This window comes from Melospiza georgiana, chromosome Z (genome assembly GCF_028018845.1).
Source record: "Melospiza georgiana isolate bMelGeo1 chromosome Z, bMelGeo1.pri, whole genome shotgun sequence".
Taxonomy (NCBI): Eukaryota; Metazoa; Chordata; class Aves; order Passeriformes; family Passerellidae; genus Melospiza; species Melospiza georgiana.
In genome coordinates this window covers 51,085,768-51,374,125 of record NC_080465.1, presented here as the reverse complement: position 1 = coordinate 51,374,125, position 288,358 = coordinate 51,085,768, and the positions used below count along the sequence as shown (strand labels likewise).

The following is a 288,358-nucleotide window of genomic DNA, read 5'->3' as shown; positions in this document are numbered from 1 at the left end:
ACAAAATAAAAAGATTTCCAAATTAAGATAGCTTATTCAGTACAAGGAGGCAGCATGCCCACTGAAAAACTGAAGGCTGAGAAAACCAAACATTTTTTGATGAGGTGTGGAAATAAGTCACCTCTAACTGAAAGCACTCTACTGTATTCTAATTTTACAGAAAAATCTGTTATTTCTTAAAATTTCTCATAAAACTGAATTTTAAAAAATCACATTAAAACATTTGAGATATTTAAGTGTAATTTGCTTACATAATCACTTTTGGTATTACATAAAAGAATCCCTTTCTTTAAAGGAGGCCTGAAATTCAAACAGGAATTTTCCTATCAAACTAAGAAACTTCAGATTCATTGAAGGGATCTTGACTTAATTTACCACTTTTAAGTTTTGATGGAGATAGTAATGTGTCGAAGGAAGGGGACCAGCTGGTTCATCACAGGTCCAGTTTATTGAAGAAAACATCAAACACTTATACAGCAAATAAAAAGCTTATGAATATTCTGTAAGCCAAGCAATCTATTGGTTAAACTATACCATCAACTCTTCCTCATTCCTTAGGGGTTACATCTCTCTTTTCTCATGTCTCTTTCACTATTTGTTATCCTACTACAGCTAGGCCCAAGGACACGCTATCTAGCAGGTGCAGAACTTGGAATTAGCCACGGCTTTGTACTTTTCCAGTCTCTAGTCAGCTAAATTTCCCAACAGTAATGTGTTTGCAAACAAAGTATTTCAGCCTGAAAACTTTAATCCAGTTCTTCTGCAGTTTTTGTTTATATTTCCCCTTCTACCTGCTCTTAATAATGTTTTGAGATTTACATAACTTTTCACAGCAGCACTGGATGATAAGTGATTTTATTTTTTTTCCCAGTGATAAGAAATGAATTAGCAAAACTTCTGTGCTGCTTTGAAATAATATTCCATTATATTTTGCTTTGCTACTAATTACAACTGATTGTAATTTCAACTGTATTGAAAAACAGACGTAAAACACTTATTTTTCAATTCCCAGTTTTCTGTAATTACTTATATTTGAAGCAAAGAAATGTAAATTAATTAATCTATATTTTGTTCTTCACAGACTACAAAGCGTAGATAATACATGCTTTGTGTGTATATAGATGTGCAAATGAGAAGACTTCTGTAGACATTTGGAAAGATTACCTGTCCTTCCAATGAAATTTGCATTTACTCAGTAGTCTTGCCTGTGTGGTATGCAGCTTAGCCTTTCTTATGGCTTTATGGTTTAGATATTCAAGAAATAGTATGAAAACATTTACACAAATGCACATATGCAATCTTTTGTTCTGCCTTTTTTTTTTAATCCTACAGCTCTGGGAATAGTTTCACAAAGGACATGTGAAGAGGTGATGTTCTTCCAAGTGAAGTCATAGAATCACTCAGATTGGAAAAGAACTTTAAGATCATTCAAATCTGTAACTAATACTTTGAATTTGAGCACAGATTTTAGGCTTTCCCTTGAATCTAATTTTCTTCACTAGAAAACTGCATTGGTATCTAACATATTTCTAATGTGTGTCTGAGTGGAAACTGTATCACGAAACCATGGATCTGAATAAATTTAATTATTGATTTTAATTTGTTGTATTCCAACACCCTATTTATGTATTCCTTTTCAGATGAACACCTATCTTGTTCATCTTGGGAAGAACATAAGCCTTACAAGATACTGTGGCAAGCAATAATAGCACTTTCTTACATTTATTCATGTGCAGATAATCTGTTCCTCAGCCCCTAAGCTTTTCCATGTTAGACCTGACATTTATGGTGAAAGGTTCCCCTTTCTTATTGTCAGCTTTCTCTAGAACTGCTTTTCCGCTTAGGAATGCTTATACTCTGGTGACATCACTTCTGCTATCTGCCATGCAATCTTTCACAGACGTTTTTTAAATGCAGAAAACATGGAAAGATTCTTTTTCTAACTTGGATGAGCATATTATACAAACAACCACACTAGGAATTTCAATAGTGTTTTAAATTATCTCATTGTTTCAGCAGACTTACTGTGACTCTTACAAAACTGTCACTTTAAAAACAAAGTTTTCCATGTCTATTTACACTGTTGCAGAATAATATTGACAAAACTGAAGCTCAATGTACTCCAATGCTATCTATCTCTCTGGTGATGTGAACAGATAGCCACCTTCTTTGTCTTGTGCATTGCAAGGTGATGGTTTATTCACAGGGAAGTGCTTTTTCCCAACAGTCTGATGGAGACTGAAGTTCCAGAGCTGGTAGATTAGACTGGAGAGAGGCTGCAAACTCCAATGCTGCATGTCTTCTAAGAGGACATGGCACAAAATCTGTGATACTTATTTAACATTTAGTTCAAAATTTCATTACTCTTTCTGTTCTGGGATAATAACATTTGTTTAGTCTATCAGCCAGGCTAACCAATTTTCTTTATATTATCTCTCTGAAAATAGTTCCAGATTATTCCAGAAGGTACCAGAGAAGCTTTGTCTTTAAGCACTGGGTAAAAATACATGTACAGATTGCTAAGACTGTTTTTCAGGCTCTTAAGGAAATGTCTGGCATGGGTTGTTAAAAGTACTATGTGAAAAACACCTTGGTATTTAAATGTGTATGTGTGAACTTGTTAAATACAACATGGATCTGAAAAATGAGGGATTCTCTACATTAATGGAGCTAGAAGATGAAATTATCCTACATCAGGGTAGAAATAAAGGAAGACCAACTATGGCCCATAGAGAATGAGATAGAGAATAAGATTTTGTTAAAAAGTTCAGTGAAATGACCTTCAAAAAGTATGAAATTAAAACCAAAGACACTCCTTCCACCAAAAAAAAAAAAAATAAAAAAAAGGAGAGAGAGGGAAAAAAGGGTCAAATCCATTTCCAACAAAACAGTGGTGCTATGTAGAATTGGTGCACAGCATCTTCTATCACCCAAAAATATAATTTAGGTGAGAAAAAGACTGAAGGAAACAACCTATCCTACTAATCTACAGTGCATTCAAGGAAGAACATTCTTTTTTACTTCTTTGGAATATTCTATTTGCAACAACTGCTTGGATAAAATCTGAGTTTGAGTGTAAAAACTTTTATTTTAAGGTTTAAATAATCTTCATTACTCTCAAGATGCTTTGAAAAAGGATAGAGGCACATCTGTCTCTAAGTTCTAGCTTGGACTTCTGACACTACTGTCATGCTGAAGAAATTGAGTGAAAAACAATACATGACCCCCCCAAGACAAGAGCAGGGGAGAAAACATTCTGTTCTTGCTTTCCTGGTATCTCTGTATGTTTTCTGTCACTATGAGAAATAGTATAAGAATCGCCTCAGACTTTCTAATCCCACTTCCTGAGACAGGTTATTGTCTGTTTCATAATAAACTGGTTCTGACCTGAAATGTGGCTTACATTTATACTGAATGTCTTTTTTCCTTCAAACTTGCAAGATTTCAGGACAACAGTACAGACACTGAGAATCTGGTTCTATATGCCACCCTGTTTGAGAAAATGGATTGTTTCAGCTCCCACAGTTAGAGAGACATAAGGTAGAGGAGGTGGAGTCCTCCTAAAAATGAAAGTACCCAAAGAGAGCACAGATGAGACCATGAAGCTCTCTCTTTCCCCCACCCCAAAAAAAAAAAAAAAAAAAAAAAAAAAAAAAAAAAAAAAAGAAATCAAAAGTACTGTCTTTAGTATGTGTTGATGACTTGAATACATTTGAAACTTGCTTTACAGCTGGCAGAGAAAGACGTGATGCACTGAAGTTCACATTCTGTTTTGTGCAAATATGCATTTACTCTAAAGGTGATCCTTTAGAAGAGACTGCTCCCAGACTGCTGAGCTGCCAAATTAGAAACAGGTCTCATTGAATAGTATGCAATATTAAATAGTACAAGGTTCTATATTAATATAACTGAATTGAAGGTGACATAAACAACAGTGATAGCAACATCCATGTGCAAGTAGAGAGCAAAAAATAAACTATGTCCTAACAGAAGACTTATGTTCAGCTCATAAAGGTATATATCAGCTATCACACACAAGAAATAGATAAAAGCTTCAGAAATTGCATGGTTATTTGATGACAAAAGGAGGATAATGCCAAGAAATCCAGGATAGAGTCTGGAAAAAAAAAATAAGATGGCTTCTATTTGGAAATGTGGTACTGATGTCAGTTTGAAGCCCTTGGCGGGTTGCCAAGGAGAATGACCCCGGACAGAAGACACTAGGAAAGGAATTCAAATTTCCTGGAAACATGAGAGACATACAAGTTGATCTATATGCTGTTGCTACATAGCAAATTGGAATATTTTTATATGCTTTCTTTCTCAAAACCCTCCTGGGGTTAAGTTCATAAAAAATTAACAATATAAAAGGAAATAGATCAGCTCCTTGGTCTGTGTGTGTATATGTAATGTGAAATATTGTATTTCTGGCAGTTCTTATTAATGAAGCAACACCATGTAATGGTGCCACAAAGAACTGTCCTGCTCACTGAAGGAAGCAACTCGTCTATACGGTTGTCTGACATGCAGCATCAGGACACAATAATTTTGCACCTTTCAAATTGCATTGCAGAAACAACATCTTTTCTTTGAGTGCTTTCTAAGTTGTCCATTGAATATTATCTGATTGCCTTACAATAAACTAATAGATTTTTCTTCCTAATCTGCCAAAACAATTGGAAAGTGCCATTAATTTCCAGACGAAACCAAAGGTTAAAATGAGTTAATTGCCTGTGCCTATATCACGAAGTATCTATGGAAATGAGCAGACAATTCTCTGAACTGCTGAATCTCAGTCCAGCGCCTTAGTCATTTTCTTTTCCAGAAGAAATTTAAATCTTAGAAAATCTGAGAAATTCTTGTAGATTCTGCAGTCGAGGGAGTTTTCAATGTTACAGAAAAGTCACTTTTCTTTTTCATGGAAAATGAAAAAAAAAAAAAGGACAGATTGGCCCTTTATAAAAAATTCAGAAAATTCTCACTAAAGCAACTTTAAATCCTAATGTGACTGGATTTGGAGATGCCAGAAAAATCCATAGTTTATCTAAAAATTACCAGGTGCTTGAGCTGAGATAGCAACATCTGAGAAAACTGGCCTAAATATATTTGCACATTGTGTCCAATCTCCCGCAGTCAACAGTGCTATGAGCTAGATCTGCCTCTGTGTTCTTCTAATGACCTCCCCAAAGAAAATGAACAGGCATAGAAGAGCAGACAGTCTTTATTAGATCATAAATTAAATTCATTAGCTTTTGTTATAGAGATGGCATAAAGAAAATTCAAAGGGGGTAAATGAGAAAAGAAATCAAAAGAGGTTATAAATAACTTCGCACTGCCCATTCTGTCCTTGCAGGGCAAATACTTGATTTCTGTCAAGGTTTTAAAAACTCAGTGGCTTTCTTTTTTTCCAAGTTCTGCTCTTTTCTCTCTGGTTGTGGACAACTTCCTCCCACGAGGTCTGGCTATGTGCAGTCTACTCCATAGCCCATAGGGTCTGCACCAGTGCAGGCTGATAGGACTTTACAGATGTTCTTGTTTTACTTCTTCTCTTTCAGATGGTTCTATTACCATCTGAAAAAGAACCATTTCCCTCCCTCCTTTAGGAGGCTTCTAAACTGACCAACTCTGTGATAAATGGCCAACATTAGTTCTGTGTAAGAGAAATGAAAACCTCTCTTCTTCATACTGGTGGCAATGCTGGACAGAGATTTGAATGAACCTTTTCAGAGAAATTTCTTACAGAGATGATAACATCCTGGTCCCTTCTGGGGCAAAACACACTCATGAGGGCTGCTAATCAAACCTAACTATTCCATGCATTAGGCCTGTGAAAAAAAAATGTGCTTTGCTTAAACAGCATCCAAGACAATTGAAAAAGACTGAAGCTGTCCTTCTTTGACAGGGTAAAGGGCTCAATCAAAAGGGACTCATGGAATGGATTTTAGGAGCCAGTGATGAGACTTGGGGTTTGAGGAATGGGGCCTGCTGTTGTAGAGAAGTGTCACAGAAAGGCTCAGAGTGGTGTGCATGGAGGATGGCAGGGGCTGTTTGAGTTCAAGGAATCAGCAGGATGACCCAGCAGGGTGAGGGCAATCAGCTGGACAGTCTTGTGGTCTCTGGATAAGCAGGATTTCGGGACCATCAGCCCAGCTGCTGTTCAAAGGGCTTGGATTATGTGGCCCTGGTACAGAGGAAGGGGAGGATGAAAGCAGAAATGCCTGCTCTCCTTGACCCCTTACTTTGAAGAACATGAAAAAACACCCTGTGAAGAGCTGCAGTGTATTTATAAGGCTCTCAGAAAGGAGGCCTGGATGTGCAGTGGGGGCAGTGCCAACATACAACATGTGGAGATGTGCTCTACCCCCAGGGCTGACCACAGATTCCCCTGTGCTTAGGGGTTTTGTGCCAGGAAATCCCAGGCACAGATGCCTGCTGAGCAGAGGAGCTTGAGGGGGCCTGCACTTCTGGCACCATTCATTGCTTGGTTGTTCCTCCCAGGCCTCCTCCCCCAAGCTGGGATGCTGTTCCTCATGACATACCTGGACAGGACCTAGTGCTGCTGAGGGGACCTGCTCTGGGACCTCTCCCTGACCTCATTTCTCTGGTGGCAGGTGGAAGAGCAAGCTCTGTCCTCTTCTTTCCTGGTGTCTGCCAGATATGATTGAAGGACAGCCTGCAGAGAGGGCATGCAGCTCTCACCATGGGCCATCACTGGACACAGCCAAGGCAGGAGTGATCGAAGCACAAGGCCAAGCAGGCTGTGTTGGCCCTCTCTCCCAGACAGATGGGGCATGGGGCATCTTCTGATGCCTCTGGCTGCCCTGCCTGCTCCAGCTGGCTCCTGCTGGCCACCATGGCAGAGCACACTCCTCCAGAGCTTCCTCAGCAACAGACACCATAGCTCGCAAAGACAGACATGCCATATACTAGGCTTACATGATACTGAAGGGGAAAGTAGGAAGAACCAAAGCAAGAGGTGGGACGGGAGTTCCAGGTCTCCCAAAGGCTCCTTCCTTGAGAGTTGACAAGCAGCCACAGCAGCAGCAGCCCTGGGGGGCAGACAGCACCAAGGGCTGCTCCCCTCATCTGCTCCCCCAGACATGCTGAAAACCAATCCCAGTTCACCAGCCTCATTCCACAGCTTCCAGACATACACCACGACTTTACCCAGCAGGAGCCTTCCTGAAAGAGGAGGTGCTCTGCGAAGACAGAGAAATTTGCTGTCTGCCTTCAAGAGGGCTTGTACCCGTGGGACAGCAGCTGAGTGGGACCCACAGCAGGAAGGAGTGGCCTTAGCACCCAGAGCTGCTGATCTCCCAACGCGACTCAAGCCCAAGACCAGGGTGTTGCTCAGGTGTGCCCACAGGTGCCCTGAGGACAATGTGCCAGGACTGTGATGGGGGCTGCTAAAGAGCTGAGAGGCCACAGGTGTGACATTCCACAGGGGCTGCCTCCCAGCTGCCCTTTGCTGGTCACAATGGCTCCAAGGGAAATAAGTCCTTGCTTCCCATGACTTCTGCTATTGTCACATGGCACTCATCACCTTGTCTCGTGTGAGAGACTTAAAACCTGAAAGGGTTATTGTAGTCTCAGACACTTGTCAGGGGAGAACAGGAATGTTACTATGCCAGTGAGGGGAAAGTGCAGTTTAAAATATTGCAGAAGCAGGGTAGCACTTTTCTGGGAAAAATTCCTTATCCTGGGTAACTATCTCAAAAAACAAGTTTGAAACAGCATTGCACTTGTGTATCTGACCAGGAGAAGGGAATTGAAACCAAGAGACTCCCCAGCCTCCTTTTGAAATGTTCCAGAATAACAAAATGTGTGTGGGTAAGGACTGTTCTACAAATAGCACAACTGGGAGGGGCTGTGTGTGCACCCACCATCCAGGCACCTATCATCCAGATGAACCACGCCAGAGATGACGCTGGAACCCTGGGTGGTGACCTGGGTCTTATCTCTGTTTTCCTATCTTTCCTTCTTCCTCTCCTTAGAGTTTAAACTGAATCATGGGCTGTTCAGCCTGATTCACATAAAGTTCAAACTCTGAACTGCTGCTGCTACAGGCTCTTCCAAAATCATTGTTGCCACATGTTGTTCAGAAAAGTTTAAACCTCTGCTGCCGCAGGCTGTTCAAAAATGTACATCATTGCTGCCAGAGGCTGTTCAACCTATCGTAAGGTTTAAAAGTTGAAATCATTGTGGCCATAAATAAAACTTTCTAAGTATTGTTTGGCATGGTTCTGCCATAACTTCACCCAAAAGGTATCCTGAAGGTCAGCTATCTCAGAGAATGCAGCCCTGGACTCTGCTCTCCAGACGGAACGTTTTGGATTGGCATCAGGGACAGGACACCATTTTTTTTGCTAAAAACAGTCGAGAGCACCAGGTTCCTTAGCACAACCCCTTCTCTGAGAAGACCCATATCCCAGGGAGCAAGAGTACTTGTAGGTTTTGTTAGGGCCTCCCCAGAAGTTCCCTACAGTGACAGCCTTTGCACTCCCCTGCTGCAGAGAGATTAGAGGCTCACCGTGCCCAGCCTTCTCCCCTTGTCACGACTCTGGCCCGTAGCTACACTACCATGATTCACAGGCAGTGGCTGAATTTCCATCTACTGAGTGAAGGCCAAGATGGGGAAAAGGAAAACCTTCAGTCTCTGTGGTATTGGAGACTGCCTTAGTCACCACCCAGCAGAAAAAGCTCATGAGCAGGCAGAACAGGCAGAACGTGGAATGGTTGAGTCATCACCAGACATGGCTAAAGCTTTACGGGAATTACTTGGAACTGAGACAGCCTTTCCCATTGGTTTGCTAGTGAACTGATATGTAGGGATTGCTGGCCACCTTTGTGAAATCATTGGACAGGTAAAAAAAAATAAAGGAATAGCTGGAGAGGGCTCATTTCCTCCTTGAGGAGGAGAGAAGAGGGTGTCTAACTTAGCATATCCATCCAATGACTCACAAAATATTAAAGAATTGCACTCCACGGTGGAAGAGGGCGCCATGTGAGGCCTGACCGAGACAGCGACTGTCACGATCAGCTCGGGAGATGTTCAGGAGGCCATCACATGCACCATCCCTTATTTCCCTAGAGATCTAGGGAAAATATTAGGAATATATAGGAAAAATATTCCCAGGCCTTCTCACAAACCTGAAACCGAATACGTGTGGATGATGTCTCTCACGGTAGGAGATAACATCCTAGCGAGGCAGGGCTGGGCAGGATGATTAGACCTCGTGGAGAAGGTCAATCCAAACACCCGCGGCGGGCCATACCCTGCGAAGCGCGCAGAGAGCAGGTGCCTGAGCTGACGGTGACCGAGCGCGCGTCCCGCCACAAGGCTCTTTCGGAGCGGGCCCGCAGGGTCCATCCCGCGGGCAGGCCCTGACCGCCGCCTCCGCGCCGCTCGCAGGGCCGCTTCAAGCCGGCGGCGGCGCTGCTCCGCCAGGGGCCCGGGGAGCCCCGCGCTCGGCCCGCCCGGACCGCGGCTGGGCCGGCGTCGGCAGCCCCGAGCGGGGCCGGCGCTCCGGGGCAGCCCCGCCTGAGGCCGGCGCTCCTGGATACCCCGAGCGGGGCCGGCGCTCCCGGGCAGCCCCGAGTGGTGCTGCTGCTCCCGGGCAGCCCCGGCTGGGGTGTCCGGCAGCCCCTCGGCAGCCCCAGTCCGCGCAGGGGTTGCGGCCGCGGGAGAGAGCGGGGACGGGAGCGCACGGCGGGCAGAGCGAATTGAAAATGCCGAGCTTCCCGTCCAAAGGTCTACACAGCCTCTTCGGAAGCATCTGCTCGATGATAATTAATTCGTGGAAGAAGCAATTTCTGATTTGAAAGCACCCACAATACCTTTTGCTGATTCACTTCCACAAATCAGAATAAATTGCCGTGAAAACCTATTGCTTGATGAGTGTTAGTTTCTTTAGTGGTGAAAAACAAGTCACGTAGTGTATGTACATTATTCCCCAGAGAAATGGAAGCTTTTTGATTCAAATCCATACAAATCAATTCTATCAAGCATACACATATTCCTGCATCTCCCAAAGGATATGTGTAAAATGAAACAAAGATAGATAATAAATTCACATTTAATATCTGGATGCAGTCACTATAACATCAAGTATTTTGATGGAGGCTTCAAACACATCTGATTCAGTCCATAAACACGAGCTAGGGATCCCAGACCTGGGACACTTGTGTTCCCAGAATTCATTCCTCTCATCAGGAGATATTTCAGCTCTGTGCTGCACTTCCAACTCATCTCTGTCTCCTGATTTCTGCCATGGCTGTGACCTTCGCCTTCCCCCATCCTGGTATTCCCCATAATACAGGTTTTAGACACACAGCTCCACAAAGTTCTCTCTTCCTTACTATTTTTCTTGCAGGTGAATGTGGAAGGAAGTCAGAAGGAAGTTAAGTCGGAGTTCCATAATGCTGAACACCATTAATGAATGCCATCCATCAGCCATCATCTCTATAAATCAGAAACAGTTCTCTGTCCCTCATTGCCCTGATTTTTCAGTGTCTGAAACACTCTCTGAAGTCTGAGAATCAATCAGATGACACATTCAGCAGTCATTGCACTGTTCATATATGTAAGGATATCATTACTCCAGCCCACAAAAGGGACTCTGTGACAGGCTCAGGTATGAGCTGATCTTTGCTGTCTAGCAGTACTTTGAGGAGTCACAGCCCTAACTAAAGCTGCAAGCAAAATATAAAAGATGGAGCAACTATGGGGAAGGGGAGAGAGAGAGAGCATGTCTGGTTCTGAGAGACATCTCTGAATAAGGTCAGAGGAGGTCTGTGTTTCCTCAAATACGGAATCAAGGAATCACAAAACGGTTGAGATCAAATGGGCTGGACAGTTTACATCTCATTATGATGGTTTGTAAGGAAAACATGTTTGGATAGTTTGTGGATTGATTTTTTTTGAAACTGCCAAGAGTATTTATGCTTAGGGCAACTCAGTAGCTCTACAGCTGTGTGCAAGTCCTAGCGATGACATGACGACTACAGCTGCTTCCTCTGAATTTGCCACTAAATACACTTTCAAAATTGGTTTTCAGGCTTCCCCTTGAACACAAGATTACAGGTGCTGCACCTGTGTTCCTTCACAGCTCCAGCCCATGGCACAAAGCTGTTATGCCTCCATGGCAGTCTTCATTCCAGCATATAGTCCAGTTTCTGGGATCTGAAGCTTTGCTACACAGAGTGGACAAGATAAGTTTGGAAGTCATCAAGTCTAGTCTCCCTGCTCAAGCAGGATCCCCTAGAACATGTAATTCAGGATTCTCACTTGTTTGATGGATTTATGATATCATGATATCATCTTGTTCTCACTTGCCCTCCCTGAGGCCTTGATTCTTAGTTCCTGCAGGCAATCCTGCAGAGATAGGGTCAGAAAAAAATATTTCCTTCTGTTTGGAGAAACCTCCTGTGTTTCAGTTTGTGTCCTATACATCTTAGCACACGGCAAGGGAAAGAGTCTGGATCTGTTGTCTTTCCACCCTCCCTTCAGTTCTGTGGAATTCTCCTAAAACTTATATGTTAAGCAGTCTGAGCTCTCTCAGCCTTTTCTATTACGAGAGATTTTCCATTCCTTTTATCATCTTAGTGGCCCTCCTTCAGACTCCATCTCCAAAATGTACATTTCTGTCTTGCACTGAATTTCCCAAAGGTGCCCTCACCAATACCAAAGAAAGGGGAAACATCATCTCCTTCAGTCTGCTGGCAACAATCCTCCCAGTCCATTCCAGGACTCTGCTAGCCTTGTTTGAAGCAAGAGCACATTGCTGGCTTATGCTCAACTTTGTGTCCACCAGGATCTCAACATCCTTTTCTTCAGAGCCAGGATGAGTCAGCCACAAAAACTCTGTGCAGGGCTATTGTAGGCTGACAGGGGTCACTGCCTCCAGATCTGGGAGAGACTTTGCAGGATGTGAAGTAAGAGTGTTTGGAGTTGCACAAAAGTGACGGGGGGATGTTGTGAAAATGAGTGACACTCATCCACAAAAATTATTTGGGAAAGAACTAAAGGTGAGAGGAATGGGATGGGGCAGTCTGGATAGGAGAGAAAACAGTGTTGGAAGAGAGGAGTAATGGTAGATTCATAGGAAGTTTCAGACTGGAAATGACACCAGGAGGTTGCATCCTGTGCAACTATCTGCTCAAAGCAGCATCACTAAGGAGGCCACACCATGTGGCTCAGGGATTTTTCAAGTCTGGCACTGAAAATCTCCAGGGAGGCAGATTGCACAGCCTCTGGGCAGCCTGCACCACTCTGGGCTGTCCTCAGGGGAAAAAACCAGTTTTCCTTTATGTCCATTCTGAAGCTGTGCTTTTTTCAATGTTTGCCAGCTGTCTCTTGTGCTGAGAGTTTGGCCTTGCCTTCGCAGCATGCAAGGTTATAGGTAGGAGATGGCTAATCTGAATTTCCCCCAAAGCCCTTCATCTCCGGGCACCCTTCAGCTCCAGTCCTTTGGCTCTCCTTGCAGAGCAGGTGCTCTAGTTCCTTCAGCATCCTGGTGGACCTCTGCTGGGCTCCCTTAATCCTGGCACTGTCTGTCCTGAACTGGAGACCCCAGCTCAGAGGACACGGTATCTACATCTGCCTTAAGTTGTGTGGAATTGAGGGGGATCATCATGTTCCTCCTGGAAGCTGTGCTCCTGTTCCTCCAGTGCTGGATACTGCTAGCCCTTCCTGCTGGCAGTTTCACAGTGGCTCCTCTGCCACTCACTGTCTCCAGGGTTCTGGCACCATTTGCAGAACTGTTATCCAGACTGACAGTGGTCAGTGCTTTACACAGAATAAGCTTATATTGTTGAACTGTTTGAGGAGTTACTTCAAGACCTGGCAATCTTCTCAACAATGTCTTTTAATAAAGCTTTGACCAGATCTTAACATTTCTTTAATGTGTATCTGTGCTATGATATATGCTCACCTTAAAATGATCAGATAACTGAGGGATCATTCACAGCCATTTAATCCAGCCCTGGCTTACAGCAAGATGTACTTCCTCATGTTAGTATCTATCTTACTAAGAGCCTTGTTCAGATGTGTTTCAGCTATCTCCAATGATGGACTGTCTTTAGTCTTTCCTCTTTTTTTAAATTTTTTTTTCTAGGTTTCATCCATCATTGTCTGTTCAGGGCTGCATCAGAAGCAGCATGGCCCAAAGGTTGAGGGAGGTAATTCTGCCCCTCTCCTCTGCTCTCATGAGACATCACCTGGATTAATGTAGCCAGCTCTTGGCCCTCCAACATAGGAAGGATGTGGAGCTTTAGAGTGGGTCCAGAGGAGGCCAGAAATCCCCAGAGGGATGGCACACCTCTCCTTTGAGGAAAGGCTGAGAAAGTTGGGATTTTCAGCCTGGAAAGGAGAAGGCTCCAGGGAAACTTCACTGTGGCCTTTCAGTACTTAAAGGCAGCTGATAAGAAAGATGAGGACACATATTTCATCAGGGCCTGTTTAAATAGGACAAAGAATAGTGGTTTTAGTTAAAGGGTCACCTCCTTTCCCCTGATAGCCATGCTTCTTTTGATGTAGTCCAGAAGCACCTTGCAAGCTCACAGTGAGTTTTTCATCAACCATCACTCCCAAATCTTTCTCTGCAGGGTGGCTCTCAATCACCTCTCCTTCCAACCTTTAGATATGTCTGGGATTGCTGCAAACTCTTTATCCTGTTTGAAAAATGACTGTTGGAAACTTATTCATTTCTTTTATGAGGTTTTTTTCCCTTATTTTTCTTGCTTTGAGAAAATAAGAAGCGTAAGTTAGAAAGACAGCCAGTGAAGACGTACTGCCCCCAGGTGTCCATATGAGGATTCATTTGGTCAGGAGGCAGCAGCAATATCCTTTACCAAAATATCTTTCTTTTTCTGCCCAAGAAATAAGATTCTGTGCTTTTATCATAGATGTCTGAAGACTTTCACTTTATTTTAGGATGTAAGGTATCACCACAAGGACTAGAAAGAGATAAAATCAGGTTTTGGGCACTGAGCAAATACATAAGCTGATTTTTCTCAGGAAAATTTTACTTTCTGTTTTAATTTGGAACAGGCAATTTTTTAATAAATAATTTGCTTACAAGTAATGATTTTGGTCACAACAAACTAGAATCTTACCTACTAGCTTACTTTCAGTAACTAACACAACAAAACTGAGGGTTATTCTCAGAGGAGAGACAGGGTTAAACATAAAAGTAGCAATGAAGGTTTCCATCTCTTGAAGAACCATAGGACAAAAAAAAAAAAAAAAAAAAAAAAGAAAAAAAAAAAAAAAGAAAAAGAACAGACTAACTGACTAACTAACTGACTAAACCCCACTAAACCCCACAGAACTACAGAAAATAAGATATTCTCTAAAGGCTAGAAGGGTGATGTTCCTTAATCTGCATATCCATTGACTTAATTCTCTGTACATGACACATTTCCTCTGAGGCACATTGGTCAATGAGTAAGGAAATACTACTGTGTGACTGGAGCAGGTTGACTCCTGGTGGGATCCTGTGCTCCTTGGAAAGCTCATATAAGTTTGATTTTAATGGCAGCTGCCCGTTAGTACCTCAGGACTCTTTCATCTTCCTGATGTGTGTCCTGTTACAATTCAGTACGCTGAAGTGCCTTTGCTTGGTCTCGTGCAAACTTTCAAAAACTGCTTGAATATTTATGGCTTCTGTTCAACTTTGTGCCCACCAGGATCCCCAGGCAGTCTCCTCAAAAGTAATTTTCCAGCCATTAGGTCCCTATCATATAGGAGTGTAGGGAAAGAAAACAAAGAGCTTTTAATTAGAAAGGAAAAGACTATTCAGTCAAGGCAGGAAAGATGTAATAATATTTCTAAAATGTAACAAGTAGCAGAAGCACAGTAGTTTTGCAGAAGAAATTGTCATACAAGCACTTGTCTTAGGGAAAAAAGCTGATGTTGCCATTAGGGAATCAATCATGTATATTATTGGTTAGCAGACAGCTGAACATACCAAGCCATTTCTCCTTGGTATCTTTCCATCAGGAAGCGTGGAAAATGCCCAGTATGCAGTGCATGATTGATATTTTTGCCCTCTGTACAGAGGTAATAAATTTTTACATTTGGCATGTGTCTTCTACATTGCTATGAGAAAATCAGCATAGATTTTCTGACTGAATTTGAGATTTGCTGGTGATTTTTATGTCTGTGTTTGTGTGTGCACTCGCATGTGACTTTTTCATAACCTGTACATGCAAAAGTTAAAAATTATTCTCTGTGGTTTGGCAATTGCTTGGATATGTTAAGGAATCTTGATGTCAGAATTACATAATCTATTGATGCTTTTGTGAAATGGTTTAGAGGGCAAACTTGTTCCCAGCAAGATAGCCAAGTAGATTATCAAAATCTTTTTTCAGTGATACAGAAAAATGTAGATAGATTTAAAAATATATGTTTAATTATATTTTTACATATTAAATTTATATTGTTTTTGTTGTAAAAAAAATAGGTTATTCAGTTATGAAAAGGGAGTTAGGGACGAAACAGATAAATATACTTATAAAGCAATTCATACACCTATGAAATACATGATCTTAACTTGATCATTTTATTGTTTAACACAATTATGTTTGCAACAAATACTTCTCTTACACAGTTTGCCTTCAGTACCAATTGCTTGTTGCAATATGTAACACTTTTGGCATAGTTTTGTAAGATTTTTTCTTTTCCTTCAAAATTACTTAAAAATACCTGTATCCTTAGAAAATATGATTGTGAGATAAAGATGAGTATTATCTAGAAACTATGTGAATTTGTGACAAAAGCTCTGTTAATATTTAAGGTGAATATTTCAGAATATTCATGAGACTATGTAAAACCTTTTTTTTTTCCTTTTTTTTTTTTGTAATAAGGTCATACCTCCTTATTTCTCTTGAGTGAATCTAACCTGGATTATTCAGAGTTGGTCTGGCTTTTCTATAGCTTTTTTGTCACCTGACATCTTTCCTCCACTTTCTTACATATTTTAGTCCCTGTGTGTTCATCTTCACACTTAATATTATAGTTATAATTTTACTGCATTTCTAAAGTTCACACAGTTTTTCTGTATTTCAGAAATATTTTTAGTTATGCTGTCTTTCCACAGAAAGCCTTCAGCCTTTACAGTCTATTTCAGTATTGCTTCTTTTAGCAGAAGCTTCAGCCGTTTATGTTTGACCATTAATCTGTTCAGTGTAAATCATGGTAATTCTATTTCAGTCTATTAAGGGGATAAATTGAAAATTAATTATATTGTTATTATATTTTTTCCTATCAGATAGACTTTTTCAATATAAATTGCATTGTATGTTATTTATTTTACTTCAAATAAATAAACAATGGCAGTGGTCACACCTAGATTATTTACCTGTTGCTGACCCCTGCAAAACTATGGGAGAAAAATTCTTAATTTGATATGAAAAATAATAGATATTTTGATATTTTATTTGTCATTTAGACAAATTTTTTCTGAAGTGGCATTCTCTTTGCATTTTTTTCATGGTAAGACTATACATGTCTTTGCAAGGACAAGTAATCATCAATAGTCTTTCCCTCAGATTTCTTACCTCATAATCTTATACTTCCAAATAAAAGAGAACATAACAGGAGAGTCTTATTAAAATACTTAGTTCTGAAGAATTATTAGATGTGTTTGTAGTACATTCTATCTGTTCCTCAAAAACAAGACAAAAAATATGACTCAGTTTCTATAAATCATCATTCTTTAAACAGGTCTTTCATTTGAAGAAGTTTGCTTCTGCTTTTGAGTTTGAGTCACACAGTAATTTTAAAAGAAAGACAGAAAAAATGTACCTGTCTAGACAATTTGCTGCCCTAGTTGCAGAACTGTAAGGAAAGATAAAATTAAGATTTACCCTTTCTTTGTTTTGTTTTGCAAATAACATCAAAATACTGTCTGCCCCTCAAAGTGTGTAAGTCTAACCTTCCTGCTGAAAGGAATTAAAATTGAAAGAAAGAAATTGAAAAGAAGACTTAAGGGTTATGCTTACAATCCTTATTATATAACTTCTCCACTGCCTTTCAATCTGTAAGAACTATCTGGTCACCCAATGATTCGGTAGCGATATATAAAAAGAAAGCTCTGGCATAAATCTTTCTAGGGAGGAAAGATCTCCCTCCTACTGAGATAAACTTTATAAGACAGAATGTACACTGTAGATAGAACTTAATTTTCAACTTATTTGCTTTATTATTTTTTCAACTTTATTGATTTTTTGCCTAGCATTCTCAAAAATGGGCAAGAAGATTATGATGCATTAGGCCCTGACCTTTATGACCCTTGATAAGTTAATCAGTGCTTTTGCTCCATGCCTGTCTTGGTTTACCATACTTTAGTAATGGAAGGCAAGAGAAAACCAGTCAAAATTAATTGCTGTTTACTAAACTCATATGAATTGTTCAAAATTATTTGAGGGCCCGAAGAGCCCATAACTCTGAAACACAGGTTATCAAAAGGTTTTTCTTTCTCGAAAGAAATGACTGTTTGAGAGAATTTGCCTGACTGACAGGCAAACAACCACAGAACATACAAGTTTATCTTTCTGTCTCAGAAACTTCCATCTTTTGACAAAGTAATAAATCCTGGCAATACAGAGCAGAGTGAAGGAGAAGGGAATGAAGACTGTGTAGCAATTCTCCAGGGTGTAGTCCCAGTGTTCATAACTAAAGGTCCATCTGTTTCAGATATACCATCTTCATTTATTTTTCTTGGACGAATATTTGTTCACTTCTTACAGATCCTGCATAAGCTTTTAACATCTGCAGTATTCTGAATCAAGAAATCTGAAAGCTCAACTGCAATTGCCTAAGGTGACCCTGGAAGAAACTACAAACAGTTGTTCTGTATTTCCCTTCTTTGTGCCACTCATAATTCAACTTTCACGTATAGATTGCCAGCAAATCCTATACCAGCCACTTGTGGGCTGAAGTGTAAATACCTCTCCTGAAGGATACTTTCTTAGTTGTAGAAATTCAGAATGGGTGTACCAGGAAACAGCTAAGTAGCCTGAAATTCTCCAGCCTATGGAGAGCATGTGGTGAACTTGTGAAATCAGGAGAGAGGGTGAATTGTGTGAAAATACAGTACATGTTTTCCAATGTACATGCTAGAAAGCACTGGATGAAGCTATTGTGCAAAGGCTGAGAACAAACCAAAGGTGGAGGTATTTCTCATGATGTTCAATTAAACTATGGGACTTTGCTGCCATGAGCTGCTATGGAGAGAGAAAATTTGCATGGATTCAATAAGTTTATGATCAAATGATGGGAAGAAAATCGTCTGCAAGTTATTAGTACAGAGGCATTGCATTCAGTCAGTAAGCCCAAGACCTGAATGGTTTTGAAGATTACAAGGGCATTTGAAAAACCTACAGTATGCTCATTCTGTTCTAATTTTTCTACTTAAGCATCCGCTGCAGCCAGGTATTAGAGCATGCATAATGCGTTGGATGGGCCACGATCTATGCAGCCCTTGGGATCTGCACTCTTTTGGGCTTGCTTTGTCACTTCAGTTTCTCTGTCTTTACTTTCTCTAAGATATTGCAAAAATGAAGAAAACATAAAAACTGAGATTAGCATCATAGTCCTTTATCAGGGAGGTCTTGGATGATGATTGCCTTCTAAAGGCTGCAGAATTTTTTGGACTGTTGACCCCTAAAGTGGGCATATTCCTCCAGCTGATGCAGGAGCTGCCAGCACAGTTAATTTGAGTTCTCTTAACTGAAAAATCCCTTTAGCAACATGTGCTCCTCTCTCTGCCAGGTCACTTGCTTGTGAAGCATGGATGCTGACAGTAATGTCTTTGAAAAAAACCTGCCCTTTGGAATTACTGCAGCAAACGTTGCCTTTTCTTAAAATGAGAATTTTCCACAGTAGAATGTCTCATCTGGCAAATACAGTTTGCCATTAGTATTATTTCTACCATGATTTTGAAGCAAATGGTAACATTTTAACCTATCTAGCAAGAACTAGAATATGTACAAATCTAGATACAAATGCTGTTTCTCAATATACAGAAAAATCCCTTTTCTTTCTACCCACCTAATAGTATTATTTCTTAGGTTTTGCTAGATATTTTTGTAGGTATTTGTCCCTTTTTTCACCTTTAGCTTTCTAGAGAATTATTTGCCTGGCATTTACAATTCCAGCTGAAATTTTCAGGTAGAAATTTACATTCGTAAAATGCTGTGAAGCCATGAAGCACATTTTTACCTTATTATGTCTTCTGCAGTTTGTATGGTGATTCCTTCAGTCCAATTATTAAACATAACTCAAGAGAATAACATGTGTAAGCATTGTAAGCATTGTATCATTGTCCATTTAAAATCAGATCTCTGATCCTGTAACTACAGTCACCCTAAGTGTAGTAAGGCCAGAGAGGAGAGAATGATAATGTGTAATCATATAGGTGCATGTGATCTGAAGCCTGAAAGCTTTAAACAAACATCATGTTTTTAGAAATGAAGGTGCATTTGAAAGCCTTGGAGTTTTTGGACTTTTTTTTTTGTTGTCTTTTATTTTTTTAATTCTGCTGACCTCACTGAGAAGAGGATGTCGTGGGTGACTGTCACAATTGAGGACTGATTTTGCCAGCTGCTGTTAAGAGGGGTGCCAGCACTTCCACATGGGTTTCACCCTCATTGCTCAGATTTTTCATCAACTGATTCTGTAATGCAGCAGTCTTCAAAATGTTTTGATCACACACTCCATCATTAAAATTATTTTCAGCACACTTCCTCTATATTTTTAATGTTATACATATTTACTGTTGAGCTATTATGCACACTATAAAGCATGCACAAAACCAGAGAATAAAAAAGATGAGATTAAGTTAAATTTTGATATTGACAACATAAAGAATCTGAAAACCAGGACTTTCCTGTGCATGTACCTCACTTTGGAGACCAGTGAATCATTTCAGGCACTTTAGAAAAGAAAGGCTGCAAAAAAAAAAAAAAAAAAAAAAAAAGATTGCTGTATGAACTCTATGACTAATCTTCCTGAGAGCTCACAGAACACCTGGGAGATCAGGAGGTGACACAGGGAGGTGTGACTATCCCAGTTGTAGCAGCTGGATCATCAGAGCCAGAGCTTCATCTCCTGCCTTACTGCAGTAGCCCAGAGTGTCAGGCTCCCTTCCATGTTTTTCTCATTTGCAAACTGGTTGAGTTAACCCTTCTCAGGACAAAATTACCTGTATGGCACCCTGTGTTGTGATTATTGCAGCCTTAGTCCTTGAACCCTTACTTCAAGGAAGCTTGAATGCAGATTTTTTCAGCCACTTCAAAAAAAAATTTACCCTGAGAATAATAAAAGATAACTTTATGTACTGAGCTCCCTAGGAAAAAAAAAAGTGTGCATTACAGACTAGTTTTAAAAGCATATAATAAATATTTTCTATCAAGGTAAAGGTTAAGAACATCATTACTCATTGTAGAACTAGAGTGTAGGCAGACTCATTTGACTTGTTTCTATCATCTTTATTTTCATCTTCCTGCACAGAGAAGCAGACAGCTCTCTATATATCATCGTGTAAGCCAGAGCTCATCTTTCCCTTCTCCCTGTACTTGCACGAGCTTTCTGCCCTGCCCCAGCAGTCAGGGACAGAGACATCACAAACAAATGACCAGGACATGGCATCTCCTCACAGGAGCACACCATGTCTCAGCATCCCTCCACGGCAGCATGTCCTGGTGTCACAGCTCCTGCTGCCTTCACAGACAGACGTGCAGGCAGCTTGGACCTGCAGGAGGGTTTAGCACTCACAGCACTGGATACTGCAATGGCTCCTTTTTTGTTACATGCCTCAAAGAAACTTACAGAAAAATTCATTGTGATGTGCTGGGAACCACCAATACTTCCATAGGGCACATTAAGATTTCTGCTAGGAATTACTGAAGAGTGATGCCTGTAAACTTGCTGCTATCATATTCAAAATGCGTAACTGCAAGAGCTGTCAATGAGATGAGCTCAGACATCCATTTAAACTAAGTTAATCTGTTTAATTTGGGCAGAAGCAAATAAGGGAAAAGAAGCCTCTGCCTTTGGGAACTGATACTATCCACAGTCTAATTCTTCTTCCTGACCTGTAATAGGACATACCTGTTCTTACTGCCCTATCTACACTGAAATAATATGATGTTTCTCATGGAGACAAAGCTTCATTTTTCATGGACTAGGAAATATAATGGTGAAATGGAAGTACAAACAGCAAAAATACAGACAGATAACTTGATCTGGACATTTAGAAGTATTCTAACTGAACTCTTTTTGATGAAATGTATCTCTCTCGGCTGCTCATACTTCTTTGATTCGGCAGTCATAAAATAATGTCCTTGTCCTGATATTTCAACTTCCTGTCACAGCTCATCCTTTTCAGACTCATTTGGATTGAGGAAGTTATCAATCCTGTGGTGTAATCAATGTACCCTCCTCCTTGCAGCTGTCAGTGCTACCTGAAGGGAGTCTCATGCATATTAATGCTGAAATTTTATTAAAGCTTTTGTACAGAGAATATGATACCTGGTGGGACGCTAAGGAAGAGAATACGAGACATCAGGACTTATAACTGAGAGTGGTGCAAATGACAGAATGCTGGTGAAAGTCCTTTATTCACTGCTCAATTTCTGTTTCTTGATGGAGAGACAACTGAACCAAAAAAAACCCAAAAAACCAAAACCCAAAAAACCCCAAAACCTCAAGTCTGTGAATAACTTCAGTTTCTCTTCAATAAATGATTAATAATTTGATATTTCCCTCTTTAATTTCTAATGAATCATATAAAATATTAATTGCCCCTCTTGTATATTAGGCTGGACATCTGTGAGTCAGTTACAAACATCCTGCTGCAATATTTGATACTGCTGTAAGATCAGGGTCATTTTGAAAAGCGGTCTCTGGGGATGAGGAGGAGTTTTTCTGAACTGCTGGTAAATTGGAGAAGACAGCAGAAATTAGAGTGATTTCATTGGTTAGGTCAGCAGAGAGAGGTGGCTTGCAGGCTGCACTCTAATGTCTATGCTGCCTTCAGGTCTGTCAGCTAAAATTAATGATTCACTGCAAACTAGAAAGGACTGCTTTCTGTGAGCTGCTGGGGGATAAAACAGCTTTGCAAGGTCACATTCTGTGCACACTGTTCCTCATTAACCTACGCCTGGCCTAATCACCAGTGAAAAACAAAATCCTTGTGTAGACATATGATAAAAGGCAGTAATATCTGATTATATTTGGGAGACCAACAGGAGGTTGGAGAGCTTATTCTGTGAACAATGTATTTAGCAAGATAAGACCTGGCAGAGCAAACCTGGGTTTTAGTGGAACTAATGGAAACAAAATATTAATATATTTCATATCTAAGAACAGAGTATGGCCCTACAATATTCACTTTATAATATGCATTTCTTTATTTAAAAATGCATTTCAGCTTGCTTTCTCAATTTTCCACTATTCATCAATATTAGCTACAAATAAATATTTTCTGTATCTAAAGTGATAGACATCTAAATTATCTAAATCTCTGAAACTACCATTTTTTTTTATTCTACTGAGATTACTACAAGAGAGTTTGTAATAGGAGGGAGGAAAGGAAAAGACTCTGGTGGAGACTATCAATTCTTAGCTAGAAAACAGTATATTTTGCCCTTTATCCAGGATACTCTTCCCAAACCAAATCAAAATCTGGATTAAAAAAAATAGACACATGTTGCTTTCATTTCTTCCAGAAATTTAGAGATGGTGTTAAAGATCTTCAGATAGGAAGGGAATTGTGTATCCCTCAAGGGACTGAGAAGAAAACACATAAAGCAAACTTTAGAAAAAAGTCCATAAATACTTTAGAACTAGAGATCTTGAAGCCTTAAAAAAAAGCCCAAATAAAGCTAAAATAATCAAGAATTATTTCAAATACACATGCTTAGTAGAAAATATATTCTGTTCACACGCTATAGATTGACATAATGGTATTTCAAATACCACATTCTTAGCCAACAAACTAGAAAATGTATACAGTTCACATGACATACATTGGTATAATGATGTTGCCCAGTTGTCAGCAAATTAAGCCGGGCACTGAACACACAGCCCATTTTCCAGTGAACTCAGGAACTCAGACTGCTGCCATTTTTTTTTTTTTTTTTGGCAGCCCCTTGGAGCTGCTATCTTTCCCAGAAAGGAAGAACTTCCTGAGTGCTCATCAGGAACTTCTGGCTTTCTCAGTTTACAGCCTCCCTAGTCAGACGCTCTGGGCTCTAAATACATTTTTAGTATGCTGATGGGATTTTTTTATTTGACCTATTGTACCTTATAAAATAGATGACCTCATTGTCCCCAGAAAAATAACGAGAATCTGGTATTTAGTATGATGTGTAAGAGCAATGCCTTCCTTTTATTTTTTACACACTTTTTAAGATTTCCATAAAACATTATTTAAGATAAATAGTGAATTACAAGAGGTTCCTGATATGTTTTTAATATAAGTATGAATTAGAGAAATAATCTTCCATTCTTTCTATCACAGTGGAAAGGATCAAGCATACTAAATGAGCTTTATTGTTATCTCTAAAATGAAATATAGGGAGCCATTTTGTTGTGATGTATCGCAAGTGAAAACATACCACGCAGTGATTTTCTGCATATATTATACTTGTTACATATTTCTGCTTTTATAGAATTACTGTGCTTGCCTAATGCTTCATTAACTCCATTCTGGAAGGTCATGTCTTTTGTACTGGCACAGCACGTTGTGAACTAACATGGTTGACAACAGTGAGTTATGATGTTGGAATAACACAGCAGTGTTATTCACAGTGATTCTAATAGGCTCTGACAGGGAGAGTGTGTGAAGGCTGTGCAGAAGGTGATTATCTAAAAACTGCTACTCCACAGAACATTTGCAAGGATGTTTGCATAGATCTGCTACTCACAGAGTGTTTCTTTTGAATAAAATCTGTGATGCTGAAAAACAGTTGTGGAAACAAGTAGAGCCTTGCCAGGAAAAAAGAGATTTATACTTTTTAGTGCTGATATAAATCAATTTCAAGCATTGCATCCTTGTCCTTCCTTGTTGGAAAAAGCCAGTGAAGAGGTGGCCCAGATTCATCCTGGTGCTGTCTTCCAGCATTTTACTGTGATGCTGAGCTAGGGGGAGTCCTTTAGCTCAGAAAGCTTTTCAGATAGAAGGCAGCTTTATGGCTACATTAACTCTGAGTTGCTACTGGACCCATCTTCTCTCTGTCCTCATGAAATCCAGATGGACTATGATAAATAGAGCTGGGAGGCTGATTGAAGTGCCCAGCATTAGGAAAGAAAACATCAGGTCTGAGAATCCACTGCTGTTCTTCCCTCCCCTCCCACTCACTTCTCAGTAACATTGCTGCCTTTGGTCTCATGCTCCCCCATCATCTGTTAGTTGTCAGAAGCAGTACTGGCTCTGGTAGTTTCAAACAAAACAAAATAGTTCAGAAACTTAATTCTTTGAACAGAAGGCAGTCCTGTCTCCTGTGATGAACATGTTGCCAAATGCTGGCAGAAAGAAAACTAATTAAATGGGTGCAGAAATTCAGGGATGTTACCTAATTTGGGGATAGAAAACAGTAACACTCCTTGAAAGCACCAGGACTGAGAATGCTGGGCACACTTGCCGTATGAGTGCCATTTTGTCTTTGCTGCCAGGAGGCCCAGCTGAGAGCCTCGGCTTGGTGGCTGCAGCCACAGTGCTCAGGCCATCCCTGTGCTCAGCACATCCCTGTGTCCAGGCCATCCCTGTGCTCAGGCCATCCCTGTGCTCAGCACATCCCTGTGTCCAGGCCATCCCTGTGCTCAGGCCATCCCTGTGTCCAGGCCATCCCTGTGTCCAGGCCATCCCTGTGCTCAGCACATCCCTGTGCTCAGGCCATCCCTGTGCTCAGCACATCCCTGTGTCCAGGCCATCCCTGTGCTCAGCACATCCCTGTGCTCAGGCCATCCCTGTGTCCAGGCCATCCCTGTGCTCAGCACATCCCTGTGTCCAGGCCATCCCTGTGCTCAGCACATCCCTGTGCTCAGGCCATCCCTGTGTCCAGGCCATCCCTGTGTCCAGGCCATCCCTGTGCTCAGGCCATCCCTGTGCTCAGGCCATCCCTGTGTCCAGGCCATCCCTGTGCTCAGGCCATCCCTGTGCTCAGGCCATCCCTGTGTCCAGGCCATCCCTGTGCTCAGCACATCCCTGTGCTCAGGCCATCCCTGTGTCCAGGCCATCCCTGTGTCCAGGCCATCCCTGTGCTCAGGCCATCCCTGTGTCCAGGCCATCCCTGTGTCCAGGCCATCCCTGTGCTCAGGCCATCCCTGTGCTCAGGCCATCCCTGTGTCCAGGCCATCCCTGTGCTCAGGCCATCCCTGTGCTCAGGCCATCCCTGTGTCCAGGCCATCCCTGTGTCCAGGCCATCCCTGTGCTCAGGCCATCCCTGTGCTCAGGCCATCCCTGTGTCCAGGCCATCCCTGTGCTCAGGCCATCCCTGTGCTCAGGCCATCCCTGTGTCCAGGCCATCCCTGTGCTCACACATCCCTGTGCGGCCGCGGCTCTCCATTCGCGGGGCTCTGGGCACTGCGGCGCTCTGCGCACCGACAGCAGTTCGTCCCAAACCTTCAAACGACGGTGACAAAGTGACACCTTCCGGCCAAAGGGAAGATTTGCAAACGCCCCAAACACTTCCGTAGCTCGGGTAGGGCAGGCGTGGAGAGAGACCAATTATTGTCTCTCCCGCAGCCTCTGTTTTCTTTTAAAATATTGGTAGCTAATTGCTTTCTGCCGATACCATTCAACCGCTTGATGCTGGTAATCGAAATACCCTACGGCTGGTATTTGACCAGTGATGTTTTCGAATTGGGCTGAACTAAATAAATCAACGCCAATCATTTTTTAAAATTCTTATGAATATTCATTCAAAACCTAGTGAATATTCATTACTCAAGGGAACGAAGAATGTGACGATCTCTGGAGATATGTGGTAATGTGTCATCATTCCCTTGTCCTAACGCTGTGAGGCAGGCACAGAAGCGTTCCATGGGACACACACTGAACTTCTCAAGCAATGTGGGGCTCCACAGATTGTGACACAGCTGCCAAACAACAGCATGCAGTTTCTTTCACAGTCTGAAAATGGAAGGACAGGTAAGGCTGCTGAGTGTCTGAAGCATTCCAGGATTAGCTAGTTAATAAAAACCTTATATTATTCCTTCTATGTACTGAATTTGCTAGAAGTCTTCAGAAAGTCTGCCCTTGATTGAAATGCTGCCTATCATAATGGCCATTGATGAATAGGATTGGTGGTGAGAGCAGGGGGAATAGCGCAAGAAGGGGTTTTGGCTGGTGGATTCAACCGTGCCAGTTCTGTACCTTTAGACCAACTGAGAGCTTATGAACTACCATAACATAAAAATACTATTCTTTTAAGCATGACCTGGAACTTAATATCTCAGCCAAATGACTTCAACTTGACTTGTAATAAGTCAAGGGGTGAAGTGAAATAGACTAGAACCTCATTTTCTCCTAATTTGTGTGCTCGGGCTGGTCAGTAGTTAAAAATATTCCCCAAAAGAAAGCAATCAATGTTAGTAGTATATGGAGAACCAAGTAAGAGACTATGGTCATGTTCTGATTGAATATGTTGATGCTTTGCTATTGCCCATAATTTTAACCAGGAATACCTTATAGATCTTCCCCTTTGGGGATCTTCAATTATTTACCAAACCACTGTATGGAAACCTCACCTCCACTTAGGATTTTTTTTCAAATGCTGTGTTAATATTTCTGCTTGCAGAAATCTTTTCTGTTGTATTCTTTTCAGGAACAATCTCTGTCTGTAGTTGTTCAGTAAAACTACTCCACCACGTCTCATCATAGGCTGCATTTTTGCCTTCTAATCATGTTTATGTGATCCCTTCCATTCAGTGATGATAATCAGTAACTCTTTGTAACTAAGTGATACTGGACAGTTTCAATAAGAAATTGAATGACAGCATGTGCTATTTCTTCATTGTCATTAGAGCTATAGCAATGAGAAGGAAGCAGTATTTTAATTTCAGTTATCAAGTTTTGATAAACAGGACATAGACTTTCTTTCATTGTTACTTTTTGTTTAATTGACCAGTAGTTTAAATAAATAATTTCCTGACAAATTCACATCAAGTGTCATATAATGTTTCCTGACAGGCTTTCCACTGTTAAAGTAACTTTACAGCCTCACTTGGTCCCTTCATTTTGGGGTACAGATTTTACCATGTAAACTTTCTGTAGCTTTCAGTATTTTGCTGCAAGAATTTTCTTTTCAGAGTCTGGGAGTCACTGGTTACTCAGGCTCCTGGTGAGCAGGGGAAAGGAATTTTTGTGAGCTTCTAACTACTACAGAAACAGTTCTTCCATTTCTCCATAAGAACAATATCAAGATATTTTTTCTGGGTAAAATAATTTAAAAATAGGCAACATTGGTCTGTGAAATCATTGGATTGACAAATGAGTCAACAGAATTACACCACCAAATTCAAGCCTGAATCTGTTTTTTGATGTCTAGGTATTTTTTGATGTCAGCAATGACCAAACACGTTGCACCAAAGCCTTCAGGTGCCTTTAGTCTGATCCAACTCTAATCAGATAGAGCATAAATATATACCTAGTTACAAGGTATGCCTTCAGAGCACAGTGCAATGTGAGGTAATTTGCTTTTACGAATAATTTTATTAAAGGAAATTATAATCTTGAATTTCCATTTGTGAAGTACAAAAATATGAGTTTATTTTGCTTTATTTCCTCCCACATATAAAGATAATTATTTAGCTCTTTTTGTGCAAATTTAGCTCTTTTTTGATTAATAGAGAGGCAGTCATGAAATTTTGCACTATATGATGGATCAAGGATCAATCTCCCAGCTTGACCTTAAAGTAAAAGATTATATTTCATCTTCTGCTAAGATTTGTGGAAGAGAGATGAAAAGTAAATAATCTAGCATCTGACAATCTTGAATCTGACTATATTGCTGCTTCATCTTGCATGAAAAGTACTTACTTCCAGGAACACCCCAAATCTTGAAAATTACCAGTGGCAAATAAGGATTATTTGAAAAAATATGTAATCCCCAAAGAACGATATTTACCTTACCTATTGCCAACTATTGAAGGATATATGCTTTAAAGAATTATATCGTTTCCATTCAATGTTTTCAGCAAAGGTGGAGGAATTGTATTGCTTAAATAGTTGTTCTCATTATATGGCCTTTGCCTTTTTGACTCCTGCTAGAAATTTAAAGTCAATTAACTCAGTGGGAAAGAAGCTTAATAAGTTTATGAGTTATATAGAAAAAAAGATATTTTTGGACATTTTTTTTCCAGACAGTGTTGGAAAGGAGACTCAACCTGGCAAAATGTTGTTGTACTGGGTCTGGATGGGATGAGTCAATGTCCTTCACTGCAGCCCAAACAGTGATTGCTTCAAAATTGTGGCCAAGTGGCAGAACAGTGTTGATAACACAGCAGTGTTTTGGGCACAGGTGAACAAAACTTGCACAGTGTCAAGGGTTTATCTTCTGTGCTCTGAATCCGCAGAGTAAACCCAGCATGGACAGGCATTAGAATACCACCTGATCAGAACAACTCCCTAATTGACCAAAGGAATTTTCCACCCCAGAGAGCATCCTTATCTCCAAAAAAGACTCAGAGAAAATATATGAGATATGACAGAGGACATGATATTTGCCCTCTCAAGCAGCTGTTACACAAGCTGAGGCCTTGGGTCCCAGGAAGAATTTGGACATCTGCCTACCAAAGACAGGCTTGCCCTGTCAGAGTGTCATGTCCTGATGCTCGAGTGGCTTTGCCTGCCTTCCATTCCTCCGTGTCTCACTGGGAAGCAGAGCGAGTGAGCAGCTCTGTGGGTTTTTGGCTGTTGGCCAGGGTCAAACCGCCCCCACAGCCAGCTACCCAACAACAGGAAAAGCACAGGGGCATGCGCCCCTAATACAGCTCTTCCAACCTAAAAAATATTATTGAGGAAAAGATAATTAATAGCCTTTCAGTTGTCTCTTCTGAAATATTTATTAATTCTCCTCATGTAAGAAAAGCCCAAAGTACAAAGCGATATGTGTGAAAAACCAAACTTACTCTAGTAAAAATAAGCCCAATAAGAACTTTTTCATATGCTCAGTGTATGGGTTAAAACGGTTAAACCCAGAAGATTTGGTAAGGAAGAAGGAATAGCTTTGCTCAAAGTGACCTTGCAGCTGGGATTTCTAAAATTGACAGTGTGAGAAAACTCCCATTTCCTATGCCTACTGTTGCTCATCCTTTGAGAAGCAGAAATCACGGGGAGAGATAAGACACTCAGACATGTGGAAAGCCTTCTGTTACACCCCCACTGTGCGCTAGGATGAGCTCAGCCTGATGAGGGCTCTGTCCCTGGTGCGTCTCTGCTGCCTGCTCCTGCTACCAGGGTAATGAAATAAGTCTGCTCTCTGCTTTTTGTCAGCGGTTTAATGGTTGTCCTTGAGTATTTGTTTCTGTCAATTCACACACTCAGCTTTTCTGAATGTGTGGTTGTGTCTTCTGGGATTTGTATTTTCTTCTCACTGCTTCTTTCCTTCATTCCTGAGTCATAAAAGTTAGTGGTTGCAAAGATTTGAGTGAACTCTCTGAGCAGAACCACCTGAAACCCTAAGTTCTGACAAAACAATTGCATGCAAGGGCTGAACTATGTGGCAAATTGAGATCAGCTCACCGAGAGAAATACATCACTATAAAAAATGATCCTAATTCCCAAGTTTCAAAGAGTAATTGCATGACCTTATTTTGTCTGACAGTCTTAGAGGGACTTCAAGTAATGTAGAGGTTAATGTATTTAAAAATGTCAGACATGATTACCAGCTCTTTATCCACAGAAACAGAATTAAAGTCAGTAAATAGCAGTTTTTCTGCAATATGGAAAGGCTATTGCTATTTTACTTGCACTGGGGAGATGTTTTCTTTCCAATCCAGAGTATATGTTTGAGCTGTCAAGTTGCTTGGCATTTTTAAACAATACTATTCTACATGTTTTCCTTTATGATTTTTGGAAGTAGTCATGCATTTAGAAGACTCATGACCCTTAACAGCAAAGGATACAAATTCCCTTATTCTCCTTATTTGGAAGGACTCCAAATTTAATCTCCCTCTGCTATTATTCATCAGTTTCTGCATCATGCTTTTTAAATAGTAGACTTTTACAAAAGAAAATAAAGAGGTATTTGGTACTTCAAACACATAGATTCACTTTTACTCTATTGCAATAACTTATCCACCAAATGCTCTTGGCTGCAGATCTACCTCTGCTTAGGATTTGACCATTTTTTCACAGGGGTTAGCATTAGTCTTTCCTATTTTTGTACAGACTCGTTCTTCTGTACAGCGAACTCCCAGTGGCAGAAATGCAGGTAATGGTATTCCCTCCTCTTCCACAGGTCATCCTGCCTGGTACCTGTCTTCTGCTGGGGGGAACAAGCTCACAAACATTCAAAACAGCTGCCAAAAGAGGGACCAAATATACACATGCAATTTATCTCACTTGAGCTCTTCTGGGGAAGACAGCAATGAGCAAGGATGTGTTACTGAACACAGCACAAACAGTGCATGTACTTAACAAAATGTCATATTGTGCCTTGGAGATCATCAAAGGTGACAACCTAAGAAATGCCCTTAGGTATTCCTTCAACTGACAACTGGAAGGAAAAAAAACAGTGTTTAATTCAATTTCCAAGTGCAGAGATTTATCTTCACAGGAAGACAAAACCCCTGTAAATGTGTTTTGATATATTGTGCTTCATTAAAAAAACAGGACTGATACAGGGTGATACTCACCCTGCTTAATCCAGATTCTATTTAGGCTACTATTTTCTGCTGGAAGATACCCTTTAGCACCACCTCCCATTAACAGTGAAACACTAGATATAATCAGTATGTCTAAGTTACAATCTAGGATGAATGTAGGCCACATACAGTGTGTGCATTTAAAAAGGAATTACTTGGATTTTATTTTGTCTTTGGGAATTTCCATCTAGAAGGTTACAGATCTAAGTAAAGACAGTTGGGTAATCAAGAAAATGTGAAGTCCGGGTCTAAAGATCTGAGGGTATGGAGAAGTAAATAAATTTAAAAAAAAATTTCAAAAGAGGAGTTTGATTTTGTTACGGAGTTTTTGTTTCTCTATGACACCAGGCATCAGATCACAATCACTTTATGGTCATACTTATTGAAATTATTTCAAAATACACATATCAATTCATACTATTCATAACTACCATCCTCCTTATGTGATATGTATCAAACAAACAGGGTATTTCCATTTGCTTAAGTAATACAACGGAACAGTCATGTGAGCACAGAATATAAAATCAGAATGTAAAATAAGGCAAGTGTGAAAGAAGCATTAGGCTTAGTAGTCCTTTACTAGACAAACAGATTTTGCTGTCAAATTTCAGAGGAAAACTTTTAACAAACATATTGTGAAAAACAAAATTGACTATGGTAAACAAACATCTTCCTTCAAGGCACTGCTAACTTTTAGTATCTATCTGAAAATAATTCAGCAAATTAGTTGATAGAAATATACTAAGTAATAAAAAACCACAGAATCTCTTTGGTTAAATATAAAGCTGAACACAAAAAAAAAAGCAGATGAAGTTTCTGTAAGGAAGTTTTTGGGCAGAATTTTGGGTATGACCGAACAAACATTATACAACTACATAGGTGAACTCAATTACCAACAGTAAATTTTGACAAATCAAGACCTCCCATTAGAAGCTGTAAAGTTTGGAACTTGGTGGTTTATTTTTTCACAAAGAATTATGCACATTCTAGCATATTGAAGTAACAAGACTACAAAACTGTTAAACTAGTAGAGAAGTATTTTCTAAGCATGTAACTTCTGGTTCTCTTTATGAGATATCATATTTAGCTTTGTGCTTTCATCTGTCCAAGCGTTCAGCAATGGCAGATTGTTTTGAGCTGCTGTACAAAACTTCCTACACAGTCTGAGTGGTACAACGGAAAACATGTTTTCTCCTACAGTTTTGCATTCAGTCTTCCCTGTACATGTCTAATTGTAAGTCACCTCAACTTCTGCTTTCTGTCCCTCAGGACCCTACACAACACCACAGTGCCATTCCTTCCCATGTTCCTCAAATGTCCTCACATCTAGTTGCTTCCTCACTATCCACACCTTCCAGTTTCAGGGGAGCTTCCAGCTAGAACTGAATCATCATGCAGCTAATTGTGGTCAGACAATATGTGCTGGGTAGCTCAACACTTAGGGTGCCATGCATCTCAAAAACCTCCCCTGCCCCTAATGTACTAATCAGTTTCTTTTCAATTTTCATTGCTCAGCAATGTTTCATTGCTCAGTCAACTATTCAAAGGCTCTGAGGCACAATTTAAAGGCAGAATATAAACCTAAATTTCTGGCCGAAAAAGAGTCAGAGGCACACAGGTGCTGATTCCAGTAGCAACATCAATACTGATGAGCTGTCCCTCTCTTCCCCAGATTATGTGAATCAAAGGAACCACAGCTAATCAATTTTGCTGAACAACTGCAGGGTAATGCTTAGGTCTCCATACTAAAGAAATATTAATGCAGTTCTATTTGAACCCCCATCTTCACTAGGAATTTGGTCTCACAGCTATTTGTGTCTACTTTGGACTTAAGGGCAGGAAGAATTTGCAGTGTAGCAGCTTAAACTGTTAGGAAACGGGCCTTCAGGATTCTTTTGCAGATTTCAACCTTTTCCGCTATGAAACTGGTAAGGCTTTTGCTGGTCTAAAATCCAGTAAAATATCCCCTCTTGCAAGAAAAGGTTTTAATCTTGGAAGACAAAATTTGCCTAACAGTTGTAGTTAAGATTCAGTCTACCAATGTAAGCCTGTTAATGTTTTGTTATTAAAACCAATTCTGTGGATCCTTACACTTAGCTCCAACTGCTGTTTGAAAGAATTTTCACAATTTTTTGGATCTTATTTGGTACCTCCTGGCTTGAATGAAGTAAAAAAAAAAAAAAAAACAACAAAAATCACTGCCTAGAGTTTTAAGGTTTTTAAAGTTATGAAGTTTTTGTTCTATTCAATGCTAAGATCATAAAGCAACTACACTGGGAATGTTTTGAACATACACAACACATACTTCTCAAAAGATAAATTTCAAGATTTCCAGAGCTTCTGGTGGTAACTGGAGCAAGAAAGCAGAGGTTATGCCATTGAAGCTGACCATTAATTATGCCAATTACTTAATATTTACCATTTAATATTGTTTGTTCTTCCCCTCCACAGGGCAGCCCAGAAGGATTTAAACCTAGGAGAACATGCATAGAGTAAAACCTCTTATGATGAAAAACTACTCACCAACCTAAAAATAAACACCAAACCCCTTAGAAAAAGTAAGGAGAACATGCTAGAGGCAGGTCAAGGCAAAGCCATAGTTTCAGCAGCCAGTCTGACCAAGCTTATATAGTCTTAAAAGATCTAAGATGTGCTGCTTCCAAAATCCATGCTTAATCCAGGTTTTCCCTGCTAATGCCAAAAAAATTCTCTCTCTGTATAAGTCGCCTATGTTAGCGAAGACTTTACAGCCCAACTGCAAGATCAGGTAGGAATGCTACATGAAGGCAGAAAGATTACCATTTTTGATTAACTGGCAGGTTTTTTTTCCAGACAGTATCGAGCCTCATTTCCATTGCAAAATATACTAATACTGCTTTATTCAGAATGTAATTCTTAGCTCTCTAAAGTAAAACTATCTTTTTACTATTTAACTGCCTACAGGAAACACATTACTACAAACTCTGAAATGTGCCAAAAAATTTACGAATGTTTACCAGAAGTAAACATTTTAAAACTGCCCACACTTACTTGCTGCAATAAAAGTATCAATTATATCAATGAGAAATTAATATAAAAAACTGTAGATGCATTCTGGTTTTAATAGTGCATAGAAAGTCCACGGCAAAATACAATAAACACAGTATCTAAGCAAGGGGAATCTTTATCAGTGTCCACTCCTTACAGTCAATCACCCAATGGTTTTATAATTCTCATTGTGTCTTATTTGGACCTTAACTTGTAGTTCTTGAAACTGGAAAATAAATTATGAAAACAAAAAAGCCTATGTCACACTGGATTTTATCTCCTATTTCCAACAAAACAGCCAATGCTAGGATTTCTGATATTTTTCAAACCCCTAAGAACAGTAAAATAGAAAAAAAATCAAGGAAGGAAATTAAATTTGGTTTATCTATTTTTTCCTACATTCCTTTATGTTCAAAGAAAAATGACCAATACAAAGAAGTACTGTGTATTTTTTTTTCTTTCACTTTCTTATGGAGTCTGCAAGTGCTGCCTTTTTCCTTACATTTTTATGGAGAAAAGATATTTTTCTGATGACTTCCTCCTCTCAAAATTGAAGCTTCAATTACTTCAAGCAAAGACAACTGATGCAACCAACTGTCTTCTTATTAGCTAAACATTTTCAATTGCTGAATGCATAATATAACTAAACAGTATTATGGCAACACACTCTTCTAAAGTGTGTAAGTCACATAAGGTACTGTAAGTCATTAACAGCAGCGTTAAATTTTTTGTGTAAGAGTAGTAGTGGTATGTATTCATGCTGCTTCATCCTATTATCCTGAAAATTTTAGCTGCTCAAGACCCACTCTATGCCTTGCAAGGAGTGTGAGAAACAACAGCTTGCTGAAAGAAGCAGAAGTACCAACTAGACAGTGTATGATCGGAAGCTTATACAGGTATATTCCTGAAAATTCAGCACTCCATATAAACTATAATAACCAAACTGATTTTGCAGACCCACAGAGTGCAGTTAAGTTTTTCAAGCATAAGGAATTATTCCAGTTCTAGTCTGAGAAGGTACTGTTTCCTCAATACTTCTTTCATCAACTCTGAAATATCTGAGTTCTAATATCTGGTATCTAAATGTTTAGCCTATTGAGGACTACAATATAGTAGAACTAAGAATAAAGCTAAGATAAATTAGAATGAACACATTCTACTTTTTACTATTCACAGCAATTGCAACTCTCTCAATGTTTCATTTAAGTCCTGATAAAGATTCCCCTTTCACCATTTCTTTGGTAAAAACAGCTGCATCACATTTGCTTCATCAGCTAGTAAAAGGCATTTTCTTTGGTGGAATACTTTTTTGATTGTACATATCCAGTTTTATAACACTCAGATAATATAACCACTCTATATTAACCATTTTTTCAATGAATACAACACTAGCTCAAATTTGGGAGATAAAAATCAAACAGATCAATCATAAACCAACAGCAAGCCTAATCACAAAAAAAATGCCCTGCTGGTAGTAAAGTGTTACAGATAAACATCTAAATACAATACATCGTATTATCATCAGTACAAAATGAGTAGTTTCAGAGCTATTTTAAAAACATCTTGTTTCTCAAATGTAGAGGATTTTACTTCAAAATATACTGAATGTTTAAGTGGCTGCATACATCTTCTGTAACTTTATGATGATTTCTACTTCTATTGGCTTAAATCTCCTGCAATAAAAAAGAATAAACACATTTCATTATAATAAAAATTCTGTTATTTTGCTGTTTAGCATTTTCCCATATTGTATGAAAATAAACTTCATTCTAATCAATACATCAATTTTTTTTCAATGGTCCAATGGACCACTGCAAAATTGTTCAGGTTAGAAAAGACCTCCATGACATCAAGTCCAACCATTAACTCAGCACCACTGTATCTAAAAGAAATCCATAACCCTAAGTGCCACATCCACACACCTTCTGAGCCTGGTTGAGGATTCCATCACTTCCCTGGGCAACCTTGTGCTCCCGTGCCTGACCACCCTGTCCGTGAATAAAGCTTTCCTAATACGAAAGTAAACCTCCCCTGATACAACTTGTTATTTCCTCCTGTACCACCATGTACAGACTCATCCCCACCATGCTACAAGCTATTTTCAGGGAGTTACAGAGAGCAACTGGAATTTATCATTTGAAGATATTAAAACTTTTGACACGGAATAGGAAGACAAAGCAGGTGATTCTCAGAGAAGAACCATTATTTATTGACTCACTGCTATGTGTCAAAAGAACTTTGTAAGAATAGAACCTCAAATTCCAACATAAGAGAAATTCTTGTGAGCTGGTTTTGACTGGAATAATTTTTTTCACAGCACATGCCATAGGGCTAGGTTTGGATTTGTGCTGGAAACACCATTGATAGCACAGTTATGTTTCAGGTATTGCTCTTAGGTGCTTACACTGTCACAAGGCCTTGTCCTCTCCCTCGCCAGCAAAGGAGGCTGGGGAATACAAGGAGTTGGGAAGTGATACAGCCAGAGCACCTGCCCCCAGCTGACCACAGGGATTCTCCCTCCCATAGGGCATCATGCTCAGCAGGTAAAGCTGGGGGAAGAAAGAGAAATGGGAAGGGACACACATTCTGAGCCACAGCACTAGTATCCCTGATTAACCCAAGCAGCTATTACACACGTTCAAACATGATGAAGCCCTTCTTTCCTGGAGACAGATGAACACCTGCCTGCCCATAAGAAAGAGTGAATGAATTCTTTCCTTTGTTTCTGTGTTCAGCTTTTGTTTTCTTCTGTCAAGCTGTCTGTATCTCAGCCCCTAAGCTCACCCATTTTTACTCATCTGATTCTTCCCCCATTCCACCAGAGAGTAAAAGCAAGTGACTACATGAGGCTGAGTTGCCAGATTAAACCTAAGAGGAACAGAGACCATATAATCTTGGAAAACATTTCTTCTGGATAATTTTCTGAGCTTTAACTGTCTTTATGTGAACTCCACCTGACATGTTTCCTACTGTTCTTTGGTAGGGCAACAATCTTTACTCAGGTAGATGGCTTCTGGTAAGGATGAACCAGCAGCCACACGAATGAAAAGTCATTCACACCTCTCTTCTACAGATCAGAGGTTAAGGTGCCAGATGCAGAAGAGAAACAAGTGTGTGTAGGACTGGTCCTCAACTGACAGACTGCTCTGACAAGCACTTCCAGATGGTGGAAGCAGAAACAGTCTATAATCAGACTGTGAAGAGGGAAGAGAATCAGGAAATGCATTATATAGCTTTAGCACTACACATTGGAGGCCTGTGAGCTTACCAGGGCCGTGCCCTGGAAGGGCACCTCATAGGCTCCGGGAATTCCCCTTTAGTTAGGGTGAGAAGAAAGGAATGATGGGAGCAATTATGCAGACTAAGTTATTCCATATAAGGTTATGTTACAAAGCTTCCATATAAGGTTATGTTACAAATCTCTTACTTACCTTTAAAGGAACCTTCACTCTCTGCATAGAACTACTTGTCTTTCTCAGTTACGTTGTCTCCTGATTTACTACAAGGAAAAAAGGGTAAATTCCAAAACTGAACAGTAAGACAGCACAATCATTCCCAGTCTCCTTCTAGAATAACTGCAACTAGGTTTTATGCTGTGCATCACTAGAGACTTGAATTAAAAGTTCTCTTGCTAAAAAAAAGTTTGTGATTCACTAGGCTCCCATTTAAATACACTGCTGGATGTGACATTTAATTATAGCCTCATCAACCAAATACAGCTGTATTAGTCATCCCCTGACATAACAGACCAGACGTGTTCTTTAGGAGCCACTCTCTGGTACACAAATCCATCTTCTAAACAGCCATAGTTGAAATAGCTTTCATTTCTTGAGTCAGGGAAGTACATAGTTAAATAAATTTTCCTCATATATGTTTATCTAAGAATTACACAATAAAGATTAAGCAGCTGTAGAGAACTACATCCCACATTGACAAAAAAATTTTAGTGAACTATTCTGTTTTACCATCCTAGTATTTTCAGCATGTTTATGAGAAGAAGGCTATGCAATGAAAGCAATTTTTCAATTTTCAACTCAAGACATATCCCCAAACATACAGCAGTATGATATAATACTATATTCCCAAGACATACTCCCACTTTATACTGTAATTTAATTAGAGCTTTAAGTCTGTTCAGATGAGTGAAAAATAACCATAATATATTTTCAGCACTTAAAAAAGGAATGAGAAAGTGAAGACAACACAGGAAAACAAAGATCCTTGCAGCAAAAGAAAAAAAAAAAAAAAAATCGGTCAAAAGAAAAGGGGATACAAACACAGCAGGAGAAAAGGAAGCAAGATGACAAAAACTAGAGTAGACTGGACACATCTAAAATGACCTGTTGGGCAACTTTCCTCTTTTAAGAGGTAAACAGGTTAAATAAGGGGAACCTGGCTTCAGGGGACAGGCAGAGAGACAAGTATAGCATACTTAAGCAAGCAAGCCTGAAGAAATACTTAATCCTAAGGACAGGGGAGCCAGCATGGGAGCACAGACCCTGGAACTGCAGAACAGCAACAGAAGTGCCAACACCTGCTCATTTGGTTGCAGCAGCGCAGCCCAGGAAGCCCAAGGTACCACCGCAGTGTGAAATGTCCTGAGAGCTTGGAATTAGCCCCCAAAACAGCCAACCATGCCAGCTCCCAAGACGCCAGCAACTACAGGCTTAGATATGAGAGTTAGGGCTTTGACCACATGCAAAGTAGAGAAATGTATGTTAACATGGACAAATACACTTTGGGGGTAAAAAAACCTGCCACAAACTGCCAAAACAAACAAACAAAAACAAAACAAAAACCAAAAACCCCCAAAAAACCAAAACCAGGGCCACTTCTGATACACTTTCACCTGGAAATTATTTCCATGCAGTTACAGTCTTCTAGAATGAGCTTATAATGAGGACACATAGTGCTCTCACAAGAAGAAACAACAAAAATCCAAAACCAACACAAAACAAATAAACAAAAAACACCACCAAAAAAAAAAAGTAATTTCAAAATCAACTTCCAGACAGAAAATAAGTGGAATTAGGAATTCCTAAGGAAAAGAATAAATCGTTCTTTCACATCGACCACCACCCCCCTTGCCAATGGGATCAACAACAACGTATAATTTTGTACAATACAAATACACGTAAGAACAAATACTGAACTACAGTATAGGAACTTTTTTGCTTACAGTTGCTCAATTTGGTCAAATTCTTTTTCACCTCCTGCAGAACAAAAAAAGTACTATATATTAGTATCCATTTAATAAACAATAGAATTTTTTTTGTTTAGTACATTTAGTAATTGCTTAATCAGTACAAGATGTTATTTTTTAATTTTGTTAGTTTTCTTAAACATTTATTTCAAATTATTTTTTTTATCTATTCAAGAGAATCACCTCCAAAGGGTGAAGAAGCCTATTTTGATAAGGTTTTATTAGTTTGATTTTAATACAAACAATCTTTTTTATATACATAGGTTTATACATTTCAAAATACAGATAACATGCATTTATGTCTGTATTATTAGACACATGCATTTCTCCTTTTTACTAAATGTCTTTAAAGAAACTTCTCCCATCAAGGCTAGCAAGAATTGATTCCATTTCTAAGCATTCTCCTAAAAATTACAGCCTCAAAATTCTTATATTGTAAGGGAAAAAAATCCCCCAAGACTTTCAAAACGTTTATGGATAAGTATTGCTTAGTGAAAGCTCTTTTCATTGCAGTGTTTTAGATGAAAGAATTTTCAGAAATACAGATGTGAAAATGACTTCACTTCATATATGCTGCACTACAGGTCTTACTTTTCTACCTTTGGCTGTAATTTCAACAGAAAGCTAGAAATTAATTCAAAAAACCCAAATCGACCAACCAACCCCCCCCCCCCCCCCACACACACACACACCAAAACTTACCTTTTGCTTTCCTTTTCTTTGAATACACCTCATAAAGGCCAATAAGAGTTACAAGAATAGCAACTTCAGCCACAACTGCTATAAAGGGTTTGAGAGGTTCTGCGACGGACAGAACTCTAACTTCAAACCTCGCTTTACTGGGCCCTAATACAAAATCAGCTTCACACCAATATTCGCCAGTATCTGCCACAGTGAGCTTGTGTATCTCCAAACGGCTTTCACTGGCAGATCGGCTCAGAATTTCATACTTGTCTTTAGGCAAAACCTTATCAATGGAAGCCTAAAAAAAAAAAAATACATTGCAAGTATTAATAATGTAATGAGGAGGTATTTAATCAAACTATCATCAACATTCAGTTCTGTATAGATACATACAATGAGTTAGGAACAAAAGGCACTCATGAAGCACGAATACCCCACATTAAAGGGAAGGGTTTATTTTAGCTGGACACCCGAATTCCTTCTAAACTCACTGGAAGAAAATACAAAATTTCAGTGGGCAAATTGTCTGATCTGTTTTAGTTTATTTAAGATGAGATAAAAGGCACCTTTGGCTCTATTGACTCTCCAACGACAAAGGCATCCTTGGCTGCCAGATGTAATGCATGGGTTTCACCACAGCACAAAACATAACTTTCAAGAAGAGGGAGCTCGCCTTCGCCAGGAAATATACTGATACTCGTAAAAAGGTCAGTGCTAGTCCCCAGACATATTAAGGAGATAGATCTCTTCACCTTCTCTCAGTTGACAGTGCTCAGAAGAGGGCTAAAAGAAAGTGTTTTAGGAAACTGTGCTTTCTACATAGGTCATAAGGCAAAGAAATAGAATTACTTGTATGTGGAGGAAGTAAAGGGTCCTACAATATCTTACATGTGAAAGCATGTTCTGCTGTAAGATTATTTTTGGATCCAGTAGCAAGATTTGAGTAGTACAACTAGTATAAATACAGTAAAAACAAGCCTCTCAAGACTCACCTTATTTGGGAGTATAGCAGGGCCTTTTTCAAAAAGAAACATACAAACCAGATCAAAAAACCACATCTCTGTAACAATGAATACTTGTAAATATTACAGACTTTTTTTTCCATTTCCACAAAGATTTCTGCTAAAGTTAATGGAAATAGAATTTGTAGAGCTTGCAGTGAAGCATGAAGTAGCTGTACTTTTTTTTTGGTCACACTGTTTTGCTTGCCCAACAGAGGGAGATCTTACCAGCTCGGTTCCATTGGTCATAAACCACTTCCAAGCCCTGGGATGATACTCGGTTTTACAAACCATTACACCTGTATCTCCTATATAAGCGATTACGGGTTTTTCTCTTCCATCAATAGGTGGTACTAAAAACAAGGAGAAAAAAAAATCATCGAGTGAGATACAGATTTTCATTAGTATTACAAAGAATATATTTAGGTATTCATTTATAGTACTCCACTCACTTTTTCTACTTAAAGCCCTCATGAGTCTATCATTTATGACATGAGAAGTTATTTTGGGCAGCTATTTCAGATATATCATCTGTGCAGAAGACAAGTGGAATCCTGTTTCCAGCTGCTGTGTGATCTTGTGAAGTTGCCAATCAATACCAAATGTCAAGTGAAAAAAAATCATACTGTGATTTCTACTCTTGCCCATTTCCTCTTTCCCTTCCTTGGCAGCTGCAAGATACATGCTTCAGTTCTAGTACACTAGAAACAAACGTATAATTTTCCTGCAATTTCACTCTTTCTGCAGAAACTGCTGGAAGTCTATTTCAGCCACAATAAGACTACATAATGGTATCTGACAAGTTGTACATGCAGAGAATGCTTCTGTAACTGAGAAAAAAATGCAGATTGATAGAGATTTGTAGTTAAACATTTTCTGAGCTGAAGCAATGACTTTTGGGTGCATGCCAATAAAAAGGACTTTTGGTCCAATCTTGCTGAGGACAGAATACAGTCAACAAGAAACAAGGCATCAGTCTAACTTCAGAGCTACTTGTCCTAGCCATTGTCACTGCTTGTGCCCCACAAACTTCCAAAAGCATGTGCCCAGAAAGGCTACGGAATATATTAAGACTATCCTACAGATACTGTTAAGAGCTTAGCAAATGCATTATGCTGAAGTATTTCCACTTCCTTCCTCTCTTTATTATGATGTTTACCAACAGACCTTCCACAGATCCACTCATTTGAAATTTTACTTCAAGTTTCTTTTGCTGTACTTTTAAAGTACAGATCCAGAACATACTTCAGATTTTATGGATCACACTAGACTAAACAGGCCAAGTATTTGCTTTCGGCAGTTATGATGAACAATCTGATACAAGCTAAGATTTTTCTTGTCCTCACCCCTTCTTGACTGGTGAACACAAATTATTTTTTCCCCAAAGAAGTCTGCTTCTCATGTGTATTCAAACTTACGTTTCCTATCCAGAAATAGCTATGAAACCAATTTGTTAGTAAGAACACTGTTTTCAGTCTCATAATTTGCTGCATCATACATCAAGACTCTTGACTAGCGAAGTTCTCTCAATGTGTATATTTTCATCATTAAACACTCTAATTTTAAAGCGTACTGGCAGTGTATCTTCTCTGCTGCCATTGAAAGGGATGACCTCACCAATTACTGCTGCAATCTCCCTTGCAATTTAGAAGACATACAAGCAGGTCAGGATAAAAAAACCCTGTATACCCAGCACAACAACCTTATGTGGCAGTCAAAAAGATTTGGCCACACTGGTGAATGACAAAGGTCAGCTGTAAGCATGCCAGCAACATATGTGACCACATTAGCCATGATTAAGGATGTGAATATACATTTCAAATTCTGGGATCTGGCTCTGTAACAGCTAATCCCTGAATGCATGCAAGGCTTGTGACAGGTATTTTTGCAAGTAGATTACACACCAAATTCCATGACAAAATACTTCTGCTGCACACACAAAGCCAACTTTTGAAGAAACAAACATACAGGTAGGTGTCAGCAACAGCATGTACACAAGTCAGATTTCCACCCAGTGTTAAAAACCAGAGCTATTTCACGGTGCCCATAACTCAACTGCTGCTTTAAGGATCAACAAAGGGAAAATAAATTAATCTATTCTACCCTATAGATGCTAGCAGTACTTCACAATATTTTGTAACACCCATTAATGTCCTCTCTGTTTATTAAATTTAACTTTCTGTAAATATCTCATCGTTTTCTGCAAACTTGAGTAAAAACGCAACTCCTCAAAATCTGAGGGGTTATGCCAGGCCAGGAATCGGGGTGGGGGGAAGGAGAGGTAACATATGCAATAATCCCTGACTGCCTTGTGGGAAAGATATTGCTTAGTTACAGCAGTGATGACTTAAGCCACTGAGTCTAATACCAACACATTACTCATCTTTCAGTTTGAAAATTGTTCTGCCGGCATTACTGACTGGAAGATTCAAGGACTTCTCTTTCCCATTTCCTTCACTCTTGCCTTGATCTTAAAAGCATTAAGCCAGTACGTTTTATGGCATCAGAAGTGGCAGCATTCAACCATCAGGCAGCAATTCTCTCATCTTCTTATAATAAATCAACCAGTCCTATGCACTGGTCTGGAAAAGATGACTTTCCTATTGAGTCATTGCTGCCCTTACTGTAATAGTTATTTTGTACTTTAAAAAAAAATTTCTGTAAAAAATTCTCCTTCGACTTTTTTCCATCTACACCGGCTTGGTTAGCTTAAACCTTACCCACATGCTGACAAGAAAAACACATAATTATTTTTTAGAGATTAAAAGGCCTGAATAAACTACAACCTCGTCCTTATTCAGCACCGCAATCTAGTCTCTCCTGGCTGAAGGTCTGAAAGCAGGTATCAATGTCTGATATTTGAACCCACGTGAGTTTCCTCAAGTCCTATTACTGGATATCCCACTGAACAAAGGCAGCTTGCAGCTTCAGAATTAGGGAGACCCACTGCTTAATTTAGCTAAGGTTAGGTAATGATTTGAATAGTTAGGTTTTCTCAGAGCCTGTTTAGGGAAAATGTCTCTGTATCTGCCTTTACAGATGCTTGCCTTGCCCTTTGCAAAATTTGGATGGTAGGAACAGAGAAAGGATTAACTCCTGTTAGAGATATTCATCAGCTCGGCAGCTCGTATTATCATTTCCACATATCTTCCATGCATCTAAATTTCACCTACTACTTCCAGGGTAGCATTATTGGAGAAGAAAACAAAACAGAAAAAAGGGCACTCATACTGCTCAATGAAGTACACTAATTGTTAATCTAAGTACTATTCTTATAGTATTACAGAATAAAAGCACTAAAGCAATAATGTAGTGTTTCAGAAATACAAGTAAAATTTTAAAAATCCTGCCTCCATTTTACCAATCACTGCTTCACTTTTAACACCTAACCTCAGGCTCAAATTTCAAATTATTGGCTCTTTTTGAAGAAATTTATCTGAGACACTGTCTTGTGATCTCATGCCCCAGAAAGTGAAGTGCATTCACATCTGGAGAGGGAAGGAGAAACCAGTTAGTCAAGAACGGTAAAAAACAGACTTGTATGCTCTTTTGGTTATTAGAATTTTTTAAAGCCTTTTAGTTTTTGGCTCAATATTCTTCAATCCATGCTAGAGAAATTACTTCGATAGTTACTCGCACTTAGCCTGACTGCATTAGCCATTACTTATCAAATTACATTGCCATTTTTACTGTCCAGAAAGAATATTAATACAGCTTTGCAGTAATCAGCTGAACAAAAATGTTAAATAAACACAAATCAATTAAATTACCATTCAAATGAAATGTAGCACTGATTTCTTTTTCAGCCTTCAGAAAACAAGTGTAACTTCCCAGGTGACTGCTCTCTGAGATGGTCACTCTTAACAAAAAGGAAAAAAAAAAAATCACAATTTTTTTATTGCACTACAAGTGACTGCTAATTAGCATTCCAGAAAAAACAGTAAGAATCAGTAATGAAGCAGAGAAGATACCACCACTGAGACACTAGGATTCAGGTTTAGTGCAATGCAGAAATGGTGTAATGTGTTTAAGAAAATAGAAGAGCACAAGCACACTTTGGATCACAAACAACATTTTCACCCTTCATGCTGACAGAAGGACACCTTTAAGCAGCATTATCTACAAATTACTGAGTTAGGATATGCTTCTTAGTTCACATGGTGAATCCACATCTATGTAGGGCTTCAGGAAGAACAAACCATTTCAGCAATCTTTTCAACACAAAATAAATAAATACATAAATAAACAGTTTTAAGGAGCTTTCATGTAATGAAGTCCAGCATCTTCTCCACTAGCAAACTATACATTTTACTGTCACTTTGAAAAAGATTTAGGTGTCTGTGTATATGGATTATCAAAAAAGTGACAGTTATATTCTCATCATATTTTCTACAGAAAAAAATATAAACAAATAGATAACAATAGATGAAGATCGATAATAGATTATAATAGATAACTAATAGACAATAATAGATAAATAGAAATTTTATCTAAGTAATACTGCACTTAAAGCTATACAGAAATCAAATGGAGACCAGTCAGTTAAAATGTGTAACTGGCCTAATTCTAAAAAACAATAAATTGTACTGATTATAGAAAGGCTTCTACAACATATTTTTGAGTTTCTGTACAAGTCTGAATGACTTAAGAAAACCTTCAAAATATCTTTACTGGAAATCTCACTTCTACCTTTTGTTACCTATGAAGGCAAGAAAATGACCATTTATGCCTCCCAGACTTGCAAAGCAGCAATGAGGAGGAAAAGAGTGTATGGAAAATGAGGGAGTTGAAAGAGAAACCGCTACAATATTTTAATCTCAGACTGATTATTATTTCACTTACTAAACAGACTTCCTAGACTTTAAGGAACTGCTTCGTTATTCTATGCTCTTTTTTATAAACAAATTATGTGCACTAGAAGAAAAATAGGAGCTCATCTTCCAGGCTTGAGGTGCCTGCAATCTTTCTCCTTTCTGACAGGACATTATCTCTGCATTTTTGATTAACCTCTGCATTTTTCCCTTTTCTAATATACATGTTACTAGTATTGGGCACTGTATATAAGATGGTAACTCATTAGAATCTGCAAATCATAATGTAAAGAATGCTACTTACTTGATGGTCCAGCTGTTTGGAGCTTTACTGGTGTGACTGATTGTTTCACTTCCCTTTTTCCATGTCACTTGAGGATTTTTCAAATTGGAATTCTCATCTAATTTGCATGTAAGATCAACTTCAGTTGGACTGGCCACAGAGATATTTTTTTCAGATGGACCTATAAGAAGTTTAAAAACATTTAATGAAAAAATGAATTTCCTCATCTTAGGTAAAGGAACTTTAGACACTGCATCTACATATGCAGGATTACAGGGGGACACAGGTGCTCTTTATACTCTCCAGGGCAAAAAAGCCCCTGCAAAATCAGAGTTTCACAGCAATTTTCATAACTCGTAACTGAGTTAAAATACATATCCCCTTTACAAAATAACACACTCCAAATTTGTAGGTAAACTTCCTAGAGGGCTCTAATATCGAAGCACAAACACTCATTTCACTGAGAGCAAGACAGATTTAAGCTTTTACATTACTTAATCCAAACGAAAAATATTAAATATTTAATATATATATACATAAAACTATATTAATGTCAAGAAGAGTAAGACGTAGTATCTGTAACTATTTGGATCTTAGCCAGATGTAGATTTTTATGATACTGTGAGATCACAGGTATATCCTATTGCTGGGGAAGCTACTGATAAAATCTGCACCCTTAACACAGTTGGGTCAGGCCTTTCATGCCTATAGTTACCCAAGCTGACATCAGAACCTCTTCAAACCCCTTTAGGGCTACCTTTGCCTTCCTGGCAAGTCAGTAGAATCACAGTAGGAAAATATTACAGTACAAGAGAAAAATTTGTCAGTTTTTTGCTTTTTATGAGTATAGGCTCGTAAGTATAAAATAAACTATCAACAGCAAATACTTCTCTGATCCACAGAAACAGCCTCCTATAAGAGAACACTTCGGATGTTTTACCCATTAGTACTGCCTTTTTTTTTCATAACTGGCCTTTTCATTCACCGTTTCCTGGATAGAAGTGTGGTTTGTCATCTAAATACTCCAAGAAAATGTATGCATGCCTCACTTCAATTCTAGACATACCCTGTAGTATTTAGTGGTCAAAAACTACAGGTGCATTGCACAGCTCACACTCCTTCCAAGAGAAAATGAAGTTTCAAGGTACAGCTCACTGACCTAGTACTGAAAGTCATACATATTCAGCAGCAAAGTCTCACTGGAGTGATAGCACGAGATCCAGAGTAAGTGACCTTTACTGGGTCTGGCAGAGACATGTGCAACCTAAAGAACAGCATATTCAGAACTGCAAGTCCCAGCCAAAGTAATTCTAATCTGTTGAACTGGAGATAAACTTAGAAGTGCAACACCTCAGTCTTCCATTGCAGAGCAACATCTGTCACTGAAACTCATTTATTAGGGCAATTAGGCTGAATAAATATAAGCCAAGCATAACTCAGCTTGTTGAGGTTGTTTATTATCATAATTTCACAACTGGAATTGGTTCCACAGCAGCAGAAGTTTCACAGTCAGCCTAGTTAGACAAGCTGAAAACAGTATCTCTCCCTTATGAAATAATTTTAAAATGTGAATAAGCAAAATACAGAAACGGATAATGTTGAAATGAACCAATAGCAAGACTGATGACTGGGGCACCACTGTACTAAGAGTGCAGATACAAGAATGGGTAACAGACAGTACTTTAAGTTTCCTGCTAGAAGAAAATGCAGCATAAATACTGCAAAATTACATCCTTAAAATATCACACCAGTACTTTGCAAATCTTCCAGAGATACTTCAGTTAGATCAGTTTCTTCAGCTATTCAAGAAATCAATTCTAGATTATTGTTTGGCAACTGGGAACTTCATATGTACTTTAAGAACAGGTTTATTTTTGCTGTTCTTCACACTTCAACTCCTGCAATGTTGCTAAGCTACCACCTGCTGTTCAGCAAGTACTCTAGCTTACATGGTCTCTCCAAGTGGATAGATTCATTAGTGCAAAATACCTATTGTTTCAATGGATTTGGAGGAAGAGTTATGAATTAGTTTCAGTTTTAATAAAAGTAGGAATCTAATTCTCCAATGCAAAATAGTTATTACCAGAACAGAGAAATTAATAGTAACATAAATGTACTTACCTTTCACTAGGTCCACTACATGCTCACTGTGAACATTTTCACTTTATCAAGAACTTGCCATTCTAGATGCTTCTACAGCTCATGTGAAAGTTTGTGTGTACTCACATTCAATAGAAAATAATTGGAAGACAAAAAGTAACACACTCACCAGGCAGGACTATCACATACTCTGAGAGATCAACGCTCAGCTTGTTTCCTGGCTTGAACTCTTGGGTGGCAGCATCTGGAGGTAGCAAGGTTTGGGGGGAAACAAAGTTAAGTTATCCTATATAAATAATGACACAAGCACACAATATGGTATGGCAATTATTAGTTATAACAATCTTGAAAGGAGAAAACAGACCTTGTCAAGTGCTGACTACTGTGGCCATCCTTTTATAAACCTGTCTTAGCAGCCAGGACTGCAAGGTTGCTGTTATAGCAATTATGCTGTTAGATAAATGTTTCTAGCTTTATCGTAATGTTGCAGTTGTGAATGTCAGTATCTAAAACATCATCGCTGTTTTACAGCTTGACTCAAAAAGTCACTGATAGCTTACATACAGGACTACATCAACATTTAAATAGTTCTTGAAAAAGTAGTAAGCTCTAGAAAGCTTTTAAAAACCCAGCCAACCAACCAACACAACTCACTCAACAAAAAAAGCCCAGAACAACAGAATGCTGCCATTCCCAAAGCTTCTACAATCTAACAACACAGCCAGGAAGTCAGAGGTAGACAATCTAATCTAAGTGCTAATTAATGAATTCAGGGGCAAGAACACCTTGTGGTCAACTACAAAATGGTCAAAGACTGTTACTGCTTCTCAAAACTTCTCATATAGAACGCAATGCCCTTCTACAAAGAAAGAATACCAATATTAACCATCATATGGCTGACCTAATAATAGTCTTCTCCTTTTGTTAGGAAAACCTACATGCACGAGGTGTATGGTCACCAAACTCCCTTTTTGATGAGGCTGTGTATCACACACCCTTCAGAGAGTATGAGATCTTTTATAAAGATCTACAAAGCTTGATAAAGCAACTCTAAGTACAGTCTGTTCCCATCACTTGCTCTCATGCATTTCAAGAACACAGAAAGAAAGCAAATTAATAAGCTGCAGCTCTAACAGATGTAGCCCAGCTACAATAATATTCTTTTAAATAAGATGATGAAAAGAAAGAAATAGATTTCACCACCGCCCCAAAAGATACACTAAATGCTTTATGCCACACATGCTTTTACATGCTTGGAAAGTATCTTTATTGTCAAATATTTCATAATGCATTGCAGAAAAATATGAACAGTAGTTAGAGACTGATTCTGCCTAGTCACACAGCATTGTAAGAGAAAATTATTCTGGTTTTCATAGAAGGAAAGGGGCTTGATTACATCTGCTGTTCATGGGTTTCAAAGATTCCCAATCACAATTGAGAAGACAGAGCAACTGGGCTACACTTTTAGCTTTGTCACTGAGAGATGCATTGGGTGGCAAAATTGACCACTGTAAAGTAGGAAAAGCATCTCTGAAAGCCTACATCTCATCAGAATGACTCCTTCCCTTCCCTTGCATAAAATACTGAACTCCCAGGTAAAGATCTTAAATGCATGCCTCCGAGCTGCAGCTGAGAGGATCTGGCTGTGCTGAAGGAGGCCCCTGCTAGTGGTTTGCATCTAAAGGTTTAAGCAGAGGTACACCTGCCTTTTCAAGTTGTTGGCCAGTTTCAGAAAACATCCTCTCCAGCTCACAGCACAAGGAATTCTGTGCCACTGGGAATCACCCTTCTCCTGGCTCGTTCCACCCGCATTTTCGTATTTTCCCTCAAGCTTCAATCAGTTTAAGTAAAATAAACCTGTATATTAAAGTGTTTTCTATGGAAGAACAGAACTTCAGGCTATTTCATTTGGTGTTGTTAGCAGTAGGTTGTTGTCAATCTTAACTGATAGTACAAAATGGCCTTTTAAGCAGAGAAATCAAAGCTGTCTTTAGCAGTAGACAATAGTCCTGCTGGCTCTAGACAAGAACAAAACAAGCCTTGATCTCTGCCCCATGGAGAAGTAAACTAGTCCAAGTGTTTACCCAGGAAATGATATCAAGGCTGAAAAGTTCTGGCAGATCTTAGCCTGCCTGCGTGCACAAACACTTGGACAGCATGCCAGGGCTGTCACAGAATAGCTGCGTTTATGTCAGTCCAGTACACACATCATTTTCACAGAAATCCCTCACAATGATACATTCAGAAGGCACAAGTGCTAGTTCATATGGCAGATCCAGCCAGAAAAGTGTCTTGCAACAAACAGAACTTTCACAATGACTTTCTTCCTCAATTCACGAAAATATTCAGATGAGATCATACTATATGAAACATTTTCTGTATTTCATGTATGTCTATGTGTGTTTATGTATGTAGAGAGTTATTGAATATATTAGCTATTGCACTCCTAGTTCTCACATTGTGCTAAAAAGCTCAGAAGATGAACACCAGATAAATACCATTATTTCATAAAAAACCCCAACTTGTAGGTGAAATAACTTGCCAGAAATTGAATTCACATACAAATATAACTTGGCTCATGTTTGACTTGCACTAATCAAAATGAGCTTTGGGAGACAGTGCTGAAATTCTGATTCTCTGATCTTTGTGGAGAAAGAAGCAGAACCAATAATCACTGGTTTCCTGTCCTGCCTGGAACTTATTCTCAGCTCCCAGTTAAAAATACAATTAATGTATAAGGGACAACAGACAGTTTTGACACAGCCATAACTAAGAAAGATGACGCTAGCAGGCACAGTGATGCAAGGGTATTTTTTATACCTTTCACTAATACTCAGGCATAAGGAGCTCCCATATTAAAAACTTAAGGCTAGAACACAACCTCCCTGCAGTGGCACGAGCTGGGCACTGCCTGACCTCCAGGGTTACTGCCTGCTCTTAAAGCACATATTCCTAAGGGCAACAGGTCACAAAACTGCTAATTGCATAGCTTTCTCCAGTTCTGGAGATACTTATGACACTCAAGCTCTTGCAGTGGCTTGAAAAGACCTGTGCTGTATCTACTTCTGCTTCTTCCAAAAAGTCACAATCTTATTTCAAGAGACTTAAGTGTGAAAATGTTGACTCTGTATGACAGATATCAATAGGAAAAAGGACTATAGTTTTAAGTGTACTGAAATAAGACAATTACCAGATGATTCATGTCCAGTCACGGACATCTTAGTCACAGAATTCACCTGAGTCTGATTGGAATCTTGTGTTGTCATAGCTGGATCTAAAAGAAACAAAACAAAACACCAGAAAAAGTTTAAAGAAACTTTGAGTTAGAAAAAGTTACTTCAGGAAAATAATCCCAGCAGAATGTCCTCACCTCAGCCTTTTTTCCCCAAGTTCTGAGCATACACATTAAAAAATTCACAAGAATTTTTGTTAGCTCACTTTAGGCAAGAGAAGATTAAAGAATGGAGGCAATATTTATTTGATCCCTAATTTCTGTACAGTTATTTTCATGCAGTTAGCTTACCAGCTGGCAAAGCCACTCCTCAGAACGTTACAGCAACGTTTTAAGTTATACTCATATCCTTTGTGTTCACAGGCTTAAAACACCACTTAGGCCACTGACATTGGTCAATTACTTCTAATACAGATTAGCGCATTTTCCAATAGACTACAGACTTCCTTACAACTTTACAAATCCAGTGCGATGAACAAGCAATGAACACACCTCCATTGGTTCCACTAGCACCACAGTAAACAAGAGAAAAGAAACAGTAACTTCAGCATCCCATACTAAGAATTATTTCCAGTTTACCTCAGTACCACATCAAATCTGATCCTCCACCTATAATACAGTTTTTACAAGAACCATTTAAGACTCTAGTCTGCTTTGTGTTCTTGACTGGAAAAAGAACAGCAACGGAAGAGGCAAAGGACCACTTGGTTAGTACTTGTGTCACGCTTTTAAGAAAATCAAGATATCTAGATGTTTTAGAAGAATGGAAGCATGCCCTCATTCCTTTATTCCCACCTTTCAGTGTGAGAGTTAGTGTTTATTTTGTTTATCCTCACTGACAAAGGTATTCCAAGACATATTTTAGCACCATAGCACTCAGAGAGAGAGATTCAGCCACACACAGAAAAGACATGTATCTTGCATTTGCAATTAAAGTCTTTGGCAGGAGAGTGGAATTGGGATCATGAACTCTTCTGGATATCCAAGACAGCAAAGAACATGCACAGATCACAAAATCACAGAATATTCTGAATTGGAAGGCAAGGCTCCAGTCTCAAGTGAACAGTGAAAAGCTGCATCACATTTTAAGTGCATTCAAACTTGAGAACCACAGGCCTTCTGCAGAAGGTGAAGTCAGAACTGTGCCATTTCCTACAAATGAACATTACTAACAGTCCTACCCCATTTCAGCAACAACAGGCATAGACCAACCCATAGATTCTCCATTGGCACCTCCAGCACTGTCACTCCATCACAGCCATGGCTGGTTTACACCATTTGCTGTCTCAATCTGCCCATACTTGATACTTCAACCACTTTGGATCACGAGTAAAACACAGTTGTCAAAAGATATTATAAGAATTAAACATTAGTGGTTCTTAACAGCAACACACTTTTTTATCAGTCAACTGGTCCCACAGCCAGCTGCTCCTTCCCAGCCCTTCAGTTAAGAGAAGAACTTAAAAGATGTGTTCTGATGGTGTGCTGGCTTTTGAGCCAGATGCTAAAAAGACTGAGTCTTATTCTTTGCCTGACAGAGGTACTGAGCAGAGACAGCTATTATTTTTCTGATATTCATAGTACAACTGAAGAAAGGTTTCCATTAATTTTCTTATCTGCAGCATCTTGGCACGTTCTAAGTATGTCATGGATCACCTCCATATTAATTAAAATCCCCAAAGATGATAAATTTAGAAGGTGCCAGTGCCAAGCTGTACAGCAGCACTCTTATCTCTCAGCAATGAAGGCAGATAACCTGCAATGTGGTTTGCATACTAACAGGATTCTCATCTTGGCTTTCTTCCTTAATTCATGTAGCAAGTGAAAGAAGTCAAGTAGTGTTATTTTTGTCACCCCTGCTTATGTATCTTTTCACCTTACCTGTTCACACATCAAACTACACAGAACAGAGGTAACACTGCCCCACTCTCTTCCTCTCATATATACTTACTGAATAGCACTGGAGATCAGCATGGGCCAACACGGCACCTTTAGTGTCATCCAGCCAGGCAATGAGCAAGTCACGTGGAGCAACTTCTCAAACTATTGAGTCATGGCTGCACGCCTCAGCCTACAGTAGCTTTGCACTAGATTTAATCAATAGTGTGGTAGCTTGTAGAGGTCTCTTTTCCTTGATTTTCATGCAGCAAGGAATAGGAAAGAGTACGATATAATGAATTTAGTTTTCTACACTACTTCTGCTTCATATGGCAGTTGGTATTTTGGGGCAAAAAAGTATGGATGTACCATGCTTACGGCTGCTAGAGTAATTTCAGGCTTAATCTACATGCTCTCTTCCAGCCAGAAAAGCAGCTGAGTAAGAAATGACTGAAATACAATTTGGTTTAATTTACCATCTTTATTTTACTATTTAATGTAATATCAATAATATACTTTTCAAGATCACATGCATTCAGTAGCACCCAAAACCATGCAGCAGAACCCTCCTCATGCCCCAGAGACATCAGAGAATCAACATTAAGGTCTCCCAAATACCCTGATAAAAGCTGCACCCTCAGGTCAAACCTGAAAAACCCAACTTGGAAGCAAAGTCTGTAAGGAATTAGGTGTGTTCTGTGCTCATAGCTCCTTGAATTCTTCAGAAGCAGAAACTGAGAGATGAAGGTGAGTGATGGGATGGTTTGTCCTAAATCCATACGACAGCACTTGCTGCAACTACACTAAGACAACCACAAAGGTAACCCACACAATGCAGCAAGCTCTGAACAAGTGTTCTGACACTTGGTTAGAAATTACCCTTAAATCAATACAAAATAAAAGCAATAGTTTAGATTCCTCCAAAACAAGCAACAGTTACATGACTAAGATAACAACATGAAGATCATCTTCAACATATTATCTCAAAAATCTAATAGGGCTTTTGCAGCATCTGCATGACCAGCTTGCAGACCATGCAATTCACCTTTCCACAACTCAGTCTGTGTGTGCAAGTGCTCCCTCTGCTTACTTTTACTATAAGCATTTCTTTTGGATGAAGCACCGTCACATCTCCAAAACAAACACAGTTTCTGGACTTCACTGGAAAACAGTTTTAAGTTTTTCTGCCTTCAGGTGTCATGAACTTCCCTTTGCTGCAGCTGTGTAGAGAGCTCCTGTGCTCAACTAGCTTCATACACATTTAGTTAATAACCAATGAAAGAGTAAACTACCGTTTTTTCACTTAAATTATCAAAGAAGTCACAGTATGATGCCTCCCTATCTAGTTCATACAGCTGTAAAAACATTTACTGGAAGTCTGGAAAACAACACCTTCACTCTGTACAGATGAGAAGTACTAAAGCTAGTGGCTCATTTCTGAAGTCTGCTCTAAACCACGATACTCCCCACTTTAGGGAGATGGTAGATTTGCACAGTTTTTGGAAACACAAAGAAGGTTTTGCTGTTTGATCACTGGTTTATTTTGTTTCTTCCCACGAGAGGCTATAATTTCATTTCACCAATGGCTTTACATAAACTTAAAACTGCTTCAACCACCATCAGGTATGGATTTTGGCATTAACAGCTATCAAAAATAACTGTCTTATGGGAATTAGCCACATGCTAACTCACACATTTCTACAAATATCAGACCATTTGCACTCAAAAAGCTCCTCAAGTAAACTGCTAGAAATGATGTCAAGTTCTGTGTGTACATGTATTTTATAGAAGACTTAAGAACTACTAAGTAGATTTTTGTCTGTGTACATACTTAAATACTCATTTCAAACAAGACTTGAGAAGTACAAAGTATGTTTCCTTTCACATTATGTGAAACTACTATAAATTTTAGAAAAGGTAACATCACCTAGGGAGCACTAGTGGTCTTCTCGGTACTAGGAAGCGCACCAGAGGCAGACGGAAACGTAACTGCTTCTATTTCACACACTGAAAACGCAGCTAAACCACAATGGGTTCAAGTCACGTCATTGATGTTGACATACAAGTATGTATATGCTCACATACAGAGGACAGAACTCTTGGCCATGCCAAGACCTACTCCAAGAATCTCACCCTGGACAGCAAATACCTGCCATCTTGTAATTCCTGCTATAATAATTTTTTACTAATCTGAAATGCCTCAAAAAGAAGAAAAAAATGACAGACATCCACTAGTTTTAGGCATAAGATCGTATTTCCTGAGAAAGAACTGGCCTGCTGCTGAACTGCTGAAAGCCTCTAGAGGAGGAACAGGGCCCAGAAAGCTCAAGTCCGTCTTTCTTCATGATTTTAAATGCTATATTTAAAAACGCAAAAACAAATCCCAAGGAGCACCCCTCATAATCCATGAGGCACACTGACACCCTAGTGTTTTGCAGGTTTTTTACATTTAAACACTTTACTCAGCAAGGACATGACAGAAATAAGACACAACCTTCTCAATCCTGCACCTGTGAGCCAATAAACCCTTCTGCAAGTGAGGGAGAGGGTGGTGAGGCTAGGGGACGGCTGATCGCCGATACGGCTCTGCCCATCTGCGGCCGCCCACGGCCTCGGTGCTGGGGGACAGCGAGTGCGGATCCCCGCTGTCCCAGGAGAAAGAACCCCGATCTCCTGAGGGAGACAGGGGCGCCAGGAAGGGTCGGGGTCGCTAAGAAAAAGAAACGCCTCAGCCGCTCCCACAGGCAAGGCCGAGAGGCAGCTGCCGTGCTGAGGCAGCGCTACGTCCCCTGAGAACCGGGGGGATGCTGCGGAGCAAGGAGGACCTTTGCTCCCAGGCGGTGCTCCGGCGCTCCCGACACGGAGGGCGGAGGGGACCCAGCCCGGGGAGAGTTTACATTTACCTGCGGAGTTCCCGCCCGAGAGGCTGGTGCAGAGCAGCAGCAGCAGCAGGCGCACCAGGCAGCGCCCGAAGAAGGTGGCAGGCATGGTGCCCCCGCCGCGCTCCCCTGCCTCGGCCCGGAGCCGCACCCCGCGGGCTGCGCTACCTGAGGAAGCCTCAAACGGGCCGGAGCCGCTCTGCAGGAGAGCCGGCTACTACAGCAGTGACGGGAGTCAAATGCAAAGCAAAGCTGCTCCAAATTCACTGGGACGAAGAAAACAGGCAAAAAAAAAAAAAAAAAAAAAAAAAAAAAAAAAAAAACCGCCAGGAAGAGGCTGTTGCTAGAACCGCTGCTCTTCGCGTGAGGACGTGCTCCGAGGCAACCCCACCGCACTTTAAGTGGCGGAGGAAGGGCGGGGGCTCCCACTGGTGGCTAATTGGACCGAGGCCCTGGGGCCTGAGCCGCCTCGGAGACCCCCAGGGCGGGGGGAGGCTGGCGGGGTGGGTAGGGACCCAGGATAGGGACTTATTTTTTGGTCTAGAGGGGTGGTGGCTGCAGGAGCAACTGGGCCGGGGTAACGCTCGGCGGCAAACGGCTCCGTTAGGGCTTGCGCGGGGAAGATCGCCTCGGGCAGAACGTGTGTGCCCCTGGCCTTTGCCTGGTGATCTTCTGCAGAGCCCAGCTTCGAGGGTCACTGCCTCCAGGACAGCTGGGTTATACTGTATGGGAGCTGCGACTGTTTTGCATCCCTTTTTCTAAATCTCCCACCTTGTACAATAGTGACCCGGGAGCACAATTTCTGGTTTTCGATTAGGGCTAAGTGAAATTGTTTACACGTTTTTCTATATGCGTGTGTGCTTACCTAATAAGCCCACTCACATGTGTGTGTATATATTTAGAGATGTGCTTTATATGCATTTCTGTTTATTGCTTGGTAAATAACAATGCTGGTATTGTGAAATGAACTCCAGCAAGGTGGCATTCTCTGAAAGAATAACTTTGTGATGGGGTACTTCCTGCTTCTTCCTTCTTGCCAGCTTCAGCTAATGCAGAGGGTGAGTTGTGTAAGAGTTTTGTATCTATAAATAAGGTTACCGCAAAAAAGCGTTGTTGTCATCTTAGCTTGCCATGCTGACAGAGCTGTCAGAGTTTATGCAGAGTAAATGCCCTGTATGTTGATTTTCCAGCACTAGACATGTTCATGCTTCCATCCATATTTTCCAATACCTGTACAGTAACCTTCAGAATAAAATTTTCTTTCAAAAAGACTACCAGTAAACACAGCTAATGGCAAAAGACGGAACAGGACTGTTTCATTAGGCCCTTTGTTGTGTATTCAGGTGTACTCACAATGCAATGTGCTATGAGGAGAGATTGAACCCCCCATGACTGTTAATCTGCCAGTTCGCAAAAATGCACGGAGCGATGAGATTCAGAGAGAGAATCCAACTCAGATAAAGCTGTTTAGGAATGGTAGATGATCTTCAGCTTTTAATAGGAAAAAAACTGGCCAGCACTTGAAAGCTGTTTTATCTGAACCAGTTAGGACTGAAGAGACTTACCTCTTGGTAGTGGGGGAGGGTGAGGGAAAGGAGAGGAGAGAGACGGGAAGGAAAAGAGAGGGAGAGGCAGAGGAGAGGGGAGTGTCAACTGCCTAAAGATATGGAAGGACTGGCTTGTAGTTCCAGTTAGCTCTCCCTGGAATGGGTGAAAAGAGAACTTATTATTAACTTTCTTTACTGGTTGAGTATGCAGCACCTTTTGGTAAAACAGATTTTATCCACCTGGAATCAACATGGATTGGTTGGTGGAAATACATGACTAAACACTGGGGGCTGGCACAAATGGATCTGCTAGGGCAGTCCCATCTGGGACCTAGCTGTAGCTTTGTCAGCTCTTAATAAATGGAAACTGTGGAGGTTCAGATGGAGACAATTTGTTTTGAGTGACTTGGTGTTTAGTCTTGTATAGGACTGGACTGTTTTTTCAACCAAGTTAACTTTGGTGAGCAGTCAGAAGACATGATGAACATCTTTGCAGGGTTTCATCTTAGCTCTTGTCATCTTATATCCCACACTTGCTGAATTGAAAGAAAACAATTATTAAACTGCTGCTGAGGGAGCTGGTTTTTTCTTTACTCATGGTATGAGGTACAGAAGCCATAAATGAAACAGTATGAGAATGGAACAGTAAAGAGAAAAGCAAAGGCAAGAGGAAGGATGGCAGAAAGAAGGCAAAAAAGAAGCAGAATTTAGAGGAACTGGTCAAGCAACCAAACAGCCCTCTGAGGGTTTCCATGCTCCAGTGGCTGCCTTAGCATTAGAATATGATTTGATTAGATTACCAGATTAGATTATTTACTAAGAACTACAGCTGTATTTGGTTAGATCATTGAAAAAGCGAGAGGTTTCAGAAATTATAAGGTTAGTGATAACAATGGTAAAGTAGGATATTTGGGATATTAAAAAAAATCAACTATTAGCTTGCATTTGGAAACATTGTCTGGCCTGTAATTAAGAATTTCAGGAAAAGTATTTACATACCAAGTCTAATCTACTCCATTCATTCATCTGCAGTGTATTTTCCTCTTCTCTCACTTCCACAGAGAAAGTTTGCCTTATTCTCACATGGTAGTTACTTGGTAAATGTGACAATTGTTTTGGAACAAGAATTCATATGTTGCACCATACTCTGGTTTATAAAAAACCTTATATTTAATAAAATCTCTGATACAGGGAAATTGCTTGTTTATTCAGGTGATTCAGGAAGATCTTTGCTAAACATTTTCGTGGCAAAAGGAAAGTAAATTAAACTCTGAATACTGATATATGCTGATTATTGGCTAAATAAAAATGCGGATTGTAATTTGTGCTTTTACAGGTTGTTTTCAGTAACAACCAAATCCTGTGTTCTCAAAGGCCAGTCTTTGGCATTCATTTATTTATTTTAAAAACTGAAACAGCTAAATAACCAAAGGACATATGATCCAGCAGTTTTCTTGGTTGGAGGTTTGCTTTTTATAAAATCAACTCAGATTGTGCAAAGGTAACTGATGTGTATCTCAGAAGAACTGTGAAAAAAAAAGGAAACAAGCAAAATGGACTTAAAACCACTTCAGGTGGAAGTTGGCTTCAGGGACAGTGCTTAGCAGCTTTCAATGTCTAAAGCTGAATCATCAGGGCCTTATTAGACTTTAGATAGACGTTTTATTTGTTTTATGGGTATGACATTTTTAATCGTAAAACATGAGAATAAACATTAGTTAATAGGAGGCACAATTTAGAATTACTGTAGAAATAAGTCTTGCAAGCTCTCCAGGAAATAATTTTGCATGGCCAGGAGATAATGTGTTACTAAACTCTGGATTACTGTCAAAAGGATGTGCTGAAATAAATGTTATGCAACACAAGCATTGGGGAATTAGTTCTCCATTCTGTGGTAACAGTCAGATTATAATAAAAATTTTAGAAAACAATGCAAAATGTGCATGCTTCTAAGAACCAAAGTAATATACTGAGTGCAAGTACAAGACTACAAAGCAGAATTTTATTGTCTCCTTTAAACATTTATCTTTTGCTTGCTCTCTTTTAACTAAACAGAGGTCTTGTCTGGATTCAAAATTACCGTTTATGCAATCTGCATACTCTGCAGCTGCCTTCTCTGCACTGTCTGCTTCCTGCTGAGTGGCTGTAAATCCAAATATCTCCTGCTACCTCTTTGAAGACAATTTGCAAGATTAAGCATATAATCTCTATTGAGAATTCTGCCATTTGTGAAATGTTTAATGTTGTGTTCTACAGTCAGAGCTGTATATGAAACAAAAATTGGTGCTATAGTGCTTTGGGATTGTATTTTTTGAAAATCCTAAGTTGCTGCCAGTACCAATTATTGATATTTTTGATACTGATTATCGATACTGTCAATACTTAGTTGTTACTGAGGCTAACAGGGTTACTGTGCAGGGTTGCAGATTAGGCAGTAAAGGATTTGTCCACATGGCAAACCCACCATCATAAGGAACCAGCATCTAAAAATTCAAACCAGATTTTTGGCAAAGGATTCTTTCTGCCTACCAGTCCCCTGCTTTCTGATACCTGAAAAAAATTTAATTTTTAAAATGGAAAATAGAATGAAAAAACTAGTAATTTGTTGAAAACACGATTTAAATTGCATCCATTATGTACAGACAAGAAATGTCCACAATCTGTTAGTTTAATATAGAATTAAAGTTCACTGTGATACAAATGGATGCCACCTCATCACAGGGTTTGCTCTGCAAGCTGTGCTTCAAAATTTGCAGAAGATATTTTAAGTGACTCAAACAGGATCAGACTTCAAAGGAGGAAGGGAGGCAGTATCCTTCATTGCAGTAATATACATGTCAAAAGTATAAAAGCAGCCTCTAATCTGAATGCAAATTGAGAACAATTACTCTAATTGTAATTATGATGAAGGCACACAGGTGAGTCTCACCTACTGCTTTAATATCAGCATGAAGATCACCTTTGGTAAGTCTGTCTTTATCACAAACTCTCCATTTTCTAACCTTTCAGACTTATAAACAGCCTCTCTTCTATGGCAACAATAAAAAATTGTGAGAATTTTATATATAATATAAATTATAAAAAAAGGCATCCTCCATTCAGCTGCAGTATTTGCTCAATTATAACCAAGAAGCAGGAGCACTAAACTGCCTGAAGAATTGATTGAATTTGGGCTACGTGGGGCTCGTGCTATGGGGTAGTCAATGTGTGAATGCTTTCTGTTTCTTGTGGGTATGGTGACAGAATGTAGACTTTTTCTCATCCAAATTACGTGTTTTATGGTTTTCCATTGCTGAGGAGGTTTTGTAATTTGTTTGGGGTTTTTTGGGGGTTTTGTTTTTTTAAGTTGACAGAAACTCAGTTCCATCTTTTCTTTTTGTTTTCTTCTATTTTTTTCTTTTTTAATTTGGAAATATGTTTGTAATTCTGAAGATGAAACCTGAAGATAAGGCAGCATAAAATAAGTAACAAGTCAAGTGGCATAAGCCTTCCCTGATGGAGGGAAGTAATCGAGTTAAATGCCACTCCATTTATTTATGAACAAACTTCAGTAAACTTTAGAAAGTCTGACAGCATCCTTTTACTTAGAACATCTTTTCCTTTAGTTTTTATGTATTACTTTCGAAGGGGAAAAGAGGGCTTCAGTGAAAAAGGTGAAGAAAGCTATGTAGCTAGAAGTATTATTTGTAATTCCAAAGCCCTGAGACTTTAAGCAGCTTCTATTAGTCTTTTGCCATTTAATTATTTTGTCTATTAAATGAAAGGTAAGCATTTTGTTTTTTGCTCTAATGACAGGATTTCTGCTCTCAATAAGAGAGCAGAAATAAGAAAGATGAAAAAGGTTCGAAAACCATAAGACAATCTTCAGCACTTTTACTATGGAGCCATCATAACCAAAACCAAAGAACTGAAGTTAAAACTTTGCAGAAGGCAGGTAAGAAATGCCCCGGTCCTCATCAGCACAGAGGCACAGCTCTCAGTCTGTGTGCACTGGACATACCTAAGAGTAGAGAATCTGAATGAATGTGCATGTTCACTCTCCTAAATTTTAAGAATACATATACATGATGGTAGAAAAACACCATCCAAGACAGCACAAGCAAATTTACCCTGGAATTTCCACGTTACAGGAATATATCCATGCTTATTGTACCATACTCTTCCTGTTAAAGAGAAAATTCTGTTTTGAGGCTTACTAGAATGATAATTCAGCTAGTTTTTAGTTCACCCAAATTCAACATTTATGTAACAGATACAGAACTATTGAAACACTCACTGAAATGATGCATACTTAGAACTGAACAGTAGTATTCTGTACAGTTCAGAGCTGTAGCAGTACTGTACAGTACAGAACTTAGCACTTTTAATAAAAAGAAGTATGTTAGAGGTGGTCTTGGATAATTATCTTCATATGAGAAGGAAAGCACGATTTTAATACAGAACTGTCTGCAAACATTTCTAGTTCTTTGCATATGGGCTGCTTTCCAGTCTGCAAATATTTTCTTTGGATAAGTGGAAAAATACCATGCAATAGAGTTCAGATGAAGGAAAGCTATATGAGCCTCAATATTAAGGAAATTACTTGCCTGCTGCTGTAAGAGTGATTATCAGGACTCAGGTTTTGCATGCCAAGAATCTGTGGTATACTTATTTTTCCCTTGTTTGTTTTTGCAGGCTGAATATACATCACAATCCTACTGTTTTTCTGGTGCCTAAAGTGGTACGTACTCTGTACTTCTGCAGAGGATTAATTTTCATCCAGAGGTGTAAACCACTTATTAGAAGCATCCAGTGGGATCAATGACAGGAGCTCCTCCACTATGAGTTGTCTCATGTATCTTTTTAGTCCTCTAATTACATCAATTTTATTTGACACTGGTAATAATAGAGTTAAAATGGATTTTTCAGCTGAGATTATGTCACACCAGAGGAGTTCAAAGATGAACTTCTGAGTGTGACTTTTTAACAGCAGATTTGTTCTGCAAGGCATTTCCACAAAAGATTCATCAGGGTTATATTACAACTTGGGTAATATTTCTAGAGGCAAAACACATACATACATTTAGAAGTGAAAGTAGCCTAAAATATATTGGTGAATGAGAATTTCAAAGTGAAAAAGAATAATCATAAGTAGTTTTTAATTTTAGTTATGATTCAGCAATTGTTAATATATTTCCAAATACTTCTGGTTTTTGTAAACTGTGGGAGGGTTATACAAAGATAACATTCTCTTATACAAAGATAACTTACTCTATACAAAGATAACTTATTTTACCTTTCAATATAAAAATAAATTTTAAATTATTAATGTATAGAAGAATGTGCACAGCATATCAGTAGTGAAAAATCTACAGAGCTAAAATAAAATTTTACCAGCAATAACTGATACCAACTTACTCTGATAAGTTGATCTATGAATTTTATTTCCAGTTTTGTAAACCTCAGAAATGCCGGTGGAAAAAATGGCATATCTTAATTTTTCATTGTTCCAGCTTCCTCTGTAGTGTGTTTTGCCTTTTTTTGGTTGTGAGAGTTACTGGAACCAATGCTTAACTGTATTGCAGCATCTCAATTTCTAGTGTAAGAATTAATTTAATTATTGAATTTTGATTGATTAAGCTACAAATTAGAGTTAGTGCCACTAAGACAGTCTTTTATAAGAAAAAAGAAATTATTTGATGTTTAAATAACTCATATAAGAAGAACAATAACTTGTATCTGACAGTGGTAGGGCTTTAGACAACATTCTGCTAAGGTTTGCATAGTTACTTACTGGAAAATTATGTTTCAGATAAAAATGCTGAACATTCTCATTTGAGGATATTGGGTTATTCTGACTATTAAGTTTACTTGTATTCCTCACAGGGTTGAAACAAGTCTGTCAGATGGAAATGTGATCTCGCCACGTGGAGCCTATTCCCATGCTTGACAACATTTAATGTGTTTGTCCTTACATCAGCCTCGTGGGTAGTGTGAAGTCCAGTGAAACACAAAGTGGCTCACCCGAGATAACCCAGGAAAAGGGTTACATTTAACTATTCTTTTTAGTTTTTTCTGCCCCGTGCCAGGTTATTTTTGATTCCAAGGATAAAGCTGAGTAGATAGAAAAGGCTACTTGGCGTGCATTGAAAAAGTCAGAGACATTCCCTGCTGACCTCTTCTTTCTTTTAGGAGAGAGCACACCATGCCCTTTGTACAGACAGCATGTTTGGACTTGGTTTGGGAAGGATGAGAGCTGCAGTCTGCAGCACACAGCGCAGATTGCAGGTGAGCATCTGTGGCAGCAGACAGCTCTGTGAACACAGCCATTTTGATGAAAACAAATGTTTAAGCACTTTTATACATTGGTACTGTTGGAAATTAGATTCCAAGTATGAGTGACCCAAAAATTGCTGTTCAATTTTTTTTATCTGCTAGGACTTCTGCAAAGAATTTTATTGTTTGTAGATCTCTAGGGGCTTTGTGGTTACAGATCTCGATTTTTAGCTGGTGTATCAACTACAAAAACTGCTTTCCTTTTAAGGAAAAACTTCTTACAGAGGTGTCTTTTCTAGGTTTACGAAAAATACCGTCCAGCTTTACTGTAAAAGTGGTGTGCTCACTTCTACATTTTAACTGTCTTGGGATTTTCAGACCAGAAATAAAATTTCAGTTATAGTTTCATATTGATACACACTTCTTTTAAATATGCTTGAAAGTTTCGTAAAATTATTTCAAGCTTTTCATAAAGTTGTAAAGACAAAGCTTATTAATTCTAAATTACATTGAGTCTTTTTCTTCTCTCAGTTATACACTCTTGAGGATGGTGGAGCTTCACTAGTATGATGCATCAAGCCAGGGGCAGTGCAGGTGTTAATTACATTTTAAAAAGCTATAATTAAATAGTTTTTACTTCACACAGAGACCATGAACTCCATGAAATAAATTAATTGAATTTAGGAGTAGGAAAATAAGATAACAGTTCTGGATTGCAGAAGGCACTACCAGAAATCTGTGACTAGAGTGGTTGGAAAATAAATGATACTCTTTTCACACACCTTTTTTAATCACTGTTTCATTTAATTTTGATAAGGGAGGTTGGATTAGATGTCCTTTTATAATTCTCTTCCAAACCAACCCATTCTGTGATGATTCTGTATAGGCATGGACAAGCCTGCGTCATCTAGTACATATCAGCTTTATCAGTGCAGTATAATTCATCACTATTTCTACAGCTCCTCCGCAGCCGTATCCTTGAGCAGTGAAAGAGAAAACAGTTCTCAGGAAGTTCTCATGACAGTGCACTAATTTTTCCAGCTGTTGTGTACTGCAGAAGTTGTTCTGCCCGCTGAAACTCTGTGAATCATGTATTTCCCTCCTAGTAGGAAAAAAAAGTGACCCATCCATGGCCCATGAAAACCTTTGCACTGTTTAACAGACCCTCAAAGCATGTTGTGTAACACCTGAGTTAGAACCAGTACAGGTGTTAAGTTACTACTGGAGAAACAGAGAACCTTGCAAGGAAAGGACATCTCTCTATGGGATTGTAACAAGGAATATAATGTGGTCCATAAGGCACTTAGTTTTATCCTACTGGCCAAATGAGTGATGAATATGCTGGTTTTCACTGTGATTAAGTTTTTTCACAGTAGCTGGTATGGGACTGTGTTTCAGATTTGCTGAAAACAGTACTGATAGTACACAGATGTTTTAGTTATCACTGAACAGTTCTTATACAGTATCAAGCCCTTTTCTGCACCTTACCTCATCCCACAAGCCATCCTAGGGATGTCTGAATGTCTGCCTGCCAATGGAAAGCAGTGAATGAATCCTTGTTTTGCTGTGCCTGTGTGTGTGGCTTTTGCTTTCCCTATTAAACTGCTTTTATCTTGAGTCACGAGTTTTCGCACTTGTTTTCCTCTGATTCACTCCCCTGTTCTGCTGTTGGGGGAGGAATGAGCAAGCAGCTCTGGAGCTGAGTTGCCAGCTGGGGTTACACCGTGACATAACCTTTCAGGTACCTTATTTCACTTCTTTTGTTTTGTTTTGTTTTTTTTTTTTTTTTTTAACGAAAAAAGTACTTTTTTCATTTAAAAAAATACCAGAATAAAGGGAGAGGGTATTACTATCTATGTTTTCCTAAAACATATACTGTGTAACATTGTGAACACTCAAAAAATCCACACTTGGATATTTTCAGAAGAGAAACTTTTCAAAAAGAGACAGGATCTTGTAATGGCAACCTGAAGCCAGAAGCATCACACTTTCCAATTCTTTGTCTGCCAAGTATGCAGCTTATCTGATTCACAGTATGACTGTCCACATTTAGTCCTAAACAGAAATCCTCTGTAGTTCAAAAAAATTAAAATTCTGGGCTTTTAAAAAAGGAAGTAAAGTACGAAAGGGAGATCTCTCACAAAAGGGCTGAATTTCTCTGGGAACTGAGCAGCATTTCTCCAGAAGATTTCTACTGAGAACAGCAGGGCTATCAAATAGCACTTTTATGTCTCTTGTTCACTGTTTGCTACATTTTCCCTCTTAAAACAGAAGCTAGAGAAGGTTTCTAAACATTTGTTTATTTCTCTCTTGGTGTTATCTATCTGCAATAGCTTTTGCCATTTTTTATGTGTGTGCATGTGAATATTATCTGAATGAACAAGTACAGTCATCAGTTGTAGTTCTTATTGGAAAAGATGAGATAGGGAATGTGAATATCATCCCTAATGCTAAGTTTATACTGTGCGGGTTTTTTTTTAATCACTCTTCTTCCTTTACAGACCTAGAGGGAAAATGCTATCAGTAGAATACATTTAGAACGTGAACTACAGGCACAAAAAACTGCCTTGTTGGAAATGTGCACATTTTTTCACAGAGTGAGGTAGCAGTTTTACTGTCAGTAGGCACTCATTAGAGACCAGGCAGGATGTGCTTGGGGTCATACTGAACAGTGCTGTGTGATTTGCTGTCCTATTAGCAATGGTTGAGTCTTTCCCAAAGTCCATGTACTTTTGGCATGGATGAACTTGGACTTGTGTGCAGGTTTGGATCTGTATCTGGAAAACAGTGTACACATATCTAAACTAGTCACATTTATATAAACCCCAGCTAGCAATGAATATGCAAAATCAGGCTTAAATTGAAACAAAAGTCCTTTATCCAATGCAAGATTAATTTTTTGAATGATAATGACAAATCATTACTTTACTTTCACAGATACCATTAACTGCCCTGGGGCACAACTCTGCAGGATAGAAAACCTCCTTTTTTCAAGTTCTAGATAACTTCACTGCTGATAGGGATATACTGACATGTGAGCATACAGGATTCAGGGACAGAAGAGAGTAGATGGGTGTTTAATTTTGGAAGGAAGGTGGTTTCAATTCATCTGGAAGATAAATTGTTTTTTTTTTCACAGTGGTCCAGTAAACATATTTTTAAATCAGTCTTTGTTTTTCAATTCAGTAAACTCTGTCAAGCTAACAATAAGTTTGCATAGCTGCAGTGAATCAGTGGTGGGTTAAATTTGTGTATAACAGAAATCGCTGACACTTACTAAGAAAAAACTTTCAAAGACAAACAAAAATAATATATATCTTAAAATCATACTGAATTTGCCCTTCTGTGAGTTCCCACCAAATCTTGTTACAAATGTTTTATATTAGGAAATAATAAATTGGAGAATAAAATTGGAATTCTTTTGACTTTTTTTCCACTTTGTGCTGCATGTAAGGTAGGGCACAGTTACGCTTTCTGGCTAAGTAAATGCATTTCTGAACCTCAGTTCTGTCTAATGAGCTAGCTGAATACCCTACTCATAGATTAACAGAATCCTTTAGGTTGGAAAAGACCTCTGAGTTCATCAAGTCCAGTCCTTGACTGATCACTGCATTGTCAACTAAGCTGTGGCACTAAGTGACACTTCCAATCATTTGTTGAACGCTTCCAGGGATGATCACTCCACCACCTCCCTGAGCAGTCCATTCCAATGTATAACAGACCTCTCTGAGAAGAAATTTTTCCTAATGTCTCAATTCCTTTTGATGTCCAAAACTGGCACACCATCTTGCTTTCTATTTATGACACAAATCCATATTGGAAAAGAGTCAGCCCACTTGAGATAACTTGATCTCCCCCTGATACTTGTTGTAAATTGTGTCCCTCCTGAATTCCAGCTCCAAGCAACAGCACAGTGCCTGATTGCAAACATCCCTGCAGCCAGGCTGAGTTTGGACGCCACATACCAGCAGGTTAGGATCCTGGCACTCATAGCTGGTTGGATCATGCTTAGCAGGCACTGGGAACACACTTTTAAACTGTAGTTCCCTTGTTTGTGGTTGTCTTTGAAACTGAGGAGAAATTCCTGAGACTACAATGTATGGTACTATTTTAAACAGATGAGAATCTGATGGTGTTACAATAAATAATGTACTTTTGGTGTGTAGTTTTCAGCCAGGTTTGGAATCCTATTGTTATTACGTTGGACATTCACATATTTACTTACTGCATCCTTTCATTCTAGAAGCTGTCTTCCTCCAGTAATAGATTTTAAAGGCATCCTTCTTCAAAAACAGATCAGCAGCCCAGGATAGCTTTATTTTTTCTGAGCTGCGCCTTCTTTTATGTGGGACCTGACTAAAAGTAAGTATTTCAGGTTTTTTTCAGAAAGTACTGAATACTTTCATAAAGGTAACAGCATTCACTTATGCTTAGACAAGCTTATTTTGACTGCTGACCTGTAAGATGAAAGGAGAGGTCCTCATTCTCTGTTGACACCTAAAGAATTGTATAGTTTCAAATGTAAAAAAGTGTTCTTGATCGTTGTTGGCAGATACTACATGTTTGGGTTTTTTTGAATATTTGGGTTTTTTGAGTGGAAGATTTACCACTGGTTGAGGTAAATTATACATTTAGTAAAATGCCATAGTCATAACATCAGTGTTCATAGTAACTGAATTATACTGACAGTATTCAATCATAGAATGGTTTTGGTTGGAAGGGACCTTATAGATCACCTAGTCCAAACCTGCCATGGGCAGGGACACCTTGCTCTAGACCAAAGCTCCATCCAACGTGTCCTTGAACACTTCCAGAGGTAGGCAGTCCACAACTTCTCTACCCAATCTGTTCCAGTGCCTTCTCACCCTCACGGTAAAAAACTTTCTGATATCCAGTCTGAACCTATTCTGTTTCAGTTTGAAGCCATTTGCCCTTATTCTGTCACTGCACACCCGTGTCAAAAGTCCCTCACCAGTTCTCTTGGATTTCTTCACCAGGAACTGAAACACCACAATAAGGTTTCTGCAAAACTTTCCCTTCTCCAGGCTGAACAACCTCATCTCTTGGATTCCTTTGCCAGGAGCGGAAAGAGCACAGTAAGGTTTCTGCAAAACTTTCCTTTCTCCAGGCTGAACAACCTCACCTCTTGGCCTGCCTTCATAGGAGAGGGACTCCAGCACACTGATAACCTTGGTGGCTCTTCTCTGCTCACTCCAGCATGTCTGCATCCTTTGTGGGCTGTGGATCCCAGAACAGATGCAGTGCTCCAGGTGGGCGCTTACAAGGGTAGAGCAGAGGGGCAGAATCACCTCCCAGCCTACTGCTGCTGCTGGTTCTCTGGGCTGTGAATGGACATTTCCTCCTGACAGCAAGATGCAAGATGATGAACGACAGTTATATGCCTAGATCAAGAAGTGTGAATGTTTTAACATGATCTGTGTGATTTTTTGCTGTTATTTCTGATTATGGTTACATCAACTCAACATTATTCCTCTCTCATGCCTAATATTATAGTAGGTAAATGGTAACAGTGTTAGGTGAATTTAAAGCACTTAGAAATCTGAGAGAATGCTGAATACTGAATGTGGCAAGGAGTTCTTTTTGTTGCAGTCAATACAAAATGAGATGGCCTTAAAAACAATGCCTTTATTCTTCCTTGTAAAGATTAAATTGCATTATTTCAAACACTTGAGTGCTGCAGTTAATCCCAGCATCCTATGTACTTAAATGCTACTGAGGATGTTCCTATCATCTAGTAATTAGTAAAGCAAAGCTTTAGTTATCTAATTGTAGTTGATAATTCCAGACTTCTAGTGATAGTGATAAATACATTGTGGAAAATGCAGTATGGGAGCTTTTGAGAGCTTTCATTTCTTTAAAGGAGGGAGAAAATGCAAAAGTCTGGGTCAGATGTTTAAAGTTTGCTTGGGCACAGCATCTTGAAGTTCTGGATGCTTCATGTTGTATACAGCATCTAACAAAAAGGATATAATGGGAAAGGTAGAAAAACCATTTTTGGGGAAAAAAGTAGTTGTGTATCTCAGTATTTCTTGGTGTGCCTAATTATTTCTCTTTTATTTTTTTTCTCTTGCTGTGTCTGCCCAAACCACCCTGAATTAAATGTTTTCCACATATCTCTTCATGGTGAGAAAGGCTGAGACTTGATAAAATTGTTCCTTAAGATAAGAGTCATGTGTTTTCTCCTGTTTTTCTTTGACTATGTTCTCTCTCTGTTTACAATCCAATTGTTTTTCTAGATTTTGCCTCAGTTGTTTATTTTGTGGAAGCAAGGAATTTATGCACTCCCTCACATAAACATCTGCTCATCTACCATTATGCTGAATTCAGTACTACAGTCAGCACTTTGCATATGCTTTTATGCTTGTAGTCTCTCATAATTTTTATCTTCTCAGGTCTCACATTCCCTCTCTCAGGGATTGTCTTTATTCTTCCTTATTCCTCAGATTTGTCACGAGACTCTTCAGAGTTTTGTGTTTTTAATAGAGTTCTGGCTGTCCTAGGTTCAGAATACTTTTATTTTTGTACTGTCTGGTTTTGTGATTTTTTTTCATAGTTTTGGTAGCTATGCTTGTACAGACACTTTAGAATATTTTTCTTAAGGAAAAAGCTAAAACAAACCTGCCTTTGTCTTCCTAATATACTACTTAAAATACATAATCACATAATGCATGCTCAGGGTAGGAGTTATTGATACCAACATCACAACTAAATTGCACTTTCCATGTTTATAATTAGAGCAGATACAGAGATGTGTCCTAGGGATTGACCCTACCCGGAGTTGGTTGATGAGTAAGAAACTGGGAAATGATATCTTCTCAATGTCCAAAGTGGGATAAAATCCCAAAGTTGGATGGCACTGAAATAGTACTGGTTCTTGCACCACGTCAGGCTCCAACCCCACCCCTGTCTCTCCACCCCTTCTGAAGCAGTTTTCTTGTTTGTTACAGCATAATTGAAGATTAATTGTGTGGAAGAGGCAGACTGAAAAGGGGCATGAATCTGTGGCCACACGGTCACTGGAGAGTAACTGGAAATACTCTAAATCCCAATAATGTACTTTGTTCAGTAACAGTTCTTGAAACAGCACCAGGTATCAAAATTTTTATTTTATTTCATATTTCAAGTTTTATTTTTAGAATGAAACTGTTATCAGTGGCTGTCAACTCATGTGTTTCCTGTGGTGGAAACATTTTTCAGCCCTATGATGGGAAGCAAAAGAAGCCCCATCAGCAGGGGAAGATGCTAAACCCATGCACTAAGGTATTCATGGCACTCTGGGTAACTCCAGCACCTCTGAGTGCTCCAGTCATTCCATAAGCATTTAATCTAATGACACTTTAATTAATTACAGACCTTGAAACACAGACCAGAAGAAGGGCCTCGTGACATTAAATCCCTTTGATGTTCCTGCCAACCCCTGAATCTCAGGTGTTGAACAGGGACTTGGCAGTGGTGGGGAGCCCTCACCTGCGAGGTGAGAGCCATGCTCGGGACCTTCAGTGGGGGAGGAGAACCTGGAGCGGTGTCTGTGCCTCACAGGAAGGTCCTACCTGCTGATCCTTACCTCTGGCTCCTGGGACTCACTGCAGGGCTGTCCTGCGTGGAGCTGGTGTTAGCAGACTGGCTGCCCTCGGGAAGGGAGCTGGTTCTTAGCAGTGCAAAAGGCCACCCTGGCACACAGAGGCACATGCAGGAGGATTATGGTGCAGTCTGAACTGGGGACACTGAGCACCTCAGCGCCATCAGAACGAACAAACGCGTGATGCACAGAGCCCTTTTGAGTGATGCCTATCAAATGCACAGCCCGTGGCACTTTGTGCATTTGGCGGACTGCAAGGTAAGGTGCCTGCTAAATACTGTTTTCAGGCTGAGTAGATAATTCCTCTCTGAACACCTACACAAAGGACCTCTCCCTTCCCTGCATCCGGCCCAGGTTTGTATTAGCTGTTGTTTGATGGCTACGTACCTCCTAAGGGTTACATTTTCTCTAAAGGAGACACACACTAATTTATTCAGAAAAAGTAATCTTCCATTGCCTCAATACAGGCACACTCTTTTATTATTGTCCCTGTGAATCTCCTCAAAACTGAAGCGCTTTTAAGTAGCTCAGTCTTTAAATATCCTCTTTTATTCTCATTCAAGAAATTCTGGTTTTGATAACAGTCAAGGATTTTAGTTTTTCATTTCAGCTAAAAAAAAAAGGTCAAAGTAGAAATATGGTAGTTTTTATTCCTTTAATTATGGGGGTATTTCCTGACATGGAACAGTGAAATCTGGTTAACAACAAATAATCAAGGAAAAATAATTTTATCTTTGATTTTACCTTTTTAGCGATTCTTGAAGTAAAAATACACCTCTGTGTATGATTTTGCTCACCCACTACTTTTAAGCCTCAGTAGGAGCCACCCATGTTGTACAGTCATCAGCATTTTGCCTGTATTTTTATGCATGCAATTTGTCATCAGTTTATGCCTCTTTAAGGCTTGGCAGTGATTTCTTTAAAAGTCTCTTCTAACTGCAGTGTTCAAAGACTACTTTTTTCTTCCTGTGGCTCCTTGGTAAAAGACAGAAGAAAGCATAGTGGCAGAAGTATTATAAACTGAAGCAGATGGGATTTAGGTTTTGTAGAATATAATGAAGCTTGCACATAAAGTTAATTGTCCCATAAACAAGTACATTTCTTGAACTATGATGAAAATCAACCAGATATTTCCAGGAGGAAGGATTTTCACATAATTTAGCAAAGTGTCAATAAATAACATGCAAATAAATAGAATCATTCCAAGCTGGGAAGAATTGGAGTGGTCAACAAATAAGCTAATGCAAGGAGTTTGGCTGGCTGATGCTTTTGAAGACATCTAGTCCTTTCTGATGACCATGTTTAAAATACTCATGTAAGTCAGAAACTTAAGTGAGTAATGCCAAGTACTGAAACATCAAGATTAAGAGAAGCATTGAATGGACTCATCCCCAGTCACTTCTTTTGGGAGCTGTCAGTAGCTCGGATTTGACAAATATATCATGTAAATCAGATTTGAAAAATATATCATGGTAATTTGAGATTTCTCCATTGAAGGTGAAATAAGCTTTATCAGTGCAAAAATGTAAATGCCTTTTCAGATCAAAAAGTAGTTTGAGCAGGGTTTTTTAAATGATATCTAGTGGAGAGTTTTGTTCTATTTGAACAGAGAAAACTGTTTATAGTTCATTATGGAGAAGTAATAAAATATGTGCTACTGTGACAGACTAAACGGTGGTAAACTTAGTACTTACCATAATTGGCTGTAATTTTAGGGATTAAAAAGATGCTATTAGATCTGAGAACTTCTGAACAGGCATCAGAGAATATTAATATAAACTGCAGAGGCAAAATCAGTGTCTTTGGTGTAAAAAATAAGCATGCAAGACCTTTCTTGCTTGTTTTTATTTTTTTTTTTTAATGTTCTTACTAGTCTCTGGACTGTCTTACCTCTTGCAGTCTTTCCCTTTTTTTTTTTTCTGTCAACATGTTCTTGGATTATAACTCTTTGCCATGATATATATTTAAAACCTAATAATTTTTTATTCATTCTTTAAATGTGCGCTGTAAAATTGTGTGCAAAATATACCATGAACCTTATATAAAATATAGAAAGAGTTGCCAGCCATAAGTCTTGCATGTGCAAGGAGACAAAGTGTTCATATCTGATTATGCTGCCCTTCATCAATATTGGTGGAACTCATATAACCCAGTAGTCTACAGTCTGTTTATACAGACGGCTCTCTTTATTAACCACAAAACAGTAGTTTACAACAAATTCACCTACTTGGTTTTGCTTAAACTACAAGTGGTCATGTTTATGGTTTTTTTTCAAATACTCAGGAGTGGTTTTTCCCCAGTACAGAAAATAACACTGAGCAGTAATGATCTAATTCTGTGGGAAGAATTTTTTGAAAGAGGAAATCTCTTGTGCATATGGGATAGTAAAGTAGTATCTGGAAGATATGTACATGATCTGGAACCTATATGGGGGGAAGAGGGCAGTTCCCACAGGTGCTTCCCTAAATTTAGATATGCAATCATATTGTTTTTGAAAGGTAATATCCTTTTATCAAGGAAATACTATCAAACTAGAGGAGATTCAGATTCCATATGGTCCTCCATTGTCTATAGGAGGCTTTGCTTCCTTAATCTCAAAGCACAGATTTAGGCTGTAGCCATACAGAGTATTTGTAGGTTCTTTCTGCAACAATTCATCCAATATATTTTCTACCAGCCTGGACATTGTGTAACTGAATTTTCTAGGCCCTTGTTTCACTGTCTACTTCAGCTGTATGAACTTCATGCCTTTCAAAGGAAATCTGTCATTGCTTTTTGTTCCCTGCTCCCCATCCCTACTCCCACCGTTGAAGAAAATCTCTGCACGATGGAGTCCAAGTCTTCTGTGACTGGTGCAGAGCTCCCAGCCTGGCTGACAGCAGCAACAGAAGAATGCATGGAACTGAAGGAGTGGCAGCCAGAAACAAACAGGTAGTCTGGGGACACCTCCAGCCCACAGCAGTGAAGGAAGCCCTGGGTACCTCATGACTTTTGCAACTAGTCAGAAAGAGGGGATTGGGTTTCAGAACATAGGCAAGCACTTTAGCACGACAGGCAGCTTGCCTCCAGCTATAGAGAGAGTAGCTATGGGAGTCTACAGGAGCCTTATCTCTACAGTTGCTTACCCCCAGTTTTTGTCATGTGGTATTATCTATAGGAGTGAGCAGAAAACTGTTGAAGAGACTAGGGGAGTGCTTCTTGTCAGAAATTATCTAGAACTCAAGCTTCTGCTATAAAAGTATAGTTGCTTAGGGAAAAAAACAGTGAGGCAACTTATAAATTAAATCACCAGCTTCTGCTGTCTACTTGGCTTATGTACCTGCCCCATTTCCTTTCTTGTTCACCTGTTGTGTTGAACCCCAAACACATACTTCCCAAAGCCCTCAAGTCCTCCCATGTCTTAGAAGACTCCAAGAAAAACAAAATTGTACCAATCAACCTGATGCGCAGTCCTAGAACTGAAAGAAGATGCACAGCCCAAAAGCAATTTTTAGCTTTCAAAAATAATGAATGTAAAAGGCCTCAGATATCTAACTGAAAAGTTCTGAATACGTACAATTAAAGGGTTTACTCAGATGTATGTTATTTGCTATGATCTCAGAGACAGATAGGTGGGATTTAGCAAATCTTTTAGTAATGGGATGAAGTTTTGAAGCACAGACTTTTCTACCAGCTATGTCTGGATGTAAACGAGAAAGTAAACACAGGGAATAATTAGAGAAAGCTGCAAACAGCTACATAAAGAGCTTTATTCTTTGTACTCACAGTGTGAAGCTTGATGCCAGTACACTGTCTTTACTATTAAAAAATATTTCGGGATAATATAGATAAATTGACTAAATTCTATAGCTGAATACTGCAGCAGCCAAAGAATGAATACAAGTGCACAGGTCTCCACACTAATTTATTCCTGAAGAATTAGGAATGCTACATTACTTTCTTAAAATGTAATAAGGCCATAGGGCAATACATAATTTTTAAAATGTGAAGAATTTAATGGGGCATTTTCTGCTAAAGAAATTTAGTTTCTGAACTTGTGATAAAATGCTTGTAGAGCAAGTAACTATGCCTTTTTTCCCCTGCAATATTTCTTCTGAAATATATTCTTAACAAATGGTGTTTAGAACAATTTAATTGAGTAGTGTTGCCACTCCTCTGTAGATAGGAAGACAAGTGAGTGATGGTCTTAACAATGTTTGCTTCTATGGATCGTCCAGTGGGAAGCTCACATAATCAAAACTGCTGGTACCTCTTTAGATGAGACAGTGATATTTGTTATTCCAGACTGAAAGGAGGCTTGACTCAAGGATCTGTGCCCTCATAAACTGGAACATACGGATCTGTTCCCAGACTATCTGAAAAATAGAGACTGATGTTTGCATTATGAGGACCATTCCTTCCTGGGTAGTTTGTGTCCTTTCCCACTCGGCTGCCTACCCATCTCCAGAGTCCAGGTGTTCTGATCACCTGTGTGTTAAGGAGGTAACTGAGACAAGAGCACCATGTTACATGGGCCGCTGTTTTCTAAAACCTCACTTTGTGATGAGTTGCTTTGTCATCACATCAAATGTTTCAGCAGTACAGCTCAGCTGGCGTTTTTTAGGACTGAGGTGAAGTGACATATTCTGTACTTCTGTAGAAGGTTTATATTTTAGACCATAATGTTTATGTTCCTGTGCAAGGGGTAAGTAGACTGCTTGGCTCTTATCAGTGTTTGCACGATGACATTTGGACTTGGGAAGTGTTGTGGTTTGACACTGGCCCAGCGCCAAGCACCCACAAGAGCTGCTCATTCACCTTCCCCTGCTACAGCTGGGCAAAGGAGGGAGAAGGGAAAAAAAAATATTGAAGGCTTCATGAGTGAGACAAGGACTGGAAGAAATATTTCAAGGGCAAAACAGGCTCAACTTTAGTTGCAAAGTGAAATTTATTACTAACAGATCCAGGGGAGGATAATGAGAAGTAAAATAAGCCCATAAAACACCATTTCCCCCCAGCTCCTTCCTCCTTCTCACTGCCAGGGATACAGGGCAGGGGAATTTTGGTCAGTTCATCACCAAGACTTTCTTCCACTGCTGCAGGAGAGGAATCCTTCCCCTGTGAGGCCATGGAGTCCCTCCCATGGGAGCAGTTCTCTATGAACTTCCCCAGCGTGGGTTCACTCCCACGAGCAGCAGCCAAATCATACCTGCTGCACTGTGAGTCCCTCCCACGGGCAGAAACTCCTCCCAAAACTGCTGTGGGGTGGTCACTCTTCCACAGGGTGCAGGCCTGCAAGGACAGGCTGCTCCAGCCTGGAAGCTGGGCCCTTTCTCTCTGCTGGCTCTCCCACTGGATCACGGCCTCCTCAGGCATCCACCTGCTCCTGCATGGGCACCTCCCCCATGGGCTGCAGGTGGATCTCTGCATCCCCCTTGGATCCCCACGGGCTGTGCATGGATCTCTGCATCCCTTACAGATCCTCACAGGTTGTGCATGGATCTCTGCATCCCTTATGGATCCCCATGGGCTGAGGGTGGATCTCTGCATCCCTAGTGGATCCCCACAGGCTGCAGAGGCACAGCTGCTTTGCCATGGTCTCATCACGGCCTGCAGAGGAATCTTGGCACCTCCTCCTCCTCCTTCTTCTTCAAAGACCTTGGTGTTTTCCGAGTTGTTTCCCTCACATGTTCTCACCTCCTCCTTTTCGCTGACTAGAAGCTGTAACCTTGTGACTTTGTTTTGATTTTCTTGACATCAAGGTTTGGCTCTGCTGGACACAGTGAAAGCTTCCAGCAGCTTCTCACAGGAACCACCTTTGTGGTCCCCCCACTACAAAAAAACAGGCTGTGCCAAACCAATACAGGAAACTTCTCAGGGTAGCTACAACTGGTCCGTGTGGTTTGCTCCATCCAGTCCTGTCCCCTCTCTTGAATCAGCATGTTACTTTGTGTACAGCTTTGCAAAACCCTGTTTCAAGAGTTGATCTAGTTGAAAATCACTTTTTATGTATATTTGATTTTTAGTTTAATTCTCTGCTTCAGCTCACTCTTTGCACAAGGTCAAATGGTGCACATTGGCAAAGGTAGAAGATAAGTGGACAGTGGAAGCTTGAACTGAACCGGTGAAATTTCATCATCATTTCAGGGGAGGAAGTGGGGAGGGGAAGGAAGAAACTGCTTTCTATACTATGTTGTAGTGGCTGTTGTTGACATTCACATTGAAAGTTTATTCTGGATTGTGTTTTTTTTTTTTTTCCTTTTATCTCTTTATTATCTTTTTGCAATTGCTTAAAAATAATGCTTAAAAATTTTGCATTTTACAGTGATTTTGATTGATCATATTTTGCCCTACTGGTTGTTCTACTTCAAGGAACATGGCCTTGAGAATAGTAATGACTATGTCAATCAACAAGTTTCTGAAAATTAAGGACTTCCAAATTCCAAAGGTGCTCAAATTATGCCTAATTTTCCTGGGCATTCTTCTTACTTATTCCTTCTTAGTAGAAGGAATAAGAATACCACTTATTCTTGAGAGTGGGATATGAACAATTGCTCTTTTTATGAAATAACAGAAATGCCTTCTAAGGGAGACTTAAAATTTTTTATTCTGGTTAAATGCATGAATAGGTCATTCTTTTCCCAGTAGAACATAATCTTCTCCTTCATTGAATAATGTGGCTTGTGCATTCACTCCACATATGGGAAAGTAGAACTGAGTTCCTTCCTCTTCAGGAGACAGATTTACGGTCCTGAAAAGAGTGCCATAAATACACAGCTCTCAGATGAGTGCATTTGCTCTGAGCTTGTAAAGTTGTCTCTCTTTGTCTAAACCAAAACACTGAGCAAGGACCTGGGGTCCTCCTGGGGGATTTCAAAACAGTGGAGCTGAAGGTTCACTGCTTCTCTGTTCCAATCAAGGCAGAAAGAAAACCAAACCTGGATTCTGCCAAGTATTCCAGCTAGGAGCTGATGGAGTTTTCTAGAGCTAGGGTCCTTTGTTGAAGCTATTTCATCTTCTGTAAAATATTTACACACATGCCAGTAGGCATTCCATAAATGTGAGGCATTGACATGAGGTCTCCTCAGGCCTTGTAATCTTGTATAAAATGATGTTTCTTCATAGGGCAATTTTATGAACTTCAGCTTTTCCTCAAATGAGTGTTCCAAAACAAAACTTTTTGTTTCAGGCTTAAAAGATCAATATTTTGTTATATGGACCAAAACTTCTCTATATCCTTTTTCAATATCCAGAAGGGTTGACAAAAATAAGTTTAGCTTTATAAAAACCAAATATGATTTACCTTTTTTGTTGATTCAACAGCCAAGGTGTCAGATGAAATGACTTCAGAATACCAAAAACCATTGCCCTGCCATTTTCATGAATATATGTATCACTTCTTAATTTAATCACCTTTCTGTGGACATCTGTTGAGCACTATATTGCTTCAAAATAGTTCACTTTAATATTCTTAATAATTTATTTATGGTATTTTTTGTGATTATGTTACATAATACTGTGTCTTTCTAGACTATATAAACAGAAAAGAATATTTTGCTGTCTCAATGTAAATCCTAATACTGGTACCAGAATTATCATGTCTGCCTATTCATATCATCTAATACAACAATCCTGCTGAATATTTTCTAAGATAAGCAAGTATAGGGGGTAGTATTATAGTCAAGGGAAGAATTTGTAAATGTCTCCATGAAGATTTTTTCCCACTATTTACTCAGTGCTGCTCTTGTGACCATGCTTAATGAAATGCAGAAATCAGACCTGAATATTTTAGAAGTCTATCCATCTGTATTTCTCTTTTAGCATTCTCTTTTCAGTATGAAATACTGTGGTAAGAGCTACATCTGTGTAGCTTACAGAATTCAGATTATGTAGGAAGATGAAAATCTAATTTAATAAGGGAAAAAAAACCCCAAAAAAGCTGAGAGTATAGAAGTGTCTATAGTGGCATAAAATAAATTCACAAAGATAAGAAAACCAAGGTAAATCTCCTTTTGTAACATTTTATCAATATTTTGCACACCCAACCTCATACAGCATATGTAAAACACTAAAATAAAGACAACGATGAGCATATTAGTAATTAATGCAGGCAGATGCAAATGCAAAAAGAAAATTTGCTGACACATTATCAACTGATTGTTTTCACCCTTGAAATATTTCACAAATGTATGTTTTCAAGATTTGAAAGAAAAAGAAAACAAATAAGAAAAAAATTTATTTTTATATAAAAATATAAAACCCCTGAAGTTTACACCTGGAAATCATTAATAATGACCTAGTACCAATTTTGCTGCTTTTCTGTACTACTCCCACATAGCAAGAATAGTATAATTCAGTTAGACTGTTTAGACAACTAAATACTTTATGTTGTGATTGTTAAAATAAATTGGTCTTATTCTATGCAAGCTTTAGTATTAACACACTGTAAGCTTTGTAAAAGAACCTTATCAGTCACAAGACACCTCATCTGCATTTTATAATATATTTAATTAGTGCTTATGGGTTTTAGATGGGACAAAGTAAAGACAAAGTTCAACCAAAACAGATGGAGTTACAGCAGGATTTGTAAAATGGGTTACTTCACTGCTGGCAGCCTAGATCTCATTTAAGAGAAAGAATCAAAGCAGAGCTGAGAAAGAAAAGGAAAGCTGAAAAGGTCACATAGAAAATCTGAAAACACACTTAATCAGAAACTTTTTTTGCATGTTTTTCCTCAATATTTTTGTGGTTTTGAATTAATATGACACCCCTCTCTCTGAGCTAAGGTAGAGAAACCGCCTACAAGAGTGTATCTTTAATTTCGGGATATAACCATGGTCTTACTGCATGTTTTGTGTATCAGGGAAGAAATGGAGAAGGTAGATAATACATACACTGCTGTAGGCTTTGCTTCATTAGTCGTTGTGCCATAGAATCAGAATCATAGAATGGTTTGGGTTGGTAGAGACCTTAAAGTTAATCCAGTTTCAGCCTGCCTGCTATGGGACATCTTCCACCAGAGCAGGTATCTCAGAGCCCATTCCAGCCTGGCCTTAAACACTTTCAGGGATGGGGCATCGACAGCTTCTCTTGGCAAACTGGGCCACTGCCTCACCACCCTTACAGTAAAGAATTTGTTTATGAAATCTTCTAATATAAACAAACTCTCTTTTTCCTGTCACTACATGCTCTTGTAAGTTGTCTCTCTCCATCTTTCTTGTAGGCTCTCTTCAGGTACTGGAAGGACACAAGTCACCTTCTTATCTTCAGGCTGAATATTCCCAGTTCTCTCAGCTCTTCCTGACAGGAAAGGAGCTCAATCTCTTCAACCATCTTTGTGTCCCTCCTCTGGACTGTCTCCAGAGGTCCCTGTGCCTCCTGTGCTGGGAGCCCAGCTCTGTGTGCAGTGCTCCAGGTGGGTCTCAGCAGAGCAGAGCAGAGCAGAGGGGCAGAATCCCGTCCCTGCCCTGCTGCCCACGGGGCTCTGGGTGCAGCCCAGGACACGTTTGGCTCTCTGGGCTGGCAGTGCCATGGCTGGGCCATGTGCAGCCTCTCACCCACAGCACCCCCAAGCCCTTCATATCCCAACTTCTTTTCTAAAGATATTAATGAATCTTTACAATAAGCACACTGAATTATCTTGGAATCCTTTTCAAGACTATATTGTATTTATGAGGGCTTGCTTTTAATATTAATTTAAATTAGATAGATAGATAGATAGATAGATAGATAGATAGATAGATAGATAGATAGATAGATAGATACTATTACTGGAACAGATTTACAGAAAATGCCACCTTTTTTAATACGCTCTTTCTTAAAAAAGTCCAACAAAGTATGGATGTGGCACAACTATGACTTGTGTTAAAAACCTAATTAATAATTTCATTTTAATTCATAACTTATCTTGCTTGCCTCAGTGGGACTACTCATACTGAAAGCTTAGATATGCTTTGCAAAAGCATGGTCTTCATTAATAGTTAATACCCATGGACATTAATTTATTTAATCAGAAGCTAAAATACTGACTTTACGACCTTTAAAAAACCTGAATTACCTAAATATTTCTTCTCTTCCAAGTAAAAGCCATCTCATTTTCTTCCAGTTATTTCATAAATTTGTATTAATTTCAGTTTTTACCTCCCCTTCTTCTCTTTCCCCTGCAACATTGTACATTTCCCTGGGACAGGTATTTTTGTTTTAAATATTCCACACTTTCTTTTTGTATTTGCTATACTTGTGGCAATCATGAGCATGGCTTGCAAACAAATTGTTCGCATAACTACCAAAAGACATGGCCAATGTGATGAATACTTTACATGTTTGCCTGTGTTTCCTAACAGCTACAGAAATAAGCAAAACCCCACACAATACACTCTCTTCCATGATTTTAATGTTAAATACAATGGCTAAGCTATTCTTTATAAAGGACAAAAAGCTACCTTAGCTCCTGCCACATGACACAACTGTTCTGCCAGATGAGAAACAGCCATAAAAGATGGCCTGTAAACGGTTAAAAAGATAAAACCCTTAGCTGTTGAGGCACTGGATGGAGGACTGTGGGAAAGTGACCAAGGAAGACACCCTTTCGGAGTCTGAAAGTTTGGCTGTTGTATACAAGCTTGGGATGCCTTTGGTAAGAGTTAGAGGAGACAGTTGCATACGCTCATTAATTATTGTAAATGTCACTTTCTTTTATGTTTAGTTCCTTAAGATTAAAGAGAGCCTTGGTTTAAGAAGACTGACTGAACATTGCATTAACTCCCGGTTCCAGTCTTCCGAAGGGAACAAATGCAGGCACCCAAATCTAATTATCTCTGTGAAGTTAAGCAAGGTTGTGCAGCAGTGGTCGAGCAAACACTATATGACTTTGCTTGGCTACAGGAAAGAGTATAGCTGCAGCAGCACAGAAGCTCATCTTCCCCCTTCTTCAGCCTCTCATTCAGGGTTTGGTCAGAGATCAGTACCCCACAGCCTGCAGTGTAAATGTGACATGGTCTACTGATGGAATTAGTCCTCGGTTTTTAAGGGTTAATCTTGCAAGGTGCTGAATGCTTCCCACCCTATCAATTCCATCTAAATAGGAAATACTTGACAATCCCTTTCAATTTGGGGTTACAGATTCCTAGTTAAGGTGAGGCACAGGCTGGCTACAATGGAGGTTGAAGGAAAGCATCAGCACTTGATAATAGATAGTCACTTGGTGAATGATATTTACTATAGCAGAAAATGGACTTAACTGGTTATTTTTAGCAAGGTAAGTATTATTTATGGTTTCAGTACTTTCTGGCATGACTATTTGCTATTAAGAAATTGCAATCTGGGTAAGAGAACAGAGTAGATTGTTTTAAGGTTTTTAACCATGTATTTGCTCAGAAATTGAGAAATTTACCTGAGAAATTTACTATGTAGTAAATGCTTAATGCTGCACTTAATGACCCCAGAAATAGTACAAATTTCAGGAATTGTGTACTCTTGAGCCATTCACTAAACTTCTGGGACCAGTGTGTCCCTGGGAGCAGTGTGTCAACTCGGAGCAGTGTTTACAGGTCTCAGGGTCATAAATTCAGCTATCCTGTGTGCATAGCAAAGCCATCCAGGTTCCCTGTGAAGTGATTGGAAGAAGTAAAGCTCTTGGGAAGGTTATTTGGAAGAGTTGTAAAGAGGGACAGCCTGTGGCCAGGTAAGGGAGGGACCTGAAATTCTGCCTCTCCCCTGGGCTTATCTGCACCCCTGGAGACAGGTGCCTCAGATTGATGGGGAGGCTTTGTTATGCTCAGGCAGGAGGGTGGACCTTGGGCACTGATCACTGCTTGGCCTTAGGCTGTAACTGATAAGAGGCACAGTAAGCTCGACTTAATGACAGCCTATTACACACTCAGGACTCTCAAATTCTAGAGAAATATGCTACCTATCCTGCCGCAGAGTAATCGTGAATTGAGGCCCCATCACTTCCATTACAGAGCATTGCCTTTGTGCAGCCAGGAATGCCCACGACTTGTAGAAATAGCAAGGTTACTGGAAAGAGGCAAATCTGTTTAGGAACTGGCAGGTACTTAAGGGCTTCCCTCTGTGCTTGATGGTGACTGACATCACAAAGTTTTGTATATAAGGTTTCGAAATATTCCTGCTTGCCTGTCTTTTAAAACTCCAGTTTCTGTAAAAAAAAGTTCAATTTCAGCCCTTTTAATGCAAGCTGCTTATGCAGTGAGATACCAAGAGTGGGCTGCAAAAAGGGTACTGACTGTATGCACAGGAGTTCAGAGTTGAAAAGAGGGAATAATGAGATGCACCAGGAAAAGAAATGTCCTAATTGTGTAAGAGTTAGTGAGGAAAGGAAAACTAAATAGGGGAAGTGAGGCAAACAAGCAAAGACTGAAAGCTGAGCTGATACTAGTGAAGGAGGAAAAAGAAGAACAAGTTAAAACCATCATTACAAAGTATAAAACTAAGATTTACAATGAAATGTGGTGTCATTTGGGACTCTAATTGCATGCTTTACTAAACATTGCTAGGAGCATTTATCATGCCAGCAGCCATAGGTTTAGCTACTGTGGGCCTCGGTGCCATCTGGAAAGATGAGCATTCACTTGAATGGAATGTTAGAGATCATTGTCATAGCAATTCAGAGCAATCCACACTACATCTGTGTATAGCACCTGTACATGTTTATGGGGTTTTTTTTTTGAGGTGACTATTTCGGCTGTTTAATACATACACTTTTAAAAATTATAAATAAATACAGTTATTTTGGACTGAATTGAAAAAAATAAGGCTTAGTCTTCTATCACTTCAATGCTTCCCCCCCCCATACTATTAAAATTTTTAAAAAAGTAATGTGAGTTTTTACTCCATTAGCTATGAGATAGCTTAAAATAATTCCTCAAAACTTACTGTGTGGATGTCATGGGACAGAGAGAGAGAAATGGCAAGTGCTTCTCACAGCGGCTTGTGAGAATTTTTAGGGAGTTGTAAGGACGTGATAACTTGTTAAGTATAAACAATCTGCAGGTGGTGTTTTTCTACTTTGTCTCTCTGTTCTTTTCAAGGACGGTGTATGAGGAAGATGTTTTTGTTAGTTAGCTAATCAAATAGAATGTATCGTATCACTAAACAAACCGCGTGGTTCTCTTGAATAAAGCCTTCTTTGCTCTTTCTACAACACTGCCTCATGCCTGTTCCTGTGCCGTTCTGGGCGCAAGAGTGAGATTACTGAGGGCTGGACAGCTGATATATATATAAACTATTGTTTCATATTGTAATTGAAGACATTACTTTTTAAAATCAAAAATATTTGAAGTTTTTATTAAGAATTAAACCAATACTTTAGGTCATGTTTTTAATTACATTTTAACTTTTTTCTTTAAAGGAAATTACTTTTATCAATGGATCAGTGCTAGCTCACTCCAAAACTCAGTAAAGATGCTTTACTTACAGTGAAATTCAGTCTGAAATCCTGTTAAGTTCACTGTGTTAGTGTGTTTTAAGCCAAGTAATCACAGACTTGCAGTGATGACCCAAAGAGGTCAATATATTTGTAGCTTCACCAGGAAAACATCACTAAGAATTGCATATACATAGAGTGCCATTGACTACTTGGATAGACAGCAGTAATGGTATTAAGCACAGCTGACTTCATATCTCCCTTAAAACTCATACAGGCTTAAAGAAAATTACATAAACTCTGAGTATTATTACATCATCACATCTATTACATCAGAATAGTAAAATGTAGTTGGTAATAATGGGTGGCTAGTGAAAATTATACCAAAGATGTTTTTCTGCCATGTGTCACTTCTCTGTTAGCGTGAACGGGTAAGTGTTGGTCCTACATCTCTCACACCTCAGTGTTGTGTTTTCAGGCTAATCACAGAACCAGAGCATGGGTCAGGCTGGAAGGGCTCATAGCAAGTCATCTGGTCCTCCCTGCCCAAGCAGGGCCATCCTAGACCGCATGGTACAGGATTGCACCCAGATGGATTTTTAACATCTCCAGTGAGGGAGACTCCACAACGTCTCTGGGAAATCAGAAAGCATTTCTTCCTCATGTTCAGGTGGAACTTCCTGGGCATCAGTTTCTGCCCATTGCCTCTTGTCCTATTGCTTGGAACTGCCGAGCAGAGCCTGGTCCCTGCTCTGACCCCTCCCTGCAGTCACTGACATTGATGAGGTCCCCTCTCACTTGTCTCCTCTCGAGGCTGAACAGGCCCAGCTCCTTCAGCCTGTCCTCAAAAGTTATCCCTTGGGAACTTTGTAGCCTTGAGCTGGATGTGCTGCCCGGGCTCCATGTCCTTCTTGTCCTGAGGAGCCCTGAACTGGGCACAGCTCTGCAGACGTGCCTCACCAGGGCTGAGCAGAGCGGGCAGGATGGCCTCCCAGACCTGCTGGCACTGCTCTTCCTAACGCAGTCCAGGACACCACCAACCTTCTTGGCCACAGGGGCATACTGCTGGTTCATGGATGGCTTGCTTTAGAAATTACCATCATTTTACTGTGTTTTATGCCTTAGGAGTGCAATGGTTTTGGTCCTTTAAATGTTCTACCTCTGGAAGTCACTGTCATAGGACACCTGAGTTTCACTCTACTGGTGACTGGCAGATATTCCTGGACCTTGGAGAAAAATTAGAGGTTTGGTTTGGTTTGTACTACAGCTTTATTTGGAGCCTACAAAAGCAGAGAAAGATTTTTGTTGCTCTTTTGGAGTGTCAGTAGCCATTTTGTGGTTTTGGATTATTTTTCTAGCCTCTGCCCTTTTGAATGCTCTCCCGCACTAGAGATATTAGATGCCAAATACCTCTGCCCGAAGTTGTATGTATTCCCTACAATGGCAAGCTTTCAAGTTTGTTTTTTTTTTTTTTAGTTTTCCTTAAGGCTTCTAGTGTGTGTTTATATGTCACATGAACATGTTTAAAAAAATATGTAAAGAGAGCTGGGGGGAGAACAGGGTGTCCTGATGCTTACTGAAATACTTCTAACAGCTTTACTAATAGGGGAGTTCATTTTCTGGCATAAAATGGAAGATATCTGCTTAGTGTAAAAAAGGCAAAACACGTTTATGAGCAGAATTTGTCTGACCTATGCATCTCCTCTCAGTCACTCTGCACACATTACTGGAACACATTCACTCTGTTGCTTCCATTTTCCTGTGTTACATTTAGGGCCTGTCTTGTCATATAAATTTTCTAATCATGTGCTTCCATTAATTTAATTTCCTTTCACTTCATTTACACCTCTGTAAATATTTTCAGGTTTCCAAATAACATAGAAGTTATTTGTGTTTCTTTTTTACTTAGCTCAGTACAATATAACTGAGCTGAGCTGAACTTGGGACAAAACTAGAAATTACATGAACCAGTTTTTAAGACTGAAAGCAACTGGAAAGCCATATTCTGAATTCACTTGAGCCATGACAATTACTTTCAAGGCCAACTGTTCTATTGCTCATGAAATTACTTGTAAAGCTCTCCAGGAAGTTTCTTCATGGCTGTGTGTCTCTGCTCCAGCCAAAACCAGCACAGAGGGTACATCCCCTGTAGAGGGATCAAAGCATGCATACAGACACCTTTGCCATAACACTTAAGGCACCTGCATGCCAACATCTTGTCAATCTTTACAAATTTAGGGATCAATTCTATGGATTCACCTTGACTTTCCAACACCTGCTTTTCAGTATTTTAATAAATGGAATGACCTCAGGCTATGATCAAGCTTTTCCTCACTGAAGTCAGCAATTGCTGCCACAACTGTACTGAAGTCATCAGGTAAATCAATGGCCAAATCGACTTAAGAAAATAGGAATTGAAGAGCCACTAACAACAACAACAACAACAACAACAGAATAAATAACCGTACTTGCAGACTTCTTGTTCAATTTAGTTGATGCTGTCAAGCCAAACATACTAACTTTCTTGAACATTGTGTTTTTAGTTCATGGATGACTTTTCAATTCACTGTTACCAAGCCTATGAAAAGAGTCCGAGGCTTAAAAAGGCAGTCAAGAATTGTGCTAATTGACATGACACTGAGAAGAACCCTGTGGTAAGAATAAACTGTAAACAGAATTGTCAGCATAAATATCCTGCAACTGGCTAATAACCTCTCCTTTCCTGATCCCCCTGGGAGGGATAACAGGCACCTTTCACTACAAGGTTCAGGACCAAAACCCCATCAGAATAAATCAAATTCTGATTAAGTCTTTAAACTGTGATGAAGGGGAAGGCAGCAAACATGGCTGCTGATATTCTAGATGGAAGAGGTAGAAAGACACCTCAAGAAGCAGCACTTCTTAACCAATGTTGGATCACTTGACAGAATGACAGTGTCTTACCATATTATAGTGTATTTTGGACTATAGTGACAATTTCTGTATGCCTTGGAAAAGTCTTGCTGCGTAAAATCATAGAACCATAGAATGGTGTGGCTTAAAAGGGACCTTGAAGATCATCTAGCTCCAAACCTCCTGCCATGGGTTCCAGAAAAACTTCTTCATATAAATCTCCTGCTGAAAAGCATTAGCCTGGTGCCCCATCTGCTTTACCAAAGGAGAAGTAAAAAAGTATAAGCTTTTATGGTAAAAAAATTGATTCCTAACTGTATGTAAGTTTTATTCAAGGATAAACTCACATGAAAAGCAATCTTGTGCAGTTTCCACACTGAAAACTCATCTGGGAGTCTCCCTTCAAGATAAATTATTTTTATTAAGAGGCAGAAAGTCATATCATGTGATGGATTTAAAACTCCCTTCTACTCCCTCCTATAGATAAAAAAAAATATGGAGTTAATTTTTCATAAAATACTGCTTGTGTTCTGTGTTTGAAATCAATAACACAAGATTAATAGAGACTTCCTAAATGAGAAAGAATACCCCACCCACTATGAATGAATAATCCATAGGAGCTGTTTAGAGCAGGGTGAATACATAAAACCGGAATTTTGTGTATATTCTTTCAATTTTGTATCAAACTCGTTTCTACTACTTTCAGACCTGATTTTATTAATTATATGTATTGCACTGGGGTGGAAGAATACCCGGTTTTGCGGACTTGATGATTCCTTCCAAGTTATATTATGGTCATTACTTGTTCTGGACTAGAGCCCCAAGCCTGTACCTGGGATGAGCGCTCACTGCTAGGGACTGTACTCCCCGAGCCCTCTCCCGAAGCCCTTACGTCTGCGAGACAGTTTTGCTGAAGAATGAAGGGAGAGGAGCGCAATTAACACCGCGGTGGTCACAGAGATCCTCCTTTTACTGTTTCACATGGGCACGCACACCCGTGGACAGGTCGGAGGGGGAGGCCGGCAGGGCACGGCCCCGGGCCGAGGTGGGGCAGCCGGGCCGTCCTGCGGGCAACGGGCACGGCGGGGCACAGCCCTGCCCTGCTCCCGGCAACGGGCCAGCAGCGCGGCCGCCGCGGCACGGCACAAGCGCGGGGGCGGGCGGCGGGAGAGCCGCAGCCCCGGCAGCGCAGCCCGGCCGCTCCCGGGAAGGGCGGCGCGGGTCGGCATTCCCGGCGGGGGCACGGAGAGCAGCGGGCCCCGCCGGCCGCACCCGCCCTTCTCCTCCGCCCCGCCGCCGCCGCCGGCCTTGCGCAACACGGCGCTGCCCGCTTCCTCCCGGCGCGGCCGGGGAGCCGCCCTGCCGCCCGCGGGACTCCTCCTGGCATTTCCCCGTTGCTCGGGAGGCGGCGGCAGCCTGTGCCCGGGGCCCGGGCGGGCGGAGGCGAGCGCCGGCAGCAGGGCCGGGACCATCGCGCCCGCCGCCGCCTCCCGGGGCGCCCGCACGGCTCTGTGCATCCGCCTCTTCCTCCCCCCGCGCCGCCTCCGCCGGGGGAGCCGGCGGGGGCCGTACGTGCCGGGCCGGGAGCGAGGGGAGGGTCTGCGGCTCGGCGTCGCTGCAGCAAGCGCCGGCCCCGCCGCGCCGCCAGGGACCGAGTGCGGGTGCCGCCGCCGGCTCTCCGCGCTGTGCTGCTGCCGCTGCTGCTGCTGCGCGGCGATCGCCGCTGCTGGCGGGAGGGGCAGGGATGTGAGCGGCAGCGGCCGGGTCGGCTTGGCCCCCCCGCCCTCTTTTTTTTTTTTTCTTTCCTCCCTTTTTTTTTTTTTTTTTTTTTTTTTTTTTCTTTCGCCTCCAAAAAAAGACCAAACCAGCCAATCAACCCCAAAAAACCCAGAGGGCGTGGGGGGGGGTGGGGGGGGGGGGATCCCGTGTCGCCGCCGCCACCCTCCGCTGGATCCATTGTGAGGAAATTGCCATTCGCCGGCAGCGGCGGCACATCTGGGCGGGCGCATCTGGGCAAACAACATCGGCTCCCGCCGACAGCCTCCAACGTCCTCCAACCGGCCGAACGGATCTCACCGGGCCGCCGGAGAGGCTCCTGCTCGTCAGCCCCGGGCTCCTTCTTTCGGGCTGAATCTTAAAAAACCCTGGCAGCGCGGGGGGTGGGGTGGGGTGGAAATAAAGGCTGCTATTTTTTTCCCCTGGGATTTATTTCATGGGGATGTGTTCAAGACAAGAGAGGATTCAGAAGGATATTGACGTTGTGATCCAAAAGTGCAAGGCGGAAAAGGACTGCCTGTTTGCAGGTGAGTTTGTCCCCGGGCGCCAGGTTGGCGGCGCGGAGGCTCCCGTCGCCGCCGCCGCCGCGCCCGCCCCGGACCGCGCTCCCGCCGTGCCCGTGCCCTTCGCCGCCTTTCCCGGCCGCGGGGCCGCTCTCAGATCCCGTCTTCCTCCTCTCCTTCCGAGGGCATATGAGGGCAGAGGAGACCGGGCGCCGGCCGGGCAGGGGCGGGCGGGCTGGGGGGCGGCATCCCGAGGCGGGGAGCGGAGCGGCGGCCGCACGCAGCAGCCCCGGAGCGCTGGGGCGAGCCCGAGCCCGGCGCAGCCCGCTCGGGTTCGCATCGCGGCTGCTCCCGGGCGGCCGCCCCCGGTGCCCGGCCCCGGGCCGGGGGCACACCCAGCCGCACACGGGGCCCGGTCGGTGCCAGCGGCCCCCGGGCATCGGCGGGGCCGGCGCGGTGCCGGCGGCCGAGAGCCGTCCCGGGAGCCCGGCCGTCGGCTGCCTGTTGCCGTGTGTGACAATGGAATTCCCTGCCGTTGCCATAGCGCCGGGCACTTGTTGCGAGGGGCTGGGGGGAGATGCTGCATTTCCTCTGGCTCGCCCCGACTCCCTCTCTCCACCGCCCCCGTGTCGGGAGCTGAATGCTGCTCCGTAAAGCCTCGGCTACTTCAGCCGAAGTAAAGATAAGTTGTAATAAAGCAGCTCTTTGTCTTTCAGATTTCAGGTACTCAGACTCCACCTTTACCTTCACCTATATTGGAGGCTCCAAAAGGTACTTTTTTTACAGTAATGACTCCATTTCCTGGTGGCAGTAAAATGCAGTGGTTCGATAACGTGGCAGGTTTTTTTGTTTCCTTGTCTTTTGCAAAGGATGATTAAATCATCAGCCTTCGTGCAAACGTAAACTGAGGAAGAGGTGTGGAGGGAGGTGATGAGAAAGGTGATCCTAGTCGTGAAAGGCTCCTTCCTTAGAGTCCTGCTCTGTGAAGCTTTTTGTCTTTGTTTTTTTCCTCAATTTATGTAGAGACATAGAATTCCTGCCATATGTAGAACTAACAGAAACATTACAAAGGCATCAATGTATGGCGTAAAGTTAATTCATGTTAAAAAACTGGGAAAAGTTAAGATTGTAATGACAAGTAGGCCAAATTTCACATCAGCAGCTTACTTCAGTGCATGAGAGCCATATTTGGTCCCATGGCAGAGGCAAGGCTGTCTGCAGTTGACCAAATTAAATTCCCGAGACATTAAATGAAATATCAGTATAACCTAGAAGGCTAAAAAAATGTTGTGTTGAATGTTTAAATAGTATTTTTAAGTGGATCTCAGCTTGTGGTCATAAATTGGATTGTACCTGTACACATTTTCAAAATATACTTCAGCATTCATTTGTTGTACTTGTCAGTTTTCAAAAGGAAATGTATGTAGAAACTTGAACACATTTTTCTGCTTTCCCTGATTGTTAGTTATAAGGTGCTAAAATAAAAGTGAATGGTAAGTTGGTCTCTTTTAACTAGATTTTTAAAATTTGATGTAGCAAGAGGTTTTGCTTTTATTTTTTGGTTCTTTTTTTTTAGATAATTCAGTTTCTCTCTACCTTTGTCAGTTATTTTTCTTTTGCAGGGTTCGTCACTTTAAAGTGCTGCATTCTTTTGTATTCTTTGCAAGTGAACCTGTTAATGGAGGCAGCACTCCCACAGCCATCCATTGATGCATCAATGCTCCCTCTGTGCATACTTTGGGATCTGGCTGTAGGACCAGACTCCCAGATGGTCCCCAGGCTCCCAAGGCTGCTCAGAAAAATGTTTTCCCACCTCACTACCCTACCACTTCCTACTAAAGGAAAGGACAACTTCTTTCATTTTCAGTGAAGTAGAATACTTCACCCAGTATCTGAGAACCAGTATTTTTTTAGGTTTGTCATAGTATGCTTTTTCCTTCAGTATTTTAATATATACTTTGTTTTGTTGTGGTTTTAAGACAGTTTTGAAAGGATTGATACTGAAACACAGGTCTCACGTGGCATAAGCACCTTAGCATAAGTATGAATTCACAAAACCTGAAAGGTGTGGCTGCTCACTTTTGCAAGCAGGGCTTAGCTCTGGTGGGCTAAGGTGATAAGGAAGGAGAGGCATGTTAATTCTCATGAAAGGCAAGAAAAATGCGAAATCGTCAGTTCATAAGTTTTGTTTTAATATATAGAAATGAGAAGAACGTAATCCATAAAGCACTGTCATGGCAAAGCCTTGTATCAGTGGATAAATGTGATGAATGTGATAGGAACTATCTGCCATGTTTGTAACCCTATGATAATGAAACCACAAGTTATGTAAGATCTCAGCCCTTAAAACTGTACCTTTCAGATAAGAAAAAAAAAGGGGGTATGGCAGAATTGTAAAAGTATAAAAGCCTGTGTAAAATAAACCACAGTCACACATGCATATGGAGGTACTAACCCCTGCATGTTCTCTTGACATCAATAAAGATGTGTGCTTTTCTTTACAGTATCTGCTGTGGAGTAGATTCCTCAAATCAATACAGTAAAAACTATTTAACAGAGACACCATTTATCATTTAACTAAAATGACTGAATTTGAAAGTTGCTTTGGACTGTTCTCTAAACCAAAGATCATAGAAAAAAACAGGAAGTCAAACCTGTCTATTGTTTCCATTTTCTGAGCTGAATAAAGTGAAAAGCCTAAGGGCATAACTGAGGGCAAACAAACTGGTTTATCAATGTTGAAATAAAATGTTGACACTTGCTCAGTGAGAAACAGAACAGGGCCTTACATTCCTCAGCCTTGAATTTAAACAGGGGTCAGCATTTGCTTAGGAAATTGATGACTGAAAAACAGTCTCAGACCTCGATGATTCAAACAGAATTGAGAAGCAATCGTAATGCTTACAGAAATTGGTGGAAGTGGGTTGTTAGTTAGAGCACACTCAAATTCCACTTTCCCTTTCACATTTTAAGCACATTAAGAAAGCGTCCTTTTAGGGGAGGGTTTTGTGTTCTCTGTGTTCCCTCCTTGTTTGTGTTGTGATTTAGGAAGTTGTTCTGTGTTATTCCTGGTGTACAGTGGTGTGCTGAGTGGCAAGCTTATGCCAGTAAGCTCTCATACATATAAAGGGTGTAAAATGAAAGCTGTTCAGAAAATAATTTCAGCTTTGTACATCAAAGGTGTGTGAGTGGTTTCTTAGAGGAGGCTGTCGTGGAGCAGCAGCAGCTCTACTGCAATGTGTGCAGCATTTGGGCAAGTCTCCAGTAAGGGTCAACAGCAGTGACTTATACGTGGCGACAGTTTAGGAGAGTGCAAGGTCATCCTAGGACCTTCTTTTTGGCCTTTGGGTACGAGCTTTTTCTTGCTGTCACTGCTGCAGCTGTGCTCTTCCTGAGTTGTAACACCATTTTCTGGTTCTTGCTCTCAGGAGTTGTCCCAAAATGATAGAGCCTCGTTCAGATCATGGTCATCAGCCAGTGGGCCCTGTTTCAGATACTCAGCCCAATGACTTTTGTTTTTCCAGTCCACAGGAGCCACAGGCATTAGAGTAATGCCCAGAGTAGTGGATGTTCACTGAAAGGATGTTCACACCAAGAAAAGGTCTGAATGAATAAGAGCAGAGGTGATGTGTAAGAAAGATTGAAGTATTTTAGTACTTATTATTAGCCATGCCTGTAACTAAATTTTTCATGCTTTGTTTCCTTTAAATATTTTTTTTTTAGGTCAGTGTGTAATACGGCCTTGGTTTAGCCATGGTGGTTACATGGAAGAGCAGAAGTCCTTGAAAAAAGGCAATTTGTTTGAGAAGCAGGATTCTTTGGCAAATGATGGTACTAGCAAGTTAAATATCTCTCTGGGTTTTCCTCAGCATACTGTAGTTGCCTCTAGTGTCCATTATGTTTGTTTATCAGTGGTCTTAAATTTATAAACCTGGAGCTAGACTAACAGTACATCAGGGTAAGTCCATGGAAGTCAGCCTACAGTTGTTTGAGGACCTAAGATTTCAGTTATTATGAGGACCTAAGATTTATTTGTGCTTTTTTCCTTCAAACTGCTAAGTTTATCTGTGTGAGATTTTTTTCTTGGGACCAGCTTCTCAGGTTTTATCTGATTTTTCCCGTGTTGCTTGGATTGATTGAATAGCCTCTTCCTGCACTTTTGAAATATTAAGGTAGTACATAAGCAAGCTGCAGATCCATCCAAATAGATAAGTCTGATACAGAGGACATTTATTATTGCTTATGTGGACTTAACTTGTAATCCCATAGTAAATTAGTAGTAGTTCAGACAGTCCTTTTAGAGGGTATTCCTTAATGCACTGTGTTCACGCTTCCAAATTATTAGATCTGTTTGTCACTGCAGAGATGTGACCTGTTTTGGGAAGGTTGTAATTAGCAATTTATTAGTGAAAGCATGTCACCATGCATAATGTGGGCACTAAGTAGAGGGCAGATTGTTTATTAATTTAATATGTTTTTATTTCCTTGTCAGAAAGCAGTAAGTAGGTTGATTTCTTATAAAAAGAGGTGTTCAGCCAGGTGCTGTGACTGTGCAAGATTTATTCTCCTTTAACTATATCTAGAAGAAAATTTAAAAATTAGGTTTTTTTTTTTCCTGCAGGATCTAAAACAGATATTAAATTGTGAACATGTAGAGTTCTCCATTTTAAAAGAATCTCTAGTGTTCTTTTTCTGTCCCTGTATGAAACACTGTTCCTCCAGAAACCAAGCAGACTGAACAGATCTGCTGATCTGTCATCTTTCAGATAAAAATGCATGCTGCCCTGAAGTTGTTTTCAGTTTATATGTCATTTGACATGCTTTACATAGAAACAGTGCTTGGTTGTCCTGAAAAAAGATATTTTTTCTTTAGTATTTTTTCCACCCTGCTCTTTGTTTTTTTACCTGAGGCTAAACAAGGACATCATATCAGTCCTGAAATACTTCTTCATTCAAATACGTTCTTAACTCTCATTGGCAGTGAAGGACAATGACGATAAGGTTGTGCATGAGAACTGATAATGAGATCTAATACTGCAGCATATTGCAACTAGGTAACACCTGAACATGCAGATTCATTTTGCCAGCAAAGTACTCATCTCCTGTTCCTGCAGTGGACTTACATTCTGCCTTCTGTACTTCAGCACAGTGATTGTAACAGCGGCAGTTCTGAAAAAGCAAGGAAGTTTTGGTCTTTTTTTTTTTAATTATTTTTGCTTAAAATAATGACAGCTTGTTATCTTATGTGGTTTTCATTTTGAATATTTGGCTTTTTGTGTTTTATTCAGGAAGTTACTGTAGAATCAGACACTCTCATGTAAAATGATGAGTTACTTTCCATTTCACTGTAGTAGTGAAGCATTTCACAGATAGGGAGCCGTGCCACTGAAAGAGTGACTAAATTGCTTGTAACTTTATAGCTAGAGATGAAACCACTATCTGAAGTTCTAGCACATTATGTCCACAAGGTGTTTAAACCACTTGAAAATAAATAGGTGCAGATAACCTTTTTCTCCCCTTTTATGTTATGCTCTATTGATTCTTCTGTGGATTTATAAAACTGCCTACATGAGAGATTCCATTTGGTGAATAATTTTGAAATTCTGCTGTAATAATGATAGCACTGAAGTCTTTGGTACACAAAGTTGTAAAGACAAACATGTTTGGGTAAATGATACATATCTTAATATTGATGCTCATTTTATGTAAAATACAGGAAAAAAGAGAAAACCGAAAAACAGTTTTTAAACTAGAACATGAAATTGTGTCCATCAGAAAATCCCAAAATGAGGCACATTTGTTTGGTTGGTTTTCTTTATTTCCAAAATCATGTAGTTTTTCCAAAATCAGTGTCTTTTGGATTGGGCTCAGCTCCTCTGTCAGGTTTGTTACATGGCAGTGTGCTTACTGGCTGTGCCAGGATTGGAAGGGCAAGGTTGGACTGTTCCTTTTGGAAACAGTGATAGCTTACATAAGATGAAAGTATGGCTTACCAAAGTGAGAACTTGATTTTAATGGAATTCATTGCCCTGACTGATTTTAGTTTAGATGTAATGAGTTTATTGCAGAGCCTAGGAAGGGCTGGTGCAAGCACAGTTCATCTCCTGGTGCTGATGGCTGTGTATGACTTTTGTGTTCAGGTTATTAAGTAGGTAATTACCTTCTCTTGCAGTAAGAGAGGGGTGAAAACTAGATACACAGCTTTTACCTAGCCATCTGTTAATTGCTGATTCAGAATACCTGGAAATTTCTATGTCTTTCAGTTTTAAATTTCCTATCAAATATGGCTTAACATTTTTTGCTATTACTACACCATTTCCTACACTGTTTCCATGAGAAAGAAGTCTGTGGTATGAGATAGGAATCTAGTTTAGCTATAACATGGCAAGAATTGTGATTTTCATTTTTTCACTAAAGATTCTTTAGATAAGGTAATGTTGAATACAACCTTGGGCACTCAAAAATAGCAGTTTTGGGTCAGGCATTACTAAAACTTTGTGTTTAAAAACTGTCTCTAAGACAAGTGGTTTTCATTCTACAGCTTCTGTTAATATACCTTCATTCTAACTGTATACTACTTCTAGTATTGTCTGTGTGCAGTACGTATGTGAAACCTATCCATACATTTTTGTAGACAGTTTTTTGTTAAATGCTGCAAGTTCAGTAGGTGTGATTTAACAAATTACTCATCCTAGAAACAGATCTGGTAGAACACAATAGTAAGAGGGCATCATTAAGTCCAATGCTAAAAGGTTGTGAAAAGCAAAATTGCCACTGCCATTCTACTCATGGTGATACTGAGCTCGACTTATTTTGCTGGGTTTGTGTCTGACAGCTCCTTCTTACCTTGCTATTAAAAAGTCTGAAATTAACTCTGTCCCCATCACTGCATCATGTAATAAACATATACTTCAGGGAGAGCATGAGCTTGTGGAGATCCTGTTCAGGTTGGGTGAAGCAAGCTGCCCTCTTTCAGCTGCCTACTGTACTGATACTAAGAACAACTGCTTACATTGTGAACCCCTTCCTTTCTGTGGGAAAAATGTGGTTTTAGGCATTTAAATTAATGGTCTAGTTTTCAGAAGTGTCAAGCTGCCTCACCACATAGCAGTCTTGGTATTACCATGGGTTGTTCAGCACGTTTTAAAAGCATCACCATTTTTATTGCAAGTGTTTTTGCCATACAGATGCATGCACTGTTTTTTGAATGGTTTTCCAGCATGGAGTTGGGGAAAGTGCTTGAATGTCTTTACAGAAAACAATTTCAGTGACTTCTTTCTCTACTTTCATCACATATTTTAACATATTAGTACCTAAAAATAAACCTGTAGGGTGTCACTGTTAAAATGTTAATGTGGTACGACAAATAAATTTGAAAGTGGAGTTCACTCTGCCAAAATTAATTTAGATCATTTTCCTCTATATTGGGACTAATGCCATTTCTGCCTTTTCCTGTTAGTCTCTACTAATTTCCCATATATTTCATTGCTCATAAATAAAGATCTGAAGATACCTGTTGGCGTATTTTTTTCCATGGATTACTTACTGTGTAGAACTTGAATTCTCATTTGAGTCAAACCACTCCCAAGTCAAAATAGTTTCAGCACCTAGAGTGAAAGTAAATTTAAACTTGCTGGAAGAGTTCACTTAAAACTAAGAAAGGGATGAAATGTGAGTAAATCTAAAAAATGTCCAATGTATAATTCTGTTTCAGCATTAAATAAATCCTATGGAAGAGGACAATTTATGTCCTCCTTGCTACGGGAGGGTGAAGATTTTTACAAGTATTTCATGGAATATGCCTCATCTGAGGAAAAGCTCCTTTTTAATGACAAAATTGACTCATAAGAGTAAACCTATTTTCCCATGTAGCAGTAGCTAGAAAGTCTTACTGAAAGAAGAGAGCCCTAGCAAGGTACAGAAATAACATCTCCTTCCCCTGACAGTCCTCTGCACGCTCACACAAGATAGCATCCATCCCACTTCTATGGCCAGAAGAGCAAGAAAGTGCCTTGAGTAAGGAACGGGGGCAGTTGTTTCTTTCTCAAGTCAGAGTTCTCTGGGGGTTTTGCATCAGAAATTGTATTCCCCTACAGCTAGGGCATCCAAGTAAGCCATGGTCTTGCACATGCGCATGCAAGGCAGCAGCAGAAAACTGCCTTGGTCCAGTGCTTTGAGCACCTTTCTTCTGTAGCTTGCTTGAAGGCAGAGGATTTGTGTGAGCCTGCCTTGTCTTCTCCTGTCTGTCACAGAAGATGGTGGCATATCCTGGCAATTAGGATGGAACTGAATTGTTCTGAGGGAAAGGTCTGTAATGCTCAGTGGGAGCCTGTCTGGAGCCAGGAATTAAGGGCAAAGAGGAAGCTCAAAGAAACTAGCTAACCCTTCAGATGTTTCCTTCCAGCCTCAAGGCATTGATCAGAAATAAAAAGGGCAACAGCATGTCACCTGGATAATGAAATATACTGTTTGCCAAAACAGAGTGCAAAAAATGGTCACATACCATTTGTAGAAAGGAGTATGTAATTAAAGGATAAATTCCTTTTGGATTGTGTAGCATTCTGCATTTCATCTTGTGCAGGCTCCTATCTTCAAATCTTGTTGCTTTAAATAAGTGTTCCATTTTAAGCTTTTAAAGAAGATTTTCTTCACATTAAGAGCCAGGCTAGAAGACAGCATTGCTTTTCACCATTAAGATGTCATCTTTCTGCCCAAAAAGGTGTTTGTGACAGACACTGGTTGCTCTCAAGTAGAAAAAATAGTCTATGGATTAGACACAGTATTTCAGATCATTAGCTTTTCAGCAAATTATTTTTTCTCTGTGTGTGTGTGTGTGTGTGTGTGTGTGTAATCACTCCTTCTTGCTTATTCTTCTTCCTTAATGCTGAAAAAGTCATCCTGGATAGGGAATTCTCACCACAAAATATTCACACACACAGTAAAATATTAAAATAATTAGGATGCTCTTCTGTCGGTCTGGAGTTGATAAAGGTGTTGAAAACAGGAAGAATTCCATTGTAATAAAAGTACCTGTTGATAGTCAGCTTCTTGGTCTGATTTACAGCTCTGAGTCTAGAGTGGTTCTGCTGATGTGATGAGGCTCACTTGTGTCCACAGTGATACTGCTGAATATTTGGCTTTGTGCTGACTACTCATAGTGAACAGTGATTTTTTTTTTTTAGTATAAGTGGGGGAAATTCTGAAGACCAGAATTCTGTTTTCTGTCACCTTTGCAGATGTTTTCTCATTTTTGTGTACTTTTGTGGATTGGAGAGCTGCAATCTATCCATGGAAAAAACTCTGTTTCGTGCATGCTCACCAGGTTGCTGATGTTGTTGAGGGCATGGACAGATGGCCAGTTGTCAAACTCGTGCTCCTCTGTCTTTCTAGCCCTAGCATGTGAAAACCTGGTTGTCACAGAGTCATCTTTTAAGAATGTAATCTTCTGGGCCACATGAAAAGCCTCTTTACCTGTCATTCAGTCAGAATCAGTATCAATTCTTAAGCTGAGTCTGGAAATGGTTCAAGATCTTCTTGTAGGTATAACCCATTAGTTAAAAGAGAATTGATGAGTTCTTCTCAAGGACAATTCAGTGAAAAAAATGAAAAGGATCACACTGATTTTGTCTATATTGGAAGTGTGTGAAATCTGGTCATTTCAATATATATTTTTGCTACAATGGAAACATAGGAAAAGAAAATTGTACAGTATTTCAGACCAAAAAGAAAGACATTCAAGTATTAAAATCTTCTGGAAAACCTACTTGGTTTATACTATAGAGCAGAAGTTATGGGCACTATCAGTAGTCTTCTGTTACAGACAGGGACTTATATGAAGTAGTTTACTGTTTTAATGCAGTTCTGTGAATTTTTCATGAACTCTCTCATACATGGTTGTAGCTATAGTAGAGTTACAGCTGAAAACTGGACATGCTAATTCTGCTCTTTTAAGAAAGTATAATGTTAGAGAATTATTTTGCTGTGAAGACTTTTAACCAATTCTGTAGGAGAAAGCTTTTTAGACTTGGCATAAAAATTTCAGTGCTAGGATTTTGTAGGCTCATGCTGAAGTAGGACTACTATTTTATCAGTGGGTGACAAGAATAGTGAAGTTGGATATGAAGTGGCAACATGGGGAACATAACCTTTGCCTTTGGTATGCAGTCCTGCTTTCTACATGTTCTCTGTGCCAGATTTAGCTGTTGATGGAATTTTTGCAGAAAACTTCAGTGTTGATTAAAGCATTAAGTAAAATGAAGTGGGGGTTAGCACCTACCGGTTCAGTTTTTGTTAAACTATTTTGCTGTGTAATCTGAGGACATTTACAGTTTCATGTTTTAGCTGTTCCATTTTATTTGTTCATTTTGGTGTTCTATTTTTAAATTATGTGTTGTGAGTGATTCTAATACTTGCTTGGTTTTAGCTAGATACAGTGAATTAGAAGAATTGCATTCTCCCTGTGAATCATAGATGGGGAGGAGGCAAGTACAGGGAGACTCCAGGCTCTTTTTGTACCTGAATTTGCATCTCATTCATAATCATTTACTTGCTGTGGTTTGTCCCTCTTGTGATGAATAATTGCTTATTATGCTGTTTCTGTGTTTAATTATCAATGATCAGGTATTAAAAAATATTACTTCACTAAAATGTATGCCTTTATTTAAGACATGAAGAAACACATTCATTCCACAGTTCAGCAGAAAACTGACCTTTGCCAAGGGCAGCAATCATAAAGAGATATGTTGGGTAAATATATATCTTCTATATCTAGCTCTGTCTGGCTTCAAGGCAGATGTGGATGTGTGGAAGATGCTGGCCTCCCAGGGGGCTCCTAAGGATTAGGCACTGCTGTCTGTGAAGAGAACAGGAGTTGTAGTTAAATGAGTCAGGATAAAAATTACAAAAGCTATTGGTTTTATGGAGCACATAAATTGATCACCATTTGGGATCAAGAAAAGCTGGATACAGTCTTTACTTATTTACCCTATTAAAAAGTCATGATCAGCCAGCAGCACAGTGAGTCTAGTCTTTGACTGTGAAAGGTGGCCTGTCTTGTGTGGCATGGCAATTTCTAAAGCCCATTTCCAGCATATCTCAGCATGTGTAAGTTGCAGAGCTTTTGACATAAGTACTGAGCAGATCATCATATATTGCTGGCATTAATAAGTGTTTTGTCCTTCTTGTTGCTCCTTAGAAGATATTCCTGTCTTTATTTTGTTACAAGTTAACTTCTCTGTTGTACTTTTTGTGACGTAACATTATTACCATATTCTCAGCTAATTTAAATTGACAAATTGCCATGGAATTTGGTGAAGTCATGCCAATTTGCAGCATTGCGGACCTGTCTATAATTGTATTCGTCTTGTTAAGGAAGTGTAAGTAGAGCAAAGCTAAATATAAATGTTATCTTCTTTGACTTCTAATAGAAAAGTTTAGTATATTCATGATTAGTTACGTACCAAAGTGAAATTGCACATTATTTGTGGTTGCATTTAGGTGACAAGTAAGGACAAGTTGCATCGAGGCTGATGAAGTGAGATACAAAGCATGGTTTTTAGGAATGGCTTGAAGTGGGAAGGACCAAAATGATGCAGAGATGCCTGAAGTGACAGGGACTTCAGATGTTCTCCCACACAGGAAACAAGTGTTCCCAGCAGTGTGGTATTTGAGTCTCAGGTTTGCATGTGCTCCAACTTGTAGGCAAAGGCCAAGACACCACAGTAGTCTCTTTGTCTCTTTTTTGGTTTTTAGTGCTAAGCTGAACTTGGCAAAGCACTGACCAGTTTGTTTATAATGTTGGTGGTCCCATGGGATACCCCTGGCACAAGGAAGAGTTTATCCCACAGAAAATACCACCTCTGCATTCCCCCTTGGGCAGTAATGATGACTTCAGTCTGCAGAGGTTAGAGAAAGTTTGACACCAACTCTGGCTATGTTCATTTTGGCTGTGCCACTGGGGAGCATAATCTCCTTGCAATTTCTTCCCAACTTGTAATTCTCCACCTTCTTTCTTACAGCCTTTTGTTTTCCAGAAAGAAGTGATTTATTCTAACATACTGATTAATTAATTATATATATACATACATATATATAGAGAGAGAGAGAGCATACTGATTACTGATTTATTCTAAAAAAAAACTTCTGGTTGTTGCGTTCATATTGTTGAAGCAGACAGACAAAACAGACATGAAACAGTTACACAAGTGTGTAAGCCACAAAGGTTAACAGCACAGAGCAGCTCTAGACCATGCATCTCCCAGTTCTTTTCAGTTTAGATTTAGATTCTGAAATGCTTGTTTCTTTTCTCTGGAAGTTTCACCAGAACAGCGGATGCACATGTTAGTTGCTGTGTGGCTAGGAAAAAAATCCCCCAGAAATCACTGCTGAAATAGTTGCAGCTGCTGCCTGAGTTGTTTGCTGGTTCAGGTTTAAAAGTCCTTTTAAGCTGGGGTGTTTTTCTGCACCTAAGTAAGTCTAAACTTACTTCGATGTTCAGAAGTGGTATTTATTTCAGATCTTTAACTGTAGATGCTGCACAGGTGTAAGAGGGAATTTTAGCTTGAACCAGTAGAAGCTGCATGCTCTTAGCATGATAGAAATTGTATAATAGGATGGCAAAGGAAATGAACCCAATGTTGCCTACATGGTTTCCCATTTTTCATATTACAGGCTCCTTATGCTTTAACAAACAACCTCTGTAGACCTTTGTGAATATCTCTCCAGTAACTATTTTTTAATTCAGTTCCCCTAAATAAAGACAATCTGATATTTTGATCAGTAACAATGCGTGGTTCATTAGGTACATGGTGCTCTTAATTGTCACTTTGGATGTAGAAATGTTCACTCACAGTACTCACTTTAGCAATCATGACAAATGTTCTTTTCATGTATTTGGTCAGTAATAGAACTGCTTGATAGTGACTTTTTATTCACTGTAATCTCTGAGCTTTTCCTTGGTTGGATTCTGCTTTGATTTATAATAGTGTAAGTCACAGATGAATTACTTGTCCTGTTAGTGGAGTCCTGATAGTGGAGTTTGACTAGTGTGAACAGCACACCTTGCGTATGTCTGTGATTTCTTTAAGGGTCAGGCTTGAAAACCAGGTTTGCCTGTGGTGCAGATCACCAGCCCCAAAGGCAGAGGGTGGATGAGGTGTGCCCTGCACACACAGGACCTGTAGTGCCCAGGAAATCTGCTGGGGGTGTACCAGTGTGTACAGCTGGAGGGGTGAGCCACGGAAATGGTGAGAGTGTAAAACTCCTTCCTGTGCGTACGCCCTCTGCAAAGGCTGCTCTGTCACACCTGCCTTAGTGCACTGCCGTCCACCTGCAGGGACTGTCTCTTTCAGAGCTTTCAGAGCAGGACAGGGAGCTGCCCCAGGGGAGCCCTGCGGTCTGTGGGACAGAGCCGAGCAGTTTGCCAGGGGAGCCTGCACTTCCAAAAGGCCGTTCTCCTCCATTCCCAGGGCAAGTGGGACTTGAGGACTAGCGGCAGGCTGGCAGATAGCAAAACCCTGCAGGCCAGCTTGGTGGAAGTTGCGTCAAGTAAAGTAAAAATTAACTTCTGAAAAATAGTATTGAGGCTGGGGGAAACCTTTTGTTGTCAGCAAAAAGCTTGCCAGGCAAATAGAAGGAATTCTGTAAGTTCAGTATCAGTGAAATCTGGGAAGAAAGGAGTTGAAGAAGGATCACAGACTCTTTTTATTGCCTCTGCTTCCCAGAGGTCTTGGAGTCCTTCAAGTTCAGCATAAAATATTTGCTACTGAAGAGGAACTCTGCAGAAAGTATCTCTTTGGCATTGCTAATCTTATGCCATGATCCAGCATGAACCAACCTGCAGCACATGCAGCCACTCCAGACCATATCCAGTGTGTGCACACACATTGATTTTTGGCAAGTGGTGTCAGCTTTCTTGTTAGTATTCTGTCCTTTCTCAGAGGATTTATAGATCTGAATACATCTGAGCTCTTCATAATAAGTATTTTTTCCCTTTAATCTCTTTTTCTGGTTCAAATCTGTGTGTGTGTTTTTTTTAAATACTCATGCAAATGAGTTTTGCCCTTAATTTCCCTCCTAAGTTGTCACAGTGGCCCTGAGGCTGGCAGAGGTTCTGCAGCATTGCTCAGGGTGTTGCTAATGTGTGGCTGAAGGTGGAAGATCCTTGTCACAGGAAGAGGTTCACTGTTTCCTCTTTGTTGCTGCTGCTGTTGCATGAAGGACTACAGAAGTGAAATCAGGAGGAAGTAGAGCAAAGAAAGACCACAGGTTGATATTTAGCTCTGTTACACCAGTTTAAGGTGCAAGCCTGCCTGTGTGGGGAAGGCATCTTTATTAAAGAGATTGTGTTACACAGCAAAGACAGAGCAAGATGCACTTTCCTCTACAATTAATTTATGTTAAAGGACAATAAGGACAATGAAAATATCTGTTTTCTCATTATCGGTTTACCTCTTATCTTCTTTGAGTTATTTTAAATTTATTTTTAATGGCAGTAAATAATTCTGGCCAGAGTTTGAAGCCGGATGTATTATGTGCTATAGCAGTGTTATTTCCTTAAGAGATACAATGCCAGGCTTTGTATTATTTTAATGTGAAGGGCTGGGCATGACTAATACCACTCTTCGTTCAAACTTTCTACCTAAAATTCAAAAAGTAATATTTTTGCATCTGACTGATGTGTATTCAAGGCTCGGATAGATAAAACAGTTGAGCTGTATTATCTACCCCTAATATCCTTAAGCTCCTTGTTGGGTGCAGCCCGTAGCTCTGCAGTAGCACATTATGCCAGTGATGGGGACATTAACTGCTACTGACTGAGAATCCTTTACGGCTCTCAAACTTCAGTGATTTCAATGTCTAATGATTGCAATATGCTTATGATGAACTAACTACATAATTGGAAAAATACTTGGTTGGTGAGGTGAAGGCTGAGTGGGCTGGGGTGATGTTGGAACTTTCCTACCTAGATTGTTTCAGTTTGAAGTCAATTGGTCAGAACTGCTGAGGTTTTTATTATTGTACTTGATAAGTTTCAGGAGATTATCACAGAAAAATTTTCATTTTGCTTCTGATCAGTATGTTGATTGAAATAGAATATATAGAAGGTATCTTCATTTAGCCTGATCCTCTCCACCTCTGGACTATGAAAGGAAACTGATGAGATGACATAAGATTAACTAAAGAGAAAGCACAGTTTAATTTCTTTTATATGGTCATTTTTTACCTTTCATGTTCCATTTTTTCAGTTAAAGTTTATTGGAGTAATTCAGGAAAATATTTAACTTCTGCCCAAATTTAATTTAGAAATAATCTCATTTACAGTTTAAATTTCTTTGATTATTTCTGTAGCTGCAGTCATCTGCATAAAGTTGAAGCAATGATACTGGCTTTATTTACACTCCAAGAACATAACCCAGTGTATCTATGTGTGTATCTTGGCCATCTGTCTAGCTAACCACCCCCCACCCTGCCTTATGTTTAAGCGTAACATATATGTATTTACAGAGCTCAAAGTACTCTCTGATTCCTTAATATAATTTTCATTAAGATTGACTGTATCACATGGTCAATGTCATCAATAGCATTTTGAGTAAGTCAGTTTGCATTATTTCATAATCAGCTGCTTCACAGTTACATTAGTAAGGTGGCAAATGAGCCTGCAGAGATGTCTTACAAAACAACATGGTAGAAACATCCACCTTTTAAATAAAATCTAGAACTTTATTTTCCACTGACAGCGAAGATGGATGAACATGCCGTCAAGTGCCCATGTGCTAGTAAGAGGGCAGTGGGACATTTGGTCAGAGAAGCTTACACTTGTTGGTCTTTTGAATGATTTGAAAAGTAACTTACTCAGGTCTTGGAGCACCTGTCTCGTGAGGTGTACTGGAAACCTTTCTGTGGTTCCCTGTGCCCTGGATCTGACCGTATGGGCACCCAGCTCTGGGTGGCACTGTCAGGGTGCTGAGGAGAGGCTTTGCAAAGTTGTCCAGTAGGAAAAGCTGACAGACAGCCTTGTGTCAGGACTTGCACTCCCAGGGAATTTAGGTGGGTACTTGGCTCCTGTCTAGAGTCATGTAGTGTGGATGTCATGGGACAGAGAGAGAAATGGCAAGCGCTTCTCACAGCGGCTTGTGAGAATTTTTAGGGAGTTGTAAGGATTTGTGATAACTTGTTAAGTATAAACAATCTGCAGGTGGTGTTTTTCTACTTTGTCTCTCTGTTCTTTTCAAGGACGGTGTATGAGGAAGATATTTTTGTTAGTTAGCTAATCAAATAGAATGTATCGTATCACTAAACAAACCGCGTGGTTCTCTTGAATAAAGCCTTCTTTGCTCTTTCTACAACACTGCCTCATGCCTGTTCCTGTGCCGTTCTGGGCGCAAGAGTCGCAATGTAGCATTAGGTATCTGTGCAGGCCCTTTTTGTTTCAAATTATGACTAAATGTTTTGTCTTATTGGTTGCTCTCCATTCACTGGTGTATAATCTGATCTGTTCCCAGGGGTAGAGTGTCAGGGTGCTCAACTGTGAGACAACACAATCCAGCCCCACAATTAGGCTGTACCAGAATGAAAATAGAGCCTAAATATTTCTTAAAACCTCTTCATTGTCAGGCCCTTTCTCATTTTTTACCTTTTACTTTTTCTAAGCTTAGGTCTCAGGATCCTAAATCCTTTTGTAAGGATTTTTGGGTGTGAGTAATTGTGCAGGGCTGTTTGGATGCTGGCAGCTTGGATGAATGCTTTGGAGCAACAGCATAGGTGCTTGGTGGAGACAGCTGGTTAGGAATGGAGATGTCAAAGACATCTTTTTAAGGAGCATTCAGTCTTTTGTCTCCTGGGTCATCTAAAGAGTTGTGTTGGTGAGGTGAAACTCAGCTGAGTCAGTCGACATGGGTTCCTGCATTTTTCAATGGGATTTTGCTCTAAGTCCGTCTTTTAATGCAAAGCAGTTGTGAGTTTCATGCCTTACTGTGGTGTTTTGACTAAAATGACGGTGCATGTCCAGCATACTCTCTGTGTGAGATTCAGGTGCCCCTGAATTGTGACATCAGGCCTTTGACATCCTAAGATATATTTCACAGGTGACAGTATTTTCTGGGTTGAAACAGTTTTCTACCACAAACATGGTAGAAACATGCTTGATCCACAAGGATCCTCAAGTCCAGCTCATAAGTGAATGGCCCATATGGCGACTGTATTTAATCATTAAAGAAAAATAAGAGTTGATTTTTTTCCTCTCCCCACAGCAGTAAAGTCTGTGCATTGTGATCTCCAAATCTATATATTTCATTCTGCAGCTTCACCTCAGGCTGCCTTGGTACAGTGTGGTTTATAATCTGTTTCTGCTCTTGCGTGTTCTCCTCTTCTGATGGTATGTTTTAAAAAGGTTAGAGATAATGGAGGAGAAGGTCTGGATGACTTTGTCTTTCACAGCTGGGTATTGCACTGAGGACATAATGTAGCTTATGAACTCAAGCATCTGTATGAATGCATATAGTTGCATTCAGGTATTTGAAATTAATGTTTAAAGTGGTGTCTAATGGCATGGGGAAAAGTGACATACCATTGCATCAGCACGAATGTCTGTGGCTCTCGATGAGAAGTGCTGTTGTACCAGTTTTAAAGCAATATGATTATGCAGGTCTTGTCCTAATGTAGCTTTGGTGAATGTCTCATGGCTCAGTGAATGCTGTTGTCTTGTTACAAAATCTACAGATGAAAAGGTTTAGTGACATTAGGGGGGTGTCCTTGGCTTTACTGGAATGCTTTGGGATATTTCAGGAATTATGATCTTTCATTGCCTTTCATGTCCTCACACCTTTTGGCAGCTAGGCAGATTGGAAATGTGACGTGGCAGCATAGCTCAGACTAGACACACAAAACCAGTGCTCAGGTGGGTGTGGTGGAGCTGCCCTACTGACTGAGAGCCAGCTTTGGGTGCACAGAAAGGGTTAATTAGGAGACAGCGCTGGAGAAACTGAGGGAAGGAAGATGGCTGGCTATTAGTAGAAAGGGCAGGGGGAGCCACGAGGAGATAAACATGTGATTTGGAAGGGGAAATGGAAAGATAGGTGTGAGAGCTTGAGTCAGAGAGAAAGTGACGCCAGTGTGAGAGCATGTGAAGAAAGACGGTGTCTCTGGGAAAAAGAAAAGTAACACTCTTGAGAAAAAAGGAGAGGAATGTCTTATATTCTAAGAACACGTAGCATTCCATATTGATAGGCTAGAAATAAAGGGAAGAATAAAGTTGATGCTTTAGGGAGAAAATGGACTAAACAACAAAATGGAGTAAAAATCAGAATCTGTAAGTGCATATGTACTCATTGCTGCTCTGTAGGATAAGACAGGTTTTTTTCACCATGTATTATGGAGAGAAGCCTGTATGGATAGATACCTGGAACATCATCTGGCTCTTAATATCATGTTCTTGATCTAAAGCTTGAGGCCTCCACATCTGGCAAATAAGTATATATCATTTGAGTAAAAGGAAAGTCTTAATTAGTCTCGTTCTTAGAAATAATTGGCCCATTTTAGATTTTACTTTTTTAGAAAAAGAAAACTAAAGATAATATGTCGGAGGAAGTGCCCCCTAAACATTACAGTTTGATAAAATCGTAGGATATTTTTAATGGCGGCCATGATCAGATTCAAAATTGGATTTAATTTAATTTGTGTCCCTATGACTTGTAAGTGTTATTGCAAACTGTAATATAATCACTAGATCTAACTCCTGGCTGAACAAACATGTTCATTTCAGGCAAACAAAGTTGAGTTAATTATACAAAACCATTTGGATGTATATAGTGTAGGTTTCTTATTAAAATACTTTCTTGTCTTCAGTCTGAAAACAAAATACTTGCATATTTGCACGCATAAAGTTGAAGCATTTGTAGTGTTTGTAACATCTGTCAGTGGGATTGTAAATAAGGACTGTAATCCAGATTCACATAAATTTACTCATATAACAGGTTACTGCAGGGAATGATCAGATAAGGGTTTGCAATGAGGCCTGTGGTGATTGGTGATGCCTTAGGATTTTAGCTTTTATATTTTTCATGTATTTGTTATACTCCAGTTCTTTAGTGTATAACTAAAATCCATATCAAGTGTTAGCTACTGCTTTCCCATTTTGGTCAGACAAAACAACTCCTCTCTAGGCCTGGGAATCAAGGACACTTCAGTTTCTCAGGCCCTGAGAAATGCAAACAAAAGTGATTTGGGGGGGAGAAAACTTGGAAGTAAATGACTGCATTACCTGAAGATGTAATTGGAAAATTAACTCCCCATATGCAAATGCACTGAACTTATACAAGTGTGAAAACCTGTGACCCACCATCCATTTTTGGGTGTAGCCCCTGGGTGGGCTCTGTCTGCCCTAAAGGTACCTCAAGGCCCTTCAATAAGTATTACTGCTTTTTATGCTCTTATTTTTGTCTGGCCTCTGGTTTTAGGTAGTCCCAGAAAGGCACCAGCAGAAGTACATGGGAAATATGGTGAGCCACCTGGGGTGTGGGTCTGTTGCTGGTGTGTTATGTGTATTTTAAAAGAAGCTATTACAGTATTCCAAAAGTAACACCTGATACAAGCCTGGTTATTGTTGAAAAGATGTTATCTTTAATGGTTTTCAAAGTTCCTTCAAAGCTGAAGGTGCACGGTCGTTCTTGGACCTGCATGAGTTAAAATGGAGAAGGGAGATAAGAAAAGCACGTCGGGATGTCTTTGAAATTTTACATAAGTACTTACACAAGTGCTGTATGAAGTGCTGCTGTATGAAATCCAAGCTCACGGCATATACTGTTAGGAGCATCCTCCTTTTGCTGTCCCAGTGAATACCACGGGGCAGCTCAGCCCCACAGGGCACTGCCAGTCACTTGGTGGCCCCAGCCAGAGTGACCCGGGGTTGGCTGTGCTGGCTGGGCCCTCTCCCAGACCCTTGCCCACCCCCAGCACTTGGTGCTGTATAAGCTCTGCACAGCAGTGCCTAGAAGAGCCCTGTGTTACCAGCACTGGTTTTATCAGAATCATGGAATGGTTTGGGCTGGAATGGACCTTAAATAGCATCTTGTTCCAACATGGGTAGGGACACTATCCTCTACAGCAGTTTGCTCAAAGCCACACCCAACCTGGTGTTGAAAACTAGGAGGGCTGGGGCATCCACCACCTCTCTAGGCAACCTGTGCCAGTGCCTCACCACTCTCATAGTGAAGAATTTCTTCCCAGTAACTAATCTAAACCCACTGTCTTTGAAGGCATTCTCCTTGTCCTGTTCCTATCTGCCAATGTAAAAAAATCATTTTCTGTCTTTTTCATAGGCCCCCTTCAGGTACTGGAAGGCCACAGTGGGGTCTCCCCAGAGCCTTCTCTTCTCCAGGCTGACCTCTCAAATCGCTCAGCCCATACTCATATGAGAGGCTGAGAGGTGCTCCTAGCCCTGTGATGAGTTTTGTGGCCTTCTCTGGACCAGTCCAACACGTCCACATCTTTATTGTGCAGATGGTTCTTCAACATCTTTCCAAGGAACATGAATTCCCTGTTGATGTTTTGCCATCTCCTTGCTGCAGTCTCCTTCAACCCTACATGAAGGAGTTGGACTGGTCTCTTCTGGTCACATACCCAAAACAGCATTGTACAAGGTGTTGTGAAGAGAATTGACTCGAGCCCAGCCAAAATCTGTACAATGCCATGCTTTCACACGTGCAATTCAAGGAATAGGTAACACATAAGCTAATAGGATATGTGTCAGTCTGCACTGACACTGGCATTTGTGGGAGTTTCTCTTCCTCCCAGAAGGAAATAATTTGGAAATTATTCCCAGCTCAGCAAGTCCCTTTCTGCCCTCACTTACAACATGTGAATTGTGAACTGTTTCCTTGGAAATCAATAAAGTTTGGAGGAATTATAACAAAGCAAAAAGAATAAACTTCTTTCAACCTTCTGTGCTTTCTTTCCCACATCTTAGACTGCAGATCAGTGATCCTTAATTGGAACCATTGCTACATATCTATTTTTGCATAAAATCCTTAAAATGTTTTAAAGTGAATTGAGGCATATTGAACATTTACTTATATCTGTTCCTAAGATTGCTTTAATTTCTATCCCTCATGTTTCATATAGGTCTAGCCACTAAATCTGCATGAAATTAAACTCTGGTGAAATGAGACACCAAATGCACTTTTCTGGGTTCAGGGAAATGAAGTCAGGTTGGGACATCATTGCGCATTTTATTCTTCAGAGGATTTGTTCATGTGACCAAGAGCTATTTTCCTTACTGATTCACTTTAAATTAAATGTTAGATCACTTCTGTTCAATAGACATAGCAAAGAATATGTCTGAGAATATTATTTAATTCAGATCTTCTTTCTTACTTCAAGACTTCTGGTGGCAATGGCAACTGAGAGTTGCATAGCACACCTGAAGGAAAGATGATTGACATTTTTATGTCATGCATTTAATCCATCAAAGCTGAGACACTTCAGAATTAAAATATATGGTCCCATTATCTGTTTATGTTTCCTAAAGAAAAGAAGTGTCTGCTGCGCATCTTTAGAGCATCAACAGGCTATGGGTTAGAAACAGCATCTGTCTCTGGAGGTAGTGTTGGGAATATGAACCCCCTAGCTCCTATCCTTTGAAGAGTTTCCTGTTTTCTGCAAGAGGAATAAGGTGTATGTAACTGGCAGCTGCCAGTGCTTTTTTTAACAGCATCCCTTCCAAATTGTTAAAAATCTGCGGCTGAAACTGCGTGATCAGTGAGGTCTGTAGGTAGTGACATTTGCAGGCAGAGCAGCAGCTCTGTTCCAGCTGTGCAGAATGCTGCATCTGAAGGGGAGGGAGGGTGTAATGGTCATGCTCTTAGTGTGCTCTCTGCTTGCTTAGGAGTCCCAGATGTATATTTCCTGTACCAAATGTTAAACTCCTAACCTTTCTCCCATTTAACCGTAAGTGCTCAAATTCTGCTGGGAATGTGGCCTCTGTCTATCTGTAGATAGATATATGTTACTAAGTCTTTGGGTTTTTTAAATACTGCACATATTTGGCTACTCTTCCTGTGGAAGCTGAGGCCCTTCTTCACAAAGTAGTTCTCAATATTGAATACTTCTCCTTTCATGAAAACTGTTTCTACTGCCACCTTTTCTGCACAGAAGGCATTTTGTGTTGTAAATGTTGTTTTGGATAGAAATAGAAAATAGTGTTAGAAATACTTTGTCAGGAACAGATTATTGTATATCCTGGAGATGCTCAGAATGGGGATTTAGCTGATCTTCCTTAGAGAAGTGAAATGTTCCCAAGTTATTATTTTGTCCTTGTCTTTCATAAAGAAGTCTACCTGGTCATCCGTGGTGGTTGTGAAATGCACTCTTGGCTCACCTTTGACCCAGCAGTGTCTCCCTAGCTGGATCAGGATCTTTCAGACAAGCAGTGTCTTGGCCATGTGATTTAATTCAGAAGAGGCCTTTTGGAAACAAGTCAGGTGTGGTACTAGCTTCAGCTCTTGGCTGGTGTGAGTGCTCTTCCAAAAGCAAGGTAGTGGGGGTGGCAGTGAGAAAATGGTAAACCAGGACAGTGAGTTGGATTCCAGGACAAAACAAGGAAAGCTGCAGGGCTGCTGTTAGCTCTGCTTGGTACTGTACAGACAGTAGGAGATGGTGTTTGGGTCATATAATAATAGCTTCTGCCTTTCTTTGGGTTTTGTAGAGGCTGCCACTCTTTTTTTAATTTACTGTGTTCCCTGGGAATGGCCACTCTGTAGTGACCCTTCCACATTTGGAACCAGCTAGCCTACAGGTCATGGAGGACCTGCTGATGCCTCAGACTCTGCACTGCTGATTAACATCTGTTTCCAGACCTTCATTACCAGGGAATTTTTATGCTTTAATAGGTAGCTGTCGAGTGAGAGGTGAAGAAGCAAGTAGAAGGTAGGTTTAACATGGGTTTCTTGTCTCATTTTGTCTAAATTTAGCCCATATTATACACAGGGGCTCATTGTCTTGTTTTCTTTGCTGCTGTGAACATCCTGTGGCCTTGAATCAGGGTCAGGTTCTTTGCTGATGTATAAACCACCTTCCCAGATTCCAGACTGATCTTGAAACTTGGAGCTTACTGGCTTGCTGGAAAACCCTACTTCAGCCTGACTTTGGCTTGGCACTTCTGTCCATGTGTCCTTCTCCTCAGTCTCCAGAGACCGCAGAGTACAACATTGGAGCCTGGACTCTTTATGCTGTTTGCAAATGATTTATTTCCAGACTTAACACTTTTTCCAGAGAAATCAGAAAAGCCATTGTGTGTTGAAGTAACCATGCTCATTACTTACTAGCTCTTAATTACTGTATTGGCTATCTTTTTCTCCCTGACAAACTAGTAGTTGTCATTTCTCTTCTTTTAGTGGAAGGAGCACAGGTCAGTGTATTTTGAGAGTGAAAAGCAGCTTAGACATAAAAATCAAGGCAGTTCATAAAGGCAGAACAGAATTCTTATCTTTTATGCACACAGATTCACCCATAGCACTGCAGACAGCATTTTCAATTTTCACTTGTGCCCTCTCCGTCTTTCTTTGCCATTTTTGCCATGCTTTCAGTTTTTGTGCATTTTTTTTATCTGTAAAAAACTACAGGCTTAAGATGCCCAGTGCAGATACTCTTTTTTTCCTCACGCTATCTCTCTTGCGTGTTGCCTCTGCCATCTTGTCCTCCTTTGGATTTTATGTGCCTGCATGGAGACTGTAAATTTGGAGGGGGGTATTCCTAATACTGTGCAGTGCTCACTTCCTCTAGCTGCAATAATTGTCACCCACACAGCAAACCCCACTCAGAATCACAGAGGTCCTGGGTCTGTGGGCTAAAAAGAGGGCTGAAACACTTGTTGGGGAAGGTGATAGCTCTGTGTAGCAGTTTTGAGGAAGGAAACTATCAGTTTCACAGGCATGTATGGGCAGGACCTGTGTTGCCAGAATTAATGTGATGAACACAGAAGATGTGTAGTTGTTTACATGACTTCACAACTGAGATTTGGCTGAAAGATTAGTATGTTCTAAGCAGCAGAGTTCCTGTTTTGTAGCACATGATATACAACTGTGTTGGTAAAATATTATATCTCTTTTTTTTGTGCCTCTCTGCTGTCATATCCTTAACCTTTGTTTGGTCACACACCAAATGATAAGTCTGGTGAATTCAGTTTGTTGCAGAAAATATTTGTTCTCCCAAAAGCAAGACTAGACTATATGCCTGGTGGCCAAGCATGTTTTAAGTATCAGTTAGTACTTCAGTTTCACCAGTATTGCATGGGAATAATTTGATTTTACTTCATAGTAGTATTCTGAGATTAATTAGGTTATTTTGTTAATACAAAACCCTGACTGTTATAACTGTCATTGTTGTGATATCTGAGGTTCAGGCAGCAAGAGCAGTTGCAGTTTCAGCACCAGATGATCTCAGTTTCTCCAGCTGAACACTGGACTCTCCTGCTGTGGCTATTGTGAGAATTGTAAGGTAGTCCATTTATTTGTCTAGCAAACTTTTCTTTTTCTTTTTTTTTTTTTTCCCCCGTCTTTCCTTGAGCAACATTTGCATTCCTTTTTTTTTTCTTTGGGGATATCTACGAACTACATATGCAGTTGGTACTTTAAATCTCTGTGGATATATTCCTTAGGAACTGACATTTCAGGGCTTAGCTTTTCGATGACTTATAAGGAGAAAATTTCACAGTTCATGCTTGTGGCCATGCAAGTTATTCTCTCAGGGGTTCTGACATTCCTTGATACATCTGAAAGCTTTTTGTTGCAGTTTTGATACCAGATGGGGAAAACATCTTCATAACCAAGATGGTCTCTCATGTGTACAGCTCCCCAGATTGGAAAATTTAAGGCAGATAATGCAAATACAAGGTTGAAATTAATGTAGTATTTAGGGAAATGTGGGTGCCGAGGCTGTGCAGTTCCAGAGTGTGGTTTCTCATTGTGCGCAATGCAGCCTAACCCCAGACTGCTGCCCGAAGGGAGCCTTTTCATTACCTCCTGGTAAAGAGGGGTATACAGCTATATTAATTCTCCTTCACTTCCTCCAGTGCCTTGATTTGCTAGAGAACTGGTGATTATGGCTGCACAGTTGTTATATGCAGTACAGGGGAGAGATTAAATAGGTTGCTGGTTCTTGGGAACAGTGAGAGTGATGAGGGGAGAGAAGGGAGACTCTCTTGTTGGTGGCAGCCCAGTGTTTAGGTCAGATTAACCACAGTACAAAACTCCTCTCTTGGGTGTCTAATATTTAATAATATGTGAGATGTTTTAGTAGTACTGTAACTCACTGCCCTTGCTTACTTATCTCCCCTGTCAGTCAGACCATTTCATTCTCCCTTGGTTTCAGCTCGCTTTGCCTCGTCTGTTATATTTATATATTTGTCATTGCAGACATAGCTGTATGCCGTACACATTCTGATAGAGAAAGCCATGAGCCTCTTGCCTTGCTCCCCTGTGGTCTGGTTTGGATTTCATTAGGCATACACCTTCTGGTCCCTCCGGTGCCTGGGATGTGATGCCTGCTGTAACATCTGCTCCCTCAGACTCGTGCGTTTGTGCAGAGAGCACGTTCAGACAATCTCTCACTGTCATGCTGCAGCAGCAGGACCAGGCACGTCCTTGCTGCACACAGACCAGTTAAGGATTCAGGAGCAGTTCTCCCACTAGGCTCTGGTTATAGCTGTTGGGGTGAGAATTAGCTATCAAAAATTTTCATACTCTTCATATTAATCACTGTAGGGCAGCAGTGCTGGCATTATGACTTCCAGCTATTTGTTTGTGTTTGTAAGGCAGGTAATTATGTGATAACTAGGCAGGCATGTGAAGAGAGAACTGGGAAAGGAGAGGGCACGTTTTATTGATGTGCTTTGGATTTTCCTACTTATAATACTGCTGAGAATGGGATGGACTTTCTGAAGACAATGTGTACTGGTAAGAGATCTGGCTGGAGCTTTGAATGTAAGATTGAAAAGATTCTGCAACACTGAATCCAGCCTATCTCTGAGCAACTCTTTTGTGGTAATCCACTTGGTAAATGTATAAATCTCCAGAGAGAAATTGGTGACATGGGGAGATAGTTTTAGACACTTTCCTTTTAACATTAGATTCTTTTCCAATTTCTGACCACACTGTAGGTAGTGAACCAGTATCTCTCTTGTTATTGCAAAAACATATTCCTTACATTAAATAGTTGCTCTTCCTTTTGCAATTTTGCCAGACTCAAGCTACGCTCATCACTGCTTTGTTTTTGCTTGGCCTTCCTGGTTAGATCCCTCTACATCATTGTTCAGTTTGGAAACGGCTGTGAAGAGCCTTGACATCTTATTTCAGGCTGAAAAATAAACTCTGATCTTTGTACTTTGGGTTAGTATGTTTTTTGCTTTGGTTTATTGTGTTAGGGCCTGTTAAATCAGTAGTAAATGTTTGTTAACTGCACCTTTGACGAGTGTATATGATTAAATGAAAGCGACTCCTAAATGAGAGGGTTGTAACTGAAAGACATAACTTCTTGTTCATGGCTGCTTTTAATTTATTCTGCTCTGTTTGAAAGAATTCAGCAGTTTAAAAAGTGGCAGCCATTAATGCTGTGGCATCTTAGTGTTTGCATTTTCTGTTGAACCATCCATTCTTAGTATTAGCAAATAGTGTAAATGCAGGAACTCAGTGTTCCCTAACATTGTGTAACATTATTGTTTGTTGGACCTGGCTGTTCCATTCTGAGAGCTAATTTATAGTACAGTTTAATGTATTGTACATCCACATACAGTAAGGAGTGGGAGCGAGAACCTGTGGAGAGAAGTTTCTCAGTACTTTAAAGAAAGTATGTCTTGCACAGGGTTCTGCTAATAAAAATTGGATGAAAAATTTATTGTGGTGATTAAGGGCATGGCTGTCTTTTTATATAAAAATTGGAAATGTTAGGATAAAATTAAAACAAGTGTAAGTATGTAAGAATACGTGATAATCTATGTAGTTTGTTTTCAGACCTTGCTGGAAAGTCTCAATACATGGAATGTAGACACAGCTCCAAAATGGCTGTAGAAGTGCTTCCTTTTATCACAAGGCAAAAAAAAAAAAAAAAAAAAAAAAAAAAAAAAAAAAAAAAAAAAAAAAAAAAAGCCGCACTGGCATATTTTTTTTCATTGGTGTCTGTTTTGTACTTGCCTCTGATACACTATGCCTGATAGACCTATACTTGAATTTATATTTGAATTTATATTTACAGGTTACCAGCTTCTACTTTGCATATTAAAGAGTGCAGTGTACCCAGCTGCAGACTGGGCCCTCAGCCAAGACTCTTTTCACATGTGTGTGCCTTTCTGCAAGGGCGTGCCTTCACTTCTCAATGCACATCTTCAGATTTGGGTTTCTGTATAACACAGATGTATTCTTTCTAAAGTCAGCTACTTGCTTATAGCAGATGCTCCAATGAGTGGAAATTATGGAAAGGTGTATTATTTAATATAATTCTCTTAATATAGTATTTTATTCTTTCCTGTATTTTCTGTCTCATATTTGAGACGTTTGATTATGTGAACAGTGAATGTTCAGAATAAGCAGTTTTCCTCCATGCATTCTCTTCTCAACTGTTCTGTTTTACTCATGGAAAAATAACCTGTTTCCCATCTCTGTGCATTTTAGAGAAAGCAAGGATTACAAATCTCCTTTGTGTCTTTCAATACCTGTATTAAATCAATAGGTGCTCTTGCCTTTGAAATCCATTATTTCTGGACTGTTTATTGAAGTGGGACCATTTAGACTGTCATACTCTATCATATGGTGCACTGCTGTACTTTTTCTTTCAGTTATGAATTGCTGTGAAGATAATTTAGCATTGTTGACATAGTCTATACTTCTGTTTGATTTGTCAGTAAAATATTTCCATGTGTAGAAAGATTCATTGAGAAAGGAATTTTAATAATGCATGGAGAAGGTAGGGGTTCTGCTAATGAACAGACTCCAAAGCAACAAAACCAATTATTTAGCTAGGATCCATTTTAATGTATCTGTAAGTAGGCAAAATGTTAAAGTTGTTTGGAACTCTGGGATGTTAGTATTTATTAGCCTTAATAGCTTTGCTCTAATATAATTCAGTTATTATGGAGACAGTGGGATTTGAGTTGTGTGCTTAATTTCCTTACTTGACCAGTATAGCCTGTGTTCAAAGTCTTAGGGGATATACCTTCTGTATCCTTGGTTGTGGTGAGATTCCTTTGCTTGCACTAGCATCATCATCATCATCATCATCATCATCAGTATTATTGTTATTATTATTATTATCAACAACAATAACCACTGGCACTTAAATTGGAATTGTTAATTTGGTGTCCTAATTTGAATTAAGAAAAGAGGGAGAATATTAATTTCATACAGAAGTCTGTGTGTTCTCTAATGAGGCTCGGGCATCTCGTCCCTGTTAGTGCTTGTGTGTAAAAACTCTCGAGTACTTGGAAGTATAACCCAGGGAGGATTTTAATTGTCAAGTGCAGTTTTCAGCCAAATTTTGTTTTTGTTCTCCCGTGAAGAGGCAAAGAAGTCCCCTGTTATAGTGGTGCTGATAGTCTTAGAGGGACTGACTAAACTGAGGGGATGGAGCACTACTAGGCCTCCCTCACAACTCAGGTCAGCCCTGCTTTGCCAAATACTTTGTTTTGTTTTTCAGTCATTGGCATTGACTGAAAACTTGTGCAGGACTGATCTTACTTGCCTGGAAGCTTTTGTTGTACAGAAATAGTCATGCAAAGCCATTATGCTTCTTTTCACTGTTCAGTCTCCAATGGTATTAGGTACTGTAGTGAGGCTTTATCAGCGATTATCTGCAGGAGATTGAAATGATCGTCTTAGTGCCTCCTACCAGAACATAGAATAGGACTGCTGAATTTTACATCTGTCACCTCTAGGTCATGTGTCCTAGCAGGATGGAAAATAATTGAAAGGTCTAGATCTGTTATCTGTCCAGTGTATGTAGGTGAACCTACATTAAAGTCAGAAAAGGCACATCATTATATGCCTTGTGTTTTTTCCAAGTCCTGGTATGGCCATTCCCTTCCTGTTTGCCTTCAGTAATTCACACCTAAATCCACAAATTTTAGTCCAGTTTTGCTGTGTATTTGTGTGTTCAAATAAGAGACCTTGATTGAATGAGGTTGTAGCTTGGCTTGGATAGATAGTCTTGAAATATATATATCTATGAAAGATACAGGGAGCCCCATTTTTGCCTGAGTTAGTTATTGCTGAAGTGTTTAATTTAGACTCTTCATAATAAAACTCACTTAAAGTGATTTTTAATAATAAATTGTCTAATTATAAAAGTTTGTAAACGTTTCAGTTCAAATACTGGCCTAATATTATGTCTTTTCTTCTTTACTGTGTTGTTGGCAAGGAAATGACAAAGCAAACAAATGTCACTGTTCTGGTGACCCCTGGACTTTTACTGCTGCACCCTTTGCGCTTGGTCTACCTGGCAGCTGAAGGCAGAAAAGTTTAAAATTCTTATTTCAGCCCAAGACATTTTGCACTTTGTCTCCTGTGAGGCTTCTGTACCTTTTGTCCCTCTAGTGTTCCTTTTATTATCTCTTTGCAGTGAAATGTGGGGTTGGTTGGTTGGTTGGTTGGTTGTTTGCCTGGGGTGATGGACCATGTGCAAGGGGGACCGACACGATGTTAAATGTGGGATGCTTACTCTGTTCAGGCCACAAAGGACATGAGGTTTCTCAGCTCCAGTTTCCAGGATTCACTAAGGCTATATAAATGCATTTCAGCTGTAAGATATTTGCCATTTTGATCAAAAACTCATCTGCATGGAGGGTGTGTTTCTCATGAAATTTTTTGTTCTTCTGCAGACATGATTTTCTGTGGTTAAATAAATGATGGGGAGTTTTAAAATCCATTCCATTTTGCATGATAAACTACAGCCCTTTTTACAGCTCTGTGCAGATAACGAGAAAAGAAATGGATGTAAAGAAAAGGTGAGAAAATAAAATGCAGAAGAAAATTGGAAAGAAGGAGAGAATCTGATATGCAAATCAGGAAGAAAGATTTCATAGAGGAGTGAGGGAAAGCAGAACTTGACAGTCATTATGGTAGACTGAAATGAAGTTTGTATGTTATTAAGTGATTAACATAACATAACAAAGAGAAAAATGCCTAAGTAATATTAAAGCAATGCAATTTTAAATGCACAAATCCTTAGCAAAATTAGTTTTGGTAATTTAATAAGTGAATGTGTATACTTTAAAATTATAAATGTGAACTATTAAAAAATGCATTGGAAATCTTCGTTTTCTACAAAACTGGTAAACTCCTATTTCCATGGCCAGCAATGGTTTCCTAATGTTATTTTGTATTTGAAATTCAGCCTCTAGAAACTGTCAAATTAATGCTACCAGATTTTATTTTTATGCTAAAAATATAGTAACTTACACATTTTTAAGTTAAAATTAGTTAGTCTTGAATTTATTGCCACTTTATGGGGATTTTTTACAAGATAGAGAAGCAAATTGGCATGGGATATGAACAGTATGTTTTTGGGCTGCTCAGTCCTGAGAATTAAATTGGTAGGGGAAGTGATAAACAAGTAATCTTGTGTTTGCTGGCTGTGGGTGGCAGAAGCCCCAAGTTGCCCAGGCAGAGCCCAACTGGAATTCTTCTCATCAAACTAAATGTTGCACTTCATCTAAACATCCTGCTTGTGCGGGAGAGGGACGACGACTTTTTTCTTTATTCTTAAAAATAATCTCCTACACCCTAACAGGATCGTGTACCATGTTTGCTATTGGCTTCTTCTGGTTTTCTTTCCAATGACTTTCCCCCTCTGCCACCTTTTCCTCCTATTAATCATTGTGAAATGCACGTCAGCAAAGATGTCTCTGCCAGACTTCTGACCTCACCATATCTAAATGGGGTGTCAAGGGTGAAAAGTTTATCTCTCTGCAAAGGAGATAACAAGCTATCACTGAAAGTACAGGATTGTCATCCTGATCAGTTTGAAATTGAGGGGATGAGAAATCAGCTATTCTCCATTCTTGTTTGTGTTGGGGTGTAGGGGCATGAACGATTAAAAACCCTCTGAGACACGGATGTGGGGAGCTTTCATATTCAGCAGGAGGGTTCTGTTCTGACCTGCTATTAAGAGAAATAAAGTATAATACAATACCTTGAAAGAATGATAAATCTTTAAACCCTATGCAGACAAATAGTGTTCTTCAGTGATAAATTGTTTTGGAAGTTCTCAACTAAGGAGAGATTTGTTATGCCTGCAAGTATTTCAGATGAGTTATGATTACTCATGACTAATACAAAATCTGGACCCCGAATGAAGACATAGTTGGACAGTGGTCCAGTGACACCCAAGTTCTACCAATCTTCAGAAAATAGTTGTCTCTTATCTCTTGTTTAGCAGAGGATAAGTGCTTCATTATTATTTCTGTACTACAAACTCAAACAGATATGGTCTGTGTTTTTAATTACAGATTTACATGGTAGACATGTTCCATTTATTGTGGCTTTATTCCTAATCCTGGGAGATACACGAAGGGTAATTTCTTCTGTAAGGTCAATATAGAACAGTAACTCAAACTACATTTTCTTGGTTTAGCACCTGCATTTGTCAAGATTTCAGAAATTAAAAGGTTCACCAGGAGTGATAAAGCCTCCATATATAACAGCTGTCAGTTCTTTTACTGTGTCAGGAGTTTCAAGAACATCATGGGTGTGTTGGAAATGCAGTGAACTTAGAAAGCCTTAGTACTTCTGATTTATATTTACTTACAAAGCATAGGATCCCTTGAAGTAATCTGAATTTGGATAGCCTGCTCTATGAAGAGAGTAACTTTGCCTGTTGCCACACCCAGAAGTATTTCTTTTCAATGCTTGCTCCTTCCGTGGTGACAGAGAACAAAGTGTACTGGCCTGCCCCTTGTCCTCTCTTTTCTGTGACAGCTTCGTACTTCTGATGCACTAGTTTGCAGTTTGGAACTTCTCATGTGCCTCCGTTTTTTCTTTCTTGCTGTTGCTTGTTTGTTTGTTTAGTTCCTTCATCATATCATGCACAGACATTAGTCTGTTTGGTGTTACCCACTTTTAGGACTGCATATAGTAAGAAGTCCCTAGTTTATTCTCATGTTCTCTCTGGGAAGTAATCTATGGATGTGTATTTGGTAGTGACATGAGAGATGAAGAGTATGAAAAGGCATTTTGAGATCTGTGCTCAGATCAGCAGTCACTGGGCTGAGGAGTTTATGCACACAAGAGACTGATTATTCTGTCAACATTTTTAGGGCTGCTCACCCAAGTGCTCCCTGAGAGCACTGCTCTTTTGGGTGTACCTCTGCTTGCTTCTGAACATTTTTGTCTCTGCCTGAAAGCACCTGTCCTCTCTCTTTGTATGATCAGACTTTGATCTTTCCCCCTTATAACTGTAAAATCACAGGCTGAAAGACTGTACTATCTCAGAGAGAGATCTATGAACCATGTCAAATATTTGTTATTAAACACGTTTAGCTGGACACCCGTGTTTTCAGTTGTTTTAACAGAGAATGGACTTGGTGCTGTGTAATGTTTAAACTTGATTAAATAAATAAGTTTATCTAGTAAGTAAAGAGAGAACATGGAAAGGAATTCCTGCATTGTCACAGACACGCTTAGAAAGCAGTGACTTTGCAACACAGCAAAGCACTAGAGAAAATTGTCTCAAAGTAACAAACAAGAGGTACTTCAGTAAAATTAATGTATATTCTTATTGCATTGAAAATGAGCATATGTGGCTTCCCTCTTAAGCTAAGAATAAGGCAGATCTTGATTTATCAAGAAGTGTAGGACCCAGGATAGCCTGCTCAGTGAAGAGCGTAACTTTGCGTCTTGCCACACCCAGAAGTATTTCTGTTTGATGCTTGCTCCTTCCACAGTGGCAGGGAGCAAAGTGTACTGGCCTGCCCCTTGTCTGGCCTTGTCCTCTCCTGCCTGTGGCAGCAGGGAGGCACCCAGGGTGATGGCAGAAGGGATGCTAGGTGTGCAGGATGCAGCGTGGCTCTCCAGGTTCTGCTGCAGGGGTACTGCATTCTGGAGGGGTTTAATAAAGGGGTACTGGAGAGGAAGCTGTGCCCAGTCCCTCTTATAACCATCTGATGAGCTTTCTGATCCCCCCTGAGACAAGCTTCCTCTGCACCCCAGCCTTTCAAAAAAACTCTGTTTTTCTGTCACCCCTTACAACTCACTAGAATTTCATTACTGCCCCTGCAGAATGCTTTGCTATTGCTGGGAAAGACTGAGCCTGTGCTGCTGAGAAACCATGAGTCAGCTTGCTCAAGGGAAGGAGGAGGAGGCAAGGAAATCTCCTTTTATGATGAATCTTCCCACACTTCCTGCTGTTTCTGTTTCGGGCACACTGGTTCAGAAGCTGTGGGCTGTTTTCTGCCTGGCTCTCAGTGTGTGAAAATTGTTCCTTTCCTAAGAGGGATCACCTACTTGTCCTGATATGAGGTGACAGTATCCCACGCCTTTCCCCATCTAGAACAAAAGGGATAATCTTTCATCTCCACTCGAAGCGAAGCACGGTGTCATGGGGGAACTAGGGCAGGAGAAAGCCCTTGCTGAGCTCTGTAGAGTTTCAGAGTCCAGCAATGTTAGAGAGGTTTTCTGAGTCACTCTTTACTCTGAGAGGCTGTTGTTTAGTCTAATCCTGTGGGATAAATATATTCTCATTAAATTCACAGGGGCTCACATCCTAACTTAACTAAGGCGTGACTGGACTCACAACACTTAACAGCAAAGAGATTTTTTGCAAATAGTATACCATACATTTGTGTAGGTTATTCAGTAAAAAACCGAACTTCTGCCTCTTTGGTTGGAAGGTCATATTCTGAGGGTGAGTACAACAGTGCTGAAATGGTTTTAATATAATATGATTCTGGATAAAAATGATGACAAAGAGGTAGCAAAACAGTGCAGTTCACTTGCTGGAAACATCTTGCAAGTGCTTCAATTATATTTCATGCTCGAGTTGAGAGCTGCTACAATAGTGACAGGAGGAGAAAAATAGAGTTGCTTCATTTCTTTTCTCCCACCCACGGACATTTCTCAGTGTGGAAAATGAGTCATCAAGAAGAGGTATTTTTACTTTGCAACAGACATTAGAGAAATGTTGATCTTCAGACAAGCTGTGTGTCAATCGATCTACTAGGCAAGATGGTCTGATCCTGCTTGCACAGACTTTATTTCTTTTGGAACCAAGGAGCAGCCAGCAGAGACTCCCCAGGATTCACAGTCAGCTCAGGTGTGGCTCCCACTGTGGCAGCTGTGTGGCATGGCTGATCTGGGGACTGGGCCAAGTTGCTGGGGTCTGAGTCTGCTTTGACAAAGCTGGGGTAGATCCTCAGCAGAGGCTGATGGTCGCAGGCGCCTCTGCAAGCCCTGCCCCAGCCCATTGGCAGTGCCATGGTGGGTCTGCCAGCACAGGGCCTGCTTGCCAGCTCTGCCTCAGCTCTGTCAGATATGGCCAGGGACATCTGTCACTTTTGGAGATGTAGACTGACGTATCACAGCTTTCAAGAAGGTTTTTAGAAGTCTCCTGTCACAAGTGAAAAGTTAGCATCAACTAAATCATGAGGTGGCCTCTTGGTTTGAGAATATAATCATATGGGATGTCTGGGCATGCTGCTTTTTGCCATCTGAGAATTTGAGCGCTTAATCTACTTTTAATTTGTATCTTATTTTGGTGTGGAAGGCTTCAATATAATGTGTAACAAACACAGGGATTTTATCTGTCATTGCTAAAGCATTTTGCAGAAGCGGAATAGGAAACTTGAGGCTCAAAGCCATGTTAATCAAATCGATCTGCAAAGCGCAGATCTCATCCTCATTGCTTCTCGCTAGACCACACTTTGATTCCTCTAAGCTCTTCAGAGGTGCTGGTGGCTCAGAGGATTGTAAAACAACAAACCTGCAACCACAAACTAGTATTTCTCACACCCAAGCTAGTATTTATCACCCAAAATAAGTTTTTCTGGCAAGCCAGTGTTACTGTTGAACTAATGTTTTTCCCTTTTGCTACCTTGAACTTTTGTTAATATTTACTCTCAGTCACCAAGTTTGCACACATCTGGAGGGCTTTCTGTGTTGTTCTGTCGGGTTTGCACAGTCACGTTTTGGTAGCAGGCTGACTACTAGTGGGGGCTTCTGTGAGAAGCTGGCAGCAGTCCAAGATGAATGTGCTGCTGGTCTATGATGGGCTTATCAGAAAAGGTATTAATACCTCTGTGATATTTAAGAAGGGAAAAAAAAGTTATTGCACAGATGTAATTGCAGCCAGAGAAGAGAGGAGTAAGAAGATGAGAGAGGAACAGCTCTGCAGGCCAAGGTCAGTGGAGAAGGAGGGACAGGAGGTGCTCCAGGTGCCAGAGCTGAGAGTCCCCTGCAGCCTGTGGTACAGACTGTGGTGAGGCTGCAGCCCATGAAGGAATCCAGGTATTCAGAGATCCATCTGCAGCCTGTGAAAAGGACCCGCAGTGAAGGAAATGGGTACCTGGGAGAGGAGGAGGCTGTGACCCCATGGGAAAGGTCTGCAGGAGCAGAGTCTAGGCAGACCCGTGGAGAGAGGAGCCCACGCTGGAGCAGGTTTCCTGGTAGGATTTATGACCTTTGGGGGACCCACCCTGGAGCAGCCTGTCCTTGAAGGACTGCACCCCATGGAAGAGAACTGTTGCCCATGGGATGGACTCATGTTAAAGAAGTTCATGGACAATTATCTCCCACGGGAGGGACCCATGCTGGACCAGGGGAAGGACTCCTCTCCCTGAGCAGTGGCAGGAGCAATGTGTGATGAACTGATTGTAATCCCCACTTCCCTCTGCACCATTATGAGGGAGGAGGTAGACCCTTCCTCGTAGGAGGAGGGAGAGGTGGAGGAAAGGTGTTCTTAATTTTATTTTAAATACTGTGGTCTGATTTTGATTAATAATGGAATTCATTTAATTTCCCCAGTGCGAGTCTCTTTTGCCCATGATGGCATTTGGTGGGTGATCTCTCTCCCTGTACTTATCTTATGAACCTTTCCTTACATTTTCTCTCCCCTCTTCTCTTGTGGAGGGGAGCGATGGAGAGGTGTTGGTGGGCACCTGGCATCCAGCCGGGGCTGACTCACCATGATAACTGATTTTTGGAAGTTTGTGAGCTGTGAGGATTATAGTTAGGATATCCTTAACCACGCTTTGGTGGCCATATAGTTCTTTTTTGGGTATCACATAAAGAGTTGACACTTACTTGCGTAGATCCAGTGCAAAGACTGTGTCTGCCAGTAGCCGTTAATTGTGGTAGCCTGCCAAAGGTGAGGCTGACGCAGCTTGGTGTCACTAAGTCCAGCAGGTAGTGGGGTTGGGCATGTACAGGTCTACGTCTCTCAGTGACTGCCCCCCATCCTGCTCACCAGCTAGGCCAGCTTGCTGCTCATGAGAGGCTTGCTGCTCATGCTTACCCAGTGCAGGGCAAGAAAACAGCAGTTCTGATGGCACAGGGCCACAGGGCCACTCGTCCCTCTGTTTCCCCATGCTTGTTGCTGTTACCCTGTTGCTCTGTTTTGTTGCCTTCCTTTGGTCCTTACCATTGCAGGACTTCAGGAGTTCCCAAGTGCACTTCCCAGGAACCTGGTGAAACGTCCCCTGCCCTGGCAGTAACCTTGCACTTTGGAAGATATTGCAGGAAACACATCCCAGTGACCCATGGTGTTGGGTGTCAACCCCCAGCCGTGGAGCCAGCAATCCCTGGCTCAGCTGTGGCTGCCCTGGGACTGCCCTGGTCAGAGCAGCTGCTGGCCTGCCTTCCCTGGCTGGTGTCACTGTGAATGGCCATGGTCACCCAACTGGCCAGCAGCCCGAGCCCATTGCCAGTACATCTGCTCAGAGCTCCCCCAGGGAGCTGCGTGTTGCCACCAGTGGCTTCAGCTCTAGATCTTGTCATAGGTGTCCATGGTGTGTGAAAGCTGTGGGGATTTCCCTCAGCTGCCGAGTTGTACTGACTCATTAGGCTGTTTCCATATGTTTTTATCTGTCTATTAATAACTTTTATTAATAACTTCTAATAATAGCTTTAATTTTTTCCTAGGCAGAACTGAACTCCTTGAACCCTTGCGTCAGTGTATTTAAATTGTGATTTGAGTGCAAACTGAATTTTTTTCCTCTTTTTTTCTTTTTTTTTTTTTTTTTTTTTTTTTTTTTTACTTCTTCTTTGGCTAGATCTCAATAGATTGTAGAGAAGACAGCTCGCTTGCATTTCTTGTCCTGTACTTTCACTTACTGAGACATCCCCTTGCCTGATCCTCTGTGAAGCTTTGTAACCACATGGAAGCAGTTTTTCCCTGTGGAAATGGATGTCAGGACTCCCACTGGATTTAGGAAGAGCTCTATTTAGAAATGTAATTGCTAGGCTTTCCCAGTTCATATTACTCTCCATGTCTTTTCAGTCTCACATGTTCTCTGGGTTAAAGCATATCTTCTCCTTGCCCCCCCTGTTACAGAAGAGGGGCCAGCAGGGTGTACTCAGCTCTTTCTTTATGAAAGTACGTTAATTTCTCTCTGTGGATTTGAAAGAAGAGGTGCAAATAGAGAGACAAAACAACTTTTGCCTTAGAATTCTGTTTTTCTGAGGTCACTGAAGGGATTGCATGACCCTGAAGAGAAGAATGGAGTCCTGTTAAGTATTTCATATGCCTAGACCTCCAGTTTCCTGAATCAGCTGTACCCTTTTTTTCATATTCAGATTTAGGTTCAGACTGTAGTTTCTGCTTGCACAAATACTTTGATGAGAACAAATACAGCTCAGTGGAAATACATTGTGAGAGTAGTTGTTCCCTATGTTTTCCTACTTTATTAGGCACATTTACAGTATGCTGCATTCTTGTTTCTCTTCTGATCTAATAAAGTAAAAATAGTACATCAAATTAAATTAGCTTCATTCTGTACTTACTCAGTAGTAGATGAAGTGTCTTGCAGGATCTGCTTTTTATTTTTAAAACAAATCAAACAAATGAAATGCAGTTATTTCTCAGTAATTTCATTTCTTTCTAATTATAATTTTCAGAGGCAAGTGGTTTTGATATTAGAAAGATTATGCTGATGTTCATTAGGTTAGAATGACATGGTGAATTCACAGAAGGGGAGGAACAACAAATTGTTTGAGAGATTGAATTTGAATTACCGTAATTTCTCATTAAAGCCTGGATTCATTAGTGAAGTATATCAAACAAGGGCAGTTTCCTTTCTCACATTTCAGTGTGATCTGTGTTGCAAAGAATGTTTTCAAAAGAAATAGAACTAATTCTGTAAAGCGAAGGATTTGTTTTTCTTTAGATTAAAATCACACAGTCACTCTGTATGATCTTTTTCTTTCAATTTTGCTTACCAGTTTTTTATAGCATTGCTACATCTGTGAGCTCTGCGTTGGCTTTGCTGCTGCTGCAGAGCATTTGGCAATGGTTTGGATGGTGGCTGGGGAAGTGTGCTCAAATTCAGTAAAGTCTTGTGTGATTGCACTGTCCCAGTTGCAAGAGAGGTGTAGCTATACCTCTTCTTCCAGTGGAGTCACTTCTTGCTCCCATTGCCTCTTATGCTCTTTACAGACATAACATTACTAAAATGTCAATCTTTTAAAAATTCAAACTAGTTACCACACATCTGGCTCTCTTTGCAGTTTAGTAAATGTGAGGACAGCAAAATCCCCCTGCTGTGAGAAGCAGTGGCAGTTGCATGATTAGCTGTCGTGACCTGATGTTTAGTGGAAGTTTGGTAAAAATGCAGGAGTATTCTGAAGGTAAAGCTCAAAGTCTTTATTTTATTGAAAATGGAGTCGCTTCCATGTGAGCCTTTTCACTCTTCTGAAAAATGGAAGTGGCAGGATTTTGCAGTGTGTGGAGGAACAAAGCTGTGTTGTCTGCATTATGTGGATTTTCGTTGCATAATATACTCATGGGTGAATACACCTAGCTAAAGTGGGCAAGTGGTCAATGTAACATTCTGGTTGCGTGTCTGATGACTTCAAAAACTGTAGCAAAAGTCAGCCAACCTACCTATTGGGAAATGGGTAGTAAATCACCTACAGGGATTGAAAGTATCTGTATTTGGCAGGAGACTATCAATGTGAAAGACTGGTACCCTGTGGATAACAATAGTTTTGGTGTCATTGAGGAATGTACTGTGGGGAAGGATGGATTCTATCTTGTACCTGTGATGGAAGAGATCTTTTGTAATCTATCACAGACTGTCTGTGGGGCTTATACAATTGGGTGTCATTGCTGAGTATTTGTTTCCCACTTGGAAAACAGAACCATCAAGGAAAATACCTCCAGGTAGAGGCCCAACCAACAGCGCAGCACTCAGAAGGTTACAACCAGACCACATCCCATGTGCCACATCCGTGTGCACCCTACATCTCTCCAGAGATGGCAGCCCTACCATCCCACAGGGCAGCTGTGGCTGTCCCATCAGGGTGTTGTCCCAACACCTTTGATAGTGTTTCCCCAAGGGCAGAGGCCCAGAGAGAATGCAGCTGCAAGAACAAGAGCTGTGTCTTCCTCTGGTGGTCCACCAGCTACAGAAGTTGGGAGGAGGAGGGGAGGAAAAGTTTATTTCTGTTCCCTTTGACTCAGAGTTTTTGATCTGAGTAACTTGGGGTGAAATAGTCAGGGGTTTGTGTGGTGGTGATTGTAGTTTGGGGTTTTGGGGTTTTTTTTGTAAAACTTGAAATTTATTTGCATTTACTACTAACTCCATTGTTATTGAATGTTGTTAAATAAAGCTTTTTATCTGATTGAGTAATTTAGGTTAAATTTTGTTTGACTTTTCCTTTTGAGCACTGAGGATCTTGCCCTGGAAGGTGCTGAATAACCTTATGCTCCCACAGCCTTCTCAGTAGGAGCTGAGAGCACTGCACTGCCCCAGGAGGTGGCTGGATCTTCATGAGGCCAGGTCACACATAGTCTAGCATAATTTAAAAATAGGATGAAGGTTTTCAAACGTTTTTTAGTTAATGCGTCATGGCCCTCCTACAGTAATAGTTCCTATGGCTTAATATATCACTGTAAGTATTTTGTTTATTAGTAAAATCTTGCTAAATTTTTCAGGCTCTTTGTTACTCATGTCCTTTTGTGAAAGAAGGCTGCTATTTTTCCTTTTAATTTCGCTGGTGCAAATAAGTGGTACTGCTTTACTGTTCCATTTCACCACAGGCAATAATTTCAAATGGTTACACCACTTCTTTTGGGCTTAATGACACTGTCAGATGATGGAAAGTGAGTGACCTTTCAAAATGGAGTGAACTATAATCACTCTGCCACTGAGTTCCTGGTTTTCTGTTCTGGAAGAAACAGCCCCCACAGTGACCTTCTAGCACCCGAGGGGGCTGTGGGAGAGAGGGGGGAGTTTATTGATCAGATGCTGGCATGACTCACATCACCAGTGCCTCTGTAATAAACAGTCCTGTAAGCAGGTGAGCAGTTTGACCCCTGCATGTCTGCTTGTCACTTCTCCAGGGGAATTCATTTGAGGTGAAAATGTGGTGTACCCACCACAGGTGCCAGTATACTTGACACTATGTTAACAATACTTGTGCCAGCATTACCTGAAGGTTTTTTCATGTGAATTCTCTTTCCTCAGGACCCCAAGCCTCAGATTTGAAAAACAGCCTTCACGTGTGCTGATACTTAGGTTATTTGGGCTCTTCCTGCTCGTAACTCTTTGTGGTTGGGTGTTTGTATGTTTTGTGTGTCCTGATGTGCCTGAGGTGACAGTCTGTATCTTGGCAAAACTGACCCAGATTTTAAGATGTAGGTGGCTGAATCAGTTTTTTTTAATCTCTATATTTAGGTTCCTCTGTACAATGGCCTCAGTAAAAACAGGATGACAAGCACTTGCAACTGCATTACTGTTTCCACTGATGCTTTCTGTGGAGTCTGTGCCACTGCTAGCTGAGCAGTCCTTCAAGTCACTGCAAATGTGTGTGGTGTCAGTGAGACATCCATCTTCAGTGTCTGATCCTTCCTTCTTTCATTCTGTTGGTTAATTGGTTTTGTTCTCTTCAAGCCATCCAATTTTTCTTTACATTAATTCTTCATAGCTCTGTCTTTATTAAAGGCTCTGAGGAGATCTTCAGATTAAGAGCTCTGTGTTAGTGAAAGGCTTACTGGTCTTAATCTCACATTAGCAGAAGACTGACATTTTCTGGCTGTGTTTGCTTTCATTCTCTAAACTTACTAGAAATGCTTAATAATAGAATGCCTGATTACAAAACTTACACTTTGCAGGTTGTTTCTCATCTTTTGGATGCTTTCCATATTTTGGTGATAATTTTGGTTGGTGAATGTGCTAAATAGTACAGTCAGAGCAAAGAGTAAGGAAGACATGAAGGGAGTGCATCATCATGTTTGACAATTTTAAATTGCAAATTTGCTCATGAAGAAGCAGACAGAAGGATAAACCTTCACTTTTTTCCTGGGAGTTTTGCCTGTGAAGTTTCATGGGACCAGGATTTCATTGTGCGTTTTAAAAAGCATGTACCAAGTTTGAGTACCTTAGGATGAGTTCTGTTTTGCAATTTTCTCAAAGGTATTTAAATGCTGGTCTCATAAAAGGTGCTTAGGTAGCCATATCCCTTTTCAGATACCTGAATTTCTACTGAAATATGCAACAGAATGGAAATTTTTGTACCTTAGTGAGTACATTGCATTATCTAAAATGGTGGGTATGTACTGATGGTATTTTCAAGGGAATATGAAGTTTAGTTTTCTAACTGCCTTTTCTGCACAATTATTGTTGACCAATTATTTTTAAAATCTGGACTCTAAGCCTTTTTTTTCAAAACTGCTGATGGTTCCTGCTGATTTCTCTTGGAGATGTAGTGGTTCAGCACACATGAAAGGTAAATCAATGACTATAAGGCTTTGTAGTTACAGATCGCTTTTTGAGAAAGTGTGCATTTTTTCTTGCTGGGAGGCATATAACAAGACACAGCTGGGAATAGAACTATCTCTGCCTTTGCAAGAATACAGGGGCTTCCTAAACCATTGCTTCATCTGGCATGTAATTAGTTTTTTGAGAAGACAGGGATCTAATTAAGACTGGTAGAGAGTTTTATTAATTTTATCTTTACAAATTAAAATGGTATTTAAAATCTAAACTACATGTTGGGGTAGGGTACCAGTGTTACCTGTTGTTTTTTGTTCTATAGTTTGCTTAACATTTTCTGTAGGAATGTCTGCCAGGCAATATTCAAATATGGTATGTTTGGATATAGTATAAAATTAATATTCTATGAATAATTATGCGTCTTGAAGCATTCTTTGGCTCAAGAACAGCCCATATATTTAAAATTGTTATTTATTAGATGAGCTGCTACTAAATATAGCTACATTAAAAAAAAAAAAAAGTTCTGTATGCTCCTATTGCTTTCTGTCAGGAAGAAGAAACAGATTGTGTGATATTCAGGATTAGCTAAAATTTGTGAGAAGGTGCAAGAACTGTTTCAGATCCTCGCCAATGCTGCCACTTCAAATGTATAAAAAGCTCTTGAACTGAAATTCCCTGCTGCCATTATTCTGCACCCTCTTGAAATATAGTACTGGGTTATGCTTTGAATTTTTTCCCTGAGTCACATTGAGAGTTGTCAATGTCATATTCAACCTACAACTTTGCTCTCTGAGCTACTAGTGAGAAAGAGAGGTAGCGTTTTGCTCATTAACATTTTACTCATGGAAATGAGCAAAGGAAACACAGTTGTTAGTTACCTTGCAATTGCAAAATTTTTCTATTAGTTTTACTTAAATTCCTTCTCCATCCTGGCTTTAAATGGTTATGTGATTAGCCCTCTACCCATTCCCTGGAAGACTAACTCAAAGTTTAACGGGGTTCTCCATTTCTGATACTCAGTCAAGTTATACCTTCTCCCCTAATTTCACATGGGTATGGCTTGCCATTTTTCCCTGGGCCGTTGTGTAAAAATTACACCCATCTTCATGCTGGCATACTGCAGAAGGTGCTGCAGTAGTCATCACATTTCCTACCATGCTTGCTCAGTGATTTGCCACACTCTGTCGACCTGGCTGTCTGGACCCACATAAATATTTTTGATCACTGTCCGTTCTTCCATCTTTGTGGTTGTTTCTTGATGATGACTGTATTCCCCTCAATTTACTGACATCTTTCTAATTTTAAGGATATCAGGACTGAATATCGTGTTAGAAGTGTATCTGTGCCCTCAGACTGAAACTCTCGTACCTGAAAAGAAAGGAATAAAACCAATATTTCCTTGTCATCTCATACTGAATTTTCATTTTATTTGCTGTTTGTGAGTGCATGCTCTTCCATGACCATGGTATAGTGGCGGAGATAGGTATCCCAGTGAGGCTCCAAGTGTGAGGAGTGACCTACTCTGCTTTTCACGTTGCACCCTTCATCCCTGTAATTCTTGAGTCTTTTGGGCAGAGGAGACAAACTCCACTGGCATTGCCCCAGCCATGTAGCCTGTCCTTTTGTGTCTCTAACCACAGGAAACAGAAAGGCTTTGACCATGTTAGTGTAATGGGACAGGAGGATGAGCCAACCCCTCAGGTTTGCAAGCAGTCCTTGCATCTGTGAGCAGGAACAGCAGCTGTTGCCTTGGATTTAAATGCGTGCTGGATATGGGACAGTGCTGTACCACAATATAGACATTTTCAGAGGTGCTGGACTTCACCATAATGATCTGAAGATGGGACACTGTGTAACTGTAAGCAATAGATAAATTACTGGCTGTAAGTATGCCAGTGGTCCTGAATTATGTGAATGGATTATATTGGCATAAATGAATTACTATGGACAATTCCACAGGTAACATGTATTAAAACTCTTGCTCTGTAGGATTTTGTCATGTTGAATGTGTGCACTTTTGGTTTAGAATCGTTTTAAAAGCAATAGTTTGACATTCAAGTAATATATTTGGAAGTTAAACATTAAATTTGTACTAATGATAATGGAACCTGAAAGCATGGAAAATAGAGAAAAGAATAATTTTAGTTCATAAATACAGTGTTTCAGCTCTACCAAGAAGTATTCAAGTCTGACTTTAGAGGCGAGGGGAAAAGTTTGAGTTCTGTGAGATATATCAAAGAATGGATAAGAAAGAGTGTTTAAATTTGTTACTTTTTCCCTGCAAGCAGTGCCTACTGCACACCTCATTAGATAAATGAGCAAAATGCCAACTAATTAATGAATGTGTAGAGTGTTCAAAGGACAATGCCTTAGACTTTCCTCCTTTTCTGAGCACTGCATGCAAAGGAAAGGAGCTCTTCCGCATGTCAGGGATATAATGAAGTTAAACAGTGAATATCTCCAGGGATTTATATGGGCTTAATTTTTGGTTTTCATTACTGCTAAGATGCTGAAAATATAAAATTATCTGGTAAAATTTTCTATGTCAAGATTCTCTCTTCTTGGATAGCTATAACCTGTTCAGTTTGTAGTTTACCTTGTGCTTTGGGTTTCTTTGATGGTTGTTTCTTTTTTGTGTCATTCTATTTTAGTTTGAAAAATAACAGCATAAAGGCTTTGTACAGGGGCTGGACAGGGTGTTACTTGTCAATTGATCTGAATTGAAAATCTGATTACTTGAATTACAACCATAGGACCCTCAAAACAGGCTTCTAGTGGGATCAATGTAGATTAAACCCTTATGGCTTTAAAATAACTCTTAACTGGCTTCAAAAAGAGCATATCACAGTGTCTTCTGACAGCAGTGCTCTAAAATTAAAAGGTGGAAGCTGAAAAGAGAAAAAACTTTCTTCTCGAAAACCACTCCCAAAAAACCACCCACAAAACCATGAAGAGCAGCAAAAAAAAAAAAACCTGAAACCCCCCAAAAACCTTAACTAAAACAAAATCAGCCTCTAGAAAGGACATGGTGGAAGAAAATGGACCCCATGATGTAAATAAGGTGGCCAAAGGCACATGATGCTATGTGATGCTCTGGCTGCTGCAGAGCTGGGCCAAGAATTTACTGTCCTGAGCTGTTTTTAGTGCTCTGTTTCCTGAGGAAGACTGAAATTGGATGAAGAGCTAATGGAGAATACACAGGAAGAATTCAAACCCACAGGATCTGCGGAGAGAAAGAATACAGACCCCACAAGTACAAAAAGCATCCATGCTGGGAGGAGGGAGCTGCACCTGGTCAAACAGGGCAGCTTTACAAACAGGAGGCTTTAGTAGTTCTCAGTGAAATGGTCAGATTCTGGCGCAGTCTGGTTGTGGGCAACCTGGTTTTGCACATGTAGACATACTTGTGTCACTACAGGACACGAAATAACACGATGCGAACACGGGACTCTCCAAGGTAAAAATAAGAGCATTCCATTTCGGACTCCAGCATTTATGGATTTCTAAAAGTGACAGTGGATTGGAGGGTGACAGTGACACTGGACAAACTAACTCCATCAAATTTCTTCTGCTCCATAAAAGAATGCAAAAAATAAGTTATTTACGTAAAGTACGTGAGAAAGTTCGTTACAAGAATGCAAACATCAGAAGGCTTAGAAAAACTTTAAAAAACAGAGCAACATACTTTATTGTACCTCCTTCCAAATGACACACAGCACATACATTTCTCCCCCCTCAAAGTGTTCCTGATTTCCTAATTTTACTTTTGAAAGTCCCCTCATGTTTGCTAAAGTAATGATCAATCATGTAGAATTTGATGTAGTTACTAGAAGTTTTTGTGCCTTCTTCATTGGAGGCTTTGCTAAAGGGGAATTTTGGAGCTGCAGTTTTCTGTGCCCCCTTTATTTGAATGACATGCTAAATCCAGCAGGGCTTTGTGAGTAACATTCCCCATTTGATTCAGGTGCAATTCAGTTTCATGAGAAAACCACTAGCTCAATTATTCTTAGTGACAAATGCAAACTATAATAATTTTGACTCACTGACACTGCTCATCTCTCTTTGGAGTAGGTCTGATCTGTCATCAATAGATGTGTTTGGAACTTTTTGTATGTCACCACACACGCACATTCTCCATCATCCACAGGAAAAGATTACTCAGAATCACTTGTTGTTCTTTTCTGTGTAATTGCTGGTGCATCATGGGGAGTTACGATGTGTGGTGAAGGGGGCTTGTGCACAAATTACAATTCTTTATGGGTATCTGTCTATATCTAGCAGCAAAAAATAGCTGTGACTAATGCTGGGTCATCAGCTGTTGGATCACAAAGAATACGGAAACTCATTGAACTGCAGTGTTTCAGGAGATCTAAAGTGGCCTGAATATCTGTAAAAAAAATTGCTGAGATGCAGACATGTGCATTCAAAACATTTTAAACAGTACTTCAAAAAGTGTTTAGAAATACATGAAGATTGTTTCAATAAAGAATCTAGAAAATGGTATGGATGTGAAATAGTTGGCAATCCAGTTGTATAGCAATATGCAAATACTAATGAAAGAGAAAAAGAAAAAGAGTGCTCAAAAAGGTTTGCATCCTTTGGAATACATACCAAAATTTTTAGCAAAGCAAGGAAGTACTTGTTTCTAGAAAATAACAGAAGTGTGGTAGGGGGCCAGAAGTCTCTTATTTTCTGTGCAACTTGCCTGTAATCTTCTTTGACAAGTACTATAGTCTCCCTTGGACTTCAGTGGGATTCAGTTCAAGTTCTAAATTTTGTAAAAGAAAATAAACCAACCTTTAATATTGTGAGATTGTTCTTTCTGTGCTTGACTGACAGTCACTTTTTTCATAGCTATGCAAATATATGCATGAAAACTCAAGTCCACCTCCTTTTAATTTTTGTCTCATTTGTGGCTTCTGATGCTTTCTCCCAGAATATAAAATTGTTTTTCGCTAATCATTAGTGTATTTAATGGCATCAGTTTTAAAATCACTGCTTTAAAAAAAGGTAGAAGTCTTGTGCCTTGGTAGCTATTTCCCCATGTGAAAGAACAAAAGCCGGTATAATTATTTGTATTTTAAAAAAACCTTCTGCAAATTTTTATTTCCAGAAGCGTATTATGAGATAGGCTGTCTTGTATGTTTCTAACAGTCGTGACTCTGACACTGTTTGTCTGTCAGTGTGTTTGGAGATGCACATCACTTTGTGCTTAGTGTTTTATGCGTCTGAAACATTTACTTAGTGCTGTTATGGTTTTGTCACATTACTGAGACTTTATTGTAAGGGTATTGTGAGTGAGTGGAGTGCAGCACACACTGATTTGTACTGCCTAAGAGTATTCGTGGATTCACTAAGTGTTGTGAACTTTTTTTATTGTTTCCCTCAGCTTTAGCAAGGCTTTGGCCACTGTCTCTCCCAATACCTTCGTGGCAAGGTCAGGGAGTGTGGGCTGGACGGGAGAACTGGCTGATTGAGGGCTGGCTGAAGAGCTGATCCCAGAGGGTTGTGGTCAGTGCCACAGTGTGCTGTCACCAGCGGGGTACGCAGGGGTCACTACAGGGCTCGGTAGTGTTTAATGTCATCAGTGGCTTGGAGGAAGGGCAGATGCCTCCCCAGGGAGTTTGCTGATGACACAAAGCCTGGGGGGGAGTGGCTGATACCCCAGAGAGCTCTGCAGCCCTTCAGAGGGACCCCAACAGGTTGGAGAGGTAGGCAGAGAAGAACAATCCAAAATTCAGCATGGTCCTGCACCTGTGGGAGGAATAACCCCAGGTGTCAGTACAGGCTCAGGGCTGACTTGCTGGTCACCTTCATCTCCTGTGGAGAAGGACCTGGGGGTCCTGGTGTCCACAAGCCAGGACGGCAGTGTGTCCTTGTAGCCAAAAATGACAATGGTAACCTAGGGTGCTTTAGGAAAAACATTGTCAGCAGATTAGGGAGGTGATTCTGCCTCTCTTCTCAGCCCTGGTGAGGCGCATCTGGAGAGCTGTGCTGAGTTCCGTGCTCTTCAGGACAAGGGAGATAAGGTGGAACTCCTGGGGCGGCTCCAGTGGAAGATGACAGAGATGATCAAGGCATCTCTGTTATGAGGACAGAATGAGAAGGCTGGGCCTTTTGAGCCTTGAGAAGAGACAACAGAGAGGGGACCCCATCAGTGTCTGTCAGTGTCCGCACGCTGGGGTCAGAGCAGGTCCAGGCAACAGGACAAGAGGCAGCGGGGCAGGAACTGGTGCCCAGGAAATTCCACCTGAAAATGAGAAAGATCTTCTTTTCTGTGCTGATTACCAGGCACTGGCACAGGTTGCTCAGAGAGGCTGTGTAGTCTCCTATAAAGGAGTTGTTCAAGGGCCATTTGGACACAATCCTGTGCCTTGTACTTTGGGGTGATCCTGCTTGGCCAGGGACGTTGGACCAGATGACCCACTGTGGTCCCCTCTGGTCTGGCCCCTGCTGTCATTCTGTGATATGTAACAGACTAATAGCACAGCTGAGGTTTGAAAAGGCCTCTAAGATCATCAAGCTCAACTCTTAACACATTACCACCATGTTCACTAGTAAACCATATTTCCAAGTGCCATATCCGTACACTTTTTGAATACTTCTGAGGATGGTGCTTCCACCACTTGCCTGTTCCAGTGCTTAATCACCCTTTTAATGAAGAAGAAGAACAAAATTTGTGTTATATAATTGTAAATGTACATTTATAAATACATTCTAAAAGTCTCCATATTTTTTTGCTGGAGACAAAAGTGAATACTAGCAAGAGTTGTTTACAAAATCTGCCAGGTCAGAAAATGCAAAATGCTGCCATGGTTCTGTTTCTGAATATGAGCTTCAGTGGACCACTTCCTCAGCTGATGTGTGCTAAGTGAGATGCAATCTTTTAAAAGCTCCAGAGTAGAAATCAAGATTATTTTTCCCATACTTCTATTTTTTTAAGAGCTCCACTGAAATGTAATGAAGTGTTTCTCAGCACAGCACTCATATATATCAAGTGATGGAGTATCTTGCTAATTTACTTGTTCATAATCTATTGAAAAACCTGACATTTATCTTTCACTCATACTTGCGGCAGGTGAACACCAAATGGAGAGGTTTCATTAAGTTTCTTTGTCATAGCTGTAGTAATTTTCCCTTATTTATCATTTATTGTTAAAGTTATTTTGCTTGCTCTGTTTTCAACATAAAATGAAATGGTTTTCTCCAGACTGTGACTTTATAAGACTTGTCTTTTGGTGGTGCCCATCAAACAGGAGATACCTTTTTGCCATTGAAAATTGGTGCTTCTGGCTTGTAAGTCTCTTCTGCTGTTATTTGCATGCATGTAATCTACACACAAATTGGAAGAATGGCTTGACATTGGTGTCTTTTGCAGTGTGTTTAAATATTAGTTTTGAATTGTACTTCTCTTCACATAGTCTAATTCACCTAAGGTCGGTTACAACAAAAAAAATTGGTTTTTTTTCTCTGTTAACGAATCCCATTTTTTGTGTAAATAGTATACCCTAATGTTCATCTAGTCAATACCCAAATGCCTTCATCTGCCGGTTCTCAAGGCATTTCTTCAAAGGTCATCTATTTCTGAAATGCTATTTGAAAGTTTTGTTTGGGTGCAATCCCACAGTTTGTCTTCCAAAAATCATAATTTCTACCCTGTATTTGTGATGTGATTTATTGTCAGGTTATAAAGTTTCAAAGTGGATCTCAGAATAGAGAGTGTTGAGAGTGGCTTGTGTTCATGGTGAAAGGCTTTTTGGAACCAGTTTTATTTTGTTTGAGGACAAAGGCTGGTCAGAAGTAAAGCAATATGAATGGTCTGGTTTCAGGATCAAATGCTGGTCTTATTGAAGTATAAAAGGACACTAAAGGCTGTGACAGTAATAGGAATCCCCTGAAGAATTTGTAAGCATTTTCAAAGATAAGAAAACAAAAACTTGAAGATAGAAGTATTTACTGTATAATTATTGAACGTTCATGCAATGTTGCTCTGCTGTGGCATGTTGTGTGCAGATACTGAAAATGTAAGAATGTTGTGAGTTCATAGCTAGTAAGTGGTGAAAGAATATAATTCCACTTGCATCTTCTGAGCTATATCTTATTCCTTTCTACAGTTTCACCCAGAAAAGAGTAAAAGCATGTTGTTTATATGATGTACTTTCAGAAATAGTATGTAGATCATTAAAGAGGTTCTTTGGCCCAAAGTTGTCACCAGCATATTTTTTTTTCTTTTGTATGAAAGTTTCAGTCATATTTTTTTCATTTCACCAACTTGTTCAAAACCTGACTCTGGCATATACTCAATACCACAGTAACATTTCATATTTCAGGTTTATCCATAGCTTGCTTTGCTGAGCTTTAGTATCCTTCTTTAGTGATAAAATTTTGTGCTGATTGCATTACATCATTGATGAGCTAGATCTGAGATTTTGATGTATCATAAACAAAATCTCTTCTGAATTCTGTAGCTTCGGATGTATTATTGTTAAGTCCTATTTACTCTTTCTTTTGTATTTTGTTATAGATTGGCATTACCATTAGATTCCACATGAAAAATAATCTTGTTGTCTTTCTTCATCAAGTTTGCTAGAAAAAATATTAGGACATAAAGATCTGGCTCTAATAGAGATGACTAAAACTGGAATAGAAACTAGATCACAATTTCCACACTTAATAAGGCAGTTAGTCAGTTGTTGCCATGGGACAGAGCTGGTTGAATTGTCATGACTATTCCATAGTCATAAATCTTAGACTTGCACCAGATGCTTCACACTGTTCCTGCTGTGCAAAACAGCTGGAAGTTCAGCTTAAAGGATTTCTTTCTTAGAGAGAAACAATGGGTAGCATGGAGCTGATAACCCGAAACTGACGGGAAGCTGCATCCCAGAGACAGCGTTGCTGTTATGGCTTTAGGATGTGTATCTGATTATGGGGTTCGTATCATGATGGGTAAAACTGCAGTTCAAGGCTCAGGAAGCAATCTTACAGATGGATATAGGGAGGTGAAGCTGGTCAGTTTCCCTTTTATGAATGTGCTTTGCTGCAGTAAGTTTCGCTTTGCTCTCTTTTTCTGTTTTCCTGAGTATTTTCCTTTGCCCTGGAGATGCAGTTTTGGGGTAACATTTTGCCTGGGAGTATAATAAATTAAGACTTTCTACTCCTTTTTAACTAGCTTTGAGAAATTGTAGTAATGTCAGATGAAGATGAATCTGCTTATTTTGTATTCAGTTGGGAAAGATTAATTTAAAAAATAGCAATTACATGGTGCATACCCATCTGGTTGATGAATTAGTTCTCCAGTGGAGATGAACTCTTGCATAATAATTTTTCTGTAGAAGAAATAGATATGGTTAAAACACATTGGAAAATTCTTGCAATGAGACCCCTGTGAGTAAAATTGTTACTAAGCCAAGGCTGTCGATGTTAATACTATTTCAAGCAATAAGAAGTCTACATTAAAAACATGAAACATGACAGTTCCCACTAATTTCTCTTGTAGTACTTTACTATTTGTTAAATAACAAAAAATTTTACTAGGCCATTTCGAGTATGAAGCTTAGTCTAAGCTTAGGGGTTCAGAAATATATGTATTGCAGGATGTCTTCTGTAGAGGGTCAGAGTAAAACAGAAACAGCACCATCATGGAGGCTTTGTTTACACCCAGGAGTTTAACTGTTCCTGTAGCTAAAGCAATATAACTGAATGAGCAATGCTGAACGTGTTTATGGGAATGGGAATAAATTATACTGCTGTAAGCTGTATTTAGTAACTGCAATAAGGGTGTGCTGAGGAGCTGCATTGCCAGAAGGAAAAATCATTTCCCTCACTGGAATAATCATGTTGTACTTCTATGTGAGGGCCAGGCCTAAATTAATTCCAGTTGCATTTGTGAGTTCTTAAATGAAAAAGCTGCTTCAAGAAAGGCTTTCTTTGGCTTTGGGAGGATTTGACACTGAGAGGTGTTGAACATCTGCATCTTCGCTGAAGTCTGTGCTGTTTAAGGTGCTGTAAGTCATCACGGTCGTGTGTTTGTGGCTTGGTTCTAAATCTTGTTCAAGTCAGTGGGAAAATGCTTGGGTGGCTAGAGGACAGGAACCCTTGGGAGACCTTTGTTTGCCTGGCATATCTTGTTCTCTGACAAACCAGGTGTGCAGGCAATAGGAAGCAGTTTATCCTGAGAGCAGAAAAATGTGCTGAAGGGTGACCGTGTGTGACAATCACAGAGGAGAGCTCAGATAAAAATCCAAGTTTTGTTTTGTTCAGTAGTTTCATTTCCACTTTTTGCTTCCATGATCCACATATAACTAAGAGGAGTTGACAAGCTGAAGCAAAACACTACCACCTCTCTCTGGGGGAGGTGGAGTGGATTTATTCTCCCCGTTGCTGGATTCACTGGGCTCTGGATCAGATCCCAAGTTTGAACAGTCAGGTTTGAGCCTATTTCTAGCTTGCATTTTCCTTAACCTTTTAATTTATTCCTCCTCACAAGACAAACAGTATGTTGTTTGGTCACTAGTTTCCGTTTGGCAGCACCACAGCTGCTGCTGGCAGAGCTAACCACATGATGAAGAAAAAGGAAGAGAAAACTCAGTTCCATCGGGTTTCTGCACATGAAGACATTGACCAAGCAGAAGTTAGCTTTGAAATCAAATCCAGCTTCAAAGTTAGGTTAGGTTGCTGATGTCTTTTCCCAGCTGAATTTTGAGTATCTGCACTCAAGAGGTTAGGAAACCCTTCAGTCCCTGTTCTTGTTCTCAGTATTGGGACAAACCCATACCCAGAATTTCTGGAGGCAGCAAAGAGGTGTGCAAGCAGCCAGTCAAAAAACGTAAGGCTCTTTCACTACCTCTTTCAGTAGTAGAAGGAAGAAGTCATGGTTACAAATGTTTCTAGAAGCTGGGGTTTGCTGAGAACAGGCATGCAGTTAAGTTCTCAGGAATTTTTTTGGGGGTATTCTGGCTTTTTTTCTGCATCACAGAGCAAAATTCTCTATATATGACTGCACTGAGATATAACATTTCCTTATTTTGGAATATCTCCTTATTTAAAATAGTGATACTATACATGGTGACAGATTAATTAGATTTAAATAACCCAGTCCTTAGGAAAAATACTCCAAGATGAGGAGATACAGATGCTGCCTATTCAAAATATCTAAAACATAATTAAACCAGAGAAGTGATAAAATGTTGAATTTTTACAGTGATGGGATTTTAACTAGAAGTTGTGTGGCAAAATCCGTGGTCAGCTGTAATAAATGCTCCTTCTGCTTCAATTTGTGAGAACATTTGCAGCTGTTGAAGAAACAGGCATCTTTGTGTCTTAGTCAAACAATACATAAAATATTCCAGAATAGATGGTGTGCAGAAACAGGTGAGAGAGCTGTGTGTTAATAGATTGACTTGCAGAAGGAAGTGTGAGGGAATTGATTGCCTCTTACAGTCACTGGATTGTGAAAGTGGAACTCATTTAATGGAAATCCTTGAGAGAGAAACATTAAAAATCATACCTGGCTTCAGTTTCTTGTCTACATGGAAGCTGTATTCATGTCATTTAGAAAGATTGTATGAACCAATTTTCAACAATTTTTCAGCAAGTGCAATGCATACCAAAATTTCTCAAGAAGACTGTACTATCCTGCTTCGACTTAACTCACTACAGAGATGACCCCACACCATATATTATTTAAATGTGTAAGTTGACACAATATATAGGATTTAGAATTGGAGAGAATATGAATTATACAACAGAAACCTTTCAGTGGGCTTCATAGTTGAATGTTTTTATTCCAGAAATTAAGACAGACACTAAACTTAAAATCAGAAGGACTTGTTGGGTAGTTAGATGGCTGAGCAAACCATCACACCTATTTGTCCTGCTCTCAGCTGCGAGTTGAGTGAAGATCTCACTGGAACGTAGGGAAAGCAGATGTAACTGAGCTGCCGAATCAGGATGGTGGTTTTGAGTGGCTGTTTTCTGATGAAACAGATTCAGGGAATCCACATAGTGAAGTTGCTCTTCAGTGTGATTGTGGCTCTCTCAAATTTTAATTTGAACACAGATTGACAAAAGGTATAGATACTATGTAAAATAAAGAGTTTTGATGGAAGGAAGGAGCCCAAGACATCCAGATCCTTGTACAACAATGAGAAAGACTCCTGCTGAGTCTTGAGTCAACTACAGAAACCAGATAGAGGAAAAACTGGGCTTTACTAGTTCTCTCGTTCTGGTGTTCAAAGAGTGACCCTTTTTTTTAAATCAGAAGTGAAATGTTACTCTAAAGGGAATATAATGCAGCCTTGATACTCCTTTTAAGAACACTGAAATCAGGATATGCCAGTTTAGCAAAGTAAGCTTTCAAAATGGGTATGACGCTTTTTATTTTCAGCTGAGCACTTCAAAAGCCATCAAAATAGATATTACCTTCTGTTCTGGAAACTGTCAGGAGGCTATAAATAAGCATAAAATAATACAGGAGCAGGAAAAAGTGTTGTGCCAGCAGTTAATGTTGTTGTTTCTAATTTTGTTGTTGTTTTTTTTTCTTCTTTTTTACAGTGTGTCCTATTCAGTGCATGTCTCTGAGGATTACCCAGGTACAGTGCAACATCCTTGCCCGTGACACATGCATATACATGTTACCACAGTTTGCTATATACAAATGAGAATATCTGAAAGGGTGTTGATGTCTTCCGGGTGCATCTTGTACTAATCATTTTCCATTAGTTAAGATTATTTTCACGGCCACTTCCCCTTTTCAGGCATCATTTATCACCTGGGTCAGGGTGAGAACACAGGTTCGCAGGTTGTAGCTTGGGGTGCTGGTGCCAACGGGGGTAGGAGTGAGAAAGTGCCTAGCTTCTCTTTGGCATGCTGGATGAAGCTGTATCTCTGAGGAGCCTGAGGAGGCTGGCGCAGGGCCAGCAGAGCAGTTCCTTGTGCTGGAGGCCCTGAGGAGGCTGCTGGTGCTCTCCAGGTTAAGCCTGCAGCTCTGTGCCTTCGGGGTCAGCCTGAGCCAAGCGCTCGTGTGCAGCTCCTTGGTAGGGCTGGCTCACAGAGGGGCTCCCAGCTGCCCAGCACAGCCCCCCTTCAGCGCTTTGAGCTGGGTGGCAAAGGTGTTTGTGTACCCACGTGGCCAGTCTCCACGTGGTGTGTTATTCTTAGGAGACAGAAGCAGGTGAGGACAAAAGCAATCTCTCAGGGAGCCTATTTCCCCGGTTTCCTTCACAAAGACACTGCACAGATACTTCAGGCAGCACAGGCTATCAGAAGCAGAAGAGGGAAGTGGGGATGACAGGTGCTGTGCAAGTAAAGGTTTATGGTAGTACTTTTGGACTGCAGCACATTGTGCACCTGTGATTATTTAACACTGTAAGTATCGTGAATTATATGAAACCCTCTGGCCTTTTTTGATCTTTATCTGTCGCTTTTCTGAAATGTTTCTCAAAGAAGTATTGTTTCTTTTAGAAACTCTAAAAAAAGTGTGACTTTGATCTTCTTCACTGATAAGCAGCAGATTATGTCTCATCAAAACACCAGTGTTTGAAGCAGATGGACAAAGAAATCAACAGTGGTGCCAAATAAATGGATTCTGTGAAAGAATGCTAAAACCTCTATTAGATTTATTTTTCTTACCAGTAAAAACTGTGGAGGGGAATATTATTAGTCTGTTCAACATTTAGAAATGGGAGAAACTGAGATTCATAAAATGCGCAGTCATACCAGTGATAAATGGATTTACAGTTTACTGCATTGAGCTGACAATGAACAGAGGGACAAATAGTTGAAAAAAATCTTCACTGTGTGTTATTAACAGTTTCTTCCATTAAATATCACAAAATTTGACCTCTGGGAACTTCTAAGTAAATGGTAAGCTGAACCACTGAAACAGCAACAGTTACTTGCACAGCACATGGGAGCTCATTTCCTGGCCAACTCTTCTGTCTGATAGACCTCAGAATTTCCTTCTGAGTGTTATTTGCAGCATGTCCTGATAGCCAACAAGCTTGAGTGACTTTAGTGTCCCTAAAACCTGATGAATATTCTGTGCCATCACGCCCTGTATTTTAAAGGCAGATAGCAATTGAACATTTCACACTGTAGTTAGTTTGGAGCAGAGAGTAAATCAGTGCATGTTTACTGATTAAAATCCAGCCCTTCAGGCCTTTAGAAGAGCTGACTTCATTCACATCTCAAGCTTTTGCAGGATATATGTGTGCTTTATGATGATGAGATGTTCAGTGTGTTGGGAGCAATAAGGACTTTCTGCCATTTTGCAGCTTTGATCATAAAAAAACTCATTTTGACTCAGTGAGCCCAATTATTTGTCACCTTTTTTTGTCCTAAATTTCTAACCTAATGTTATTGCTGACTGTGTCTTCCTTCTCTGACACGTGTTTTAAGGAAGGTTTCAGGGATATATCAGGGTGTGATGGTGTCAAGTCTGGGAAGCTCTGTGCTGATGTCCTCAGCTGGAAGGTGTTCTTCAAGTACTGCTGCAAGGTGATAGAGTTCAGAGCAGCATGTGCTCTCAAATTAAATTTCTCACAGGATAAACCTTTACAGATTAAGGTTTAAGTCCATTAGTGCATTGCCACAGCAAACTTTTATCCTGTGTAGATTAAGACTGTGTAGTACAGAGTGGATCAGATTTGTAAATCCAAGACAAGACTGCCAGAGTTGATCATCTGATAAATTGCTAATGTGTGCAATAAAAATATGAAAGTAGGTGACATTAGGCCATGATGCAATTGATGCAATTCAGCTAAAATGCTACGACCAAAAGTAAATTTGGATACTAAATGAAGAGCTTGGGTAGTATACATACTCCCACAGCCTGCTTTGCTGTAATGTATGCAGCGTCACCACTTTGGTACTGACAACAGTGTGTAGCTGTTGCTGAATTACTTATTGAAGCATCAGAAAGAAGCAGCTGGGTTTTAAATTGTACCTATGGAAACCGTAATGTGACGTGACAACTTTCAATAATGGAAGGTATTTGAATGTTTCATATTTAAGAGTGAAAGCTAAAAATGTGCTCACAAAGTCAGACTGAGGACTTAACGGTAATAGTGTTGGGACAGTAATGTCTGAGAGTTACATATCCATTGCTGGAGTTGTGAAAACATAACTGAAAAGTTTAGAGCCAGGTAATAACAGTTTCAGCAAAGTATCACTGTAACAATTTTCTCATAACATTGACACAACTGGAGAAAATAATCCTTCTAAGGAGCAGTTATAGAATATAACATCCATGAGTAGACTGCAGTCCCACTTGCATGAGTGTATCATGACTCCTGTGGGAACCAGCAGTGCAGCAAGCATTTTGCTAATGAATTTATGTTCAGAATGATTTGTGTTGGCTGACAGAAACTTGTAGAACTGCTATAGTCTTTTATCCCAGTGATTTGTGGGTTACACACCTTTTTAGACATTGCAGCAGAGATGGAGAGAACCAGTTTGGCAGCTCGTAGTTTGCTGCATTCCTCTGCTAGGTCCAGACACTGTGTCCTCCAGTGAAGAGGGTAAGTAGTCCTAGGTGTCAAGTGTTAGAAACAGGTTGTTGAAGAAAGCAAATCAAAGCCATTATCTTAATTTCAAGTCTCATCATATCGATGGAAGAAAAAAAAAAAAAACCAAATAGCTGCTGAAAAGCAAAAGAAAAAAACCAGCTTGGCAGTGAAAGTCATGTTATCCAGCTGCCAAGAAAAAATTACAATGGATGTAAAAATACAGTTAAAATCTATAAAACCTGTAGCTGAGCAGTCCTTTTCCATATATGTATGTCTGTTCTGTACAGAACATACTCTGTTCCTAGTTTTCTGTACAGCAACAGTCTGTAGCACAATGATTCCTGAAATAAACAGGGCCAGGAGACTTCTTCTCCTGTGTAATGCCTTTATTAAAAAGTGATCAGCTCAGGATTGGGCGGCTCGACGGGTCTGCAGCGTCCGTCGTCTCTCCCACGGCGAGAGAGAGGAGGAGGATATGCGCAGCTCTGTCCACCAGGGGCAGAGCTGGGGATCAGATCCTCTTGGGAGCCTTCTTGGGTCTCCTGATCCCATAAGATGGTGTCAGATGTTAGTTTTTCCCACTCAGTCGGCCTGGTCTCAGCTCCGGGGTCAACTCCCATGGTCAGGGCGAGAGGGTCCGAAGGTGTTCCGCGTCTCTGCAGGCTCAGCACTCGGTTCCTCACGTCCAGACATCACTCTAGTCTCTCAACTCTTAGGTGGCTCGTTGTTTTTGGGGTTTCTCCATGAGTTTGGAGATGGGGGTCTCACAAAGCATTCTGGTCTTGCGAGTCACTTTGCATAACCCCCCCCACCTCCTCAGGTGTCTTCACTATTCTGGGAAAGGTACAACTTAGCCTCAGGCAAGGTCCCCACCCAGGAGAAGGGCCATTACCTCGCCCCGGCCAGGGCTTTTACTAATACAAAAACAACCATTAACGACAACGACCCGTGATTACAATAACAAAACACACAGAACTTGGGCAGAGCCAGTGGTCTGGCTGCCTTTTTGAAACTTTTTCTCATAAAAAAATATTAACCGAGTTTTTGTTCATAACAATTCCCACTCTCCCTTCCATGTATGTGGTGTTAGGTCTTTTTAGAGCTAAATGATGGCCTCGGTTATCTCAGCTCATTAGACTCTATAGCAGTAACTTACACTCCCAAAACTGGGAAACAGATGTACTTGTGTGGTATGTGCAAGGTGGACACGGACGTGATGGTGACGAGATGGAGAATGCAAACAGAGTCACGGCAGGGCTTCTTGCAGAGGGCAAGCTGCAGCTGTCCTGTGGCTGTAGCTCACAGCCCCTGCTGCCAATGGGCAGAAGTGGGAGAAGGAATGAATGCTGACACAAGGGACCCCGCTTTGTTCACACGGTGCCATGGCTGTAAAACATGCCCCCGTGGCCAGTGTGTAGCTGAGCAGCCCCAGATGTTTTGCTGCGCCCACAGGAGTGCAGGCCTTGGGCCTCAGTGGTGTTGGCCTCCTGCAGCATTGCCTGCACACCGCCTGTGTGTGTGGAGCCAGCCCCAGATGCCTCGGATTGCCTCGCTGGACAGCACAGGCGTGGGAGCAGGCGAAGGTGTGGGGCAGGGTCAGAGCTGGCGGATGTGTGTGAGTGTGGCAGAAAGGCTGTTTTGCAGTGGCAGCCAGGAAAACCCATCTGTGCGTGGGGTGTAGCTGCTGCCCTGCCCGGCCTGGCGCACCGTGCGAGGAATGGCCGCAGCCCCCTGCTCCCTCTTGAGAAAGGTGGCCAAGAGCTGCTGTGATACAAAGGATTATATTAGAATGCTTTGCTCCCAGTTAATGTTAACACCTGCAACATTTCACTGGGAGCACTCAAAAGCTTTTGGGCTGCAGCAGTATGCCTAAAATTGCGTGTGATTTCGTACACGTTGCTGGTGTGGGACACAAGTGTTTAAAATTATAATACGTAAGTCACTTTATCTGTGATTATCCTAATTGTTGGCCTTTTTGCTCTAGAGCATCGGTTTCAATTCAGCCCAGACCATTAGAAAACAAAGTATCGTTACTTTCATAACCACTTCAGCAATACATACAAAATTAGCTCCTGCAGACAGTACAGAAGACCCCGCTGCTTCTTGGTGTTTGTTAGGAAACATTAAGTTGGAAAGAGAAAAAAGAAACCAAAAAAAAAAAAAAAACAAAAAAAAAAAAAAAAAACCAAACCCAAACCAGACACATTCCTTGGTCTAATCCCTACATTTTAAAAGAAAATTTGGTGAAATAGTTATAATATTAATACATACCAATGTTTGGGTTAGGTGGGAGGGATTTCTGTTCTCCCTGAATCAGGGTGAAGAAAGGTTATCCACCGATTTGAAGACACTTCAAATTACCTTTATGAGACTAGGCAAAATGAGGCACAGGTATTTGGCATAATTGGCTGTTAACACCCAGCTCTCAGTGCAGCTTTCACTCTGCTTATTAGATCTAGCTTGAGTTTTGGTGTCAGACATAGCAAAAACCATAGAACAAGTATTAATTTTGGGAAAAGTTGGCCACCCTAAGCCTTATGGGTTGGTTCAGAGCAGAGTTTGGTGTGATTCACAAAAGCCATGACATCACACTCTATAGTTTTGCTTTATAAAGTTTGGGTCTGAATCTCCTGTACTTATAATATTTTTCTTTTTGTTAACAATTTCAAGGGATTAAATCCAAACACACCAGGAAGGTGGTAGTGCTCAGCTTCCCTAAGCATCTGGGGAGTGGTTCCTTGTGACAAAAATCTGGGATAGGAAACATTGGAAGGGGCTAACAAAACACAATGGAACTTCACCATGCAAAGTGTTTTTCTTTTGTAGATAACACTTATGTTTCCAGTTCTGATAACGATGAAGATGTGTTAGTTACAACAGAGCCAATTCCAGTAATTTTCCACCAAATTGCTACAGGTAATCCTATATCTATGGAGTTTTATCAAATTCATAATTTTGGAGGAAAGCAAAGATGTTGTCTGAACGTAGAGGGAGATATGATGTTAAAGGGTTCAGCTGTACAGTTTGCTGTTTTCTCTGGGCTTGTTCTAGTAAGTTGTCCAACATTTTAGAATAGAAGAAATGAAAATATTTCTTCTGGGGATCACTACAATTGTGTGCAGAATGTATTTTTTGCTTTTAATGTCTTGCAGCCTGTGCGAGAGCAATTCCCCTTGAATACAGCTAGAGATGCTGAATACTTTCCAATTATGAGTTTTCATGATCACTTGCTTAAAGCTTCACTAAATCTTCACCACTGCAGATGAAACAGTCTGTAACTGCTACTGCCTCTGGTGAATTACTTCAGGAAATCGTTCAGCTAAATTCCACTATAGAAAAAATTTTTGTTTTTTCCCAATGATTTTGGGGGCCTTCTCATTATAAATTATTTCCTTATTTTCAAAAAGGTACATGAAAGGGTACATGCCTTGATACATGAAAGGGTATGCTTGTCAGACATACAGACACATTTTTATTGTATTTAATAAAGATTTGTGAACACACTTCATGAAGGCAGTTTAGATTCTAGCAGACAAATTCTCTGATTATTTCAGGGTGCAGAATAAACTGCAAGAGCACTCTTAATTCTGGCAGGTCTTCAGATAGGAACACGACTTTGTATCATTATCATTATTATTATTATTATTATTATTATTATTATTATTATTATTATTATTATTATTATTATTATTATTATTATTATTATTATTACTACTACTATTATTATTTAGGACATTTTTTGCATAAAAGAGAATTATTTTGAATTCTACTGTGGGACCAGTATGATCTTCACTCTCTATCTCATTAATACTGATGTAAATCAAGAATAATCTACTGAAGTTATTGCAGGGGCACACAAACACAATCTTGCTATTATCATCAGAAATTTGTGATAAATTTTACTTGCAAATATTTCTTTACTTTGAATAGAAATTAAGCCTGTAATTTACAATACAGTAAAAACCTATCTTTTATATAGAAGGTTTTGTTTTCCTGAGGGGTTTGATTTCTCATTCTTTTATAAATTATATTAAATTAATGAATGACACTAAATTGTAAATCACGAATTGGGAAAAACAAAAATCCTATATGGATCAGCTGAGTTTCTATTCACACTTTAAAAAAGTCTTCTGGGAAGTAGAGGCTTCCTAATTTTAGACTGTTGCATTGTGAACTCTTTGATGCATTTCGTATCTGTAACTTTTTGTTCCTTAATTACTCTACTACTGCAACTAAGGATTCCTAGTCTGCATATGCAAAACTATTTTCACTTTTTTTCCCACACATATGTTCCTTGTTTTCCTTTTTTCTTTTTTCAAGAATTAAGAAAAACCAATGATGTCAACTATTGCTTATCCATAAAGTCAAAATTACAGAGGGAGAATGGAGAGGTATGTATTTCTTGTATGTATATTTAAACAGAAATTATTTTAAGGAACAAAAGAAAATAATTGAATATGAATATTTAGCATAGACTTCCTATCAAAATGTGCTTGTTCAATCTGTGCATGTTTACATGTTTTGGAATGTTACCATATTTCTCTGGGTTTCATAAATGGATTAACCAGCGATTCACTTAGTTGGGATAGAGATTCTCCTTCTATCCTAGGAAATATGTTTTTGGTGTTTAATTTTTTTGTCCAACAGTGTTATAGACTCTTTTGGCCCTAAATATACACCTGTCCTGGAAAGGTGGATAGTGATTCCATTACCTTTTACCCTACTCTGGCACATAAGACCACATCTCAGTTACTTCCTCCTGAGTGCTCCTTCAAATATCCCCCAGCAATCCCACTGCAGACTCTAGACCTCTGTAGGACTCTTCTCACCACGAGCAGAGTCTTGAGTGTTAAGTCTTCCAGGCATGGTGGCATTTGCCCTGTGCCTCTCGCACAGCTCTCTGGCCAGTCTCACTGAGGAAGAAGAGGCACAAAGGGGAAACCCACACTTGGGGCTTGGCCGTGTCATGGCCTCAGAGAAGGCACCCAAGTGCTCCTGCCTCAGGTGAGGGGTTGGGCGTTTCAGGGCTTCAGGTGCTTGACCTAAAGTCTTCCCTTGGTAAGGGTGGGTGCTGACTTTCTTAGCCTGGAAATGGGAGGTGAGCATGCCTGGGTGCTATGTGTATCGGGTTTTTTAGTAAATGAAATGTCATTTGACATGAAAAGCTGCACTGAAAATACTTTGCTTATTCTGCCTCATCGTTGTATTCATTGTATGCTCTGTGAACATAAGAAAAACAAGTGTGGGAAGAATTTACCCATTTCCTTAAAAGCCTGAAATATAGTTAGCTTCTGTGGGACTGAGTTTGAGCTTCTATTTTGTTTCTAGTTGAATGAGGGTACTTAAATGTGAAAGTACTGAGAAAAACACATTTATAAAAGAATCTCTTAACACTGGTGATTTCTGTTGGCTAGACAGTTCAAGGTTTGGTTAGGACATGATGGGCTTGTCACTATTCTAATGTGAGAGTTCTGTGTGGAATTTTTGTTCAGTTGATTTCTGTTTTGAAACATACTTCCCTCTGAAGTAATTTTGGTATAAAACAAAGAAGACTTAAAGTTTTTTTGTCTACTTTCAGTGAAGTAGAAGCAGAAATTATTTTTCATGTCTTGACAGAAATTGCCATGAGATTGGGTGAATATACCTTTGCACTGTATGTATACATACAGTGAATAGAGCAGGAATTTAGAGGCAGAGGTAGTAAATGGGATTACAATATCTGACCACAGAAATTGGTGATAAGTGTGTATGCCTACTGACGTTTATGGATGTGGAATTTAAGGGTAACTTCTGCTTTTTTGATTCATGTTTCTGATTTCTATTCCATTATGGTGTGTCTGTGTAGAACATGAGTAAGAAAAAAGGGGTTGAATGCATTATTTTCAGGTTGAAGTGAAGAATGATGATTTAACTAGGTGTTCTTTGGGGGCTACTAGTCACCATAGGGCCTAGAAATAACACGTGCATTGTGGGAAACAAGAATTACTCTCTCAAGCAATTTTATAGTTATAAGTAAAGGTTCTAGTGGTGGGAAACAGAATATAACATTTTATCTCATGCTGAGTTGCAGTCAGTACCAGGATCAGTTCAGCTTACTTGATATTATTCACACAGCAGCCTATTTGGAGCAGGCTTTACTTAGGTAAGCATAGGACTCTCTAATCCTTACTTTTCACTGTTTCAGAGAAGAGCTACTCAGAAAATTAAGTTTGAAACTTTCCCTGCACCAGGATGGAACTTCTGTTAAAAATAATAATTAAGCAGCAGTGTGTCAGGTTTTCACAGAAGGAACCATAAGATATTCCATGTTTGGACTTGTTTCCTGAAACTAGTAGGGTTTAATTATGAGAATAAAGTAAAATAAAGTTGTAGTAGGTTGCTGACACACCAAAAGATCTATGTCCAGAACCAGCCTTGATGAGAAAGTTAGGCTTTGTTTAGCAAAAGCACAGAGTGAAGTATCCCCACAAAGTCTGCTGAATTATCCAGTCCTTTAAAATACCATGCTGTGTTTCTAACCACAGAAGTATTATTTCTCCAACATATATTCAAAGTGTTTTTATGTACCCTGTATTAGGTGCTTTTTTCATGTGATATTTCGTTATTCTTAAAATGGGTCCTCTGGAAAAATTATACTAAAAGATCTCTTAAGAAAGGATGCTGTGGGCTTATTCATAAAAGCATAATTCCTCTAGTTACATTTAGATCTGTACATGCAAGGTCAACATATTGTTTCTATCATTGTTAACTTTCCTTTTCCATTAAGGAGTCACGACACAGCAGCACAGTTGAAGAAGACTCTGAAGGAGATAATGACTCTGAGGAATTTTATTATGGAGGACAGGTAATGCAGGAAATTTTTTGCACAAGTTCCAGGAAAGTAATATTTGAGAGTTCTTATGCCCATTCCATAAATTTATGTTATTTATTTTCTTATGTTTTTTCAGTGTTGAGTAGAGCGGCATGTGTATGTATGTACAAAACATAGCATTTTATGGCATAAATATTGAATGTGTTCAAAGTTATAATTGCAACATTTTCAAAATAACATTACTTGCTTTTGCAAAGCTATAAAAATGGAAAAAGCAAATACCCTCAGAAAGCTTGAAAGTAGAAGCTACTTGCTTACTTCCAGGAAGCAGATAACTGACTCTGTAACCGCTTTCACCCCATTATTAATACAAATGGGAAGTCAGACTGGATCCAGATCTGTTTCCTTTCTGGAGAATGGCCATTTTTTAAAGTAAAGAGCGCTGCATTTTTATGGTGAAAATCATTATTACAAAACAATTTAGGTCTAGGCAATAGTCCATTCTTTTTCTGAGCTCTAGAGTAAAATTCACCTTGAAAAATGCTGCATATTTTAGATGATTGCACTGCTCTGTGTCTTTCCTTCTTATTCCCTCAGCAGAATTAATTCTTACATTCTCTTGTGTATTGGGCAATAAAATCTTTTCATGCCTTTTTCTTTTGCAGTGTGCTTTGCACTGCTAATCTCTTTATTCAGATTTCTCTTGTTTTTTAGCCTCAATGTTGCCCCAAGGAGTCATTCCTCGCTGATGTTTATTAGAACTGTTTATTTCGATGAGCGCTTTAGTGAATTACAGTCGCTGTGGGTGAAGGTTGTCCCTTACCTCAGCCTTGAGGCTGAAGCCATCCGTGCACTGGGTGCAGAGCCAAGGCTGCAGGATCACGGCAGCCGTGCCAGCGGGGTGGGTCGGTGCAGAGAGCGTGGGATGCTGATGGGCAGGACGTCGCTGAGCCTCCTCTCCTGCAGAGCCAACAGTGCGCTGGGGCTAGCACACAAAATTCATGTTGAGGTGCTGTACAGTTCAAAAAAACCAAACCAACAAAGCCCCACAAACAAACAAACAATCAAGCAAACAAACGCCATGCCCCTGAAAAGCTATTAAAAGTTATATTGAAGCTTGAACTGAAACGATTTATTTTCATTGTTTGAAATAGCCAACACGGGGAATTGACTCGTGTTCGCTTTAGAAATGACTGCAGGAATTGCCTCCCTTCAGCTGCTGACTCCTACAGCCCCATGCTGGGGAGTGCTGGGGAGGACCATACACATAATTCACTGCAAAGAGAGACGTTTTATTTTAATCTGCCTGAGAGGAAAAAGCTTCTGATCTTGTCCTGTAGTGATGAGTTGTGTGTACTCGCTTCATTTTTCAACTCTGAAGGAAGGGCAGTAACCTCAAGATGAAGGAAAAGGCAGAAAACAGCTGGGAGTGCTTATTTCTTGAACCAGGGCTGATACATTTGGTGAAGGATGCCTGGCAGCGCCCAGATGGATTAATAAATATTAGCACTGCCTGTGAGATACGAACACAGATAGCAGTACAGCATTTTGCAAGCCATAAAAGACCTGTGTAATCGACAAGACTGGTTAGAATTTAAGTGCCTGATATTAAAATGGAAACTAGATTATATTGCATTGTCTTCACTAGGAGGTAATACATTTAATGGAAGGAATGGCAAAAAAGAAAATCAGGTCTGCAATAAAAATAAAATATCAGTTGATTATTACTGTTTTGAATATAAAGTATCCATAAACAAAATACAGTGAACAAGAAAATAAAAAAGGCCTCACAGAAAGTGTATTTAAAAAGAGGAAAAAAAGACATGTCTAATTTAAAATTTCATGGTCAAAAAGATAAAAGTCTAATGAAGACATTTGGAGTTAAAAAATAACACTGAGGACTCAGAAAATAAATAGGAAATCAGGTAATGAGCAAAGTTCCTTGAAAGACAAAAAAGAACAGTCCTTTTTCAAGCAGAGGGATTGTAGGAGTTATCAAGTGAGCACCAGGTGTATTGGGTAGACAAAAGATTCGACCATATACGTGGGGAGCAAACAAGACAGGCTCCTTCCTTTGAGAGAAGTGCCCACAGAGAGAGAGGGGGCAGAAATACTGACTGTAACAAATAGAAGGGAGAGATGACAGTGTAATTGTGTGCAGTACAGTTGGGAAGGATGGAGATCAGGATAATTCTCAGCATTTCTAAGTGGCTGCAGCTGGAAAGGCAGGAGAGCTGCTGCGGATGGAACAAGGCCCATGGAAGATGGCGTGTGGCATTTGATGAGCAGTGTAAAGAAGATGCAACCTTTTGCTTGTAAATTAAATGTTTGTATCCACTTCCTAAGCACCTGCTTGTAATCCTCCCTAAGGATTTAGTGGATAAATACTTTAAAGTAGCTAAGTGGTTCAATAGTCTAAGGCCTATTGATTTTCAATGGGATTTAGGTTTGTAAATCGCTTAATCTCCTTCTAAAAAGCAACCTTTTGTAAAATAATCTGAATAAGGTCTTAGATAAAAAACAGAGACTTTCTGAACATAGACCTTTCAGTCACAGCAGAGTTACCAGATTTTTTTAGCTTTTATATTCACGTTTTCTGCAACTCTGCTAATTCTTTCTTTGAATCACTATCTTCTACATTTGCAAAAAAGAACAGGACATGAAAACAGAAATACTACTGCCTTTGGCTCGCTCTCTGTGTGTCTGTTGTGCTTCTGCCACAGGACATACTTGAAAATGCAGAAATACAAAACCCTGACAGCCTCCTCTGTGTACATCAATATGTCTGTGGCACTAGTTCAGGGGTGGGAGATACCATACTGTGGTCTTAAAAAATTTGCCAGAACAGTGTTTTATTTCCTTTTTGAGTTCATAGCCTCTTGCCATGAGAAAATAGATTAGAAAAACATTATTTTAAGCAGTATGGTGTTCTGCATCATGTTACTTTTGTATTTTACTATTATTGAAACATAAGACTGATTTAAAAATCTGGTTTAGGACCAACAAAGGTGGCAAGTGCACCACTGCTACGATTTGTGAAATGATTGCTGTGCTTTCTTTGGAAGCAGGACAGCAATTATTTACGCATCTTTAAAGAATTCTTCTTTGAGTAATGAGCATGGAAAAAGGATTGGTTTCCCCCTACCTAAAGTGAAAAAAATTGCAATTTTCTTCCCGTGCTCTTCTACTTGGAAAATTGTTTTGACATGCCTGCCCAAACCAAAGAAGGATACTTTTTTAGTTATGGATAACATTTATATCTCTGACAAATACATGTCCGTTCCATACTGATGAATTTTGTGCCTTATACTTAAAGAATTCTAGGTCTAAGTCTAATCAAATTGCTCTCTGCTGATTTTCAAATGTAAAAAGGTGATCATCTGATTATTATTTGAATACTACTGACATTTAATTAAATTGAAAAGCACATCCCTAAGTATCAGAGCTGAGAGTGTCATAGAACTGATTTCCTATAGATTTGGGTGTACAAATGGAAGAAATAGTACTGCATGTGGGTGTGGCTCTGCAATCGCAAGAATTCTCTGCAGGATTCCTATATAAGTTTATATATATAGTGTGTGGGTCTAAAGGGATAAATTGCATTCTGCTGCTTTGCTTTCTGAATTTGTCAACGCTACAGACCAAATCCTACGCTCATTTCTGAATCTGTTCAAATCTAGGGAGTTCATTGACTTCTATGGAATTACTGTCATTCTAATTGTTCTAAAGACATAGATTTAAGTTCACACTATCAGGATGATTTTGCTTGAGAAGAAGGTAATAATAGACAGATGATGAATAGATTGTTACATGCCCAAAGAGGTATTTTGGACCTTGTAGAAGGTAGAAGGATATTAATTATTTTGACTAAATACAGTCCAACCAAACCATTTCACAAGTTTTGCTTTTTGTTATAAGCACAAAGATAACTTTCTCCATTTTTCATGTAGAGTTTGAAAAAAAAAAAGGGAGGGGTTGGTGTTTAGATGTATAGTTCTTTATACCTTCTCTGGTGTAATACTTAACACGAGAAAGTGTTCTTTTAATTTTACTTTTTTCATCTGATATTATTGCACTGGTGGGCAGAATGTAGCCAGTGAGTAACCTAAAAATGTAATTTAGATGCTGAGGTGGGGGTATAGAAAATAGTTTCATGCTTCTCTTGTGCCCAAGCCATTCTGTATCTAGTATATTTGAGAGTGTGACAACAAAGCAAGAGTGAGCAAACCTTTGTGCTGTAGTGGTTGGACTAGGATGACAAAACTGGGGACATCTGGTCCTTACCCTACTTAACATTTTTAAAATACACAAGAACAAACCCTGGGACAAAATAGGACAGATGGATGAGTCGTTTGCAGCTTCTTTTCCCACCAACAGGAAGACAACCCTCAAAACACTTCAAGGCAAAGGTGCCTGCTTTGAAAATCTTACTGCTTTAGCAGATGAGGTGGCCTCAGGGCTTCAACTCGTCTTTCTAAGTGTGGCATTAAAGAATCTTAATGCAGTGTATTTTACAGAGAGTAAATAGTCTAAATCAGGCGCCAGAAATGAAATACAGAACTCCCAAGATATTTTTCTTTCCCCAACAGGTTAGCTATGATGGAGAACTTCACAAGCACCCACAGCTGGAGGCTGATTTAACAGCAGTGAGAGAGATCTATGGACCTAATGCAGTATCTCTCAGGTATGGCACTGGCCTTTCTGTATTGTGGAACCTTGAATGTTTTGGACTTTGAGTTCTCTATGGACCTTCCCTGACTGCCAAAGCACAAGTCTTTTCTGATCATCTCTGCATGTTGTGTGACAAAGGAGGAAGCACCGCAAGCCAGCATCAGTGCTGGGCTTTTGGGGGTTCTTTTGCTGTTCAGCATGGTTGCAAGTAGCTGTGCTGAGAACAGCCCTGTTCTAAAACAAAGTTGTCTCTTGCAGTTCTAGTCAGGCAGCTGTGTTTTGTTGTAAATTACTATTCAACATTTCTCTAAACCCTTGTTAAACTCTTCTTCTGTCATATTCTGTATTTTGCCCTGGAGGTGAACAAGAGGAAGGGTAAGAGATTTAATAAATACTTTCCCTAGGGAACAACTGAAGGAATTTATCTAGTCTAGAAGAAAAAGAGAGAGAGAAGACACAATAACAGTTTTTCTTCTTCAAAAAAGCTGTTTGCAGGTAGAATGAGTGATCAAATACTCTGTATTGTCATCATGAGAGAGACAGTAATAAGCTAGGATTTGATCAGAGATTAGGGAAATTTTCAGATTGTGGGGATCTAAAGTACCCTACACAGGGAAGCAGTAGAACCTTGGTGAGATGTGAATTGCTAAGAGTAATTACAAACTGATTCTGTTGGGCACATATGAATATGCATGTCACATATGTATTTTAATAAGCATCAGGTAGTTTATAACTTCATTTCCATAAATGTAATCTTAATAATTCCATGAAAACAATAGGTAGGTAGGATGTAACAGACTTGTCCTGTATTGCAAGGAAAACACTGAAGCTGTCATACAAACCAAGTAAGAAGAAGAGAGACCATACCTACAGCTGTGGTGTACTATACCTTTTGAAATTAATGGAAATTTATCACACGTAAAGAACCTGAGGAATCGAAATCTGAATAGCTGTATATAGGTTTAGGAAATGGATAAATGTGTATTTGCTAAACTGATAACTATGAAATTCCTTCAAGTTCCTAAAATGGAAACATTATGTGTAACCTTTCAAAAACTTAAATGCATATATTTTATTGAATCAGCTGTTTCACTGGAAACACTGTGGTCCCCCTGGGCTCACTCTAGTAGAAACTGGTACCTGTGGCTGCTTTTGGCATGTGTAAAACTTTAATGCTTTATCCACTCTATTGCAGCTGAAAATATTTACAAATTCTTGGAAATACACCCCACAGCTTTAAGTGTTCCTTTTCATCCTCCTTGTGCAGCTCCACTTCTCTAAGAAGAGACAAGTTTGTCTGACAAGGGTATTGACTGAGAGTGGATATTTCCTAGACAGTGGACCCTCCTTTCAGTAATCTTTTGCTGTCACAGAGTCAGTTTTACATGCAAAAGCGAAGTTTCTGTATTTGCACACTTTTCACCACTGCCCTTAGAAATCTGCCCACAAAAGCCCTGAGAAAGTGATCCATGCAGCTGATCTCTTTACGTTGCTTATTCATTTATGAGCAGAGGACCTCTGGGAGCTTCAAACTCAAGATGTGTTGATGAAGCTATTGTAGAAAGCAGATCATAAGATGCAGGTGTTCGAATAAAACATGATTTCCTCCTCATGTCAGCTTGGGATACTAAAACTAGTATCATGTGTCTAAGATGGTAGTGGGGTGGGGGCAAAGAGATTTCAAGTGAATATGGAAATGTCACAGTTAAAACTAATTTTTATCTTATTCATTCTTCACTAATCTTTCTATTCCATTAGTTTAACCATTCCTCAGTTTTGTTTATAAAATTTTTCTTGTTTACAGCCTTTTGAATCTCAGTTTTGTAAGTAACACCAGCCTGCATTCATAAAAAATTACTTAAGATACCATAACAATGTTTGGATCTTCTGGAAAGTGAACAAAAATGATGCCACTGATGGGTAGGGTAGTGGCTAAGCCATTTAGTAGGCTTCCCTGGAGAGCTTCCCTGGAGAGCTTCCCTGTTTCAAAGCCAGGTTTTCAGTGAGCTGTAGGTCACCTCTGGGTGAGATGACGCTGGAGCAGCCAGCCCTGAAGGTGGCTGGGAAGTCTCCTGTAATACAGGAGGTCCTGTCCTGCTGTTCACCTGCCGTGTGTGCAATGTGTGGGCAGACCTGATCCAGAGAGTGATCTTGGGTTTTCCCTGACCAGAGAGAACCATTGGGTTACTGAATTTTGGTGAAAGGGGCTCCCTTCATCAAACTGTGCAAGAGCTCAAGCGATTTCTAGTGCAAACTCAGCCCTACCACAGCCAAGAGGTCACTTTGGTAGGAACCAGTTGCATTTTACTGTTTCAAAACTGCCTTATTGACTGATTTATGCACCACTGCTGCTGCTCTGCACTTAGTCAAGTTTAATAAATAAGCATGAAAGTCGCTGTGACAAGAAGCAGAGAAATGGAGTTTTAAAGTTACAAACATCCTAGTGTCTGGAAGCTAATCTGCGAAAATTTGAGAGATAGTACTTTTACAACATTGCCCACTTAAGTAATGTAAATGAAAAGGAAAACAGATTTTTGTTTAAGTGCATGAATAAGTATTTTCTAGCTCTGTTTTTCAGAAGTCTTCAAGTACTTTGGGGAAGGGCTGTCAGAGTGAGTCAGAAAATAAGAGACAGAAAAGTTGCAGTTTAAATGTAAGATTGCAGATGGCAATGAAATACCTGTTAAATCTGAATCTTGCAATACTACACATAACAGATAAAAAAGGTAACTATTGCCTGGAGCACATTACAGGGCAGTCTTTATTTTTGACAAACAAATGCTTGAATGTATGAAGCAATCCCCCAGGTGTATCATGCCATCCTCTAGACTATGTTGTATTTGTCTACAGTGGTTTATCTGAAGCCTGTTCTGAGGTTACTGGCTGTTAACCCGAAATAGTTTTGAAAATTAACAAGGGTTTTCTTGTGTCATAAATGGGAGTAGCATGTGACTATTAGTTTTTCTTTGTTTATCTGCACAGTAAGTGAGACAGAAATACATAACAGCAGTAGAGAGATATTTTGGAGGAATCAGTGGAAAAGCAAGCCTGTTTAAGCAAGATCCTCTGAAAAAAGCTTTTAAGTGCAGGAGATGGTCACCCACTGGGAATATTGATCCAATCTATGTAAATGTGTATTTTATAACTATTCTGATTTTACAGATAAGATAATCCTTTATAAAATCTTCCATGTTGTAAGTACTCCTGGATTGAGGAGTACCTTAAAGAGCTCTAATGTAATGTAATTATTTCCTTTCAGGGAATATGGAGCCATTGATGATGTAGATATTGATCTACATATTGATGTTAGCTTCCTTGATGTAAGTAATCTGATCACAGAATTACATAATGAACATTAATACCCATTTAATTTCGCTACACATAAGACTCTCTAGACAACCACTGATACTGTCTCTTTTTTTGGGAGACTTGATCTTCACAAGTTGTATTGATTGATACACAGCGGAAAGGTTTTCTTCCCTTTTATGACCACATTGTTAAAATGCTGTGTTAGGCTTTTATTTGCCATGTGTGTATTTCCTTCCAAACTTTTTTTGTGAATGGTAAATGTTTTAATAAATATGAATGAAACACCATTATTTTTATGTTAACCTAGGCATGAGTCAGGAGGAAGCACTTCTTACACTCCTGAAGAGAGGAGGACTCTATCAAGAGTGTTCCTGTACAGTGATTAGAGCGAGGGTTGACTGGCAAAGGGACAGTAGTGTTGTTTCTTGGCTGGCAACATGGCTTCTCTAGCTGTTGTGCTGTCATTCAGCTTTACACCTCCTCACCTCATCTGTGCAGCAACTTCCTGGCCTCTATATAAAGAACAAAAATGAGAACTTTTAAGGTCATCGATAGCTTCTGCACAGATATGTCTTATTTGCAGGCCCACACAGCACATAAGACAGTTACTGAGCCTTACTAAATTTTTAAGAAAATCTGATCATAGCTTGAATTATTTAGACCAGTTTTAAGGAGCTAAAGTTTCCTTAGCCCTTAGTTATGGGGCTAGTTTCTATTCTGGTTTTTTTTGGCTCCTTTGCTTCTCAGCTTTGAAGCAGTACCTGTTGGTAGATGGGAATGTCTCTGCCTGTATGTGCAGTGTTGTGTATAAACCTCTGCTTGGTTTAAATGAGCTCAGCCAAGAACTGGAGTAGTCTGACTCTGCTCTTCGGGGGGTGTTGATGTGCCATAATTGTCCTGAGTCTGATGTGTTAGGTTGGAGTAGATGCTATAGATGCTAAACAACTGGGTGAATGGATGGATTGTGTTTATTTAGCAACCCTAAGGCAGACTGACAAAAAGCAGTGGTTCCTCACAATGGCTAATGATGTCTGTTGTATTCTTTTTGTCTTACACTAGGAGGAGATTGCTGTGGCCTGGGATGTAATTCGCACAGAGCCTATAATAGTGCGACTGCACTGCTCACTTACACAGTACCTAAATGGTCCAGGTTGGTCAATTTTGTGTTATTCTTGTGCCTTGTGTGGTGCCCAGTCAGAGCCATGGGGCTGACACTTACTCACTACCACCAGATCTTTGACCCTGCTTGTGCTCGCTTCTACTGCTGAGAGGAGTCCTATTGATTTGAAATTAGGCTTATGTGTATTTGCGTGGCTGGGCCCTTGCTAGTGACACAGGCATCTAATTTAAAGTTTCATAGGTTGATTTTGGGAACTTGTTTTCCTGATATCCTTTTGAGATGCAACTGCTTCCCCTAGGAACCAGGGTTAAGCAGTAAAGATTGAGAGTTTCTAATACGTGATTTCCTCAATTTTGAAATAAAACCTCATCTGCACCGATGAGATATGACTGGTAATGAAGACATACACAGACCTGTGCAGCACATTAACGTGCCCTTCTTCATGCAGCTTTAAAGAGTCAGGCCATGGTAATTGCCCTTTCAGCTTCTGGTTTCTACATAAGTATGTGAACTCTGGAAATCTTCAGATTTGAAAGAGTTTTTAAGTGAGTTAAGTTTCCTCTTTAGAGAAAAATGGTCAAGCTCATGAAGAATCAAATGGTTTTGAAGATTTGGAAGCATTCATATATGAGAGTGAGCTCCAGTTATTTTTTTACAGTGCAAGTCAGACTCAGTTTGGATAATAACTTGCCCACCCTCGGAGACTTGCAGTGCAGGCTGTCAGTTCATGCTTTTATCTGTGGGAGAATTCTGCCTCTGGAAAATGAATAGATATTTCCAGTCCTGTTTAGCAAAATCCGTCCCAATGAGCTTTTTCTATAGGATATGTTGTCCAAAAATTCTAACTATAAGCTATATTCTGTTAATTCAAATAAGCATTTCATTATACCAATCTTTTTTTTCCCCTTGACTGTGGTTTATTACTTCAATCATTTTTGTTAATATAGAGATCTTAAAGTACGCATTTGCGATAGCAGGAAGCAGTGTTAGTGTTCAGAACATTCCTATTGAAATGTAATTTAAAAAATAAAGACGTACAGCGAATATGAGAAGGTGAAGTGTATAGAGCAGCGTGTAGTGAGAAATGAGGAGTAACAAGAATATCTATTCTGCATCACTGACGAGGTTAAGGTGGCAAGCGTAGTTCCCAGTGCTGCAGCTGGCTGCTTGTGGGAGTGCCGGAGTTCTGAGAAAGGCAGGAGCAGGGCCACAGGCAAGAGCTTTGCTGACGTTGGCTTTATGAGCTCAGCTGCTGTTGCAGCCATGTCTCTTTATTTACTAGCAAAGCACAGTGAGATCCACCGTCTTTTGTGTTAATTATGTGAATTCCTCTTCTGTTTTCTTGAGAATACAGAGCCAGAATTTTGTGCTGTATCTGTTTCTGCTGTACAAGGTTCTATTGATTGAGAAACTGGAACACAGTACATTGCAAGGCACACTGGGGGATATGAGCACCACCCTGTAGCTGTGTAATGCACTGATTTTAGGTGGCTCTTCTAGTTGATAGCTTGTCTTAGCAGTGTCTGCGTGGGCAGCTTGTCCCTCATGCCTTAGAAACCTGTCTTAGAGAGGATGAATCAGCCAGTGGAGGTATGGGCATGTCTCATCTGATTGTGGAGTCTAGACAAAAATTTTGGTCTAGATGTCAGATTTTAAGATTGTTGATTGGAGGTGTAATAATATTTAAAGTATTCCCCATCCCCCCAGCCTCCTGTAGAGTGTCTGAAATTTGACAATCCAGAGATATTGCTATACTTAATGAAATCATTCATCCCTTTTGAAAAAAATCATTGGTTTGTTTTTAAAAGATGAGTTTATGTTTGATGTTATTTGAATAATAACATTAGAGGAGAGGAACTACTGACCTTTGAACTAAGTTAAATTGCATGGCAAACTTAGATATATTGTATTTTATTATCAAATTTAATCTATTAAAGCAAAACTAAAGTGCAACTTGGATATTCTGAATAAAATTCTGCTGAATGGTCAGAATAATACCAAAATACTGATTTTCCATTTCTAAAAAAATTTGAACAAACTCCAAATTTTTGTTTTAATTTCTTTTTTATTTTACCTTGGTCATTATCCCCTTATGCGATACAAAGTATGCAGTTTGTTTGTGCTTGTAATATGCTTTGGTTGTTGTCCTGCCTTGAGGCCCTGTGGCTCTCAACAAGTACTGGCTTCCATCTGCCACTTCTATCTAGCAAATGTTACTGAAGGATTTTGGTAATGCCACTAGCTAATTGCCGTCCTTTACCCTGAACGTTTGCCATTTCTGATGTGAATATGGATATACCAGTGTTAAGACAGTCCTTGAGGACATTTCAGGGTAATCCTTAGCCACTGGAATTCACATATCAGGCACTTGTATGATGGTTTTTGATCTTTATTAAAACACCCTCAAAAACAAAAGCCAGATACAAATGAATTCAGTTTCAGTCTGGACTTTCTTTGTAGCCACAGGAATTCTGCTGCGTATAGACTACTTACTTGGGAAAAAAGTTTAAAATACTGGGTGAGATGAACTGCCAGTCCATATACATTTAATCTGATGCTGCTTGCCACTTGCATAGTGTATATGTATAAAACGACATATTTTTGTAAATAAAATGAGTGGGAAGAGATACATTTGGGAGAATTCCATGTGTAAAATTGTAAATTACATTGGCTGAGGTTTCAAAAAGGACCATTCCTTTCTTAATATGCTTAGATGATATGTCCACCCTTGCCATTGCTTCAATTTAATTGTCTGTAGTCAAGCTCCACAAAGAAGAGGGTCCTTAAATAAGAGTTAGGGGGTCACCAGTTTGTCATTACTGCTGTAAGTTCATGTATCAACGAAATGTCCTTTTTCCCTAGTGCCAACTGTGGATGTATTTCAGATTTCTACTAAGGAAAGATTTGGGCTGGGACATCAGCTGAAAAAGTAAGTCTAGAAAAGTACAAACCCATGTTTATAGGCAAATATTGCACTCTTTTAGTTACTGGAGCATGTCAAGTAGAATAAAATTCATATTGTCAGGTTTGTTTTTGGATCAAACTATCTTGAAGTTGTTTATCTTTAAATAAAAGTCAATATTTGCCATACTGAGTTTGTATTTGACAGCTGTTGATGAGAAACTGATTTGTGTTACTTGCCAGGGTTTTCTGTCACTTTAGTACCTTTTAGGAGGTAAGCTATAAAAGGTATAAGGACCATATCTGGGAATGTTCAGTTTCATGTTTCTGCTTAGATGGTGAAGCCTCTGGAACAGGAGACTTTTTGAGCCCCATGCATACCCTGAGGGGGCTATGCTTTCATGGTTGCCTCTAGGATATACCACAGAAATTAGGCCATCCCTGTTTTGAGGACAAGGTGGCAGGATAGTCCAAAAACCTGGCAGTTTCATGTGGTCATAGTACAACTCTTTTTAATACAATTTTGCCGAGTCATCTCTTTGCATATGCTTTTATACATGTGATAAATTTTTAAGTATATAGGCTTAGTATCTCACCATTACAACGTTAAGAAGCCCCTGAGGGGGAAAAAAATCCTGTTTAGTGTTTTAAGAAATTCAGTGCAGCATTTTCATATTCTTACAAATGAAGCAAGTTATTAAAATCTCTATGGTACATGACTTTGAAGAAAAAAAAAAAAGAAATGCTTCCTCAAAATGTTCTCTTAAAATGTTTTGCTGTTTACCCTGTCTGTGATTTTTGCACCAGGTAATTACTAAAGGTTCCCATGTGACATTTTCAAGAACATAGCTGCACAGTTCACAACTGAGCAGGAGTAAAAATTCCTGTGAGCCCAGTGGTCCCTCATGGCTCTGGCAATGGGATATTTCTTTTTTTCACCAAATTCAGCCTTGACTTTTATCACCATTAAGACCCCCACTGCCAGATTAGTCAGAGAACAAGGTTCTGCTTAGCCATGCAGATACAGTAGCCTGTGGTCATGTGAGAGGTAAGAACCCTGTAGCTGGATTTGATGCCCTTGACTCAGTTTGTCTCTAGACCTCCATGATAGGAATAGTCTGCATAAATTTTGCAGTTGCAGTGGCTTTTTACACAGACTGTATTCTCATTAGGAGTCCCATATTAAATTAGTTCTATGTGGAAAAAAAAATGCTTTTTGAGGATCTGGGGCACCCAATCACTAGTCTAACTAACACTGTTAGTGTTCTGCCACATAGATGAAGGAAAATTCCAGCTGTAGAGTGAGAGCACTGCATTGTCACCTGCGTGGTGACCATTGAGACCATAGTGTTAAAATGAGTATGTCCTGGCTGGGATAAGAAAACCTTTCTTTTCTATCTTAATTTGCAGAATCATGCAGACATTTGTTACACAACAGTGGAAGAACAGTAAAGAAAAATCTAACTGTACGCACAATAAGAAGGTGTCTGACAAAAAGGTGAAATCCCCTCTGCACATCTTTTCTACATTGCGCAGGTAATAGCAAGAAAAATGGGCTGTTATTACCATAAACTGTTCAAAATCCACAGCAGACTTCACAAGGTGAAATCTTGACTTTTCTCCACAGAGAAGTTCTCTATTTATATCTTACCTCATGGGTTTCCTGTCCTTGCATTGCATCACATCAGGAGTGAACTAGGTACTGTTGCAGCTTCTAAGATTATTAGAAGCCAGAGCATTTCAGTGCCCTGCTGTCTGAAACAGCCATGTTACAACTGGAACTGGAAATAAGTAATTTTATTTTAACTCGTGCTGGAATTTTTATTTTTATCTTTACTTGAATAGCAAGAATAAAAATACAAGTCATACATATGTATAGCATATGCTATGTATATTTTAAAAAACTTTGTTTTTCCAGCTCTTCTTCATTCAGCAGTTTGTATATTTAGTTTTTTTTTAAACTGGAATGATCATAATTGAAAGAATGATTTTTAAAGATGCTGAGCACCCTCCCCTCTCCAGTATTTGACTACATTAATGTTTTCCACTTCTGAAATGCAGGCACAGAATTTCAAAGAGAAAAGGCATTACAAAGCGTAAGAAAGAGTTTATGAATAGTTTGAATGAATTTGAATTTAATACGATTTCTGCCAGTTGCTCATACTCGTAAGTATATGTAGAATCAGGCTCTGATTTTACCTCTTTCAGGGTTGTGACTATTTACTCTAGTGTGTTTTCCTGATTGTGGAGGGTTGACAGATCACCCCTTCAATTCAATTACTGAATTTGAGTCGAATGCTTCTTTGAATATTCCTTCTTTTTGATGAATTTTACTGTTCTGAGTTCAGAGTATGAAAAACAGATAGAATAGAGCAATTGCTCAGATTGAAAAAGGAGGGAATGCCCAAAGTGACAAAACATTGCTTATACGAAGGTAGAGGAGGAAAGTGTTTTGAGTAGAAGTCTTTTCCATTCCCTACCAACACACCGCTGCCAAGCACAGGCTGTAGCTTGGGGCTTGTTTTTATTCAGAATACAAAATCAGCTCATTCTTTTTCCTCTTGGTTTGGGAGCTTAAGTCTAGAGACTTCAGACTTGGCTCAGCCCAAGCGCAGGGGTCCTCTCTGTCCCATCTGAGTGGGCCAGCTGCTTACAGTGAATCAGCAGCCGCCACCTGCATCCTCCACTGTCAACACTTGCTAACAGGGTGGGGAAACGTGCCAGCCTCTCCCCTTGGGTTTTGACTTCTCTATTTGATGCAAAAAAAACCCACCAAAACCCCCCACCCAAAAAAAAAAAAAAAACCAAAAAAAAACCCAAAAACCCACCCAGCAAAAGAAACAAAAAAAAAAAACCAAAAAAACCAAAGAAAAGCAAAACAAAACAAACAACAACAACAAAAAATCCAAAACAAAGAAAAAACCTCCTAAGATTGGTGTTGCCTATAAAACATAGGAAAATGATTCAGCATAGTTGTTACAGGTTCTTTGCAAGGACAGGGGAATGTTAACCTCACAGAAATGTGACAGTTTGTGTGAATGTTGTTTCATTAAAACCTTTTGTTCTTTACTTCCTGCATTTGTAATTTAGGTCTCTCACATTCTCATTTCTGGTGGTACAGGTGTAGAATTTGTCTCTAACCAGAAAGAAGGGTAAATTTGTCTTTCACAAAGTGCCCAGATTATTAGGATGGTTTTAAAATAATATACTTTTCATCTGAATTAAGTTTGATGTCTCCAAGTTTCACTGGTACTTCATTGTATCTTCCATTGGATCTGAACATAGAATTTCTTATGCTGCTTCCAGAATGCAATAACTTTCATGGGATCATGCTGTGATCATTACATAGAAAATACAGATTTTGATAAGGAAAATCTGTTATAAGAGTGGATTTCATTTTGAAGATAGTTTCCTGAATAATTGGTTTGTTTTGAGACACAGAAGACCTTACAAAAAGCTGTAAGGTCACAGATCTAACTTCTACTTGAATAGTTGATTGTCTTTTTGATTGATGAGCTCATGTGTAAATAGGAGTAAGTTGTTTGTTTTGATATTGGAAGATGTTTTATATACATTTTTTTATTAAAAGTCTGGGTTGCATTTATCACTAGTGAAAAACATAAACCCAGGTGACACTTGGAAGTCCTTACATTTGTGTGATCTTGCTTGATTTGCCCAGGATTTTGATTATTCTCCAACTTTTCCATGTTCTTTATGCTAAGGTCGCCAAGTTATCCTCCACCTGGCTGTGGTAAAAATAAGTCAAAACTGAAGTCAGAACAGGACGGCATCTCCAAGACCCACAAACTACTGAGAAGGACTTGCTCTAGCACAGTGAAGGCGGAGGATGTGTGTGCCACAAAATCCCACCGAACCTTTGGCCGCTCCTTGTCGAGTGACCCGAGGGCTGAACAGACAATGGCTCTCAGATCGCACAAACTGCTGAGCCGTGCTTGCTCTGCAGCTGTCAAGCAGGAGGAGTGCATCTCTTTAAAGCCCCATAAGGTGTTAAATAGGTCGTGCTCTGGGGATCCTCGATGTGAGCACAACAGCACCTTGAAGCCCCACAAACTTTTAAGCAGATCCTACTCCAGTAACCTTAGAATGGAAGAATTGGATGGGTTGAAGAACCACAAGTTGCTCAGCAAGACTTACTCCAATGCCCCTAAATCATCCAAAATGGAGCCTTTCAAGGAGTCCACCATGGCAGAGAGCAGGAGGCTCTCTCTTACCTCAGGGCTTATTGGTATCTTAACACCATCCTCATCATCACCTTCACAAGCTGCTGTGCGTAATATTTTTTTTTGTATTTTGCTCATTTTCCTCCTATTATTTTCCAAGTGTGCTATTATGCTTTTTGTGTGAAGGCATTAATACTTAGGATATATGATAGTGACTATATTAGATATACTTGGAGACAAGAGCAATGAAGTCAGCTTTTTAAGGAGGATTCAAACAGCTGTGCATACACGTATACTTAAGTTACAAAATCAGAATCTGCTGGGGTCAGGACAGAGATTTTATGTGTCGTGTTGAAATGCAGCTCAACGCACAGCTGTTGGCCATGGGAAAAATTCAGTCACCCACTTCTTCCCTGCATACTTCTGCAGGAAGAAGGGAGAGTGTGCACTGCTGTGCTGCAGAATTATGCTGGTTGCAGAGCAGAGGACTTTTATAATTTCCCTGCTTGTTTCATGAGGGAAACAACTGTCCATTAGATGGTTTGAGTGCCACGTCACCTCTCCTTCTAGTCTTTGCATCTGCCATCATCATCATCGTCATCATCATCACCATCATACTGGAACGAGCTCAGCCATGGTTCCACTCACCTCTTGCACATTTGTGATTTGTGAAGGGTTAAACTTAAACCTTCAAATGTGCTGGGGGACATTGGAGGCCACGCAAGGAACTGGGGCCATGCTCGTCCTCTTCTTTCCCTCAGAGCCGTGATCAATTGGGAAAACAAAGGGCAGCATATACTCTTGCATTTAAGAAAGACCTTTCAAAATCGATTATTCTACCTATACCTCTTCAAAGATGGCTTTTTACTTTAGAAGGAAGAGTGGGTTTGTTTGCAGTCTTTCAAGGCAACAGCCTGTTTTTTGTGTTTGATGTGGGGAGAAGTGTTTAGAAAATAGTTCTCTCTACTCCTTTTGCCTGGTGGTACCTTGGAAGCTGATTCTTCCTTCAGATGCCATACATACATTTAAAATAAGGCATTCTAAATAATGAAATTACATTGAATGTGCTATATTTCACGGTAATTTAGTTTAGTAAGCTTTAAGCTGTACTCTTCAGATCTAAAGTCAGGGATACACTTTCATAAGATCATTTATATGTATGCTGTGTGTGGTTGATTTATGTGATGTGCACAGCAAAATTAATTTAAGATGAGCCATCAGACTTTATTTTTGTTGCAGTTTAGAGATGCAATTTTTTTCTGATTCAGCAGAGAATGTATTACCGTAACAAGACTTTTCTCTCCTGACATTAATAGGAAAAGTCCCTTTGGTTTTTTAAGATAATGAAAAGCTGACCATGTTTCATTACTGATGCTATCACCTGATAAAGAAAAAAGGCAGCTATCACCTGATAAAGAAAAAAGGCAAGCCCTGTTTGGCAGCCTATAAAAACTACCCATAATTTATTGCTTCAATGCACTTACTTTGAGGGGAGATCATCACATACATGGTCAGATGTAGTTTGACTTTAGTGGAAGGGCATCAAGAATCTTTCACATTTTATATGCAGGCATCAGATATATGGGTCATCTAGGTGCCTAGCTGCAATTTGAAGTCAGTTGAATGTAGGAGTGATGAATTAAGATACTGAGTTCCCTTCAATTCTCAGCTAAAATGTGAGTCTCATATATGAATACAAGGAGGATTGTTTCCCAGAAGAAAAATGAAAAAGCGGTTAAGCAATTAAACAGTAGAAAAATGAAAGGAAATAACCCTATTTTAAAAAACCTGCCAAAACACTGTAAGTGGAGCTGATGTAACTCTGTTCAAAACAATGTTTGATTGAAATAGGTGTCATTTATAGATAGATGCCTCCACAATAGATGCCTCCCTTCTGGAGGGAAGTCTGAACCTTACTGACTCTTGTTAACAGAATAACAGAAGTTACTTCTAATTTATGTTGTTGTGTGCTGAAAGAAAAATGATTTGAGTAGTATCTGAGCATAAAGATCTGTTAGTGCAGTGTTGCAGAAGTGAGACCTTAGTACATATAAAATAAAAACATTTTCAGCCTTACTGAGAGTTACAGAAGTCTTTCAAGCCTTAACATACAGCCCATGTTTGGATAGGCAATATGCAATGAAAACGCAATGGAAGTTGCCAAACTTTAGCTTATTAGGATGGAGTGAACGCACTGGTGTTTTCATTTGAGATTAAAGTTACTCAGGTGGTGAGATACAAATCTTCATTAGACTTAAGAACTAGAAAGAAATACTAGAAACCTACGCCATACTCAGTAAACAGTAAAAGGATTGATTATTTGTAATGCCTGGTTCACAAGTGAGAGATCTCTTTAGACGCAAATTGTTTACATATTTACATGCAAAAACTTACAGATGCTTTTACCATTCCCTTATAATTAGTCTGCCAACACTGAAATTGCCTCAACTTTTTCCTTGCAGCAAAATTATGGTGCAAAATGCATTCCAGTGCGAGACCGTGGCTTTCTTGTGCAGGTAGGATGTCATATCCTATTCATATATGAAACACTGTGTAGCATGAGCTGACTGTTAATTATTTTTAAACAGATGCTGTTATTCTCATTTTCATTGTTCTCAGACTATTGAATTTGCTGAGCAGCGGATACCAGTATTGAATGAATACTGTGTGGTTTGTGATGAACCTCATGTGTTCCAGAATGGCCCTATGCTGAGGGTAAGTGGTGTGCTGGTAAAACAATGCATTTTGTAGTGCCTTGAACAGCTGTGGACCATACAAACCTGTTGGAAAACCATTAAATTATTTCAGATGGGTTTCATCCTAATTCTCTTTTGAGATGCAGAAATATGAAGCATATTAACTAGACTTTGCTGTAAATTTGGAAACAAAAAAAGTCTTACAAGGAAGGGAGAGAGAAATTAGGCTTGTATCATACCACCGAAGGGGCATGTATTTCACTGAACACTATTGTGCTGCAGTAGTCACAGCCAGATAACACAGAGAACTGCATTAAAGTGTTTTTCCCAGTGCTCTGGCATTCTTCTGAAAGCTTAGGGCACCTCATCCCTGAGCTTTTATCAAGCCATGACCACAGTATTTGCATACACTGGTGTTAATGCCAGCGCTCTGCAAAATTCTTCTGACCTTGTTTTGCTCACAGGCTGCTGGAATGAGCCATTCTCAAATGTGATAAAAAAGGCAGTAGAAGGAGATGTTCTGTGAAGTGCCTGATCTAGCAGTGACCCAGACTAGGAGCACTGTTGTGGCTCAGTATGCCCAAAGTCTGGCCAGTTAGGCAGCTCTTCCTTTCATTCCTCTATGATTGGGAGCAGAATTTTGCCTGCTGGTCATTGTAGCCTCTCTCATGCTGTTGGTGGAACAGTGGAAAAAAGTAAGATTGGTCATGAGGGACACGCTGCCTGGAGCTGCTGGATCAGTGCAGCTTGGTGAAAGAGTATATTAACAGAATACAGTTCTTAGTTTAGGACTGGTCTTGCGGTTTAGAATCCTCTTGTTTCACCTGCCCTTTATCCAGTAATGAAACATGAGTAACCTAAAAAGATTAAAGCCATGGGAAACTAACTCCATTGAATAAGTGGTCTGATACAAGGCAATTTCTCCACAGTGTGGCCAGCAGCTCTGCATAAGCTGAAGCAGACCTTGTCTATGATAGTTCCATGGAACTAAATTCATGAGGACTGTTGCTCTAACTGGTAGCAGAAATCACCTCAGTGTCACTCCCCATGGCACTGACTGGCACCAGGGTCAGGCATTCTGACTGCATGCAGGGTGTGCAAATGGGCTGCTGGTAGCATTCGAAAAAGCATATACATACCCAGTTAACACTGTTTAAGTAATTGGATATCCAAACCTCTATAGTTTTGGATATCCAGTCAGAATTACTTTTGCCTCTTCAAGCTCATATCTATCTTTTAAAAGCAAGGCTTTCTGATAGGTTTATCAATAGCCAAAACTGATTAGAAGCCTGTAAAAATGCATCAGTTCCTCACTGTTTGTCTTTGAATACACTGCTATGTATATTACCCATGACAGAAAGAGATAAGACAAATTCAGTAATATTTGGAGAGTGATTAAAGTTTGGAAAACATAATTATTTATGTTATTGGACATAATATAATTATTATGTTATCTATTATCAAAACAAACGTAATTACTATGTTATCTATTATCTGTAGGTCAAAGCAAAGAGTAGAATTTATTCTACTAAAAAGAACCAGAATGTAAAGTTATCTGCTCTAAATGAAAAAAATCTAAATTCCTTCTTTCCCACCATAAAGATTAAAATCTCTCAGAATTACTCTTTTGTATCTTCAATTTAAAGGATCATTTTATAGCTATCTGTTTAAGAGTTTGTCAGCATTTCACAACAGAAGAAGCTGCAACCATCTTTGCTTCTGAACATATATTCATCAGTGTCTTTGAAGTAGCATAACCTGACAAGCTTGGCAAAAACGAAAGAGTGTCTTATATAATCTAGGAAAAATTAGATACCAGGAAGAAATCTAGCATACTCTGTGTATGCTTGAATGACTCAATAAGCAATATAGAGCCATTAATGAGTCTGCACTTTTGTAGAAGGTGAGAAAGGATCTCAGTGTGAATTGAGCACTAGCTTGCCCTGGAGTGTGTTAAGGAAATTTATCTTTCATTCTACTGAGAGCTCTGGTCAGGGGCAGCTTGAAGAAGTCAGTTTGTGGGGTTTATGTATACATGCTTCAGCTGAACGCACACATACACATACATGCATACATATATATATGTGTATATAAATAACAAGTATGAGGAGAAAGAGCATTTTCTTTTTAGTACTGCTGCCAGAGCGGATCTCAGAAATTGAGTACTTTTGTTACAAGAATGCAGCAAGCTTTCATTTAAGCCAAGGCTGCACGCAGTGTAGTTTTATTGAGGATCCCTGATCTTTGTAAGGGTTCTCTCTTTGGATACCACAGTAACCTCACCAGGTTTTGGAATGGTGGGTTCCTTGCCATGGTGTGCTTAGGAAGAGTGTCCAGATCTCCGTTTCTACAGATGCCTGCATCCCAAGGGCATCACATGAAAGGCTCAGGTTGTGTCACAAGGCGCACCACAGGCTGTGTAGTTCTGGGTCATTCACCAGTTTCCCCCATTAAAATTTAGCTCCTCCACACAGACACACATGAGTTCTTGTCTAGGTGTGGGTACTCTTAATGGTGATTTTCCCTTCTACATTTTGGACCTGTTTTTCAACAGCAAAGAAGACCTATGAAATGATAAAAGCATAATAAAGTTACTGCTTGAAAAGTTACTTTAATATGTATATAGGTTTGATTTTCTAATATTTTATGGAGTTTTATGCAGTTATAAAGAAGCTGCAGAGAAATTTGATTCTCTGTTCCTCCCATATGTCAGCCCCGTGCCTTTCCTGAACTTTAGTGTAGTTTATTAATTGTCTTAAATGCAGTTAAAAAAATTGAACAATTGCCATCACACAACAATTACAGTCTTTTAATACTATGAAGTGCTATACCTACTCACAAACTCTTACGCTATGGTTTTTTGTGCTAGTTATTACTGACTTGGGAAGTTCAGATGTGTCATCCTCACAACAGCTGAAGAAACCATCTGAAACTGAGAGATAAAGCTTTTTTCTTTCTGCAGGCTATCATTTTATCTTGGTTGTAAAGTATCTTTCAATCAATCTCTCTCAGCAAGCTTTCTTCTCAGTATTATGTTTCATTTGCCTAAATAAATTTTTCTGGGGGAGTAGTCTGGCTTTAATATCTATTTCAATTTAAGCTACTTTTTAAAAATCCTGACATGTTTTTTCCCATAAGATAACAACCATTTGATGACAACAAGATGTTTCATTTTGTATGGCTTTATTTAGGCACTAGATCCACATGGCAGACGTATGAGTGTGTGGAAGATTCTGTTGCAGAACAGCTGCATGACACGATTGCATATGTTTGACTTGATGATTTTACAGTGGACATCTGTCTTGGTCCAGAGCCCTCAAAAATTATCTGATCATGCAAATGTTCCCTGCTGGTTCAGGGATCCTTGTTGTACATTGAAATCTTGTTTTTAGGCCTTCTTAGTCCTTTATTGAGGATAAATAAAGGGGCTGCTTTATTGGCTTACTGAAGACGAATAAGTAAGAAATTCTTATATTTCTCTTAGGAATTTCTTTACAGAGCAAAGTGAGTATCTGTGAGAATAACCAGCTTTCTTTTGAGCTCCAAGATTCCCTGAAATTTGGAAGACCAGACTTAAATACTGAGTTCCTCTGTGTACTCCACAAGTTTGTGTGTGTGGAAAACAAAACAGATTGGGTAGATGGGGTGGTCTTAGTACATGCCCAAACCTAATGCCCTCATGAGGAGCTGCACCTGTATTACTGTGAAGGAGAAGAAAACAGGTTCTCTTGAATGGAAGAAGGAATCTTGGAAAAGTACTATAACACATCATGAAGTTGTAGCACTCTTCTTTATAAAGGCTGATGGTCCACTGCTTCATTCCATCTGCTTAAAAAAAACCAGTTGTAAAGCAGGCAATGTTTTCCCGTAAGTATTCACACTTTCCCCAGATAAGATGGGGATGAATGAAAATTCTCATCATAGCATGTTTCTTTTGTATTTATTTCAAAAGCACAGTGAGATCTAAGTATTATTTGCAGTGCACCAGAAGTTAAAAAAGCCAAATTGGATGTTTTGGTGGTACATAGAGTACCACCAAAATTGGAAAATTATTTGAAATCACTGCGTGGAATGATTTGCAGTTGTTCTGCAAAGCAGAAGAAAAATGCAGTGAATCCTAAGAATAAAAAATATTATTTAAGCTCTTACATAACATGGACCAATGCTATTTCATGCAGTCATTTCTAAGGATGATCAGAATCCCGCATGTTTCACTTTTCACAGAAAGGTTAAGAAACAGTTTTAAAATCATTAGCAAATGTTGGGACTGCAGTCTGTACATCCAAACAACTCCCTTAACTTGTATGAAGAATCACAGTGCATCTTCTTGCAAGGCACCCTGTGCTACAGAGCTCTCAGGAGCTCTGCCATCTTCTGAAGTAGCTCCATGCTCTGTTTTGAAAAAGGGGGAAGTGAAAGGTCAAACAGAATTTGATGGAGGAGACACACAGAAGGCAGACATGGCAAATCTACTGAAAAAAGTAAGGGTCTGGTAATTTGAATTATTAGCCTCATGTTCCCATCTTTGTTTTCAACAGAGAAGTTGTTTAGGTGAGTGAGAATGGACTATTATGTGTTTGTAATAAATGACTAGATTTGAATTGTCTCAATAGCACTGTGAAATGCTTTTTTTTCCCCTAGCATTTTCAAACAGTTCGTATTTCATTCACATCTGTGTTGTTTAAATAGTTACATAGGTTATCCTGATTTCCGCCAAACTACAATATTAGATTAAATATTAAAAACTAACCTAAGAAAGTTGAATGACTTCCACAAAACCCATTATGAAGTACTGACAGATTCTTGCATGGGGCATGTGTCTCTAGTGAAAAATTCCTGAAACTGGAATTTGTGTCATCCACTGCCTTACACTGGCTTTTGAAGATCTCCAAGGATGGAGACTGCACAGCCACTCTGAGCAGCCTGTTACATTGCTTGAAAAAGCTTTAGGAAAAACTTATTTTAGCTTTATCTAAAATTTTGGAAAAGTTTAGATAAAGTTAGTCCTGTATGAGAGAATAAAAGTACTGACTGACCTCTAAAGGTCCTTTTCAACCATCTGATTTGGTTCATCTATCTCAAAAATGTATTTTCCAAAGCAGATTTAAGAATGTAATAAAGAAACCTAAGGATTATTTGGTTCAATGTTAGAAGGCTATTAACTTCTTTTAATGCTGTATGAAAGTTTTCCTTTTATTATTACTAGAATATTCTAGGGAAGGACTAAGTTGCATTTTAATAATGCAACAGTTTTGCTGCTGTAACAGTAGAGAAATAAGTTGTTAAAGGAATTCAGCATGTACTTCTGTTACAAACATTTCATGTAATGAGATCACGAATCCTTAACAAAAGTGGTTATTATATTTAAAGATCTGATTAAAAGAAGTGCAGTGAAAAATGTGATATCATATTTGAAGACTGGAGTTAAGAAAATGTCAGTCCTCTCTTAAAGAAGGGCAAGAAGGAGAGGATCCAGAGAACTCCATCCTCACCTTCATCTCTAGGAAGGTGATGAAGCATCTAACCCTCAAAACCATCTCCAGGCACATCCAGGACAAGAAAATGTTCACAAGGAGTCAGCATGGTTTCCCCCTGGGAATCCTTACTTGAATGACTTGGTTAAACTTGTTTGAGGAAGCAACTGGTCAGGTAGATGAGGAGAGAGCAGTGGATATTGTCTGCTTGGACATGAATAAGGCTTTTGGCAGTGTCTGCCATAAGATCCTTTCAGACAAGTTGTTGATGTGGCCTAAATGAGGAGATGGTGAGGTGGGATTGTCTGGGCCTCAAGTGTGATGTTCAGGGTAAAGTTACTTAGAGGTCAGCAGCTCACAGTGTACCCCAGGGATCAGCAGTGGGTCCAGTCCTGTTTAGGACCTTCATTAATCACCCAGATGATGGTGCAGAGTGTATCCTCAGAGAGTTTGCAGATGATGGAAAAAATTGAGAAGTGTGCAGTACTCCTGGGCAATGGGCACCATTCAGGGGGACCTCAACAGGCTGGAGCAGTGGGATGCCAGGAATATCATGCAGTTCAACAAGGAGAAGTGCCAAGTCCTGGAGCTGGTGAGGAACAAACCCAGGCACCCATGTATGCTGAGGGCCACCCAGCTGACAGCAACTTGGCTTGGGCAGGAAAGGACACCAGCTTGGACAGGAGAAAGCAATGTGCACTTGTGGTATGGAGGGCTGCTGGTGTTCTGGGCTACACTGAACAGTAGGATTGTCTGTGTTTGTGGAGGGATGTGATGCTGCCCCTGCACACAGCCCTGCCGAGGCCACACTGTGCCTGCTCTGTGCTCCTGAGCACAAGACAGGGACGGTGCTACTGGGGAAAGCCCAGTGAAGGGTCACTAAGATGATTAAAGGGGCTGGAGCACATCACATAGGAGGAAAGGCTGAGAGCCTGGAAGAGAGAAGGCACAGAAGGGATCTTACTAATGTCTGTAAATATTTGAAGGAAGGGAGCAAAAAGGACAGGGCCAGGCCCTTTAGGGTGGTGTTCTGTGGCATGACAAGGGGCAGAGCATATAACCTAAAACACAGGAAGTTTCAGTGGAACAAGAAACACTCCTTAACTTTTTCACCTTTTCTGAAGGTGACTGAGCATGGGAATAAGTTGTCCAGAGAGGCTGTGGAGTTCACATCCATGGAGAAATTCAAAAGCTGTCTGTTCAGGGCAGCTGGCTCCAGGTGACCGTACTTGAGCAGGGATGTTGGACTAGATGACCTGTGGAGATACTTGCCAACCTCAATCTTTCTGTAATTCTTTGATCTTATTCAGCTTTTATATAATGTAATTTGTAAAGCTAATGTCCATCTTGCTGTTCTGTGCCTTCCCAAATTCCTCATCTGCAAATACCAAGGCCATTGACAGTACAGTGTGACTGAATGGGTTTTAAAGACCTATGAGACAATTGTACAGAACAAAATAATCTCAGAATATATTCACTAAGGTTAATAAAAGACCATCTGTGTACCAGTTTTGTTGTTTTTAGGAAAGAAGTTTCTGTAGAGTGCCATCTTGTGTTGAAAGCTCAGACTGAGACCTCCTTTGAACAAAGAAAGGATTAGTAAAAAAAATCAACAAAATTAAGTATTACAACTAGTTTCTTTGAAATTTGTACCCTGGTGCATACATTTCTGCTGTTTAATGTTTTTCCCATCAAGTATGAACAGTAAAATACCATTAAGTAATATTTGAAATACCTGTTAATATTATTTAGCTGTAAAAGTAAGTGCAGTCTTGTAATTTTGATATGTTTCTTCCATTAGTAAGCTTAAATTTTTTAAATGTTTTTCATCCCAAAGTGCTCCCAGTTATGTTTTATTTACTATGGGTGAAATCTTGACCTTGGAGGGTTCTTGTTGACTTGAAGAGATCTTGGATTTCTCTGTGCTTTGAATACAAGGGTCTTAGATGCTACTGAAAACACAGGAGCATTGAGTATGCTGCTTAATCATGGGAAATTTCTTGAACAGAATAAACATCACTGAACTGTGGAGAGAAGTGTAGGTGTACAAATATGTTTAGTCAGACTGGAGTTTAGCCAAGATGCTTATGGAATTCCAAGATTTTTGTGGAATAACACTGTGGTCTTTCTAATCCTTATGCCACAAAATAGGCTAGTTTTATCTCTTTTTATGAAAAAAGCCTTTCCAGCTACAACCTGGATTTTAATAGAATAGATTTAAATTATTTTATATTTTACAGACAGAGTAAAATGACTGCAGTATAGCTTTTCCTGTTGCCAACAAGTTACCAAATGCATCATGCCCATCTAGCATTCTATAAAGCTTGTTTGTGCACCAATGTTTTCTGTATCTGTGAAGTAAAAATGTATTTTTTGAAAGTATGTAAGGTGCAGAAAAAAAAAAAACAAAAACAAAAAGCCCAGAAAATAAAATTTAAATCACTAAATTTAAATCACTAAATTTAAATCACTAAACAAAGCCAAACAGAACAAGTGGCATTTCTTACTCAGCTACAGACTACTCTCATCTTTCTTCAGGTTGTATCTGATCACCACTGTGGCTTTGAGCAGTGTGTTCCATGTAACACATGATTATTGAGAGACTGTTCAGAGAGTTTACCTTACAGTAAAATTAAAACTTGGCATGGTGGAAAGTAGGAAGCAGAACAGAGATTTGAAGTTCCAACTTGTCTCTTTGTCTGTTGCTTTCATTAGGAAAAGTGGGGTGATCACTAATGGTTTCACCTTCACCATTTATTACATTTGCTGTATGTCAGGCAGTCAGCCTTGCTTGAAGCATCTCATGTTAGATCAATAGTTTTTAGGTGTGTCAGTCATGTTACAGCCTCTTTAGTGTCTGTATGATATCCCTGAGAACACAGGAAAGGGTGACACATTGCTCTGAGCATGGCTGCAGCCCACATTAGAAAGTTGCTAGATCAATATAGACTATGAAACTTTCAGCTTTTTGAAATTGAAAGAATGTCTAGAAAACATTTTAGGTAGTGTATTGGTCCAGGAACCAGGATATGTCCTAGTGTGTAAGTGGTTTGTGTGTCTGCCAGTCTCAGTCACTGCAGAAAGAAACCACACTTGCATTGTAACACGCGGGAACTCTGCTGCTTTCACCACAGCAGCAGTTGGGTGGGAGCTACTGATCATGCAAAGAATGGGGGTGGCTAAAGGAGAAATCTGAAGACTTCAAGCATTTAGAAGATGCTGTCTGGTTCTGTCATTGTCTTCTGCCTCCAAGCATTTGCAATCTCAGGTTAACGGCCCATGTCTTATTTTTTTATGTTTTTTTCCCACTGGAATAATGATCCTCATAACGGTGTTTCAGCACCCAGTGATCTTCACTTAGCTAATAGTTCTGTGAAGACCAATGACTTTATGTTAATTTTCTATTTTCAAGAGAAAAAATAAAGTCTGTGTGAGACCCTGGTAGCTGCTCTTTCTGAGAAGAATTACAGTTGCCTTGTTCAGGAAGCAACAAAGGTCCCCAGCCAGTCAGCTCGTATCCTCAAAGCGGTTGTTGTAATCTGTGGAACTATGTGCACCTAGGATGAAACTCAAATTCAGAAATAAATGTTTAAGTGTCTAAGCCCTATTTTGTTGTGTATTTTCCCCTTGAAAACAATGGGAGATAGTAATCCAGGAAGAGGTGATTAATCTGCACATGTGTGGCTGTGAATTCCGCATCAGTAAGAACATATTTATTGAATATTTCAGGTACAGACACAAAAATTCTTGGAAAGTTTAGCTTGATGAGTGTTACGTATAAATGAACTAAAGTGAGAGTATCCAAAGATGACATTGGAACAATGTAGCTTTTATAAATATGTCAGTTTTTGCTTGTTTAGTGTGGCTGGGGACATTTCTCGTATTTATGATCTGAAGTCAGAACAATACTGTTCCCATCCCAAAGTCTCACATCCTATGACAAGAGAAGAGTGGACGCCATATAAAGGAAAACACACTATCAATATGCAAAACATTAACAGCGGAGTAGGATCAGCCTTGAATCCCAGTTTCCCCATAAAGCTGTGGTTTTCTTTAAACTCTGCTTTCTAGAATTGATTTATTAACTTAGTTTTCATATATTTTCATTGGTTCTAGCATGCACAATCGCAGGCAAAACATAAGTAAGGAAATGTAACACTGAATAGGTAAGGCAGAGTGCGACAAACAAGAGTCCCTGAAACATTTGCTTCCTAATTGCAAGGTAGTTTTTTTCATTTTGTAGGGATTTAAACAATACAAATGATTGAGCTTAACTAGTGACTGGAGTAGAGGATACTGAAATGGCCATACCAATGTCTCTTGGAATACATTGCTAACACCTGTGGGAAATTTAAGTTAAAAACATCTTATTTTGATAAATTGAGACAATTCCAGAAACAGAAATCAAAAGTACTTTTAAAATGACTGTAGGGTGGGCTGAAAGGCATTCAGACTAGATAAATGAGACAGACCGTTGAAATGTCCATTTAGCTGCAGGGTTGGGATTATTTTTCCCATTTTATTGTATTGACAGAATACGTAGTGGACAGAAAGCTTTGCCAAAATGAGAATAATTGTATAGATCCTAACAGAAGTATCTGTTCCACTTCAGGGCTGAAATTCTGCTGTCCTGCTTGTCAGTATATCTATAGTCGTCCAGTGTCAGCCTGAGGCAAAAAAAACCAACCATCCTCCCCCCCACAAAAAAAACCCCAAAACCAAAACAAAGCAAAAAAGCCACCACCACCTCCCTCAAATAAAAAAAAAACAAAAAACCCTACCATAAAGACACAAAAAATTTTCCAAAGTCAAGCATAAATGCAATGTCTATTTTCCTAACATCCTTCTCCAGATGCTCAGACACTTCTGGGATCATAACAGAGGGGCAGGAAAAAGAGAAATGGTGACAAAATGTGTGTTCCTTTACTATCATTAAGTTTCAGGATAAATTACTTTGCTGAGACTGTAAACAAAATATCAAAAATAAATATCTTCCTACAAGTTTTGTTCATGACAAGCATGGCCAAATTTAGATTGCTTAGCTATTCCAGAGTTATTCCTTGCTTTGAAATAAAGGAAGTCTTTATATTCTGTTGATTATGATAGTTGCCCCGCTGAATGATTTAACCATCTTCTAAGTGTGAAAAACCCAAGAATAATGACGGCAGTAGATACCTCTTGTCCAGCTTGCCATGGCACAATGAATTTGATCATGTTTGGCTTCATCTGCTGCCTAATGCAATGTAACATGACAGATAAACTAAATCAAATGGGTGACATTATCAGATTTGAAATATGATAGCTCTTGTAAAGCAAATGAAGTGAGACTGTATCAGTCCAGATTTGAGATGCTTATTGAGGTATTGAATCTTTGAAACACGGCAAGTGAATGTTTTAAGTTCTGCAAAGCAAGTGACTGCAAGGACAACAGTATGCTTATTACTGGCAAAGCTGTTGCCTGAAACAGAATTCAGCTAAATTTTAGGTTTCCTTTGTGTGTTTAATTAATTTTTTCATTTTTGCAAGTGCTTTGTAGAGGCAGTGGCTTGAACTTCAAAGCATAGTACTACAAATACTCTTGTACTTGTTGTGATCACTAGACTCAGAACTTCCAGTTACAAAGATGAGTTTAAGTTTCAGTGATCTGGGATTTAATACTATGCATTCAAATAAGTAGTATCCAGGAAGTATTTTTGATTGTTTTTAGCATTGTCATAACGGCTTGTGTTTATTGGGTAGTTTTAAGGAAGGTTTTAATTCATATTTCTTTCATCTGTTTGTTCATTTTGAATACTTGCAACAATTCACGGTGTGATGTTACTTGAGCCTTTATAAAGTTGGTCTGCTAATTATCTTTCAGTAAATAATATGGAGTTGCTGTAAGGATTGTAAACAGTTAGGAAGCCCATGAAGACATGCCTATTTTCATTACCTAAAGCTGTCTTCCTATTTGTTTCTGCTTTGTTTGCCTTATGAAGGCAAAATGTTCCATTCTCAATATGTGGTTTAGATAATGTTTTTTTTATTTTTGATTACATCATTAATTACTTTTTAATAGGCAAAAGCTGGTTCAACAAGAAGGGGATTTTTATTATTTAATACCGGAAAAAGACTTGGAATATCTTTATCTCTTAAAATAAGTAGGCTTCAAAATAGTCTTTATGCTGTAAAAATTTAATGGATTTTCTTATAGTCTACCAATAATTTGTTAAATTGTCAAAAAACTAAAAATAACCTCTTCAAAAAATTGTTTTCCAGATCAGATTTTTATGTGTGTTCTGAACAGCAGTGTAAGAAGCTCTGAAGAATAAACCTGCTCCCATTAGCTTCATGATTAGTTCTCCATTAAGTTTAATTATGTAGGAAGTTTTCAGATAGATAGTCTTAAGAACATTTGAGTACTATGCCTGTAATTTTGGTTTTGTAACAGTGCTGGGATTTCTTTTAAATTTAGCCTCTCTGAGTACTTAGGAGTTTTAGAATTCTTCACTTTTGCTCTTCAGGTTATTAAAATGTTTCTCTAATGTATCTTCCTCAATAATTGATATGTATTTATTATTTAAAATCAATCTTGCAGTTAAAATATGAAGAATTAGAATTAATTGTGTGGGTTTTCTCGTAGCTCATAACACGCTAAAAGCAAGAATTCACATTAGAACAGAAATAAAATTAACTTTCTTTCTTTGTATAGCCCACTGTTTGTGAACGAGAACTCTGTGTATTTGCTTTCCAAACATTAGGAGTGATGAACGAAGCTGCTGATGAAATTGCAACTGGGGCACAGGTAGGATTATCTAAAGTTTTCTGTACTTTACTCAGTCCTCTCTGTCTCTTCTAGTATGTGTTTTGACTTGCATGCACCATATGAGTACTGTTTGGTAAGTATTATTTATTTGTCCACTGCTATAGCTGTAAATGCACTGGGTTTATGCACAGTGTATTCAAATAGTACTAATGAGGTGTTTCCATTGTTTTGCTTCCTTGTAATTAGAGTAACTGTGGTTTTGTGCCCTGTTGTATTCAATTAGGTCACCTGGGTTGTTAACAAAGGCAGCCATTGTAATTTGGAGATAATTTACATTTATTTTCACCTAATGAGCCATTACTACTCTCACGCAATTAATAAGTTACTTCCTGTTCATGGTCTTGGGATGCAGGGATCCACTGAGCATCTGTTGTTTCCATCATTACGTAGCAGTGGGAAAGTCCTTACTGATATTGCTACATAGGGTTCTTTCTTCTTAAGGATCGGGAATTTAATATAAGCCTGCTTCCTAACTCTAAATTCAGTTATTGATGTAGTTACAACCCTATCATTGGTTTCTTAAAGTATTTTAAATTACGCTTCCAAATCACTAACCTAATGTTTCATTAGGAAAAAAAAAAAAAGTTAAAAGATTTTACATTGAAGTTCCCTTCAAGATCTCATGGTAAATGCCTGCACATCTTAAGGAAAAGTGCATTTGTGTCCCATTTTCTGGTTACTGTGTTTCTACATAGTAAGCAGCATGGGTTTTTTGGAAGAACAAACCTTCAATTTATTTAACTTTAGCATTAGTGAGTATAGTCACTGGAAATAAACTATTCAGGTAGGTGCCTGAATACAACCATGAGCATATCCTCAAAGGTAAAAGTTGCAGCAGTGTAGATCAGCTTCCTCACTGAGAATATGACTGGAATCAGAACAGCAGCTCTTCATCTGTTGTCTGAAGACCACTGGATTTGTAATATCTAGATACTGAATAGTGGGATAACAGTTTAGGCTTGTAAGAAATGGAAGGAGGTGTGCAGATGAAGCCCCACCTCTTTATCAGCCTGAAGTTCTGTGAGCATTTAGTTTTTTTAATTCAGGCACATGTTACATTACATGTACATTTAGAATCATAGAATAATTGGAGTTGTAAGGGAGCTGTGAATGTCATGTAGTCCTGTGCCCTGCCATGAGCCAGGACAACTTCAACTAGATCAAAGCCCTGTCTGACTTGACCTTGAATGTTTCCAAGGATGGGGCATTTACCATGTGTTTCATCAGTGTTTTGTCAGTGTTTCATCACCCACAGTGTAAAAGTCTTCTTTATATCTAGTCTGTATCTCCCTCCTTTAGTATAAAACCTTTACCTCTGGTCCTATCACAGCAGGTTCTGCAAAAAGATTTTCCCTATCTTGTCATCCCGCTTTAAGTAGTGAAAGGCTGCAGTAAGGCTTCCCAAAAACCTTCTCGTCTACAGGCTGAACACACCCAGCTGTTTCAGCCTGTCTTCATCAGGGAGGCATTCCAGTCTTCTGATCATTTTTGTGGCCTTCCTCCGGACTTGCTCCAACAGGTGTTGGAGCTCTTTCTTATGTTGGGGACCCTAGAGCTGGACGCAGTGCTCAGGTGGACTCTCATGAAGGCAGAGGGGCAGAATCCCCTCCCTGCCCTGCTGCCCACGGGGCTCTGGGTGCAGCCCAGGACACGTGTGGCTCTTAGGCCTGGCAGTGCCATGGCTGGGCCATGTGCAGCCTCTCACCCACAGCACCCCCAAGCCCTTCTGGGCAGGGCTGCTCTGGGGCTGCTCATGCCCTGCCCGTGCTGGTACCAGGAGTTATCATGACCCAGGTGCAGCACCTTGCCCTTGGATTTGTTGAACTTGGCAAGATTCCCATGGGCCCATTTCTCCAGCTTCTACAGGTCCCTCTGGATGGTTTCCCATCCTTCAGGGACATCAGCTGCGCCACTCAGCTTGTGTAATGTGCAAATTGTGGAAAGAGCACTTGAACTCACTCTCTATGTCCTTAAAGAGCACTGGTTCCCAGTATTGCTCCCTGGGGGACACCGGTCATCATCAGTGGCCATCAGGACATTGACCTCTACCATCTGGATGCAGCTAGGCAACCAGTTCCTTATCCACAGAACTGCCCATCCATCTAATTGATCTCTCTCCAATTTAGAGGAAAGGATATTGGGAGAGGTTGTTTTAAAGAATATAAATTACATCTGTAGCCTTTCCCTTATCCACTGATGTGGTCACTCCATCACAGAAGGCCACTGGGCTGGTCAGGCAGGACTTGCCCTCAGTGAAGCTGTCGTGGCTGTCATGAATCTCCTCACTGTCCTCCATGTGCCTTAGCACAACTTCCAGGAGAAGCTGTTCTATGATCTTCCCAGGCACAGAGGTGAGGCTGACATGTTGGTAGTTTCTAGGGCCCTCGTTTCTACCCTTTTTAAAAATAGGTGCAATATTTCCCTTTTTCCAGTCACCTGTGACTTCACCTGGCTGCCGTGCCTTTTGAGTTAGCATGGAGAGTAGTAGCTTGGCAACTTTATCTGCCAGTTCCCTCAGGATTATGGGATGCATCTTATCAGGTCCCATAGACTTTTCTAAGTTCACATTCCTCAGGGACTCTCAAATGTAATCTTCGCTGACAGTGGGAAGCACTTTGCTTCCGTACTTTCTGTCTTGAGTTTCATCAACTCGAGAGGTGTGTGAAGGGGAGACTGCCAGTGAAGACAAGCAAAGAGCTGTCAAGTTCCTTGGCTTTCTCATTGTCTGCAGTTATCATTTTCCCAGTCGTGTTCAAAGAGGGGTGAACTTTCTTTGACCTTCCCTTTCTGTCTCACATGCCTTCAGAAGCCTCTTCGTTATTCTTTGCATCTCTTGTTGAGTTGATCTCCAGTTGCACCTTGGCCTCCCTCACCCCATTCTGACACACGCTGGCTGTGTCTCTATATTCTTCCTAGAATATCTATCCCTGCATCCCTTGCCTGTGCATTTCCTTCTTTCCTTTTAGTCTTACCATCAGGTCTGGAGACATCCATGCTGACATCTTGTCTTCCTTTCCTAATTTCCTACACATGGGTATTGAGAACTCGTGCACTCTATGGAAGGCATTCTTAAAGATCTGCCATCTCTGATCTGCTCCCTCCTCTTGAAAACAGTCTTCCAGGGGATCCTATTGAATAACTCTTTGAATAGCTGGAAGGTTGCTTTCCTAAAATGAGTAAAGAATTAGGTATGAGCCTTTTTAAGTAGAGCTGACTAAGCTGAGGAGAGGTGGCCCTGGTTAGCTCTCACTCTGTTTTGTAGAAGTGTCAGTGTTGCAGGCACGTGCAGAGCTTGCTGTAGATCTCTGGAGTACCTCTACATTTACAGAGCTTTACTGTACAATTCTGAAGCAACTTCAGCCTTAAGAGTGCTTAAAAGAGTTAGATAAGGGCTTTTTCTGTTGTCCCATTGGACCTAGGTAGCTAAATTATGCTGTTTCTAGTGATAGCATTGCGGCCAGCTCACTATATTGGATCTGACTGAGCCCCATGCTCCTGTTTGCAGAAAAAAAATCATCAGTTCTAGAGCTTGATTCATCTGAGTTCTTTTTGTCATTAGTTTAGGACAGTATGATCACAGCATAGACTGTCAGCACAGTGGTTATTTCTCCAAGAGTCTAGCAAGCTTAGGCTGACTAGTAAAAGGTAAGTGTTCACATTTTATCTGATTAATCCTCTTCCAAACCATTTTATCTAGTGAGGAATCCTAAATACAGCTTCCCATCATTAGAAATCATATCCCATTTTGTCTTTTGTGCTTTCAGCTCGTTTCCTGAGGTGCACAACCCTACTTTGTCACTCTAAATAATCCGATGGCTTCTCAATAATAAATGCTTGTGCTTTCTAAAACTTTCCATCCTGAACTCAGGTTGCCTTGTGTTAGTCATGTAGGCAAAATGCTTGAAAATTAGATGACTGATTTCTTGATAGTTCCAACTCCCTATAAAGAGTCTCTTGAGAGTGAGAGGCCCTGTCTGAGGGATTGATGTCATAAGAGGAATTGTCATCAGCAAGTGTTGTCTTGTCCTTCACACAGCTATTTTAATCCTTACTTACTTCAGTACCTCCAGTTGAGGAGTTCACATCCAGTTTTAAGGACATCTGCTTGATCCACAGCTTCTCCTATTCCCAAGGAATGCATATGCACGGCTCTATTATAGGGTTTCTATTAGATTTACCTCCCAGTTTGTTTTGCATTCCATCAACTCAAAACAGTGACCTCAGGGGAAATCAAGTGTAAAAAAAAACAGAGTAGGAAACAATCTAGGAGTCAACAGTTTGTTTAAAGGAGGGCTTAGGGATGATGGTGTCTGAATAGAACTGTGCCAGTTTTAAGACAGTGTCCCATCATGCAAATCATAAGGCAATACAACTTTGAATCTCTGCATTTAAAGATCTGGGGACTCAAACAGCTCTTCCCTAGGAGTGTTTTGTGACAGCAGACTAAGAAGTGCTTCTCAGAAGCAGGGTGAGCTCATGCTCAATTTCACGGTAATACATTTACACAAGGGCAAGTTTGCTGCCTGATCTGGCTGCTGATCTCCTTTGTAAATGCCAGTGCATATGCCCTATTTCAAAACATTCATGTCACATACAGATAGTATAAACTGGAAAGTAATCAGAGAAGCATTGGGGAAGGAAGGGATCATTATTTAAGTAATTTCATTTTTCAGTATATGTGAGATATTTAGTAACTGAAACTAACAGAATATATTAAAACTGATGGAGAAAATTGTCCATTAATACTGAAGGAGCAGAGGAGGAGAATGGCAGCTATATGACTCACCACAGCACAGTTCTTTTTCCCCTTTCATCATTATTCTTATTTTCATTCTGGTTCTCTAAAAGACTGTAATTTTTTTCCATCCAAATGATCAGTTATAATGACAGACGTAGAAAATCTTCTAGATGAATATGAGCTGTGAGATGAGATCTGATCCATGTGGACTTGTGGGGGGAACCAGGAATACCTATTAAGTCAGCTTGTCTCAGCTTTTCCTTTCTTTTGTGTAAAAGTCGTTTTCACAGAGGAATGTTTTCAGAAGGCACATAAAAAACATGAGGAAATGAGTTAATCTGCAGCTACTTTTTAATGTAGCAATTTTGGATTTCATTATGAGCTGAATTTACATTTCACAGCTGCCAGAAAGCTGCGTTCTCTCATTTTTGTTATTTGCTGAATTCTATTTTTAACCTCTGAATTACGTATTTTGACACAATTGCTTGGGGAATCTGTATCTAAGTGGTGTATTTACTTACATACACATGTCTATGTGCACATTACATGCACAATCCTGTGGGGAAATTGTGAAAATCAAAGATAATCAATGAAGTGTTGTAATTTTGTATAACAGGAAGGAAAGAAGAGAATGCCCTAGTGTGAGCTGTGCAGATGACTGTTAAACCATTGCAGTATTATGGGTTTAGCAGAAGCAATATTTTCAAGTGTTTCTGTGATTACAGTCTTCAGGAGAAGAGCAGAAAGTGGTACAAATTTGACAGACTATTCCTTGTTCTTGAGCAAAGTGTTTACTGGTGTGTCTATACAGAGATACACCAGTTTAATTTCCTTAATGAATAAATTTGATACAGGAATTCACATGTGTGCGCAAGAGAAAGCAACACTTCAAGCAATATATTTGATGTTTTAATACTTTTAGGACCAGAAACTGGTCCTAAAAGTGTATATGCGCATGGAATAATACGCCATGGCTGACCCCAAACTCTGTTGAGGTCTGTGAAAAAATTTAGTCCTGAACTATCTCCTTGGATAACACAGTTTGGGCAATATAGGTAACAATGAAATACAATATATCTATAATGTGTAAAAAAGGCAGATTGGAAAATATACTATAAAAACATTTATTTTGAATAAACATAATAAATATGTCTTTCTTTATCCCCAGGTAGTTGATCTGTTGGTATCTATGTGTCGGTTTGCATTAGAGTCACCTAGGAAAGTTGTCATTTTTGAGCCATATCCTTCTGTAGTTGATCCTAATGATCCTCAGATGCTGGCCTTTAACCCCAGGGTAAGTAGTTACCTTTAATTTTGTCATCACTTGGTTTTAGTCATACATGAGATTTCAAAGCAAAGATTTCTCATGGAGGAGTCTTTTTTATTATGTGATACAGCTCCAGAATATAGCACAAGTGTGTTTTCAAAACTTTGCATCTTTTTTTAATTGTCTCTGAGAAAGTACTTGAATACAGACTTGTCCTGGTTCTTGCCAGGACAGTGTTAATTTTTTGCAGTAGCCAGAATGGGGTATGGCTAAGAGCCAGAGGTTATTCTATACCACCTCACATCATTTCTGGGAGCAGGGGGAGGGGAGTCTCTTCCAGGGAAAAGCGGGAAAAGAGTTCACATTTTACTTGGCAGAGGGAGCATCTGGATGTTGTTTGTGGCTGGTTTTCTTATCTCATTGCTGTTTCCAGCTGATTGTTCTTACCTTGACCCATGATCTTTACCTTTGTGCCTCCCAATTCTCTATCCCACAGCAGGGGGAAGTGTAAGGAAGAGAGGGAGGAGGACAGTGAGCAGTGCTACGTCTCAGTGGGAACAGTAAATTGGAGAATACCATCCCTAAACCATGAAAAAAGTGTAGGTTATGTTAAAGCCAAGAAACTCTTCTAAGAAACAAATTCTGGACGCAAAATTTTATATTCTAAGTGTTTTTCTGTTAATGTGCACATTGGACACAAAAAGAAAGATGGCTTTTGAGAGATAGAGGTCATGTAAGCCAGGGGATTTCCAGTCCATCTTTTCATTCTTAGAAGTGTCATTGCTGTCATCTCATTTTCTCACTGCAAGCAGTTATTTCCTGGTATGTAATTTTATTAACAGGTTAATAGGTTAATAGGTGAGTTTTTTACAAGCATCAATTTTGAAATAAAGAAAATTGCGCTTGTGTTACCTGCTCCTTGGGCTCCAAATGCTGCCTGTCAGGAATGCCCTCAGGCTGTGAATATTCCATCTCCCTGAAGCCATTTCCCCAAAGGCATAGAGGAGAACTTGGCTTGTCCTGCACTGGGATGCATCTCACTCTGAACAAAGGCCAGCTAGCAGGAGTTCTTTGTCAGGAGAGGCTGAGGTGTTCTGTAATGTGTTGGCAAGACCCCAAGATGGGGAGCAGTGGAGCTGCTGTGGAGTGGTGGAGCATGGACTGTTTAGCCTGTTCACTCAGTTCACTCAGGTGGAGCTGCCTGGTAGTGGCTCCCAAGCAGCAGGTCAGCAAAGATCCGGGTGAGGCAGAGGGACCACTGAAGGATCTATGAAGTTTTATAGAACTGCTAGCAAAGGAAACACATCTGTTTATATGCATTTTTTTAAAATCTGTTTGGGTCACTGCATTATTTACCTCAAGAGTATGTTGTCCAAATAATTTAGTTACATTTAGTTACAAGTATTTGTTGAAAAATAATCTGATTTTTGGAGTGTTTTGGAGATCTCTGTATACTTCAAAGAAGAAAGATCATAACAATATTTTTTCAAGGATTTTTTCTGGATGATGAATGACAGTCTGTGGAAGACAGCTAATGGTTTGAAATGTTTGAAAGAATTGATTTGCCCAACATTTCTCCTAGCTTTCGTTTTATACACACTCAAAGAATTCAGTTTTTTTTAGAGCCAAATACTAATACTCTTTGAACTTATTTGTGTATTTTATGCCACATTAGAAGAAGAACTATGACCGAGTCATGAAAGCATTGGACAGTATCACTTCCATCAGAGAGATGACACAGGTAAATGTAAAAATACTTACCTAATTAATCACTGTTTCTAGAACGTGAAAGATGTTTGCATTGCCTGCCTATCATGGGTTGGGAAGTCAATAGCATAATCTCTTTCCTATATAACTGTAATGATATTGAAATGTTTGCTCAAAATAACAAACCTATCCCTAATGCCAATTAAATAAAAGTAATGAAGTATAACTCAGATTTTTTGAAGTTTAAATAAGAGATAATAACAATAGAGTGATGAGACCTTGTAATGAGGTAATCACCAGCTGCTACCTTTCTGGAAATGTTCAGAGCCAGAGACTTTACTTCCAAAGCAAAAGAAATTGATCATGTGTCAATGTTCTGAATGGTATTCTGAATGACATGATATTTATCTCTATTATAGCAAAATTCTCGATCAACTAAGTATAGTTGGGGACTTGGATTTACTGTCATATTATTTCTCATGGCATATCTGATGGTTGTATTTCTGTTATTTTTATGTTCCTTTATATCTGTTTACTTTTATGTTCCTTTTCCAAACAACACAGCTGATTATAAGTTGTTGTTTAAATCTATTCCATATATCTTGCTTTTCCAACTGCTATATAAATGCATCGTCAGAACAGTTTTCTATCTTGCTCTGTGTATTAACAAAATACTTTGTGATTCTTGAGTGAAGAACATATAGAGAGGAATAAAATAAATGGAAAATTAATATTCACCTTTTTTGTTAATTTGTGTAACATTTTGTAAAAATTTTAAAAATCAGGCATTTCTATGATTTCTTATGATGTCTTTTAAAAATAAAAAATAATTACCATTCTGCTTTTTTAAAATGTTAAAGCACTTCTTGACTAATGAATTTTAAAGGGATGCTTTGCATTGTGATTGAAATCAAGAGCAGTTTTAAAGGAAATTATAATATGACATGGTACTTATACATTGAAACAGTTGAAAATACCAAATTGTTTATTTTGGGTTTCTTTGAGAACCTTGATTTTGTAAAGTCCCAGTTTCTTAATCAAGAGCCACACAAAAATAGATGTCTTCTTCTTTCTTCCCTGTGATCTCCAGTGTTTGCTATAATATAGTCATTTTTATGCTAATTATATGCTTATTATCTTACCCTAGGGAAAATAATTGCTATATTAATTCTTGTTGTCAAAACACATTTATAACTCTACTATGCTGTGTATCAGTAAAGCTGTGATTTCAACCTAGTAATGTATTCATTTTAATAGATGAAATCATGGGCAATGTAACATATAAAATTCAACCTAGAAATAACATAATTACTCTTTTCTAGGCACCTTACTTGGAAATAAAGAAGCAGATGGATAAACAAGACCCGCTTGCACATCCTCTTCTACAATGGTATAAAGTTGATTCACATGAGATAATAATTATTAAATTATCATCTGTAATGAATAATCACTTGACCAGTGTAATGTGGTATAAGGTCAGCCTAATAATTAACATTGGTATTCTCAACTGCAGCTATTCTGAACTGTTTCTGGACCTCATCTGGGTCATCTGATCTAATTTTCTAGTTAATTTTTGGCCTACTTCCATCTAATAGGTTTAGAGGCCTGCAACTGGGTGCTTTGTGATGGCCATTCATAACATATTTTTAAGTTTGGTTTGGTTACTACGTCTAATACATGTTTCTTATTTTAGGGTTATATCTAGTAATAGATCGCATATTGTGAAGCTACCGGTGAATAGAGTAAGTGTCTGTGTGTTTTCTTATTATTTTCTGGTCTTTTTTATGCATTAGCATTTTAGGTGGGAGTTTACTAGCAAAACGTGGGTGTATGCATTTTAACTAATTGCATGGTGTCCTTTAATAAACAAGGCAGTTTTAGGTCCTGATTTTTAGAAACATGAATATCTGAAACAGGTGAAGTTCATAAAAAAACCTATGAGGTGAGTAGCTCAAATTCAGGTGTCTACCTTGTAATCATCTAGAATTAGGTGAGAGAAACATCACCTTTTGGTTTTTTTACCATATAGAATATTAGATGCAGAATTGTACAGAAAGCAGTGCACACAAACATTCTATATCAGGAGATCCACATATAAGTAACTTCTGATTAAGGGCGCAGTAATATGCAGCCTTCCAAATAACCTTAATTCAAAGTCAGCTCTGATAGAATACTAAGATGAAATTGTTCAGTTTAATTACTAAAGCCATTTTAAATTTTCCAAAAACTTCCATATGTTTCATAAACTGAAAGTCATTCTTACTGTTTGATTTCAGCTTGAAACTGTGGAAGTGAGACCAGTTTCAACTTAGTTCATGTAGTTATTTAGATGCAGTCATGTGTGGTGTGGAAAAGCATGATATCTTAAGGATTGCCATCAGAGAATTACAATACTTTCATATTAATCAACTTCTCTTCACATGTGCACTCTTACATTTGACAGCAACTGAAGTTTATGCACACTCCCCACCAGTTCCTTCTTCTCAGCAGTCCACCAGCCAAAGAATCCAATTTCCGAGCTGCTAAAAATCTATACGGAAGTACCTTTGCATTTCAGTGAGTACATATATTCCTAATAACCAAAGGTTATTGAAATGCCATGCTATATTTTTTACTTCTGGCATTTGAGGTTTGCGACTGTGAATCTACTGTCTTAAAGGATTTCTGATGTAATTTTTGCATTTTACACTGTGAATTTTATGGCTTTCTTTTTCATTTTATTCAGTGGTTCACACATTGAAAATTGGCATTCCATCCTGAGGAACGGCTTAGTTGTTGCTTCCAATACGAGGCTGCAGGTAAATAAACAAAACAGATTTTAGCTAACCTGTGCATACTTGGTTACATACTAGCTTTGACAAGTTTTCAAGGGGTTTCATTCTGGTAGCCATATATAGCTAGAAAAAGAGATAATTTCAAATACTATCTTGTTTCCTGTGAAAAGTACTTTTCTGATGCAATTAAGATGAAGTAATGTTCTGCTAAAACGTCTAGAAAATCTCTTTGTGGGAATCAGTGTTTCAGTTTTATGTTGCAGAGCAGCACCTCTAGGAGGCTTCTCTCGGTACTGCTTAAAAGCAGTCGCAAGTGAAAGTCAGAGCTGCCTAAACTGTCTTGGTGTCTTGGGATCCAGAAACATGCTAGAGTTACAGGAACTGGGCTTGCAGCACTTTGTCTGCCTCTCTGATTTCTTTGGCAGTGGAAGCATGAAGTGTGCTGTCCATAAGGGATCTAATGCAAACTTCTCAGACTGAATCATCAGAACACCACTATTGCAGAGCAAAGTAGGCACTACAGAGGGACTGGGGAGCTCTAATGCAGAGTATTTTAGCATTGTGGTTAGCAGCTCTCCCCAGAGCTGAGTCCATGTGCCTTGGAAGAGCATCCCAGGGCCCATTTGGTCAAGTGCAGAAACACGCTTTGTAGGCATCCTCCATAGTAATATTAGATTTAAAAATAGAAACCACAATTTTATGTATAAGTCTTATGTAAAATTGTGGGCATCTGGTTTTTTGTTTGGACATGATTTCCAGGATATATATATAAAATAATTTTTTACTCAGGGCATGATTTTTAAAAACACTTCTTTGAACACTGTTAATTAACTGAAATAAATTAGTAGGGTGGGTAAGCATGCTATGACCTGTTCCTGTAATTATTATTACTTTGTCCAGGTAAACAAATTAATGCTAAGTAATCACTCTTCTCTTTTTCAGCTCCATGGTGCAATGTTTGGAAGTGGAATCTACCTTAGTCCATTGTCAAGCATATCATTTGGTTACTCAGGTAATATTTTTAGATCACTCTAAAGGTGGACAAATATAGGGGCATATCTTATTCTGCTGTTTCTTCTTACAGCCTTGCTGTTTAAAACATTACATTCAATTTAATCTTCATTGACCATGATTAAATTTATTCCAAAAAGAGAATTTTTTTTAATAAATAATAAGAAAATAGAAAATTACCTTGTTAAACACTGTCCTTATTTTTCAATGTGCTTAGAATTCTTGAGCTGTGCTTGAAGTAAATATTAGCTAATACTGAATGCTATATGTAGTAGGTCTTGATGATTCAGCTGAAATCCAGCTTTGTGATTTTTGTCAATATCTGCCTAAGTTCCATCTAACTTTACCCATGAGTTCATGATCTTTTATGACTTTATCTGATAAAACAAGTATTGATCAACAGACATGTTCAAAACTGTATATTTAAGAGTATTCCCAAGTATCACCATGTCAAGATTACATTAGAAAGTACAGTTCAGTGTGTTTATTTTAGCCTGAGAAGGAACATAATTTGTTCCACTATTGAATCCTAAAGTCAGTTGTGCAGAGTTTTCCATGTAAGAATTAAATAATAAACAAAAGCATATTAAAACAAGACAATGGATATGTACATTGAGAAATTAAAGGGATTTTAAAATACGGTGGCTTTCTTCTTTAGGTGTGTAGTATTTACCATTTCCTCACATATGAAAGTGCAGGTATATAGTTTAATGTGTGTTCATGTGCATGTAGATGATTCTGAGAATTTTGGTTTGCTCTCTGATATTCAGGGTTTCTAGCTCATGTTTTAGGAGCTCAGCTTTTTGAGCTACTATTTGAGGAACTTCAACATCAATTATGTCTAGATGTACTTTTAGCATGTCAGAGGTTACATGAGTACGAAGGCTTCTTAGGTCTCACTAAATGTGCTGGTTGAAGTATCCATATTTAACAAAGTGTCTTTCCTTTTGGACAATACTGTTTTGTCACCTTCAATGTGCTATTGCTCCTCTCTCTGCCTGTCTTGGCCTCTTCCATCCTGTCTCCTCCAGAAAGGAGGCTTGTGTTCCACTGAAGTGTGTAATCCTTGCCAATAAAAACCATGAAGGAGTCCTGCACATTCACATTGATGCAGGAGTCCCTACACATTCCTTCAAAGAGTTTAGCTTTGCCTTAATTCAGTCGTATTTGTAAAGTGCCAAATAATGGAAGTGTTCAAGGCCAGGTTAGATGGGGCTCAGAGCCACCAGGTCTAGCAGAAGATGGGTGTCCTTACCCATGGCAGAGGGGTTGGAATGAGATGATCTTTCAGGACCCCTCCCAACCCAAACTATTCCATGATTCTGTGAAATACAGGATGCTGGAAACTCAGGGAAGCCCATAGTATCATGCAAAACAGGAATTTTATATAAACCAACGTGAGGGATATGAATGAAATCTGAGGCACGAATGGAGATGTTTCAGTTTCTGAGATGGAATTGGATCAAATGTGACTAATAATTTAATATTTTGTGTGTAGATAAGGAGATCAAACCAAGGTGGATTTCAAAACTTAAATTGCCTACTCATACAAATTAATTAGACTTTTAATAAAGTTCCATTAAGTGCTAAAGATGTACATCTAAAGTTCTTTCTCTCATAATTTTTGCCTTCCCACCCACAGTAATCAGAATTTACTTCAGCCTGAATAGGGTAAAGTGGACTGAGCACGTGCTGACCTACAACCCCATTAAGTCACCACATAAGAATATTCGTGATCTGAATTCAGTAGCATTTAAGCTCAGGTTTATCTGTTTTTGCACCTACTTAATGCTAACTTGACTTTGCTAAAGTCTTTGCAATACATGCAGAGGTACCTGTAATTTACAGGATTTACATTGTGATGTGCTGTGACAGAGTTAACCAGCTTTTTGAGTGCCATGCAAAGGACAGACTGTGATTCTCACTGTGCTACCTCTTCCATTCTCATACTGAACTCTGCTTTTTACGGTATTTGTAGGCCAGGATATCTTACATGTTTTTAATATTCCCAGGGATGAACAAGAAGCAGCAGAAGGTGTCAGCTAAAGATGAACCAGCTTCAGGCAGTAAGGGCAGTAATACATCACAGGTATGGTACATCAACCGTCTCTGGAAGACTTGTGGGATTTATTATTGGGAACTCAGTAGCTGAAAGAGAGGCAATATTTCCTTTGTGCAACTTACCAGTGTTATTGCATTGAATTAAATCAACAACTTCAGAGACTGCAAATATCAAATACAGTTCAACTGCTCTAGTAAAAATTTACGGGGCATATTGCAGACCTTGTGCCGTTCTTTTCCAAGCAGAAGAATTTAGGAAGAGAATGAAGATGAAATACAGGTTGCATTATGGCTCCTAGCAACCCCCTGCCTTCTGAGTTTTAGACTTCCAGAAAAATGACGCAAAAGAAATTGAGAATGATTATTGCTGGGAAATGAGCAGAATTTAACTTATAGCAAGTAATTTTTTCCTTTTCACAAATTTTACATGTTGAACCATTACAATTCTGCTGTATCTAAAGCAAACTCACAGCATCTGTGCACAGGGCTAAATTTCAAGAAACTATGTTATATCTGTCTCCATGATTAGCACATAGAAATTACAGAATAATCTGGCTTTAAAGGTAGTTTGGCATGTCCCAGTAGAAGCTCTCAGTAGTAGGAAGGAAAATAAAATATCAGGGTAGTGACCAAAGAATTAGTGACTATTTACCTTTTCTTTCTTTTTTTTTTCCTGATATTAATTTGTTTTTCAGTAACACTGATATTTCTGATAATATTTTAATTTTGCAGTAATTAGGCAGTTTTGGATATTATTTTTCTGGATAAAGGAGTTCAAATATCTCCTACAATAATGCAAATAAGTAATAGGGATTTTTTATAAATTCTATTACATTTAGAAATAAAATAGAGACATTTTAGAAAAACTGCCTCTACCTTTTTTCATTAATAAATCACTGAAAATAGCAGCTGTGTCTTTTGTTGCTTTTTGTCTCTGTTTGGTTTACTGTGCTAATTCTATTTTCTCACTTTTTTACATCTCAGTCCCAGAAGAAAGGACAGCAGTCGCAATTTTTGCAAAGCCGTAACTTAAAATGCATAGCCTTATGTGAAGGTAAGCTGAAAGCCCTTGTGAAGGTGCTTTAGTCATGGCCACAGGATGTACACGTTACAGGCTGCAAATCAGTGGGAGCTTTAGTTGGTTGTTTAGGTAAGAAAGCACTGGTAGGTGTAGGAGTACCTGCTCAGCAGCTGACCTTTATGCTCCAGTAAGGACATTTCCCCTCTTTGAACAGAACGTGTAGCAGATGCTGAATTGTCATGGAATATCATATAGATATAGTGACTGATCATCTGGTCTGTGTTTCAAATGTGATCCTCTTCCTAAACCATCAAAAAAACCAAAGTCATGTCCTTTATTTGAAGCACTGACTTCTTGCACGCTCTTGAAAAACACCTTAAACACATGAAAGGCAGGAAAAAACACCTTTTATATAGAATTTCCAAGCAATTTTTCGCTGTTCAAGCAAGAATACTGATCATCTGGCAACCAGTATGTTCTCTTTGTTTGCTTCAGAAATTTTGGGAAGTTAAATCTAATGCTTGAGTACAGTCATTCTTGAAAGAATTGGCTGTTCTGTTAATAACTAGTGAAACCTCAGCAGGTTTTAAGAACAAATTGTGGCATTTGAGTAAGAAGTGCGCCTGTAGTTAGGAGCTAGTCTCAGAAATTACATTAGCCCAATTTGCCTATAATTTGGAGCATTTGTTTGTTTTAAAAAGTGAAAATTAAGAATGTGGAAAATGTAGTATTTAAAAATAGAATCAGTGCCTCACAACTGTTACCCAAGTCCAATCCTGACCAATTCAGGGTTCCCCAAACTTAAAGGCATATCATTAAGAGCATTGTTTAAATGCCTCTTAAACACTGACAGGTTGGGCACACCAACCGCTCTGTAGGAAGCCAGAGTTTGACCAACTATTACGGTTAACCCCAGCCAGAATCCAAGCCCCACAGCCACTCACTTTCCCCCAGCAGGGCTGGGGAGATTCCAAAGGGTAGAAGCCCGAAAGCTCATGTGTTAAAGGTAAAGAGATAAAGACGTGTTAATAGGGAAAGTAAAAGCCATGCATGCAAGCAAAGCAAAACAAGAAATTAATTCACTGCTTCCAACAGAGCTGTTCAGCCATCTCCAGGAGAGCCTGGCCCCATCACATGTAGAGATTACTTGGGAAGACCAGCACCATCTCTCCAATTTCCTTCTTCTTTCCCTCGCTTTGAATGCTGAGCATGATGTCACATGGTCTGGAATATCCCTTTGGTCAGTTTGGGTCACCTGTCCCAGCTGTGTCACCTCCCAACCTCCCATTAATCCCCAGCTTTCCTGGAGTGTGGCAGTATGAGAATCAGAAAAGGCCTTGGCTGGCTCTGTGTAAGCCCTGTTCAGCAATAACAAAAACATGTCTATGCTATCAATGCTGTGTTCAGCACAAAACCAAAAACTGCCCCCTGCCAGTCACTGGGAAGAAAATTAATTCTACCCCAGTCCAACCCAGCATGCCATCCTTTCAATTAAGAAATGCTTTGAAATGTCCAGTCAAACCTCCACTAGCACCGCTTTGAATCATTCCCACACTGTGCCCTTGCCCTCCTCAGGAAGCTGCACAGTTGTGAGGTCACCCCTCAGCCTCCTTTTCTCCGAACCAGACAAGCCAAACCCCTCCATTAGCCCCCTCCATTAGCATCCAGGACATGTTTTCCAGCCCTCTCACCTGCTGTTTCCCTCCTCAGGATGTGCAGAAGGACCTTCCCATCCTTCTCCACCTGCAGGGCCCAGCAGGCCCCAGGCGAGGCCCATCCCCTCCCTGGGCCGGCTCTGCCCCGCTCGGTGCTCCGGGATGGGCTTTGGCTGTGCCCTGCTTGGTGCTGTGGGATGGGCTTTGGCTGTGCTCTGCTTGGTGCTGTGGGATGGGCTTTGGCTGTGCCCTGCTTGGTGCTCTGGGATGGGCTTTGGCTGTGCCCCGCTTGGTGCTCCAGGATGGGCTTTGGCTGTGCCCTGCTTGGTGCTGTGGGATGGGCTTTGGCTGTGCTCTGCTTGGTGCTGTGGGATGGGCTTTGGCTGTGCCCTGCTTGGTGCTCTGGGATGGGCTTTGGCTGTGCCCCGCTTGGTGCTCCAGGATGGGCTTTGGCTGTGCCCTGCTTGGTGCTCTGGGATGGGCTTTGGCTCTGCCCCGCTCGGTGCTCCGGGATGGGCTTTGGCTGTGCCCTGCTTGGTGCTGTGGGATGGGCTTTGGCTGTGCTCTGCTCGGTGCTCCGGGATGGGCTTTGGCCTCAGGGCTGCCCGGGCACTGCTCACCCACCCTGAGCCACCCCTCTCCCACTTCACCACTGTGCCTGGTGTCACTCCTTCCCAGCTGCACAATCCACCATTTGGACTTGACAAATTTCACCCCATTTAAGATTTCTCAGTGCTCCAGTCTATCTAGATCCCTCTGCACAACCCTCTTGTACCTCAAAAGAATCCACAGCACCTCCCAGTCGGGATCACCAGCAAACCTGCTACTGGTGCACTCACCTCCAGCGCTGATACAGAACTGGCCCTGGAATGGAGCCCTGAGGACACCACTGGTGTGACCAGTCACCAACCAGATGTTGCCCCATCACTACAACCCTTTGGGCTCAGTCCCTCAGCCAGTTCTTCACCCACCACTCCATGAACCTGCTCATCACACAGCTCAACAATTTGTTGAGAAGGATGCTCTTCAAATGCATTTAGATATCTTCCAAGGTGGATTGATGGTAATAGCTACTAGTTAGCAATGGAAAGCTTTCTCTCCTATGCTCTCCTCATTCTGCTGGTAAACAACCTATTGTCAAATCTATAGAGCAAGCTTTGGCAAGCTTTTTGAACCTCTTGAGTCATAATTGCTTTTGTTTTAAATATTTGGTAGTATTGCACATCCCATGTATAGCAATTTCAGGCTTTGTCTTAAGCATCTTAGTTTCAGATCAACCATCACTAAACACAAATATCTGTTCCAAGTGCTGATTAGATGTCTCAGGCCATCTTTAACAGCCCTATGACTTTTTAAATTCAGGTTTTAATAAGTGCATTTTTAAGCTTTCATTCAATTTAACAACTTTGTCCCATACACCAAACATCTATTTTTTCAGAAAAGTATATTTTGGAAACAAGAATCAAGTTCATATCCCTTCTTGTACTAGCAGCCAATTCAAAATCTGCACTGCAGCACAGACATGTAGAGGAAAGCTACACATTCCCAAAAGACCATTTATGATATATAAAACTCAAAATCTTTTAGAGCAGTGTTTTCCAGGCATGTTTTCATCACTATGAAATTTGTTCTTTCTCTGATAGTGATAACCTCACCTGATCTGCACAAACATGGGGAGGTATGGGTAGTTCCCAACACGGATCACGTGTGTACAAGATTTTTCTTTGTGTGAGTACAAAGCTTTTCTTAACATTCAACTTCATACTGGACCTTTTTCTTATGTTTCCTCCAATAGCTGTAATTAAAGTAGATAAAAGACGTTTCTTCCTAATTCTGTTCAGTATTCCTTCATTTTTTATCTTTTACTGTACTTACTTGTGCTAGAAATGTATGGATAAGCTAGTGTCACTAAGAAGTTTAGTAAATGTCATTAATACAAATGAACGGAGAGTTCATTATTTTTCCTGTTCAATTGCATTACTTCATGTTATAGTAAGTCTGTCCATGTATTGTGAAGCACAATTTTTGTTTGGCTGTCTGTATTTAAGCTGAGGAATTCATTAAAGGCTTCCTGTCTGTGCTGTGAGCATTTCCCCCTTTCACCTAATATTTTTCCCCTTTGGGTCCTAGTGGCTAATTCAGCCTCGGGGTTTCAGTGACAATGGCAGCCTTACCACCTCCTAAACTCTTCAGAGTTTAGGATCTGCATAACGATGAAGCATGGCAGAGCACCTCAGTAGAAACATGTGAATATAGAATAAGCACTCAGAGAATGAGATTTTTTGATGTTTTTACATAGATTAATAAAACACTAATGTGATACTATTTTCTGTACCTTTTTTTTTTAGTTATGAAGATGGTCAAGTGGGTGATACAAGTATAAATACACAGGAACCAAACATTCATAAAGAGATTCTTCGAGTCATTGGCAATCAAACTGCTACTGGTTAAAAGGACCACTCTTATTTAATTGATGTGAAGCCTTCCTCAGTCTCAAAGCTGGATTTTGAACTGAAGAAGATGCAAAAAACTAATTTATTATTACTACACTAAGCAAATTAACCATTTGAATACTTACTGTTTTCTTACTTAGTATTTCGTATCTCATCAAAATACCTGAGATGATATCAATTAGCAACTGTAGGGGTGCAAAGTCTATTATTATACTAAAACAATTAATAATTAAATAGGCATTTGGGTTGCTCACGATAAACAGACATTAAAAAGGACTTTTGTGCTGATATTTTTATACTAAACTTCAATTGGAAGTTTTAGTACTGTATACTGGTATTTTAAATTTAGAATGACTGAATTACAAGTAAGAGAGAAGATTTTATAGCGGAGCACCTGTATTATGCAGGATACTTTGCAATAAGTAAAATATTCTCGTATTAAAACACAATAAAAGGTTGTCTGGAATATGTAAAATTGAAGAGATTGGTTACCTGCAGCTGTCTTTGATTCTTTTTAATTTACTCAAATGCAGTTAGAATTTAGACTCAAAGGTGAAAACAACAATGCATTTTTTATTTACTGGGTGCAACAAAGCAAAATGAATGTGATGGTATATGTTAATCTTTCTTTATTTTTTCTGGAACACTCTCTTACCCATTAAGCAGCTCAGTTGCATTTTTTAATTATACAAGCCTCAGAAACACCTGGAAAACCTAAAGCTGTTAATTTTCCCTTTAGAATTTTTGAGTTTATATACTAGATTTTACAATTTCATTAGATCAACAAGGTTTTTTAATGTTTGCATCTTAACTTCAGTGAAATTGCTCTGTGATGAAATTTATCCACATATTTTAAAGTATGTGCTGAGTTAAGGCTTTTACATGGTTGAGTTGATTGTTGGTACATCAGAAAATACATACAAATGCAAAATTCTACTGATTTTTGTCTTGGTGAAATAGTTTTATTAGGTAATTTCTAAGCTATAAGAAATCAATTTAAATATCTCTGTCTTTTAAATTAACTACTGTTTTTTCCAAGTGAGTACAATGGCAACACAGATAGAGAAGGGTCCAGTCTCCAAGACAAAAAGCATACCCTGTGCCCTGATGGATGCCATTGGCAGCCCTCATGGTGGCTATCCTGAAGCATCAATCACACCCTTGAATATGGAGAGCAGTTGAAATTTCCCATCTGTGCAACTACTGTGAGCCACCTCAGAAGGCAAAAACAGACTGAAACCTCTCTTATGTTACTTTCATAATAAAGATACTAAAGCACCAAATAACAGCACAAGAGAGCACAGCTGTGTTTGTTTCTTTTAAAGAGAACTGAATTAGATATGCTGTAATGGATGATTCCTTCTTTCTAGTTCATGCTACACTCCTGTATTACTTGCTGCAGTTGAAGTGCCCTACAAGTTAATAGTGGTATTTGGTCTAGGAGCATATATGGGATGTATTTTAGCATTCTACACTTATTTGCTTTAGTGTTAATTTTTCTGGGTTCATATCCAGACTTGTAAAGCAAATTCTGTTTGCATATCCCCATTTTGCTGTTAGTTCTATTGACTTGGGCTCTCTTTTGGTGGACCTCTAAATTAGAGAAACTACTCCAATTGTTGTCTTTCATGTTGGGACACAGGTTAACTTCTTGAAACAAAGAGGTTTCCAGAAATTTGTCTGTCTACATAACAACAGCCATAGGTTGTGTAACTGCAAAAAGTCAACATAATTCAGAAGTGGAGCTGAAACCCTGGCGTGACCATCTCTGTAATGGTGCTGCCATATGTGTCTGAATCATTATGTTTTGCCTAACAAAAAGAAACTGGGAAGCAAGTCCACGAAGATGTTCTATGATTATTTCATGAGCTGGTAGTCCACCACTCTGGGATGCCTTTTGTCGAAAAGAACAGGAGAAAAGAGAGTTGAGAATGAGTGAACTGGAGAAGCCAAGTAAACAGTCATCTTCCCCATCCCCTCAATTTTATAGCAGGATCAGAAATTAAACCCTTGAAGAAAGGAATCTGAAATGTAGCTAATGAGTTGACCTCTGTTTGCATTGTGGGGTTGTGATACTGGTCATGCATGGTGCCATCATAAGTACAACCCCAGGAAAGGGAAGAGAAAAATACATTGCTGCCAAATTTTAAGACTGCTTTAAAGGTTTGCTTTAAATGGATGAGCCACAGCAAGGGACAGTGTGGGGGAAAGCAGGACTCCAAGGTGTGTGGAGGCCTGTGCCTGTCTCGGGGAGAACTTTGGTGACTGACTGTAGAGGGGAGAAGAATAGTGAACAAAAGGTAGAATGTGACAAACACAGGGGTTACAAACCAGTTGAAGAGGGCAAAGCCTTTCAGGGAGAAAGGTAGTTCTGAAGGGACAAGATGGCATTAGCAGCTCAGGTCCCACGTGGTGCATGGCAGGAAAAGGGACTGGCAGAACCAAGCTGCAGCGTGAGGATACACAGCCCATAGCAGTATGAGACAGTCCAGGCATGCCCCAGCATCGTGCTTGGGGCAACAGTGCCACTTGAAAAGCTGTCACTAGGCTACAGTGCAGAGACATAAGCCTGGTGTCACACATAAACAGCAACTGAGCTAGAACAAAATTCTTTGGCCAGAAACTCAGTCACATTTTTCATTAGCCAGTATATTAATGAGAAACTTCCAAGGCTTTGTATTATTTGCAGGAGAATTTGAATCTTCAGATCATTTAACAAAGTATTAGTTCTCATTATTTTCAAAAGATATGGGGAAGGAGGCCTGTTCATTTGGCATCTGTTACTCCTTATATAGGAAACCTCAAAGCCAAAAGACTTTATCACCAAGAACTGGAATGAAAAAGCCTGAGGATAAGATTTTCTTTGAAGGATTTTCCTTTGAGGTTTTTTGCAAAGGTGGCAGTTGCATGTAGCCAAAAGCTTCCAAATAACTTGCATTAACATGGAATCCAGGGGATGAAAAATAAAAATCTTAGAGCAGGACCCTGTGTTATGCCCAGAGCCCTTGCATTTTCCTTCCTCGCTTACCATGCTCACATATTAGTGACAGACCAGTCATTGTAACTCCTGCTGTAAAAGATGCAGGCTTTCCAAAGATGGCTTTTAATCAAAGCAAGTAGAGCCCCAGGCTCTGCCATCTCTCTTGATAGAAATTTCCATGAAGTCATTGCTGTCACCATACCCAGTATGAAGCAACCAAGGGAGTTATAGGTAAATAACTTTCTAACTTCTTGCTACATCCTACAACAAAATGCAAGCCCTCCTCACAGTAGAAAGGTTTGACAAAAAAATTGTGTTCGTCATTTGATGTTACACCCTAATTATGAATTGCTGTATTTATACTGCTGAGTATTTAAATATTGTGAAAGGAATTCAGAAATTGCTTTCAGAAAATGCTTTTAAATCTTCCTTGAGATTCAGGCAAATATTGAGCATTCAAAGGCTGAATTAAGCAATTTAAAGTATCTTTCTCTATGATACGAATCAACCTGGCCCTGTTGTCTTCAACAGTATTACACTCCTTTGATAACCAAATCTTTGGCTTCCTATTACTTACCATAAAATGGCCAGGTTGTGTAATATCTCGGTTAATGTTTCGCAGGAACTAATCAATGTCACCGGAATTTTTTAGGCTTAAATTTTTGTTTCTACAGCCCTTGAAAAAATTCTAAATGAAGCCGAATGATTTTAACATATAGCTTTTGGTACTAAAAATGCATCTGATGAATTATGCTAAGATTGTCCTTTGTTAATAAAAATAAAAAGTCACTCCAAATTAAGACTTTGTGCATAGATCAATTAAACTTTGCTTATAATCACTTACTACTGTGAAAACAATTAGCTTGATTCCTACAAGGATAAATACAAAATGGTAAAAGAAATCCAAAAGGGAACAACTGAATGAAGAGATTCATGGTTAAGAAGGAGATACAAAAAAAAAACCCAAACCCTAAGCAAATGCAAAAGTAGTATCTAGTTACTTAAGAATTATAATAATTTAGACAGATTTTTTTCTTGGCTCTGGGAAATGAAAGTGAGATACAAAGAATACGAGCCATGACTCACCCATGCAGCCTCTGCTGGCAGTGCTGCTGCAGCTGGAATGGCCTTGGCCACCCATTCTCTTCTCTCCTGTGGCACACAGCATCCTGTCGTGTTTTATTTGCAAAATTCAGGTGTTAATCTGGTGTCTGTGCAATTTCTTCATTACAAATACCACCTCAAGGTGAAGGATGAGCCTGTTGAGTAAACTGAGCAAGGTCTGTTGCTTGTAGAGCAGTTAGGATTCTGTGAAGCACCTGAAGTTGTCCAGAAAGGGTCTTGAGTACAGTCAGATGACTTTATTCCTTAAAAAAATTCCACTCAGGAGTGGAGTGACATGTGCTTCAGAAGGGGATAAATAAAAGGGGATAAATAAAAGGGGATAAATAAAAACGGGAAAGTTTGCTCCAAGCAGAGCGTCATTCAGTGTGCACTGTTCTGTGTGAAGTGCACAAGGATGTCGCCAGGAGTTTGAATTTCCTGATTTGTGTTTGGAAACCGGTCTGAAAGCACTGACCTCCTCTGTCTGTCCTGGCATGTGGGTGTTGTACTCCTGCTCACTGGCTGCAGCAACAGCCACTGACAAGAGCCGAAGGAATAAGACAGCTTTAACTGCTGTTCCATAGCGTTTTGATTGCATGCTTGTGCTAAGTTTCAGTCTGACACAGAATAGCTAGGATGTAAATTACTGCCCATTACACTTTGCATTGGGATTTTGTACATGTACTAGGCATAAGGCTTTTGTAAAGGGGAAAAAAAGATTAGTTTTTAGATGAATATATCTACTGTGCTAAAAACCTATTGAAAAGATTGCATTGATCATTTATCACAAAGTCAGTAAAGATATTCCTTATACACAGACATTTAATTTAATGTTCTAAAAATAATTTTTGAGCTTACCTAGTATATATTGTATCTTTGAACTTTAACAAACAGCCAATGTTTTATGTAAACATAAAATATGCCAATGTTTCTTTTAACACCATTTTTAACAGCCTTTTTTTCTCCAAATAAATTTATTAAATTTTGTGCACAAAAATCATACTGCAGCCTGCTATTTAGCCTATGGTGCCTTAGAGTTACTCAAATATTTAACAAAATGGAGATAATGTAAATACTGCCAGAAGATCACTAAGGCCAAATATTTTCTCTATCCACTTTTTACTGCACTTGCTTTTTATTGCTATTTAAGCCTCTTTTATTCAGCTTTGTAACAGCTATAGCATTGTAGCCAATGTAAATGTTTACCTTCAATAAATCAGAATTTGTTCAACAAGCACTGGGCATTTGGGCACTATTTTGAGAACTCTGTTGGAAGTTAAAACAGCCATCTAAGAATTAAACTGCATCTGAAGCAGTTTCTTGACTTTTGCTAATCTCAATGACATCTAAAAGTTATGCCATGCTTTTACATATGTTTTTGAAGTAAAATTTTTTTGCAGTGATCTTTTTAAAAACACTTAGATGAACGGTAAAACCAGCTTTTCTTGCTGTGTTTATCTGAATGGGTTACCCAACTATAATAAAAACATTATTTTGCATGTACAGTATCATACAATGCATAAAGATGTCTCAAGATGCTTTTTATAATTGCTTTTAAAGAAGTTCTCTGTGTTTCTGTAGAGCTGTTTTTGTCATGAAAACACAGCAAATATATGACAAACTGTGTCATACTTTAATGTGGCTATGTTTAAAGTATAAATACACATCTGCAACTCATAAAATATGCAGATGTTCGTGGGACTGGTTATTAATTCAGTGAGTGTGCTGTTTTTTTCACTGCCTGTGAGCTCATTTTAATTATATGGGTGGATGTAGCTTGAAACTTTTGAGAGTTTAACCTTTTGTTTGTTAAATTTGTTATTTTGTGATTGCAGATTTTGGAATGAAAGAGTCAAAGGGGTACTTACTATTATTTTGACTGCTGTGAAGCGTATTACACAAGTATGACTGTCAGAGAGACAAAAAGACACATCATTGCTACTCTAAATGACTGATAGTTTGCCTTTGATTTAAAAATTCTCTAATGGAAGAGATATTTCAAATTTTGGGGATCTTGAATGTGGAAGCAGTAACCTCCAAACTCACAAAAGAAGAGCTGAATCAGTGGGGAAGTCTCAGATCTCTCTAGAATTGGTACCCATAGAGAGCACAAGGGACAGAATTTATATTTGCTTTGGTTTAATTTACTTCATTTCCAAGTGGCTGCATCACAAGTTCTCTCAATATGCACCAATATTAAGTTTTCCACTGAGAAGCTCTTTGGTACATTGAATTCACCTCTTGAACAGTTCCATGTGGGACCCAAGAGATTAATAATCCAAACAGTAATTGACAGCAGTAAAAAAATATTGCAATGGATAAGAGCTACAAATGCACACATTGCATTTTTAACAGGAGGAAGATCATAGTATCTTCTAAGAAAATATCACCATTGCAAAAAAGGACTTTAAAGGATATTAAGCCGTGTTTGCACAATTGACCAGCTTCTCTATTTTGGAATTAGTGTGCAGTGCAGATTGAAGCAAGTAATTTTGCACAGGGGTCACAGCCTTGGCCCTCTCCGAGAGGGATTTGTCCACCTGAGGCAGGTTAAATAGAGCTGCATCAATTGAATGAAGCCAGTAGTAGCTGAGGGCCACAACTTTGCTGTGCCCAGCTCTCAGCACAGTGTAAGCACTTTAAGAGAAGAAAACTTAAGGAATGAAGCAAAGGGCTCAGTGCCTTGCAAAAATCTAGTGTCAAAGCAGATGAAAAAAAGAACAGCACTTGGAAAAAATACTAAATTGGCATTTTTATTAAACAACATTATCGATCCCTCAGGCTGATTTTCTTAAATGTTGCAAACATTTTCCATTCTCAGTTAAGGGAGAGGAGTGTAATTCAACACACAGAAATTGAAGCCTCTGAACAGGACATAAGACCCTTTTAGCATCAGCACTGTTTGTAGCAAACCCATGTGCAAGGTGTCAGCTATTGGATTCCAGCCAGTTCCAAAACTGGCATTTTGCGAGATGCTGAAGCTGTGGGAATTACACTAGCAGCAGGAACAGTGACTGCTGCAGAAGCAAGAACAGCACAAGTCTCCAGGGATTGTGTCTGGAGCAAAATGCAGGAACTCCTGGCTTATGGTTTGCTCAACAAAAGCCAGAGCTTATCATCAGCAAAGCAATTCTAATTCATAACTTTTAAAGAGAAAGCTTTCCATTGTTTGGGAGAAATGGGAAGGAAAAAAAGAGTAGTTTTCTTCAACCTGCTGTACTGTAGCTGGATAGTTCAGTCTAGTAGCATGTCTGGGGCAGTGTCCCACTGTACATGCATGTAGCAGGTTACTTACAGCACTAGTTAGCAACTTGCTTAGAGATCTCAGGCAGAAGGAGGAATGTCTCAGTTAGCTGGCAGTTCCTTGGAGCCAGTCATATTTTATATACAGTCTAATGGAGTCCAGAAAAGGAATAGGTGGGTGACACTGTCCTTGATGGTTTTCAAGTCTGATCAGACTCTTCTTCCCATGAGCTGCTGAAAAAACAACCTTGCTGATTGTTTAAAAAAACCCCTTAATCTCTCCTGATCTTTCCATCTCTCCTAGACAATAGCTTGGAGTTTGTGTGTATTTTTATTCACAAACATCTACCAAGGTTTATTCAGTATAAAGAGTTTCAAAGATGAGAGGAGTCACAGGCAAAACTAATTGGAATAGGTATAAATGTAATTAGAATGTATATAGATAAAAATATGTAAGTATATATTTAAAATTTTGCATCTATTTGTGGGAGTGTAAGTTGAAACAGAACTTTTGACTCAAAACCAAGGATCAAAATTTCACTGTTTACAACACTTCTGAAAAATGCAGTGTATTAGAAACAAGTTTTAACTACCCTAATGTGATAGGTTTTGGTAGATCTGACTTGCTGAATTTTTGTCAAGGACATGTTTTGCTAGAGGCTTTTAAATTTTTGCCTGTGGGGAATTCAGTCACTCCTCCTCTGTATGTGTTATCACGTAGCTGGCATGTTGTGCTTCATGCGGTATTCCATATGTGTGAAATTGTATTATTCCACTCTTTGGCTTTTTATTGTCTTACGCAAACTTTGATTTCATGCTTGCCATTCTGGTCAGTAGTACTGAGTATCAAAAATCCCAAGATCTTCTAGCACCAGTTTCATTTCAGATTCCTGCTGATACTTTATGCTTTGGAACTTTGCAGCTTTTTTTTTCAGCTGCATCTCTCCGTTTTATGCCCTGGTTACAAAAGTTTTTGGGTGGTTGCTAAACACCTTGCTAAACCTGAGAGGTGGCACTTCTGTCTCTCTGAGAGTTGATTTATATTTTTTGCAAAGATCTCCTTTCTTTTTAAGTCTCCAGTGGTCTTCTCCACTACCAAAAATTACAAAAAAATTAGAGGACTTGTTGGGGAGATGATTTTACTATTTGTTATGTTGTTCAATGACTTCACATTCTGTATATCTGTGCTAATGTGAGCTGAATTTCTGATTCATTGAATTTCTGGTTCTTTCCTGTTGCTTTAATTGCTCACAGAGCTAGCCTTTAGAAGAGCATCAGATATGAGCATTAATGGACAATACTGAGTATATTTCAGTTAAAATGCAAAAATATGCAGCCATGAATAGTAAAAAAAGTATTGAAATTATGGTCCTTTGATATAAAAAGCATGTGTACAAACTATTAACTTGCACATGAAAACAAGAATGTGTGACCAGATAGGTATGCCAAAAAGGAGCTATTAAAAGCTAAAGAGTTTTATAAATACTATTCCCTGTCATAATTTCCTTTCATCTAAGCAAATTTGGCAGTGTAAATTCAAAATACTCCCTACCTTGCTTCTTGCTCTGTCTTTAAACAGGGTTCAAATTGAACTGCTGGTCATTCCTTCACAGATTCATTTTTTCCCATGTTTTTATGAGGAAAGCTTACTGGGGTCTTAATTACTTTAAAGAGTGTTACTGATCTCCTAAATTAATCTGCTTGAAAAATTTCCATAGATTGGTTTGAAATGGGCTTTTTCATCAATAAGCTACCATAGGCATTTGCTTCCTTTCCATGGAGATTTCTTTTATGTTTGTAAACCTCAAGTCTTGAGTTTTTACTTGAACAAATCTTTTCTTAAGGGGATTGAAAGACTTGATGGTATGTGTGCATGAGATTTATTATGAAAAAATTACTTTTGTCTTTGTAAGTGGTGTCTCAGTGGCCTGGGCAGCAGATTCTTGGTGTAGTGCAGCAATTTATGAATTGGTCCCAATGAGGACTGATTTTCATTTTGGCTTTTAGGGTATCATTGACCCACTGGATAAAGCTAAAAATTCTGACTATTCTTATCAAATTCTGTTGTCTGTAAATTATGTTACTTTGTGTAAACTGTTCCTTTACATTATCTGCTCTGTGAATCTCTATTCATATATATTCCTGCCAACTCTACTATGCATGAATGCAAAGAAAGAAACAAAGGTACAATAAAGATGTGGTTCATGGTCCCTGCTGACTGGAAATTGTGTGTGGGTTCATGTAGGATAAAATACTGCAAAGGGTCACCCTAACAGTTCTGTGAGTTGATCAGTTGCCTTTCATGCCCATCAGTATTCTTGGGCCTGTTCATTTTGCTTGCATAGGCACAGCCACGCTGGTCAGTCTTGATCTGTTTGTTTGTCTGGATCAAGATCTTTGCTCTGAAGTGACAAGGCGTTCCTTGGTAGAAGGTTACATTTGTTTGGGCACTACTGTGCTTGCTTTTCATTTTGTACAGTTTTCTGTGACAAAAACAAGTGCAAAATGGATAAAGGATGCTATTATTTTGATTTGTAGCATTATTCCTACCTCACGAGTAAGTAAAAGTGATTCCATAGCATTCAGGCCTCTACATGCACTTCAGTATCCACAATAATAGATTTTCTCTGACTAATATATATCTATACATGCTTGTATCCTTTTTAATTTTGATATTTTCATTGCCAAGTAGGTCTTTGAATACAAGAAAGTGGACACCATTGTTTTATATACACAGAGATTTTCTAGACTTGCTAAGAAAGCTGAGCAAGTAGAACTCGGTTATGAACAATGATTTATTTCAGTCCTCTGCTAAACAGAGACTACTGAATCCTGTGGGTGGTTTTATGAAAAAATGTGAGCAAACATCTACTGGAAAACTAATTCACTCTGATCAGAACAGATTCAGAACAAAGCTTCTTGAATTGCAAGGCTTGTTGTTCAATGTATTCCATCCCACCAGCCCCAAAACAAGGATTTGATTAAATACTTGTACTTGCTCTTTTTTTTTTTCCCCTTTCCTTTTCTTTTTTTTTTTCCTCCCCACCAGAAACTTTCTCTGGGAAAATAACTATATCCAAAAACTTTTCTAACTGTAAAAGCCATTGCTGGTTAATCACAGTTATGTCAGTTTTAGGATGTGATTTCCACAAGTTAGTCCCTTAGATTTATGGTGCTCTCTATGATTTTTATTTTCCCCCCACATTATGAATGCCTCATTCCTCTTGAGGGTCATAAAAACTTGAAAGGTATAGTAGCAATATACAATGCAGACTTCCTTGCACCCTCTTGCTGGTCTGCATAAAACCTGAATTGAGGTACTCATTTCCTGCAGTGATTAATCAACATAATGTGATCACTTGATGAAAATCAGGTTATAGTAGTCAGATACTTTGAAGAGGAATGTTGAGCTTGAGGTTTTGGTTTCACAGAGCCCTTTCAGCATTGAGTGAAATTTATTCTTTCTCTTGTTATATGAGCTCATCTCTATATCTTTAATTTGTTTTTATTTCTTTAGGTAAGGATGAGTCAATCAACTGAGGGCTACATAACTGAGAAAGCAATTTTGTTTACAGCATTGTTCCTCCAATGTCCATACTAGACCAAACTGCTGGTATGAAATGCCTTTCCAGTGTGTTTCTTGGTGGGCAGGTTTGGCTTCTGCAGGGTGCACCAGGCAGTGGGCCTTACAATTTGTCCATTCCTACAAATTCTCTCAGAACTGAGTGCTATTTAAGTTGCACCAGAAACATGGCATCCTCCACCTTCTCCAACTAGCCCAAATGCATTTTACTTGTCAAAACAAAAACTTTTTTCTTTTTTTTTAATCAGCTCCAGCTGCTCCAAAGGCTCACTTGCAGTAGAACACATATTCTTGCCCAAGAATAGTTCTTAGATTAGTTCTGTTCTCACATTTTAGGCATTTGCATAAATGCTGTCTTGGAGCTATAACTCTGTTGTTGCCACAAAAAGTATCAGAGGGTCAGAGGACCCCTCCCAAGAGGACAGGCCAAGAGAGCCTGGGGCTGTTCTGTCTGGAAAAGAGAAGGGTCTGGGGAGACCTTACTGCAGTTTTCCAGTACCTGCAGGAGACTTAAAAGGAAGACAGAAAACTTTTTTTATCTGGGCCTGTTGCAATAGGACGGTGGATAAGGGTCTTAAAATAAAAGGGGATTGATTCAGGCTAGATATAAGGAAGAAATTATCTACAGTGAGGACATTGAAACACTGCAACAGGTTGTCCAGAGGGGTAGTGAATGCACATCCCTGGGAATATTCCAGACTGGATGGAGCTCTGAGCAACTTGATCTAGTTGAGGCTGATTACAAGGAATTGGACTAGGCAGCCTTTACAGATCCCCTCCAACCCAAATAATTCTATGATTGTGGGGAGAACCTTTACCAGAATGTAATCGCCTGGCTATCTCCTGGCCAATCTCTGAAGGCTGGAAGCCTGTTTGCTCTCTTTTCCCACTACTGGCTAGACAGTATTGCCTCTGTCTTTGTTGTATACACGTACAGGAGTTTCAAAGGAAAAGTGGCCACGGCCCTGGACCAGCAACAGAAAATCTGGCTTTTCTACTGGCTTTCCACATTACCAGACACACAGATTTGTTCAAGTGATTCTTCTCCTGTGTAAACAAGATCAGCTGGTAGAAAAATTAAACAAAAATAACAATGGACTTAGGGAGTGATACTTTTGAGATCTAATGCTAGTGGTGCAGTAGCAAAAATATAACAGCCTGAGCTTTCAAACACTTGTCAAACTCTCTGCTTACCTCAGTATGATCAGATTTGGATTCTCATCAACGCTATGTGAGATGAATGCACTCTACCCTTTCCTCCACAATCCCATTAATGGGTGTGCATGCTAAATTCAAGTCAGAGCCTGTCTTCTACACAGCAGTCCTGAGAGAGATCAGCCGCAAAAACTACAGAAATGCATACAGTGTGTCATACCTAAGGGGAAATAGTGCTACAAATCTGTAACTATGAGGGTAGAAACTTCTTTCTGAACAGGAAAAAAAAGCCTTGTGTCAAAGACGTAGGAACAGATGGTAGTGATTTATCCTAAGTAGGGTGTGGGATTTGGGTTCTTCCCTCTGTTCCAAGAACCCCTTTTCCATTACCCTCCTTGTGGTGCAGGGCAGCAGTTCTCAGTTCATAACTCATGGAAAACCAGGCACACCCAGCACACAACAACAAAAGAAGAAGAGGACAGTGGCATAAAACCACACACGTAATATACACCAAAAACAATTGAAACCACAAAGAGTGCATCTTTTACAAAATGCAACGTGTTCTTCAGCTTATAAAACTAGTACAGTAAAAGCAAATATTTTCTGAGTTATGTCATTGGTTGCATGGGCAGAGGGAGGAAAGCTCTTCCTCAGCAACACTGACAGTGCAAGCATTCCCTGAGGAAATCTGGCTCAAGCACTATGCTGAGCTCGTCCTCTTCCTTCCGCCCTTCACTGTGGACTCCGGACAGAAAGTCTCAGCCAACACCAGCTGTCAGTAGAAAATTCCAGGAGAGAGGGAGGTTAATCTGTGAAAGGTAAAACCATAATTTACCAGAGCAAGATCTGCAGAAAAGTGGATGTGTGGGCAACATGTTTTCTACCAGAAATACCAGTGAACAAATGGATACTCGGCAGTGTTCAGCCAGGTAGAGAAATGTGTGTGCCATGATATATTCCCACTCATTTTCCATATAAATGGCAGGGCTATCTTTATTGTTGTCCTTTTCTCATAAAACTAACTCAAATGAATCATTCTCTTAGGACTTTCCTTAGTCCTGCTTCTAAAATTTGTAAGTATTCTAAACTGAGAAAACTGGCTGCTAGAATTTCTATAGAAGACTGGATAGCAAGACATTTCCCAAAGCCTGGAGAAGAAATCAGTCATGTCAAAGAAAAGGTGATGCAGCAGGGTGTGTTCCTCACAATTGGGTCTCTTCTTCCTGGTGGAATAGATACGAAATTTAATTATCTCAATCTAAGTAAGCAAGTCATATAACTGAGTTTTCTACTAGTGAAAAACTATATTTTTCTTTCATAAAAGCCAATGCCTTCTTTGGCAATCATTAATAAGGAAAAGAAGAAGAAAAATCTCTGTTTTTCCTAAAAGAATATATATAATTCACTTGCCTTCTCTCCTAATTGTAGAAGTATTTGCCTGCAGCTGCCCAGCAGGTATCTAATCTCTATAAAAGTGCTATCTAGTTCACGTTTTCTGAATTTTATGTGAATATTGGCTTGAATAGGGATTTATACTGTCATGGGCAAAACAGATTCATCTTCAGGATACTGACTGAATTTATTATTAACAAAATGAGAGCAGGGCAATGAGAAATACAATAACCCTTAGAAAACACCTTTCCCCCACCCCTCAATCCTTCCCAACCCTACCTCCTCCCCCACAGCAGTGCAGGGAGACAGGGAATGGGGATTACAGTCAGTTCATCACACATTGCTCCTGCCACTGCTCAGGGAGAGGAGTCCTTCCCCTGGTCCAGCATGGGTCCCTCCCGTGGGAGATAATTGTCCATGAACTTCTTTAACATGAGTCCATCCCATGGGCAACAGTTCTCTTCCATGAGGTGCAGTCCTTCAAGGACAGGCTGCTCCAGGGTGGGTCCCCCAAAGGTCATAAATCCTACCAGGAAACCTGCTCCAGCGTGGGCTCCTCTCTCCACGGGTCTTCAGGTCCCTGTGAGGGCCCTGCTCCTGCGGAGTTTTCCCATGGGGCCACTGCCTCCTCCCAGGCATCCCCTTGCTCTGGCATGGGTCTCCTCCAGGGGCTGCAGGTGGATCTTTGCTCCTCCTTGTACCTCCAGGGGCTGCAGGGGCACAGCAGCCTCACCACAGTCTGCAGCAGGGAATCTCAGCTCTGGAGCCTGGAGCACCTCCTGTCCCTCCTTCTCCACTGACCTTGGCCTTCAGAGCTGTTCCTCTCATATTATCATCCCTCTCTTCTCCGGCCACAGTTACAACTGTGCAATAAATTTTTTACCTTCTCTAAATTTGTTATCCCAGAGAAGTTACTACAGTTCCTGATGTGCTTGGCTTTGGCCAGCATCAAGTCTGTCTTGGAATTGTCTGGAATTGGCTCTGTTGGACATGGAGTAAGCTTCTGGCAGCTTCTCACAGAAGCCACCCCTGTAGACCCCTCACTACCAAGAACCTGGCCAGGCAAACCCAATACATCAATACATCTTCTTGACAGGAGTAGGATAAAATAATTTATCTCTGTGAATAGCTGAATATTTACATTTTTTGTCTGTGAAATGTGCAGTCCAAAAATGTGTAATGTTTCTACATATTCCTTCACGAGACTTAAGAGATTTGATTCTCTTGAATATGATATTGTTTGCTTTCTGTGTTCTTTTGGTGTGAGAATAAGGGTTGTCTTTTCACTGAGATGTCATCTGCAGAAATATACCAGTTAAGGTTCACAACATGGCCTATAATTTTCACATTTGTTTTTTATATTATTTACACTTTTGAATAAGGATTATTTAATAAGATTTTTTAAAAATTTTATTTTACTTGGAAAGAATGCTAGCAACAGTCTTTAAAAAATAAAGATGTATATTGGCATGCCAGCAACTCTTAAATGAGTACACATTTATATATATTAAATCCTGGCAAAGAAGAGCAAGGGTTTTGCCATGGAAAGATTGGCCCTGACATCAGCATGAGAAGTACACATGTGATACACAAAATGTACTAACATCTCATGGGGTAACTAAAAGGTAGTGATATAAAATACAGCCACTCCCAAGCACTCTCTGGATGGTCCTGCTCCTGTGTTTCCTCTGATTTATTGCTTTTTCTCATCACACATACATGGGTGAAGGGTTAAATGTACCAAAGGATAGGAAAGCTAGACTGACAACTAAAGTGACTAAAACCAAAAATTATCTATAGCTGCTGGGAACTGATATCCAAGGCATAAGAGTAGACATACCTGTTCATTTTAAACATTTGCTTGTCTGGAGCTTTTGCAGAGACCATGTACTTTCTTCTGCATATATCCAAGGACGCTGATTTAGCCAGGTGTTCTTGTTGGAATGGTGGTAATAAAAATTATTTCCAAACACAGTGACTGTGGTTAAATACTTTGTATAAACAGGTGAGGAAAATCCCTAACATATATTTTTCTCTCATCTGTTTTAATTAGAAATTATTGCTGCCTACTAGGATGCCCTCATTGTGGCAATGCTTTGATTGACTGTAATGTCTTGTTCATGAGTAAAATTTCCTCTGGTGGGAAAATTCCAGCATATATGCTGTTCCACAGAAGGACAGTACATCCAGGCAAAAAGTGTGAGTAGTGCAAAGGTGGAGGTAGCAGTAGGCAGGTAGGAGGGACAAAAAAGGAGGGTGCAGTGGCTAGCTTGTGGTTCAGGGCATCTGCCATGTCTGACACAATAATGTTTCATTTGTGGCAGAGATTTCCATATGCTGGCACTGGACAATTAAATTACATAATTATGTAGCCTAGCAAAATTCCAGTGTGTTCTCCTGTCTCCAGAATGAGCAGCAAGGGAGCTTCAGAATTCTCTACTGGGGCACAGGCATTTGGGCCGGAGCTCCTTACCATTTATCACAAGATAAGATGCAGGTTCATGTAGCAGAACAGACTTTTCTGGCACATCACAGCAAATTTAGGTCCTTCACTAAAACATGTATTTAAATAATCTTTGAAATGACACTAAGGTCATCATTTCTCATTTATTACTTTATTCCTAAATAAGGTATTGAATTCACAGAAAAGTAAAGGAAAGAAAGAGAAAAACCAGCAAGGTTTGTCCTTCCTTTCTTTTTTTTTTTTTTTTTCTGGCAATGACTGAAAGGAACCATTTCCTCAGAAAAAGAGCCAAAATGTCAGGGTTTTCCATGTGCAGTGGGTAGGTGCTGCCACCTGGGGAGCAGGCTTAGCTGCCTAGCCAGTTGGCTCTGAGGGAGGGGCAGAGTATCACGCTACTTAGATCTCCTTGCAAAACACATTTTCTGGTTGTGCAGGTAGAATGAAATGGAGGCAACAACATTTCATCTTGGAAAGTGTGCTGAGAAGCAGCAGGACACCCTAATGGAAGATGTGCAAATACAGGAAGAGGGCATTTCTTAGACTTGTTTTTCAGCTTAATTTATATGTCAAAAGGGTGTCCTCCTGTTGGTGGCACAGCAAGCTCCATGCACTGCCTGAATATCCATGACCAGGGATAGACTGCTTCCAACTACTTCTTTAGCAAGAAAAGATCTGCAGCCTGTCCAAAGATCAAGGGTGAAGTTTTCATAAGCATTTGATGTGTAGGAACTTTAAATTCCATCTTAAAAAAAAACCCTTTTTGCTTAGAGTACTTCTGTAACTGCTTTATACTTCAGCATATTGATTTCCAGCAGAACTGAATTTCTAAACTTTTATAATTTCTGGGCACAAACATGGACAGCTGCCGCCAGTTAGGTGCTGAGGTACATAATGATATCTGATTTCTCAATGCTCCAGAAACAAGACTACACAGGAATATTTGAAAGAAAAAGCAACTTTATTGGGAAGCAGCAACTCAGTAAAGTTTAATAATGCTTTCTGGATGCCCCATCCATGGAAATGTACAAGGCCAGGCTGATGGGACTTTGGGCAACCTGGTTTAGTGTCCCTGCCCATGGTAATTCAATTCTATGAGTCTGTGTTCCTACGTATTATCTTCTGTGAATTAATATTAAATAGAGACAAGCAGTAGCGCCAATGCACAGCTGAGGAGGCTATGTTCCCAAATTTCTGTCTGCTGGGCAGTTGGCCAGCCCCCAGCAGTGCTAAGGATCTCTGCTTCCAAGGATACTCAAGGATTCCTGGGACTCTGTCAGGGCATTAGGAAAATAAGAACTGGGGAGGATTTTAGGGTGCAGATGGTTAGTGTCCTGAATTGTGCTGCAGCATGTTAAGCTGCCCTTAAGAATCATTGAAACTGCTCACCTCTAAGGTTTTATTTTAGAGCTTTTTTGTGTCAGATTTTCCACTCTCATAGCAGTTCTGTAATGCTTTTATTTCACTCTAGGAAATAGGACTTCTTCTCAAAGAGCTTAATGCTGAGTGCAAACTCAGACTTTGAACCAGAAACTATTCTTGAGTTTGGTAGGTGCCATTAAAATTGTTGGACCAAACTTGACCATCTCTGGTGCAGCTCAGAGCTTTGTGAGAAGGACACCCAAGCACTGTAATAGCTCCATTACTGTCACTTGTACAGCCAATACTCATGAGAGTTAAACTTGTGCCTCTGGTAATTCATACCTGATTAATATTGCACTCAGAGTGTTTTATTTTCCCTTCCTGTCTGCTCAGGTCTTCTGAGGATCAATTATACTAATCTTCATAAACCAATTAATATACCACATTCTCATGCCACCCAAAGTCATCTTTTCTTTGGTTTTTCTGCCCCAAATAGTAGTGTAAGTTAATATAATGTACCACCAGCAAACTCTTCAGGAGGTAATCTAATTTGTGTTGCATTCATCTGTAAGCATATTTCTAGCCTACAAAAATCACATTTCCTTTCCTACTACAAACCTCTTATTTTACAAATATATTGTTTTTCTGGGGAGAAAACCAAAACAAGTACTCTGAGCTTACAGCTGTTTTTTGCCCTGCAGGTTATTTCAACACACATTAAAAGAAAATTATCTCCAAGCTTAGTGTCTTGGGATCTGAGTCTCTGTTACTTCCTCTTCCATAGTCATCCATGCATTGTTTTGTATTCCGTCTTCTGTCCTGTACCTGATCTGCATATGATAGTATGAAAAATATGTGGTATAGGTGAGAACTATTAAAAAAAAATTGGAATTATTGTTGTTTGAGAAATTTTTTCCAGATGTATTACAGAGAGAAGCAGAGAAGCCTGTTCTATTTACAGAGTTCACTAAATTAGTTAGGAGATAAATTGAGGTGACATAAAGCTGGTTTTGAAAAATTTCTTAGGAAAAAACCAGTAATTCTTGTAATAGATTTTAAAGCCTGGTCCCTTTTCTTCCTCTAGACATTCTTGCCACTGTTTCTTCCATTTTGAAATCTGTGCTGATTTTTGAAGGATTTTGTAAAATATAGCTGCTAACTCCACATGATTCCATAACATCAGCTGCAACATGTTTGAAAGCAGTAATTGGACAAGTAATCCTTCCAGGGAAAAACAAATCATGTCTGGTTGTAATGGTCTGAATAGTTCTTATTTCCCATTCTGTGTAGTGTTTTGTAATATTTTGGTGGAAACAGGGAAGTAGATCTTAAAAAAAAAGAAAAAAAACAAACTGAGGAGTCTGGCAGAGAAAGATCAAGACAATTTTTCCCCTAGAAGATGAACAGGATACAAAATTACACTAAGTTTTTTAGCAGATGTAACCAATGGGAATGGGTTGAAGTTATCTGTAGTTTTCATCCAAAGGATATATGCTTTCCTAAAAGACATCTGTGGGGCTTAAAAGACTTACAAGGGGAAACATAATCAGTTGTCCTGTGCAGGAACTGAGATAAGATAGCTATGTCTATTTTTCACAGTATTAATTATATAAAACTCTTCATTAGCCTTTCCTCTTCTTATCTGTTTAGAGAAGTAGTAAAATTGCTATCTCACAAATTTACTACCACAGACATCTGCCTAGAAGTAATTGATAACTATTCAAATGTACAAAACTTGCCCACTAGGGCCATTCCAAGTCCATTGACTATAAAGCAGAATCTTTAGGGGGACTGCAAATATGGTAATACCAAAATTAATGAAAATATTCCCATACATATTCCCATACATGGCTAATTCCCATAGGTAACAAATTCTATAAAAGTAACTTAATTTGTTTTTCACAGGAGAATTTGCACTTAATGAGACAAGGTTTTCCCCAAAGATGAAAAAAGGTGAGAAAATAAACCATTATTTGCAAATTATTTTCAACAAGAAAGAAACTACGGGGTAATTGTGGATATTCTTTTGAGAAAATGAGGTCTGTATTCAGGGTCCAGAAGACAAATTGAATTTTAGGAGTTACTAGGAAGGAATTTCAGAGTGAAACCTGTAGTCTGTATACTGTTCAGATACTTAGTTCTACATATTTTACAATATAAATATATAATTATTTATTATTATAATTAGATATTGCAGGAAGATGGATATGTGGCCACGTACTCTAAATAAAAAATAAAACAGGCATTAACTCTTCAGCTTGCAGAAAAAGTGTCCTTAAGGACAAAAGCTATGTAAAGTTGGCACCGTAGAGAAGGTGAATAGAAATGATTCATCATTATTATAAAACAAGAACCGCAAGGCACACAATAAAGTATACAATGTAAAATCAAATGTAAAAAAATTAGGTGCTTTCCTCATGACTCACAATGACATTATGAAATGCATTGCCACAGGGTGTTGTAGAGGCTAAAAAATAAATAGGATTAGATAGTTAAGAGAGGGTGAATCCATCAAATGATATGATCCTGCTTCAATCTGTAGTTCATCAGATCATTGTTGTTGTAGCCAGAAGTCAGTGGGGGTAAATCAGGAAAGAATCACAAATCTCCTTTCAATATAGGTGCTATATTTTTGCTATAGGTGCTAAGACTTTGCTATACAGACAGTCTACTGATAAAAACATGAACTTGTGTCAGGTTACACTTTTCTTACCAAGTTATACATCTGCTTTCAAATGCATCTAACTTTCTGGTGATATCAGTCTTTACAATTATTTTCCTTTGAGTCATAGCAGGAAGAAATATTTTCAATACCCATTATATATCTAAGTTTTTCTGTTCAGTATACAAGAGGAATAATTTAAGAGTTTTGCTTGTAAGTTTATTTATAACTCTATATTTTACTTGTTACATACTTTTTGAATGGAATGTAGAGAGGGAAACCTAACAGGTAAAGGAAGGAAGCAGGTAGCTGCTGCCTTGATAAATTGATGTGACTTTATTAGAAATGTTGGGTCCTATGCACACTTTGAAAACAATTATTTTATATGCTGGCTCAAAGTTTCATTAGATTTTAAATTGTAAAATAAAAAGAAAACAGATAGTATATTTCAGAGAAAATGAGTTCCTGAAGTATCACGTGGATATATCAGGTGTGCATCCATTAGGAGTAGGCTTCTTGGCAATCATATGAATACAATTCCTTTGCTTATGCTTTTTATAAGAATCTTTTTACAATAAAACAACCAGTCAGTTTCCATGTCCTTCCTTTTAATTCTCCTTGCAGGTCTAATGTTGCTAATAGAAAGCAAGATCCTGACTGATTCACATCCAAATTTGATGTCTTTCTCCATCCTTTTATCTACTCTAATTCACTTCTTTCCCTTTTTTTTTTTATTTCTCTTTCTCTCTCTTCCTTGCTCTGTACTCTGCTCAATCTCAAAATAAAACATAACTTGATCAAGTAAAGATACCATCATGGTATGCTTAAGGAAACTGTAAATCTAGAAGTGTACACAAACCTAGAGGCTGCATATCTGATAAAGTTCCAGTCCTTCTGCTCAGGAACACAATGTCTGGTACTTGTTTTCAGCATGGTGTAAAAATCAAGCAGGCTTTGATATGCCTTATCAAATAATTGTTTTGAAAGAGCAAGCTCACATGTCTTCTAAAGACACTAATCCCACATTCACATTAAATCATGGGATGAGAGAGAGAAATACAGACTGTAATTTGATATCAATTATATAGAGTATGTCTCAGTTGCACTTGGAGATAAGAATGTAGATAGAGGAGGAGTTTTCAGATGATCAGGAAAATAGTTCAGGGTTTTAAGCCAATATTAGAGGAAGAGTGAAAATACCTATTCTAAAATAACAGAAACCATGAAACAGGCATCATTATAAATTGCAAAAAAACCCCTGATTCTAAATCTCCACATGAACATGCACAAACTGGATCCCAGCAGACCAAAATGAAATGTCTAAATCAGCAGTGTACTCCTGGGTTTTCATAATACATACACTGAGAGAATATGAAACAGCAGAGAATATGAAACTCTGTCCAGTCAAAACAATGGAAAATATTGTGAATGCTCCTAAGCAGTTGTTGCTCAGCTACTGCCAAACACCTGAGACACATTACAAAAAGGACTAGACATTCTATGTTAAAACATGGAAAATATGAATGATTAAGAAGGCAGAGTGCATTTGATCTCTGTAGCCTCAGCTGAAGTGCCTCAAGCACTGCCTGAAGTTTTGCAGGGCAGGAGGAACTGCAGTATGCTGGTAGCTGCCAAGTCCTTGCCTTTGCAGAAGGAGTTTGGTGATGACTTGAATTGTTTGTACAGTAGCTAGCACAATAAGATAGTTGTTGAGAGATGGAACAGTATATAAAAACAGCATGACAATAAAATAATTATACTGCACTTAAGTTTCAGACCTTAGAGCCAGGAACAAAAATTCTTACAGTTACTATCAAATAATACCTATAGTAGTACAAATAATATCATCAGTTCCCAATTCTCCTCAGAACACACTTACGCCTTGAGGATTTTAAAAATATCCACCAAAACACACAGTGACAAAATAATAAACAGCTCTGATAATCTAAAACAGAAATGGAGAGTTCTAATATTAGAGTATGTGTCTTCCTTTGCTTTGGTAAGGACAATCACTTAAAGGATTGGTGTAATGATACTATGAACTTCAGCTCACATAAGACAGACCCTGAATAGTGTCCAATAAAAAATCAAGAATTGCACTACACATTTCCTCCTAGACCAGTGGAGTTCTAGAACAATAAACTTTGCAGTTGGTGATGACTTCAGTAGTGATAGTGGATTTACCCATGAAGCCCCACGCAGCTGCCCTAAGTACAGCCATGAATGCTGGCACTTTGCCAACTAAGTTGCTGCACAGTCTAAAATCTTGGCATTTTCAGTGTCATTTCTGTGTCATTTCAAAACAGTTGAATTTTCTTTAGAGAAAAGTAGATAATTCTGATCACAATCCCATGAAATTTCATACTTTAGAAACACTGTTTCAAATTATTTTTTCCATATTAGTTCTGATTAGCTGCATTCATATCTGCACTACCTGGATATTTTTTGATTGTCAAAATAGGTTGCTTGTATAAAGACTGTAGCATTTCTTCTTTCTTTATATTTTTCTATTTCAATCTAGCTGGGATGGACCAGCTAAATTGAAATACAAATGCAACATTTCTGCAGGAAAATTGACAGTAGAAGGGAAATGCTGATAATACTGTCTTGGTGTTGACTGTATTCTGTAGTGCTGTTTCCTGTGTGGACCTCAGCTGCAAATACTACAGATTATTTTCTTCCATGTGGCCCACCAAATCTACATGGATTATGTTTTAGTCCCTTAGGGTAAGAAGAAGCTTCTTCATAAAACCAAACAACCCAGACCTGTAGGATCCCCTGTCTCCTCTATTATTTCTACCCAGCAGTTTGCATCTGTGTATTTAACATACATCTAAGGCAAGCAAGCATAATTCTGCCAACATGAATAGCTGCTGATATTTTGTGATTCAATGTTATGATATGAGTCATTGTAAAACATCCCATTTCTTCAGAAATCATCAAATTCTACTATCAAAGACAATATTATCTGCTTTTGTATTTATATATACACTCTTTGATAAAGCATTTACAAAACCTCTTATCTCTAGCTCTGCTCACTCACCTTTGCACAGTAGTCCATGCTCTATAAATCAGTTTTTTAAAGTCATTCTTATGTTCTGTCAACACTACTCACACAACAAGTCTGGATGTATCTGTAGTGACCTCCAGATTCTTGCTTTTATCTGCTTTGGTTCCATAGGCCTGCAATGGGTAAATGCCACAAGCCAGTAGTGGTTATTTGGTACACAGATGTTCTGAAATCTGTAACTGATAGAATTTTTATTAGTTTTTTACAGATGCTTTTGTCACAATGTTTTTTGTTAACACATGCTCTGTTATTATCGTCTAACCCTGACACAATGTTCTGAGATAGTTTGATATGCCTGTTTAGATACAGCCTAATACTTTTTGTACTATCATTTCTGTAATACTGATCATCACATTTGATTTGCTTTGTATTCTGTCTTCCACAAGATTTATTGCTGTTTTGGCACTACTGATGTTTTGCCGTTAACTCTGGGTGAGGCATACATTATGTGCAGCTTGGAAAGGAACCTAATGCTGTCCATTTTGAATTTTAGATTCTCTCACTGTGGGAGACCTGCAGCTTTCTGTTGTCTATTCCACTATACAAGTAATGTTTCAAGGCAAAATTATAATTAACAAGTCTGGAAAATGTTGTATGAGCCAAGAAGGTTTTCACTAGATGCAGGAGTCAAAGACTAACTTCTCAGATATTGAAGGTTGTGTCTACTGTCTTCATTGTATTTTCAAATCTGTACTTGGAACATATTAACAAGCTTATTAATATACTAATATGGTTTGCTGCACTTTTAGGCCTAAAATCTCTACCTATGGCATTAATAGTCTTGCCTAAAGGATTTTGCATAAATTTCTATCCTTTTAAAATACTATTATAACAGCAACGTAAGGTATCATGGAATGCTGGAATGGTTTGGGTTGGAAGGGACCTTATAAATCCATTAAAGATCTAATAGTGAATAATTGCACAAAAGATTCATTTTGGAACATTTGCAACAGTTAAATTACTTGCACTCTTTTAAGCAGTTTGTTAAAATGTGGACCCCTTGAAAAATTATTTTTTTTATCTCTGTCAATATGAGCTAAACTAACACATACGAAACATGTGCTTGTTGCTCTGGAGAAGGGGAAGTCAATTTCACTATTCTGTTATGTGAGATGTTGCTTCTGTAATTTTCTTGAGCACCTAAACATTTTGGAAGACTGCACTGCTCTGAATGGTCATGTGATGGTGTTCAAGCGTGACAGAACTGGAACCCGACCAAATTTGCAATGAACTATTGCCACCAGAAAACATCTACTACCCCATTGCATGGGGACTTAAACAAGAAGGTTTCTGGGTCACTGAAAACAGGTCATGCAAAAAGAAATTCTGCTGGCGGAGGCAAGTCAGAACTTGCTGACTATGATCATGTTCACAGTGTGCCCTCTTTGGTGGATCCCATGTTGGCAAGTCTTTGAGTAATATGTCAATCACTTCTGCAGGAAATGGGCAAAATCTAACTTTGTGGGCTACTTCAAATGTTGACAATATTCATGGCATATATTTTGGACCTCCTGTGTAACAAGCTCTGAAAATCTCTGCTGAGGGGGATCTTTCTGGTTTGCTCATTTTCATAAACTTATTACTGAGATTTTTTGAGATTGAGTTTTAGAAACCCAGCATCACAGTTATAGTGTGGTAACAAATCCTGATATTACTCTGTAATATTTCAGCTACTCAAGCTAGCAGTCACATATATGTCATTCTCTCAAAGAGTGCTTTCTACACTGCAAATGAATTGTGTAAAGTTATTCTGATGTCATGATATCCCTTCATTGCTCACAGCCACAAAGAGAAATTTCCATAGATTGATCTCTGTTCCTGTCAAGAAAATCAATTTCTGTGATTATGCAATGTAGTTTTCTACCGTCAGTGAGACTTTAGTGAAGTTATTTATGGCCCTGATGTGCCAGTAGATAAGTATAAACTATTAAGTTCTGTGAACTGAAAATTGACCCAATTCCTTCCTCTTTTCCCATGAATTACCCTTCCCAAATGAAACTGGTTGTGGAAACCATTGTTTTTGATAAATGAATTCAGAAAGCATGTTAATTTATTTTGCTTGTGTTTCTGGGTGTTACATGTCTGTCATTAAAACTCTAGCAATTTAGTGTGAGGAAGTAGCTTCAGCTCTTTGCAAGATGTCACACCACTGCAAATGTGCTTGTCTTTTTCACCCTTATCACTTTTAGTGCTGGAGATGTTACATTTATAGCAGTTTGGGAGATGGCGTCCACCACTCCCAAATATTCCTCACTTCATGGTGGTGTCACCAGTAATTTTAAAAGTCATTCCCAAGGCTGCCAGTGACAAAAATACCAACTGAGAGTCTAAGGAGGGATATAAGGGTATCTTCTGAGGAAAGAGCTGACACAAACCAGCCAAGAAATCAGGGCTGAAGACTCTCCTTCTTGCATAAAGAATAACATTGTACTTGGTTATGGGGTTGTTTGTTCATTTTGGAGCATGAAGGAAATGTTGACATGTTCCCATGGAGTAGAGAAACTGAATTATGACTAGTGCCATCAAAACCAGAGGATTCTAAGAGCAAGGATGGAAAGATTTTCCTATAAATTGAGCAATCATTTTAAGAGGCAGTAAAGAGTGAGACAGTGTGGTGCCATTTCATGCCTCTAGAGGCTGCATTTAAATCTTTTATTTCAGTTTTAATTGCATTATTTCATGCATAATTTGCCTCTAAGAGGCTAGGACATTTCTAGAATAAATACTAAAATTTAGATTGCTTTGTGACAGGAAGGAAAAAAATAGTCCTATAGCTGGTTATTTATTTCTTTGTTTAGTACTTCACATAATACATCACTTTCCATCTGCATCTGCAGTATATTATAGAGTAAAAGCTTTTTTTTTTTTTTTTTCCAGAAAATGCCCTTAGTAGATGGTCCCATGTCGTAAGAGACCTTCTTAAATAACAAAGATGCTGTCATCTGTCAGGTGCTCTGACTACTCACAACATTATTGATTGAGATAAAAGTGTAAGACAGTTATCAGAAAATGCGAAACTGAATCAGAGGATGGGGAAAAAAGGGAAAATTCATTTACAATTCTTAAACTGAATCATTAGAACTTTACTATAACATATAAGTCTGGGGAACTGTGACCTATTCAAGGTTATTTCTAGTGTCAGCTATGAAAATAGCAGGACTGATTAATGGCACCAGGTGCTGTCCTGTAGTCTGGATTAGGTCTGAGGAAGAGTATTTTCAGATACTTTTTTAAAACAATGCATCAATGTACATATCAACTTGTTATTCTTCCCTGCTAAAGTTTTAACATAAATTGGACCAAATTTTCAGTGGTTTTAGTCCTCTTTGTCCAGCAGTCAGAACAAAACCCTGCCTGCCACTCCTGCTCTTTGCCTCTCCTTGCCTCAGCATGTGAGATGAGCCTGAGGACTGAGGCTGTGCAGAGCCATGCACGCAGACAGCTCTGTCGTGACCATAGACTCTTCAAATTTTTGTGACAATAAAATCTAAGTCATTTATACAATTTTCTCTTCTTGTCTTTTGCATTTGGATCTGTTCTGCCTTTCCAAAAGAGTATCTCCCTGAAGAATATTCTTTCTTAGGATCTGTCATAATCTTTATATCTCCTGAGGATATCCAGGAAATAATCTAATACTAGAATTCCTCTTCTGGTAATGAGTAGTCAGATTAATTTTTAGGTTAGTATGATTCCTGAGGCAATTTTTGGGGGTGTGGAGTAGTTATATAAGGTCATTTAATGTGAGCGGCATGTTAAGAGTTTATGTAATTACCTACTTTCTTCTGTTAGGGTAAAAAGGTAAGAACCTCTATAGAATAATTTAGCCCATCCTAAGCTACACACATTTAAGGGAATAAGTCAGCATCTGGAGGTGCTGTTTGGAGGTAGGAATAATATTGAATTCCAGGTGGGAGTTGGATGCTCAGCTAAGTAATCAAAGCTTTCAGCTGTATCTAGGCACCTTAATAGCATAAATAAAAACAATTAAAAGAAATTTAAAAGAAGTTGAGATCCAAGTCTGACTTTCCTCTCTTGAACCCACTGTGTACTTTGGAGGCTTTTTAAGTTCTCCCTTTGACTTTGCAAATTTTATCTTACAGTTTATTTTTAGAAGTGAGCCGGACATTTTGACCTAATTTTTTTAATGCATTTGAGCATCTTTCTGCTGAAGGCATGACAGAGAATAAGAAGCATTTTCCAAGCCCCCAGCTAAGTTCAAGTAGCTTCACTAATGTCTTAAATCCAGTGTACTGGTGTTCTAGGTGCTTAGCTAGTTCTAGGTCTCCAGCCAGTAGTGAGCACTTGGGTCATGAACTCCAGAACAAGCTCCTTAGAGTCTTAGAATCATAGAAGCACTAAGGCTGAAAAACACCTCCAAGATCAATGAGTCCCACCTTTGAATTATCATCAACTTGTCAACTAAAATGTAGCACTTCACATTTAGTGCCACGTCTAGTCTTTTCTCAAATATATCCAGGTATGGTGATTTCACCACTTCCATGGGCAGTTCATTCCAATGCTTTTCAAGACTTTTGGAAGAGAAAATCTTCCTGAACACCAAACTGAACCTCCCCTGGCACAGCTTGAGGCCATGTCCTGTTGTCCTGTCACTGGTTGCAGGAGAAGAGACCAACCCCCACTCAGCCACAGCCTCCTTTCAGGCAGTTGTGGAGAGTGATAAGGTCTCCCCTGAGCCCTCTTTCTTCCAGGATAGACACCCCCAGCTCCCTCATTTGATGGCTGCTCCTCATTTGACTTATTTTCTAGACCCCCTAGGTCACTCTGTCCTCCGGTTCTTTGAGTCGTAGGTGTCAGTAGTTTTTATGCAGGCTGAAAGAAACATTTTTGTTGTTCATTTGTTGGGCTGGGTTTTTTTAAATTACAAGTTGAAAGTTATGTTTAGTTTGGGAGTTCCTCATGATAAAATCAGAAATTATTATAAATCCTTCAGTATGGAGGTACAGTTTGCCTGAGAAACACTTGCTGGTTCAGAGGGGAGGGAGTGACAGAGGGGTCCCGAGAGGGAGGAGCAGCTGTACCAGTTTCTGGGAGCAGTGTCTCTGGGGGCGCTCGGGGCTGCAGCTCACAGTGGTGTTGGGCTCTCACTGCCCTGCAGCAGCAGACCTGCAGCGGTGCCAGCTGCGCTGCCCAGCCAGCGCTGCCTGCACAAGGGTGAGCTCACCCCCGCGGGCAAGGGCGGTTGGGATGGTTTGTGTTTAACTCTATAATCTTTCCAAATTCACTCACTCTTTCACTTGGTTGGTTCACATGTTGTACTTTGTCAGGCTTGCTCTGGCTTTACAATGCAGTAACAGTTCACTGGTCCCTCCTTTTAATAAAAAAAACCCCGTTTTTACAGGGTATTGGAGTTAAATACCAATATCGCTGGATGGAACGTGCCTGGCTCGTCTGGCCCTTGCTGCTTGACCAAAGGTGGCAGCTGTGGTGATTTCACCTCAGAGACACCTTTGGCTGGCTAGATGTTGCAGCTGGCACTTGGAACAAGTTCAGGCATGCAGGAGCTCAGGTTTACCTCTGGTGGAGAGGCTTCAGGTGAGGTGAAGGAAAGGAGTCGGGTTCTGCTGGAGGGCTTCGATCCAGAGCTTTATTCCAGGCACACAGATCTCTGAATGCAGCAACAGCTCCAAGAGAACTGAAGAACCACGTGGTTACTGTGTCTTTTAACCCCAGGGAGAGGGGGAAGGAAGGGGTAGGAATCCCACCAACCAGGTAAGGGTGGGGGGGAGTCTCAGGGAACAAATGACACCTAGATAGCCCAATGGCCCCAGGGCTGAGAGGCATCTTTTGAACTTCGCCAATCACACTATGCCCTTTCTGGAATGCCAAGATTGATGGACAGCACTCAGCAGAGGGCAAGGGGAGGGGAAGGGAGAGGTTATTGGCACACCTGGGCAAAGAACCGAGATGGACAGGCTATTACATCACACCGCAACAACAGGGGATGCTATTGTAAATCAAAGGCGACTCGGACAAAGGGGAGAGAGAATGATGCATCTGACTCCATCATCAGAAGGCTAAAGAATTACTTTATTATACTATACTATGTACATTTCATCTAAACTGAATCTACCATGCACTCACTCTTGCTCACAACTGCTCACACTGCACTCATCTCTGATTCTCCTGTGACTGTCCCGTGACACACACACACACCTCTTGATAGGCCTGATAGGCCAAGGGAACAAAACATCCTCATTTTGGGTAAACAATCTCCATATTGCATTCTACTTTAGCACAACAGAGGCACAGCAAGCAAGATAAGAATTGTGTTTTCCTTCTTCTCTGCTTGTCTCACAGCTTCTCTCTGTTCAGAGGGCATGTGAATACCACAGGATGTCCCATACACAGAGGGTGAAAAATGTGCAGACACGTGCCTTGATTTTATTTTTTATTCAAAATATAGTAAATGAGTATAATGCACCTCTCGTCTCGCTTTCTATTTGCAGACAACCCCCCTTCCTCAAAATTCCTTTTTTTTGGAGTTCCAAACCATCAACCTCCTTCATTCTCTTAGCTGTCATACACCTTCTCAAACAAGAATAGCAAAAGTTTGGAAAGATCCTGTGGAATGTTCCTTGCTGTGTCCAGCTCTAGCCACACAGGACCTCAATGAATCTACTTGCTACTAGGCACAGTTAAGTATATACATATGTGCTTTGCTTGTTCATGAGTGTAGCATGATTTCAGTGATCATGCTGGAGCAATGAATATAATTGTTTGAGAAAGCCTATTTTAAAATTAGCCAACAGATAACAGTGCAGATATAAAGAAAGAAATATTATATGGAGTGGAGCTAAATGTTGAGATCTAGGATGCCTTACAGCATTTAAGCCAGTGCACTTTATAAATGCCCTATATATTATGCCAGGCAGTGTGCAAATGCATTTATTTTTGTGAATATTTAGTATTATGCATATCTCTGGGTTAAACAGCCATGTTAGAAGACACCCTGTAAATACATATTTTGTTTATGAAATAGCAAGGCCTTTCAAAGTTTATTTCCATTTTCCATGTTACTTTCAGGACTGATACAGTAAAAGAGAGTCAATACTTGACCAGGGCTTAAATAAGATTTTAATTTTTTAAAATACTACATTTTAAATTAACTTCGACTTCCCCTTGTCTTTGTGCTCATTTGGTGAAGCTCACACTGTCATGACAGTGGTTGACAATAATAGATAAAGTGCTGTAGATAAAAATGAGGTTGATACATTTTACATGAAAGCCCTAAAGCAACTGGGTTTTTAAATCAACTATCTAGCTGGGATTGCTTTCACTTTCCTTTTTAGCACCTCATTAGGCTTACTGCAATTTTCCTGCAGTACTGAACTGCTGCCCCAGTCACAGTTCATTTTCCTCCTCTAATGTCCAATTACTCTCTTTACCGAAAATTATCATATTTTAATTACACAATAATTTAATTAAAATATTTCATTCTAGAATATAAATCAGCAACATAGAGCAGCATCATGCTGCATTCTTTCTGTTACAGCTCTGTGGCATCCTGGGAAACAGCACAGCTGTCACAGCTTGCAGGGAACACCAGGAGAGTTTTGTGCCATCCCTTTCTTTTTAAATATCACTGAGTGCCCTACAACATTCTTAGGCTTCTAATGTCCCAGGGCAGTGGCAGCGCCTCTGCAGTGTGCCCTGAAGTCCTAGATGAACATCAAGTTTCTTCTCACTGACACTGCTTTTGTGCTGGGCTTCCTTTAGAATTCCTGCCTTGAGTGCAACCTCTCAGTGTTCTGCTTCCTACCTGTCTTCCCCAGCTCCAGACACCAAGGAAAAAGAAATTTTAGCAATCTTCAGTACAAATGCCTGGGTTTTGCAAACACCCACTAGCACACTCAAATGGAGAAAGATATGGAATTACTTAGCCATTGAGAGCTACCTTACAAAAAGTAGTGGAAATTCTTGTGTAAAGATTTCAGCACAGTAATATTTGTGGAGTGAGGACAGCTACCACGTTTTTTTTCTTGCTCAAGGAGGAATATAATTATTCCTGTTTGGAATAATTTTCCTTGACATTAAAAATGACTCCTGTTCCTTGGGATAAAGAACTATTTAAAAACTGGGATGAGCTGCCAAGCCAAGATCCGGGGTTGCACACCTTGGTGGACGATGAGGTAGAACATGTCGTCAGCTCACAGACCTCTACACTACTAAGTTTCATAGGCACAAAATGAACATTTGTGAGGCCTCTGGAAAAAAAGCTAAAATGAAATCTTTTGGAAAATGGTACTTAGGAGAAGCTCAATGCCAGAGTATTTCAATGAATATTTTTTTTGTAAGGAAAAAGAAAATGTGAACTAGAATGTTAAGTCCCTCATAGGAATCTTCACCCATGAAGAGCTCCAGTACTTGAATGTACAAGATCCTGAGGAATCTCATTGTACTTTCAAGTTATCCCAGCCTTAGGCAAGACACGAACTATCACATCTAGATAACCCTTTTAAACTAGACTCATATTATGATTTGGTGAATAGGTAAAGTGTGTTATGTTTCATAATACCACTAGGCCTGACCAGGTTGCGTTCTGATTTTTCTCCTCTTATTTTCTTCAGTAAGGTAATTGTCTTTCTTTTTCCATATTTTTTAATTGAATATAGGACAGAAATCCATGCCCTTCAGAATAGATATGCTTTCATTTGTGAATTTGCCCGCAATCATTTAAAATATTTGCCTAACTCAAAAGGATGTTGCCCTGCAGGACAGTGTTCTTGACTTTATAGGCACTAACTTTGGCTTGGGCAGACACCCTCAGGCTGCTAAGACAGCTACCTCATAGCTAGGATACACTTGGGCTACGGCCAAAGATGCAAGATCTGCACAATATGACAAGTATTTTTCTCAGAAGTGAGCAAATTCTTTGAAATCTCTGTTTCTTTTGTCATCCAATCAAGTTTTTTTCCTTCAAATATGGCTGGGATGTAGAGGCCAGTAAGAATGAACCAATTTACTGGCAGCAATCCATTAGGGAGGAAAATGCTTCTGTTTCCAGGTGCTCCCAGTAATCATGATACAGTCTGATAAGATAGAACAAGATTCACTAAAGAAGGAAAAGTCTTTCCATGTTACATGAATATCAGATCTCCTCAGGGCAGCTACAAAACCAAGGTTAACTAGGGGAAATGATATTTTGTGGGAGGCTGTAACTATGGAGAAATGGGGTGGAATGCAGTTTCTGAATCCGTGGTCTTCTTACATATACTTTTTACGTATATATGGCTCTATATATTCTTGCCTCATATGTACTTATTTATTAAGCATACTTATTATTTCTTGTCAAAAGTAGGTGAGATTCACAAAAGAATGCGAGAGCATTTGTGTATCAGAATTTCAATGCTTTTGTTGAACATATTTATAAAATTGTTTTTTATAATATGAGTAGGTGTTCTTTGACACTGGAAATAACTTAAGCTATAATCAGAGTAACTCTGCTGGTTCTTACTCACAGGAACAATGACTAGGGATAAGAACTAAAGTTCTGTATTCAAAGTTCATTTCTGTATAGGATGCCAATACATTAAAAATATAATTTTTCCATCCATTAATGCCTTTGAAGAAAGAAAACCATTCTTTCTAATAAGTAGGGATTTTTTTTTTAAGAAACAAACCTATTTTATAAAATCAGATTACATAATCTATTCATACTATATATTTATTCATAACCCAGGTGATCTTTTGGGGGGGGGAGTATGTGCTCTTTTTTTACCTAGGTTAATGTAAGGTCCTAAATTTATTAAATTCAGTTTGTGTGAAATACTTTTCATTGGCGATATAAATTTTTATTATTTTTGTCCTCTTTTCCCTTATTTTTAATCTAGGTGTCCATGATGGAAACAAATCCTTAAGAACAGGTAGGTGATGAATAGAACTGCTCAGTGATTGCCCAAGGCAGAGGTCAAAATCCAGAGTACCAAATCAGGACACTGCAGGGATGGTTAGCACGCTATGATATTGTTGATTGATGAGCCCCTTCTATTCTTAAACTCCAGCACAACATGACATTTCCTAGAACTGGGGTAATTGAAATAGGAGACTGTAGAGTGAACTTGGCACGTAGGGGAAGGTGCATGCAGGAGAGAATGGACCAGAAAGAAGTAACCAGGAGTGTCGTGACTAGGTGCGTGAGAACTGTAGTGCATGATACAGGTAGTGGTTATTTTCTGGTGCCCAGAACTGAAGTTAACAGGATGCAATCTGAACCTTAGTTGCTGGTAAGCTTCCAGTTGCATACATGACAGAAGATCTCCATACAAAAAAGAGTTTGTAGTCCTCTTTAGTGTAACATTTTAAGTCCCCCAAGTACTCAAACTCACAAAAACCATCGTTTCATAACCAATTTTTCAAAGGATTTTGAACTTCCACTGTACCAAGCAGCTCAGCTTTAGCCTTGGACTGCCCTTTAGCAGCCCCAAGAGTACAAGATGGGCAGATGGTTCCCTTTTGGAAGGTAAAACCCATGTCACTAGCAATCCTGCACCTTACTACCATTTCACTTGACTTCCTAAGTTTGTATGGCCACCAAAATCACCTCATTAAAAATTACAGCTCTGTAAAAATTACTGTGAATTGCATTACGTATTCAGTTATTTTCAGGTTAAATAACATTATTAGTAAGTGGGTGGAATTACAGGAACCCCATGACTCTGATATTGGTAATAAGGCAGAGACCACAGAGAAATCTCCTTATTAAGCTACATAAAAATCTGTCAGGAACTAGAACTTTCCAGTGCTACTGAGATGGAAATCTCATTCGTAACTGTAAGCATTGCAGCATCTTGAATTGACATTAAATTAAATAATACTTCACATGGCTGAGGTATTTATTCATAAAACAGAAGTTATTGGTTGAATGTTTAATGTCGTCTCTCCAGCACTCTAGTCCTTCCTCTTGCTTTTTGGCACATAAGCCTAGCTCAAAAAGCAAACTTGTTTTGGTTAACCAGCATGTGTGCTTCCTTTCATGTTGTTTTGTCAAAGAGATACATGGGTAGAAACCAAAAATCTTACACAAAAACTATTGCAAAGAGAAAGGTTTGTATTCTGTATCTTTTGAGAGAGGGCAAGGGCTTATTCAAATATACTAATAACTAAAGGAAAATGGAAATTGTGCCTATGAAAAATATTGGCCTGCTACTGAAAGGAGCAGAGGTTGCAGAGAAGACTGAACACTCATTTTGCTTCAGTCTTCACTGATGCGGCCAGTCCTCAGGAATCCCTGGCTCAGGAGACCAGGAAGAAGGGCTGGAGAAAAGTAGACCCCACCTATGGATTGCATTTATTGCAATTTTTCTCTGAAATTGTAAATCTGAAATGTCTCTCAGAGGTAATGTGTGAGACTCATTTCTCCTGATGGTTTACTTTCAAACCAGCATGATTACTATTCCATCAGACTATTCCATCTGTTCCTTTGGGTCAAGGTACCAGTCCTCTTGCAGTTCAGTAGTTTTTTGATTGCTACCTATCCTGTAATCTTTAATTATTTCTGCAGAGTGAAGCTATACCATCTAAAATTCCTAAAAGACGGGATGAGAGAGGTCCATGTACAACTTTTATTTGTGTCAAAGGAGACAATCCCATTTTTTAACTTCAGAAATGTGACTCAGTCCTTAAGTCATAGATTTCAGACTGTGTAATTGCATTCTGGACATACAGCTGCAGCTCTTATGCTCAAGAGGCAGATACACGCGTGTAAGTCAAACATTACAAGCACAAATATGTCTCCTGTAAAACTCCAATCCAGTAGAAATTTGTTTCCAGGCCTTTGCTAGGTTGCTAGGCAAAATTTCTCCTGCTATCCTTTGATTTATGTTTTAAAAGTTGGCAAAAAGCATTTGAAATTATGGTACAGAGAAGGCAAGATTAGAAGTGTTTGACAAATCCTTTACCATTTGGAGAGAAAAGGTATTTTCTGAGCCAAGATGGCTCTCAAGAAGAAAAAAATTATAGTTCTGTACCTGATTTGCTTTCTGTAAAGTATCATCCAAGCACACACACTTAGGTACAATAATCTGCAATGTAATGTACTGTTTTGTTTAGCAGCAAATAAAATGTGACCTCTTCACTTTAATGAAGAGACATCTGGAAAACTTCCCATAAATGCATCTTTTTTTGTAGACAAATGTAAGGGGAATACAGTACCTAGCTAATCAAGAACCTTAAGCAATAATTCAAAGCTCCTGGCTTTTAAATCATTACTACTGCTCTTCTAGTGACATAAAAAGAAAATGCTGCCAACATCACTCCTTAGCAGATAATAAAAAACTCTTTAAGAGTGGAAAATTTTGGACCCAGTGGATGTTAACCAACATCTTTTAAGCAGGTGCCTATCCCACTTGTGAAAATTACTCTCAGTGGGAGGTTTAGAGGTGCTGCTGCTTTGAACAGCCTCAAGAATGTTGTAATTGGATGACCCAAAACCTAGAACCAAATATCCTGACTGAGGATCCTCATGGCTCATATGCAGAGAAGAATCTTGTTTTGAGGTTTATAGCTTTGTCTTTAAAAAATACAAAGGATAAAAACCTCCCAAAACAAAACAAAAATTGCAAGAGTTCTGTGCAATGCATTGGGATAGGAAAAGTTTCAATGTTTGTATCAATTTCTGACTCTACCCAAGACACTTTTTTGCCTTTTTTGCATTTATTAAAATCCCAATGAAGCATGAAAAATTGTCAACTGTTTGACAGGTGGTGGGGTTTACCCCCAGCCAGCAACAAAGGCCCACACTCAATCTCCCACTGTTGGGCTGGGGAAGAGAATTAGAGGGGTAAAAGCTGGAAAATTTGTGGTTCAGCTAAAGACAGTTGATATAGCAGGCAAAAGCTGCACACACAAGGAAAGCAGAGCAAGGAATTGATTCACCACTTCCATGTTTGGGTAGGCATTCAGCCATCTTCAGGATAGTCAGGCCCCACCACAGGCAACTTACGAAGGCAAACTCCAACACTCCAAATGTCCCCTCCTTTCTCCTTTTTCCCTCCGCTATAAATACTGACCATGATGTCATATCTTTGGAATATCCCTTTGGTCAGTTCTATTAGTGTTGTTGTACTTATTTTACCTCAAAAAAAGATGGAGAAAGAATAGGGGCAGGAATTCAACTCCTGGCTCAGGTCTGCAAAGTTCCCATGCAGGCAATGTATCACTCAGAATTAAGATTCTGTTCAGGGGCAAGCATACAGGAAAATGAATCTCAGTTGGTCCCAGGGGCCAGGCAAGGCGTGTCAGCAATGGAGAAATAGGGTGATGCAACCAGAGATTTGGTATACAGGATGGGGACTTCCAGACTGGCACCGAGCAGCAAGGAAAGGAGAAACACAGTTCTCCTTCCAGCCAAACCCTGGCACTCACCCTGACTGTTACTGACCTAATACCAGGTTCTCATGTACTCTGCGTTCAGCAGAGGCACAGGTTTGATTTTCTCCCCACAGTCCCTGCAGGCAGCTTGTTTCCACGTTCTCCCCTCAGCTGACCACGGCTGTGCTCAGTTCCCTTTTTTCTCACCTGCCTCCTTTTTAACCTTGGGAATGTCACAAAGGAAAGTGATCCTGATCCTCAGGTTTAGGAGGCTAATTCTCACTCTCTCTGTTTCTTTACATGTGCTAAAGTCTGTCAGTCTTGTCAATACAGACCAGCTTGGTCTCATGCCAAAGCCAGAAACACTAGGTGCCTTGTAATGAGCCTCACACATGCCAAGCGGATGGGTGGAGGATCAAAGTGAAATGCTGATGTCAGGGGCATTTTATGTCTGACTCAAAGGCTTCAGCACTCAGCTCTGGGATGGTCACAAGCTAAAACACTAACCCACACAATATTTATTCTGCAGTTTCTCAGAGCACCACTTTGTGTGAGAACATCCCTTTTGTACTTCAAAAGGGATGAAAGAAATATTAAAGGAGTTGTCCTTAGGATTGTTATTGGTGAGACAGACTCTTAAAATAAGGTAACTAGAATTATGTTTCAATGGTGGCTGTTTGTCTGGAGAAGATAATGTTGATGCTGGCTATATGAAGTCTTAAGGTATAAGAGAGACTGAGCTGGCCCTTAGGCTGAGTTGACATCTAGGCAACCTAGTTGATATCTAGTAGAATGCAGACATCTAGGCAAGCAGAAAGAAAGTGCTGTACCTATTTGTATTTCTATTCACAGTAGAAATGGTGATGGGGTTGTCAGTTCTTTCAGATATTCTGGAGATTGCCCACTTCCAAACAAAGTTTATTAGCTATTTACCACTCACAGCTGGGTGTATTCTGTGGTCAAATTTTTACAATAATCTTCTCTTTGTATTCATAAAAACCTTTTATCTGGGATATATATGGTACTTCACAGTCTGAAAATTTTAACATGTTGCTTTTAAAGATGCTGCTTGGTCTCAGTGTTCTCTGTAGTCCAAATTGTGTTTCTGGACTGTGATTCCAGAGCACTACCTTCTCGTGTTGGTGCTTTTTTATGTCCTGCATAGACTTTGACTTGAATTTGTACTGTTCAAGAGTACTGGAAAGTTTTCCAGTCAGATATACCATTTTGCAGCCCTTTTAGTTACTTTCTTCAAGGATAGTAATAACCTATACTGTTCTAGCATAGAATAGTAGGTTAGGTTATTCTATAGTAATTTACCTTGAAATGCACATTTAGTGACTTGACCCAAAGGAACAGCTCTTTTCCTTCCAGGAAAATGGCTGCCAACATATGGAATCAATTTGTATTAGTTGAAAGAGTTACTAAGAAGAAATTGTGAGGTTTTTTTATTTTTTTTTAACACCACAACCACTCTGCACTAAACAGCTTTAACAGGCACTCTTAATGATTACCCCACATTTAAGGCTGATGAATACAAACTGTATTTAGGCATAGTTTTTTTACACTTTGTGGGAGTTTCACTAGGTCTGCTGTTTTTATGTACTTTTTGTGAGGGGAAGACTCACTTAGCCTTAAAGCAGCTCTCTGCGAATGTTGGAGTGCTGTGAAATTCAGCACAAGATGAAAAACCTCCTGTGGACAAACACTAGGACAGTCAGAGTGTCCTGTGCAATTTTAGCCCCTGGTCTATCTGTAATTGGGACCAAAGCACAGACATTACTTACTAACTCAGCGGTGATGCTGTCAGCTCTCTCCTGTCTTCCTCCTAGAGACAAATTTGTAGTAATTGAATTTTCTCTTGGGTTCATTAGATCCTGCTCATATACGCATAAAACAAACCAAGCCTTACCTCACAGGTAATTCAGTGTTAAGACAGTCTATGAAAAAGCTGCAGTCAGTGGAGGTACCATGGGTTTCCTTCTTTGCACAGCAACTCTTTTATACAGCAGTAACCTCCATCACAAGCATGTTGCAGCTATTAATGGTTTGATTTATATGCAAATTTAGAGTTACATAATTGATTATCTTCATGGAAACACCTAGACAACAAAAACCTAGTGTTTTTCTTGTTTTATTCTACCTGTGTCTCAGTTATCCTGCTGGTTGAGAAGTATGTCACTGGGCATACAGCAATAAAGCAGGAATATTTTGACTTTTTAAGAAGACTGTATTCTTCTGATTTTTTTTTTGTTGTTGTTGTTTTGCTTTGTTTTGTTATTTATTCATATGGGCAATGCACTGATTTTGTTTGGGCTTATTTAAACTCCATAAGGAAGCTAAAAGTAGAGGTTTTTATGATGTAATAGTTATATCTTGAGAAATACCCTACCTGAGGAAATGCCACATGACAGGGATCCCTATTACCTTGTGTAACTCCCCACTTCACAGTTATCCTTAGTTATTGACTCTAGATTTGGAATTACAAGAAATGCCAAGATCTGCCCCAACATTGTCAAAAAGAGAAAGCACAAAAAAGCCCATGAAGACACAAGAGATTTCATATGTCAATTATGATAATTAACTGCAGGTGATCAAGTGATTCTCAAAGGTGTTTTTCGTGCAGTTGTGATGCAATCCATAACGCCTAATACTTTTGCAGCTTTTGATATGTTTTATCCTGAATCCTGAAATAAGTACCTGTTTTGTTACCTCCAACAGTCTCCAGGCAGGCTCCACACCTGCACAAACACAGGTGGCACTTGCCTCAGAAACTTTGTAATGTAATGAAATGCCCATAGTATTGTTGGAGGATACAAATTGTTGGAGGATACACTATACTAACCTGAGGTTTGATATTTTATGCAGAATAGCTTTGCTTCTTGGTAAAGGAAGTCTTTTTCTTTTCTCCTCATCTTTGCATATTTCATGGAGAGCAGATGCTCTGGGCTTGCGTGCACACTGCTTCTTTCTAACTGGCCTGATCCCAAGCACTCTTCATTTTTATGAAGCCACATCCTTCTCAGTCTCTCCATTATGAGAGTGCTCTTGTCACTTCCTCCCTGTTCAGTAGTGGTTATCCCGCTGCACTTAGCTTCTGCCCCCACCTGCGGAAAGGTTGTCTCTTCATGATCTGCTCTCTCTAAGTCTTGTTCAGGGAATTGTCTCAGGAGCAAAACTGACAAGACAGCAATGGAAAGGGGGTAGGAACCCCTGTGAGGATTCTCCCACTATCCTCTTTCCCAGGATAAAAAAAGAGCATGGATAAAAGTAAATGATGTAATAGCCTCTTCTGCCACAGAGCACAAGGTGTAACTAAGCCTAGGGACATAGAAGTAATGTTGAAAATGCTAATGCCTTAGTGGACTTTTGACCCATCTTGATAAAAATTAGTGGCTAAAGCAGAAATGTTGCAGAGTGGAAATGTCAGTGATATGGGGCAATCCAAGTGTAAAGAGAGCAGGTGAGGCATAAGCTTGCACTTGAATTAAGCAGGTGTGTTGGCTGAATTAATTTCTGCTGGAATAGCATACAAAACATCAGCTCTCCAGCTGCTGAATTTGTGATGTATTTCGAATTGCAACAGATATGAAAGCAAAAACACATATTAATGGTTATTACAATTGTTAGTATACATGTGAAAGGTGTTTTTTAGAGATTTTATTAATATTTAATTTGTGAATTAATGAATAAACCAAGGATGTATAATCCAAAGCATGGAAAAAAAGTTTGTTACTTCCATTGTAGTTGTGGTAGATGTGGTGCCAACAGCTTTTACTGTAAATATTTCATCTCTATTATAATATCTAATACTTAACAATCCGGTCACTTTAATTAACAATTTACTGATAACCTAAATGGATTAATATATTATATAACTTTTATACATTTACAAACAAATTTTATATAGACACATAAATGTATGTGCGCATATATGTGTGATAGGCACATATATATTATATATACTCTTTTTTTCTTTTTCTCCTAGGGAACTGATGAAATTATCATACAAATAGTTGAATAGCGTAATTTTTTTTCAGCAGTTTCAATAGAAGGAAAAGAAGAAGTAGTGATGGAAAGAAAAAAAAAGGGTCTGTTTTACATTTCATTTGATTGCTGGGAAATGACAAGTGAAATTTCTGTAGCTAAATAATTTTGTTACAGATGTTTCTAGTTCATATAGCCACATTCTGAGCAGGGGCAATTGCCCTAGTGCCATTGACTTCCCAGTTCCTAGTCCCCAATGAGTCTAATAAATTACTCCAATTTAAACGTGATTAGGAGTGATTCCTGCAGTGATACATTCCAAGAATCAAGGAATACATTCAAGATTTCCTAGACTCCTGCAGTAATAATGAAGAAAACATTCACCTCATTGTTTTGTTAGCTGGGATCCTTGTCTCTTGCCTGTGGAAAGAATCTGTGTGGAATTTCTGGGGTCAATAAAATTCTTTATTTAAAAAGAGACGATGAGGGATGTAACAGGATGGATAAAAGAGCTATCAGTCTTTGAAGCACAGAATGTCATTTGCACTCATCTTGGTAACTTATTGACAGTCAGTATGGCTCTGTGTGAAATTTACATGTCAGACACAAATTTTGCAGTACTTCAGTGTAAGAATATTTGATCCATAAGTCCCCACGACCCATGAATTTCTGATAGTATCTGGAAATAAATGTAAATGTTATGAGCATGCTTTGTCCCTATTTATGTATGAATCCCTCATCTAAGATTTTAGCAAAGAGTTAATGAAAGGACATAAATATATTTACCTAGCAGAGGAAGGCATGGGTTAAACTCAAAGTCCACTGGATTTGTACAGTGGATTTGTGGCTAGTGAGTACTTCAGATATACCATCAGTTAGAATGGGTTGTGTCATTTGCTTACACAGTAATGGAAGCAAGAATTATGGCTTTTTGTTCTGCCACAGAAAAAAAATCTTCTCAGGTTGGATTATACCAAGCTAATGATGACTAACCATATCAAACTAATTATTAGGCAAGACAATCACAAGATTGTGCTGCAAATGTCCTTAGGATACAAGTTGTGGCCTGGGATCCATTGAGACCTGGTTGCCATCAGGATCTGCACAGTTGCACAGCAATGTGTCTGGCTGGTGAGGTGTAGTTTAAACACAGTGATTTACCAGACACCCATTTTGGGCCCTGCTGGAAGTGACCAGTGACTCCTTATTAGCTTAAAGGGCTCATAAAATGGGCTCGTGTTCAGGTCCTGGATCAGTAATTGCAGAGGAATTCTATCCTGGTATTCATTTAACACAACAGAGTGAGATGAGCTTATGCACAGATAGACCCCCGCCTTGGCTCTGGTCTACAACTGGTTCTTCTGAAAGGACCAGCTCAGAGAAAAATGTAAGAAGTAGAAATAACTAATCTCAGACTAGTACAGATACTGAAGGCATGCAGAAGATCGTTTCCTTAAAAGAAAAATTGTATTTTGTTCATTTTAGATATTATTTAATATTGAAGTTAGTCTCAACTCATTTAGCCCAAGTCTTAAACAAAATTTTGAAAGGAAGGACTATTCTACTGAAAATTCATGTCTTTTTAGTCCTCTTACTCTGCAATCTTCATACATCAGATTACTCAAGAGAGGACTGTATGGGTGCTGAGGCAGTAGGGGTGATGTTTCCTCTGCTCTTGTCCCTATCCTGATCCCTACCCTTCATCACAGTCGCATTTCATAATGTAACGCTGTGCATTCCTCCAAAACCATGAAGGAGAAAACACTGCCTTGGACAAACGCTCCACTTGGTAGTAAGCACGATGTGCCAAATCTGGTCACCGAAAACGGAGGCAGAAGAAAATAGCTTGCACTACACCTCCTGAAACAGGGGCTGTCGCGTTTTCCCTCGGTCCCTCTCTTTTGTCGACACCGTTGCTCACGTCCTCCTGGACCTTCTCCAAAGAGACAGCCTGCCCTCAGGAGCCCTGCGACCGCCCGCTAAATCACGGCCCAGTCTCGGGCCGGGCCGGGGGCCCCAGCAGAAGCTCCCCGGGGAGCGGGAGGGGCGTGCAGCCGGCGGCGCTCGGTGGCGGCCCGCCAGGTGGCAGCAGGAGCCCGCGGGACGGGCTGGGCCGGGCTGGGCCGGGCCGGGCTGGGCCGGGCTGTGCCCGCCGCCGCCGCGGGGCCGCGCTGCTGCTCCGCCGCCTGCCCCGGGCACGGCGCTCCCCCCGGGCCCCGCGGCACGGCCTGGCTGACCGCGGGGGCTCCGCGGCGGGGCACAGCCCGGAGCTGCCCGGGAAACCGGGCTCAGGAGCGCTGGGGAGGGCGAGGCGCTGGGCAGTGTGGTGCAATTAGCGGTGTAACCTGCGCCCGAGCAACCCGCGGTAAAGACAAAGCTGTATGCAAATCGCCCTCCCCTTCCCCATCCCCCGCTCCCGGGGGCTGACGCCGTTCCCCGGACTGTTTTTAATGATGCGGTACGCGGAGTAACTTGAAATTAATTACAAGGTTCCTGACTAAAAGGCGGGGGGAGGCGGTGTCATCCGGTGGGCTCGGTGCTCGGGGCTTTGGCCACCTGCTCGTGGCGGCGGTGGCCGCGCTGTGGAGGCTCCGCAGCCCCGCTTGTCGGGCAGCCCCGGGCCGGGAGCCCGCCACGGAGAGCGGCCACAGCTTCGCCCGGCCAAGGTACGGCCCGGGGCGGCAGGGGCAGGGGGGTGCCGGGCAACGGGATGGATGGTGGCGGGCTGGGGAAAACCCGGGCGGGGGCGGTCTCTGCCTCTTTCCAGCTGGAGAAGCGCTTTTTGGTTCGGAGTGCGTGTGTGTGTGTGCGTGTGTGTGTGTGTGTCTGTGTGTGTGTGCGTGTGTCTGTGTGTGTGTCTGTGGGGGGTTTGTAGGTGTTCCGGCTGGGGCTACGAATTTTCGTCTGCAGACTCTACTTTTTCTGAAGACCTACATGATTTCTTCCCCTAGAAGGTGGCTTGTTGCTTTCTGGCATATACTTATCTAACTCCCACCCCCGAAGATAAATGTTTCAAAATACTGAGAAGACATGACCACAAAAATCGCTGTGCTGTCGGGAGGACTGGAGGATGTGAGGGCTAGGGAAATTCTTAAAAATACGGCAACTGACATGAGAGTTAGTTTCTGTAAATATATATGATAAATACGTATATAATGCAGAGTTCTGTGTAAGCTAGTAACAGGGAAAAATAATAAGGGGTCTTTTTGACAGGACTTTTATTTGCATCTCTTCTCCCTCTCTCTCTTACACATCTTTCTGTTTGTCTCCTCTATATTCTGCTTTTATTACAAGAAGTTTGTTAATACGACATGTCAACGTTGCTGGCTTCAGACTGCAGCACTTTTTTACAAAACCAGACTGAAAAAATTTCCCCAAACCTCCACTTAATGGCACAACTGGTATGTATAAATAAAATCTTCATTATTTAAAGTGACCTGGATGTGGTTTACTCTATAGCCTCAGTAATTTAAACAGCACCTATCTCCTGCAGATAGAGTTGCTATGCACCTCTCTACTAGTGAGTTTGAAAATTCGAACCCGGCTTTGATTTATTTCCTCTCTATCAGTGATTAATGCACCATAATTAGCTAATCTCAAAGCCATTATTTACAATCGGGGCAGACAAAGGGAAAAACTGATGATCCAGCACTTAACTCGGTTTGAAATTATGAAACTGAAAAAAATGTTTAGGTCTCGTCTCAGAACCGGACAGCCACTCCGATAGCAACAACAACAACAATAACAATAACAACGGGAAAAACTTAATCCATTAATTATATCTGATTCTTTTTTCGGCCGAGAATGTACTTGTACCATCTCTGACTTTTAAAAAAGTAAGCTGTCAGTCCTCTGTCTGTCTCCTCCTTTGTTGCTGTCTCAAGGAGAGAACCTAAATCTGCGCTCCCCAAACGCGCGGGCGGCGGGCACGGGCACCGAGGAGGAAAAGCCCACGGCCACAGGGGCAGGGAGTGCTCGCCATTCCCGCCGCCCCAGCCCCGCCCAGCCGGGTGCGTGCTAGCCCGGTGTTAGTCCGGTGATAGCCCCGGTGTTGGCCCGGTGCTAGCCCGGTGTTAGCCCGGTGCTAGCCCGGTGCTAGCCCGATGATAGCCCCGTGGTAGCCCGGTGATAGCTCGGTGTTAGCCCGGTGCTAGCCCGATGATAGCCCCGGTGTTGGCCCGGTGTTAGCCCGGTGCTAGCCCGGTGTTAGCCCGGTGCTAGCCCGGTGTTAGCCCGGTGTTAGCCCCGAGGTAGCCCGGTGTTAGCCCCGAGGTAGCCCGGTGGTAGCCCGGTGGCAGCGGGGCAGGTGCCCGTGTGAACAGCGGCCCGGCCGGGGGGCAGCGGCGCCCCCGCAGCAGCGGCCGCCCGTGGGCGCCGAGGTCGCCGTGCGCCGGCTGGGGCTGCCCGCCGATGTCCCCCAATTTCCTCAACGTTTTGCGTTAAATCCTGAAATTCTTCCCTTTCTCTTCCTTTCTGAGTGTGGGAATATGGCTTTCTAATAATATCTTAATCCCCCGACCCCCGCCAGCTCGGGAAGATAGGCAGGATTCGTTTGATCTGGAAATGAGAGGGAAGACGGGAAGTATAATAACCATGAAAATATCAAGGAGGGAATGAAGAAATTTGATTAAGAAATTTAAATTAAAAAAAAAAAAAAAAACCAAAATAGAAGGAAAGAAAAACAGAACGCGAGGGGTGTTGGAGTAGGGGCAGAGCAAGGGTGCTTGGTGTGAGCAGGCGCTGGTTGTCCAGGAGAAGAGATGCAAACGTTCTTTGTTCCGATATGCCTTGTCAGGGGCGCACACAAGTCATCCTTATAGCGAAAAAATATTAGCACATTGAGAAAGAATAAATGAAAAGGAAGAAGAAGAAGGAAAAAGAGAATCCATCAAAACCTCCCCATCCTGTTTATCCTTCCTGGGGTATAAAAACCCAAAAACAAACCAACACAAAACAACATAATCTGTAACCTTTCCAGTTGCTACTCGCTCTTCCCCTGGCTCTCTACTCTTCTCTCCCTCCCAAACAAACAATGAATTAGAGATGATCGCCCCTGCCCGCTGTAATGCGGCGACACGGAACAAACCGGGATGGACCGGGCAGGGGAGGGAAGTGAGGAGCTTCAGGGATGAACACCCAGGGCAGTGCGGGACTACTCCCCTCCGACAGGGCCAAAATCTCCTCCTCGCTTTTCTTCTTCGTCTTCCTCCTCTTCTTGTCTAATGAAGGATTGATCGAGACATATGAGTAATGTCTGATGCTACTTAGCCCTGGAAAAAAAAGAGTCCAGGCTCTGAACTCCAAAGAATTTTGCATGGGATTTTGGTTCTGAGAAATGCCCCTGTTTGTCCTAAATCCAGCCACAAGGGAGGGGGTTGGGCGAGGGGACATCTGTTTAATTTGAAGCAATAAATACGCCGGATCTGTGGCTGTTTGGGTGTTTCCATTTTTAAAGATGATTAATCCCACCTCCACCCCCCCTTTCCAATTCGACTGTAAAGAAATGGATTAGGAATGGTATCAAGAAGGATTATTCATTTATATCAGGCAGATGGAGCTGTACAGTAGGGTTTCAAAGAAACAAAGAAAATGGTTTCTAAATGGTTGTTTGGCATGAATTATTTGGTGGATTTGCAACAAGCAAGGAGAAGCACTGTACAGCAAGATGTAGAGGAAATCCATCTGGCACCTTTCCCATCCTTGTCTGGGGCTGGAGGGGTTTCCAGACAGGTAGCGGAGGAGTCGCTGAGCAGACCTGGCCCGAAGGGAGCGGGCCCGGGAGCGTGAGGCTGCTCTTCCCTCCGCCTGCCCGAGCTGCCCGGGGCTCGGCTGGCCTTGGGCATTGCTGGCCTTCGCTGCACCTGCGGGGCACAGCCGGACCGCTGCGGGCTCTGGGGCACCACGACACGAGAAGAACCCGTGGGTCCTGCGTGCCCTCCCCGCTTCCCCACCCAGCTCTCCTCCTCTCCACCTGGCCCTCTCGGCTCAGCCGGCCGCAGAGCTCAGGGCTGAGGCAGGAGGAGGGGAAAGGGACGAGGGCAAACAATAAAGAAGCAACAAACTTTCGGAAGTGTTTTCGTCGCGATCTGCCCCTCCGCGCATTTCTGTTTCTCTCGGAATTTTTCAGTCAGCCCCGCGTTGAAATCTCCGGCCATTTCAGACAGTTAAAAATGTGATTGACACTTATGTTAATAGTTTGTTTTTGTGCAAAGCGGATCTGCAAATTTCCAACACAAACACACTGTGTAGATCAGATGTTGGGTATAAAAATGGTTTATTGATTGAAATAATAGAAGCATTATTTTGATTTGTCTGACATGCTGACTGATTTTATAGATTCCTACCCCATTGATTTCTTCTTGTCCGGCAGAAGGAAATGATCAAATCTCATGAAAATGCCCTGTTGTACTAATTAAGAAGCTGAGGTGCATTTCTCTTTCTTTCTTTCTTTCTTTCTTCTTTCCTTCTTTCTTCTTCTTTCTTTCTTTCTTTCTTTCTTTCTTTTTCTTTCTTTTCTTCTTCTTTCTTTCTTTCTTTCTTTCTTCTTTCTTTCTTTTCTTTCTTTCTTTCTTTCTTTCTATTCTTCCTTTCTTTCTTCTTTCTTTCTTTCTTTCCTTTCTTTCTTTCTTTCTTTCTTTCTCTTTCTTTCTTTCTTTCTTTCTTTCTTTTTTCTTTCTTTCTTTCTTTCTTCTTTTCTTTCTTTCTTCTCTTTCTCTTCTTTCTTTCTTCTCTTCTTTCTCTTTCTCATTCTCTTTCTCTCTTTCTCTCTTTCTTTCTCTCTTTCTCTCTCTCTTTCTCTCTCTCTTTCTCTCTCTCTTTCTCTCTTCTTTCTCATCTTCTTTCTCTCTTCTCTCTTTCTCTTTCTCTTTCTCTCTTTCTCTCTCTCTTTCTCTCTTTCTCTTCTTTCTCTCTTTCTTTCTTTCTCTCTTTCTTTCTCTCTTCTCTTCTTTCTTCTTTCTTTCTTTCTTTTCTTTCTTTCTTTCTTTCTTTCTTTCTTTCTTTCTTCTTTCTTTCTTTCTTTCTTTCTTTCTTTCTTTCTTTCTTTCTTTCTTTCTTTCTTCTCTTCTCTTTCTCTCTTTCTCTCTTCTCTCTTTCCTCTCTTTCTTTCTCTCTTTCTCTCTCTCTTTCTCTCTTTCTCTTTCTTTCTCTCTCTCTCTCTCTCTTCCTTCCTTCCTTCCTTCCTTCCTTCCTTCCTTCCGACACTTCCTTCCTTCCGACACTTCCTTCCTTCCTCTTTCTTTCTTTCTTCTTTCTTTCTTTCTCTCTCTCTCTCTTTCTTTCTCTCTCTTTCTCTCTCTCTCTTTTTCTCTCTCCCTCTCTCTTTTTCTCTCTTTCTCTCTCTCTATCTTTCTTTCTTTTTCTCCCTCTTTCTCTCTGCTGGGATTTACCAGATTTATTCTCTGCTCCATGGACTTGGTGCGTGTATATTTTTTTTATCTTTTATACATCTGTTTTCACTTTGCACTTTCAATGAGCTGTAGCAGACAATAGTGAGAGAAACATCTGAAAATGCAAGGAGACAGAGTTGCATATGTGTTTCATTTCTGCGGGTTAGTTGGAGAAAACAACAAAGGACACCTGGAGGGGGTGTGCGTGGAATAAAACACACAGTTACAAAGAGGATGGTGACCCTGTAAGAGGGAAAGGCGAATACAACGAAAAAGGATTGCAAAAAGTAAGGAAGAGCAGTAGAAGTGAAGCAGGAAAGAGTGTCAAGGAACATTGATCCAGAGCAAGAAAATGAAGTCAAAAACCCGTTCGGCTGGATGTTCCCTAACCTTTTTTTAAAAGAAGAGTTAGAGAAAAGACATGTTGGTCCGGATAAACAAACTGGGAAGACGCACCTGCCGAAAATGTGTATCTGATCTATCTAAACAAATGTGTGTCTGTTTATCCATCTGTGCATTTGTACAGGGAGATCTAGAGCATCCCAACAATAATTGCAATCCTTCATCGAAGAGGTAAGTCTCACAATTCTTTCTTTTATGAACGTGGAATCAAAGCCTCTGAGTATCCAGCAGAAACATCCCAGGCAGTATTAGTTTGGCTGGACTTTGTCTGCTTGTTTCTTGGGTTTGTTACCCTTTTTCTTTTTTTTTTTTTTTTTTTTTTTTTTTTTTTTTTTGGTTGTGGAGGAAACAGGGTTCAGTGGGAGACAACCATATGGGGAGGGAGGGCAATCCCATTGTCTGCTCGCCAGAGGATCTCGTTTTGCCCTGGAAAAGACGAGCAAACGGAGCCAGGGTCCACTCAGGAAAGTAAAAGGGATGACGGGGGTGGGAGAGGAGGGGTGGCGGGAGAGGGAATAAGAGTGGGTGCATGTGGATTTAATACGAGTGAAAGTATTACAGGGGGATCAGATTTAGCGAGCGAGCGAGAGGGAGCTTTTGAACATCTGTCTAATGCAGCTAATAGAAGTGACATTAGTGATATTGGAGAGAGAGAGACACCACCGCCGATCGGGCTGGGATTACGCGAGTCTACCCAATCCGATTAGCCGCTGCCCCTCTCCTGCCAGCGGCCGAGCCCGGGCCCTCCGCGCCCTGCGAGCCCCGCGCAGCCCCGGCCCCGGCTGCTCTCCCTCTTGCCAGCAGCCGCGGCTCAGACCCTCCGCAAATCGACGCTGAAGGGCAGAGCCGCAGCTCGGCGGTGGCGATCAAGCCGCTCGGGTTTAATATTCATCAATACACCGCGATGAAATTCCACCCCGCTCCCGAGGAAACCTTTATTCTCCGGCTAATTGTAATTTACAATTACGCTTTACGCCTATCACGTAGGAGGTTAGGAAACAGATTCTTCCATATAATTATTAACCTCCTTAATCCTATTCCACTGCATATCACCTCGCCCCGCAAAGTCCTATTGTTCCCTCCTACCCATTGTACCAGTCATTTAAACTAGTGCTTTAAAAATCCCAGTCTGCATAATTTTAGACATCACACCCACGCACGCCTCTGAGCCCGAAGCAGAAGGCATGAATGGGTTATAACTCCGGCAGAAGGAGCGGCCGGCTGCTGAACCGGGCAGGGTCGCACAGCGCCGGGCTCCCCTCGCTGGGCGGGCGGGCAGCCACCGGGGCCGCCGCGCCACGATGCACTCTGATTTTGGGTGGGTTAGTAGATATTTTCCCTCTAGTTTGCTTGTCGAGTCGAAAAATTTAAAAGCTTTCCTTGATTATAATAGCAGGCAATTTACACAGAAACATACACTTGTGAACTCCTTGCACCTAAGCAAGTATCTCCTGCCCACACGCACCATATGTATGCCTTACAATCCTTGCTTAACCGTGACTGTAGCCTTCAAAGTAAAGTGCGTCTCTCTAGCTCTCCAGTGCAGAGAAAATGCCTGCAGTTTGTACCTCCAGGCATTACAACATGCCTCAGCCCAGCTGAAAACAACACTGCAGCTGGAGTTCTGCCGGCCGCAGAGGAGTGTCACTGCCGGCAGCTCTGCCAGGGATGCTGCCAGGGGCTGCCGTGGGGCTCTCGAGTACTATCAGGTTCAGCCTTGTGCCTGACTCTTCGCAAGCTGTTTTACCACCCGGTAGGAGCTACCGAAGCATGACTCAAAGGCTGACTAGCATCCAACTCATGAATTACAGAAAATTGATGCCTGCTTAAAATTCACAGCAGTGAATTTGTAACGTTCACATTTCTACGTGACAGTCATCTTGCAGAGAGATAACATCTAACAGCTCCCGAGTTTCCCCTTGTATCACTGTGGGAATAACATAGCAAAGGCCAAAAAGTCTCTCTGTTGCTCATTCACACACAGTGCACACACCGGAGTATTGTGCAGCAGTTTCATGATTCGTAGCACACCAATATAATACCTATCCCTGAGAAACTACACTGGTGGTTTGATTTTGTTGTTTGTTTATTTTTTTGTTTGTTTGACTGGCGGAGTTTCTTGAATAGACATTAAAATCTTTCTTATAAACTTTTCTTGACCAGGTGATCAAATTTTACTAATCTTTCATGTGTACATTTCAGGCACCAAAGCTGTTATAAATTAAAACATCCCACATTTTAATAGTAACAATCTAGTCTGCATCAGCTTCTTAACTAGACATAGTTGGGGCAGAGAGCTGATGTTAGAATTAGGAGCTGTCACCATCGAGAAGGTATATAATGAGGTATATAAAGTCTTGGTTTGCCACCCATTCATCTCTGAACCTTTGTCATTTAAACAAGGAAAAAACCCCAAAAACATTCTCCAGCTCCTAACAATCTTTATTTTCCATAGTCTTCACCACTTATTTTCATAATAAAAGTTCATAAACTTAAAGTGGGAATCCAAATAGTCTTAGAAGAACAAATTCTGTCCTACCCTTGGGCCCTATGTTCATTTCATTCTTGTCTTTCTGTTGGTTGCATCGCTGTGTTGTGACACACTCTTGAGTTACTTTTTTCTTATTAACTCTCTGATGTTCCTAATGAAACAAGTAGCTTGCATCATCCAGGTCATTCTTTGTTCTGGAACAGAGGGTTTTATGCCAGGTGGATGTTGGATATATTCAGAGGCTGGCCAGTAGGAGACAGCGACAGTTAGGGGATCATAGCGTGTCTTACTATGTGCACATGCAGTTCAAAACACTAGATAATTTTAGCACAAATTTGTGCTTCTGTAGTGAGAAAGATGATCACAATGTCTTGAATCCTGTTTTCTGGATCCCCAAACTTCATATGAATTATGTTTATAGATTAACATGAGGTGCCCTAAATCGATTTCCTCCATTTTAGTGTTTCATAATATTCCATTGGAGTTTTAAAACCATATATATTTCTAAGTTTTAACACATACTTAAAGTAATATATTGAAATAAAATTAATTTTGTAACAGATTCAATTTATAGGAAGAGAATGGTAAAAACATACACATCTACTATTTAATATGATGCTGGATTTTTACCCTGCGGTAGACAGAAAGCATTTTTTCTTAGTATTTTCCATTATTCTTACTAGGCTTTATTTATACAGTGCAGTTTTTGAAAAATATGTCTAATACATTCCATATGAGCATGTAGTGAATTCCAAAATGAATCCACTCTGATATAGAATAATACCCATTTTAAAGCTCTTTTGTGAAGTGCTCAAATTCCTCCTTACATCCCTGACACTTCAGAATGGCACATGCCTTGTACTGGAAACTCTGGGGCTGAGAAAATGAATATGATATTGAATATCAAAATATCAAGAGCAGAAACCACTACTCTATAAGGGTAATTTTAAGTTACCAACACAGAGAGTACCTACATGCAATTATCTGCAGATGTGACCAAGCCAGGCTGCAGGATCCTCTATTTAGATGAATTTTCTTATCATGAAAGAAGAGGTTTTTTTGCTCCTATTAGCTGAAGACTAGCAGCATATAATACACAAATTCTAGAGCGGTCATGGACAAGTGGAGTGGCTTTTAGAGAACAATTAATTGGCAGATTGTCTTTTAGATGTTATTACAGCTGTTCTAGATGATTATGTCAGAGGCCAAACCCTGATGGGCCACACACTAGTCAAACCTGGAATCAGAATGCTGGTCCCTGCTTGGAGTTTCTTTCATAAGTTGAAACCCCATCTTCTGTTTTGGTTTGTTTCCTTGTGACTCTGGTACTAAGAACACCCCTGCACCTGAGCTTTAAGTAAAATGGTACTACCTAAAATGTCACAGATTGGATAAAATATCTGAGGTAAAGCATAGGAAAAAATATAGAGAAATGCAAGAGGAAAGACAGAGAGTAAAAGGATGTGTTACAGGAAAAAAGGATATGATGAAAAATATGGATCAGAGAGGAGGCAGGAGAACTTGATATATTTTTCTTTTACCAAGCAGTATTTTCCAGTAATTCTTTGGAAGAGATAATTCTTTGTCACACCATTCCCTCTTGTCTCTTAAATATTTATGTATTCCCCAGGCTACCACAGCCAAGAACAAAGGGACTGGGAGACCTAAGAAAATCTCAACATAGAGAAGGAAGAGAACAGATTCAAGAAGAAATTACATGGTCTGCATTCTACCTCTGCAGGATCATCTTTCAGTCTCGTCTGTGCATTAATGCATGTGCACACAGGCACACCACATATGTCCTTTGAACTGCTTCTCAGAAGATATTGCTTAAACAGCCAATTGTGCCAACATATCATATCAGTAACTCGACTAGTGCCAGGAGGGAAGAGTGAAGGACCGAGATGGAGGGGTATTATCAACATGTACATGTTGATTTACCAACCAAGTAAACCTCAACAGGGCTGTCTTTATACACCACAAAGTGTAACCTGTTGGTAATCATGGCTGGAGTGTGTTAGAATGGGACTGAGCAGCTAATGGGGATGGATTCTTGATGGTGATTCTTTGTATGCTTTTTAAAATAAGATTTGAAGACTTGTGAAGAATGCAAAGCAGATGACATGGGTAGCATTTAGCATTGCTGTGGGCAAGGCACTCTTAGATAGCTGATGCACCCTTGCTCATATTGCTCTGCCATAGCAGCCCCTTAACTTGGAAAGTAGCTGCTTCTTCTTGCTTACATTGGAGTGAATTGAATATACCTCAGTAAAAATCCATGCAAGCCTGCTGCAAACTGTCAGTTGCAAACTGGTGCAAGCCTGCTGTGTAAATGATGTGAGACTCAAGCCCTATTTCACCAGCCATTGCAAAGGGATAATTTATGATTTGGGCTGCTCAGCTGCTGCCACAATGCTTGAGCCTGGGATCAATGGTGCTTAGAAATTAGTGCACCTTGTGCCACACACAGAGGTGAGAAGAGGACTGGGTTGGGGTTTGTATTCCTGTTAACATCAGGGAGTGAGTGGGCATTTCTTACAGATTGTGGCATGGTGCAAGTGGAGGACAGCTCTGAGCCTAGAGGAGTTGCCTGGGATGCTAGGCAGTGTTTCTCCACCCTCTACTAGTCAGGCCATGTGAAACACTATGAAAGCCAAGATTTTTATTATTTACTTAGTGAAAAGGTGTATCAATACTTTGTGATGGTTATAGTAGCTGAAAACATCATCTTTGCTGTCTTGTCTGAACTCCTTTTACCTGCTTACTATTACTTGTCACCAGGGATAGCTTTTCAGTTCTCTTTCCTGGAACTTGATTTCACTGTTTGGATATATTCATCTGAATGTTTGCAGGAGATTGTATCTTCATCAACTAAAAGGAGAAATAAATAACAGAGTGAGAAGCTTGCTTTGCTGAGCAATTAAACTCTTAATTTTTGCAGCATAATTCTGAAAATAGGTCTGGCTTTGCGTGCATTGGTCTAAATGCAATTTTAATTTCACTGTGTGTCTAAATGGGGAAAGAATGACGAGGGGATGTGACATCATACTTAGCAGTATGATGCAGGACACAGCCATTCATTTGGAACATCATGATCTGTGCTAAAAAGGAAGAACTTGTTTTTAAGTAAATTGTGTTTTAGGTATTCCTGAGTTTTGGCAGGAGAATGAGGGGCACCCAAGTGAGATCATTCCAAGCTTCCCATGCCTCCTTCAGTTTGGAATTCACTCATCAGCAAATAGAAACCAAGTCTTGATTGTGGCAGCACTGCATATAGTAACTGCTTGGCCACCCATTGCAAAAATCATGTCCTACACTTTCCGCTGGTTTCATTCCCACAAATTTCGACCCACACAATTGAAAGGAATTATCTGTTTCTAACAAAAACCCAGGCATTTGGCAAAACAAAAAGTCCCATTTAATCAGGTATATTTTTAATCTCACTACGTTTTTGTTCTCTTAAATTGTTCTCTGTTCAGTACTAGTGCTATTATTTGACTGTAGAAATAGCAGGGCTTTGTTTGTTATTTTCTGCAAATGTTTGTATCTTGAGTGCTTCTGTCTCAGACATATTCAGGGGTTGACTTTGCCTGTTGTGCTTTCAAAATTCAGGAGATTAGTATTAAGCTTTGGCAACGATTTATGCTGTTATCAAAGATCTTTGGACAAATGTGGAGTTAGAAAAAATGAATCCGATGCTAATGACGTATGTAGGCCAAATTCAACTACATCATAAATTACAGAAAAAGTTGCATGTATTGTTGATCAGAGAACAACGAGGCATATATGCTTACAACAGGGTCCCTTGTCTAAGGCTGGCCTTGAATCTGTAAAACGGGGGTAACTCAAGCTGGTGTGTGCATACATGGTGCGTGAGTGTGTGCATATTGGAGAAAGTAAAGCTTTATCCCACGCTGGCTGTAGGAAAAAGCCTTAATCTGGATTTACTTGTATTTCATTCCCAGAGTGACGTAAAAGAATCTTAGAGCCAATCTGTGCACCACAAGGGAGTCAGGTGCAGAGATGTGTGTGTCAGCCAGAGAGCTCTGTGCTCTGTGCAGGGGGAGGCCCTTGGCTCCAGTACAGCAGAGCTTGGCTGCTGGGCCCCAGCTTGTGGAGAGGGGCTCCAGTGTCACCTCCACACCAGTCCTTCTCACACTTGCCTTCACACAGCCATTACTTCTTCCTTTTGCCATCAGTGCTCCTTGACCAGTTTGAGCTCCTTGACCAGTTTCAGTTTTCACTTCCAAGCTCTAGATGTAGCTTTTGGATACACTATTGCTTTCTTTTCTTCCTGGATTGTTGTAACCCTCCTAACCCATCTGTGTTACAAGACTGACCTACCACCTTCTATCTACCCCAGATACCTGATGTTTCCAGGGCTTTGCTGCTCCTACCTGTGCAGTCCTGGTGTGTAGAATGCACAGTTCCCATTTTGTGACTCCAGCCTTTACTAACAAATGAGAAGAGGGACATGTTCAATGTTTTCTCCTGATAAAAAACCTTCAGATTGGCTGAGGCAATGAAATACTTATTTCTTTAATTAAAACCAACTTCTCTATTCACTGTAGAGCTTTCCCATTGCCCTAGCAGTGATTAAGACAGATACCACATGAACCTTTGAACTGTGGGCGAACAGCAGAATGTGTTAAGACCAGCAGATGGGTTAAAACTCTTTCCTTCTGGTGAAATGAAAGTGTCTAGTTATGGAATAGCTGTAGACACTAGAAGCCACAACTGGGGGTGTATAGACCTGAGCAAAGGACTGTTAGAGGAAGATTGAGTGAGCCTGTAATAAGATGCAAATTGAAGCTGCCGCTGCCATGAAAATTCTGTCCATTCTTCCAGCCTTTTATTCACACCCTTGCACTTCTCCTCTGCTCTGTGCTGACCTGTATGTTTGTGTAGTGCACTGGCAGCTGAAACAGGGAACAACATGGCTAAAAATTACCTAGCGAAAAAATACCCTACATTTATGACAGTAGTTCAGCTGCATAAAGTCACTGAATAGCCACCACTGTGAAGATATAGCTAGCATAATCGCTGGCCCTAGTCTAAAATCCAAGGGAATAGGCAGTCATTTGGTGTTCCATGTGCAGGTGGGAGAATGAGAGAGAAGTATAACTCTGGGTAGAAGCAAGAAAAGGGCATTTCCAGTGCAAGGTTGACTAAGAAAGCATACAGGTGGGGAAACAAAACAGCTTTATGCTTCTGAGTTGTGTGATGCACTGATGCCTCACACTGATGCATGAACTTGATTGCAGCAATGAAAAGTTTGTTTTGTAGAATACATTTCCTCAGCCACCACAAACTATTTTATAAGAACTTGATATTGTATAACTGCTCGTGTCCTAGCATTCAAGCTAGGCTACATATTTTTACAGCACATAATCTTTCATGTGTGTTCCCACAGAGCTTGTCCTCAGTGCTAGTATCAGAGTAGAGACCTTTTTATGACCCCTGTGACATCTATCTTTGTATGACTTGGGAAGTGGTCTGAGACCAGAATATAAATGCCTCCAAGACTCTGCTTCCTTCTGCATACAGTGCTTAAGATGAGATTTATTCTGTTTCAGCATATATTTAAATATAAATTACTTAATGTTAATGTACAAAAATACAACGAAAAATAAACATGCATGCTTTGACAAATATCAGTTATATATAAATATATGAGGACACTTTTCTAAATCTTTCCAGAAGCAATTAAATTCTAGCATGCCTTATAGATCATGGAATGAGATAAAACAAGTGCTATTATGAAATCATGAGGGTGATGCTGTTTTCTAAGGAACTATAGTCAAGATTATCTGGTTATTCTTATTTTTAACTATGTCCTGCTCTGGGTTGTTTTCCATGAGATTTCTAGAAGACATTTTTCCCTTAATAAAATAAATTCATATTCATTTACCATAGTGAAATTCAAAGTAACTTTAAATTCAGGGTTTTAGCTTCTGATAACAATTTCTTATGTAAAGCAGATGCTATTTTAAGTCTTTCTCTATTGCTTGCTCAAGGAAGAGTGTAATGGGCTTTGGTGGCTATATATAGTAACTCTAGAATGTTTGGCTTTTTTATTTTAGCACACTGCAATTTAATTAATTTACAATATATAAGATGTTAACAACAAAATCCATCTGATAAAATGATTTTTATATGTTATTTATGGGGAAGACACAAGGATTTCAGTAATTCTTAAAAACATTCACATTTTATTTCTTCTGACTTTTTGTTTTACTCTATATTTTATAGGTCTTCATTTGTATTTGATGTAGGTTTTGAACTTCAGATTTATGTCTCAACACCTCGCAACAAATTTTGTAAATATTCTGTGAGGGCTTGGTCCTGAAACATAAACACTTCTTCTTATTGAGGCACTGAAGTAAAACAGATCCCCTCATTTATTATGGGATATCCAGGAGGCTAAGGAGATTTTGATCTCTTTTTTTTCAGGAACATCTTCTTCAGTAAGAATAATGAAATGTCATCATGCTAAGGTGAATCATAATAAATGTTATGTCTTGGTTGACACTGAAAAATAAATCAAAGAAAGTTGTGAGAAATATTGGTGACTTTTTTTTCCACAGAGATTTGGACCAGCTCTATAAATTAAACAGTACGCGATGACAGCCTTGAGGCGGTAAGTAAACCATTCAGTAGATAATCTCCATAGTAACAAAAAAAAGTTTAACCATCTCAAACCAAAATAGCACATCTGGACCTGGCTGTGTCATATGGCAATAGGGAACATTATATTGTTGTCAAAAGTCACAGCACACAAGAAAACTGCACAGCTTAATCCTTGTTGGTAGAAATCAGTGAAGTACAAGCATTGTTTTGGGAGGACTCTGATCCTGTAAGAAATTATATATTTGCTCACCTTTATGCTGTGCAAGGATCCTGTTGTGATCCATCTGGTGTTTGCAAGCTAGCAGTAAAACCAGGCTCTCCCTTAATGAGTATGGAATCCAGTCCTGAGAATTCTTGCTCATGAGAGTAGTCCTAAATCATGAACAGAATGCATTTGTGTAATAACTGATTCACTGCATTCCTAATTAGCAGTATTTTATTTTAATTGTACTAAACTTCAAAGCTGAAGACCTATTTTACAAGACAAATACTTTAGTGCTAAAGATGGAATAATTTAATTGGTGTGGGTGCAGAAACTTGGAGATAATGACTGAACTGCTGAAGAGAATGCAAATTTTTCTTCAGTAAGGACAAGGCTGTATGTGACATCCATATCTCTCCCTGAGAACAAAAAGGAGCAGGGGCTCCACTTTTCATCTTGTTGAAGCTGCATAAACTTTGGGTCAAGCCATGCTAAACTAGTGCATAGCTGATGGTAGGAGACATCCACAGAGTGCTTTTTAGGAGCTGTGTGGGGTTCAATTGCTCTCTTATCAAAACCCTCATGTTTGGGTGTAAATTTTCCCCTTTCTAAGCCTGCAAGTAAACAGGGAAGGAAAACAGGTATAACCTTCATTCTGTCTTTTGGTGAAATTGCCATTTTGCCAATTGAAATGGCATGAGTGTATGTAGCAATTTGTGGGCATGGGCTATAGTAGAAATTGTGTCTCTGAACTAAACTGTTCCAGAGCTTGTGCTTCCTGAGACTTTTGCTGGTCTGGGGTGCTTATGTATCTCCTATTGCTCAGGCCTAAGCCTGCCCTCAAAGGCACACTTTCAGTCACAAAACTATGAAAAACTGTGTCACTGATCAGCTCTCTGGGACTCTGTGAGAGCTCTGCATCCAGTCTTGACATCCTGAAAGCAGTCAGCTCTGACAGACTTCCCTAATATTCTTTCAGCTCATCCTCATCCACACCTCGATCCATACAGTTAAAGCTACAACACCCAGGAGGTAGCCCTCAGTCTACTTTGTCAATTCAATCCTTTTCATTGAAATGTGCCAGGAGAGCTAAAAAGGACCAGTGTGGGTTCCTGAAGAAGAAGTAGAGAGATTTCTAAATTTATACCTGTAACAGTAACGTACAGAGATTTTCACACAGCCTCCTTCCTCATGGTGCCACATCATGGTTTATGTTTCTGTCCTTCTGTACAAACCTGATCTTCCTAAGCTCTACCAGTTCACTTTTAGTACTGGGACAGGTCCCTGGACAGACCTAGCATTAGAAAGTCCCATGTATGGGGATGTCCCTGTGTGAGTGGATTCTTCTTCCCTTGTTTAAAAAGGACAGAGCAAAGCCTCCCTGTGTAGTAACCTTTAAGTATAATACAGATTTCTCTGAAGAAGAGTTTAGTTTGAAGGGAGAGTCATGTTTTTTTCCACTGAATGTACCAAAAATATTCCATAATCCTGACCTAAAAGAACAGCTGCAGTCACAAGCCAGGATTTGCAAAGTCTTGGTACAACAATGTACGTGGTAAAAAATGATTTGACATAAATCCTTGCAAGACAAAAAAGACATGCAGGATAGAGACAGGTTTATAAAGCTGGGTGATGAGGAAAGGTCAGTACCTCTAATCTAAATGCATCAATACTCATGTTGTATCACAAGAAACCTCCGAAGCAACCTATCCACAGCTCAGTGAGAGCATGTACTTCACCATCTTCCCTTTAATGTTCCTTTTTGAAATAATTTGGTAGGGATATTTTGGATGGGATTCTGATCTGCATATGTTTATCTTTTAACAGAAATGTTTCCATCATCTATGCCATTTCCCTTTGGCTGTGTGAGTGTGCTGGGCATTGTTTTTGACTGGAGTGGAGAGCATCTGGGTAATTAATTATTGCATTGCACAACAACTTCCTTTACAATTTAAGGTTGCCAGTGCTTCAGCATCTCTGAGATTCCAGCTGAGAATTTAACAATGTGTTGCTAAAAAAGGGGGTTAAATGTTGTTTACACATTACATTTCCGGACAAAGCAAATTTCACTTGCACCTGCCAATGGCCAACTGATAAATATACACTGGTAGAAGTTCAACAGCAGTGGGCCAGTGAATTAGATAAATACCACAAGGCACCATAAGCATTGAAGGCTAGTGTTTAATCAGCTCTCACACTCCAATAAATAAAAACTCTTTTCTTAAAAAGATTAAAAATAAATAAATCCTCTTTGCAAGATAAAAAAAAAAATTAAATGCATATTCAAAGCACAAAATAAATTCCTCTCTGAGTCTATTGCAGTTATCTGCTAAGTTTCCTGCCTCTCAGATGTTAATTATGATTTAATCAAAATTTGTGGTCAATTTTTAAGTATAAAAGCATCTCATATGACTGGTTGCCAATTCTGAAGTCTAAAGGCCTTGCTTTATATTGCTGTAGTAGAACAGAAAATATAATCAAAGTTTGACCTTCAACTTTAATCCTATAAACAGAGAATTTGCTTACTTTACCTTGGAAACGGATGTGATTCATCACAGTAGCCCATAAATAACATGTCAGACTGTTAGACCGATCAATGAAAATAAGTTATTGAAAAATAATGTGATTGTAAAGTTTCTATGTAAACTAGCTTAGTGTTATTTTAAAATGAGGAGGGCTTTCAGATTGAGGTAAATATTTTTTTAAGGAGAATAGTTACTATGTAATAAATGCAGTAAACATTAAACATATTTGCCCTACACAAGATATTCTTTTTCACGAAAAGTACCTTAATGTAAATAAGCATTAAAGCTCCAGAGGAAGAACTGGGGTCCACTTAGATCAAGACTGCAAATGGCAGGTTACCTAAACTGTCTGTTGCTTATCACCATGCCTGAAACAAAAACAGAGGGTGAACTCTTGTCCACATGGGAGCCCACAGGAATGGTTCAGTCATGAAAAACCTGCATTTGAGACCTCAAAGCCGAAAGCCGAAGTTCATGTGGACTGGATGAATTAAGTCTCCACTATTTATTTGTGGGTATTGACTCTGAAGTCTGACAAGAGCAATTTAAATACGGGAATGTATCGAAGCTGCTGTTTTGTGGCTTATGTTTCCAGCAGGAATATCCAGAAAATGAAGTACTTCACAAAAAAAAGTATCTTTTTGGATGCAAAAGTCTACAAAAATTTTAGAATTCCTTGATGTAGTAGCACAGCACACATTTAAGCAATATGACTATATGGGGATATTGAAATGAACTGAATATCAAAATGAATAACCTAAATTTTCTTCATATGTATTAGCAAGTTTAACTGTTCAGGTAACCAGGAAGTTATTTTACTGAACAAAGGGTTGAAGCTGATTAGTTTGCTGTGTCAGAATCAGACCTTGTCTGGCATTTAGATCTACCAGCTGAAGTTTGTTTGCACTCCTTGTGTCAGTCATAGTGGAGATAGGCAAGGTATTGTGATGCCAAAATATAAATAACATTTTTCATCCAACTTTATTACAAAGCATTTGTTTGTACATGATGGAGTCTTTCAATGTAAATAATTAATGTGTGGATAGATTGCCTTGCTGTACAACGAGACAGGGAGGTAATAGAGTTATACCTGCATGACAGGCATGTACCTTCCTTTTTACCTTTCATTGGTGCCATAAAAAGAATTGAAAAATTCACTTTTTAACTTACACAGGAATCACTTTGCTGAGATCACACTGTAAATATATAAAGAAAGAATATAACATAAACAATGATAGTTTTGTGAATAATTTTCTGACAGAATATCTCTTTAGTATTTTTTGCACAAATGTGAATTTGTGTTTTAATTTGTTGATATAAATGGAATATAGCTGCAGTCAAAAGCATTCTGGATTTGCATGATGACAGCCGGAACCCTCTCCTGGCCTTTCTCCTTGTCATTTACAGTTTATTTATTTACTTGAACCTCAGACCTGGTGGGAGGAAATGAGGAAATGTCAGGAATCCCACGTGGACTCAGCAAACCTCTGCCAATAAGAAGCAACTCCACAAACTGCTCACTGGAAACTCTGCCCCCAGTGAAGCATCACCTTCCTCACCTTTCACAGTGCCTCACTCTGTGCACAGCCCCTGCCTGCCTTGGTGCATAGCTGTGGCTCCCCCCGTGTGACAAGTGGGACCCTCAGAGCTGGAGGGGTCACTGGGGGCCCACTGAGAACAGGCTGCTGCTTTCAGAGATGTCGTGACCTGTCACAGTAGCAAAGCCAAGAGAACGCCTCTGCTTGTGTACTCAGCGTTACCAGAGTGCAGAAGAGCAGCTGCTGAGGTGTGAGCATGCAGGACCCCGAAGAGAAGAGCCCGTCCTGAGTGACTCTTAGCTAAAGTAGGAAACCAAAGGTGGCACAAGGGCAGAGCAGAGAGCAGAGGGAGGGTGGGGGAACTGGGTGTTGCACATCTCTCTGAAGCAGCTGCATTTCCACCCAAGCCCAGCTGCCCCTTGTAGATTGAGAGGCTCCTGTGGGCTGTGACCCACTCCACATGCAGAGGGAGGTTGCTGTGGCCCTGCACTGTGACATCTCCCACAGCCAGCTGCCCCACAGCCAGAGTAGCCCAGGGGAACAGGAGATTGATTTCCATCATGCCCCATTAAGGGAATGTAGCGAAAGACTATTTTGAGGAGGTTGGAGTAATGATAATGAAAGAATTTTCAAACTGTGTATAACTTCCTGAAATGTGCAAGACAGAAAGAAAGAGAGCACAAAGGTGCCTTCCTGATGATTTAGAAAATGCCGTTGCCTTTCTCATCTGCCTGGGATCTACACTTCCAGCTTTCATGTCTTGGTTGTAAAATCAACTTAGTACTGCAGTCAGCATTTGCAGACATGCTTCAATATATTGTAATTGAAAGAACCTTTTAAAGAGTAATTTCCATAGACAACAAAGCTTACTTTCTATTTCCTTTTTATGGACTACTATTTTAGACAACTGAGTGTTAAAAATCATCTGTATGCTCACAAAACTTTTTAATGGGATCCCTTCATAACATGGCTTAAAGCAAACAGCGCATAATTCTCTATGTTCTGCTTTGATATTGTTTTTGATTTTACAGATTTTTATTCTGTGTTTGATGATTTATTTGTGGACAGACTTCCGATAGGAATACTGTAGTATTAATTCTTCAGTCAATGCTGGACAGATTTAAGTAAATAAATTCCACTCAAGGTAGAGTGAAAATTTAAATTGATCAGCCTGGGAACAGAGGAGAGACTTCTTTAAAATGTTTTCATTTCCCAAAGGAACTTTTTTTTTAAAGGAAAGAATAATGATCTCTAAACAACTTTTTGTTTTTGTGGTTACTATTCTTGTTTGATTAAAAGAAACATCTGTTTTAAGATGGAGTAGCAGTATCATGTCATTACTGCTTTCTCTTGCATCTTTCTCCTCTCACCCAAACATATGTTATGGGTCAGAAAACTTTTTTGTCATTTATAGTGATAATGCAACTAATTCACCCATGCATGCTGTGCTAGTCTCATAACACATGCCAGTTTATCTCACACATTACTCATCATGTTGTGGAAAAGAGAGTCTGAAATATCAGAAAGAAATTTGAAGAACATACGACTGTGGCTGAGCCAAGAGAAGTGGTGCTGGGGTTTATAGATGCTGTTAATACTACTGTGAGCAGTGCTATTGCTGGCAATCCTGACAGTTTAAAAAAAAAAGTCACTTACCGAGTTCCTTGTGCTGGGTTGAGCAACTCACTAAAAATAAATCATCCATTCCTTTCTACTGCCAAGAAATAGAGGAGAAATATAAGCGTTGTAGTTAGCAGAAAGGTTGACCTTAGAGATTCTGTTGCCCCAGAGCCGACGAGATTATAGGGAAGGGAGAGTTTATAGCAGAGATTTTAGAAACAAATGCTTTAGGATTTCATTCCACATTTGGGAAAAAAAACCACTGAAAAACATTCAGTCCTTTGGGACATTTTTCATGACTTGTTTATCTTCCTCTATCAAGATTCAGTACTCATAAAATCTCATGCTGTGTTTGTATTGCTTTGTTGCAAGCTCTTATTATTTTGCAGCAACACTGAAAATAACTCATACTGGAGTAAGGTTGCTACTTGGCCATCTAGGCAGCAAAAAATAGATATACTGCTCATAGGGCAGTAGGCAAGATTGCTGCTCATGCTGACTCCAAAAGACAAAGCAATTAATTACCTTGTTTATAAAATCTAATCATTAATTGTTTTTTGTGTTATTTTTCAAGCACATTGTGAATGGAAAGTACAAAAACATCAAACATCTATTGTTCTTTCATCAGAAGGATGACACAGGCAAAGTACTTTAACGGGCCTGCTAACAAAACTCCAAGTATTTCTACCCTAAAAGTAAATTTCTGCCGTCTTTGAATGTACAATCTAGCTGTGACATACCACAGCACTGAGTAGATTCTATATAATTAAGTTTGGTTGGTTTTGGGTTTTTTTTTCCCAGAAAGGAGTTAATGAAATTATTTGCATCTTAAATTAGAACTGAATTTATTTGGGAATTGACAATCAATTTGGTACTTGGTAGGTTTCTCTGACTTATCTTAATATGTTTGCTAAAGGAAAATAAATACTTTATTTATATTGATGAATCTAAAGTGTGCATAACATACTCCATAAGTTTTAACACATATCTAGAACTACAGCATGACAAGGCATCATTACACATATTCACATCATACTCGTTGGTGGAAGAAAGGTCGAACAGCCCATGGAATTTAACAATATGTTACATTCATCTTAAAATTCCTCAGTCTTCATCCAAGTTTTTGTCATGTTTCAAGCCTTCATTAATGTTACTGTTTTCTGGAAAGTTTGGATTCTTTTAGATGAAGCAGCAGTATTGGCCTTCAGTAATTTGTTTGATGGAAAATAATTCGAAAGTATAAGAGAGGTAATAAATAAAATTGAACTTTCATTCCCTATTTCAGCTTTGCTGTGATGTATTTTTTGGAATAGATTTACATTTATGACTAAGGATAGTGTCATCAATAATTTATCCTTCAGCAAAATGCATTATGTTATAAATTTAATCACACACCAGATCAGACTATTCTAATTTTAAGACTGTGTCATTAAAAAAAAAACCCCACCATTTTACTGAGAGAGATGCCATATTCATCTGTGAGAAGTGCCTTAGCACTCACCCTTAAAGTACTAAGCTATTTCAACAGGCCACTATCCAGATAAAATACTAAAGTAATTTTTGGTGTGTTGGAAAACATTTTGGAGTTTGTTCCTCTGATTCTATTTTAATTGAAAGGTATATATATATAAAAATAAATTTTTTGTTCCATATCTCATAATTTTCATTTATTTAAGGTGTACATAAAGATATACCCTCTAAGACTTTGAAACTATCTTGACAGATGGGAAAAAAGGACTTGAAATTAAAATAAACAAAACATTTTATATAGAAAGAATGAGATAACTTAACAATTAGCAGGAAATAATTTTCATTATCCGTTAATTTAAAAAAAAAGTCTACCTGGTAGGGCTGTCACTATAATTTGTGAATGAAAACTTTTGAACTTTTAAATTTTAATATACATTTTGCATTTGAAAATATTTTAAATTTCGTTTCATGTTATTAAAATGATGAAAAGAAAATATAACAATTTGTTCCCTTTTCTCTCTCCCGTAGCAAAGGATTCCCATAAATATTTTTTTTTTTTCTAGAGTTTTAAGCATCAGCGATGACAGGAGATAAATATGTCCCTCTCAATCAATTCTTTAATTGTTTCTCCACTTATAGGAAGAAACAATACACTGATGGCAATATAGAAAAAATTAATATAGGCACTCTAGCTATAAGTGAATCTTGTGGAACAACACTTTAATTTGATGCTGTAGTTAATGAAATACCCCACTATTCCTTCTGCAGAAGCCATCTTGCAGATGTCTGAGTTCCTTAGCAATTAAAACAATCAACAAAACAATTGCACATTAAAAATAATTCAGTACTTTCGCTCTTCGATGCTGTGATAAAATTACATTTATGACTAATTCAATTTTCATATTTCCTTTCATCATGCCAGGTGACAGGCATTTTTGAGTGATTTATTTTGCATAAACGCCAGTCAGCCTTGCAGTAATTATCCATATGAAAATCTTTGTTCACTCATTTTAGAAAATGTAAAACCGCTTCTTCTGCAGTGGAGAACTTGTCTTGTTTATAGACTGCTATCATGGGAATTTTTGTCACTGCCATGATTTACTTGGAACTGCAGCTTAATCATGCTTGTATCATGATCATTGCTTGGCAGTTGTGTGGTTGTATGTATATTCCAGATCTGTTTCCTATGTACTCCATTACCAAGCTGAAGACAATCAACAATTGCTTACTGTGGTGCAGCTTCAAAAGCTTAACTGATTGATTTTTTTCTATCCTTACATATATTATAAATGATTAAGTAAAGGATATTTCCTCTGAGTTAGAGCAAGTTATTTTCCAAGAAAATCCTTTCTGCGGTGAGTGATTGTAGTGTATTCAAAGCAAGAATGTGTCAGTCTTCCTCATGAATGTTTGGTGCTACTGTAATATAAAAGAGAATTTCTGTATTACTGTAATATAAACCAGAATTTCATACTATTCTTGTTCTATTTTCTGTGAGGTTTATCTTGAAACAGTTATCAGATCTGATCACATTCTATTGATATTGTTTATGTGTTGTCAGTGATCTCTTAGTTGCATTTCATTTTTGACAAGGATTTTGACATTGCAATCCTAATTGCAAACCACTAAATTTTAACATTCTTTGTAACCATATAGAAAGAACTCCAACCCTAGTATAAAGACCCACCAAAGCCAGAGAGGAGAAATGAACTGTCAGTAGGAAGATCAAGAATATACCTGAATTTGGAGGTGAAAGAGAAACTTCTGAGGCTTTTTGAGCTACGGACCCTCTTCTAGCAAAAGACTACTAAGACAAAGCAGTTTGTTCTCATTTCTGCCTTCTTTTCAAAAAAAGTCCACACTTAATAAAATCTCTCCCTGTTACTGTTCCTGACCAAGTGAGAACATAGTATAAAGGACCAGGAGAGAACCCTGACTGGCAGCAGCAGATGGGAATCAGTCCAAAAGAAATATCTTACTATTTTTGCATACAAATACTATCTCTGTGTGGTTTGTGCCTGGGAAAAGCAACCTCTCTTTCTTTTTAAGCTATTTTTTTTTTTTCCTAAAAGAATTAAGGTTTTTTCAGAAGGACAATGGGACTTTCCTCCTGTCTCAATGTGTTGGTGTTCAATAACTGTCCTGGTATCTATGAAGGGCAGCATGATTTCTGCTGTCATGGTTTAATCCAAGCTGACAACACACAGTCACACATTCATGCTCCCACAACAAACGGGGAGGAGAATCAGAGGAGCAAGCCTGAGAGAACTCATAGGTGGAGATATGGATATTTCAATAGGGAAGCAAAAGCTGTGAACACATGCAGAGCAAAGCAAGGGATTCATTCACTGCTTCCCATGGGCAGGGAGGTGTCAGCCATCCTCAGGGCAGCAGGGCCTCATCACGTGTAACAGTGGTCCCTGTGATTGTCCCAACCTTTCTCCTCCTTCCTTCAGCTTTCTGTACTAAGCACGACATCTCATGGAACACCGTGTCCCTGTGGCCAGCTGTGTCAGTTATCCTCACTGTGTCCTCATTTCCCCATCCTACTCAGTGGTGGGAGGGGATAAGGAACAGGTGGCCTTGACTCTGTCTAAGACCTGCTTAGCAATAACAAAATCATCCCAATATGTTCAACACATTCCAACACCAAAAACATGGCTCCGTACAAGCTAATATAGAAAAAATTAATTCTAAGGAAAAGATTGCTTTTGTCCTTAATTCCTATTTTGTTGATGTCTCTTCAACTGCCAGCAATATTTTACAGTTAATTTAGGGAGATCCAAAACCAAAACTCAACTTTTGGTCTTCTGTTTTGATGGATGTCTTCTATTCAATATCTATTGAACACACTAAATCCACTCTAATTCCATTAACCAGAATAAGTCTCCCTTAGGAGAGAAGTGGTTGTAGTACTCTAAATTGTGGGGGTTTATTCCAGAAATTTTGTAGCTTGTGACAGATCTGATCTACTCCTTCAAGTCATGGCCTTGTGTACTTTTCTGAACCATGGGATCAAGACCTTCATCATGTGCTGATTGTTGGGGGGCTATATGTCCTCCACTCCAATGTCTCTTAGGAAAGAATTGCCAGCTGAGTTTTCATGTTAAATTTCAGCTGACATGTGCTGCAGTTGTTTGTTACTTGATTGTGATTGGCTTCCAGAGCAGTTTCCAACACTTAAAGTAAAATTTTTAATTTTCATCCCTGAACTTCCAATTTATTCAAGATATTAAGTAAATTTGAAAATTTTCCTATATATTTCTTTCTGATTCTGAGAAAAACACACTAAAAAATTTAATGAATTCTCCTCCTGCCCTGAAGTGGAAAGCCAATAACAATACATTATACATTTAAAAAGCATTTCATTAAAGTTAACTTCAGAATATACTACTAGTTATAGATAATTTAATTGTTATGTATTAGCATAAGATATGTTTAACATTCTTTTCAAGCTTTCATATTCTTGAAATTTATTATGTCAATCGTAAGCTGCTATGACATCACAAGATGAATTCAAAGCAATGATTACTTTAGTATTTAAAATGCTTGGAGTGTACCAATTATTCAGACTGCTAAGTGAAAGTAAAAATGTCAGCTTAGCTCTCTATAATCCCATAATGTTTAAAGGTTCATGAATTACACATAGACCAGAGAGGAGAGAAGTTAGTTTGAGTAAAAGACATTTTCTCTGCAAAATATGCTGAAACCAGATCCTTTAAAATATTCTAGTGATTAATCAGAGTGATTTAAAACACTTGATTACTTAAGTCCTTGTGCTTGAATTTACTTTCAGCATAAAGCTTTCCTTATTTATTATGAACTGTAAGTAAATAGTGTGTGCAATGCTTTATAGATATTCATCTGTAAAATGTATGGGATATGGGATTTGTATTTTCCTGCTATTTAAACCAAGCTGAGAAATGCAGACACAAAAAGCATGTGTCTGAGTCTCAAAATTTATTTTGTTTGTTTTTAAATGCTATGTCATCATGCTTCTTCTGAAGATCTTAGCCAAATATTGAGGTCCTTCAGAAGTAAGGTTATGTTTCCTCTACTGGTACCAGGTAATGGAAGTAGAAGAAAACAGTCTTGAGACTAAACTCAGTCCTGGAAACTGCTGCAGAAAAACATTATTATAGGCCGATAATGGAAGTAGAAGAAAACAAGCTTGAGACTAGACTCAGTTCCAGAAACTGCTGCAGAAAAACATTACTATAGGCTGAAAAAGAACCAGGGGGCCAAGTGGTACATTCGTAGAATCACAGAATCATTTAGATTGGAAAAGATCTCTGAAGTCATCTAACCTAATTGTTGACCTAAACTGTCAAGGTCAACATTAAACCATGTCATGAAGTGCCACATCTACATATCTTTTAAATACCCTTAGGGATGGTGACTCAACCACTCCTTTGGGCAGCCTGTTGAAATTTCCATGAAGAAATTTCCATTAGCATCCTGCCTGAATCCCCTCTGGCTCAACTTGTTTTCTGAGAGAAGAGACTGAACCCCCTGAACCCCCCCCCCCCCCACTCCTCCACCCCCCCACCCCCCCAGTTGCAACCTCTTTTCAGCTAGTTCTGGAGAAATAAAATTCTCTCTCTATACACCTTTTCTCCTGGCTTAACACTCCCAGCTTTCTTACTCACCCACAGCACTTGTGCCCCAGAGCCTGCCCCAGCTCCATTGCCCTTCTCTGGGCTCTCTCCAGCCCCTCAGGGCCTTTCCTGCAGTGAGGGCCCAGCCCTGGACACAGCACTGGAGCTGTGGCCTCAGCAGGGCCCAGCACAGGGGGACAATCCCTGCCCTGGCCCTGCTGGCCACAGCATTGCTGATCCAGGCCAGGATGCCATTGGCCTTCTTGGCCCCCTGGGCACAGCCTGGCTCATGTCCAGCTGCTGTCACCAGCACCCCCAGCTCCTTTCCAGCCACTCTGCCCCAGCCTGTGGCACTGCCTGGGGCTGTTGTGACCCAAGAGCAGCACTCAGGACCCAGCACTGGGCCTTGTTGAACCTCACTCCACTGGCCTCAGCCATGATCCAGCCTGCACACATCCCTCTGCAGAGCCTTCCTGCCCTCCAGCAGAACAACACTCTCACCCAGTGAGTGGTGTCACCTGCAAACTGAGTGAGGGTGCACTTGATGCCCTCATCCAGCTCATCAGCAAAGACATTAAACAGGACTGTCCCCAGTACAGAGCCCAGCAGAGCCCCACTGGTGGCTGGCCACCAACTGGATTTATCTGCATTCACCACTCTCTGGGCCTGGCCATCCATTGAGTTTTTAACCAAATGAAAATGGCATCTGTCCAAGACATGAGTAGGCTGTTTCTCCAGGAAAATGCTATGTAAACATTTTTGTAAACTTAAAAAATGTCCAGGCAGACATTATTCATAGCCTTTTCCTCATAAAGTGAGTTGGTCAGTCTGTCATAGAGGGAGATCATGTTAGCTAAGCAGGACTTGCCTTTCATAAACTCATCTGGCTGGGCCTGATCCCCTGGGTGTGCTGCATGTGTCATTTGATGGCACTTGAGATGACCTCTCCCCAGCCTTGCTGCAGTACCAGGGTCAGAGTGACAGGCTTGCAGTTCTCTTGATTCTCCTTCCTGTCCTTGTGGGTGGGTCACATTTGCCAACCTCTGGTCAACTGAAGCTCCCCAGTGAACCAGAACTGCTGATAAATGATGGGAAGAGGCTCAGTGAGAACTTCCACCAGCTCCCTCAGTACCCATGAGAGGATCTCATCTGGCCCCAAAGATCTCTGTGTGTCTAGGTGGTGTAGGAGATCACTGACTGTGTAGTCTTGGATTATGGAACTTCATTTGCTCCCTGTCCCTGACTTCCAGCTTAGGGGGACTAATACTCAAAACCCAGTTGGTTTTACTATTGAAAAGTGAGGTAAAGAAGACATTTTCTCTGTGTTTTCTTCATCCTTTTCCCCCCATGTCCAATAAACAGGGATTCAATTAAAAGGAATTTCTCCAAAATTCCTTTTAAAGCAACAAAGGGGAAGGATTGGTACTTTGTTCTTTTATACTCTCCCTTTTAACAATGTGTGATAAGTATTATTAGGCTTGTATTTGTAGTGACAGGAATAAAAAACATTCAGTATTAAACTATCTATTTAAATAGTCAGAAAAAGTTCAGGACCAATTTTCACATTCACTTATAGCTCATATATAGTTTTAAGAATGAAATCAGTCCCTTCCCCTGTGTGGGTGTGAAAATACTTTCATCTTCATGCCTACCTTTCTATTGTTTTCTGTTGGAAATCCTAGATTAACTTTGTTACTTGGTAATGAGCATTTCATACAGGGAACTGCCAACCCAAGTTGTTGAAGAAAAAGATAAAACTTCTGTTTTGCAGTTTTGCAACACTTCTGGAGAGCTCTACTGAAGCAGTATAACTCGAAGTGAATTCAACAATCTCTCTGTCCGGATATAAAAAGTAGGGTCTAACTCAATTACAGCTAAAATAACCTATGCATTGAATGTATCAGGTATGCAAACTTTAATCTGTGAAGGTTTGATTTAGTTTCTCTTCAGATGTATGGGTAGTATGGTGACAGATCTGGTTGAGCTTAGAAATCCTTAATGAGTTTGCATTTGTATTTCTATATCTCAGAATAAAAATTCCATCATGAAAGAATCACACTGTCTTTTATTATGAAGGATCATTAATTTTTCTTAAAGATTTTATCTGGTTACAGTAAATTGTTCTGGGTCTCAGAAAGAATTTCACATTTTTATCTGAAAAGTCTTTTCTGGCAAAATGTTGAAGAAGCATTAGTGGCAAGCGTGACTAGCTTGTATAGGCTCTGGTTTGAGAAATTCTGAGATGTAAGAAACTGCAATGCATCCACTGAGGATATGTAAAGTATTGTGATGCACCTGGTCTTTAATTCTTTCATAACCTCAGCAAAATTGAAAATTTTGTTGGGAGCTATGCATTGAATGTGATTAAGGGCCAAGAAATATTATTGTTCTATCCTGTATGGACTTCCAAATGTCTTTAAAATAACATTGATGATATTATGACATCCAGACTTATAATACAAATAATAAAGATTATACCTACTATTTCCTAGGTAAATATTCATAGTTTTCAGGTGAAAAGGTATCACTCTCCAAGTAATTTCATTGACCAACAAGATTTCGTTCTCCTTTAATTCATATTATCAAGATTATTGGTTGGTGATGATTTTTGAATACTTTTGATGGTTTCCAAGTGCAACTCTATTTCCTCAGGCATATTCTGAATCTTCTTTGAAGAAGGAACAGGAGGCTATGAGAAGGAGAATCTTTTCCCAGGTTATGAGTCACACTAATATCATTGTCTTCTTTCATTCAAGGTCAGAAATCAGTGTGACTTTTGGTAAGATAGATGGTTTTATAAAGATTTGACTGTATAAAAAAATAAATTTTTTGCTGTTCAAATCTCTCTGCTGCTGATTATCATAATTAAAAATGCAATTCAACTATCCAGAATTATTTGCTTATTGATTTTCTTAAAATACCTTTCCAAAATCTTATGAAAATTAAAATCTCAGTTAAATTTTAAAATGCACTTGTCTTGGTTTACAATGCTTTATACTATATTAAGCTCTTATAAAAATGTTCAATTCATTCATATTGTGAACCAGATCCTACACTTAGTATTTCTCTTTGAAGTTATTCATTAAAGACTGGAATCTTAGATAGCTACATTATTTTCAGTAGGCCTTATTATCTTTAGGTGACGTTACTGACTGATGATGATATAAAAACTTGCCTGTGTTGCCAGCACATCTGTGATGTATACTAGGAAGACAGAATTATCATATTCTTACAACCTATGAGGTGTAAAAGAAATGCTCAAAAGTATCATTATACAAGGACATTACATAATTTATAAGTTTGCGAAGTAGTGACAAGAAGAACCAGAAAAAAGGGACGTATTTCAGTTTCTTGGTGTAGAGCTGCATCCAAGATTTTTCAGAAGATAGGTGAGAGTTTTTTCCATGTACACTGTCAATGAAATGCATATTGGAAAGGAGACAATTGTACTATCTGATTCTGGTCTAATAACTCATGTGGACAAAGGGAAAGGTATTGCAGCTGACTTCACTGCATTTTTATTGCAGATGTTGCAGTCTGATCCGATTAGGGTTTTATTATATAAATAGTTGGAATTACAAATATTTTCAAAAGTTTTCTCTTGGTCAGCTCCATAGATGTTTCCATAACCATTGCATAATATGTTACTATGAAAACTGAAAAAATTAGAAAATTTAGAAAATATTTAAAACATTATGGTGAATATTTCTTCTGAGTTTAAGTAACAGTAACAGTATAATGATCAACTAGTGAAAGATAGAGTAAGCTTTAAGAAAACTGCAACTACATGAAAACTTTCTAAGAAAAAAGTTTGGACAGCATAATTTACTGACTAAACAAAAGATGAACAGAGAAGTCTGTATTGAGTAGAGAAAGAAAGTCTACTGGATTTCAGGAATACAAATTAAACATTATGACTATGTTTTTTTCAAATGAATAGGTAAGAAGCATTAATTAAACTGTTTAAAAATAAATTAGAAACACATGCAGACATGCTGTCTCTCCCTGGAGGGAGGTAGATGGAATAACAAGTGTCTGCCACCTTGAATTTGCCAACAAATCCATACAATAGGCAGAAATAAGCTCCACATTTTATTTTACTGCTCAGTGATTTAATGTTTTATAATTCAATTCTTTGTCTTTTGCTGGACTTCTTCTTCAATAACAAGGATGCTGTATTCCACAGTGCCTCTTTTTTCCAGCTAAAATATATATTAAAAAAGAAGCATCAGATTAGCTTCAAAGATTAGGCATGTAAGAAACATAATGACATCAAAAACTGAAATATATCGAAACACAATGAGTAAATAGAATGGCTACTTTCTGCCTTCAAGCAGAGCTGTAATAAGTGAAACAAATCTGTGTGCAGTTCCTGTGCAAATCATAATCAATATCTTTAATTTTTAAAGTGTACTTAGGTTTTTGGGGTGATCATTTGTTGTTGACATTTTATCTGTTTTAGCGTGGGTAAATAAAAGGACAGTGTTCTTGATGAGGTGCTTCCTCCTGGCTCTGGAAACAATTTTGCTGTACTAAGTTGCTAGAAAATTTAGTAGGTGCAAGAATAATGAAACCATATTGATGCACACCTAAAGCACCAAGTTAGATTTGCTCATATCTTTGACTGTCAGTAGACTTGAAGTTTAATCTAATTCTTATTCTGAGGTGATTATTGGTATCCCAAAGTATTATGATAAAACAATGTATTTAATTTATTGAAAAGATAAGTGAAAAAAACCAAACCAAATACAAGCAATAGCATAGTATAATAGTGTGTTTCTCCTCTCTTAGGAGGCAGAAAATTTATATTAACCAACATGGAAGCTGAGTTTAAGTCTTCATGTAAATGGAAGGGGAAAGCACATAAATTTTTTTCTTTTAGGACAGAAGGTGAATTAACCATGACTTCAAGTCCCAAAGTATTTATGGGGATGAGTGGAAGGACACACAGTTCAGAGGATTTTTCTGAATATTTTGTTTTGTTTTATTCATGGAATTTAAATCAAGTATTTTCCACTGCAGCTGTGTGAATCTCACTAGTATTTATATTGACCTTTTAATTGTTATAAAATCATGTATTTTTGTACAATTATCATTAACTTGCAAGCAATAACCTTTTACATGTTTAAAGTGGTTGCAGTTCTTGTTATTATAGACCACTTTCAATGCTGTTCATTTGGTATGCTGTGTTTTTAACACAAATGTAATCCACTCTGTATTTTCCATTTAAAATGCATAAGGCAAAGTGCATCATAACAGGATGTAACTACGTATTAATCAAATTAGCACAACACTTCAAAGGCCCTGGCTTTTTACTAGGCTACTGTTAGACCACAATTCATGATGGAAAGCAACAGTATAATGAAAGGCTTGGCAAGGGAGCTGTTTATTTTCTTTCCAGAAAGATATATTGTGGGTTAATTTTCATGATGGGAAAAAATGTGGAGGAAAAGTAACAGTAAGCATTAAGCTAAAGCACAATAAATGGAATTTAAAATACTACTGTGGGTTTGCTATTGACAAGCATAAATGTAGTAATTAGTTGATGACACAACAGAGCTCAAACGACCTATTGTTTAATTATTCAAACTTCATGATCCAAACAAAGAAATGTCAGATTATTCAATATTCACATTGTGAAACAGGAACAGCTGGGAGGGTTCTTCCCTCATCATACATTTAACTTACTACGTAAACATAAAGCCCTTCAGATAATTCTTTTTAACTACTGTTTCTCAACAATTTCAAGTATATACTACTTTTTTTTGGTTTAGGATCATTTTAAATTTTGTTTCAGAATATGAAATAAGGTGCTGTGTCATACTGACTCCTGCATGGAATAGTCATAATTTAGGAAACCCAGTGTAAAATACTTACAGTGTACTGCAGAAAAGCACCAGCAATTTCAAAGAAATAGTGTCTACATTGCTCTCTGTGCAATGTAATGTAATGGCTTATTATGAAATGTAAAAATGGTTCTCCTGCTTGAATGCATATTCTAACATCATTAGAGTTCCAGATAAAATTAAAATTATTTATGCTAAATTTTGGAATGAATTTTAAATTTCTTCATATGTATTTGTCCCATTAACCCATTTCCATTTTCTTCATTTATGTTTTTGGGCCACAGGGTAGTTTGAAATTCAGTCATCCACTCTTTTGTTACTCATTTATTTATGCAAAATTTTATGCATGCAAGATATTAATGTTGTTTTCTAAATCAGTATGTAGTCATTACACCCACTGCTGTTTTCTATTTATTCCCAGTAGATAAAGGAAATAATACTCCATCCTCTCATTTATGTTTTTTACAATATATAAGAAGTCTTTAGGGCCGTATCTCTGTTTTCATTATTGAAGTGCATTAATAATAACAAAGTCTGTATGAGAACCTTTTTGGAGATGCTAAAAATGACTGAAATTTGTCCTATGGAAACCTGCTTTGACATACTTGATTTGACATGCACACAGGCTCTTGCTAGAGAAAATCACTGAGGAAATGTTATTTTAAGTTATGATGGTAATGCTTCCAAAAGGAAGATTGAAGCTGACAGGATAAGTCTTTAGGAACCTTTCAATTACAAAAGAATGCAGTCAGTGCAAATTCAGAAACTGTTCAGAGATTAAAAGTATTAAAAAGGGAATCTACCTCTAAGAGTGCATACATTCCTTTTATGTGACATCTATAAAGGAGACACACCTATATGAGAATTATAAAAATGATAACAGAAAGTTGTATTAGTTATCCTTCTATAGTGAATCTGAGTACTAGGTAACACAGATTTCAAATTATGTTGGAATCATCTTTTTCTTAATAGCCAATTTAAGTTATTTTTTGAAGAGGAAATTTAGTATTTAAATATATCTTCTGCAATTTGCTAAACAAAAAGTAAAAACCTCCTGAACTGGAACCCTAAATCAACTACATTAATAGTCCTTAATGTTTCATGGTTTAATGTGATATTTTTAATGCTTATAATTTTGGGATATTTTGGTTAGCTTATTTCTCTTTTCTGCTTGGGAGAAGATAGATTGCTGACAAAAATACTACACACATTGACAAAGATGATTGCAGTCACATAAAAAGTAGCTGTTGTTATTGACTGTAAAAGGAGAACTGTGCACACACACACACATGCAAATATTTTCTTTGACTATAAAATGTCAACAATTCAAATCACTCCACGAGACTTCATTGTACGTGAAGAGCTGCTGTCCAGAAATTTGATACACATTTATTGGAGTATTTACATTTAGTTCTGACTCTGTGATGTGTTGTATAAGAAATACTTTCATCTGAAAATTTCCAGCTAAATTTTAGTTTCAGTTTTAGCTTAACCTTACTGGTTAAGTTACTTTTTTGTGTCATGTTCCCCACAATGGTTCCACAGAAACTGCCTATGTATTGTCTAACAGTATCTTGTTTTCATTGTGAATGGCCAGGATCAAATATGAGGATAATTTTTTATCTTAATAATGAAAAACTCTCACCACAGAGATGGCTGGATAGAAATGCTCATTTAAAGAAAGAGAAATTTTAGATGAGAGGACCTATAATGTGATTTACCTATGTCTTTGCACCATTCTCTGTAGTAAAGTATTCCCATGTTCCGTCTAGATGAGATTTAGACCATTCAAATCACATCTCTAAAGAGTCTTTTTCATACCTGACAGACCTTGAAACATGAGAATATATCTTTGTTTCTCAGTTTTTTTTTTCTTTTACTTCTAGGTTGAATTGTAGAATAACATCAAATTGATATTTCTTATCAAAATAGGAAGAGGATAATTTTTTTTCTTTTGCAAACTGTGAATATTATTCAAACACATAAGATTAAGCTGTAATAACTTGCAGGACATCTTGATGTGTTCAGTATAACAATCCTACAAGAAAGAAAAAGTAATTCTGAATATTTGGCTTCTTTCTAAAAAATTTCTTTACTAGAAGTCCAGTGAAATTTTAGGTAAATAAAGTTTATGGGAAAATAAATGCAGTACTTTGAAATTTCTGCCATAGAGAAATTCAGCACTGGTTTCTGGAATGGGAACAGAGGAATCATATGTCTGTACCTCTCTCAAGGAGAAGGGGACTATCCAGTCACTGCTTCACAAAAGGTAAAAGTCATGTTTATATGGAGAACACATGTATTAAAATTTATCTAGGAAATCAGCTTGCCTGAGTTGGGTTTTTAGAGCCCTGAATTTCCTCCTACACCAACACCACAAGGACTGAGAACATCAAATCAGGGAACTGGTCTATACATGAGGGTGCAGAACAATTTCAGCAGTGCTTGCTGTTCTGGCAGGAAAGAATACTGTTTTTAAAACTGTTTGTCTCTCATATCACTATTTAGGCAGTATAGATCAGAAAACTGAAGGTACAGCATCTCAGGGAGAATTATATCACTTTAGCAGAAGGTAGAAACATTTAAAAATCAATTTAAAAGGAGGGGAACAGTGCTGGTAGTGAACAGAGAGCTTTTTATAGGAAAGACCACCCGGTGGTGAGAAAAACACTATTGTATTTTATTTATATAATTTTCCTTCAGAAATATATCTAGATCTCTTCCAAAACCAAGAAGTAGAATATGTGGTGAGAATTCAGATATCTCTCCAAGAGAAGCTCTCATCCAGGAAAAGTGTTTTTTAGATTCTTCAATTGAAATTTTTAAACTTTTGAAATTCTTACTGACCATTTTCTCATCATATTTATTTTCATTTCCCTCTTGGTTAATTTAATTCCTCTCTGAAATTATAGTCTTGCGTAAAATTCTTCTGCCTTTATTTGTATATAAAATTAAAGCATCCTATGTTTCAAAGATATTTATTATTCAATTCATCATAGGATAAAAGGAAATAATCTCACCCCTTCTCACAGGAAATTTTCCAAACACATACATCTAGCTTGCATTACATGTTAGGTGCACGTATATTTGGTTTATTTATTACATTTATTGTTCTTTATTAAAATAACTCAAAAAATTAAATTAAATTATTAAATTAATAAAAGGGGAGCCTTCAGGATTTAAAAAAAAAATCTTTACTTAGGGTATACCACATGTATGCAGGAAATTGCACTATTTATTTTTACACTACAAACCACTCAATTTCAAGTATTAGAGATAGAGTTAAGAATAAATAAACTAATTTAAAATAAAATTCCTCATGTTACTGAAGTTTTATTACCCTAGGCTTGGAATTATTTCAGATGCCGGACAGCTACCCTTCAAATATTCACACAATTTGCCATGTAGAAGCAGCATGCTTGTCCAATTCTTCTTCAATCTTTAGACTTGTAGACCTCCATAAAATCAAGCCAAATCTAATGGTTATGTTCCTAAACAAACAAAGAGTTGACATCCAACTACTTTTTTAGTATGTACAATTTTTAAGAATACCTGCTCAAGATATAAACTGAGAAGGATAAAGCCAAGATTCATTTCCAAACATTAACTCACATTTCTGTGTCAACTTTTCAACACTTCAATCATGCTAAAACTTTATGAAGTTTAATCTCAACCTGTAACTATATCAAATTCTCTTGCATGTGATTTTTACTTCTTCTTTAGCTAATTATTCAGAATGCGAGATTTTTTTGTATGTGCTTGCGTAAAAGCGTGTTAACATCTCTTCACCCTAAATATGTCAAAATGGGACTTCTTTAATTAAATTTATAGATTTTACAAGGGAATCAGCTGTCCTTTATACGTCTTCTCAAATCTGTGTATGGTATGAAAGTATGAAGGATATCCATTAAAACGGAGCATACAGTTTTTTAGAGTTTGGTGAATGCAGAGAAAACCCTCCTATTATAGCCAGTTTGACACTTTGAGGTTCACTGAGCAGCAAATGTTGTTCTCTTCTGTTTTGTGATGGCTGAAAAGAAAATACTGATTTACTTGCTCTGCATGTGAACTTTTAGTCATAAAATGAACAGAAGATAAAATATAGTCAGGTACTGAAACCTTTGTTCAACAAAGTCAAAAAGTCTTTTTTAAAAGAATTGTTTTGCTAATATTTTTCAGTAAAACAAAGTATTCTTTCAGTGAAGAAATTTGTCTGTTTAAAACTTTAGTAGGGCTTTTGGCATCAAAGTTTTCTGTTTTCAAATGGTATCAAAATGTCTATTTTCACAAATATTTTACTATTTTTAAAATGGTATCAAAGCTATTGCAAATGATGGTAGGACATCCAATAATTACAATGTTTTTCTTTTAGCCCTAGCTGAATCTAATGTTTATCTTTTAATATCTCTCTGTTGTTTTTTTTCTTCCAACCAAGACATGTTGCGATCCATATGTAGAAACCAGTTCCTGGCCCTGAAGATTTACGATGCTGTTCTCTTCATTGTTCTCCCCTGGGCTGTGATATGACAGGTACCTGAGGTTGGATCCGTCTCATGTCTGGGAGCAAGCTTTGAAAAAATTCCCTGTGCACTTTCCCTGCTTTATTCACACTATATAATGAGATGTTTGCTACTTCTTTCTTGCTTTCACAGTCCTGGTAGAGCAGGAGGGTACTGGCAATATAACTAGAAGTCCTGCTTGTGAGATTTCAAACCCAACTCTCAGATAAGAATGCTTAGATAATGTCTGGTGTCCATCTAAAATGAAATGAATCTCCTAAAGTTTTGGTTAGTTGGTTAGTTTTGATTATTGTGAGTACATATGTGCTGTTGTCAGTTAATATCCTACTTAGGTAAAGTTTACTTAATAGAAAAAAGCTCTAATTATATACAGCTGTATACCAGTAGTATTTTTGTAGAGAGCTTTTTGCATACAGGAAGATATAAATTAAATGAACAAGACATGACCTAAGACAATACATAACTGTTTCCTTAGTTCCAAAAATGCATTTATTGATTTTGTTTTCACATGGTCAGAATAATACAAACATTTGTCAGCTGCATCCTTCAGCACTCAGCCCATGCAGAGCTATTAAAAGTTATCCCTTATAGATCCCACCACAAATAAAATGCTGTTGCAGTACATACAATTATGTCCTTTCTTCAGATATACAAATAAATATAGTCTTCACAGAGTAGTATTAGCTGTGTTAGAATACTTCGGTTGCCATTGGTACCAATAGGCATGATAATACTTTTGGGATGAATTATGTATTAATTGTTTTGTTGAAAATGGAGATGAACTTTATTTATGGCTGGATTTCTCTAAAAGGGTTACGAGGGTTGCTTTTCTATTGTGCACACCAGGTTTTCAAATCAATATTTATACATTTTCTGCAATGCTAATGCAACCCTATCCATTTGTTAAAATAAACAATAAAACCTGACCTATTTACAGTGCTCTATATATGTTACACCATCTACTCTATAAACACCACTGTAAAGAATTAACACTCTGGTTTCAGTGGTGTAATTTATCAAATATGCAATCTGAAAATCCAACATCCTGTTGTATGGTGCTATCATGTATGTAACTCTCTAAAGTGATGTGGAGGACTGTATGAGAATGAGATACAGGACTAAACAAGTTAATTGCTCTCCATCAAAATTTGGAAACTTATTGGAAAATTGAAAATCCAGACTTAGGTTCAAGGATCAGGCCACTTTCTCTGCTAATGTCCAGAAAAAGTAGCCCTTTTGAATCCAAATTTATACCTTCTGAAGATATAATTCATGTCTTTGAGAATATATCTCCATTCTAAATTGCTAGATTTCTTAATACTCTTCCCATCACTCTTCAACTTTGACCCTGTAGAATCACTACCTACTGAAAGGAGAGGGGCTTTTAGCCCACATGGCTCATCCATCTTTAAATCTTTTCTTCGATCTTCTTTCCTTTTTAAAACCAGGAGTGCTGACAACTGCACTGAGTGTTAGCTGAGTGAGTAGCCTTAATTTATCTTATTAGAATCTGAGCCCCAACCACCAACCTCATTTCACCTCAGACCCTTTCCCCACATTTATTAAAAATGACTTATGTTCCTCTCAGATAATTTGCATAGAAAAGATATGTCAAGTGCTTAAGTGCGACGGATCCTAAATTCAATAAACCCGTATCAAAATTTTCACTATCTCATAACATTAAACATTAATTTTACATATATAATCAGTAAAGTCCTTATATCATAAATAAGAACTCCAAGTAGCTATATTGAGAAATTTCATTTTGCACAATGTGAGACTATGTAGGTTATTATTATTCTTAAAGGATATTATTATTATTCTTAAAGGATATTTAAATTTGTAATTTTACAAAAATTAATTGTTTAATTTTGCACCAGTAGAACCTATGCCAATGTATTCCTTTTTGTTTAAGTCAATGTCAATCTTACTTCAACATGTAGTGTTGGTTTCTATTTTCCAGGGATGTTTTTAAAGGAAGAAAAAACCAGCAATTGAAACACTGTCACCAGAATCCAGAAGTAAGTATTTATGCTCAAAATATGTCTTTGTGATAGGCAAGACTCAGCTTCATCCTACTTCAGTTCCTGCAAGTCGTTCTAAGGTAGTTTTGCTTTCTTCTACAGTCATCAGAGAAATAAAATGGATATGCCTGGACAGATATTCATATTTCATAATGTCAGTGTCAAAGTTACATGGATAGATTGCTCTTCAGATGCTGGAATCCCCCCACTGACTATGAAAGAGCACAAACAGATATTTTATACTGATTATATCAGCTTAAAATAACTAAAACTAGGTGATGAATCCAGGCCTAAACCACCTGAATATTGAAACTACTTGGGAGTTTTAGGCTCTTACTATTCCAATAGAAGAATTATGATTGCTGTCACTGATGGAACAATAACCAAAAATGCAAGAATTGACTAAAGATGGCTTATGAAACATACAATATTTCCGTTATAATAGTCCAAGTCTGTAAGTGCAGACATGGCTGATGCCTTCTATAGAGCAGGTTTAGCTCTAAGGTGAACATGTAGAGCTCCCTGAAAGTCCAGAGGAAGCTGGCTGCTTCACCTGAGGAATGTCAAGAAGCAGACCCAGCTCTGCAATAGCACCATCTTTTATGGGCTAAACAAACAAAGGCACATTCAAGATAAGAGCCATATTGAAGGAGAAGTCTTGCTTACAGATACTGAACATCACTATTCCTTTGATAAACAAAAGTCACTAATAAGGATTTGATGAAAAGTAAAGAGTTTTTATATGTACATAGGCATAATTTCCCTTATAAATGAAGGAAAAAATATTTGCTTTTTCTTCTTGAATATTAAATATGTTACTTGAGGAAAAACCACTATCCTCAGATGTAAGCTTAGTGGGCAATATTTTGAAAGTATGAGGCAAATAAACATCAAAACCAAGTTTTAATAATCCCTTTAGTTCCCATTGCTCTGGTTTTACCTTTTTCTTTTTTTTTCAGTTTTACCTTTTTCTTTTTTTTTTTTTTTCCCAAGATAGCATTCAATATTCTGGCTAGAGTTGAATTCAAAGATGGATTTAAGATTAATTATTAGGCAAGTAAAGTGCTTAACTTTTTTTGAACTGATTGCTGATAAAAAGCCTTTCAATATCACTTAGTATGCACTCTAAACACTCGATGGGCAGAAGATACAAGTGCTCCCTCACCATAATGAGAAGAGGCTGGCTGTGCTCTGAAGTTGCTGTCCCACAGGCTACAGTTGACAAGATCCCTGTATTATCTGTTCTGCAAGTGGAGCACTCATACTTATCATTGCAGGAGCTATCACTGTTACTTTTCCTCATATCATATTTAAGGAGCCTTCTTAAGCTGTCTGCTTCTTCCTGCAATTCATATGTGATGTTAAACATGGATATTTGTACTCACAATTGACATAGCTGAAATACAGAAAGAGAAATTATTTGTACTGTGATTCGCTGAGCAGTAACATTATCAGGTTTCATACCCTTATTTATATAATCCTTTATATACCCTTATTTATAAGTTTATATAACTATATAAAAACTTATATAGTTAGCCACATTTGGAACAGACCATCATGAAAAAAAAAAAAGAAAACCCACTAAAAATATGTATATGAAAAACGGAGGAAAAGAATCACAAGAGTACCCATCAGTCTTTGCACTTCCTGTGATGTGAATTCTCTAGTAATATGAAATGGAATTATGCTGGTTAAGATACATTTAATAATACCACTCTCAGAATAGTTTCAAGAGAAAACAGAATAAGTGTGAATGAAAGAGTAGGGCTGTCTGTGTTATTCAGGACTTTCTATTACATTTATGATCCTTGCTGGTATTTTCTAACCATTTGAATTAACACAGAAATACAGATGTGTCTAGGCAAATGTAATTATGTATAAAAAGAATCTCAAAAGTGAAATATTCTATCTCTTACTGTTTCTTTAAAGACACTTGTAAAGCACTTATCTAAAATGCTCTTTAGCCGTCTGAAATATGTTTTTTATCAATGGAATTGCTCAAAAATTAGAAAACTGGCAAATCATTCTGTGTAAGTCTAGAGAGTTCATAATTTTCACTTTATTTGATAACTTAGATAAGAATGATGAATGTATGAAGAGTTTATTCATTAATCAGTATTCCAACCTTTTTTGAGGACTGTTGAGCTTCTTATTTTCCTTGTATTTTTCTTCTACCTTCCTCCCTCTATTTTTTGAAAAGTGTTTATTTTTCTTAAATACGTTTTGTCATGTAGAAAATGGAAAATGTTTGTTTCTTTGCAAGTTAGAAGGGTCAAAATAATGTGAAAACAAAAGCAAAAAAAAAAAGAACATTAAATTCTTCAAAAAAATAGAAAAGCCTCAAAAATTATAATTGGGCCAAAAGTCTGGTTTTTAAATATCTATTTTTTTTCTCTTCACGTGGGACATGATTTTTAGACATGATTCCACTTTTTAGTAGGAATTTTGTAAAAAATTTGAAATATCAAAATTGATAGTTAAGTTTAAAAAAAATAAATTCCTTGGTCAATTATTTTCTATTTGCAGATTGTATCATACTGTTATTTTCAATTTGCAAATTTTGTCATACTGCTTACACACATGAATGTAAAGCTGACAACAGTAAAGTGGAAACACCTTTGTGTAAATTAACTTGAAATGAACATTGACCATGTTCTAGAGCTCAGAACAGGCAGTTATAAAATTTCACCCAGTTTTCCTCTGCAGCTGCGAAGTGCAACGCAATCTGCCTTATGTATAGAGGAAAAAGCACACAGAGCCAAGCACAGGTGAGTTTTACAGTTGGGAAAACCATTGGAA

At 39.4% G+C, this 288,358-nt stretch overlaps 2 protein-coding genes across 3 annotated transcripts; one reads left to right on the top strand and one right to left on the bottom strand.

Moving 5' to 3' along the window:
* Positions 1-35,495: 35,495 nt before the first annotated feature.
* Positions 35,496-51,204, bottom strand: EMB (embigin). Its single transcript, XM_058044378.1, has 10 exons — positions 51,177-51,204; positions 48,156-48,230; positions 47,808-47,810; positions 45,908-46,067; positions 44,563-44,651; positions 41,021-41,145; positions 39,810-40,089; positions 39,084-39,117; positions 37,336-37,403; positions 35,496-35,577 (listed from the first exon to the last, which is right to left on the bottom strand). The coding sequence occupies exons 1-9, from the start codon at positions 51,202-51,204 to the stop codon at positions 37,367-37,369; spliced, it is 831 nt and encodes a 276-aa protein (XP_057900361.1). The 3' UTR covers positions 35,496-35,577; positions 37,336-37,366.
* A 38,349-nt stretch (positions 51,205-89,553) lies between these two features.
* PARP8 (poly(ADP-ribose) polymerase family member 8) lies at positions 89,554-211,561 on the top strand. 2 transcript variants are annotated; one of them, XM_058043371.1, is made up of 27 exons: positions 89,554-89,935; positions 90,628-90,682; positions 144,369-144,406; positions 150,149-150,238; positions 151,643-151,713; positions 154,089-154,166; positions 158,723-158,817; positions 162,064-162,124; positions 163,173-163,263; positions 166,096-166,162; positions 167,545-167,670; positions 168,196-168,300; positions 169,857-170,421; positions 172,778-172,831; positions 172,935-173,030; positions 185,177-185,269; positions 191,197-191,322; positions 192,971-193,036; positions 194,325-194,392; positions 194,696-194,744; positions 195,446-195,558; positions 195,728-195,800; positions 196,719-196,788; positions 198,800-198,876; positions 199,833-199,902; positions 203,168-203,252; positions 203,873-211,561. In XM_058043371.1, exons 1-27 carry the CDS (start codon positions 89,845-89,847, stop codon positions 203,973-203,975), a joined length of 2,676 nt encoding a protein of 891 aa, XP_057899354.1. In that variant the 5' UTR covers positions 89,554-89,844; the 3' UTR covers positions 203,976-211,561. The 2 variants fall into 2 exon arrangements, with proteins under 2 accessions (XP_057899354.1, XP_057899355.1); XM_058043372.1 differs by lacking the exon at positions 168,196-168,300.
* The last annotated feature ends 76,797 nt before the right edge of the window (positions 211,562-288,358 follow it).

Coding starts and splice junctions, on each gene's coding strand:
- PARP8 (XM_058043371.1), top strand. CDS start 89,845: ATGGGGATGTGTTCAAGACAAGAGAGGATTCAGAAGGATATTGACGTT. Junction 168,301..169,856: donor TCTGCCAGTTGCTCATACTC/GTAAGTATATGT, acceptor CTTTATGCTAAG/GTCGCCAAGTTATCCTCCAC. Junction 203,253..203,872: donor TGTACAAGATTTTTCTTTGT/GTGAGTACAAAG, acceptor TTTTTTTTTTAG/TTATGAAGATGGTCAAGTGG.
- EMB (XM_058044378.1), bottom strand. CDS start 51,204: ATGTCCGTGACTGGACATGAATCATCTG. Junction 44,652..45,907: donor CCAAACAGCTGGACCATCAA/GTAAGTAGCATT, acceptor CTTTTTGTTAAG/AGTGACCATCTCAGAGAGCA. Junction 37,404..39,083: donor TTTGACCAAATTGAGCAACT/GTAAGCAAAAAA, acceptor TTTTCCTTGTAG/TAAATCAGGAGACAACGTAA.